The following is a 284,014-nucleotide window of genomic DNA, read 5'->3' as shown; positions in this document are numbered from 1 at the left end:
TGGTTATCTTCAACAGCAGCCAGTTACCATCTTCCCAGACCAAGGACAACCTTGAACGTTCCAACAGCTGTCAGTTGGAAGTTCCCAACAGTTATCCTATATGGCGGAGTGGCAGCACCATTTGGCCCTAGTCATGGACTGGTACACAAGATGCCACAAGGGCGTGATTGTCTCACCATGCCTTACAAAGCAGGTAAGTACCTCTGCATCTCCAAAGCCTCTATAACCAGGGATCTTCCACTCCCTGGGTGAAATTAACTCCTCTGCGGAGAGCCTGCCCAAAGCCATGCACCGCTTACAGCTCTCTGCACGGGGTGAATTTCAGCTTCACTGCACAGATGGTCAACAATACAAGAACTGTAATGTCACATTTTATATGTTCAACCCCCCTTTGCAACCTCTGTCAGACTGTGCCTTTTGTCATTCAGTTTTAAAAGCCTATGTAAAGTTCGGGAGCCTGGAAGCTTCTGACACATTGTGTCTTTTCATATCTGTACAACGTCTTTTTCAGTTTTAGGTGCTCAGATACTATGGAGATGAGCATTGTATAAACTCAGGTATATCGTCCTGATATGCTTTTAACAGCAGTATTGACATGCTGCAAGCACAGCTTACGACCCTGATCACATGGGTAGCTCGCTACAGAATTGGGGTCGAAGGTAACGCTAACATTGTGCCAGGGGACAGTAATTTGGGCACTCCCAAACCTGTGATTCACCAGGGCTAGAGGGTTATTTTTTTGTTTTGGGGTTGGGTGTTTTTTTTTTTGTAGTTTTCTATATCTTCTTTTTTCTCCACCTGTACATTGATCTACCACCTGGCAATGTTAGTATCTTGATCACAAATCTCAAGATATTTTGTATTTTTAAAGCCCCAGCTCCTGGAGTCATATAATATATTGGAATCTCCATTTTAATTAAAAATTTACGTGTCTAGCCCCCATGGTTGCAGAGAAAAGCTTGAAAATGTGACCCATAAAGGCTCCAAAACCTGCAGGGTAAAGACCCTAAAACTATTAAGACCCAGACCTTTTATGTTTAAAATCTCATTATTCTTAAGCCAATCTCATGATTTTAGCAGTTTGACGCAGAATTTCTGAATGCATAAGGATGACAATACTGACCTGAGTAGGTGACAGTGTAATAACAAAGCCTGGCTTCAGCAACTACACAGACCTCACTGAGCTAACATTGGTCAAGCAAAAATGGAAACTTTGAGATGGGAGAGGAATTATTTAAGCTTAGTACCAATGTGGACACAAGAACAAATGGATATAAACTGGACACTAGGAAGTTTAGACTTGAAATTAGATAAAGGTTTCTAACCATTAGAGGAGTGAAGTTCTGGAACAGCCTTCCAAGGGGAGTAGTGGGGGCAAAAGAAATATCTGGCTTTAAGACTAAGCTTGATAAGTTTATGGAGGGGATGGTATGATGGGATAGCCTAATTTTGGCAATTAATTTGGCAATTGATCTCTGATTATCAGCAGGTAAGTATGCCCAGTGGTCTGTGATGGGATGTTAGATGGGTTGGGATCTGAGTTACTACAGGGAATTCTTTCCTGGGTGCTGGCTGGTGAGTCTTGCCCACATGCTCAGGTTTTAACTGATCACCATATTTGGGGTCAGGAAGGAATTTTCCTCCAGGACAGATTGGCAGAGGCCCTGGAGGTTTTTTGCCTTCCTCTGCAGCATGGGGCACGGGTCACTTGCTGGAGGATTCTCTGCAGCTTGAGGTCTTCAAACCACAATTTGAGGACTTCAGTAACTCAGACATAGGTTAGGGGTTTGTTATAGAGGTGGGTGGGTGAGATTCTGTGGCCTGCGTTGTGCAGGAGGTCAGACTAGATGATCATAATGGTCCCTTCTGACCTTAAAGTCTATGAGTCTATAAGTCACATAAAACAGCTGTGTCTAGTGAATATGCAGGTCCTAGTACAGGTTTCACTATATAGCATCACACATTTTTTTATCATTCTTTTTGGTCATCTTTTGTTTCCAGTACGTGTTGGTTGTCCCTCATTTCCCCAACCCTTCCTAAATTTGTTCCTGTATTGATGTCTGGTGGACCGCACAGCTAGTAATTGCCAAGTGGTTTTAGTTGTTTTGAGTCATACCACACACTTTGGTTTGTGTGATTTAATTTTGATTTTTACATTCCATATTTGAATTTGTCATTATTTATTTAATGGCGCTGTTCTCCAAACACCCTGGTGTGCTGCAAGGCACATTCATTAAATAAAATAATTATTTTTAGTTTATTTTTGTTAAGGCACTGGTGGCTAAAATTAAAGGTAATGCTTAATACAAAAGCAGCAAGGAGCATGAAAATCAATGATGACATCTTGTGCACTTAAGGACACTGAAAGCAATTTAAAGGAAACAGGTCTCATTCATTGTGGATGCATTCCCCATTCAGACAGGATCATCTTTCCTTGAAAGAGGGAGCAGGAGGCTAGGGTATTAGTAAGAGGCCCTCACTGCTAGGTCACTGGTTCAAATTCAGCCTTTGCCCCAGCTGGCTAAACACCAAAAGTCAGTGGATGGCAAGTTTTCAGGAGCCTATATGCAGTGAGTTTGCTGGGTCTCAGTCCAACTCCTGATTGACAGCCATCATCACAAATTCACCAGCACAATTAGCCCCGGCTGATGGTCCCATCAGTGCACAGTGCCTTCCACGGACAACACCAACACCCCACAAAAAGTGGGAAAGAGAAAGGAGGATGGGGAGGTTTGGGGGAGGGGTGGTTACAGAGGAGATAATGGGGGAGAGGAGGGTTTGGGGGAGGGGTGATTACAGAGGAGATAATGAGGGGGTGCGGGAGAGGAGGGAGACAGTGAGGAGGGTTTGGGGGAGAAGAGGGAGGGGAGGTTACAGAGGAGATAATGAGGGGGTGTGGGAGAGGAGGGAGACAGTGAGGAGGGTTTGGGGGAGAACATAAGAACATAAGAAAGGCCATACCGGGTCAGACCAAAGGTCCATCTAGCCCAGTATCTGTCTACCGACAGTGGCCAATGCCAGGTGCCCCTGAGGGAGTGAATCTAACAGGCAATGATCAAGTGATCTCTCTCCTGCCATCCATCTCCATCCTCTGACGAACAGAGGCTAGGGACACCATTCTTACCCATCCTGGCTAATAGCCATTTATGGACTTAGCCACCATGAATTTATCCAGTCCCCTTTTAAACATTGTTATAGTCCTAGCCTTCACAACCTCCTCAGGTAAGGAGTTCGAAGAAGAACTTCCTTTATTTGTTTTAAACCTGCTGCCTATTAATTTCATTTGGTGACCCCTAGTTCTTGTATTATGGGAATAAGTAAATAACTTTTCCTTATCCACTTTCTCAACATCACTCATGATTTTATATACCTCTATCATGTCCCCCCTTAGTCTTCTCTTTTCCAAACTGAAGAGTCCTAGCCTCTTTAATCTTTCCTCATATGGGACCCTCTCTAAACCCCTAATCATTTTAGTTGCTCTTTTCTGAACCTTTTCTAGTGCTAGAATATCTTTTTGAGGTGAGGAGACCACATCTGTACACAGTATTATGGATTTATATAAGGGCAATAATATATTCTCAGTCTTATTCTCTATCCAATGATTCCTAACATCCTGTTTGCTTTACATCTTCAGAGAACTATCCACGATAACTCCAAGATCTTTATCATGTTGTATGTATAGTTGGGGTTATTTTTTCCAATGTGCATTACTTTACATTTATCCACATTAAATTTCATTTGCCATTTTGTTGCCCAATCACTTAGTTTTGTGAGATCTTTTGAAGTTCTTCACAATCTGCTTTGGTCTTAACTATCTTGAGTAGTTTAGTATCATCTGCAAACTTTTTCTCCAGATCATTTATGAATAAATTGAATAGGATTGGTCCCAGGACTGTCTCCATTCTGAGAATTTACCATTAATTTGTCCTTTAACCAGTTCTCAATCCATGAAAGGACCTTTCCTTTTATCCCATGACAGCTTTTCCTTTTATCCCATGAGAAGAGGGAGGGGAGGTTACAGAGGAGATATGGGGAGCTGGGGGAGAGGAGGGAGGCAGTGAGAAGGGTTTGGGGGAGAAGAGGGAGGGGATGGGGGATAAGGTTTGGAGAGGGGAGGTTACAGAGGAGGTAATGAGGGGGCTGGGGTAGAGGAGGGAGGCAGTGAGAAGGGTTTGGGGGATGTTAGGCCTGAATAGAGATGTAGCACAAAACCAGTTATGCCAACCTGACCGAAGTCAGGGTAACAGGGGTTTCTGGGTAATCCCTGAGTGGAAAAATACAGAGGAGCAGCATGTCTCTCACAGAGCTGGGAAAAAGTGAGATAAAAGAGGGGCTACATTCCTGGCATAATACCAGACGTGCTGGGTTAGGAACAGTTTGTTTGAGGAACTGATAAGGAGCCAGCCTCCCTGTATTCACTCCCTGTTTCTGTCTTAGGTCCGTTCTTAACTCCTGTCTTCCAGTTTCTGGTGCTTGGCAACCATGCTGATAAGAAAGTTGCTGGGGCATCACGACTTGCTTACATTATAAAGAAAGATAGATGTGCTTTGTTACTAGGGTTTGTTACTAACCAAAGGGGGGTGGGATATGGGTTGTGTGAAATGAATAATCTGTGACGCGACGGAACTGTCTATATAACCTATACTTAGTTGTAAAAGAGTAAGCTGGTTCTCTCTGGAGACAAGCTCTCTATTGATGCGTGCACTTGTCAATAAAGAGCTTTTGATCGGACCTTGCTGGTGTTGCCTGTCTCTCTGCGGTCAGACAACAAACCTCGCCGTCTGGGTTCGAGTCCCCGACATCTTTGGTGACTCCGCCGGGACTTGTCTGACTCTCCGGCGTGGGATCAGACCCTAAGGCAACGCAGCGCGCATCCTCCAGTTTAGAGGAGCCTTGCCAGGTGACCTGATCCCTGCGTCGGCGATAAGGCGTGTTCTGTGAACCAGCTGAAGCTCATAGAAATCCAGCAACATCCACCTACCCGTTGAGTAGGGTTGAGGTTGTCGGGTTCGAGTCTCTGACAACTTAGGTCTGGGTTAGAGTCCCAGTCCAGATTTGCGCAGGATCCAAGTTGTCTGGGCTAGAGTCCCAGCCTGGGTTTGAGTCCCAGTCCAGGTGTTCGAGTCCCCGACAGGGAGAAGAGGGAGGGCATGGGGAGAAGGTTTGGGAGAGGGGGAGGTTACAGAGGAGATAATGAGGGGGTGGGGGAGAAGAGGGAGACAGTGAGGAGGGTTTGGGGGAGAACAGGGAGGGGATGGGGAGAAGGTTTGGGGGAGGTTACAAAGGAGATAATATGTGGGGTGGGGAGAGGAGACGAGAGAGGATCGTGGCGGAAGGGGGAGCCTTGGGGAGGGGACTGGGGAGGAAGGCGAGAACCAGCGGCCCTGGGGCGCTGCCCCGCGGCTGACGGAAGCAAGGTCCCTGCCTGGGGCGCTCGGTGCCGGGTGGGAACGTGGCGCTCCCGGAACTGAAGTGCCGCGGCCCGAGTTTCCCGCCGGCCGGGTACCAAGCGACCCCCCTCCCCTGTCTCCCCGCGCATGTCTCCTTCCCCTCGGCGGCGCCATTGCGGCTACTGGTCCCGAGCCCTGCGAGCGTCCCGCCCTGCCGCCATCACCCCGGACCATGGCCACCGACTCCTGGGCGCTGGCGGTGGACGAGCAGGAAGCGGCCGCCGAGTCGGTGAGTCCGCGGGAGGAAACGGGGCCGGGCCGGGATGGGGGGGTCTCTGCGGGGCAGGACGCGGGAGGCCGAGGCCCGTCGGGAGCCCGGAGCGGGGCGGGTGGGGGGTGAGCAGGAGCCGCCTCGCACCTTGGCATCGGCCCCAGCCCGCCGCCGGGCAGGGAGGCGCCCGGGAGAGCGGGGGCCTGGCTTGGGTCTGCCCCTGTGACCCCCTCAGCGGGCCCGGGGCTGGGAACCGGCTCAGCGGCCAGATGCTCAGGATCCGCGGCTTTCAGCCTCTCTTTACCTGCGGGCCCCTAAACAATGTTAAGCGGAGGTGCGGGCCCCTTTGGAAATCAGAGCCATAGTCTGGGGAGCCCAGGTGGAAAACCACTGCCCCAGAGTGGGGTTTCCATGGGCGCGGAAGTGAACTGGCTTCTGCCCTAGGCTTGGGGCTGAGACCCGCTGACAGCTCGGTTCTGCTCTGCAGCTCGCGTCCAAGGCTTTGGCACAGCTAGAGGCGAAAATCTTGTCTGTCCTGCCGATGGCAGTGTTGTAGCCAAGGCCCTTGAAGGGCTTGTGTTTCTAGTTTAGGTAGAATCCTAAATATGAGCCCCACAAAGGAAAGTATTTCCTTTCAACCCGAGACAGAGGGCTGGGAAAGGCACATGTGTGAATGAATTTATTTCACCCTACTGGAGTCTTGAAGCCTAACTCAGCTCACAAGTGAGAGTTAATGTTGGGTACTGTGAAGATGTAAAGTGCTATAACTATAAAGCAGTGGTTCCCAAACTGGGGTTCGTGAAATGTTACAGGGGGTTCTCAGGAAAAAAATCCCTAATGGCGGACAGAGCTGTCCCTGGGGACCCCGAGCAGGATGGGGCCAGCAGCCCGGAGCCCCTGGACTTCCCAGAGCTAAGCAGATCAAAACAAGCCTATCTATCACACTTCAAGACTCCTTATAAGAAATGGAAAGGGAGATGGATTTTTTTATTGCTGTTTTTAAAATTAAATAGGCAGCTAGTATTGTTTTTTAATAATAATTTTAAAAACAAGTTCAAGCTTTTTTGTAATGTGCGTTGTTTTCCTGGACCGCCCAAGACCTGAATGCTTGTGTAGGAGGAACTCTTTGAGTTGGCTTCTTAAATACCTTCCTGCTGTTTCACATCTGATACTCCTTGATGAAACCTAGGAGCCTTGTCTGATAACAGGCTTATTCAAAGTGATACAAGCTATGAAATTGAGATCTTGGAAGAGTGTTGCCATTTTCATAATGTAATATAAAAATACTGTAATGGTAAATAATAGTGTGTAATAAGACATAAAAACAAATTTTATATTTGCAAGATCACTGCTTTTATAACTTATACTCAGGTAAAGGAGAAAATCCCTGGAAATATTCATTTTTAGGAGGGAGTTCATGAGACTTGACATTTTAGTGAAAGGAGTTCACAGGTTGTTAAACTTTGGGAACCACTGCTATAAAGTGATGTTGGCTTCCCAGTTCCAGTTTCCCCGCCATCACATAAACAATGAACAAATGGCATCTTCTGTTTGAGATGTCTGTGGTTAGAATTTGCAGTGTTGTCGTAGGTCTGTTGGGCCCAGGATATGAGAGAGACAGGATGAGTGAAGCAATATCTTCTATCGGACAATCTTCTCTTGGTGGAAGTTAGGATAGCAGTGATTTGGGAGGTCTTGATCAAGTTTTATTAGCTCACCATCCCAAAGTTCTAACTCACCGTTTATTTTAGGGTGAATATTTACCTTTTTATTATCACCATTAAAGATGGGTGGGCAGGTTTTTATGAGTTTTACAGGAATGCATTAGTAAAACCATGCAGAAGCTTTTCTAGCAGCTGTGTATAAGCTTAGTCCCTTAAGTGCTAAATGAACAGAAATTTAAAATAGTTCAGATTGGTTTACTGTGAGGCCCCTTGATCTGTGGGTAAATACTGGCTTTTGTTAGGCTGCTACTCAGATCCTAGCTTGGATTAACATGAGTGTGACGGAGATGTGCTACTCTCTTCAATTTGCCTCTCCCAAGAGAGGGCAAAAGAGAGATGATTCAGACGACAGGAGTTCTCAATCTGACAGTCAAGCCGCATGAATATATGCATTCTCCTGGTATATTAGGATTTAGAAGACACCACAATGGCTATTCCTGCTATGTCTGCATCCAGGGGGTGTATTTCTTTGGTGTCTGAGGCAGAGTTGAGACAGCAAATCTGATGTATTTAATGTGTGTAGAAGCATGAAGCACATGCTGATTTTTATGGTTCCAGGATAATGGAACACCAATTATTTGTTCTTGGGGTTACTTGTTTGTTGAATCCAAACACACCATGAGGGCATTCACTTACTTGCAGAGAATTGCATTGTTGTGTTTACCTAATTATAAACATATGGCATTCAATAAATCTCCGACTCCTCATCAAAATTGCAGGATTCACCACTTCTTAATTTTTAATATCTGGATCATAACCACAATCCTGTTAATTGAGCACAGCTTTGTGGGTGTCTTTTAGTTAGCATTACTGCTTAATCTACCAGAGTGCTGAGCACACTGACTCTTCAATATTCAGCCTCTACCAGCCCAAAAACAAGCGAGCGAGAGACTCAAACCCAGGTTTCCATGTCAGTGCCCAACTCTTTTGCTAGAAATTGAACATGTCAAATTCAGAATTGCCTTTTGTTGCTCCTGTGATACAGTTGCGTCTCTTCAAGCACATACAGCTGGTTAATATGTTGGAGTATTTAAAGAACATTTCTTTAGCTCTAGGGAATACAAACTTTTTGATGACAAGACATGAAGATTTGTACTCTTCAGAATTTTATTCTGCTACAAACTTACAAAGTATCATTCTTTGGGAAGGTGGCTGTTCTCCAAACCAGTGGTAGGCAATTACAGAACATCCTCCTCAGACTGAAGCATACTCCGATACTGTCCCCACTGTGTTCTTTATTCCTGATAAAAATAAACAACCCTTCAGCTACATTAGATGGTGGTCTCTAATTTGTAATATGAAGTTAACCATTTTCTGTCAGTAGTTCTGTGCCTGCTGTCAGCTCAAATTACTATCTTGAAGCCCAAATTTCAGATGAGTGATGCATGAACAGAAAACAGCAACATCTTAGTAGAGGTTCTGGTGACTCTTTGGCTCTGAAAGATACAGCGTAGCAGCTCTCATACCATTGTCTATCTGTCTTGCATTGGATGTTCTGTAAGCCTCCCCGCTCCTGCTAATTTGAGGGTGGATTGGTTCACTTCCTACTATGTTTAGAGTTCAAAAATTTTACCGCAGCCCATGTTACACTTTTACTGATAGTGAGTCTGAAATTGTCAACCTTGAGGAAGGCTCTACCGAGGGTCGTCTTGCCAAATGAAGGATTCCTGAGCATAACTATTGCAATTTCCCTGTTTTTCCACATGTACAGTTGAGCAATTTGCACCTGAAGGAAGAGAAAACGAAGCCAGACTCCAATGGTGAGTTTATAGCAACTAATGCTGGGTTAGAAAAGAACATTATTTCATGGGTGTTTGGTCTGGACTTTATAGCTTTTGAAAGGTGCGAAATCCAGTTTAGCATCCACCTTCCAGGAACTAAACACTACTAGCCTTAACTAAATGGCTGGCTTGAGTGCTTATTTTTTGTGGTTAGCTTTTTAAACTGTCCTTTCACTGTTCAGTGCTGGTTCAGGGATTACCATAGTGACCAGAACTGATGGATTCAGGTTGCTATTGAACTCAAGTGTTATGGCATGTTTGACTAAGTTGGGAGCAAACTACGCTGCCAACATTCTCATGTTCTAACCTGGCTTAGTTTTTCCCTTTATAGATGGAGCAAAACTGTTCCTATTACTGCTGTGGTTTACAGCGTTGTTTTTTACCTAGCTGTAACGGTAACATTGCCTCTTTGGATGAGCCTGAGATATGTGAGCTTGCTTGGTCCCATTCCATTTGAGATTGCCCCAGTAACCGCACCGTCTGTCCAAATGTAGGTGCTGTTGTCAAGACAGATGACAATGCAGAAAAGACAGAAGATGAGGAAAAAGGTAAGCGCAGCTGAGGAGCACTCTGACAAGGGTCAGTGAGAAAACAGTTAATTTTGAATCTGTTCAGAGTTAGTCTACTTCATTTCAGAGGATGGGACAGTGTTGGCATCTGCCCAAAGGAGCTCATTCTGATGAGGGTCCTCTGTGCAAGAGGTGTGAGAATACACTACTCCATATTGACTCAGGAGATTGCTATATGGTGGTGGAGGAGAGAGAAATAAGGTGGTCTCTGTATCTGTCTGCAGTGAGATACAGGAGCGGTTTGTTTGCTAACACTGTCTGTATTGCCTTCATAACCAGAGCTCCTTAGCCTTTGGGGCTTCTGGAACATATTGCCTTTTTCTTCTTAAACAAACTGTTCATAGTGAGTTAGCAGGTGGGTGGGTACTCTGGTACTTTGTGGAGGACAACTTAACTTGTCCAAAGTAGGTTTATCTTATATAGGGAAACTCAAGGATGCAATGGCTATGCTGGATAAGAGGCAGAGATATTAAACTGGGAACTCTTAATACTGAGAGCACGCCATTGGTGTTAAAACCCTTAGTAAAGAATCACCTGTCCACACTTGAAACTCACCCAAGCACTATTTAAGGTGATCAGTACTCCTGCACCACCTATCAGTTAGAGTTTTCACTATCCAGGTAGAGATATCTTAGAAAAGCAGACTTCACAGAATATCAGAGTTGGAAGGGACCTCAGGGGAGGACATCTAGTCCAACCCCCTGCTCAAAGCAGGACCAATCCCCAACTAAATCATCCCAGCCAGGGCTTTGTCAAGCCTGTCCTTAAAAACCTCTAAGGATGGAGATTCCACCACCTCCCTAGGGGTAACCCATTCCAGTGCTTCACCACCCTCGTAGTGAAAAAGTTTTTCCTAATATCCAACCTAAACCTCCCACACTGTAACCTGAGACCATTACTCCTTGTTCTCAGTGGTACCAGATGACAGAACAGTCTAGATCCATCCTCTTTGGAACCCGCTTTCAGGTAGTTGAAAGCAGCTATCCAGTCCCCCCTCATTCTTCTCTTCTGCAGACTTCTGTATGTTTGGTAAGGTGGTCCTTAGCCTGTGGCATCTCTCTGCATTAACCTATCTCTCCCACAAATAAAGACTCTCTATGCTAATTTAAGAGGTATTTCCTGTTTAAATCAGTGTCAGTTGGTCACTGAGTAGAATCCCCTCTTTTAATAATGCAGCTTTAGTTTTGGTGTTTGTTTTAATTAGTCTAATAATATCTCTTAATTGTGCAACATCATAGTGGGAGTGTAACTGTCAGAGCTCAGCCAAAACTTCTTAGCTGAGTGGCTGGTTCTTTGAGCCTCCTGCTCTTCTGTAAATAGAAACAACGCTTCATTTTTTACTTCCTTCCCCACAGAGGACAGAGCTGCCCAATCCTTGTTAAACAAGCTGATTCGCAGTAATCTGGTGGACACCACAAACCAAGTGGAGGTGCTGCAGCGAGATCCTACATCACCTCTCTACTCTGTGAAGTCTTTTGAGGAGCTGCGACTGTAAGTCCCTGTTCTTCTGCTAATTATAGTCTCTTGCAGCGCAGCGATGCAGAACTCTTCCTGTTGGTGCTGAATATCTTGGATTCACCCAAGAGTGATGCTATGAAAGATTTAGGATATTTACAGGTGTTGGGTATCCAGAGAAGTGTTCCAGCAACAAAAGCCATAACTCGAGTCATTCGGCCAAATTTGCTGTGCCACATTAAACTGTATAAATCAAAGATGCCTGGCTCTCTTCTGAAAAATTGTAGTCTTCTGGTGACTAAATTTCTAGGTGTGACCTATAGGCACAGCCAGGAGATTGTCAGAGAAATGTCAGTTTTCCAATACTGAGCATTGTACTAGTTGCAGTGCATTGTGTGGTCACTCGTGTAATCCCTTACAGTGTCTACAATGACACCTACAGTCCCTTACAGTATCTACACTTGGGCAGAAATGAGCTCAGGAGAGATTTCTAGCTGTCTCTGGCAACAAAGTAGAAGCAGCCAAACTGAGATCTGCATTCTGTATTTTTGTGTGGCCATGTTCCTGTGACTTCTGCAAAGTATGTACAGTGGTCTAGTCAACATTTTTCTACCAGATTCTAGACTCCTGCTGGTGAAAATGGATTATTTACATTTGCTCTTTGGACAAGAGTTATAGTATTTGAAAACTGACCTAATTTGTACTTATTACAAATAAGACAGGATATTGCAAAGATTACCCATTACCAGCAAGTCTCTAAGGTGACATGCATATATATGACTCCGCAGCATCCCATCTGCATTTTACTAGCACTTTCAAAATCAGCAATGTGCCATCCTCCATCAGAAGTTGTTTCGGGAGAAGGTTCTGGGAAACGAAAGGGGAAAATTCCATGGGTGAAGTGGGAAGAGAATCTTAAGTGTGCAAAGGAAGTTTCCTTAGAGAACACAAATACAGAAATCCTAGCCTGGGAAAAGAGGGGTGGAGAACAGGGTCAAGATAGTGTTACCAGCAGCAGGCCTGACTTTTAGATTGCCTATAGAAATGGCTCTCAAACACCACAGTTAAATAGAGTGGAGGAGGGATGAGTCCATCTCTTTGCTAGTATTGAATGGAGACTCTTCATGAAGGGTTTGTGGCAGAAAGACCTCAATTTGTGAAGACTCTGCAGCAGAATGGGCGAGAAACTTAAATTATATTTAAGCTTAGATATTGAAGAAATAGAGCAAAAATGGCTGAAAACCTAAAATTAGAAGATCTATGAAATCTTTCCCCGCTCATAGAATCTTCATATTGTTAGATAAATCTTATCTCAGTGTAGGTCTTTTTGGAAGCTTATTCTTCTAAACTGATTTTTTTTTTAAATGAGTGTTTTAAATAAATATTCTCCTGTAGTATTTACAATCCAAACATTCCTGAATTGTTCTAGTGCATGGTAAGATGAAACTGAAACTGACTAGGAACAAAACTGAAACTCACTAGTCAGAGTTTTGTTGTCTGAGCTAAGAGACAGCATATATAATTTAAGATTTTTTAAAAATCAGTTACTCTAAGGTGTTTTATGAAATAGGTAAGTATTTTGTAGTCACACATCCCTTTTGATATTAAAACAACTGCTTTTTTCAATAAGCCATAGTTCACAAATGGACAAGCTTCCTAAGTAAGAATCATTATCCCCTGACCCATGCTTGAGGTGGTTTTCTTTTACTCTTTGCCTCTTCAGGGTTCTTGTAAGGGGACTCAGATAAGGTTTTGGAATTCTGCAACTCTGGAATAAAAGGGTAAACTTACCATCAAGCAGCTATAGCTGGAAACTGTCACTCTGATAGACTCCAAAATGGGAGATGTCTCCGTTTGAACCATGCATGTGGAATAAAATGGTCCCAACCTTCACTGAGGAAGACCTGTTTCAACTTTACCAAGAATCTGGAAAAACCACTTAAATTTCTAGCTCCTGCTCTTAGTCACTATTCCATTAGCACTCCTCCCCACCAGCAGTCTGCTTTACAGGTCTTGATTTGGTAGCTAATTAGAACTTAACAGGTTCCTAATTAAGTGTTTAGTTTGTAGATCAGTGGGAAAAGCCTTCAGAGGAGAAATGATGCTGGGTTCGGGTTTGTTTTGCAATGTACTTATCTATTGGGCCAACACAGTTGTAGCTAGCACAGTTCTGATTCCATTGTGCACAGGACAGATTTACTTGAACAAATAATACCTGATCATTATTGCTTTAGCTGCTTTTAAGTGGCTTTCAACAGGACATAATGCATGAGCAGACAGACTTCAAATTCTAGCTGCTGAGGCAATAGCAGTCTTGCTCTGTTAAAGGTTTTCAGTCTGGGAAGGGGTATCCCTTATATCTGAGAAGTGCATAGGTTTCCATTTCAGATAACGGCGAATTAATTTGTAGACAGTAAATTAGCATATTTACGATGTGTTTTGCATAGTTTAAACACAAGCAACAGGAAGAATTGCTTGTCGTACAGGTCTTTGGTCTTTTGTGCCTGAAATAGGCTTATTTTGAGCAGGTTCTTCATGCGCTGCTTTAGCCTTCATCCCAGCTCACTGCAAGTGTTCTCTGTGCTGACAGTCTAATGGTTTGGAAGATTTTTTTTCCCCACGTTAAATCTTATTCACCTCTACCCCAATATAACGTGGTCATGGGGAGCCAAAAATCCCTATCACGTTATAGGTGAAACGCCGTTATATCGCGCTAGCGGTGGCAGGGCTGCAGCGGTGAGTTAAAGAGCCTGGGGCTCCGGCCACAGGGAGCCCCAGGCCCTTTAAATAGGCAGCGGAACCCCACTGCCGCAGCCCCAGTATAGCAGTGGCAGGGCTCCAGCGGTGATTTAAAGAGCTCCAAGCAGCCGGAGCCCCACTGCTACCGCGCTATATGTGAACCCGTGTTATATCGGGACGCGTTATAGCGGGGTAGTGGTGTACAAACTTGTATGAGTTACAGAATGGCAAGGTTTGTTGTCTTAGATTGCATAGTAGAGCTTGCCTTTAACAGCACGTGCTAACTGATGGGGGAGGGATGGGAAGGAATATTTAGATGGCCTCCATGACTGATCTGGTCACTAACAGTAAATGGCAAAAGCAAAAACATTTTGTGTAAAAGTCTCCATTTCCCCCAAGTTCCTTCCATAAATTGAGGGAAGATCAGACAAGGTATTCCCCATAATGTTTATATTAAAAAGCAACCAGAACCCTTCTTGAAAACTGAAGCCGTTCTGGTTTTGTGTATCAAAAGGAGAAGTAAAGAGCTCAATCTTATTTATTACAGTTTGCCTTTAAAATCCCTTGCAAAGATACAAGTGCCCATGAAGAGCACAGGCGGAAGCCAACCCATTCTTCCTCTGCCAGTGACATCAGACCCAAAACAATAGTCTGATACCTTTACGGTTCTTCCTGCCTCCATTTTTCCATTAAATACCTGCCCCAATTGTTCATGGAGCTCTTTGTGCATCAACTGAAGGTAGTTGCATATGGTTTATAATGATAAACTTTCAAAACTCTGCTAGGGAGTTCTAATCTTGAGGTTCTATTCTTAATTACATTGGTGATTTTGTCACTTGTTTGGAAATGGGTCCTGAAAGGAAACCACCCTGACAGACTTTTCATCTTGGAACATTACAGCTTTGCCTTTCTAAGCTACCGCTTTGTAGCAGAATGACTACAAACGGGCGCCTTAGATCATATACCTTGCCTGTCTGGCTTTTGAAAGACGAGAATTGATCTAACAATCAAAGAAAGTTAATGATGGGAGCACTCAGACTAATTGAGTCTTGGTTCTGCAACTAGTTGTATCCTTGGCAACTGTTGCCGAGAATCGAGCTTTGGAGATCCTTGCTTTTGAACTAACACAAGGTTGCATATTCAAAGAGCTTTTATTTGAGCCACAGACTGCAAATAATACGTGCTGCTTAAAAAGGATGTTGAATCGAGTAGAGAGGTTTAACAAGCAGGAAAAGTGTGGGCAGGAAAACTGCTATTTGCTTTTCGGAAATTGCTACTAAGCAACATTAACACCTACAAGAAGCAGTTAAACAGGTCATCAGTTAAGAGTTTACAAATCCAAATATCTTAACTTTAATTTTAGATTGCTCTGGAGTCTCCTTAGATACACAAGTGTCTGCTGTGACTTGAAAGCTTTCTTTATTGATTATAGGTGCCTTGTTAACAGAAGCAGCTAGTAACTTTGGCAGTTGAACACTTTGGGTGTCACCGCTGCACTTAAAATTGAGTGCCATCGTATAGCTGTGTACAAATCAATAGCCTGAATCATGCTGAGCTAGGCTTGCCATAACTTACCTCTTTCTTGCATCAATCAGTATTTACTCTCCTTCTTAGAGGTTGAACATCAAAAATACAAAATCTTAAAGGGGACTTTTGCAAACCGTAATGTTAAATGGCCCTTGCAATCAAGTGAAACTTCTTCCTGTCCTGGCACCTCCTTTTAAAGTACTGAGTCTGGCAGGGTGGATAACTATGGTGTTAAGACGGTGCTGATAGGGCTTCACAGAGACATGGGAATCGCCATACTGGATTGGATCAGTAGTCTTTCTAGTCCAGTATCTGGCAGGAGGGCTGCACAGCCGCTTTAGAGCAGTGCTTCTCAAGCTATTTACCATTGTGGGCTGCATATGCAGCTCTGTGTTATGCTGGCTGCATCCACACAATATATATACTATCTGTATGGCCCTGAGGATGTCACATGGGTGATGGGCCACCGCTGTGTTGAGAACCGCTGCTTTAGAGGAAGGTGCCAGGAACCCCATAATGGACAGTTGTGGAATAATCAGTGTGACTGAAGTGGAGTTGCTATGTGATTTATGAACACTCTGAGACCTGGACAGTGAGGGGAAGGTATCGTATATTGGGTTATAAGACTTCCTGTATGAATGCATTGATCTAGCACAATACGGGGCTAGGAGAAGAACAAGCATAAAGGCAAGCCAGTGCCACCCGAAGTATTTGGTCAGATGTTGTTTATCTTGGGAGCCAATTACAAGACAATGGCATACTTCCAGGCACCAGTCCAAAGTGCCACCGCTGTTTCGCCAGGCTGGGAACTAGAGCTTAAAAGGACAGTAAACAGTTAAACTCTTCTCAGGAGAGGAAGGGGCAGTGGGTCATTTGTCAGGTGCTGTTCCTGATGAGAACAGACTGGTCCTGCAGGAGTGCCTGAAAGCAAATGAAGCCTTCCCTGCTCCTAGGGAATGGGAATGCAAGTTTAGTCTGGTTTGTTTTTACGATCTGTTTTCCATTAAATGCCTTTGTTCTAAATAAATAATACTTCGCCGCATGGAGGCTGTTTGGTCACTGGTTGCCACTGTCATTGTTCCCAGAGCGAACAGAAAACTGCAGATACTGAACATAAGTCAGACCTTGCCATGGTTATCACAGTTGATACACAGGGGACTGCAGCCCAGAGCCCAGGCTGAGAGCAGGAGAATGATGTGGTTCCGTCTCAGGGAAGGTGACTGCTGAGGGCCTGAATCTGCAAGGGGTGCACTCGAAGAGACCAGGTCAGGGCAGAGGTGTAGTTAGCCCATGAACGGATACAGCCTGCTCATAGGGGAAGTTTCTTCCCAACTCCATTAGTTCAAGTGTGTCTACACTGCAAAAAAAGATCTGCGGCAGCAAGTGTCTGAGCCCAGGTCAACTGACTCGGGCTTAGGGGGCTTATGCTATGGAGCTAAAAATAGCAATGTAGATCCTTGGGCTGGGGTTCTGAGACCCCTCTTGCCACTGGGTTTCACTGCTATTTTTAGCCCTGTAGCGCGAGTCCTGCCAGACGAGTCAGTTAATCCAGGCTCTGAGACTTGCTGCCATGGTCGTCTTTTTCAGGGTAGATGTACCCTTAGCAGCTGGCTTAAGTCCCAAATCATGAAGGTTTATATCCTTTATAAAATGGTTTTCACCCTATATAATGAGCACAATGTTCTCATTCATATACATGTTTAATTCATTAAGGTCTTAGTCTCAATGATACCTTGTGACTAGTTCCGCATGTTAATTGTGTTGTAAAAAATGTTGTCTTTTATCAGTGGGTTAAATTTCTTGTCTTTCTATTGACTGTTTCCTTGCTCTTGTATTGAGAGGGTCAAGAAAAGCTCCAGACTTACCTTCTCTAGCCCATTCATTGCTTTATATATCTCAGATCTCCTCTGACCCTAAGGTCCCAGTCTATTTAATCTCTCCTCAAAGAAATTTCTTCAGTCCTCTAATCCTTTTGGTGAATGTCTCCGAACACTCCCTGTTTCTGCTCTCTTAGACAGCGGGTGACCAGACCTGCAAACAGTGTTCCAGATGTGGATGCGCTGTTGTTTTATTGCAAGGCAAGATCACACCTCTAGTATTGTTTTCTGTTCTAGTCTTTGTACATCCTGACACATTTGCCTCTCCTGATCCCTGCTACATACTGAGCAGAGATTTTAATTGAGCTGTCTGCATTGATGCTTAGAGCTCTTTCTTGAGTGGTTAGTTAATTTAGAACCCAGCAGTGTGTATTATAGCCAAATGACTCCTTCCAGTGTTTAATATTCCTTAAGGTTAAAAAAAAAATATGGTCTTATTGTATCTTCTTGGTTCAAATAAATATTGGGTTCACAGATGTTAATCACAATATCTAAATGATCCTTTGATAGGCTACTAAGTACTGTATTTTGCTCTTAAAAGTAACAAGTTTATTCATTGATAAAACAAGGAGGCACATAGTCTTGAAATAGTGTCTCTTCGCTTCCCAGTCTGGTTAGATCAGGGGTTCTCAAACTGGGGGTCGGGACCCCTCAGGGGGTCGCAAGGTTATTACACGGGGGGGTTGCAAGTGGTCAACCTCCACCCCAAATCCTGCTTTGCCTCCAGCATTTATAATGGTGTTAAATATATTTTAAAATGTTTTTAATTTAAAAGGGGGGGTCGCACTCAGAGGCTTGCTATGTGAAAGGGGTCACCAGTACAAAAGTTTGAGAGCCACTGGTTTAGATGCTAACATTTGATCTAGTGTTTCTGTTCCTATCAGAGGATTGCTGTCCAGAGTTTCATGCTGTGGCTGGAGAACCCCGTTTATCTGACCCTCCCGTAACTGGTTCTCTGCAGTTACCAAACAACCAGGACTCCAGGGTCAGAAGCCGGCGACCTTTCCTGTGGCCGCTAGATGGTGCTGCAGCATCACGTTTTCCCATTCTCCGGTTTATCTAGAGTTTTGATGATCTGATCTGACCCTAGTCCCAATTAGACCAGATAAATGGGGTTCTACTGTATTTCTCCCATTTTTAGGGTGTGCACAAGCTAATAGTGATTAGGTCACAGATGAACCACTTTTGTTAGCAATGTGGAGAGGAATTGGGTTGCCACAGCAGTTTTAGTACTAGCGGCATTGCCCCAGGCCTACTTGCTGTTAGGATTTGCTTTTCAGGCACCTGCCTTTCACTTGCAATCAGAAAAATCTCCCATTGACTTGACTTCCTGGGTCTAGTGCTGTTTTTTACTAGTTCAGAAACACTCGACTCTCTCTTTTTCCAGGAAACCCCAGCTCCTGCAGGGTGTCTATGCCATGGGCTTCAACCGGCCCTCGAAAATACAGGAGAATGCGCTGCCCATGATGCTTGCCGAACCGTACGTATCCATGCTTTCCACTTCCCCTGGGAGGTGGGAGAGCCTAAGATACTGTTAAACTGTAAACACTCTGGCTAAGAGACAGCCTACTTGAAGTGGTGTTGAGACACTAGTGGCTGTGTGCACTGTGCTGAAGGGGCTTCCTTTCCATAGGACTGTGCTGCTGAAATTCTTTAGAATGCCGCCTGGCTACCCAGCAACCTTCCATAGGTCCCTTTTCCTAGGGCTTGCACTGCATATTCAGCCACACTGAAGACAATGCCGTTCTTCCTGGCAGCAGTAAATCTGATCCTCGCGTCAATGTAGGGGAGATAAGGCAGTTCTGCAACAGCCCTGCATAACTCCTGGACAGGTCAGAGCAGTCGAAATGCTGTGGATTGTGTCCGCCTTGCTTCTCGGTGTCCTTTAGGTAAAGAACATGGAGTAGCGAAGCTAACGCTGGGGGGGGATGAGCAATATGGAAAACGACTGCAGCATCACAGCAGCTTTCCGTTCAAATCTCCATAGCGCATGGAAGCGGCTTGTGCCAAGATGCACACGCCCTGCAGAAAATTCACTTGTGTCCTCCTCCTTGTGCAGTCCTGCCCTCATGAAACTAGATGGTGACTTCAGTTAGGATGTGGCCAAGATGCAGGGCCAAATTAATTCAGAACGTATTAAAATCCCTTTTCTGTGGCTGCCATTCAGTTAATTTAAGCTGTGTTGCCAATTCTCACAACTGTATCTCGTATTAGCTGGTCATAGAATGGATTATATTTAATCTTGTGCCAAAGTGTTTAAAATGTCCCCTTATGTGTTGATCCAGCCCACAGAACCTGATTGCACAGTCTCAGTCTGGTACTGGTAAGACAGCTGCCTTCGTCTTGGCCATGCTCAGTCGAGTTGAACCCGGGAACAAGTATCCACAGGTAGGGGCTTCTGGAATCTAATGGTTGTGCTGGTTTTTAGTTGTTGTGCAGTGCCATCTAGTGGAGAGAAGCTATACTCCTTTGATGAGACACTGGTAGCAGCTACATAGCTTCAACTTCCCAGTGTGTTGTGGTGTCTGAGCATTGGGGAGCAGAGGCAGCAGAGTTGAAAATGCTGATTCTTTTGTGCAGAGGTACTGGGTTCTCCCAGCTCTCCTCACCAGCCCAGTTCCCGTCCTCCCTTCCTTTCTCCCCCTCTGTCTTTCTGTACCTGTAACAGCCAAATTGGATTTACAGTGAGCAGCTGGGATGGGGAACATGGTGGGGTGAGTGTGTTGGGGGGTGTTGAGGCGGGAGCAAGGTTTGGACTGGAAGGGAGAGGATCTGTACTGACAAACCACCTGTGGTAGAGGAGCCCTGAGAAGTGGGGAGTAGATGGGGTGTTGAATGGTTTGTTTCTTGCCTCGTCCAGTTTACATGGATACCCAGTCCAGCACCCTAACACAAAGGTAACAGGGCTTTTTGCACAGGAGTTAGGCACACTGGACAGGAGTTGGGAAAATTCAGTTTAGGAAGCCTAGCTGATGTTCCTAACCACTGCTCCGAAGCAATGTGGAGTAGAGTTCCCACTTTCAGGGCATGGGCAGCAGCACAGGATTCACGTCGGTTTGCTGTTCTGCAGAAATGGACTTGGCAGTTTTACCAAGGCAAGAGCTTCCTTGCTAAGGATACTGTGTTATCTTCACTTCGAGCTATATTCATTAGAAATGTCCCTTATAAAAACATATCTGTCTTGGTTAATAGCAGGGCGTTCTGTTTACATGCTTATATGGGCAATACAAAATATACAAGCTGTATAAAACTAACCGGTACGTGACGCTACACATGCAAACTAACTTCCTTTAATTGGGTGAATTACTAAAAACACTGTTCAGCTGATGAGTGTTAATGAAATTTGCCTACAACAGTGAGTGTTTATCCTAAAATATTGGTCATCTATTTGCACAGAGGTGAAGTTTCACAACTAAATGTATTTCACAGGAAAGTGTGACGATCTACTGTGTGACGATCTAATATACTCTTATCTGCTTTCCTTCCAGTGTTTGTGCCTTTCCCCAACATATGAGCTGGCACTTCAAACAGGAAAAGTAATTGAACAGATGGGAAAGTTTCATCCGGAGCTAAGTCTTGCATACGCTGTCCGAGGCAATAAATGTGAGTGTGAGAGGAAATGCGCCCCCTTTTTTGCAGATCTAGCCAGGGAGACTTACCCCTTTTTCTAGTGAGGTGTGGTAATGGGAAGTTAATGCATTACTTTCTCTTAAAATTTGAAAAGGATTGGGTTTGACATCAGATACTCTTAGCACAGTTGGCCTGATCACATTCTGTCAGGTCTGACTGCTGTACAGAACATGAGCTGGTGTAATGGGACTTCCCTCTTGGAAGCCCTAAACTGGGCCTGGAGTGGGAGTTGGACAGTTCACGCTCTGGGTTTTTTACTTGAGTTTCTTCCTCTGTCTCCTCAGAAAATAACTGAACTTTGTAACTATTTGTGAAATGGAAGTGGCTGCCGAGCTTTACTGGTGGCTGATCTGTTTTGTCCAAGTGGATCTTTCATATTGTGGGTTGCTGGTGCAGATAATTACAGATACTACTTGTTTCAGGTGCAGACATGGTATAAACTGCTAAATTCATGAAGTTGGGGGAGAAGTGGTGGATCTTGTGTGCTTCATAAGGGGTTAGTGTTCTGACAGATTACCTCCCTTACTGGGAAAGCAATGGTGGATGCTGCAGAACTGCCCTAAAGAGGATGTAATGACATCTGTTGCTCTGGCACTAATGAGACTGTGCTATTCACCTCCAAAAAAAAAAAAGTCAGTCTCCAGAGTAGGGGAAGAACTCTGAGCAAGAGAGTAGGGTGGGAAGTAACCTACACAATGATACGGCTTTCACCTCCTCATGGAAGTGCTGTGCGCACACATCTCATGGAATCCTTTCTGTCTGTCTACTAACAGTGGAGAGAGGTCAGAAGATCTCGGAGCAGATTGTAATTGGCACTCCTGGCACTGTCCTGGACTGGTGCTCCAAACTGAAATTCATAGACCCCAAGAAGATTAAGGTGTTTGTCCTGGATGAGGCTGATGTGATGATAGCAACCCAGGGCCATCAAGATCAGAGCATCCGCATTCAGAGGTAAGGAACATCCCCATGCTGTCATCTGGGCTGCCTGAGGAAAAAGATTCTAGTTCCCCTCCACCACAGCCAATTGGTTTCTTTCATTGGCCTATTTAATGTCCCATTTCCTCTTCATGGTTGCAGGAAGGGATCTCTTCCAAATGGCAGGACGTGATTATTTGCTGATGACTAAGGCCACAGGCTATAATAGAAATACACTTAACTCTAATCCAGGCAGTTCATAAAGCTAGAATTTCATTGAAGCCAGACATTTAATTATGTCAAGGTTCGAGAACAGCCCTCCCTATCCCCTGAGGAGGATTCATTGCTTAAAATGTCCAAATTTATCTAGATGCCACTGGCAAACTGAGTTGGGATGTGATTAGATATTCATAGGCTAATGTTTAGAAAGCCTAACGGACTTAAAAGGCTGATTCCAAAGGTTCGTAAGTGACTGTGAGCCATGCTCTGCTGCTGGGCTACTGGAGGTTCCACTGGGCTGATGGTTTCTAATAGGGAAACCCTAACTTGTGTGCCTTGCCTTGCAGAATGCTCCCCAGAGATTGCCAGATGCTCCTGTTTTCTGCCACCTTTGAAGATTCTGTATGGAAATTTGCCCAAAAAGTTGTTCCCGACCCCAACATCATCAAACTGAAGCGAGAGGAGGAGACGCTGGACACCATTAAGCAATACTATGTTCTGTGTAATAATCGAGATGAGAAGTTCCATGCTCTCTGTAATATATATGGAGCCATCACCATTGCCCAGGCCATGATCTTCTGTCATGTGAGTCATTCTGGAGAATGGCATGACCTTTGCCAAGCCCTAAAGAGAAGGGAGCTCTCGTTAAAACAGCCCCATTCTGAAATAGTGTCTGCAGGTGCCAAGAATCCTAGCTGACAGACTCCTTGCGAGATGATTGAGGGCATGATCGTTCTAGGAGCACAAATGGGGAACAAGCCATTCCTCATCTTGTCTTGGAAATGGAAAAATGCAGGAGGGTGGATGGAAGAATCCGCCTTCTCGGCTTGTCTCTAACACTAATTGCTTGTTGGTCCTATCTCTGCTGAGGCTGGAACCCTACTAACAACCGTTATTTTTAAAAAATGGTTTCTAGTGTAGTTTCACTTACTCCTGTGGACACGGAGTTTCTTAAAATCGTGATAGCCAGACTGTGCCCCATGTGAGTCATGGTAATGGTGCTGGAGCCATCTAGCCCCAGCTGGTCTTAAACATGCTTGTTGCTTGCATGGTTCCAGCCATCGTGTGGCTCACTTTTATTTTTAAAGCCGTCTCTCAAAACCAAAGCATTTGGGGTTCTGTAAACCAGTAAAATACGTCTCAAAACAAAGCGTACAACAAAATGATAAAAATAAAACCAAGAAGACTTTAATGGGGTGGAAAAATAAGTCTTGTAGGTAAAAGGCCTGCCATTGTCTTGTGACCCTGCTGGACCTCAGTTTCCCTCTCTGGAAAATGGTGATGATACTCACAGGCATGATGTGGCACTCTGGGATTCTTGTATGGAAGCTGCTGTAACTGCAAATTTTAATGGAGGCACATGGTGATCACACTAGCAAAGCTTAGCTCTAGATAGGAAGAAGACTGGTATGTTACGGCAAGTGTTCTGTACCCGAGTGTCCACTAAAGCGAAGAGCCGGTTCCTGCAGTTTTAAAATGCAGTGTTTGACGTAGTCAGGACTTTAAAAGTGAACTGGCATCTTGAATTCTATAGCAGCTTGACTCAATCCTTCAGCAGAGATTCTCACTCGATGGTCTTAAAGGGACGTTTTCAACTTGGAATCTAGCCAATTTCCAAAAATGAATAGTTAGTGGTACCACATACTACACTTGTCCCAGTCCTCTTGGTGCAAGGCATGTGGTCTTACAATGTTTCCTATTAAGTCTTTTCCTTGTTGGTGAGAGACCCAGACAAGCAGTGGAGCTGACAGACTACACACAGAGCTGTCCTTTGTAAAAGGAAATAGAAAACCTGTCTCTAAGCTTTATCATAATGTTAGGCTTTCAAACAGAAATTGGAATGGTTTGGGTTCTTTGTTCCTTTTAAACTATGATGCTAGAATCCTGGAACAAGCAGAGTTAGAACCCTGAGCGTTCCCGTCTCTTAAGAGAGGCCTCTTCCTGTTTGAAGTTCAAAAACTGTCTTCCCAGAAAGATTTTAATTGCTCTTGCTTTACATTTCAGACTCGTAAAACAGCGGGCTGGCTGGCAGGAGAGCTGTCCAAAGAAGGTCACCAGGTGGCATTGCTAAGTGGCGAGATGATGGTGGAACAAAGAGCTGCGGTGATCGAGCGTTTCAGAGAGGGCAAAGAGAAAGTGCTGGTGACCACAAATGTCTGTGCCAGAGGTAGAATACAATGTCACTGCATCTCGGGGAAGGGAAGCGGGTAGTTTTACTTGAGATGGGACTGTGCCATCTGGTGACAGACATACAAAATATTGCTGTACCTCCTAGAGAAGAATTTGTAACCTGTGCTAGATTTGTGCAAAAGAGTCTCTAACAAAACCATTCCAAGGGAGACTGACAGATGTGCTGTCCCCCAAAACTTCTGGATGGTCCTTGACGTGTGTGAATTGGGTTAAGTCCGTCTCTGCTGGAATGCCTTAACATAGGATTTCTTTAAAGGAGACCTGAAGTAGGGTGAAGAATCTTCCCTTCCGCCAGAGTCTCATTTCTTTCTGTCCTTTGGGCACGTTGAGGCATCCCATGGCTGCGCCCAGCCCTGGCTTGTGCGGTGGACAAACAAATGTGTGCCCTGAATTTTCTCAACAACTTCATTTTCACTAGAGGTCAGGCAAAGGAATTAACTCCGGTATCAGTCTGTGCTGCAAGTTACAGCTAAAAGGGGCATTCTGGACACTGCTGAACACTTATATGAAATAAGTTGAATGGCTCTCCTAGCCTGGCTGTTGAGAAGTAGGAGGGGCAATTGACTATATTTTAGAAGTTATTGCAATTTATTAGTCTTTCTAGGCACCCATAAAAATCAATATGTAGTTCTGGTGTGAAAGCATTAGGCCATGCAAAGGTGCTCACTTTAAGTGTATTATCCATCCTCCATTTGATAGCATCCTCTCACTGTGATATCTTAAAGGGTCCTCTATATGCTATGGAAACATACGTTTCCAAGTATCCCTGTAAGTTTTGCTGAGCACTCACTCTTGACATCGCTGCAGGCTTCATCATGGCACGTAGCTTAACTTTCCACGAAACTTGGCGGCAGTAATAGTACAGCTCTATGAAAGGTGTTGAAACTAATGGCTCTGGGTAAGCCCCAGATTCTGGAATCAAAACACTGAAACAATCCTGGACTAAAGCTGCTCTGGCTTAAAATGAGCTAAAGGGAGAGTCGTAATATCTCTAACGCTTTCCTCCCCAGGGATTGATGTCGAGCAGGTCTCTGTTGTTATCAACTTTGACCTTCCTGTGGATAAAGATGGCAACCCAGATAATGAGACGTATCTGCATCGGATTGGGCGCACCGGTCGTTTTGGCAAGCGAGGACTGGCTGTTAACATGGTAGACAGCAAGCACAGCATGAATATTCTCAACAGAATTCAGGAACATTTCAGTAAGTCGCCTTTAGCTTCATTTCTTTTGCGTAGGTGTAGCATTATTGCTACAGAATTTTGAGCAACTGTGTGTCAGACAACCCTGACTCGAATTCAGATTTCCCAGGCGCCTGTGGTCTTGCTCTTTGATTAGGCTTAACCGAGTTTTGCTTTGCTACACACCTTGTTTCAAAAATAACATCGAGAAAACTAGGGGAATAGCCAGTTATTTGTATACATTCAAATGGGCAGAACTTCTGATGTAATTGTCCTTATTTTAGAGTAGAACAGTGAATACTGTTTAAAGGGCAGGTAAACTTCCAAATTGATGCATGACAGAAGTGCCTGGGAGATCTTGCTTGTGTCCTGCCAAGTCAATCCAGTTCTCATTGGCTAACTGGCATCATTATTAAAAATGATATTCCACAAACCATAACATTTCTTAAATGCCCCTCAGCTTACAATAAAGACGTTACCCCCGCCCCCCAAGAAATTGCTTCCGGTCTGAAACTTGAGTGACCCAGTGATCTACAAGTCACAGATCCAGAGGGTGTGGTCTGTGCCCCAGCCTGTAGACAGTCCCTTGGAAATGACCACTTTAGATACCCACACGGTTCCACTGAGGGAGGCCAGTGGCCTCTAGGGGCTTGTCTACACTTACTGGTAGGTTGGCGCTGCTGCAGTCAATGCAGCGGCTGTCAATTTAGTGGGTCTAGTGACGACCCGCTAAATTGATGGGAGAACGCTCTCCTGTCAGCTCTGGTAATCCACCACTCCGAGTAAGGGAAGTCGACGGAAGAGCGCGGTGTAGACACCTATGCCATGTTGACTCCAGTTACACTGCTCCAGTTACATGAATAATGTAACTTAGGTCATCTTATCGCAATAGTATAGACAAGGCCTAACGCTTTGACACTGGGCCTTTGGGCACCAGCGAAGCCTGTCTCTCTCTGGCTCCCTGCAGCGAATCCAGCCAAGCCAGACTCCTGCAGGAGGTTTGTCCTGTACTCCTTCAGGGCACAATGCTCTGTATTTGCCTGACCCCAGACAGCTTTTCCAAAACAAGGTAACAATTCCTTAGTCACCTGGTGTACAGAAGCTGAAAGTCCGTGGGTCAGAATAGAGAGGCAAAGATTCAGATAAAGTTCAGACTGGCCAGCGTGGGGTCACGGCTCCCTTGAGCCATGCTGTTGAGGAGCCATCTTGGCGTGCTCTCCCCATCTCTGTCTCCTGTCCTTAGTCCCAGGTGTGTGTGTGTCTCACCAAAGGCCAGCTCTTAACCCTGCCACCTGATGCCATTGTTCTCCAGCTGGGGCTTTTGCTCAGCTTCCCTGGGGAAATCTCCTTCCTCTGTTGGTTGCTGGGTGTGAACTTTTTGGCTGTTGGGGTTCCCATTGCCTTTCTGGATCCTCCACTGATTTGGGTCCGTTTCAGCCTGTTCTTTAAATGACCGTGTCTTCATACCACTCCAGGTAGTTATGTGACACAACACCTCATGTCCCCCCTCTCTGTCCCAAGAGCAGCTTTTTAACCCTTTACATTCTATGCATAGCAATGCAAAGCACCAGGGGAAACTGAGGCATGCATAAGATTGTTTCCAAAATTCCCACTTTGTCACACTACATTGTTGACTTGACTTATAAAACTTAATTCTATTGTGTTGGTCATGGATTGGGATAGATTCATCTTGTGACAAGAACAGAAGTGGGATTTAACACAGTAACGTGGGACCTTGCTTCATTTTCTGGTCTCTCATTGTACAAAGTGCGCTAGTTCCGATTCTCTTCTAATCTTCTCTTGCAGACAAAAAGATAGAAAAACTGGATACTGACGACTTGGATGAAATTGAGAAAATAGCCAACTGAAACGCAGCTGCTGGAACTGATGTACGCCCTCCTATGGTAGCTCTCCCACTACAATTGGCTCAGCGTTCAGATTGGCACACCTTTTGGCCAGTCCTGAAAAGGACTCTTAAGAGATAAATACACAGAAATTACCTCACTTTAAAAATTGCAGTTGGACTTAAAATTGTGCCGCTCTGCGGAAGAAGAGGAAATGTTTACAGAAGCTTTTAACATTTCTTAGTTTAGCCTTAAAATGGAAACATGTTTTAAATTCTAAGAAATAGATTTGCCAAAAAGTGGCCAATACAGAAATATCTAAAAGGAATAAACAAATGCTTTATTTGGTTAATTGGGATATTATTTTTTGACCTATGTGATCAGTGAAACAAAACTCAACAGCCAAATATATGGACATTGACTTAAAAAACAAGGCAGGTGGTTTTGCCCAAAAACTAAACTTACGTGAAATAGAACTTCTTTTTCTAGTGCTGCCTTGTGCTCTAAAGTTTCATTTCTGGGTTCCTGGTGGATTTGCCCTGCTTTCCCTTATGTAGATTGTCCAGAAGATCTTTCCACTAGCTCATATTCTCAGATAGTGGTGCAGTGTTGCTTTTGCTGGGCAGTATTTTGGTTTTAGTTCGTTTTTAGAATGGCCACTATTCATAAAGCAATGCAATGGTTGAAAGTGTTAATTAACTACTATAGAAGTCACATGATGCATTTAACCTTGCCAAACCAAATCTTGGTTCATGTGGGTGGGAGGGATCAGCAGTGTAAAGAGGACTGTACTAATCAATATCCCAAATGAATTCACCCCTACAAATGATTGTCTCTTTTGGTAGAGGAGTGGGAGTTATAGTTACCTTTACGCAGGTGGTGCCAGTTTTAAAATGCTGCTGTTGTCTGGGCAGTTCCACATGACGTCTCACATGGAGCTGTTGGACTCTACCAATCAATAATGCAAACAGGAATATTTATCTGGTAAAAAATTATAATAGCTTGTACTGACCAAAAATACCCTTAAATAGAACACCAAATTTGCCTGTTACAGCATGTTTCAGTACCACAGTCTTGAGTTAAATTGCTCAGCCAAAATACTGATGGGAAGCACTCCACTTTCATTGTGCTTGTATCGCAAAGCAGATAGGTCATCAGTCCCTACCAACCTTGCCCCAAAGGTGACCCTTGCCAGTGAAGGTTTTATTTAGAACGTCTAAGTTTGGGCTTTTAGTTGAGTTGGGATCACTTACCGTGCACAAATGGAAGTTTGTGGGTTTTTGTTTCCCCCCCGATTCCAGGAGAAGTAGGCTCCTAAAGTTAACTTTGTGGTGCACCGTTCTTTTGGGAAAAGTGGACATGCGTGAGCAGCCCTCGGACTGCTACTCAGTGCAGGAATCACTTCAAAACAAATGTATAAATTGTAAATTGAACTATAAATTTCTTTGCAATTTTGGCCATCATATTCTGTTCAAAGACAGGAATGTTGATCCTTTTACCAAGTAAAAAAAAAAAAGGCTCACTTAAAATGTACCTAAAATTTTAGGAAATTGTGCACCCTTTTATCAATTTGTATAAAGTCTTTAGTGAAAAAACTGTTAAACTTTTTGTATTCTGGGGTGTATCTATTTTTATTCTGTTGAAAACCTATTTAAAGTGGCAGGTGAGTGAGTGCTTGCGTGTAGAGTGGAAGACTTATTTCAATCACCTACTTTAATAGTACAGCTGAATGACCTTGTGACAGCAGTGCATTGGGTTGAACTGTCATGAACGCTGCTGCTGGTCCTCTGTGCTGTTTCTAATGTACTTTTAATTGGAATAAAGAACACATACTGAACTGTGCTTCGGTTAGTCTTTGACTCTGGCATCCCTGTTTGTTATCAAATGGCTTGTGTAGAGGACTTGATGGAGATGGAGTTCTGGCAGTGCTTCCTGTTGGAATACTCCCAGGTGAATTCCACCGTGAAATATGAGATTAGTGTAACTGAGCAGCTGTATTTCCCAGATGCTTTCAGTGTCAAGTTATGGCAGCATCCCACCAGCCATTTATCATTAAACTACATTGGATAACGAGGTCAGATTAATTCTATTCTTCCCCAATGTCTCTTTTGATGCCAGGATTTTTCCTGGCATCAGCCTTAGTGGTAACTAAGCACTAAAGGATAAAACTTGAATGAGGTGGGTGCTAAATTTAAATCTTGCATGGTCATTAAAGCACCTACTACTTTGTTCTTGGAGAGCTGCTCAAAATATTGCTGCTAGATCTTTCCTTCCAGCCAGCCATCCTGCTCATCCCCTTCTCTTCACTTATTTTCTCCACTGGTTGTCCTTTATCAGCTGCCTGGCCTGGCCTGGCCTGGCCTTCAACTTAGCCCTCCCTGCTTACGTCGTCTTCACCAATGAAATATATAGTCCCATTAATTTGAATTCCAAAACAGTTCACTACCTGCCTACAACACAGGTTAACAACTCTTTCCTGCTGGAAGACAGAAAAACCGGGTAAAGCATTTGCAGGACTGCTTGAGTGCAGTGATGTATGAGTAGAATTGCGGAAGTCTGACTTATTTCTCTAGAAAGGCTGATTATTACTCCTGCCCAGACGTGTTATAACCGACTAGTTGAACATTCTGTTAAAGGTATGAGGAAATGTGGCAGAGTGAAACCTAGTTCATGTAAACCCTTGATTTCAAATCCAAGTTGCACTCAGGAAACCTTGGCTGGGCTTAGTGTCACACTGAAACCAGTTTATTTAACATTGTTTAAATGTAACATCATACACACATCTCAAACAGTACATTGACAGTACTTGACCCGGTATTTGTTTTATAGCTTAACTCTGATTTTTTTTCCACCACTTCCCTTAGCCTATTCCTGTATGTCACGTGACTAGCTGATCTGTGGGGGAAGAGATTGTGTCAATCCATAGAAGCTGCAGTAGCTACTGAAACAATGCCTGCAACAAGCTCTAGTTTCCAGTGAAGTTGCTCGCTGATTTTTTCACAGCAAAGCTCTTCAGGACACTATCTCTATATTCCCTTTATCCTAGCCAAGATGTGACTTGAATAGGTGCATTAAAGTGGAAAAGGTTTGAAAACCAGCTGGACTTCCCTGTAGAGGAGGAAGCAATGACTGCGGTAACATCTTACGGCGCTTTGGTCACATTTCACAACTAAGTATTTAAAAAGGGGTAGGAAGCCACCAGTTAATAGCACAGAGTTATTCAAAAAGATCTGAACGCTTCGCTTATGGAGGTGGTTTGCATTCTTTAGCCTTAGCGGGCTCTTCTATGCTGCAGTGTGCTGGCCAACAACACTACACTCAGTTCTGCCACTTGAACCAGCCATCTCTCACCAACAGAACAGAAGAATATGCTGTATTCTTCCATGTACAAAATGAATCATACAGTTCATTCCTCCCACTGCTCTTGGCAATTTTCACAGTGAAACATTCTTTCTACCATGTTCCCAAATAGGTTTCTAATGAGGATTACAACTAAGCTCTGATACAGCTGTACCCCCGAAGGCAATGAGAATGTTTCTAGCTTAGTGTAGTCATCTAAACGCTGCTATTGAAGTCCAACAGACCAGTGTCACCACTTGCAGCATCATGTGCTAGTATTTCAGCAGCTGTCTTGTTCTATGGGGCTTAAATGCTGGCCTACAAATACTTGCTTTTGACTGAAATTCAGCATATGTGATCACAGTAAAGCACAAATATTCGACCACCCTTTACAAAAGGTTGTTTTGGCCATTATGGTGAGGCAAAAACACTGAATTTGTTTCACTTGTAATACTCAAAAGTAGCCTATTATTTGGCAAGCTGTCCAGTCAGGTAGCCTGATCCATTCTCTTATTATACTGGGTGTTCAAACAGCTACTGCACATGGACCGTAAGGTTTTCCACTAAAAAAAAAAGTGAGGCTTTTTAGCACGTGCACAGCAGCTGCATTAATACAGAAAGACAGGACCAAGCCACTCTACTCGAACAGGTTGATTTGTCTGAACTATAGAAAATAAATAGCACAATAGTTTGAGGTACAGTCTAGTCGGTGAATAGCAGCCCCGTCAGAACTCTTCCTGTACGTATTTAGCCAAAACGCAAATGCAACGGTTAGTTGCTCAGGTTAATGTAGTTCACTTTAAAAGGACATTAAATTGCCATAGCAAACAGCGCTGAAATTCAAAGTTACAGCAGACAATCCACCCTTAACTCTGGATTTCCTGATGTACAGGTGTGCATCACAATCTTATGCACTTGATGAAGAAAGAAAGCTAACGAGTTTTTTAAAAGGTCCTCTTTGTATCCATACAGGAATCAGACCACCTTAGCCATGACTTTCCTTTTATGAGAAGACAAAGCAGTCATACTCTTGAGGCACTGAGGTTATATGGGAATAGTTTGATTCTTGAATGTACTTTACCCTTGACCTTGTACTTTTAACCCCTCCCACCAATGTATTTACTCTCACAAACTCAGTTTGAGTTACTGCTTTGAGACCATTTTCTGTGTATTGACCACTGTAGCTGTTCTTGCAGCTAATAAGCTACTTTATTATGAAGATCATTAATGTAGCTTCAAGGAATCAAAATAGGAATAGTGCTGCTTGTATCTTCCCAGTTCCATGTATTATTCTGACTCAGACTTCATTTGGGGAAGTGGTGCATTCCTGGAACAAAAACAGAGAAGATGAGACAGGCCGCCTATCACCAGAAGAGAGGGCACCAGAAAAGTGGGTCTTCCCAGAAGAATAGAAGCTTTTAAAAAACCATTTAGAAATACTATGAAGCCCAGAAGCTGGTGCCCACTCTTAAAGTGAACTGTGATTGTACACATGGAAAAAAATAGATACTCCTAATGTGGTGTGTACGTACACTTTAAAATAATTAAGAAGTATTTCAGCACACTATTTATATACAAGTCTACTTCAAGGGAAGCGCTTGGAAGACAGCGGGACTAAGAAGTAGACCACTGAAACAGTTCTTAGACCACTCATCAAAGGGAAGTCCATGGCATCCAACAGAGTTACATGCTAAAGGGTGACAGAAGTTGTGTAAGAATCATTGTACATTTAGAGATCTCCATCTTGCTCTTCCTGTAGGATGCACAACACTGACTTGTGTGGGATCCCGCACTCTTGCAGGGACTTTGTAAGGTCAGGAAAGCTCCTCCTAGGCACTTCCATCGTTTCAACACTACAGCATTTGTATTTGGTTGTGTTCTTTTGTTCTGCCACAGCAAGGACTGTCTGAAGGCTGTCTGTAGGCCTGAAGTGATGTTCAAATCTTTGACCAGAAGGAGACCTAACGGCAAGCAGCAGTCTTGGTTCTTTCTTCAGTGGCTCCTCCAAGTTTAAAACTGAGGATGACGAGCTTTCCTCTCTTGTTTTCCTTAACGGCTTCTTCTCAGAAATGGGAGGCTGGACTTTAGAGCATTCCCCTCTAGCCCCTTCATTCTCTGTCATTACACCAGTGGATTTTCCCTCTCCGGGAAGAGCTTTGGATGGTTGCTCCTCCTCCTGTCTACTACTCATTTTCAGTTTGTTGGTCTGTTCAATCACTGTTTCCACAGCACTCTTCCCCAAGCCCTTCCTGCTGATGGACGGGAGCACTCTGTACTTATTTAGGGAAGAGGAGGTCCTCAAGGGCACTCGCTGGAGGAGCTCTGGGATTTCATCAGGAGACACCTGCCCTGGCTGGTAAGATGGTTTGGTGGATGATGCTCTTTGATTGCTTGCTGCTTCGTAGGGAGCTGCTGGCTGAGGGGAGGATGGCACCCTGTAAGAATAGGCCTCCACACTATGGGAGTAATTCAAGCTTGATCTTGTGCGTCCCTTGGCAGATTTCGGCCGGGTGACATGCATATTGATGGTGTTTGACCGCCAAATGAAAGCTTCTGCAGTGGCCAAAGTGGTGTTGCATTCAGATGGTGCTATGTTCAGAGGTGCTACTGTGGCCATTGCTTCTCAAGACACCTGTAGAGGGGGAGACAGAGGGAAGAGAAAAGTTACAGGAATCAGTCTACGGCATTTTACTTCACTAGAGTACTCCTGTTTTTATGCTGCACTGTGCTTAACATGATAGTAGGGTATCCTGGCATGTGTTGATTCACTGTGTGCAGGGAGATTACAGAACAGCACTGTTGCTGTGTCAGGTATCCAGTTTGTGGCATGTATTCCCAGATGCTGGCTTTGTAACAGATCAAGGTTCTTTGGTGTAGGGAATAGGCCCGTATGTCAGTAAAACACTATGTTCACCTATAGTGTTGTAGGAACAAACACGAGTGGGTTTCCTCTGGAAGGATCCCAAAGTGCCTTACAAGCTACGTACTCACAACACGATGCAGCCACATCTGGGATGAAGGGCTGTGGTCAGATGGAAGGGAAATGCTGATAAAGGACACCAGAGCAGTGAAAAGTGCCGTGGGATTTTTAACAGCAGCACGGCAGATAAAACCTTGGTGGGTTGTTTTTGGTTTTTTCCCAGGTCTCATGAGAGAGGCCCCCGTGCAGCACAGTACTCCATTCACTAAGATCAGAAGGACAAATGGGTGAGTCAGTCCCGCTGGGATCAGAACCATGACTCTTGGGGAGTTCAAATATTAAAGCCAGATAACAAAAGAGAGGTTTTAAGTCTGTTTACATGGTATATGCTGTATATTTGCACAGCGCTATATATCCAGTGCTAAGTGTTCTTACTGTTCTTCAAGGATTTAAAGTAGGGGAAGCCGTTATTTATTTTAATAGATGGAATGGGGTGTTGTTTATTATTTGTCTTGCAGTAACTTCTAGAATCACCAGCTGGGTTTGGGCCCCACTGGTGCTAGGCACCGGAGGGTAACTGCTCCAAACAGCTCATTATCTAAACAGATCAGACACACTAAGGGTGGGTGAGAGGAAGTATTAGTATCCTTAACCAAGATCACACAAGCCCGTGGTAGAGCCAGGAACTCTTGAGTCTCAGACCAGTGTTTTAGCCACAGTCTTTCCTCTCTAAGGGGATGTCTACACTGTAGCTTTAGCCCATGCTCCCAAGCCCCAGTCCCATCCATACACAAAACCATCAAGCATGTGCTTATTTTGCACTTTGACCCCATGCTTGCTTGCATGGCTGGGGGTGTGAGTTGTAGGCCAAGCAGTGCTTTAGCTCTGGCTGGAACCCATACATGCGACTCGGGTAGTCCTTCTCGCCTCCCCGGAGGACAGGCAAGTTCTCCCGCAATTGACAAAACTGTCAAAGGATCCTAGAGCTTCTCAGCACAAAGAATCATGGGCTCTGCCCCCAGACACACAGGAGGGAGTACAGATGCAGTGGGTAGGGCTTTGCTGTGGGAATGCTCACACCCAGGCTAGACTAACCTGCGGGCTCCGACCCACACCCAGGATAACTCTGCAGTGTAGCCAACTGTGCACGTGTCAGTTTGTACAAAGGTTTTAGTGAAAAACATATAACCCGTTTTTTATTCTGTTGTTCACTTATTGAATGTGGCAAGCGAGGGTACGTGGAGGAGCAGATATGAAATCATTGCTGTATCTGAGGTGTCGATTAAGCTCCCAGTGTGGACTTTTAGGTACGACTGACTGCAGTTTGGCTTTTAAAAAATTTAGAAGTCTCTTATTTAAGTCCTGTGAGCCACTATGGCTGATTCAATCTACTGAAACCTGTCGTAAGTGACCAGTCAAAAGACCTTGAAGCTCATCTCCTTAATGAGTGTTACTATATAGGCCTTCTAATAAAGATGGAGTAGAATTCTACTCAGTGACTCTGATCCTCAGCTGCAACGAGACCACTTTGCTCCAACAATTCAAAGCAGCCTTAGAGCCATGGGAGAATAGTCCAGTGGCTTAGAGTTAGGATAATGATGCCTGCATCACCCGCTCGCTAGGTAAGGGTGGTTTGGCCAAGGAAAAAGGGTCAAGTTTTCCCCATGACTTGACAATCCCTGGATGCCATAATGGTACCTTGAGACCATTGTCACACACTGGCTACCCCAGAACCAAACAAAAGATTTGGAATGACCAGTCTTTAGCAATGGCAGGTTTATTTGGATTTACCACCCTCTGCAGGGAAAGCTGCCCCACCCGCTGCCATCTAACCCACCTTCATAATCCAATGTCTCTTCTCAAGTGCATAAACCGTCTGTTACTCCAAGGGGGATGCCAACATTCATGTTCCACCATATTCATCAAATTAACTAGAGTTGGAAAACCAGATGCTCATAGGCCTTTTGCCAGTGATGTGTTATTTAACACCTTGTTTCTCCGCCTTCCTCTCGTCTCAGTGAAATGGAAATGATCAGTAAATTAAACGTCTAGCAAAGACAAAGTACAGTCTCAATGCACAGGTGTGCCTTAGCATGTTTTCACTATCAAGCTGTTCTAAGGTGCAAAAATCATCACTCAGCCACCTGAATAAGTGATCTATTTACTTAAAACACAATAAATGGACAGGCAAGTTGACTGACTGTAATAATCTGGACACAAAATCTAAGTCACCAATATTAATTTCCTAGGAGTATATTAAAAGGGCAGGAGTGTAATTTGGTTTAGAATGCCTTCAGATAAACTCCAAGGCAGCAAAATCAATATGAAGAGCTAAAAGCCATGGTCTTACACCCCTTCAAAGAAGGATTCTTGAACATGGCAAATCAGAGTTACCAGCTGTCTAGAAATATTGACAATGAGCAAAATTATGAATAATCCCCTAAGAAATTCTGTTTGTGTCTTCTGAGTGCTGGATAGCATCATTTCATTTTTAAATAAGTGCTTAGCATTTAAAACTGTCACACCACTCTTTAAACAAGACATTTTAAATTGGGGTTTACAATCAGAGGCCCATATTAATAGAGCTGTGCACTGTATTAAGAAGATTTTAAGCAGCTGGAGACCCAAGATAGTAGTTACTGCTTTCCCAAAGGGCACAGAAAATGGAGAGGACAGGGAGTTCTTTTGAATAAATAGGTATCGCTACCGAGCAAGCAATCCAGTACTCACTTGACTCAACCTTTCTTGACTTTGTGCAATTGTTGCAGCATCTAAAGCTTAGTCCAGGGGAGCCCTAATTTGGTGAGGGCAGCATTGGCAACTAGCCAGGAGCCGAAGGGCTACATGCATTTTGTATATGTTTACACAGTTGGTTAAATCAACAATAAATGCACAAATCCCCTAGACTGGTGAACAGAAGCTGCATTGTCATTTGAGTGCACTAGTACTCAAACCTGCAGCTGATCTGCTTCGTCCTCATGCTGCATTTACAAGGACAGGGCACCCAGTGGTCAGCATTTAGGACTCCAAAGGATGCACTTTAGGGTGTGGTACTAAGAGGCCTATGCTTTCAAAAGTGGCCACTAATTTTGAGGCCTTTGAGCTTTGGGTGCCTAACTTCAGTTGTATTGAATGTGATTTTTTTCAGCCATGCTGAGCTCCCAGCCAGAGGCGCTCACCACCTCTGAAAATCCATTTTTCAAAATAATGCCCCCAGCTCTTAGCTAGCACTTTCCATCAGCTGATCTCAAAGCAAAGCTCCAAATCAGTTCAGACATATTTTACAAAGGTGGGTCAGTGGGGAAACAGAGGGGAAGTGACTTGGCCAAGGTTACCCAGCAGGCCAGTGGCGGAGCTGGGAACAGGTCTCCCCTGACTCCCAGTCCCGTGTGCTATCCACTAGGTCACACCTGCCTCCCTTAGGAGCTCAAGTTTGGGGGGGGGGCACTAAGACCTGGTGGCTACTTTGGGAAACGTCCCCTTCCTGGGGCTCTACCCTCCAGGGTGCACCCCAGAGGCACTGCCCGCCCCGCCCATCACCCGCTAGGGGGGGAGCAGGATTTGGCGCTTGTGCTGGGGGGAGGCCGAGAAGTGTCTGTGTCCTGAGGGTCCCCCCAGCAAGCCAGGGCCAGGGGTGGAGAGCGGGACGGGCGCTGGCTCGGAGCGGGGCGGGGCGGATCCCAGGGGGGGCTCGGCCGGGCGAGGGGCTGGGTCGCAAGGGAGCTCCTGAAAGGAGGGGGAGTCCCCTGCGTGGGGGCATCGCAGGAGCAAAGAGCCGCGGGGCCCCCAGGTCCCGAGCGAGGGGAGGGTCGGCGCGGTGCAGGAGGGGCGGGGTGCAGGCCCCCCCGGCATAGAGGCCCCGCGGAAGGGCCCGCAGGCGCACACGGGGCCGCCCGGCGGATCCTGTCTCTCACCTCCGCGCCGCTCCATCCGGCAGCCCTCGCCCAGCCCGGCTGGTAAACAGCCCCGCGTTGCCACGGCAACCGGCCCCGCCCGTCACCCACTTCCGGCAGTGACCGGAACAAAGCTGACCCCTCCCCGCCCGAGCCACAGAGAGCAAAGGCAAGGCTGGCTAGAGCGTCCCCTCTCCCCAGGGCCGCCAGCCCGCTCTGGAGTGACCAGGGTCCTGGCCCGGGTTCAGCGGGGTGGCCCCCGCCTGGCTGGGAGGGTCCTTCCCAGGCCCCATGTCACCATGGTAACGTGCCCGTGGTGCCACAACACAGCGCAGGCCCGGGGTGGCAGGGGCCCCTCAGGGACACGCTGCCCCCCGGCCGCCCGGGGACTCCGTGAGGCTGCTCGGGGCACGCTGCCAGCCCTCTGCCCTTATTATGGGGGGGATATTCCTGCTTAGGGCCCCCGGTGGGCCTGCGCTGCCTCTGCGGCCGTGGTCCAGGTGTACAGCACCTGGCGCGCTGGGGGCGCTATCTAGGGTTGCCAGGCATCTGGTTTTCAGCCGGTCAAAAAGGGACCCTGGCGGCTCAGTCAGCACCAGTGACCCGGCCGCTAAAAGTCCGGTCGGTGGCTCCCAGAAGCGGCTGGCATGTCCGGCTCCTAGGCACAGAAGCAGCCACTGGGCTCTGCATGCTGCCCCCGCCCCTAGCGCCAGTTCTGCAGCTCCTATTGGCTGGGAACTGCGGCCAATGGGAGCTGCGGAGGCAGCACCTGCATGGTGCCTGGGAGCTGGACATGTGGGCCGCTACTGGGAGCCACCTGAGGTAAGTGTCGCCTGGAGCCTGCACACTGAACCCCCTCCTGCACCTCAACTCCCTGCCCCAGCCTTGAGCCCCCTTCCTCACTCTGCACACCCCAGCCCCCTGCCCTAGCCCTGAGCCCCCACACCCCAACTCCCTCCCAGAGCCTGCACCCCAATCCCTTGCCTCAGCCCTGAGTCCCCTCCTGTACCCCAAACTCCTCATCCCTAGCCCCACCCCAGAGCCCACACCCCCCAGGCGGAGCCCTCACCTCCTCCTGCACTGCAACCCCTCATTTCTGGCCCCACCCCAGAGCCTGCACCCCCAGCCAGAGCCCTTACCCCCTCCTGCACTCCAACCCCCTGCCCCAGCCCAGTGAAAGAGAGAGGGTGGGGGCAGAGCAGGGGTCTGGTCTTGCCCACATCAGGGTTTAACTGATGATCATATTTGGGGGGGGGGAAGGAGTTTCCTCCAGGGCCTCTGCTCCACCATGAGGTCTTTAAACCACGATTTGAGGACTTCAGTAACTCAGACATAGGTTAGGGATTTGTTACAGAAGTGGGTGGGTGAGATTCTGTGGCCTCCATTGCCCGGAGGTCAGACTAGATGATCATAATGGTCCCTTCTGGCCTTAAAGTCTATGAGTCTATGAGGGGTGCAGTGGACAGGGCCTCAGAGAAGGGGTGAGGCCTGGGGGTAAGGGTGTTATTATCTGGTAACTGTTTCCCCTCTATCATTATTTGGGTTGCAGATAGGTATGGTTTGAGAAGGAGGTTGTGGGAACTGGAATTGAAACAAAGTGTTCTTCGGGGATCTGTTGCTCCCTCTAGAGCAGTGGTCTCCAAAAGGGCAACCTGAATTTAAGGGCAACCCAGGATCTACCCCACCCCTTCCCCAAAGTCCTGCCCTGCTCACTCAGTCCCTCCCCCTCCGTTGCTCGCTCTCCCTCACCCTCACTCACTTTCACCGGGCTGGGGCAGGGGCTTGGCGTGCAGGACGGGGTGCAGGCTCTGGGCTGGGGCCAAGGGGTTCTCAGTGTGGGAGGAGGCTCTGGGCTGAGCCTGGGGCAGGGGTTGGAGTAGAGGAGGGGGTTTGGGGTGCTGGCTCTGGGAGGGGGCTCAGGGTTGGAGTGCGGCCTCCCGCCGGGCAGCACACGAAGATCCCTCCTCATGGGGGCGTGCTGGCCGCTTCCGGGAGCAGCTGCCTTAGCAGCAGCCCTGCTACACCCCTGGAGATCGCGATTGACTGGTAGAGTCCCCAGGATTGACCAGTTGATCGCAATTGATAGCTTGGTGAGCACTGCTCTACTGGAAGCAGGAGGGCTTTGGCTGGATTAAATTTGTGCGGGGTTTATGCACCTGGTTTTGACCCATGCTGTTGGCTACCCCTGATGCTAGAATATATAAATAAGTGCTTACCAGACAGATCTCACACTACGCAGGCAGGAGTAAAATTATTTGGGGCCACAAAACAGATCTACTTTGCTAGGCATCATGTCAGAATGATGGGTTTGTTCCATCATTGGAGTGCTGCATCACAACTCAGTGATGTTGTTAATGCATCCAGGTTGGATTTTAATGTGTGGTTTATGGTGATGGCACCAGCCCCGTTGTCAGTTTTGGGAGAGCAGCGGGATTGTCCTTCAGAACCTGCTGCTTTTTAAAATATGCAGTGCAAAGAAGGACATGTCACTTAAAAAAATAGATGTTTCTGCTCTGCAATAGGATTCTGTTTAAAGTTCACAGATTTGCACAATGGCCAGGGTTGAAAATGTAGTGCCAGCTATGCAGAGGGTAAAAAGGTCTGAAAAATCAATCACCAAAAAGTAAGAAGGGAAGGAGAGACCAAAGAGAAACCTAGAGGAAAAGAAGAACTAAATAAGGAACCTGTTTCTAAAGAAAATGGATAGAGAAATCCAGGAAATCAGATGTGGGAGGATAGACAAATCAGGAACGCACATGTCATCAGAGTTATTGTGCTTGATTCTCCATTGACACAAGTTAAAAGGCATTATTGACACCTAGGAAAAGAGAGTGTGAGATACTTCAGAACCAGGATGGGAGCATTTTACAGTCAGTTTAAAGCAACTCTTGCCACAAGTTACAAGGCAATGGGGAATTGGGACCTGAAAGCACAAGTCACCACCACAGAACAACCAAAGTAAACACAGGTCTAAAGAAAATAATGCACAAAAACAACAAAGGAAAAGAAATAGCATTTGATCTAGACCATAATGTTGGTGCGGCTTTTGCTATTGCAAAAGAATTGTCAGGGGTCCAAAGTAAAAGGACCTTCTAAGCTGGAAAATATACTTATTTTTTTTAAGTTTATCGTCAGGATTGGTATATTGGTATTGATTTTGCTCTGAGGCTGTATAAGGTCTCTAAATGTTCTGAATTAAAATTTTTGAGTCTTAAGTTTGGACCTCCATAAAAGAACAGCCCTTTTTAGAATTGTGGAAGCCTCATTCTTTGTATTTGAATGTAATATATAGCCATTCAAAACCAAGTTCTCCTATGTTAAATATTGTGCCAGGACCTCAGCTAATATAAATTATCATAGCTCCATTGAAGCAAAAGGCACTATGCCGACTTGTGCTACCTGAGGATATGGCCCATTAACTTTGAAATCTGAGCTGAGATTTAAAAATCTCTAGCTATGAAGGTAATATGTAGAGTAGTAATAAGGTAATATTAAATTCAGAATGCTTATCTCAGACTTTAGTGAAAAGGTTAAATCTGTTTTTAAAAAAAAATTAAGTGACTGTTTATATAGATCACTCCCTCCTTGACCATGATAATAGGACAGACCAAGGATACTCCGGGGGAAAAGAAGTAAACAAACAAATGAAGAACACACAGCAGTGTAAAGACAAATGGTAGTGTTTTGGCTTCAGTTATGAAATCCTATGTTTTGCTATCAAGAATTAACACACAATAGGCCAAACTGAAGTCAGTGAAGTTTTACATCAGAGTTGAATTTGGCAATCTGTTATTTTCTTATTCATCTACAAAGATTTCACATTAAAGAGCGGGTTTATTTTATGGGACCGTGTTCTGCTGCGGCTTGCTATGAGTAACCCTCATTCCTTGTATCCTGCGCGGAAAGAATAGAACCCCTCGGCATTACCACAATGCTATTGTTTGGCTTTCCAGTACAGCAGGGGAAATGTTTTCACTCCCAAATGAAATGTTTTCATTTACATTAAAAACAATTGAAAACACATGTGTATTCATCTGGGGCCCAAACCTGAAGTTCTCGCTCAGGACCAGGTTCTCAGCTCCATTTACACCAGCTCAGGATATGGTGTTCAGTGTTCACTCAGTTTCTGGGGAGGATTTACTAAGATAAACTCTCACTGAAGTCAATGAGAGTTTTACCTGAGCAAGGTCTGTGTAAATATCAAGGGGTTAGTTCTGCCACCCTTAGTTATCTTGAATAATCTCTTATTTACACAAGTAGTCCCATGGACTTCATTGGGACTGTCCACAGTGCTTTGGACTGGCAGGGCTTTGGAGCTGAGCTCCGGCTCCAGGCAAAAACCTGTTGCTCGGCGCTCCAGCTCTAGGCTCCACTCCATAGCCCTGTAAGCTATTACCTGGTGCAGAGAAGGGTATCAGAATAAGGACCTCAGGGTTAGGGCTTAATTCTCCTTTCATTCATACCAGTTTTACACTGGTGTAATTATATTGAGTTTGATTAGGTTATTCTTGACTTACACCTGTGTAACTGAAAAGAATCAAGCTCAACCCTTTAAAAAAAAAACTTTAAAAAAACTGCAGCACACCTTCAGTTTTGAGACCTGGAGGTACTTGTCTGTGTCTCTTTAACCTTCATATCTGATAAAGAACATACAGTGGGTTGTTTGATCATCTAACTTTGTTTTGCATCCTCCACTTGTTCTGTAAGGGTGGGTATGACTGTGCAGTGTATGTTTTTAAGGTGGTGTAAGTAGCTTGGTCTAGATAGATAATTTCTAGGTAATATTAAGTGATAGGCAGACTGAAACGTACACGTGGTAATATATATGCATGCACACACATCATTGGGGGGGAATAACATAATAATAATAATAGTGGAAAATAGTATACAAAGGGCCAAATTCATCCCTGTGATCATTCCATTGACTCCTGCAGATTTGCAGGATTTAGTTGGCCCATTGTCTGTTATTTTCAGTACTGTTTGTACAAATACTTTGTAAGAATTTCTCCTCTCAGCATTCAGCACCGTCTCCACTCACTAACTAAATCAGCACATTAAAGCAGGTACAGAAGTGTGCTTGTTAAACTTTTCTAGCATGTAACCTTACTGAATAGTCCATTGTTTTTCTTTTAATCTAGAAATTATTTTGTTTTGTTTTCCTTTGTGGGGGGAGGTGGGCTTTCGTTGGGAGGGGATTGTTAACTGGCAAGTTAAGAGCCAGGAGAGTAGGGCGAAGCAGGGGCGAAAAGGGAGGTGAGGGAGGTCTGAGGGGCAGGTGTGGAGTGAGGCTGAGGTGAAGAGACTGGGATGGGGGTGGGAGGAGGTTCGTGTAAACAGCCAATTGTGTGCGGCAGAGAAAATCTGTTAAAAACTGCAGAATGTTTTCTGTATCTGCAGGTCCCTGCGTGACCTGCTTTCTGCAGCTGTTCCGCTGCCTTGTGTAGTCATCCCAAACTCAAGACCCTAATCTTTATTCCACGCTGTCACGGACTCTCAGATCGTGCCCACTCTTGGCCCTGTGCGGTCCATGGGGGGGTGCCCCTTTGAGTGAGACAGCCCTTCTCGGGGGTCCACTCTCGGGAATTAGGCCCCTTCACCTCCTGGAGCCACACCTCTCTGAGCCTTTGCCGTGGGCCCCCTTAAGGAGTCCACTCATTCTGGACCCCCAGGGCCTCCACCCCCGGAAAGGGATGATGTAACCCTGTTCTCTAGACTGGAGTGACTCTCAGCCACCGTAAAACAGGAGGGTTTATTGAGCTTTGAACACAGCACAGGAAACTCTCAGGGCCCTCAGGCCCGGCCTCCCTCAGCCCAGCACATCCCAGTCTCCCCTGCATCCAGGTGGGCTCTGCCTGCTCCCCCTTTCCAGCCCAGAGCCCCCCTTGGATATCAGCTGCCCAGCTGGGAAGCACCGGCCCCAAGCCCCGCCTCAGTCCATTGTCTTTGCTCCAGGTAAACAGGGTTGCCTGGGCCTACTCTCCCCTCTTCCGTCCTCTGTCCCTCTCTGGCTGGTTAGGTCACCGGGCTCCTCTCTTCACAGCCCATTGTTCTCCCACTGGCGAGAACCAGCTGTGGCTCATGAGCTGGGCCTCTGGGTCACCAGGTCGCCGGGTCACCAGTTGCTGAGGTATCCGTCCTCCAGGCCATTGGCTGGCATCCCAAGTTCCCTCTCTGGTCCTCTGTAACAACAAACTCCCTCTCCCTTCACCTCGTTAAACCAGTAACACCCAGGGAAACTGAGTCTCATCCCCTCTGCATGCAGACCATTGGAAAAACGTGGAAAAAAGAAAATCCCCCACTTTATCACACACGCCATCAGTACCTTATGATAGCAGGATAAGGTCAAAATCCACCTTCCATTCTAGCCTCCCTCTGCTTCATTTACCAGTTGCTCAGAACTTCCTCAAATACCTTCCTTTAGGGCTGAAATTTCCATTCTTGAACTCTCACCGGAGGTGAATTTCTGAAACTCCTTTGAGGGCCTGATATTTTCCGTGCTTGTTCTCAACTGAGTGGTTACAAACAACAAGTAGAGCGGGGGTGGGCAAACTATGGGCTGGATCTGGCCCACCAGCCATTTTAATCTGTCCCTTGAGCTCCCTCTGGGGAGCGGGGTATGGGGCTTGCCCCGCTCTGGTGCTCCAGCTGGGGAGAGCGTTTGGGGATGCTCTGTGTGGCTCCCAGAAGCAGCGGAATGGCCCCACTCCGGCTTCTATGTGTAGGGTCAGCCAGGGGGCTCTGCTCTGCATGCTGCCCCTGCCCAAGTGCCGCCCCCTGCATCTCCCATTGGTTGGGAACCACAGCCAATGGGAGCTTCAGAGGCAGTGCCTGCAGGCGGGACAGCACGCAGAGCCATCTGGCCGTGCCTCTGTGTAGGAGCCGGAGAAGGGACATGCTGCTGCTTCCAGGAGCTGCTTGAGGTAAGCGCTGCCCGGAGCCTGCACCCCTGAGTCTCCCCCCTGCCCCAGCCCTGATCCCCCTCTCGCCCTTCAAACTCCTCGATCCCAGCCTGGAGCACTCTCCTGCACCCCACACCTATCATCCCTAGCCCCGCCCCAGAGCCCGCACCCCCAGCTGGAGCCTGCACCCCTTACTGCACCCCAACCCCTTGCCCCAGCCCTGATTCCCCTCCCGCCCTCCAAACCCCTCGGCCCCAGCCCAGAGCACCATCTTACACCCCAAACTACTCATTCCCAGCCCTTTCCCCCCACCTCCACAGACAGGGTACGTAAAAGCCAGCACCTTCTATTGCTTTAACTGTCCCCAGGGAAGAGATTGCTTCACTTGGTAGCTTGGTGGTCTCTTTGAGGGGTTGAGGAAGGGGCTAGAGTACTTTGGAAAGAGGAAACATCTGTGCTTTGCAATCTGTTGTGTAGCCAGATGGCGAGTAAAACTTTATTTAGCAACTGGGGGTAGATCCTTTGCAGAAGAAATTGAAGTAATAACGGTATCCTTTGTTATAGCTGCTTGCTTCCTTTCTGAAACACAGGACTGCTGTCCGGTCGCAGTCACACGCTTGCTTTGCACAGGTGGAGTTATTTGTATTCCCTGCAGGAACAAAAGCATTTCTCACTCTACAACTCTCGTGCGGTAACTAAAAGGCAAGGAACCCACTCAGAGGCCAGGCGCCGAGCAGCTTGTTCCTTCCCTGACCTTCACCGCTCCAGATGCATGGATGAGGTGTAGCAAAAGAGGAACGAGGCAGCCCTGTTGCTGTAACACTGCCGGGAATGTTGCGACACTGCTATTGGCATGGCAGCAGCCGGGAACACTGCAGTGGTGCCATCGGCACTGGATTTGCTGCTTCGTTGCCAGCTTAGGTGCCTTTCCAAATCAGCAGAGTGCAGCTGATTCTCCCCTGCCTCGCGTACCCACTGGTGAGTGTGTTACAGGCCCCTGCTCTGTACCAATCCCCAGAGGCTATGTGTTGTTACTGCCCCAGCTACAGAGCTTTATCAGCTCATGCATCTCACTCAGGAGGCCTCCGGCTCAGTTCCCAGTGTGTTGGCCAAGATGGCAGCTCTGATGGTAGCAGTCACGCCCACTTGGGCGTTGTGGGTATAAAACGCTAGAAAATCAGAATGGCAACATTTTACACCCATCGTCATAGGGGTAAATACAGTGACCGATGAGGCCCAGTGGCTCTGGCACTGCAGCGCTGGAACGGAAAGGCACTGCCGATCCATCACAGCTGCCTGCACTGGAACTGGCAGTCAGTCAGTCACAGCTCAGAGGTCCTTAACAGTCATCCTTTCCACTTGCTCTGCAAGATGTTACCCTAATTGCCTTGGTGGTTGTGAGAAGAGGTAGGTGGGGAGGAACCAGAGGGACCTGAAGTACTTTCCCCACCCCTAAAGCTAGCTATCCTGTAGATGCCTTTTTTTCCCCCAAAAGCCCCTCTGACCATTTCTCTTTAGGACACGTTTGTTCCAATGTCATTGTAAAAGGTTCAGGCAAGAGAACGAGGTCCCAGGTAAATCATCACGGTATCCGTGGCCATTTTAGCCATGCAGAAAATGCTACTCACAGCACATAACATCTTCGTTGATGATGGAGTATTGATAATAATCAAAAAATGGGTGACAGCTCTGGTTGGTTAACTCCTTATAGCAGCAATCATGGGCATGACAGCACCTTCAGGGAGACAGAAACACAGGAATAGGGTGGAAAATGTGACTAGGTGAAGTAATGGCCAGCGTCACCACTACTAGAGGGGAGAGTGTGAGTGAGCCTCCCAAGGAACAGAGTTTGGGCTTGGTTTGGAAAAACACCCAGGAGCTCACATGTTTATCCCAAATGATGTTCTTAGCGCTGCCCCGTGCCTCAAATCCAGCTCCTGTCCAAAGCTGGGTGAAACTTTTTGAACAAAACATTTTTTTCAGCAAAAAATGCAGATGTGGGTTGACTGGAACACTTTTGTGAATTTGTGCTGAATTTGCTGGATAGTTTTGGTTGGGGGTGGAGCCTTCAAAACAATTTAGGAAAAATTGCAACATTTCACTTCAAAATGAACTGTTCTCATTTTTTATTCACAACTGTTTTAAAATGTCCTTCAATTTTAATTTAAAAAACCCTAACATGCCAAAAATCAAATCTAAACAAAACATTTAGTTCAACCTAAAAGAACTTTTTGATTTGCCAAAACATTAAAGCTTGTTCTGGAGGTGGTTGGTTGGTTTGTGGCGGGAGACTGAACCAAAAAATCCATTAGATTGAAAACTCCCTGGGGCAGGGCCTGTTTTTGTTCTGTGTATGTACAGCTCCTAGCACAAAGGAGCCTATCCCGAACCAGGACCCCATTGTGGTATAATACAAATAAATACTACACCTCTACCCTGATGTAACGCTGTTCTCGGGAGCCAAAAAATCTTACCGCATTATAGGTGAAACCGTGTTATATCGAACTTGCTTTGATCTGCTAGAGTGCGCATCCCCGCCCCCCCAGAGCGCTGCTTTACTGTGTTATATCCAAATTCATGTTATAGCGGGTCGCGTTATATCGGGGTAGAGGTGTATTACTACTAATCACACAGTTCTACTGGCCCTTTTAAGATTCTGGGGATGAATCACCCCAGCGTGCCTTGACTACAGAGGAGTTTCCATTGTCATATAAGCTGGAGAGTTGAGGCGCTCAGCCCCAGAGTGCTAAAGGGCTTAGTGCAGTTACAATCCTAGGATTTAGATGCCCAGCTAACTAAACCAATGCATTGCTAAAATTAGTATTGATACTAGTAGTAATAATAATGGCTGCTAGTATTGATACCAGCAGCATTGACATGAACCAAAGCTTACCAGTCTGTCTTATCCAGAGGCTGCCCTCTCCCACCCAGTCCACAGTGGCATCCGTACCCATTGTAGGAAATGAGGGCACTTTTCCCAGTCATTCTCCGGATCATGAATTTGAAATCGAGGAGGCTGCTGTGGATCATGGTCAAAACTGCGAAAGAGCAGAAAGGGCTTTTCAGGACTTTCCAAGAAGATGTGTTGCCTTCAAGGAGAATCATTTCTCTGATCCCTCACCTGACGTACGGAGAGAGGTCAAAATCACTGAGTATTTAGTGACTAAGTGAAGATTGTACTGCTGCTGCTTGCACGTTAGCTCTAACCCAGCACAGGGAGGAAGGGTAGTCTAGTGGTCAAACCACTGCCAGGGAATCAGGGTGACCAGATAGCAAGTGTGAAAAATCAGGATGGGGGTGGGTGGGTAATAGGAGCCCATATTAAAAAAAAAAAAAAAGCCCCAAATATCAGGACAGAGGGGGGCCTGATAAAGCCTGATAAAGCCTATAAGCCTATAAAATCAGGACATCTGGTCACCCTAGAATCAGGAGATATCGGTTCAATTCCTGCTCTGCTACAGATTCCATGTGTGACCTTGAGCAAGTCACTTAGGGCTGAATGTGCAAAAGAAGATAGATGCCCAAACCCACGTTCCACGACCACTGTAATGCACAAAACTCCAGCTGAAATCCTGTAGGTGCCTAAGTGCATGTGTGTGTGTGTGTCTGTTTTTTGGTTTTGTTTGGTTTTTTGGTTTGGGGGTTTTCTTTTTTTCTGCAGTACAAGTTCCCTCAGCGCCTGTGTTTGTCTCTGAGCATGTACACTGCTGGTTCCCCGGGAGGTCTAGATGCTTATCTCCCACCTAAGCCCCGGAGCGATTCACAAACCAGGGGCATTCAGCCGCCTCACTGGCATAGGGACCTGATCCGGTAGGGATGCTCAGAGATCGCCTCCCAGATCAGGCCCCTTGGGCAAGTTCATACAAAATAGGGGGAGGGGGCACAGGATGACAACAATATCCCTTGAACTTTTAGCCCAGTGGTTAGGGTGCTCACCTCGGATGGGAGACCTTGGTTCAAGTCCCCCCTCCGCCTGAGGGGGAGAAGGGATTTGAACAGGGAGTGCTCTAACCATTGGGCTATGGCATATTCTGATGTGAGGAAATCCCTCAATCTCTCCTGTTGAATCTGTTGCACTGTGGATAACTAGAGTCAATGGTGCAGGAGGCCTGGATCCTGGTCTCCCACATCCTGGCTGAGTGCCCTTATCCCTGTGAGCGAGGTGGGGCTTAGCACACACCCCCTGGTCGGCACCTCCCATTGGCTACCGTAGGCGGCTCCCTGCTGATCATGCTGGGTTTGTGGTTCGGGCTCACAGGCACCCATCTCTCCCCACTCATTGCAGAGGAGCCTAACTCAAGCTTTGTGTATTGCAGTGGTTTCTCCCAGGTACCTAACGCCTCTCATGCATTCAGGCCTTAATCTCTCTGCATTGGTTTCCTGTCTGTATTAGGGTGGTCATAGCTCTTTCCTTCCTCACATGGGTGCTGGGAGGATAAAGACACTTGGATGCCAGCGTAACAGGGGCTATATAAGTAAGTCATCTGCCCTGGCGCTGTTTTTTGCCTGTCACTGAAATAGTCTCATGATCTCAACCAGGCCAGTCAGGGGCAGCTTGGAAACTAACTGCAGCTGTGACTCAAACTGATGCCCCCAGGTACGTGGGAGGGGGCTGAGCTGTGAACAGATGGGCTTGTTTTGAGGGGCTGTGATGCCCTCTGCTGCACGCAGTACAAACAAGCTAGCCCCGTCTGCCACGACACAGTTCCAAGGCATCTGATGACGATGTGACCCTCTCCTAGCAGAAAGGAGCATCTATAGTGATAGGCACCAGCGTGGATGGGGGGAGGAAAGCGTAATGGTAGACCATGTCCTGCAAGGTGGCACTGACCCTTAACCCCAGCAGAGAGGCTCAGCAGTGTTGTTTCTTCTGCAATTCTTCATAAAGATGGGCCAGAACCTCTGTTCTGAACAGCCCTGCATTGTGAGCAGGTTTGTAAGCCTAATGCAGAGCTACAGTTCACTAATGGGCCCAACCCAGGACTAAGTTTGGAGCTTCCAAAATATAAACTTGCAGCTTGTGGCTTGAGCCGCTCTGTGGCTCCTTGGCAAGATGGCGGCCACTTTGCTGAGGGATGCCAGTTGGTCTGCCCTCGGGGGATGGGGGTGTGGGGTTTCTGGTACTCACTGCTGGCTGCCAGTATTGCCATTAGGAAGAGTTTCCACATGTCTGTGCAGAACCTGAGGAAGAAATAGATTCTGGGGTCACGTCTGGAGCCAAGTGAAATGTTTCAGACGAGGAGCTTATTTTCAAAAAATATATATATATATTCACACACACACACACACACACACACACACCATTGGGGGTAACGAACTATTTGCAAAGGTAGAGAAAAGTAATTGGTTGAACAAAAAATTGAGGGAAAAGGGGGGCTAGAATTTTTGGAAATGTAGCTGGATTGACTAAATTTTTTTTGTTTAACCAAAAAAACCCAACTTGTTTTGGGTCAAATAAAATATTTTTTTATTTGACCCAAAATGATGACTTTTTTTTCCCCAATTTGCTTGCCCAAATGGGGGAGGGGGAAAATCAATTATTCACTCAGCTCTAATCATGTCACAGGTACAGCCCAATGTCCAGTGGCAGCTCCAGAACCACCCACTGTCTGTAAACCAAAGGGATTGCATGAGTTCCTGGAATAATTCCAGACCAAGGCCTCAAACACACCCAGTAACGGAGGGAGCATGAGCATGCGCCTCATTACCCAGAGGTCTTGTCCTTTCCTTTACACAGACCTGATGCCTGAGGGATGAATCTCCCATAGCCCCTGCCGCAGCCAGAAAGCTGCCTGACATAAGGGGATATTTGGTTGATGCATCAGCTGGCTGTAACTGGGATAATTCAGAGCATCCTTGGAGTTCATTAGTTCTTTCCCCCTCCACCCTAGAATTCACTGTGATTGTGATGCTTGGAGTGTTCACACAGCTTAGGGTTCATGTGTGGAACTCACTGTTATTGGAGATCAGTAAGAGAAGTGTTGAGAATGGATTGTTAAAAGGTCTGGGTAACTTTATGACCATAAAGTTCTTGCATCCGAAGAAGTGAGCCATAGCTCACGAAAGCTCATGCTAAAATAAATTTGTTAGTCTTTAAGGTGCCACAAGTACTCCTGTTCTTTTTGCGGATACAGACTAGCACGGCTGCTACTCTGAAACCTGTCTTTATGACCATAGTTACACCTGCAACTATCAGGTTTAAGAGTGGCAGCTGTGTTAGTCTGTATCTGCAAAAACAACGAGGAGTCCTTGTGGCACCTTAGAGACTAATATATTTATCTGGGCATAAGCTTTCATGGGCTACTATGAAAGCAAGCTAAGGATAACGATCATGTTTCAGGGTGTACCGTGCTCTCTGGCAGGGCTTAGGATAATATAGCAATGTACAACATAGCACAACTGGCCATAATAAACCTTCGAGGGGGAGAATCACCTTTCATTGGGAGGGTGAAAGCCTGCTGCTAGGCCAGCGCAGTCTGATCCAATACGAGGATGCCTGTGTTTTTTACCCAGTAACCCCAAAGCAACAGCTCAGGGTGGCAATGAAGCTGGATCTCCCATGCCATCCATTACCTCAGTGATGAAGTGTCACAGTAAACATTCCAATGCCCAGTCCCATCTGCATTCCAGCCACCCCCACTCCCACCCCCTCCAGGGCTCGATTTCCCCTCCTTTCCGGTACTCCCTCGTCATGACACTCCACACACCTCAGTTCCTCATTACAATCGTGCCTATAATTCTCTATTCATGTCTCCTCCTTCATTCCATCTACCCTTGTCTCCATTATTCCCCCCTCGCTGTTCCAAAACCTCTTGTTCCTGTTCCATTCTGAACCCCATCATTCCAATAGCCTCCCTCACCGTGTGTGTGTGTGTGTGAGAGAGAGAGAGAGAGAGACACACACACACACACACACAATGGTTTGCTCTAACATGAGTTAGAGGCTTGTGAACTTGGACACGCTGCAGAACCTACCGATGGACTGTTGCTCCATTGACATCAGCGCAGCCAGCATTTCGTTCCATGTTTTCTTGGGCATTTAGGACCAGATCCAAAGCCCATTCAAAACAAAGGAAAGACTCCAATCGGGACTTAATTTCAAGAGTAAAGTTGTTTGGTTTTTTTTTTTAAATCTTGATGCTGGCTGTAATTAGCTATTTTTCTTGCTCTGTTCTATTGCACCGTATTATCTTGGCAAATGTATTTATCGGCTCCAGGGCTTTGATTGGCACTTTGCAGTTAGACGTCAAATACCAATAAAAAAAAGGTCTTTTGAGCAGGAGTGCCAAAGAATTAATGTATGGAGCAAAGCTGGAGAAATCTGCCTTTCTAATGGTTTTATATATTTTTAAAAAAGGAGAGAGAGAAAAAATGCCATCTGGGAACGCCACATGTACAGCAAGAGATCATCTTACCTGCTGGCAGATCCCTCTTGGCTGGAGAAATCAGGCAGAAGAGCCCAAGAGGACACCTGTGGCAGCTACAGAGGCTGGAGTTATGGAGCAGCTGCTGCTAAGAGGTGGGGACCTTCCCTTTGAGGGAGTCAGGAGCTATGGCTGAGATGCACCTTATGCTTGGCTGGTGTATCACTCAGCCCATATCTGCATTCTCTGGTTGATTTCTCAAATAAGGTAATTCCCCAGTCACATGAAGGGAGAACGATCCCATCTCAGGGCTTCTCGCCAGCCACCCTTTTTCCTGGTTTGTTAAAGGTCCCTTTTCAGAAACAACGGTGCTTTAAAGCGAAAGAGCAGCTGGGCAGTTTTGCTCATCTTGCCACAGCAGGTCAGGGGATCACATTTTGGTTACGTTCTTCGATTCTGTTGGGATATGTAAGGGTTGAGCAAAGGCCTGGGTAGCCGCTTGCATGGTATTAGGGAGTAAAGGCACAGGCAAGCACTGTTTCTCCGCTTGATGAATAAGTTGCCATCCTTTTCCCTTCCCTTCTGCTTGTTACGAATTGATAAGCGTTGCAGCTGCATAAGGAATGCGGGGGTCTAAAAGATACTCTTCGTATGAAGCAGTGTTATCTCCCCCCTCCCTTCCTTTCCCAGCTACATAAACGAACTTGGGGTCATGTCCCCTTCCTCCCTCCCCTGTGAACTGCTGATTAAGGGAATTTGTGGCTACAATTACTGCAAAGAAATGTATTTTCAAGGTAAAAATGTCTGTATAATATGCGCAATGCCGTAAACAGTAAATAGGGGCGGGTACATACTAACTTCAATAAAAGGAGTGTGCTGTAACTAATTCAGTGCTTCCTCGACAATTGGGTCGAGGGGAACAAGTATGGCAGTGAAGAAGCCCGTCTACTCAATCCGCCTCTGGGTCAGCGGCTCCTCTAACAGATTCCCCACTCCATAGCTTCCTCCTCCTCCTCCTTGTCGGGCCAGAAAGGCTCATTTTGCCATAAATGTCACCAGGACGCATGAATGTTTGGTGTTCAGCAGTGGAAGTGTCTCTTGAAGGCTGAAATGCCAAGTCAAAAAAAAATAAAAAATGCTATTTTGTCTTTGCTTTTTTCTTCCCCTTTAGCAACTGTGGAGGGTCAGAGAGTTTCTTCTGTTTTGTTTTTCTATTTCATCAGAAATTCCAAGGCCTGACTCAGCTGGAGGATCACTGGAGGCCCTGAAATGGGACATTACATCTAGAGTCAACCTAGGATTAAGTTTCTCATCCCCACTCAAATTGCCAAGTCAGGTGTCAGCTTCCAGCTGTGATGCCATATTTCAGGTCCTCCCCAGATTGGTATAGTCCTCCAGGGAAAAATAAGTCCACACCTGCTATTTCTTGTGTAAAAAAAATCAACCACCCCAGATAAGTTTTTTGAGGCTGCCTATAGGTATCATGAGGCTCCAATTCTGCAAACGCTTACACGTGCTTTACTTTGCTACTAAAGTGAGGCGTCCCTTTGAAATTAATGAAACCGCTCGTCAAGTTAAGCACTTGCATGATTAGGGCCTAAAGAGAGAGAATTAGGAAATGTCTCAGCCTCCCCTAACCGGGTCAATCCCTGATTTAGTACCTATGTGCCATGGCTATCAAAGGGCTAGATGTAGGGTGACCACATGGCAAGTATAAAAAATCAGGACAGGAGGTGCCGATATAAGAAAAAGCCCCCAAAATTGGGACTGTCCCTATAAAATCAGGACATCTGGTCACCCTAGCTAGATGTGCAGCCAGCCCTTACTCATGGTGTTGATCATTTCCTCATGTGAGTAAGGGCTCATTAAACACCCAGTCCAGCCCCCATTGAAGTCCATGGCAGCCTTTCCAGCGATTTCAGTGGGAGTTGTACTGAGGCCTGGCGTGAGAGAGGGTTGCATAATCCAGCCCTGCTAAACCATCCAGGGATTGACCATCCAAAAAGCCTTGTGGTCTTTCCATCATTCTTTTAACAGGATCTTCTATGGCATTAAAGAACTTTACAGCATTTTGGTTTTCAGCATAATCTCTCTTCACACCAACAAAACAGAGCTTTGAGCTGTCTTCTTAATGCTGCAGAGAACTAGTTTCAGAGTCATTATTACACAACGCCCTCATAATTTTTCCCCTGCCAACTGGATTTTGTGAGTAAATCTGTTGGGCCAAATTAATTCCAGGTGTGACCCAAATGCAATCACACCTTAGATAGTGTGCAGGGCCGGCTCCAGACCCCAGCGCGCCAAGCGCGCGCTTGGGGCGACATGCCGCCGGGAGGGCGGCAGGCGGCTCCGGTGGACCTCCCGCAGGCATGACTGTGGAGGGTCCACTGGTCCCGCGGCTCCGGTGGACCTCCCGCAGGCATGCCTGCGGATGCTCCACCGGAGCCGCGGGACCAGCGGACCCTCCGCAGGCACGTCTGCAAGAGGTCCCCCGGAGCTACGGGACCGGCAACCGCCAGCGCGCCCCCCGTGGTGTGCCGCCGTGCTTTCTGGGCCAAAGTTAGTGGGAATTACAATGATGAACGTGCCAAACACATATATTGTTGAGAATTTGATAGGTGAATTATAGCACACAGTGTTAGAACTCCCTTTGCCATTTGAGTTAACGTGCATGCAGAAGTTGAAAAATAAGGAAAAGCTAAATGAAGTCAAAACTTTTAGTCGTGGGAACATTAGTTATGGATGGAAAGTTACATGCCCAAAGATGGATACAGATTTATTTTATAAATTTCAGGGTGAAAAAAAAATGATAGACACTAAAACTGGTGTATGCCAGTATATAGATGACAAGTGGAGTTGGTTTTGTCAAATAGAGAGAGACAGATCCGAATGAGAAAAAACGGAGGCGACACATTTTATATACCAACATTGGGAAATAGTTCAACTAAAATAATATCTGATTTTGTAGCTGTTATGACAGCCTAACTAGTCGCAGTAATGCAGGCATTAAATTGGGACTGGGATATACACTCAATAGCAGTAGTCATTTTAAAAAACAAACAAATCTCAGTCTCAGCCTTATGGCAACAAAAAAGGGTGTCTTAGTATGCAGAAGTGATTTAATCAATGAAATTATATTTCTTAGAACAGAGTTAGTACAGCTGGGGACACATGTAGCATTAACATGGATCCCAGTGCATACTGGGATATCAGGGAACAAAATGATGGACAAAGCAGCTAAAAATGTTATAAGAAATGAAGGCATTGACATAGAAATATCCTGAGTAAGCAGGAACTCAAAAGCCTAATATAGAAAAATCTAAAAGAGGAATGACAAAAATTTTGGCTTGCGAAAAAGGAAGAAGGTGTGTGGGGTTGTTTAGTTTAGTTTTGTTTTCTTTTTCTTTTTTAATTGTGCCCTAGGCTTAACGATAGCAACATACATTTGGGCCTGATAGGGAAAAGTGAAGTGACTTTGTTTAGAGAACTGACTGTTTGCTGCTTAAACAAAAATATTTTTAGAATAAGTAGACACACAGAAGGCCTATGTGAGCTCTGTAAGCAATAGAAGAAGCAATCAAATGCCTTTTATGGGTATGTGAGGGCTTGGATAAAGAAATGAAAAAGCTTTCTGAGGAATTATTCAAATGTCTTAAGGTAACAAAAGTTATGTTATTTAGTAAAAATATCCAGGAAGTGGGGTATTTTTAGAAAGACATTCCTAAGTTACCTGAAAGACTCAAGGCACAGTAAGAGAACATAAACCACTAGGGATTTAGGAATGATACCTAGTAGCATTTATAGGCTATTCAGTCAAGTCTGCTTTGCCTAGAAATCTGCACAGCAATGAAAAAGCCCTCCAGTCCGAGACCTGCGAACCCAAGTCGGCTGGTACGGACCAGCAGCAGGTTTTTTCTTTGCTGTGTAGACATCTTTTTATGTTTCTAATGGTGTCCAGTTGGCCTGATGTAAAACAAAAATGAGGGCTGAGAATGTGAGCCTGGGTCAGAGGATTTTCTGATATCTAATTCATCCTGTGAATCCATTCTGTGAGCAACACAAGTCTTCAGAAGGCTTGTGTGTAGTGAGCACTGTCTTTTGTTCTGTGTCCTCAGATAACCCCAGACTCAGAGTGTTTAATTCAGGAGAAGTCTACATTCACATAGCCAGGGCTGGAATTTCCCAGGGGAGCAGGGGAATAATGCTGCTTTGGAGTGAACAGCAGGAAAAAGAGCCAATACAGGAGAACCTAACCTGAAGATCGGGGAAGTTTCCAAGTGCTGAAACCTACTTGAGTGTGGGAACATCCCCAACCCAGGGAGATGAGGGGATACCTTCTGCTTGAGGCTGGGCAAAGCACCCATGGTTCTATAGCAAAGTGCCCAATCCAGCTCCCATTGGGAGTCTTTCCTTTGACTTCACTGGAAGTTGGATGGGGCCCTAGCATGATTTCCTAAAACATACTCAACCTCAAGTGACTGGGCTCAATGCAGGAGGTACTGAGTGAGGTTCTGTGGCCTGTGTTATGCAGGAGGGAAGGTCATAACAGTTGCTTCTGACCTTTAAAATCTACGTTGGTGTAATGGTAACCCCCCCACCCCGGCATGTGAATGGAGCCAAAGAGAGAACATGAAGACGTGGAAATGGAAAGTGCGTTTGGAGGCCCTTAGCTGGCACTTCTGGTTTGAAATCTGGTTCAGTTAAAGGTTGACCTTCAATGCACATGCTCTCCCGGTGCTTCGGCATACTGCAGGGAATTCTCCTTCAACTGCAGGGCAGGGGCCCAGGGACAGTGTCAGAAATGGCCATCAAGATACACGTGTAATCATGGGGCCCTATTTATTCATGTCTCTGAGTGAGCTGATAGTTTTGTGCTTGGCTAAGAATAAGTTGGCACGCTGTGGATGAGTCACCTGCAGGATTTGGCTTTTCCATAAATGGGCCACAGGAAATCCTTCAGGCTCCAGGGCTTCCTGACTGTGTGCCCAGAGGAAAGGGAGAGGAAAGGAGAGATGGGAAGAATAAAGCTTCAGTGGAGCTCTGCCAATTTAAACCAGCTGAGGCGCTGGCCCGCAATGTAATTACCATTTCAGGCCATTACCCCAGGGTAAATTTGTAAAAAAGGAAGCTTTATTCATATACACACAGAGAAACCCCCCTGCTTCCCCCACCTCCTGGCTGCTTAACACCTCCTTGAAAAAACAACGAGGAATCCTTGTGGCACCTCATAGACTAACAAATGTATTTGGGCATAAGCTTTCGTGGGCTAGAACCCACTTCATCAGATGCATGGAGTGGAAAATCCAGTAGGAGGATATATCTGGCCTGGGAAAGCTGCGTTCATGGTATTGAGGGTGTGGCAGGCTGAATGGTGGAGAGGTTGGAATTTGAAATGTTTCACTGAAGCACACGGCATCAGGAGCCTGGGATCTCCATAGCATTCGCCAATAGGCTTTGCTCGTTTTGCTGGCCTGCGACTCGGGCTTTCTTGAAACTGGCCCCAGCTGCTCTAGCCCAGTGATTCTCACTGGGGGTGAGCAGAGGTCTTGCAGGGTGATAACAGCTCATCTAGCTATTTGCCTAGTTTTACAACAGGCTGCTAGTGAAGTCAGGGCAAACTAAAATTTCATTCAGACAATGACTTGTATATACTGCTCTATATACCATACGCTGAAATGTAAGTGCAATATTTATATTCCAATTGATCTATTTTAATTCTATGGTAAAAATGAGAAAGTAAAAGCAATTTTTCAGTAACCGGGTGCTGTGACACTTCTGTATTTTTATGTCTGATTTTTGTCAGCAAGTCATTTTAAAGTGAGGGGAACCTTGGGGGTACACAAGACAAATCAGACTCCTGAAAGGGGCACAGTTGTCTGGAAAGCTTGAGAGCCGCTGGCCTAGCCTACGCCAGGGCTCAAGGCAGTGCAGATCTGCCCTGAGATGGAAGCTGTAACCACTTCCCTGCTAGCCTGGCATGTTCCTGCTGTGCCAACCAAAAGCTCAGTGCAGCACAGAAGCTGGGCCCATGTGTAAGATGAAAAGCTGTGTCTTTAAAACCCCTGACCTTCTGTCACCAGTCTTGCAAGGAGCAGGAGGAAGCCCCCTCTGCTGGGGCCCGCGGCTCTCTGAAACAACAGCCTCTCTGTGCAAAGTCATTCAGTGGGGATTGATACCCTGAGGCTTCAGCAGATAAGGAGCACATGGAAAATGAGTGTCATTGTGTGGGATCCCTGATGTGACAGCACCGAGGGGAAGACGTTCTCCTGGCAGCCTTAATTGGCTGCTCAGGAGTGTTCAGCCAGTTCAAAGCCTGATATGATAATAAACACATTAATAATGGTACAGTGGAAACCCTTCAGGAGATCTCCCTTGGGGAGAAAGAGAGTCCTAGCGATACCAGGTAAAAAAACACCTGCCTTGGCGTTCATGGAATCTGCATGGGGTGAATTTCACCCAACAGAGATCCAGCCCACAAGTCCCAAGGGATCCCTGAGGTGGCTGAGATAGACCAGGGTGCTGTGTGCTCTGGCTCTACCCTCTCCCACGCCTAGAGGTGTGGGTGGGGGGCATAAAACCAGCCATACTGTGGCCACATCCACACCACAAACTTACATCAGTATAACTACATCGCTCAGGGGTGTGAAATATCCACACCCCATAGTGACAAAATGATACCCACCTAACCCTCAGCTTAGACAGCGCTATGTCAACAGGAGAGCTTCACAGAGCCTCTCGCAGAGGTGGATTAACTCCGCTGATGAGAGACGCTCTCCCGTAGGCGAAGCAGCTGCAGCCCTGTAGACAAGCCCGAGAACTCTCTGCAGCCCCTTCAGAGCTGGTGAAAGGTCCCTTGGACCTTACGTTGGGCTAGAACCCCAACCCCTGCTAACTCCCTACACTGGAAATTGCCTCTAGGACTAACTCACCTCCACTTGCAGAAAGTACAATGGGATCTTAACCCCATTCAGTCATTAAAGGACTTCATTTTACATCTCAACCAAACGCCAGCTTCTCTGGCAGCACAGAGCCCTGCACTCCGGGTGGGACACTGGGTTTGTGGTACCTCAGAGGGAAGAGCATCACCTACCGAACCACCATTCTTGGGAAGTCTCAGTGGCTGAGCTCTGAACCCTTCTTAGCTTGGCTCGTGTGCCACACTCGCAGCATACAGTAGGGTATAGTAGCAGACTTGTGGCCCTTTTTAACCATAGGGCTGTTGACCCATTCTGCGTTTGGAGTGGACTGCTGGGACTCTGTTCTGCTCCTTTGGGGGTGGGGGGATTTACATGATTTCTGATGGTTAAGTTTAGAGTTCTTTGGTAAGGAAGGCTGATCTTGCGATGGAGGCACTGAACTAGGACTCAGGAGATCTGACTTCAGACCCCCAGTGCACAGACTCAGTGTGACCTTGGGGAAAATATTGATGGTCTTAAATGGGGGCTGAGCACTCCTGAAAATCTGGATCTGAATGTCTGTGACTCCGTTTCCCAGCTGGAACATGGGGCCGATGATACTTCCCTTGTCTATTTAGGGGTAGAAATAGTCTCTTACTATATGTTTGTACAGCACCTAGCACAACGGAGCCCTGCTCTTGCTACTGTAAACAATAGTAGGATGCACAGAGCTTTTCAGGTCTGTGTGCTTAAGCATTAAAATGGATTTGTATCATAATAAGTTGGCTAGAGGCCACATTTCTCCTCACCCACCACCCTTATCTGAGCCATTCTGGGGCATGGGGTGCTTTCCACTATTTAATTTTGTCTGCCTTCAGTTTACCCTTCCAGCACAGGAAAAGGGAAGTGTGCGCTTCTGATAAGGCAGGGGGAACTCCTGTAGCCCAACGTACCATGCTGCTATGGAGTTCTATAAATATTTCTGTAAGTCTGGGAACCATCCCGCTTGACTGTAACCACACAGAGAATGGGAAGTGTTTTCCTGACCTGCCAATACTACAAATCACACGCCTTTGCCTGCTCAGCCATTGGAGCCCAATTACCCAAGACTCCAGCTCTGTGTACCTAGAAGGCTTCTGCTAGTAGCACCTGCGTCTGATGAGTAAAGATTTCAGCCTAAAGGTTTACAGAGCGCGGCTCTTACCTGGACAGAGATACTTAAAAACAAGTTTTTAGTCCCTGGAGGTGAATGCAGAGTGTCACCACAAAGCAAATGACCTACATAAACCTCACTTAATCCCTGCGGGTTTAGACTACAAGCTTTTGGGGAAAGGACTGTCCATTAGGGGCTATTTAGGCCTTTGTGTTGGGTAGGCCCACCAATGGGGGGGGCAAAGGGGGCAATTGCCCACAGGCCTGGACCCTTTTAAATTGCCGGGGCGGGCCGCAGGGCTCCTAGGCGCATGTGGGGTGGTACCAGCGGCGGCGAAGACAGCGGGTGGGCACGTGGAAGCCCTGGCCGTGCCGGAAGAGCACTTCCAGCAGCTCGCTGGGCACCAATGACCCACTTGCTAATTTATACTGTACTGAATGTTAGCAAAATGCCCCCTTATTTACACAGGTATGTTTGCTTTTAGATAAAGCAGCCTTGGACGTGTTTCATTTAAACATGGTGGTTTGATTAGATTATGAACTAGTTTAGAAAAGCATGTGCCATTGTAAGACAGCGTCAGTTCTCTCAGTCCTGCTACATCTCACTGAACGATTGGGAGAAGCAGCATACTGGGAGACGTAGGGCCTGATTCTTCTCTTACTGATGTTGGCATAGAAAATGAGTAAATCCGTCAAAGTCAGTGGAGTTTCAGACACGTAAAATCAATTCCGCACTGGTGAGGCCACACCTGGAGTATTGTGTCCAGTTTTGGTCCTCCAACTACAGAAGGGATGTGGACAAATTGGAGAGAGTCCAGCGGAGGGCAATGAAAATGAATAGGGGGCTGGGGCACATGACTTACGGGGGGAGGCTGAGGGAACTGGAGTTATTTAGTCTGCAGAAGAGAAGAGTGACGGGGGATTTGATAGCAGCCTTCCCCTACCTGAAGGGGGAGTTCCAAAGAGGATGGAGCTTGGCTGTTCTCAATGGTGGCAGATGACAGAACAAGGAAAGTTCTCAAGTTCTCAGAACAGTGTCAAGTTGCAGTGTGGGAGGTCTAGATTTGATATTAGGAAACACTATTTCATTAGGAGGGTGGTGAAGCACTGGAATTGGTTACCTAGGGAGATGGTGGAATCTCCATCCTTAGAGGTTTTTAAGGCCCGGCTTGACAAAGCCCTGGCTGTGATGATTTAGTTGGGGTTGATCCTGCTTTGAGTAGGGGGTTGGACTAGATACCTCCTGAGGTCCCTTCCAACCCTGATCTTTTATGATTCTAAGAGGACAATCAGACTCCTAATGTGGTAGCAAATGGGAGACTATCAGTCTTCAAAATAGTGGAGACTTGGGCTGATGATCAGAGGGTCTAAAGAGTCTGCAAGACTTAATAAGAGTTGTAAGCATTTCTTTAGCTAATTCTTCTGGTTGGTGACCACATCTCAGATCTAATATACATATTTTTGCTTTTGCTCGCTTTATTAAAATAATCCCAAAGAGCTAGCAAGCATGTGCATGTGTTCTGCATGTGTGCGCATGCACTCGTACAGGGTGGAAGGGAAAGGAGGGCTAACGACGTTAAACAAGAGTAGAGATTTGCTGAATCAGATCCAAAGTTCCCACCATTCGAGTGGTTCAGAGTTGCTGTCCTTTAACAGGTGCATCTATAAGTGCGATAGTATTGAAATGACACATTCACTTAATTTTTAGGCTGGCTCTCATGGCACTGAAGGCGAACTATGTCGATCATCCTTTGTGTTTGCATCTCCCTGCTGAAAACGTTCACTGGATACTTAAGGACTTTTCTTGCATGTGCCCTATCGCAGCCCCCTGCCTGGTGTTCAGCTCACTCAAACAACAGTCATTTTCTGGCATTTCCTTCGGATTGTACCAACATGGCCAGTAGGCAATATCACGATAAATTAAACACATGAGGCCAGATTCTCCAGGCCACTAAGGCCACTTTTCTCTGTGTAAGTGCAATAATGTGCCTTTAAAGCAACCGGATGTGGCCAGTGGAGAACCCTCTGCCAGAGGTGGCTCTGCTGTCTCCTGTAGAGGTACCCCCCTCACACGGGTGAAAGGGCAGGAGGGGTGCATGTTATGGGAGTGGGAGGGTGGAATAGGGAGCAGAGGTGGCATGGAAGAGCTTAGCTCCATTATACGCCATTTTCCACTATAAATTAGCTTGTGCTAAGGCTAAGTGGCTGAGGATCAGAGAGCTGCACTAGCTGCCCTGAAACCCGCTTTCTACACTTCATACAAGTGGAGCTCAGGAAGGGGGAGAATCTGCCCCAACGGGCCTAATTCTGATCTCCTTAATCTCCATGTAATTCAATGGACTTAGGTGGAATCACTCCTGATTTATATCAGTGACTGTGAGATCAGAATTAAGTACAGCTGCCTCTAGGAACGTAAGGAACTTGTTTTATCAATAAACCACCAAAAACCTGTCAGAGTACCAGAAGCCCAGGCCCCCAAGGAGGATGTTCTGCCACCAGCCATTGAGAGTTTAACCCAGCAGCTGGCAGTGGGCCTGTGTGAAGGGACAGGGCCTCACCCTGGCATAGAAGAAGCTAACTACCTCCTCTGGGCCTGTTCCATGCTTTCTAGGGGGCCCGTTGACTGTTCTGGCCTGGGGATTGCTGTCGGCGGGCCTGGTGCTGGGCATGGATCTCAACTGGAGTTTCAAGTTGCTAGGAATAATGAATAATAAGTACATAGAGGAAGAAGGGTTTCTCCACTGATGAGTAGGTTGGGGTGCCTCATCATTTCCATCAGGAAGGGAACTTGATAGTGAGGTGTTTGTAGCAGCAGATGGAGGACTAGATGCTTTGGTGATAGAGGGAGAAAGCTGAGAAGGTCTCTGCAGTGGACAATAGATAGAGTGGGGTTTGTTACTAGTTGCTGTACAAAGTGAATTCTTCTGCAGCCTGAAATTTGAGCTTCAGACCCTAGGGAGAACATCTGAGAGGCTACTGTGACAGACTCCACCTCTGTATTCACACCCTACACACAATCATCATAACCTGCGGACAAACTATGCCTCGGGAGGTATCATTTGTAAACTCCTAATTTGCTGGTCATTGTTGTCTGGCACTGGCAACATGCCTGGCACTGGCAACATCGTATGTGAAGTTATAAGATTCTGCAGTGGGATGTTAGGAACACACGGCCCTGCCCAGGCAACAGTCAGGTCTGTCCTAAACAAAGGAAGGAATGTGTGCTTGCCTTAATTTGTATTTGAGCAGTAAATGTCCTCATCAAGCAGAGAGGGAAAACAAAGGAAATTCAAACAGGTGGAAGAAAAGCCAGCAGGGAATATCCTTCCCCATAGACTTGTTGTCTCCTGGGTCTGAGCTAGAAATGTTTTTCAAGAAGGGGACTGAAACTTTAGAAAGGAGGGAGAAACACCCAAGGCCCCTCTGTCAGTCTCTCTCCTCCTGCCCACATCCTCTGCACCTGAGAAGACAAAAGGAAACAGGCGTTAGACTCGGGGGGAGGGTTCCTGGCCTAAGAGTTTGGTCAGGAATTTGCTGGAGTATGTGGTGAGACACTTTGCTTTGCAACTAAGATAGCTTCTTAGGTAGATACTAGTGAGCACTTTATTTTTCTTCTATCCATTTCTGACTTCTATGCCTCATTACTTGTACTCACTTAAAATACCTGGCCTGTTCGTGCATCAAAGGATCTTTAGACTCTTCCGTGTTTTACCGTTTATCCATCAGATGGCCAATGCAGAGGGGAACCGCTTCACAGCCTTCGGTCAAAGTCAACAGATGTTGGCTGTGAAATGTATAGACAGTCTAGATGATTGCATGGTCACTAACTCTAGCAAGCAAAGCGGATAAGAGAGAAATCAAACTTCCAGCTTCAGGGCATACGCTGGTAAAGAGAAGAATCAGGAAGGAATTCTACCACTCTCCCTTCTGAAAACACTCTATCGCAGTGCACAAGTGCCACGTGATTTAGGGATGGGTAAGGGAACTGGGGCAGCAGGAGGAGCCTGACGTTACTAGCAAGGTGGCTATTCATTATCTACCCTTCTCAGGCTCAGCTTCTTGCATCTTTAGAGGTCTGATACAACTGCCTTTCAAGCCAATGGCTGGACTCTGATATCAGTTGGTGTTGGCTTAGGCTTTAGATGAACTCAGAATTACGTATGTGATCATCCATGATGTCTGATTACTGATTACCTACAATCAATTTGCAGCACGGCCTCCACAGTGACCCAGCCCTGCATGGGGAAACTCCCTTGGTGCCTCGAAATGGGGAAGACTAGAAACGTCGTTTGACAGAGAAGCCACACAACTGAAGTTTTATGAAGTTTGAATATCCGATAACGAGGTCAGCACAGATGCGGGCAATGAGTTCCCAAAGGGGAGGGACAGACCGTCTATATAAGGTAAATCTGTCACTATCTGAGATCAGAAGTCACCCTGAGCTACAGAGACTTTCCCAAGCCCAGAAAAGGTGAGTAGAGACTGATCACTGATATTTCTATCGTTAGCAGGGCTCCCATTCCAGTGAATGCACTTGCTGGGTGTGTACCCGGAGTCTCCATCTGGGGCCCTTGGGATCCATAGTGAGCATTACTAGCAGGATGTCAGGGGGCACTTGACTACACATCTCCTCTGGGCTGAGGAGCAGCAGAGCCAGGAGCACCAGGGCAGCGGTGAGTGAGCACCTGGGGGAGCCTCTCCTGGCAGCTGGGCTCCGAGGGCAGAAGCCGGCTCAAGGGGGCATCGCTGGCTGGTGCCGGGCTCCTTCAAGGGAGAGGCAAGAGTGGGTCAGGGCACAGCTCAGAGCTGTGCCGCCCTCCCTGCTCGGGGAGCGTTCAGCTGTGCAGAGGCAGCCTGGCTTGGGGAGCAGGGCAGGGAGGGCTGCCAGGCAGACAGACAGCACCCCAGCTCCCACAGCTTGGAGAGCCAGGGGCCCGAGTGAGCCAGGCAGCTCCTACCAGCTTCCAGTCCACCAGCTCCTGGCAGAAAGCGATGGTTTTCAGATCATCGGGTGCACCCTCTCTTAGGGGGACATGCCGCACAGTTCAAAAACCTCTGTGCTAAATGGAAGGCAGAAATCTAGGGGGAGGGGGTGCATGCTGCCCCATTTTTCTGCCCCATGGCTTTGCACCCTGGGCAGCTGCCCTCCGTCCGGCCCTGGTCCTGGCTGCAAACAACAGAGTGGGGAAGGTGTGAAAGTGAGGTATGAACATTGCCCTTTTCCTGCTCAAAGGCAGAGCAGAAGAGAGAGATCTAGGGCAAGAAGTCTCCCTGATGATCCCCCATTGTTCCTGAGCAGTAGGTCCTATCCCCTCCTTTGCAGGTAAGGGTTTTTGCACTATAGCGAGTCATCAGGCACGGTGCCGCACTGTTCTTTAAGCAAAGCTGGGTACAAGGTGCCAGGTCATTGTGGGATACCGGCTACTTCTCTCTCAGAGTTTCAGGCCAGAAGAGAACTACCAGCTCCTCTAATCTGACCTGTACAGCAGAGGCCACTAAACACCATGCAGCCTCCCCCACACCACGCCCAGCAACTAGAACTAGACAAAAGTAAAACAGCTTTTATGAGATTAAACTATTATGCGCCACAGGCAGATAGCAGGAGGGCCTGAGATGCACCAATGCCCGAGGCTCCTGCAGTGCAAGGAATGGTTTTAGTGAGCGAGATCCGGATGATGGTGACCCACACCCACTCTTTCATTTCAGTGCCCTCTGTCCCTTGCTTTCCTTTCCCGTCTCCATCTCCCATTGCTTTCCTGCCCTCCCCGTTCCTTTTCAATTTCTCCCGTTCGATCCACAAACCAATACAGTGCAGCTGGGGATCTTTGTCTATAGAGGAGCTGACAATGCTTTTACGCTGGCAGGGTCTGTTGTGAACATTTGCAGCCTGTGACCCTGACTGAGCCTTCGCTCTCCTAGTCCTCAGATCTGCAAAGTGTTTTGTGCCCCAGGATGAAACAAAAGCTGCATGTGGGAGAAAGGAAGAGAAACCATTTATGGTAAAAAGGCCCCCGCAGTAAATAGGATCCCTCACACTGAAAGCAGAAATGAACGTCTTTGCTTGTGCCGCAAGTGAAGTCCCACTGGAGTCACTAGGGCCCGGGTGCATGAAGCAGGGGAATTGTGTTACAATCCTAAAGGGGCATCAGTCTCTTTGATGTTGGCTTTCTACCAGCCAATACAACCATGCACAGTGACCGGAAGGGGGAGAATATAGAAAGGCTGCACAATATTAAAATCAATGGATGAAAGTCAGCCCTGTGCAGAGAGCCCACAAGATGTCCATGCACCACTTAAGACCAGAGAGGACTTCAGTGTCGTATTAGCTTCCTGCAATGTGCCTACACTGCCACTAGGGCCAAGCCTCCCACCAGCACAGATAGACTTGTGAGTTTGCATGCTTAAAACTAGCAGTGTGGATGGTGAGGCTCTGGTGGAGACGTGGGCTAACTCCCCGAGCTCAGGGACAGGTGGCTGGGTGGGTTTGAGCCCAAAATGCAACATCCGCACTGATATTGTTAGCGTGCTAGCGCAAGCCTGTCTACCCAGGCTGGAAGGATCACTCCCAGCTGCACTGTAGGCATACCCCTGGAGTCCTGCTGCACACGGTTGGATTTCACCCATCCTGGTTTTGGCTTTGAAGCTAAATCTCCACTTACCAGTATAATCTCTGCTCCTTGTGACCAGGGGTCTCATGCTCTGTTAATTCAAACAGTCGGAAAACCTTGCTTCTGCTCTCTTCTCAGCTGCTTTCGAGGCAATGACTTATTCAGGTTGCCCATACCTGGATGTTAATATGTGTCGTTGAGTTCTTTGCCTGAATGGAAGATCAGGGTGTTTTGGGTTTCTTCTTCCAGGCCCTGCATGACGATGAAGAATCTCTTAGTATTTGCTCTGCTATTTGCTTATGGTAAGTGCAATACAGTCACTGATTTCACTTACAGGTGTAAATCTACTGATGTCAGTAGAATTATAGCAGTGTTAAGCCAATGAATCAGACCCAGGCCCACTCATTCTCTAACTTTTTCCAATTAATGGGTGGGGGAAGGGACTGGCTTGGCTTGCGGACTGAAAACTTTCTACAAAACCTGCCTCCAAATTCTGCACATCTGGATCTACTTCTCTTTCTCGTTGCATCAGTACAATGCCATTAAAATCAATGGGGTGGCACCAGTGTAAATGCAGGGAGAATTTGACCCACAAGCTAAAATCCGTGGGTCTGGCTGCCATGTCAAGCAAGGGAACACACAACTGGGTCCATGGAGAAGATCCACAAGAGATCTACAAAGTCCGTAAATGGGGGTGTGGCCTCAACCAGTTGTGGGAGAAGTCAGTCCTCAGGCTTCCTACTATAAGTTACTACAGAAAATAGATCACAAGTAGTGCTGCTGTGAGCAGAATTAACTCTGTGTCAGCAAAAGCCTGCACGTCAGGAGGATGAGAGAGAAAGTAGAGTTGATCGATACATTTCAAATTTTGAAATTTGTAGCAAAATTAGGGAAAATAGTAATGAAACTTCTGCATTATTGTTACCCTAATGGGGGGGGGGAAGGGGTGGTTTTTAAATCGCCTATAGAGCTGGTTAGAATGTTTTAAAAGCCTGAACCATTCTGAAATTTGGAAAAATGCCAAAAGTCCAATTGTTTTAAAACGAAAGAGGAGGAAGTTTGATTCCCCCACCCCAATGTCTTAAAAGCAGCTGTACTATGGCCCTGCCAGTAGCTGCGTAACCACGCAGAGGTCATCTGCACATAGGGTGGCTGGGCTCCTCTGAAACTGAGAGAGGCCTAAGAAAGTTTGCTGCACCTTCCCATGCCCCACACCACCTTATTAATGGTACTGCCATGTGAGTAGCAGCGCTACCGTCAGTATCTTCCCCAACACAGGATCCATCCCTTCCATTGGTGTTTCTATATGTGCCCTCTGCCAGCTAATACACTTTTTGCCTTCTAATGACTCAATGGCATGATATCTTAGACCTTTTGCAGCTAGGATTTCCAGTACGGGCCTGAGGATCTGAATTGTTCCTGAAAGTCTCTTCTGCATATGTCCCATTCTTATTACAGAGTTGTTACCATGGAGCACATGGATTTATGAGGAGAGGCTGAGGGAACTGGGCTTATTTAGTCTGCAGAAGAGAAGAATGAGGGGGGATTTGATAGCTGCTTTCAACTACCTGAAAGGGGGTTGCAAAGAGGATGGATCTAGACTGTTCTCAGGGGTAGCAGATGACAGAACAAGGAGTAATGGTCTCAAGTTGAAGTGGGGGAGGTTTAGGTTGGATATTAGGGAAAACTTTTTCACTAGTAGGGTGGTGAAGCACTGGAATGGGTTACCTAGGGAGGTGGTTGAATCTCCTTCCTTAGAGGTTTTTAAGGTTAGGCTTGACAAAGCCCTGGCTGGGATGATTTAGTGGGTGTTGGTCCTGCTTTGAGCAGGGGATTGGACTAGATACCTCCTGAGGTCCCTTCCAACCCTGATATTCTATGATTCTATACCAACATACTACTCCCAGGGCATAGGGATTTGCCTGCCTTTACAGGACTATTCTTGTGCAGTGCTAGTCTCTGGGATGATCACGAATAGCTGTAAAGTAGAGAATGCAATTTGAGTTATAGTGTCAGGAGCCCACTGACCATCTTATTAGTCTTCAACCTAGACCCAAGCACGTGGGTTGCAGCAGCTCTGCTAATATAAACTTTCACATGACGCTGAAACAGTTTGTGCAATACAGACCAGCAGCTAGAGCTGGAAAAGGATGGGGAGGGGAAGGTGATTAGTAAGGGCTGCACCTGAGAGTGATGGAGGGAGCTGATATACGTGTTAATGACAGATATTAGAGAGAGACATCCAGTCACGTAAAATCTCTCCCCATCAGCCTTTCTGCCCACATAACTGTACCCCTCACGTGTATAATGAGATGAAAAGAGCCACAGGGTGTGATTCCTCTCTTGCTTACAGCAGTTGTGGAATTCTATTGAAGACAATGGAGCTCCTCTACATTGACTCTGGTATAAGGAAGAGAGGAGTGGGGCCCAATTGTGTAATATGAATCTAAAAACAGTGTTAGGTGTGAGGAGAATCAGGCCTGATGATTGGGTGACCAGAAAAATTGGCATAGGGGTGGGAGGCAATAGGCACCTATATAAGACAAAGCCCCAAACATTGGGACTGTCCTATAAAATTGGGACATCTGGTCACCCTGCCTGATGAGCTCACAAAGCAGCTTAATAAAGGCACAGGAATAAGTGTCATTTCTTTTTGGGAATACCTCCTCTCCCAGTGCTGGATACCCTTTGGCTGTTTTCCAGGCGCAGTTATGACACAGGGGAGTCTCTGGGAGCTTCAAAAGATGATTAAGCAAGTCACTGGGAAAAATGCCTTATGGAATTATTCCATGTACGGCTGCTACTGCGGATCAGGCGGTAAAGGGACACCAAAGGATGACACTGATCGGTAAGTTGCTGTCTTAAAAAGCCTGCCAGGAACGTCAGTGGGGATAACACTTGCAAAAGGGCCTAAACGCCAGATTTTCAAAGGCATTTAGGTTCCTGCAGCTGTACGCCTAGTGGAATTTTCACAAGCGCCTCGGTGCCTAACTCCCATTGAAATCAATAGCATTTAAGCACATGGGTAGCTAGTGGGATCTTCTTTAAAAAGAACAGGAGTACTTGTGACACCTTATAGAGTAACAAATTTATTTGAGCATAAGCTTTCGTGGGCTACAGCCCACTTCATCGGATGCATAGAATGAAACATATAGTGAGGAGATATATATACATACAGAGAACATGAAAAGGTGGGAGTTGCCCAACCAACTCTAAGAGGCTAATTAATTAAGATGAGCAATTATCAGCAGGAGAGAAAAAAAACTTTTGTAGTGATAATCAAGATGGGCCATTTCAGAGAGTTTGACCCAAGAAGGTGTGAGGATACTTAACATGGGAAATAGATTCAATCTGTGTAATGGCTCAGCTTCTTTAGGCACCTAAATACTTCAGAAAATCTGGCCCCAGGGCCAAACTCACTTTTGAAAATAGAACGGAGGCTCCTGAGTCATTTAAGCACATCTGAAAATTTTACCCCAAGTCTGTATTTACCTAAGATGCTCTCCGTCAAGTAAGGCCAGGTACTCAGCCTGTGTAAACTGGCATGGCTCTCTCGAAGTCGCTGGAAGTATGTCAGTCTATACCCAATGCATTTGCAAAAGAGAGGTGGATTTGAGTTATTAAGGAGGCAGGATTCATAAAGAGAGGTTCTTCCACCAGCTCATCCAAGGAAGACAGCTGAATCTACCTGCCCATATTTCCTAGAATGGGGTGTCGCTGTGTGTTGGAGTTAGGGGGAAGGCTACCACCTTCCCTTGGGCTTAAATGCAAGAGCATTTTTTCCCTTCTGGGATCGAAGAATTAAGGAATCAGAACCATACCACTCCACTGGGCTTTTTAAGAGGCGCTTCTCATTGGTTTCAGATATTTCTGTTTAAGGATGAATGACACAATAAAGCCCCTAAGAAATGTGCCTCTGGAAAAGGCCTGTTAGATCACATAGGCACACTCTAAGGACCCGTGCATAGCTGTTCCCCATTTTAAATTTATTTGCACACCATCCCATGTCGTTTTAAATGTCTCAAGCAATGGGGCTTCCACCCTGGGTGGATTGAGGGAGAATGGAGCATGGGGCACTGTTTTCATCCCCCACCATGGAATGAAGAATTAAGGCCATGAGCATTAGGAAAAAATCAGGCTACAACTCTCTCCCCCCGCCCCCGGCCCTGTTGAAAGTTATTTTACATGCTGAGGTCCCTTGAGCTGACAACTGGCTGTTCCTACCAGGCCTTCCTAACACAAGAGCATCCTGTGCTGGAGATTAGAGAAGAAGCTTGAAATCTGCTCAGTGGCCTGTCTGAAGAACAATGAAGAAAGCAAACTTGATATCTGTGCTTTCTCTCAGGTGCTCAGTTTAGTTACCCCCACCCCCTCCACCCAACATGTCAAGTATATAGATGGGAAACAAATTGAGAGCCTAAACCTATTAATGTCAGTGGTATTACTCCTGATTTACTCCAGTGTAAGAAGAGAGTGGCCCATAGTGTCAAAACATGTCTCTCTCTTTTACGTGCACTGGAAAAGTGTCAAAGGGGATTTTTTTTTTTTTTGCTCCTGTTTTAAACCTACGTGTACGTGTCTCTTTGCTGAGTTCTTCCTTCTCCCCAAGGTGCTGTCAGTTGCACGACTGCTGCTATAAGAGGCTCAAGGGTCATGGATGTAATGCCAAATTGAACACATACAGCTACTTCTACCTGACTGGAAGGATATACTGCGGTGAGTTGGCTCCTGGACAGAAAGATGGTGATTCGGTTTTGTTTCTTCTCCTAAATCAGCAAATTGCTTTGCTACTTGGCTTTTAAAATCTGTATCCCGAGCCCAGTCCACCAGGGCTTTTGTTCTTGTAAATAAGGAACAGGACAAGAGAGCCAGAGTCACTGGCTGGCTGAACCTCAGGATGCAGGCCCCAAATCAAGCAAACACTTAAATCCCAACAACAGGAAAGAGGCAGAAGAGGGGGGAAACCAATAGAAATTTCATTTGCTTCCCACTGCGAGAAGGGTGGAGAGAGGAGAAATCAATGGGACGGATTCAGAGGGGAGTCTCATTGGAACTGGAGTAAAATTGGAGTGATGCAGCGGTGAATGATGCTCCGTTTCGTTTAGAAGAAGCATAAGCTAGTGTAATTTAGATCTTCAAGGCCTTTCAGTGTGTGTTATGCCATCTGGGATTCCCTGACACTCGTTCAGATTCATGCCCACTTATTAACATGTAACTTACACACTCACCTGAATCTGACTCAGTAACTTTACTGAATCACTCTCAGAGATGGGAACTTGCACAAGGGATTAATGACTAGAACAGATGCTACTCCCTTTGGGTATGTCTACACTGTGAGTCCCAGGGCCTGAGGCTACCGACTTGGGCCTGTGCTACAATGCTAAAAATAGTGGTTTGGGCTTGGGTTCTGAAACCCACCCCGACTCCGGGCTTCAGGGCCCACGCTCCAGCCCGAACCTGAACATCTAGTGCTACCCACAGCGCAAGCCGCACGAGCCCGAGGCTGTAGATCCAGGCTCCGAGACTCGCTGCCATGGGTTTTCTTTGCCATGCAGGAATCCCCTAATGTGCTTAAAGCTCAGTCCTCCGAGTGAGCCACTTAGGAACAACAAGCAATCAGTACTGATGGATCGCGAGCAGTCTACGGTTGAGTTTAAGAGGGAAGAACACTGACATTCTAATGGGCTTCCTTTATGTGGAAAGGGCAAGTAGGCTACGGGGCTAGGCACTTTCTGAACCCCCAGAATAGAATATGGGATCAAAGGAGAGTCCTGTTACCCATTTTATTAGTGTGTGTTTATATTACGGTAACAACCAGACGCCAGGCAATTTAGAGACAGAACTTGGTTTTTACAATGTGGAGGAAACCTGCTGGCTGGCTGAAGGTTTGAACACAGCTGGCTTGCCCGTGTTCTGGGAGTGGAGCTACGTCTGCGTGTCATGATAGTTTGCTGCTTTATCAGTCACATCCCTGTGCATGCATCTCAATCCACTCAACTAGGATGCTGGGCTGAGGGCTACTCCCTAGGGACTTGTCTAACTGGGAAATTCCAGTGCGTTAGAGCGCACCCCTGTGGAATCAAGGTAATTGAGATGATGTTAAACCCGACGGTCCCTGTCTACGGTGAGTACTATGCCATGTTTAACGCTGCATCCGGTACCGTCCTGCCACAAGTTATAACATGATGGAGTTTCACATTTGTAGACCGGCTCCAAGGTGTCAGCATGTGCTATCTTGGGATATGACTCCACTGCAATCACAGGGTGAGATTGTAGCTCATGTAGACATACCCGAGCTAGCAGTTATCTAGCTAGCTCTGGTAGTGATAACAGTGAAGTCATGGCAGTGTACGCTTCAGTGCAGGCTGCCCTGCAAGTAATTAGAGTTCTTGGGTTGGCCCATGCTGAAGTGACACTACCATGGTTTCACTTCTTCAGGATCCCAACTAGCTATCTTGGGGATGTCACATCCTGGGATTAGAGTCTAGACATACTCTTATATGGCTCCATCACCATCTCCGCAGCCAGCGTTGCCAGCCTCTCTCCTTCTCCTCAAGGACCTCCTCTCAAACACACATCCTGTTACTGTTTGTCAGCAGGCTTGGGGAGCTGGTGCAAAAGGGAGAGCTGCTGGTGTGACAGTGACTTTGTGCTCTGCTTGAAGAAACATTTAAGCAGCTACAAGACGGGTTATCGCTTCTATCGAAAGAGCCGCTGTGGGAATGAGGCGTCCACATGTTAAAAAGTTGCACAGATGCTTTACTTGCCATATCAAAGTACTGTATATTTGCACAAAGTAAAAGCAATGAAATGTGATTGTTTTATTATAATGCCTGTTTATTACATACACACATTTATAGATATACAATTTTGCATGGACTGTTTAATGTATTTACGTAATGTTTTTGCTTGGATCATTTTATACCTTTGATCCCATTTATATGTAGCAACATTTTTTGCTGTATTTTTTAAAAAAATTGAAATAAAAAAACCAAGCAATCGCGTATCTGAACTGGGATTGGTGAATGGAATGATTTCATGATTTTGTTACTGCTTTTGACAGGATAGAAATCTCAAGAACTGTTTGTGAATAGCCAGCATGATCCACCGTAAACCATGTCATGAATTAGGGACTTAATGAGTCTGATTCTGCTCTGGTTTAATTATGTTATTAATCAGGAGTAACTTTCTGGAAGTCTGTGGAGATACACTGTGCCAAATTGTCCTCTGTTACACCAGGGCAAATCTGGAGTAAATTAGATGAAGTACTTTGCATTTACACATGTATAAATGGTAGGAGAATTTATCCCACTGCAGTAAAAACAGTAAAATCAGGTCACTTCGTTAGTTGCTTTCTTATTTACATGTATGTTCCCCTTTTGCAATGCTGGACAGTGTCATCCTAGCTGAAACTTCCAATCTCAGCTGCTCTGGTGCCATGTGGTTTCATGCCTAGTTTCAATACAATTAACAAACTTTTCCAGAGAGGCATATTGCCCCACCATGCAGTTTTATATTAGCCAGGTCTTGAAAGATTTAGAGTATTTGGGTTAGGCGAGGTTGGACTGGGGTGGAGAGGTTGCTTAGTATTAAAAAGCATGTGAGCTGGAAGAGTAGCATAACAACTCACTTGAGAGACTGGGTTTTCCGCCAGATCATTGGAAAAGAGGGGAATTCTCTCCCTAGTGCATAACTGTCTAGCCATCCAGAGTATTATGAAATTCAGCTGTGTGTGGTAACAGGCTTCCTGGGGAGCAGGAGATCAGGATATAAAAGGTAAGTGGGTGACCAATGGAAGCCAGAAGCTACTCCAGCTGTGGAGACATTCCCACGCCCAGTGCAGGTGAGAATTACTGATCATCTTCACTGTCCTTATTCTTGCAATATTTTATTTAGCTCAGCAGTTCTCAAACTTTAGCAACCTGAGGACCCCCATTTTGATTTAAAAATTTTCAAGGACCCCTCAAGCCTCCCGCTCAGCCCCAGTCCCCACCCCCATTCTACCTCTTCCCCCAAGGCCGCACTCCTGCCCCACCTCTTTCTGCCCCCGCTCCACTCATTATGAAACCAGCAGGATTATTTGAAGATACTCCTGATTTCAATCAGGGAGTTGTGTTGACAACACCTGTGAAGTATGGCTTTGATGAACTCTGGCTAGAAAAGCAGCTTCTGTTTGCTCTGTGCTTCACAGAAGGTGAGTTTTTCAAGGTGAGCAAGCACAAACTCCTGGAGAATTTGTGAAAGAAGAGATTCCCTTCTGGGAGATGTGATTTAACCAGAGCAGTGAGCTATTTAACACAGCATCATATAGAGATGTTCTGGAACTAAAGACTGTCAGAGGATGTGGAGAAATGCTTTGTTAAGACCAGAGAACTTCAAAGGGATGTTACTCAACGACAATAAAGCTGTTGGCCGGGAAACTTCAACCTGAACTTGGGGTTGAGAAGGAACTTGGGGTTGTGCAAAGTTAATCAAAGAGGTTACAAGACCACAGAGCCATGTATGGCAAAACAAGGGAGTTCGGGGCAGCTGTACATCAGTTGCCTAAACCCTTGAAATTTTGAAAGCAGAACTTAGACTTTACGTGTAAGAGTCTTGAGACATCTATCAGCTCTGGTACGAAAACCACAGTAACGATGTGCAGTTACAACTGTGGCATTGCCAATGCAAGGCCCTGTTTTCTCTGGTTGGAATGTGCAAAGGCAGCACCACCTCCACTCTGATTGGTCCCTTTTTCAAAAACCCAATGTTGACCAATCAAATTACAGTCCAGAGAGTATGTCCAAACATAGACCCCCACCCCCCCACATCAGAACGGAATAAATAAGCCTAATCATCAGTCTGCTTCCCCATAGCCAACAACTCCTGGAGAAGTACACTGGATCCGTAGGCTGGCTGCTGAGGACTCTCTGTACAGGTAACAAACTACGACTTGTCATAGATAAAAGGTAGAGTTAATAGTATTTTTAAGACAGCAGTGTTAGTAGAACAAACCTTACAATACTACTCGCTGAGGTCCACTGGCCTGCAGTGTGAAGGAGGTCAGACTAGATTATCATAGTTCTCCCTTCTTGTGTTAAAATCTGTGAATACTACCTCACCTTAAAACAGGCCACCCATGACCTGGAGAGTTCACCTACAGTGCCTCCATTTGACAAGTAACAAGGACTTTTATACGTACGTTTCTTTTCAGTCAAATGGCCATTTGCCATATTCTAGGTTAAATGTGTGAGTTACAAAGTTTGTAAATAGCTTAGTTATATGGTGCCATGCAGGGGCGCTGGAACAATTTCTATCGGGTGGGGGAGCTGAGAGCCATTGAACCAAACTGTAAACCCTGTATGTGATGGAAACCACGTCAAGCCACGGAGTGCGGCTGCACCCCCAGCACCCCTAGTTCCAGCACCTCTGGCATGTCTTAATCCCGTTAAATTCAAGGAAAGTTTTGCCACTGATTTCAATGGGGTGAGTGTCTGGGCCTTGGTCCATTATGTGTAGTTATGTGTCACTAACAAGTTTCATCCTAGATTTATTGTGATTTGATCTTTCTGTTATATTTTAACTCCCTGAGCCAGATCCTCAGATGGTGTCAATCAGCATTGCTCCGTTGACTTCAGGGGAATTGCACTGATATACACCAGCTAAGGTTCTGGCCCCCTGTATTAGATTCATTCATTTGAACTCTATAAAGGCCATGTGACCTCTATCATATGAGCATGTCTATTTTACTCCCAGTGAATACTGATTTCACTGCAAATTCATGAGAAACTCAGCCTGGGTAACTGGCTAATTACAGTTGCTTAGTCCTTGTGTATTTTATTGTATCTATGTTTTCAATGGGCCTCCACCCCAGTTAACAAGGGGTCTCACACCCAGCAGTGGAACCATTGATAAAACCTGTGTAACCCTTCTGCCAGGGCCGGGTTCAATATCTATGGGCTCCTCTTCAGGAATACGACACAGAACCGGCTTGAGCCCCCACCCAGCCTGGGAAAATTACACACCGCCCCTGGGTGCCTTTGAGCAGCAATCCTTCCCCACTCGCAAGCACAGAGTCTGAGTGTAGAAAAGAAACTTTTAATGAGAGGAGGGAAGTCACCCGACATTAATTGGGGAAAATGGCACAAGCAGGATTGATAATCCTAAAACTGTGAGCAGGATGCCCACCCCAGAGTGCACGGGGCAGAGTCTTCTGCCTCATGTTCTTGAGTTCTACAACCAAAAGTTCCTTTTCTGTGCCTCCCTCTGCTCCATCACCACCCCACCCCACACACAGAGGTTGTCCTTGGTCAGTGAGGCCCCAGGGTTCAGAGGTGCAGCTGTGAGTTCATCTCCCACCTGGGGAAGAACACACCTTGTTTGCTCCGCCATCTGAGCACTTGCTCTGGTTGGCCGCCCCACCAGCCATGGTTCCTCTCCACTGGCCGCCCTGCCAGCCGCTCATTCTGCTCCCACCAGCTGACTGTCAGTTACCTTCTGCTGCCACCTGCCTCTCTGCTGGTCAGTCTCTTACTGATTGTCAGCTCTTAGTGATTTTCAGCTTTTAGCAGGCTGGGCAGAAACTGTCCCACCACAGGTGATGTCAGCTCTCATTTAAGTACTTAAAATAACAAAGGCTCCTAATGGAGCCTATTTAGCGCTATCTTTGAACACCAGTGGGGAGAAACAGGTTAAGGGGGACTAGGGATCCATCCACACCTCCTAGCTGGGACACCTGTCCTGCTCCTCTCCTCTCTTACTTCCACAGGGGTCTGGCATTGGAGCCCCTGGCTTAATGAGGTCATTTCAGGCAAGGGTGACCCCCTCATTTGGGACAGGTAAAGCACAGTTCTGCTCCCCTTTATTCATACAATAAAGATAACAAGGTTGATAACAGCATTTCACTACCCCTGCATTCAGTACTCAAGTGATTTGTAACCCAACACCAGCCAAAGTTGATCACTTTGAGCAACACCTATCTGCTGGATATCTAAGTAGAGTGGGTGTGTTCATGTAAATACAGTTTGCTCCTGATGTGTCTCCCCCTCCCAGCGAGCTGTCAGGGGAGAGGTCATTCAGACCCTACTTATACCTGCTTCCCTTTCTCTTGTTAACGGCAAGTCCCTTACTCCAGTAAAAGGCCCATTCAGCTCAGTGGGAGTTTGCCTGACAAAGAGTTGCAGCATTGGGCCATATGCCCAAAGCATTCCATTGGGCCATACGGAGTAGTCTGTTTTCTAAAGCTTGCTAGAAAACCCCTCGAATAGACGATCAGGGTGGATTTGTTTTTTTCTTCCAGGTCCCGACTAGAGGAAGATGAGGCTTCTCTTGGCATTGGCTGTGCTGTTCTCCTGCAGTAAGTGCAGTAATTTTGCAAACCTTCTAACACGTGCTAATTATCCTGGGCCTGATTCTGATCTCATTGACATTGGAGTAGATTCTGTGTAACCCATTGAAGTCAGTGCAGTTGTCCCGGTATAGAACTAGTGTGAGAGTAGAACCTGAGGGTCAGATTCTGTGGTGCCTGGCGCTGCTGGTGCAGCCAGCTAGGTGAGGATTGCCGCACAGTTAGAGACTCCTCTGGTGGCATAGAGCTAGTGTTGCAGATCCAGTGGCATATCCCTGCCAGGTTCTCGTATAGGGGGCATACCCAAGGGGGTGCATGCTTCCAGCCTCCTGACCGTCCATTGCAGACCCTTGTTAGAGCAGCTGTGGGGACCCTCCTTGTTTGCAGCCAGCCTAGGACTGGGTGGGCTATGAAGGTGTCTACATCTTCTGTTTCATGCACACACTCCCATTCCAGCTCCATGCTACGCTCTCTCAGCTGCTGTTAGGATTGGGGTGTGGTGTTTAGGGCATCCCCCACACCAGTAAGAGGTTCTGTCACCACCTGCCTTGTAACTTAGGTGCCTGAATGCCGTGTGGCTAGGGCTTGGAGCCCTGACACCAGTAGCCAGCCAGGAAGCATAAAGATCTCACCCTGGCTTCCACTCACCTAGTTACTCCTTGCATGGTGACTCCAACAGCTCTGACTACCCCAACCCTCCCCAAATCCATCCCCCCAAGCTCTTTAACTACCAGACACTTGGACCTTTCCCTTCTGGTTCATCACCCCCAAAGGTGTGAAAACAGCCCCCGGTTCTCAGCTCATTTTGGCGCCCATGCTCCACGCAGTTTGCACCCCCAGAGACCTGCTTGGGGTGCAAAATAAAAACCAAAAGTTGATTTTAATGGGGTGGGGGAAATCACAGCTTTGAAGATGAGCTAGTGAGGAAAAGCAACACCGAACATTACACAGAAAAGAAACCTGCAGACACAGCTTCAGGTGTTTCACTTTACGTTAGATTAAGTCCCTTTTCTAATCTAAGTTACCTATTGCCTCTGAGCAGTCTCCCAGTGTGCCTCCTTTTGTAAAGGGGATCCAGCATTTCACGGAGGGCTTCCTGTTAGAGGTTGGCCCTCAGTCTCTGGATGAAAACTGCAGTTTCAAGCCTCTTCTTTAAAAGGCTTTTTTTCCTTTCTTTCTCCTAGCATGGTGCCTCCTGGTTATTTAGGTATGGAAATTCTAGACAGGATGTCTTAATGTTTTCCCGTTAACCTGAATGGCCCATTGTTTGTCTTTTCTCCTGGGTTGTACAATGCTATCTGCTGAGAGCTGGCGTTGTGTGCACAACTGGCTTGGGAGGTAACCCTCCCTACCCGGGTGCTTTAGCGCCCTGCTGTGAGGTGATGCTGGAGCAGCTCCGTGGTTACAATGACAATTTTCTACACATATGGGCATGCGTTCCTTCATAACCATAACCCAGGTCCATCAAGGACCCTCAAGGTCAGAGCATTACAATTTTACTCCTTCTTGGGGAATTGTGCACCACTGCACATGCACGGAGAATTTATCCCCCTCAGATTTCTTGGCTTCCCTGAAGAAAAATGACTTTCTGATGGGGAAGCAAAAGGAAGCCACAAGAGTGGTCATGTGACCCTCCCCAGCAGTATGTTTTGGGTGCCCAGGGCAGCCGGCAGAGAGGTATATCACTGTGGGGCAGGGGGAGGGACTGGGGAAGACCCGGCTGGTGGCTCCTACCCTGCACCAGGATCAGCTGCTAGACCCGGCTGGGCTGGGGAGGACGGGACTTCCTCTTCCCTTGAACGGCATCCAGGCCGTGTCAGACCCACCCCCGGATTTCTCCCCTGACTGTAGGAAGCTCTGCAAACACCCCCCTCCCCTGCCCTTCCTGCACCCATCGCTCCTCAGCTGCAGGGGGAGGGATCACTGTACAGGGAGCTGCTCCCCCATCCGCCCAGCCCCCGTGCATCCAGACCCCCTCAGACCCAGACCTTCCCACCAAGCCGGACCCCCCCTTCACCCAACCCCCCAGATGAGCCCCACTCCCCCTGCACCTGGACCACCCCAACAAGCCACCCAGATCCCCACCCTACCAAGCCCCAATCATCTGCACCTGGATCCCCATCCCACTGAGCCCCACTCCCGCAGACCCACCTTATGAGCTCTATCCCCCCAACACCCAGACTCCCCCTTGCTGAGTCCCAAACACCTTCACCTGGACCCCCCTGCAGAGTCCCATTACGGTTGCACCCAGAATGCCCCAACAAGCCCCTGTGCATCCAGATCCCCCCATGCCCAGATCCCCCACTGAGTCGCCTGCACCCAGATTGCCCCACACAGAACCCTCTCAACCCACACCTGGATCTCCCCACACTAAGCCCCTCCACACTTGGATCCTACCTTGCTGGGCCTGCCTGCCCACACCTGGTGCACCTGGCATGGAGGGAGAGGCCCTGGGGTGTTTCTGGGGCAGGCCCAGTCCTTGCGCTGTGTCAGGGTTGGGTGCAGCCTCATTGCTAAGTCCATGTCCCAGGGCAGAGAGCTGCGCAGATCTCCCATCTCCGTGAAGCCAGTGGCCGGTGCTCCCCACTGCCATGCTGGAGCCTCCACATTTATTTGACAAAGAAAATCTGCAGAATTTTAAAATATTGTGTGCAGAATTATTAACTTTGGCACAGAATTATTCATGTTTTGGTGCAGGATGCCTTCAGGAGTAATTAAAAGCTTTCATAAAAGACCGTACTTGATGCATTTCTCTACACAATAGTGTATACCGCCAGTTGAGTCAATTGCTTATTCTTTGGGGGCCTTGTTCTCCCCTTGAGGTGTCTGGACCCTGATTGTCACACGGGGGTAACCCGTTTCTTACCATGACACTGGCTCGGTAACCAACATGTCACTGCCAGGGCTGCTTGGGAGCACAGGGTCACTCCCACCCAGAGTCATTGACTGTGATAGGAATGAGCACCAATACAAATAGCTCTGGGGAAATGTTCAGCTTTCTAATGCACACACTGGGCCAGAATCATCCTTCATGTAATTCCATTGACTGGTATCTCACCACGCGGAGAATCAATGCTATTTCCTACAGGAAATGTCTCCTTCCCTAATGTGTAAGGTGGCCTGCGACAGGTATGACAAAATCCTGGACAGACTTCACTGAAGGAAGTTTAAGTATCTTAGGAGCTCATTGTGTAAAAAATGAACTGTTCCTGTCCTGTTAGGGGAGTGTATGTAACTTCTTTTAAGGGGAAGACAGGACCCAGGCAAACAATGGGAACTGTTTGCTTCAAAGGACTGTTTGAAACAAAGACAAGAATGACAAGTATGTTTCCCAGAAAATCTCTAGGAGGAGGGTGATGCAAAAACTGTAGGTATACAAAAACAGCCTGTTGAAGCTTTGCAAGAGGGGACTTTTTGGATTCTGATCACCAGCTACATGAAGACAGATCAAAAGACCCAAAAATGGTATAAAGAAGTACCTCATTCACGCAGGAATGTGTCAGTCGGCGCTGAGGCTATATGAACCAGTGACCACAGGGGAAAAAACCCTGTGTGGGGTTCAAAGAGCTGATGGCCAGCCAGAGCCTTTGGGATGGGGGGGTGAGAGGGTGATCTCTGGTAAGCTGATCAGCATGTGTGTAGGTTCTTTTATGGCTTTTTAATATATTTTCTCTGTAATCATTTGTACCTTAAGAGCTAAATGTGATTGCTTAGAAAGCTCTGTGCGGTAACTTACCACTGTGGGCAGTTACAGTGTTCCTAGTCTCTGATGAGAAAGCAAAGGACTGGTGCTGGCCATTAGGCTGTCTGCCTTGCTGCGGGATAGCACCGTGTAAACGTCCTGGAAATACCCTAGTCAGGATGGAGAGAGACACACGTCTCTGCCCAAGAGACTGGGTGCCCTTGCTGGACCACAGAGGGGGAATACAGGTGCAGAGGCCCTGAACTGTGATGTAACCCTCTGCTGTTATTTTGCAGGTGAATTAATGGTACATGGGAGTCTCTTGGAGTTTCGCAAGATGATCAAGCAAGCCACTGGGAAAAGGGCTCTACCGAATTATACCTCCTATGGATGCCACTGCGGTGTGGGGGGCAAAGGAATGCCTAAGGATGCAACTGATTGGTACGGTAGTTACTGATTACAGCAGTATTCTAAAAACGCAGGCACCACTGGTGAATTATGGTTCTATAATCCTTCCTCGAGATGCCAAATAACTAGAGCTTGCTGAGTGTCAGCTGCATCCCAATAGGTAGGGCCCTACCAAAATCACGGCTGTGAAAAACGGGTCCTGGACCATGCAATCTGGTCTTGTGGGCTTTTACCCTGTACTATACAGATTTCACGGGGGAGACCAGCATTTTTCAGATTGGGTGTCCTGACCAAAAAGGGAATTGCAGGGGGGGGTCACAAGTTTATTTTAGGGGGGTTGCGGTATTGCCATTCTTACTTCTGTGCTGCCTTCAGAGCTGGGTGGCTGAAGAGCGGTGGCTGTTGGCCAGGCGCCCAGCTCTGAAGGCTGCACCGCCGCCAGCAGCAGCGCAGAAGTAAGGGTAGCAATACCACAACTCTCCCTACAATAACCCTGCAACACCTCCCCACACAACTCCTTTTTGGGTCAGGATCCCTACAATTACAACACTGTGACATTTCAGATTTAAATAGCTGAAATCATGAAATTTACAATTTTTAAAATCCTATGACTGTGAAATTGACCAAAATGGACCGTGAATTTGGAGGACCCTACCCATAGACTTTGCAGAGTGAAACACAGGTACAGGAAATAGAAAGCAACAGCAGAAGGAGAAAGGAAAAAGGTTTAAGCCAAGGAGAAAAGATGGGATTGAATTCATCCTTGTTGTAACTCCACTGACATCAATTGAGTTACTTTAGGAGGCATGTAGCCTGATATGTGCTCACAGGAGTTTTGAAAGAAGACTGAGGTCTAGATCCCCAGTTGAGATAAATGAAAGCAATTCCATGGAGCTACACTGATCTAGAGGAGCTGTGGACCAGGCCCTGAGAACAGAAGAACTGCAGAGGGACACAAAGTCTGCTCCAGATGCCAGGAGATGCAGAAGAGAAGGCTCTCACACCAAGCCCAGACAGAATGTGTGGGAAAACCAGAAAGACGGCCAGTAGAGGGAGCAAAGAAAGTACAGTAATAAGAAAAGCAAAGAACCATGATATCGGAAAGAGCAAATCCATGGAAGGTTTAGAGTGAGAGGAGAATAAAATCCATTGACTTCAGTGAGACTATTTGTATGAGTACGTTTTGCTAACTGCTTAACTCTGCTTAGCCGTGAAGCTGCAGGATCTGCTTGTTTGATGTAACTTAGAAACCGATTGAGGGGAGGGGTGGTTGGGGAGCAGGTTGTTTTGTTTTTCCCACATACTATGCTGTGTATCAGCTTCAACCCAATTCTCCCTACAGGTGTTGCCTGCATCACGACTGCTGTTACTCACAATTGAAGGCTCAAAATTGTCGTGTCATAATTGACAGATACCGTTACACTTACAGGAGAGGAGTCATAACGTGCGGTGAGTAGCCAGGCCCATAGAAAGACAGGCACTTCCTTTGTCTCTGCTCCCAAATCAGCTCATTGCTTTGCTGTGCCACTGTCTGAAAATCTGTGGGGTCAGAACCCCAGCTGGAGAGCCCTGAGTTCAGTAGAGCTGGGCCAACTTCCCCCAGCTGGACAACGGACACACAGGCCAACTCTAGACATCCAAAGGTAAATAAGTTTCAGAGTAGCAGCCGTAGCTGCAAAAAGAACAGGAGCACTTGTGGCACCTTAGGCCTGGTCTACACTGGGGGGGGGGGGGGGCGGGGAGAATCGATCTAAGGGCTGGTCCACACTAAGAAGCGGGGTCGAACTAGTACGCTACGTGAATAGCGTAGCTGAATTCGAAGTACCCTAGTTCGAACTACTCACCCGTCCAGACGCCGCGGAATCGAAGTCCGCGGCTCCAAGGTCAACTCCGCCACCGCCATTTGCAGTGGTGGAGTACCGGAGTCGACCGCGGCGCTTCCGGAGTTCGAACTATCGCGTCCAGATTAGGCGCGATAGTTCGAACTCCGAGAAGTCGAACTCACCGCGTCGACCCAGCTGGTAAGTGTAGACTAGCCCTAAGATACGCAGCTTCAGCTACGAGAATAACTTAGATCAAATTAAAATTACTTACTTCATGTCCTTGCGGCGCTGGACTGACGGCCGTGGCTCCCCCATCGACTTGTGTTGTTCACACGGTTGTGTGCCGAACAGGAAAGTGCCACAATTACTCATGTGAGCGTGCACAGGTGCCAGGATTCGCACAAACATTCACAATGGAAGTGTTCACAAGCCATCTTGAGAACTTTCTGTAGCTTTGGAACTCTCCCAGTCAGGGAGGGGAAACAGCACCAGGTGACTTCGATGGCTAGTGAGAACAGAGAATTAGGAGCAGTGGCAACAGGCACCAAATGGTTTGTTAGCAGCCCCCGGGTTGGAATATGTTTTGAAGGAACAACTTGTCAGCTACTCTGGAACCATGAACCTCTAAAGCAGAAATGGTGCTTGTGGAGGAAAGGGGGTGGGGTGGAGATGGGATTTTCAGACATCTGGGGGGGGGGGCGGCTGGGGGGGGGGGGGGCCTTTCAGTTCGCCCACCCCCCCCTCGAAGGGCGGCCCCCCGCGCCGCCGCCGCCGCGGCTGAATTACCGCCCGCGGGCCGCAGCCCCGCTTCCGGCGGCGTATGGCGGAGGGGTCCCGCCCTGGTCTGCGGGGCACTTCGGCGGGTCCCGGACAAGGGACCAGGGGGGGGGCCCCGAAAAACTGGGGTGGGGGGTGGTGGGGCTCGGGGCCTGGGGCAAATTGCCCCTCTTGCCCCCCCCTCTGGGCGGCCCTGTTTTCAGAAGCACTCAGCGTTGGCCTACAACTCTGCCTTCACTGAAGCCAATGGGAGCTTTGCCATTGGTCTGGATGGGAGCAGAATTAGCCCAATTCTGAACACTTGGGGAAATAATGAATCAGTGGCTGGCTGCAAATAATTCACCCCGCTCTGCTGCTCCTGGAGTTGGCACCCTACTCCCTAAGCAATGTGCTTCTTCCCTGGTCTTCCCAGGTCCAGGCAGCTGGTGTAAAAGGAACATCTGCGAGTGTGACAAGGCCGCTGCATTGTGCATGAAGCGCAACTTAAGGAGCTACAACAAGAAGTATCGCTTCTACCCCAACATAAAGTGCACAGGGAGAAAGCCAAGGTGTTAAGCAAAGGCGCCTTGCAATGCTCATTAAGCCATCCCCTAGTCTCATGAATTCAGCATTTCCACACTGTTAAGCAATCAAGTGCTTGACCTGGGATTGGGAATTACTTCCTATCAAGTGGTTCTTGGCTGCTCTCTCCCCAGGCTACTGTCAGGCAGAATCCAAGGAACTGCTCTTAAATAAGAGACCCGATCTGCCTTAACTGCATCTCGATACACAGGATCAGAAGAGAAATTACTTAGAGGGAGAAGGCAACACGTGTCATGTTTTTGATAAAAATATTAGGAAGAACTGGCATGTGTCCTCTGCCATGGTTAAGTTACGATGGGAGCCAGGGGGAGTCTCTCCATTCTCTTCAATAGTCTTTGGATTGGGCCTAAGTGCATAAATGAACATAGAAAAATGTCAATTTCCTTTGCTCTTGCTTCAGTGCAGATTTGCTTTCTGCTGCTTCTGAATAAAACGGAAGAGTGTAACCATGTTCTTCTCTGGGTTGTGACTCAGAGGCATTCGACCGACCCGAACTAGTCACCCTTCAGCGTGAGTGAGAAAGCTGGAAGCAGCTCCCCCTTCAATCACTTCACGTGGCTGATTGGCTGGAAACGATTGGCTAATTTTCCCTGGGTTCCGTCACCCTCCTGTCTTGAAGGAGTTCAGTGAGTTCCAGCACAAGGGAGGTGTACATTTCACCCTTCCTGGATCTCAGGAAGGCTTCACCCCCAGGGAGAGTAGGTGGCACCTGTCCCACCTGGGTGTTTATGCCGGAAGGACAGCTTTAGGTAACAACAGGGATACCATACGACCCACGTTGTGAAGAGGCTACTTAAGGGGATGCTCTCAAATGATCATATCCCATTCCAAAAGGCACCACCCTCTTTTTACCCTTTAACCATCACAAGAGAAGTCCTGGGCACTCTGTCATGTCACCTTAACCAGGTTCTCTTCCTTGGATGCCCTTCCTCCATAGTTTCCATGTTCAGCATGCCTGGTGGAGACCAGAGAAGTGCTCCCCCTCTTGGCGCAATGAAAGTGCGAACAGTTGGACCTAGTCTAGTTTTACCTTCAAACCCAAGCATTGTTCACAAGCACTGAAGCAAAGAGCCCAGTGGGACAGAAAGGGTAGGAGTGACTGGGTTCTCCACCTGGCAACATATCCTGCAGTAGGGTGACACATGCTTATTATCACTGAATTATTGAAAACCACCAGCGTGCTCTGCAGTGCACAGACGTAAAGGCTGACGTCATATCTCTTTCATGGAGCTTATGTTCTATACTAGACAATGCAGCTCACGCACCCGGTGGATATAGTGCAGGACTAAAGGTTAAGCAGTGTTTTGTTGTTGTTTTTAAATGATGGCCGCTCAGTAGCTGATGCAGAAACATCTGGATCTGAGCCAAACAGCTCAAATCATCTACAACAGGGGTAGGCAACCAATGGCACGGGTGCCGAAGGCGGCACGCGAGCTGATTTTCAGTAGCACTCACACTGCCTGGTCCTTTTAATTTAATTTAATTTAATTTAATTTTAAATGAAGCTTCTTAAACATTTTTAAAACTTTATTTACTTTACATACAACAATAGTTTAGTTCTATATTATAGATTTATAGAAAGAGACCTTCTAAAAACGTTAAAATGTATGACTGGCAAGCAAAACCTTAAATCAGAGTGAATAAATGAAGACTCGGCACAGCACTTCTGAAAGGTTTCCGACCCCTGATCTACAACCTCCACTCCTCTGGGAACCTTCAGCCAGACGGTTCTGCCCAGTCCATGAACCCAGATCCAGGCCTCACTGCCATCAATGAGATTTTAGCGGGTGAATTTGTCCAGAAGTGCATTAAAAGTAGATCCATCCAGTTACTACAAAAACCCCAGCTTTAAATCCACCCGTAGCCTCCGTTTCAAGCATTGTTGAGACTCGCTGGAGCTGAGCGACCCGTGGAACTCAATATGAAGGTGCTGCTAATCCCTCGCAGCTCACCTGGAGTGTGATGGAGGTAAATCAAGACTCAAGGGACAGGGGACATGTGATTGTTCCAGAGCTTACAGATGTTGGCACCTACACACTGACTTGAACTATTGTGACCACAGGCTGCCTGCATGCACTTACTGTCTGTGCACCTGGGCTGCCTATTGTCAATTAAGATAGGAATCTCCACCCCCCCGGACTGGGGCTCCATTGGTGTGCTCCCCTTGAGTTAGTGCATTCAGCGGAACAAATCAGCAGTTGTAATAGCCGTGGGAATGGACGATGAAAACACTCTCTGAATTTGGGCATGAAAAGGTTGACAATGACTCCATGTCAAAGTGCAGAATCTCGTATGATTAGTTAGTTTGGGATTACTGTAACACTAGGACCCTAGTCATGGATCAAGGCTCGGCTCCTTAACGGTATTTTGACACCTACCTCCCGCTGAGGTCAGGAACCTAAATACCTCTGAGGTGCTAGGCCCAGGACCGTCCTGCGCTAGGTGCTGTACAAAGTGATTTGGAATAACTGCAGGGGGTGGATATTTTTGCTGTGCTAACCCCCTTCGCATCTTGGCCTATGGTTATAGCACCACCACCATTTATCTGTGGTTAAACATAAACCTGCAGTCTTCACGCAGGCCAAACTTCCATTGGGTAGCCATAGAATCATAGAATAGGAAGGGACCTTGAGAAGTCATCTAGTCCAGTTCCCTGCACTCATGGCAGGACTAAGTATTATCTAGACCACCCCTGACAGCTGTTTGTCCAACCTGCTCTTAAGAATCTCCAATGATGGCGATTCCACAACCTCCCTAGGCAGTTTATTCCAGGGTTTAGCCACCCCGACAGGAAGTTTTTCCTAATGTCCAACCTAAACCGCCCTTGCTGCAATTTAAGCCCATTGCTTCTTGTCCTATCCTCAGAGGTTAAGAAGAACAATTTTTCTCCCTCCTCCTTGTAGGAACATTTTATGTACTTGAAAACTGTTATCATGTCTCCTCTCAGTCTTCTCTTCTCCAGACTAAACAAACCCATTTTTTTCAATTTTTCCTCATAGGTCATGTTTTCTAGACCTTTAATCATTTTTGTTGCTCTTCTCTGGACTTTCTCCAATTTGTCCACATCTTTCCTGAAATGTGATGCCCAGAACTGGACACAATACTCCAGTTGAGGCTTAATCAGCCGGAGTAGAGCAGAAAAATTCTTTTCTCGTGTTTTGCTTACAATATTCCTGCTAACACATCCCAGAATGATGTTGGCTTTTTTTGCAACAGCGTTACTGACTCACATTTAGCTTGTGATCCACTATGACCCCCAGATCCCTTTCCACAGTGTTCCATCCTACACAGTCATTGCCCATTTTGTATGTGTGCAACTGATTTTTCCTTCCTAAGTGGAGTACTTTGGATTTGTCCTTATTGAATTTCATCCAATTTACTCCAGACCATTTCTCCAGTTTGTCCAGATCATTTTGAATTTTAATCCTATTCTCCAAAGCACTTACAACCCCTCCCAGCTTGATATCACCCACAAACTTTATAAATGTACTCTCTATGCCATTATCTAAATCACTGATGAAGATATTGAACAGAACCAGACCCAGAACCGATCCCTGCGGGACCCCACTCATTATGCCCTTCTAGCATGACTGTGAACCACTGATAACTACTCTCTGGGAACGATTTTCCAACCAGTTATGCACCCAGCTTGTAGTAGCTCCAACCAGATTGTTTTTCCCTAGTTTGTTATTAGAAAGTCATGCAAAACAGTATCAAAAGCATCCCTAAAGTCAAGATATACCACATCTACCACTTCCCTCTTATCCTGTCAAAGAAAGCGATCAGGTTGGTTTGACACGATTTGTTCTTGACAACTCCATGCTGACTGTTACTTATCACCTCATTATCTTCTAGGTGATTGCAAATTGATTGCTTAATTATTTGCTCCATTATCTTTCCGGGTACAGAAGTTAAGCTGACTGGTCTGTAATTCCCCGGGTTGTCCTTATTTCCCTTTTTATAGATAGGCACTAGATTTGCCCTTTTCCGGTCTTCTGGGATGTCTCCCATCTTCCATGAATTTTCAAAGATAAGTGCTAATGGCTCAGATATCTCCTCAGTCAGCTCCTTGCGTATTCTATGATGGATTTAATCAGGCCCTGGTGATTTGAAGACATCTAACTTGTCCAAGTAATTTTTGACTTGTTCTTTCCCTATTTTAGACTCTGATCCTACCTCATTTTCACTGTCATTCACTATGTTACACGTCCAATCACCACCAACCTTCTTGGTGAAAACCAAAACAAAGAAATCACTAAGCACCTCTGCCATTTCCACATTTTCTGTTATTGTCTTTCCCACCTCACTGAGTAATGGGCCTACCCTGTCCTTGATCTTCCTCTTGCTTCTAATGTATTTGTAGAATGTTTTCTTGTTTCCTTTTATGTCCCTGGCTAGTTTGATCTCATTTTGTGCCTTGGCTTTTCTAATTTTGTCCCTACATACTTGTGTTATTTGTTTATATTCATCCTTTGTAATTTGACCGTTTCCACTTTTTGTAGGACTCTTTTTTGAGTTTTAGATCATTGAAGATCTCCTGGTTAAGCCAGGGTGGTCTCTTGCCAGACTTCCTGTCTTTCCTACGCAGTGGGGTAGTTTGCTCTTGTGCCCTTAATAATGTCTCTTTGAAAAACTGCCAACTCACTTCTATTGTTTTTCCCCTTAGACTTGTTTCCCACGGGATTTTACCTACCAACTCCCTGAGCTGGTGATTCTGGGCCACAGTTCTGTCCCTCTTCGTTTGTTGTTCCCTCGGACAATCCAGCACAGTCTCACTCTTAAAGACATGGGGTGAAAACTTGGCCCCATTGACGTCAGTGGCAAAACTCCTGGTAATTTCAGTGGGGCCGTGATCATTCTTCATTGTTCTGAAGGGAAAAAAATAGTTTCTTGCCAAATTGGCATCAGAATGCAGAGACTCTGCCAAAGGGGCGTGAAACTCCAGCCTGCGAGTTCCTAGCACGGTGGAAGTATTCACAGTGTGAAATCGCCCGACAGAGACCAGAGTCTCTACTGGGGGTCTTCAGCATGATCCCTGCTTAAATACAATGGAAGAGTCCTTCAGAGCCAGAGAAAAGAGGGAAACAGGCAACGCCTTCTATTACAGACCTGGCCACTCATCTGGATCATCTTGAATTATGGACCTTGGAGAACAAGATCCACCTGGCTGGGGTAGCAGTGGGAGGGACAGGGTGGAGAATATAAGAGAAACCAGTGGCTAGCGCACATCAGGTGTTACTCCAGCTGCCAAGGTTTTCTCAAGCCCAGAGGAGGTGAGTGCTTTACAAAAGAGAATGCCCTCTAGTAGGGACCTTGCTACGCTGACTTCATTTACCTGGGAAGTGGTTAGGTATCATGGTGATTGGTGCAATAGATATTATTTACTGATCTTTTTCTTGCATTGTGGGATCAAGCAGCTGATGCCCATTCTGACAAGTTGCAGCTTCTGCTTGTGTCATTGTGGGTTATTCCTTCTAATTGGTAACCGGCCAGGAAAGCAGTCAACTAGTTCTCTGTACTTAGGACAGACTTTCTCTGTGCGTGTGGCCTACCCTTCACTGTGGCCGAGATTGGCTTTGGGACCTCGAGGTTCACTAAAGCATGTCTACACTGCAGCTGCGGGTGTAATTTCCAGCTCAGGCAGACACACCTGTGCTAGCTCTGATTGAGCTAGCATCCCAGACAGGGCTTTGACTCATTGTGACAAGTGGGTTCGTGCTCCAGAAGTTCGGACTTGCCTCTCTGTCCTCTCAGCAGCTTCCTGTGCAGCAGCCAGCTATCCGAAGCCTGCCTGCTAACGGGAGCAGATCCAGAGATCGAGACCACTGAGTTACTTGCCTGAGTGAAAGATCCGGGTGTTTCCTCTCCCAGGTCCTGCACAAAGATGAGGAATCTCTTTGCAGTCACCTTGCTAATCGCCTGCAGTGAGTACAGCAAACTGGTGACTCCCTAGTCCATGCTAATTACGCGATCGCCTCGGCTCTGTAACCAGCGTCCCCCCTCAGAGCAGAATCCCCAGCATCAGGGCAGCGCAAGTGAGGCTCAGTGCCTGGCACACCTGGCCGCAGCTTGGGGTCTGGACGTCGGGTTTACTCAGCCCTTACCGGGGCGAGGCCCATTGAAGTCACTGGGTGCTTTAGCCGAGTGAGGCATGAGTAAAGCCTCAGGCCCCACACAGCTCTGTAAGGGCAGGGGAGAGGGTAAGGTGTTCACCTTGCCCCTTGCATTGCTGCACAGGGGCCTCTGGCAATACAAGTCCCTGTGCTCCAGGGAAGGGCTGTGCATTCCCGCTCTCCCACAGGAGAGCAAGGGGGAGAAAGGGGGCAGGGAGGAGTTGGTGCCAGTCCCCAGAGCAAGAGCAAGAGCAGTGCAATTGTGGGAAGCGTCTATGCCGGTCTAAAGGCTGGAATGGGGATTGTGCAGCCCCTTTGCAAGGAACTCACCAGTAGAGGGCACAAGCTCTCTGGTGCCCCATGTAGAGCAGTGCAGCGCCACAGCACCCCCTAGCAAAGGGCTGTGGCATTAAAGCCACATGCTAACCCCCAGGATTCAGCTCAGCGTTCTTTCACCAACGCAGTGTGCTCACCACGTGCACTGACAACAGGAGAGGGGGAAGTGATCTTTCCTTTAGAGGAAACCATCCTTCCTAGTGCTCTTGCTGGTCTGCAGGTCTGTCCGGAACACAGGGGAGTCTTCTGGAGTTTCGAAAGATGATTAATCAAGCCACGAGAAAAAGTGCCATCCTCAGTTATTATGGGTACGGCTGCTACTGCGGGTCTGATGGCAGAGGGGAGCCAAAGGATGCGACAGATTGGTAAATTGCCACTAGATTTTTTTAAAAATATATCATTCCTCAAGCAGCACTGTAATCCCATACGACTGGTCACATGCACCTTTGCAAAACCCCCCGCCAAACAGAACACTCCCCTAGTCAAGCCCCAAGATTCATAAAGGGAAAAGTCCTCCAGATCTTGTCATGGTGAGAGAAGGGGCTGGTGCTTAACTATCCCTGTAAAGTGCAGTAGAGTTTACTATCAAGGGTCCTTTGCAGGAGACCGACTGGACGGAAAGTCTCTTAAGATGCTCACTGGCTTCTGCAGAAAGCTCAGTTTCTACCAGCTACTCACCAGGGCATTTCTGATCTTTAGTTATGGATCCTCAGATAGGGCCCTGATTCAGACATGAACAAATACATGTATTAGTGGGACTGTACCAGATATGTACAGTAAATCTAACAGATGCTTAGGCAATGGCCAGATATGCTTGCATAGAAAAGATCGGCTACACTGGATGATAGTCTCTTTCATTGCAAGCAGACCTTTGACCCGTACCTTTGCTCTTCCTTCTCCCCGGAGGTGCTGCCGAGCTCATCACTGCTGTTATAAAAGGCTAAAAGCTAGTGGATGTTATGGGAACAGACAGCGATATAGTTACACCTACAAGGACGGGGACATCCTGTGTGGTGAGTTCTCTCCCCTTGGTCTGGTTGGGATGTCCTCTGTTTCTACTCTCCAATCAGCACACTGGCCTGGTTCCTCGCCTTTCTCGCTCGGTGTCCTCCTTCCAAATGGCCAAATGTTATGGCCTTATCATTGATCCAGAAGAGAAGGGTTCGAAGGGGAGGGCAGCACCAGGGTCCCTGGAAGGACTCTGTGTCTCTCCCCTTGTGTCATGGACCCAAGAAGTGAATTAACGGCCCGTAGGTATTGGAGTTGCAATACCTTGATCAAGGCATCTTGATCAGGGCTTTCAAGGCATCTTGATTCCTTGAAAGCCCTGGTTCAGCTTCTGACCCAATGACTTTGGCCCCTTTTCCAGCTGATGTAGGTAAATTGGGGTCCACGCAGTTGACTGTAAGGGGGTGTTAGGAGCTCACTTTTTAAGATCTCATCCAATCAAATGTAACCTACCACCAGTATGAGTGAGGACGCCTGTAGCAGTACTTCATACCCACTTTGCACTCACACAGCCCGAGTGTAAGTGACTCCACAGGGCCAGTGGGGAGTCAGGCCCTGAGAATTAGTCACCTTCCTCCTCGTCGCAGCGATTGTCCCAGGAAAAACATGTGTGTGTCTCTCTCTCTCTGTCTTGGCAGCTTTGGGGAGCTGGTGCGAAGAACAGGTCTGTGACTGTGACAAGAGCACTGCTCTCTGCCTGGAAAGGAACCTGAAGACGTTCAACAGCCGCTACGTTCGCTACCGAGACAGCAAGTGCACAGGATTCACACCCAGGTGCTAGGGGCCACCCTGTCCCCAGCCCATCATTTTACTGACCACCCAGCTGACAAGAATTTGCACATGCTGTTTCCCCAGGACCAATGAGCCAGGAGTGGGACTGTAGAATGGACTGTGACCTCTGAGTGCTTTGCTATAGAGGACAAGAGAAATTCCAGGGAACTGCTTTTAAATAGTCCAGCAGCTCTACCTTAAAGCGGGTCACTAGAGCAGACCAGACCAGAAGAGAACCACATCAGATGGCCAATATAGGAAGGACAGTTGAGACACCGGACTGGTTCAATTCCTGGCTCTGGCACTGACTTCCTGTTTGACCTTGGCCAAGTGCAAATTTTTAAAGGCACTTAGGCACCTAACTCCCATTGGAAGCCATGGGAGTTAGGTGCCTAAGTACCTTTATAAAGCTGGGCTGTAATTACTCTATGCCTCAGTTTGCCCATCTGTAAAATGGGGATAATAGTCCTTTCTTTGCCTGTGTATGTAGCGTGTAAGGGACTGTCTCTTCCTATATGTTTGTACAGCACCTAGCATGATTGGGCTTTGAGCTCAGTTTGTCCCAGAAGTGCTACTGAGATATATATAATACTACAGTACTAAAAATGATGACTAGGGACCATTTGGTTGAACTGGGATTCTCCTAGGATTGCTGGCATAAGCTCCCCATTGTTTAATATTCTGGTTACGGGTTCATTTCCTTCACTTTAGTTCCCATGCTATTTCCTTTCCTTTGCTTCTAAATAAAGGTGAGCAGAACACCTTATTCTGCAGCACGGGACAGTCTGTTGAACTGATTTCCCCCCCACCACCTTTTTATATCTATATTAGAGCCGAGTTTGTGCAGCACAATGGGGCACTGCTCTGATTGGGTGTTGCTGTGAAGGCTAGTGCAATACTAATCACAAAGCAGCCCACTCTTACCTTCAGTTACAAGCATTGTCGGGAACCACTGGAGCCAAGAGACCTCTGGAATGGAAAGCAAAGGGCTGCCTGATCTCTACTCCTGGCATCAGCCCTCTTCTGTGGAAGCACCTCAGGCAAGGATGGGTGAGGCCACACACAGAGAGGGGTTCAGTTTTTACCCTGGGCAGGTACAAAGAGAAGATACTGCTTAATATTTTCCCCAGACCAGCAGAGAAATGTTCTGGGAACAAAAGCTCCTGTGTCCTTTCTGCCTTCCTATCAGCAGTATCTCTAGCAACAGCAAAGCAACACATACCCATGCAAAGGTGGAACTGCCTGGAGAGAACAGGGGGCTGGAAAATGCAAAAGGTTCCTGTGTTTGTGTTCATAAGGACTAACGCTCGAGGCATTAATACCCATTTTGGGTACCTCAGTGCATGCTTTGGCATGCTGCCTTGTGCTTTGGCACAGGAATAGTTTGCACACAAAACTCAGGCACTGAAGTCTGAAAAGCTGATCCAGGGGAACTCATTTTTAGTCACAGTCACACACACTGATCCTAGGAGGACAATGCACCTGATTTGCAAAACGTTCTGTGAAAACAGGCCCGTTGTTGAGACTCAAAATGTGGGGGAAACTTTGACTGCGGGGTAGTTTTGCATTTCACAGTGCAGCTCTCACCCCCCATTTGACCCACAGCAAAAACACATAAGAACATAAGAATGGCCGTACCGGGTCAGACCAAAGGTCCCTCTAGCCCAGTATCCTGTCTGCTGACAGTGGCCAATGCCAGGTGCCCCAGAGGGAGTGAACCTAACAGGCAAAGATCAAGTGATCTCTCTGCTGCCATCCATCTCCATCCTCTGACAAACAGGCTAGGGACACCATTCCTTACCCATCCTGGCTAATAGCCATTTATGGACTTAATCACCATGAATGTATCCAGTTCTCTTTTAAACCCTGTTATAGTCCTAGCCTTCACAACCTCCTCAGGTAAGGAGTTCCACAAGTTGACTGTGCGCTGTGTGAAGAAGAACTTCCTTTTATTTGTTTTAAACCTGCTGCCTATTAATTTCATTTGCTGACCCCTAGTTCTTGTATTATGGGAATAAGTAAATAACTTTTCCTTATCTACTTTCTCCATATCACTCATAATTTTATATACCTCTATCATATCCCCCCTTAGTCTCCTCTTTTCCAAGCTGAAAAGTCCTAGCCTCTTTAATCTCTCCTCATATGGGACCCTCTCCAAATCCCTAATCATTTTAGTTACCCATCTCTGAACCTTTTCTAGTGCCAGTATATCTTTTTTGAGATGAGGCGACCACATCTGTATGCAGTATTCAAGATGTTGGCATACCATCAATTTATATAAGGCCAATAATATATTCTCTATCCCCTTTTTAATGATTCCTAACATCCTGTTTGCTTTTTTTTACCACCTCTGCACACTGCGTGGACATCTTCAGAGAACTATCCACGATGACTCCAAGATCTTTTTCCTGATTTGTTGTAGCTAAATTAGCCCCCATCATATTGTATGTATAGTTGGGGTTATTTTTCCCAATGTGCATTACTTTACATTTATCCACATTAAATTTCATTTGCCATTTTGTTTCCCAATCACTTAGTTTTGTGAGATCTTTTTGAAGTTCTTCACAGTCTGCTTTGGTCTTAACTATCTTGAGCAGTTTAGTATCATCTGCAAACTTTGCCACCTCACTGTTTACCCCTTTCTCCAGATCATTTATGAATAAGTTGAATAGGATTGGTCCTAGGACTGACCACTGGGGAACACCACTAGTTACCCCTCTCCATTCTGAGAAGTTACCATTAATTCCTACCCTTTGTTCCCTGTCTTTTAACCAGTTCTCAGTCCATGAAAGGACCTTCTCTTTTATCACATGACAACTTAATTTATGTAAGAGCCTTTGGTGAGGGACCTTGTCAAAGGCTTTCTGGAAATCTAAGTACACTATGTCCACTGGATCCCCCTTGTCCACATGTTTGTTGACCCCTTCAAAGAACTCTAATAGATTAGTAAGACACAATTTCCCTTTACAGAAACCATGTTGACTTTTGCCCAACAATTTATGTTCTTCTATGTGTCTGACAATTTTATTCTTTACTATTGTTTCAACTAATTTGCCCGGTACTGACATTAGACTTACCGGTCTGTAATTGCCTGGATCAGCTCTAGAGCCTTTTTAAAATATTAGCATTACATTAGCTACCTTCCAGTCGTTGGGTACAGAAGCCGATTTAAAGGACAGGTAACAAACCCTAGTTAATAGTTCCGCAATTTCACATTTGAGTTCTTTCAGAACTCTTGGGTGAATGCCATCTGGTCCCGATGACTTGTTAACGTTGAGTTTATCAATTAATTCCAAAACCTCCTCTAGTGACACTTCAATCTGACACAGTTCCTCAGATTTGTCACCTAAAAAATACCGGCTCAGGTTTGGGAATCTCCCTAACATCCTCAGTCGTGAAAACTGAAGCAAAGAATTCGTTTAGTTTCTCTGCAATGCCTTTATCGTCTTTAAGCGCTCCTTTTCTATCTCTATCATCCAGGGGCCCCACTGGTTGTTTAGCAGGCTTCCTGCTTCTGATGTACTTAAAAAACATTTTGTTATTACCTTTGGAGTTTTTGGCTAGCCATTCTTCAAACTCCTCTTTGGCTTTTCTTATTACATTTTTACACTTAATTTGGCAGTGTTTATGCGCCTTTCTATTTACCTAACTAGGATTTGACTTCCACTTTTTAAAAGATGCCTTTTTATCTCTCACTGCTTCTTTTACATGGTTGTAAAGCCACGGTGGCTCTTTTTTAGTTCTTTTACTGTGTTTCTTAATTTGGGGTATACATTGAAGTTGGGCCTCTATTATGTTGTCTTTAAAAAGTGCCCATGCAGCTTGCAGGGATTTCACTTTAGTCACTGTACTTTTTAATTTCTGTTTAACTAACCCCCTCATTTTTGCATCATTCCCCTTTTTTAAATTAAAGGCCACAGTGTTGGGCTGTTGAGATGTTCTTCCCACCACAGGGATGTTAAATGTTGTTATATTATGGTCACTATTTCCAAGCGGTCCCGCTATAGTTAGCTCTTGGACCAGCTCCTGCACTCCACTCAGGACTAAATCGAGAGTTGCCTCTCCCCTTGTGGGTTCCCGTACCAGCTGCTCCAAGAAGCAGTCATTTAAAGTATTGAGAAATTTTGTCTCTGCATTTCGTCCTGAGGTGACATGTTTCCAGTCAATATGGGGATAATTGATATCCCCCACTATTATTGAGTTCTTAATTTTGATAGCCTCTCTAATTTCCCTTAGCATTTCCTCATCACTATCACTGTCCTGGTCAGGTGGTCGATAATCGATCCCTAATGTTATATTCTTATTAGAGCATGAAATTACTGTCCATAGAGATTCTATGGAACATGTGGATTCGCTTAAGATTTTTACTTCATTTGATTCTACATTTTCTTTCACATATAGTGCCACTCCCCCCTGCATGACCTGTCTGTCCTTCCGATATATTTTGTACCCTGGAATGATTGTGTCCCATTGATTGTCCTCAGTCCACCAGGTTTCTGTGATGCCTATTATATCAATATCCTCCTTTATCACAAGGCACTCTAGTTCACCCATCTTATTATTTAGACTTCTAGCATTTGTGTACAAGCACTTTAAAAACTTGTCACTGTTTGTCTGCCCTTTTCTGATGTGTCAGATTCCTTTTTATGTGAATGTTTCTTGTCTGATCTGGCCCTTACATTATCCTCTTCCATCCTCTGTTCCTGACTATAACCTAGAGAATCTCTATCAATAGACTCTCCTCTAAGAGAAGTCTCTGTCCAATCCACATGCTCCTCTGCAGCAGTCGGCTTTCCGCCATCTCCTAGTTTAAAAACTGCTCTGCAACCTTTTTAATGTTTAGTGCCAGCAGTCTGGTTCCACTTTGGTTTAGGTGGAGCCCATCTCTCCTGTATAGCCTCCCCCCATCCCAAAAGTTTCCCCAGTTCCTAAAGAATCTAAACCCCTCCTCTCTACACCATCGTCTCATCCACGCATTGAGACTCTGAAGCTCTGCCTGCCTACCCGGCCCTGCGCGTGGAACTGGGAGCATTTCTGAGAATGCCGCCATAGAGGTCCTGGATTTCAGTCTCTTCCCTAGCAGCCTAAATTTGGCCTCCAGGACGTCTCTCCTACCCTTCCCTATGTCTGGTACCTACATGTACCATGCCCACCGGCTCCTCCCCAGCACTACACATAAGTCTGTCTAGATGCCTCGAGAGATCCGCAACCTTCGCACGAGGCAGGCAAGTCACCATACGGTTCTCCCGGTCATCACAAACCCAGCTATCTATGTTTCTAATGATTGAATCTCCCATTACTAACACCTGCCTTTTTCTAGTAACACAAAGGCCCAGTTCCTCAAAGGACCACTAGGAGTTAGGTGCCTAACTACCTTTGCGGATCTGGGCGTTATCCCCTATGGCAATGGTGTCCGGGAACCACAGAGACACCGTCTCATAACAAATACATTTTGATAAGAATTGTAAATATTTGCACCTCCTGTAGTTTAATGAGGAGTGAAGATATGGAACAGCCATATAACCAACAGCAGTTAGTACTGGGCTCTCTGTAAGGGTTAGTGCTTTCTGTAGCTGGACGGTTATTTTCGTTTCTACCCTCTCTCAACTGAAATGAAGTGTTTGCTTGGCATCCCTTTACTTCTCCTGGTCTGTAAGTAAATACCCATTCTGTGGCATGTTTTTAACTCTCCTGATTTTCCTGGAAACTCCGACATTGCCTAGAAGCTGCTGTCGTAAAAAGCCATAATGGTTTGCTTGAGACAAAGTAGTCTTGTGCAATGATGTGCAAACGGGGGCGGGGGGGTGCAAGAGGTTTGCAGGGGTAACAAAGAAACTGGGATCCTGCGGGTGTTGCAGGACCTGCTGCCGTAATTGCAGGAGCGGGATCAAAATAGAGTGGGTATTGCATGGCGGGACGGGAGTGGGATTGAAAAAATAGTCCTCCCGCACCGCAGACAACAACAACGCCCCGGCCAGCAGCTGCCGCTCTCCAGCTGCCCAGCTCTGAAGGCAGCGCCGCTGCCAGCAGCAGCACAGAAGTAAGGGTTTACTTCAGATTACAACTAATGGGCAGGCGGGTGCACCGAATGCCGCAAATGGTAAGGAGACTGGAGACTGGGGGGCGTGACTGGAAAAGTTTGCCCACCGCTGGTCCAGGGGATGCGGCCCTGGGCTGGAACCCTAGAGAACTGGGTTCTAGTGCTGACTCTGCCACTGACGGCTGTCCTGTGCCTCTGGTTCCCCCTACGTCTGTCTTATCTCCTCAGCTTGGGAGCTACCCAGGGAAGATGCTGTGTACGTACAGAGTGCAGCCCAACGGGGGTGCCAGCTTTAGGCACAATTAACTTTACCTGCATCAGGTCAGGAAATGGTTCTCATCTCTGGCGCTCCCTCCATTCTGCAGAGGACTCTGCAGCCCTGGTGTGGAAAGGGCTCACAGTATATAGGAGGGACATGGGAGCTGTGGGTGAGATTCATGATTAGAGCCCTGCGTTCTGAGGGGATGGAGCCCCCCCACACGTTAGGTAATTCAACCCCTGCCTACAGAATGATCAGAGAACCAGGAGCGAGATGCAGTGGGACTGACATGGGAGGCAGGGGGTGTTTTTCCCTCATGTCCCTTTAGACACAGTTTAATTATCCCCAGCTCTTTGGTTGCAGTCCTGCCGTTGGCATGCAGTAACCTGATTCAGTTTGCGGACATGATTAAGCAGATGACTGGGAAAAACGCCCTTCTGAATTACAATACGTACGGATGCTACTGTGGACTGGGAGGATCCAAACAGCCACTAGATGCGACCGACTGGTAAGTCAGAGCATAGCCGCTAAGGGCACTGGGAAGTGCTACCACCGTTCAGCGCCCACACTGCCCTCCTCCCCTCCAGAATTGGAGTCGTCAGCATGGCCTTTGATTTGTTAGCAATGCAACAAGTGGTCAGAGCACAGGACTGGGAATGAGGCGACCTGGGTTCAATCTGCCCACGGGTAAAATGAGGTTACTGCATGTCCACTATTATAGACTCATAGACTTTAAGGTCAGAAGAGACCATTATGATCATCTAGTCTGACCTCCTGCACAACGCAGGCCACAGAATCTCACCCATCCACTCCTGAAACAAACCCCTAACCTATGTCTGAGTTACTGAAGTCCTCAAATCGTGGTTTAAAGACCACAAGGTGCAGAGAATCCTCCAGCAAGTGTCGAGCTTTAAGACGCTTGGTAGATACCCACAAAAGATCATTGTGATGATTATTTAGTTCAGTAGCAATCAGTGTGATGACCCCCACCCCCAAGGAGTAACTATTCTGTCCGCGTGCATTGTATAACTAATGGCATTTACTTTCAAAACCCAGTGGCATGCCAGGAATTCAGAGAAGGGGGGGTATTTCAAGGGAATCAAGGAACTGCAAAGGGAGATTGGCTCCAAAACCTGCTTCTGGCTCACTTGTTCTTCCACCTTCGGGAATGCTGTCATTGATATAAGACTCCGCCATGTCTCTCAGCTATGCAGGCGAACATCAAGTCCGAGGGACACATAGGTCTGTGGAGTCCAAAAATAATCTCATAAGGAGAGTAAGGGACAGTTGAATGCCAGCAGGTGTTATATGCAAAGACAACAGAAGGTGTCTTCATATCCCAGTCTTGGTCTTTGCTGACTCTATATCCAAGCAAGGTGATGTGACTCCTCACAAACTGATATTTGTTTAGTACAGATTTAAACCCTGGTTCCTTAGGCAGACCTAGAATCCATACCATGCCTACCAGACGTCCCGACCACATTTTGTGGGAACAAATGAAGTCATCTAAGTATGTGAGGATGTCTTCAGTTCTCAAAGCTTGGGCAAGGACAGTCACCTGCCTCTGAAATGCCCCTGCGTGTTCATGAGTCTGAAAGGCAGTCTGCCGAATTGAAACAACCCATAGCATGTCACCAAGGCAGTTTGTTCTCAAACCTCAGCTGCCACTTTAATCAGATGGTATCCAGATACCAAATCAAAACTACTCACGTATTTTACTCTTGGGATTTTATTCATTTGAATGTATCTGATCTGAGGGGCAGTTGCTAGCTAGTTTGAACTGTCTGTGAATTAAGGCTCCTGTAGTCAACATACATCCTCCAGTCTCCATTGGGCTTTTTCACAACTACAGTTGAGGATGCTCAAGGTGATGCAGATTGCTCAAGGAGGCCCCCCCCCTCCAGCACACAAACAGGCTCTTTCAACCCTACCTGATCTGCTGTCTGCACTGATCACGCCGGCATACCTACAAAAGCATAGGCCTCTGACTGGAGATCAAATCTCTCCTGAGAACACTGGGTAATGACTCAGCTACCAGACATTAGTTACAGCAGAGAAACAGGAAATCGATCAAAGCCAATGCTGCATTGTTGGGAGGCAAACAGTGAGCCGCATTGAATCATCCCCTTTGTTGGAGCTCCTCGGAAGGTGAATGGCAAGGGCATGTGTTTAACTCCACTTTCCCCGGGGGGCCCTGAATGAAAACAGGGAGGATGTTCTGCTAGATTGTGAGCCCTTCGGGGCAAGCCTTGGTCTCGCTGGGTGCACACAGCATTTACCCCCCTGGTGCTCTGATCTCATTTAGGGACCCTGTGTGCTACCATAATTCAAATAGCAACTAGTCATGTTTTCCCTGCCGCCCCCCAGCGCCGTACTAACGCTGACTCTGTTCATACCAGGTGCTGTCATGCCCACGACTGCTGCTACAGCAGGATGGAGGCACGTGGCTGTAAGCCCAAAACGGAATCCTATTCTTACTCCATCCAGTCGGGCAACATAGCCTGCAGTAAGTGAGAATGTACAGACCAAGCATGAACTGAAGGGCTTCGCTCTCCGGAGAGACAGGGCCGGTGCAAGGATGTTTCGCGCCCTAGGCGAAACTTCCACCTTGCGTCCTCCCCCGTCCCCGAGTCCCCGCCCTGAGGCGCCCCCCCGCCCCGCGGCAGCTCCCCCCTCTGCCCTGAGGCGCCTCCCTGCGGCAGCTCCCCCCCTCCGCCCTGAGGTCCCCCGTGACAGCTCTCCCCGCCACCCTGAGGCGCTCCCCGCGGCAGCTCCCAACCCCACCCTCTGCCCTGAGGCACTCCCACAGCGGCAGCTCCCACCCCACCCTCTGCCCTGAGGCTCCCCACCCCTGCGGCAGCTCCACCCCTCCACCCTGAGGCACTCCCAGTGCGGCAGCTCCCCACCCCACCCTCTGCCCTGAGGCTCCCCACCCCTGCGGCAGCTCCACCCTGAGGCACTCCCAGTGCGGCAGCTCCCCACCCCACCCTCTGCCCTGAGGCACCCCCCCATCCCAGCTCACCCCTGCTCTGCTTCCTCCCCAAGCACGCTGTCGCTGCTTCACTTCTCCCGCCTCCCAGGCTTGCGGCGCCGCGGGAGAAGTGAAGCAGCCACGGCGTGCTCGGGGAGGAGGCGGGCAGGGGTGAGCTGGGGCGGGGAGTTCCCCTGCGTGCCGCCCCCGCCCCTTACTTGCTGCAGGCAGCCCTCCCCGCACTCCCCTGCCCCAGCTCCCTCCGCCTAAATGCCAGCGGCGACTGGGGCGGCCGAAGATCCGGCTGCCGCGGTTGCTGATGAAGAAAATGGCGCCCCCCCATATCCTAGCGCCCTAGGCGACCGCCTAGGTCACCTAAATGGTTGCACCGGCCCTGCGTAGAGACAGGCAGTCTCTGGGCCTCGCTCCTCCTGAGCACCCTGGAGACTAGCAGGCTGGAAAATGCCATTCAGCTGGCTACCAAGTGGAATGTGCTTGAAATAGGGAGCAGGCTGTGCAAATCCTGGTGGTGAGGATTCTTCAGGTGATTGGTTAAGCAAGACAAGCTTCCCTACGGGTGAAACTCACCCCACCCAGAGGGGTCAGGCCGAGGGCCTCCACGCTGTTTCTGCCCCATTTATGCCCTGTTTTAAAAACTTAAGCGGCGCAAAGACCTTTTGGTGGCCCCACGCTCTGGGGTGAATTTCACCCTGAGCTGAGTACAGGCCCAGGGCCCTGCTGCGCCCGAGGGAAATACTTTTTCTGGAGCAACTCGGAGAAGTTGGCAAACAGGGAGGCTGCGCGCTCCCAGCTGTGTCACATGCAGCGTGATGTCTGGCTGTTGTCTATTGCCAGGAGGCACTCACCCAGGGAAATCCAGCTGTACATAGGAATCCGGGACAGGGAGCAGAAGCTAAACGCCAACCTTCTGCTCCAATAGTGCGGTGGGGCCCGTGCAGGGCTCCAATATGAAGGCTAGGCACTGTTAAGCGATTTCAAGGTCTTGCATGAGACTTCGCTGGTGCATAGGAGACGTGCCGGCCTTCTGCAGCAGGGTGAATTTCACCCTCTGTGCAAGGAAGGAACTGAGCACATTCCTCAGCACCGCGTGTGCCCGGCTGCTTTGCCGCCAGCACAAAGCGGGGTGCTCCAGGCCGGCTCGCATCGTTCCAATCTTCTCAACAGCAGCATTTTCAAAACGAACAGAGAGACGTTCACCGCAGGCCCCCTGCACCTAGTTACGGAGTCGTGAGCTTCCTGTTTGGTAGGAAGCTCTATGCCCCATCTAGGTTGTTATCACAGACACCTCTGTAAAGCAGCAGCAGAACTGGTAGGCAAGGGGCCGAGTCCAAACCCACTGCAGGCCAGAGAAAGGCTCCCATGGGCTTTGGATTGGGCCCAAGTGACTTTCCCACACATACGCTGGCTTAGCTGCAGTGATGAGGCATGTGATGAGAGGATCTGCATATGCTCCAGCAGTCGATTCAAGAGAATTGCCCCAGGCTCTACTGTACTGTTCTCATGCGTCCCTGCTGGTTTATTTTTCAGGTGGGAGAACCGACTGCCAGAAGCAGATCTGTGAATGTGACAAGGCTGCGGCGCTGTGTTTCAAAAAGACCGCCGGTACCTACAACAAAAAATATCGCAATTACTCAAACCTGCGCTGCAAGGGAACCTCTCCCCGGTGCTAGGCCCACAGCTGCCCTAGTCTCCGTGCTGTGCAGTCCCAGCCCCATCTCTTTCCCGCGCTAGGTGCTGTTCCTTTTTCGGCAAGCTGTTCCAAGTTCCGGCAGCATTCCTCAGCAGGGTTCTGAGCCTTTCCATTGACTTCAATGGACTTTGGACCAGGCCCTGTAAGTACAAGCCATACCTGCCCCTCCTAGTAAAAATAAAAGACAGCTTCTAAATTGCAACCAGTGTTTTCAGCTTCTACGAATCAGCGTGAAATTCCAGCAGCTCTGCTTACCGGCCCGGGCCATTTTGTATGATTTAACTGCTGATGGAATATCTGAAATAAACCTTAGCATACCTATAGCCCTCTTGTGTCCTGTTATACCGAGCTGAGCTCTCTCTCGCTCCCTTCTCCAATGGAGCCGTTAACCAGGCAGCACTGCTAGGCAGCTGCAGCGAGGTTTGGTTTTAGTGCCAAGTCTTAAGGCCTTCGCTACACTTGAGAATTACAGCGCAATAAAGCCACCCACAGCGCTGTAACTCACTCCCCGTCCACACTGGCAAGGCACATACGGCGCTGTATCTCCCTGGCTACAGCGCTGCAGGTACTCCACCTCCGCTGCTGCAGAGTGGCTGAGATGCTGATGCTCCAGAGTAAACGGGGAGTAACCTTATTACGCAGTGATTGACCTCCGGAAACTCCCCATAATCCTTTTAGGGGACGGTTCCTCTCTTTGTTTTGTGGTGAACTCCGGGCTCTGGGAGCTGCTTATCAAAAAAACAAATCCAGCTCCCATTTGCTGGGAATGAGCAGAGGCAGGCAGGGGGGGGCCCCTTTGGAACGCCCACAGCTCCTGTTTGCTTGAAGAGAGAGGCGGGGCGGAGGGGAAGGGTCTCTTTTGGGGAGCGGCTGCTTATCTGGTCTGTGAGAAAAAAACCAAACAGCTGCTCTTTGCTTTCAGTGAGGGAGGGAGGGGTGGGGGAGGGGGTCGGACCTTGCAAGGCAGCTGCTGACACAGTGTCAGCTCCAAAAATCCACTTTCTCCCCCACCCGACACGCTCCCTGTCACACTCCGCCCCCCCCTTTTGAAAAGCACGTTGCAGCCACTTGAACACTGGGATGGCTGCCCATAATGCACCGCTCCCAATGCCGCTGCAGATGCTGCAAATGTGGCCATGACAGTGCGCTGGCAGCTGGCAGTGTGGACAGACTGCAGCGCTTTCCCTACTCAGCTGTGCGAAGACAGGTTTAACTCCCAGCGCTGTACAGCTGCAGGTGTAGCCATACCCTCATTTAAGACCAGCTCATTTAAGACCCTCGTTGATCCAGAGCCAAAGGGGGTGGCTACATGGGCTTGCAACTGTACAGTGGGAAAAGCTGCAGAACTGGAATACTTGACTCAGGACCTCGAGGCAGAGTCCAAGTGCAGCTAAGTCAGGCTTCCCTGGGCTTTGGATCAGGCCCAAAATGAATGTACAAGCTGGGCTGGGGAGATTAACTATGTGCTGGAGCGTGATTGGCTGCATAAACCCCACACATGGGTTAACTGATGCCTGAGCCCAATCAGGCCACTGGGCAGCACCTGGAGGGGTGTTAGGCAAAACTGGTGATCCAACCCAGCTGGGGAGGAGTGGGGTCTTCATAAAAGAAGGAGCACAGGGAGAAAACAGGCCAGGCAGGAGACCAGCTGGTAGTTTCCTCTCATGGGCTAAAGGCTGAGAGAAGCCTGGAGCCAGAACAAGAGATGGAGGAAGTCGGGGGGGAGGAGATACCCTGAAATAAGAGCAAGGAAGGACTTTGCAGGCATTAGGCTGAGCCGCAGCAAGAAGCCTGGAGGAAGGAGGGTGTGGGACTGGGAAAGGAAGCCTGGGAAGCTGAGGGTGTCAGGGAAGGCCACTAGAGACAGGGCAACAGGAGATGGTGAGTCCCACTGCAGCAGGCCTGAAAGAGGGTTTAGTACAGAGCTGACAGACCGAGGGACGACCAAGCTGGCAGGAGAGGAGCGTTTCTCCCCATGGCGAGCCCGAAACAGGGTTGGGTAAAGTCCTGGGAGTTAGTTGAGTGGGCCTAGAAGTACTTGAGCTTTCTTTGCGTGATCTACATCGACGATTCCAGGTGAGGACCCTGTGGGTCTTCGTTAACCCCCAGAGAGGGGTTGAAGAAACTGGAACGTGGGTGGAGAACCCGGAAAGGGGTGTGGCACTAAAACGGGACCTGGCTAGAGAGCTGAGTTGCAAAAAGAGGCAGGTCACCACAGAACCAGGAACAACTGTCAGCAGCGGGTGCCGGAGAGGGAGGCTGCTCCGCCACACCCAGCCACGAGGAGGCGTCCCAGAGGTGAGTCAACCCTTCCACGTGGCCATTTCATGTTCTAAAATATTTTGTGCAAAGACTTAAATGACATTCCGCTAGCTCAGTTACAACCACCTCCTCTGCCCTGTCCCCATGAAGGAAAGAAGTGCTCTTTAAAATCGAGTTAGCTTAATGGAGTTACCGTAACATGATAGGAAATCTCCTCTCACACCCATGTGGACACAGTTTAACACCTTTACACCTGTGCCAGCTGGCTGCGTGGCTGCCCCACAAGGCTAACTCCACTGAACTCACTCAATTTTAAAAGCACCCTTCTTCAGGGTCCAGACAGACCCATCCAGCATCACCAGCGTTATTCCCAAGCACTCTGATGTAGGGAGACAGGCCCCCACAATCATGAGATTTGCATCACAATCAAGAGATTTTAAAAATAACAACATTGGGGCCTTTTTATTGCCCTTCTGGCTTTTCAGCGTTTAGGGTTCAGGTTTCCAGGCTTTTCTCTAGAACCATGAGACCTAGAAAGTTACTTTCTCTTCAACTTCCCTGGGGGACTCCTTTTAATAATCAAAGGATTGGCTGGATAACATCAGCTCCTCGCAGTTGTTCATGTCTCCTCTATGGAAAGACACATACAATAACTGCATTATTTATTTTGACATGCTGCCTAACCTCTTAGGCCCCAAGTTAACACTGGGATGTAAAGTGGGGAAATAGATTGTGAAACTGCTGTTTGCTGGTGGGTTAATGAGCTAACAGAACACCTGTATTACAAACATTTTATTAGCCAGGGGTATGTTACAGTTCATGCTGCAGCTAACAAAGTTTGTAAGGGGGAGGAACATGAATGGATGAATCAGACACTTGAGAAATCATCTCTGTGGTTTCTTAAGCATGGGGTGCTTTGAGGTGAAATCACTGAATTCATGATGGGGAATGGTCACATTCATTTGGGTAACTCTATCTAGGGTTTATTCTGGATTCCTCTCTGTTGAGGCTGACCAGGAAGGTGTCATGCAGATTGATTCAGTTTTGCTTTCTGTCCTGAGTAAAGTGCACAAAAGCCACATGCAACTTAAAAGGGTGAGAATTAATGTCACTTTCAGCTAGGGTGACCAGACGTCCTGATAAAATCAGGACCGTCCCAATATTTGGGTGGTTATCCCGCGTCCCGACTGATCTTTGGTCGGGATGCAATTTTTCCTGATATTTCGCTCCGCTTGCAGCATTCGGGTTTTTTTGTTTGCTCCGCCGCTCTGCATGTTAGGGGTATGTTCAAATCCCTAAACCGGGCTTTCATTGACTGCATTTTTTGTTTAGTTTCATGGCAATATTATTGTTGATTTACGGCCCAATCCTGTAAACACTTGCACGTCAGTAACTTTGCACACAAGTAGTCTCACTGATACTTCATAACCTACTGGTGAACACAACATGGTACATACTGAAACAACAAGGTCTTCAAAGATATTTAAGCTCCTTCCTTCAATTCATTTCAGTGGAAGTTGGCAGCCTAAGACCTTTGGGGATCTGGGCCTCGGTATCTGGATGTAGCAGCATTATTGTGTTAGAGATTTAGTGGGGAATGAGATTCAATCGTCAGGCGCTGCTATCGAATCTTTGAGAGGCCAGGAGAGAGCACTGCTTTGGGAAGGTGAATTCCAAGCTGTGTAAGGAGTTCACTGTGGAGTAGTGAGGTTCTAGTGTACATGGGAAATCTGCCATCAAAAGCATCAACTCTCTCTGACACCAAGTGAGCGTTTAGATACTATCAAATATTTAGAATCCGGGAATGACCTCCACTTAAGTGACTAACTTCAATTCTTTCTTGGCTTGAGTAGAGAACACTTCCTTGCCAAACAATACCACCAAGGGATGCATCCTTACAAGGAAAGAGGGTTTGTTTTCTTGGAGTCTCATGAGATAAATATTGTACCAGAGGCACTGAAAGACTGAAGGGAATTGAGTTCTGAAGGGGTTGGAGGGACTGTCTTATGAAGAGAGGTGAAAAGATTCAGGGGACTGGATTCTCCATTGCCCTGCATGTCTTCAGGTCATTTACACCAGCGTGAAGTGGGTATTAAAAGCCGCTAATTCCATTTGGTTGCATTTTATATCTACTTTGCACTGGTGTAGATGAAGACACATGGTTCTGGGCATGCGTAAACATTAGTGATATTGGAGCAAACATGAAATCTGAATTCCCAGTGATTGTGAATCAGACTGGACATCAGGATAGGTTCCAAGACCAGAGACAGTGTGGTCCAGTACGTAGGGTACTGAAGTGGGGTTTGAAGAGATCTGAGGACTGTACTTGGATCTGCTGCCAAATCAGTCCAGTTCTGCTGCCCCGCTGCTCACAGGTCTTTAACCTGTGATGAGCTGGGGCCTCCATTTCCCCTCCCACTTATTCTCTGCCTTGGCTGTTCAGACTGCGAGCTCTTCAGAGCAGGGATGATCTCTCACTAGGTTTGTGCTAGGCGCTGTACAATGGGACCCTGATCTCAGTGGGACATGCAGCCACTACTGTAATACAAATAGTAACAGAACTAGCAGATACGGGGTCTTGTCCCCAGGCCCCCAAACACTGGCATGTTATCCCTTCTGAATATGATCACCATTTTTTGCCTCATGATTTCCCCTGAGGCAATCTCTGCACAGAGTGTATCATGCTGAACTGCAGGGTCCCCTCTGCAGGTGGGTGGGAGAGCTGGAGCCAGCTCGGGAGCATCCAGCTGAGTTGAAGCAGCAAGGGGGGCTGGCGTAGAACCCTCTCCAGGAGAGGAGCGACGCTTCAAAGGGGTTTGGACATGGCAGCTTGTCTGTAGCTGTGCTAGATTCCTTTGATCTGACAAGTGCAGTAGCGAGGAGCTGTTTGTATTACAGAACTGTTCAGAGATCAGGCCTACCTTCATTCACTGGTAATTGGTTTGTGGTATTGTCACTGAATGAAGTAACGTAACTCATGGATTGGCTTGTAAACCATGATCATTAGTGGTGGTCTTTGAGCAGGTCTAGTACAGATGTAGGAAAATCTTGGATGTTTGACATAGATAATTTCCTGGATCTACAGCGCAAGAGTAACTTGTTTTACGGTTAGCACCCAGCAATGCTTAGATTTTTCATACCCCATAGAACTTAGCCCTGGTCTACACTGGGGGCGGGGGGAAGAAATCGATCTAAGTTATGCAACTTCAGCTACATGAATAACGTAGCTGAAGTTGACATACTTAAACCTACTCACCACAGTGATTCAATTGCTGCCGCTCCCCCGTCGACTCCTTTGACAGGAGAATGCTCAGGGATCGATTTATCGCGTCTAGACTAGATGCGATAAATTGACTCCCATTGGCTCGATTGCTGCCCACAGATCCGGTGGGTAGTGTAGACATACCCTTAGAGGGTAGTTTAAGACACGAAGGTGGTAATCCTAGAACTACGTCACTATGGAAAAGTGTACGCAATCCATGCCCTGCTCTAGCTTTTCTGCTGCAGGGTTGTTAATTTGGCCCTCGTAATAGCACAATACCATTGTGGGAAGGGGTGGCAAAATGGAGCTAGCCAGCTTCTGAATAGAGTTGGTGTTGCACAGTTCATGCTTGCCTCCCATTGGGCTGGTCACTTAGTGTGTCTGTTCTTCCTCTGTAAAATGTAGATAACACCACTGCTACCACTGGGTGTTGAGGATAAATACACTGAACACTGAGACACTCCCATACTATAATAATGGGGACCAGATCAGAACCAGAGAGAATCAGATTGCTTGGGTGTGTTGGCTAGTACATTCTTACTCAACAAAATGAAGTGAGCCAGCTTTTAGTAAATCTGAAAATTTTGCCTTTAATCTGTACTTGAGCAATATACAAAAATCCATTCTCACAGTTCATGGCACATCTTTGCAGCTTCTATTGCACTATGTATTCAATTAAGAGACAGACATTTGGTTTGCCAGGGGCAGAAGCCCCACAGAATGCTCTGAAGTAGGAAGGAAAAGAAGATCCCTACTCAGTTTCAACAGAATCCAAGGGAAATTAGGAACAGCTGGAGCATTACTATAGATGCAAATACTACAGGTCATGTGACTTTTCTAATATTCAGGCACTGCAGATGAGGTAAAACCACTGGTAAGTCAACAGATGGACTGACCGCCCTCCAAGGAGGGTTAAGGTATCACCAGAAAGAAACTAGAATTAGTGCACAGCTAAAGACAGGGGACACTCCCTGCCACTTACACTCGAACCCAAGCCTGCTTTTGTTACCATGTGCAACCTCCAGCCAAGCGTTTATTACTTTCAGTGTAATTTAACTGCTGTGGGGGGTATTTTCTCTTTACGCTTCCTGGAGGAAGGTAGTGGATTGGTAGCATTAAAGAACAATTGACCACATGCTCAACCTGCACAGTTTGGCAATAACTGCTTGTCTACACTTACAGTGCTGTAGCGCATAATGAAGATGACACCTATGCCGATGGGGAAGCTCTCCTGTCAGCATAGGTACTCCACCTCCCCGGGAGGCAGTCGCTATGTTGATGGGAGAAGCCCATAGCATGGGCTACAGTGGGGACTCGGTCAGTGTAACTAACAGTTATACAGACATAGGCTTGGTTTACATTACCAATTTAACTCCATCAAAGTCAGTGGAGCTATGCAAGTTTCCACTCCTGAGCTAACCCTCTATCCAAATAGGTATATCACAAGCAGCCGTAGTAAAAGCTTCAATGTTTGCTAAACGTCTCTTGAAGGACTCCAGAGGTAATCAATATTCAGTCAGTCCCCGGCCTCCAAGTGCCCATGATGATCGTGCCCATCTTTCTAGCAGGACTGAAACTTATTCAGTTCACCTCGGCCCCTAAACTACCATTTATCTGCATCCAGAGAGATCTAGAGTTGGAAGTCTCCATATTCCACGGCCTATCCTGAGCTATTTAAGTCCCCATCTAGCATTAAGCCCAATGAGTTTTGTACAAAGTAGCCACCTTGATAAAACCAGAGGATTCTCGAGCAGCAGGCTTCTTGGATGGGGATGGTCTCTGCTACATGGGTGGGAACTGATGTTAATGTATGATGGCAAGGGGGAAATGGCTGAGCTCATCACCTCAGTGCAAAGACACCCAATGCCATGTAGCACAGTTGACTCCATACCAAAGAGCTTGACAATAAAAGCTATAAGGGAATGAACCCAACTCATTCGCTGCTCATTTTCCTGCTGATCTTCTCCCTGTGAAGGCTATTCACAGTCTGCCACCTAGAGGGCAACTGCCAAATCTTTAGCCAACAGGCACGAAAGCAAGGTCCTGGAGGAACAAAGTACAGGGAAACAAGAACAGGAGTACTTGTGGCACCTTAGAGACTAACAAATTACAGGGAACTCATCTGCCAGAGATGTTCTAGATCTTAAAGGCAGGAGCATTTCCATCAGCCAGACCAGAGAGTCTATACCACAGAGGGCAGGAGAGTTTGGGACCCTCAACTACTGCAGGTTGGATTTCTTGGCACAGCTTGCTGGACTGAAGTTGAGTGCTTTCACAAAACAATCAGCCCAGTGCAATAAGAGCTTTGTTTAGTTCATTTACACTTGCAATAGAAAATGCTTTCATCTGCCTATTCAGTTTCAGGTACCATAGTTAAGTCTTTGAATGTATGATCACTCTTCCCCCTGCCACTAAAAATCTGGTAGCTCTGCATGAAAAAGCCAGCCCGATGAATCTCTTCAAGAACAAGATTGAACTTTACAGGGTCAGTGATGGAGGCAGCTTCTGTGCTTATGGTAGAAGCAACCGTCATCTAGTTGTTCTGAAAGAAAATATAGCTACTGTCTCCTACCCCTCATCCAGAATTGGATGGACAAACAATCCTCTAATCAGCTCTGACTCAAGAAAAAGCTACATGATTCACAAAGAATATCAAGAATCCAAATCCTAGTTATACAGCTGACAAACCAGCATTGTCACTTCAGCTCAGATGTTTGTCTAGCCACTTACAGAAAGTGTCTCTCTTACCTATATCAAAACATACTGGGGCTAAGCAAGGAGGCAACCCCTTAGTGACCTGTAGATACAACCTTGCTAAGGCATTTTCCCCACTGTTGTAAATACCTTTTACTTGCTGCTGGTTAAGTAACATGCCCTTTGTCAGATTCACTGCTTTATCCTTTATCCCCCCCACCTCCCCCACCCCCCAGGCTCCCATCTCACTAGCAATCCAAGCAGCAAAGCACAAAGTTGCTAGGTGTTCATAAGCACTTCCGGAGTCTGTGCAACCCATAGCTGAGTGGAAGAATGGCTTCCAAAACCCAGACTGATCGGCCAGTAATGTACCTCTTGACCAGTTAAATGCAGCGTGACATCTCTCTAAGCAAAAGGGCTGCTTTTCATTCTATTCACTACCACCAAGCAGCTTTTTAAACTCCAAGGTTAGCGGTCACAGTTCTACTTTTCTCCTACAACCGTTAATATTGCTAGCATACCAAACAGAGCACCATTTCGTCTAGTGCTTCACATTTTACTGATATACAGTAAGAGGAAACCAAGAACCACTAACTAAGACTTCGGCAATTAAGCCAAAGGGACATTTGTATGTTTCATGTCTACACATGTTCTAGTACCAATGTAGGATGATTAAGACCTCTAGGATCACTTCTCAAAGCTCATCTCAAACATTCTGTTTAGACTTTATTCCGAGTATGGTTTCCTCCCCTCCCCGCAATCCTTCACTTTTTAAAGCTTGATGCCGGTCCAAACACTTGAGTGATGTCCAATGCTTCACACCATCAAATTAATAACTATGGAATTTGGCCCTAGTTTAGGCCAGGCTCCTAATCTTTGTGGAAAGCAGCAAAGGGTTCAGACTCTAGTTATCAATTATACTGTGTGGTGCGTGGTGACCGTATCCCAGAGGAATTTAAGCTAGGAAAAGCTTGATTTAGGAGGAATAAAGCAGGCAGGTCTCCCAGTGCTTCTTGGAAGCTCATTCCCAGGATTTTTGATCCATTGGCTACAAGTACTTAGTTTGGAGATTAGACAGTCAAGTTCCCTTTTTGGACTCTCGCCCTTAATGCTCAGGAACGAGGTGGAGGATGGTCCAAACACCAGCATATCTTTGTTACTATACAATAGAAATCTTACACCTGCTTATGGTAAAAGATCATTTTATTAAACCTCAACAGATTGGGCGAATCCACCTGGCAACCTCGGGAATACATTGGCGTCTCCCTATTATTATTGGAGCAGCGTTGTCAGAAGGGGAACTCAGTTGCCAGCAGATCAGAGCATCTACAGACTTAAGAGTTCACCCGCTCTGTGGAAAAAAATAAGCATAGACCCAACTATCCCCATCTCCCTGCGTATACCTATCTCCTAATAGTTAGCAGCATTTAGCATATGTCTTGGTGCAACAAAAGCAAGAGCAGCTCTGTCTGGACTATAACTTGCTATCAAGTTACAAGTCGGGAGGGAAAGGAATCTAACATGTCTAGTACAGCATTTGGCTGATCAGCTTTGAAAGGGATTTGGGAATTTTGTCCTAATCTATTTTAATAGAGAAAGAAGAGTTCCTGAGTTGGGAGCAGTTAAAATGTTCCTGCACAGTAATTTAAAATAAGAGCTCTTCCATGCTTGAGCTTAGAAAAATGTAGTCAGAGTTAACTTAAGTAATATTGTGACATCTCCAAGCAAAATTCACACAAGGTGCGTGGGGTGATGGATCAAGTTTGAATAGACTCTGTCTCGGGAATAGTAAAAACAAGTGTTGACGTCTTCACTTTGCTTAACCTTGATTGCCCATCCCTCACAAGCTTGGCTGATGTTCTTTAGTGTTACTGAAGAGTTGTTCTTCCCACAGCTGGAGAACCAAAGACAACTTAGCATATGCTAAGAGAACCCCATAGAAACATTGTTTTAAAATAGTGGGGTGCTTGGGAATCTGCTTTGAAGATGGCTTTGTCTGATCAGTCTTATTTGCCATTCGCCTATTCCATCAAAGACCACACAATACATCAGTCATATGTTCAGCGCTGCAAGGGTCTTCACCAGGGTGACTTGTGTATCCGAGTCTGTCTCGCTCCTGTTGTTATCTGCATTGTTACTCCTGTTGGCCAGGACTTTCTGCCGGTGCCTTTCTTCTTGCCGCTTCTTTTTCTCTAGCCGCTGCTGCTCCTTCCTTTGTTTATTGGATACCTTAAAAGGAAGAGAGTCCAACAGTAAATACACCTTCAAACACCCATAGGTAGGGCCCTACCAAATTCACGGTCATGGGATTTTTAAAGTCATAAATTTCATGATTTCAGCTATTTAAATCTGAAATCTCACGGTGTTGTAACTGTAGGGGTCCTGACCCAAAAAGGAGTTGCGGGGTGTCACAAGGTTATTGTAGGGAGGGTTGTGGTACTACTACCCTTACTTCTGCGCTGCTGGTGGTGGTGGTGGCGGTGGCGCTGCCTTCAGAGCTGGGCAGTGACGGCTGCTGGGAGCCCAGTTCTGAAGGCAGAGCTGCCACCAGCAGCAGCGCAGAAGTAAGGAGTCCATGGTATGGTATTGCTACCCTTACTGCTGTGCTGCTGCCGTCAGAGCTGGGCGGCCAGAGAGTGGTGGCTCCTGACTGAGGGCCCAGCTCTGCAGGCAGCAGTAAGGGTGGCAATACCATACCATTCTTTCTTCTGTGCTGCTGCTGGCGGCGGCTCTGCCTTCAGAGCTGGGCTCCCGGCCAACAGCCACCGCTCTATGGCCTCCCAGCTCTGAAGGTGGTGAAGAAGTAAGGGTGTCAATACTACAACCCCCCTAAAATAACCTTGTGATCCCACCTGCAACTTTTTGGATCAGGACTCCCAATATGAGAAACTCCGGTCTCCCCTGTGAAATCTGTATAGCGTAAGGTAAAAGCACACAAAAGACCAGACTTCATGGAGGGAGACCAGATTTCATGGTCCATGACACTTTTCATGGCTGTGAATTTGGCAGGCTCTACCCATAGGCCCTGCTCAACAGACAAAGGAATATCCTGTGTTCTACAGCAAAGGGAGGCAAACAAAATCATATTAAAAGCACGAGGTTACAAAGCAGAGGCCTGAATGTACCCACACAGCCCCTCTCCCAGAATTTGAACATCTTCTTGGTTGAGAAATCAGAGGCCACATGATAGTGTAACATTCTTGTTTTCCATTGTCAGAAGAGCATGGTCTGACACAGATCAGATCGCAGCAGTACAGCTAGCAAATTGAGGGAGTGCATTTCTTGCAGCAATACAGCAAGTTTGTATATATGGGCAAAATGTATATTAATTCCAGGATTAAACCTTAATCAAGGAGTTCACCAGAATGTCAGAGTTCCACTGAACCTACAGCTGACCTGCTCCCAGCCCTCCCGAGGGATACCTTTGGGAAATGTTTTTTGTTGGTTTGATTCTCTTCATCCGGACTAGCCTGTGTCTTGTTGTTTTCTGTTCCATCCTGATGCAATCCCTGATTTCCAAAGATTCTGGTGCCACTTCCATTCTCCTCCCACAAGGCTGAGCTCTGTGACTTCTGACTTTTGGCCTGGGTCTCATATTCCTCTTCAGAATCTATTAAAGGAAGAGATTTCACTCGGACACTGATGCAATCCATCTCTTGGTTACAGAATGTCACTGGGTTCCTAATGGGCTTTCTACAATGTTTTAATTTTGGGGGGGGTGGCATATGCTGCTTAAACTACTTAGCTAGTTATGGGGCTGCTCATGGTAACCAGTTTATGGAGCCTACAGATTTTTTTTGACCCCTCAAATTTCACACCCATTGCAAAGTTCAGAAGAGGACCATATGTACAAGAACGTACTTGATCCTTGTTGCCTTTCAGTAGCAGGCTTTTATTAACTTTGAGGAAGATCTCCTCAGGACCTAAACGTCCCAGGTGAAGGGACACCAGAGGCCTGAGTGCAATAGCAGGTTTAGAATCAATTAGTAAACACTGAAAATCCATTTATTTGAGGGACTGAATGGCATCAGTAATCTGAAGTGGAGCCTTGTAAATGTTATGTCATCGGCACAAACCCAGCGCAGGTCGGTTGCAGCTAGTTGCTCGCTGTCCTAGATGAAATCAGTTGGTGGGCTCACTCGAGTTCCTAGCATAGTCACTGAAACCAGCTTCATAGATGGCACCACACTGGAAGCCTCAGCTGAGACACCAAGCACTGATCGGAGTAGAAGTTTAACCTTATCCCCTCACAGGTGATCCTTTTATGCTAGGGCTGAGGCACCCTGGTGGGACATCTGAGGAGAAGCTTGCTCTGCTACTGCCAGTGCTATCCCTGTCATGTGGTTAAGGAGAGCACCTCTGTCTTCAGTGCCCTCCTGCCAGCATTTTTCAGAAACACAAGAGTTTTTTAAAAATCCTCCATTTACTTACAGATTCTTTTCACTTGGAGAACAGCAAATATTGCAGAATCAATATCGTAGTTCTTCACTTCCAGAATCTGAATGATTAAATCAACATCCTAGCCACAAATAGAGATGTTAATACGTGGGATAGATTTGAACCCCTCAGACTTGTTACACAATTATCTATACATTCTAGCTAAAAGCAAATCTTGTCTGAGAAATTCTTATAAGCTTCCACATTTCTGCTTTTCAGTAGGGCACAGTAAGTGACAAATCTGATTTAAACTCAGCAGCCGAATCCAAAAAACTCAGTTGACTGCACAGTCATGCACACGAGTGCTGATGTGCTAAGGTATAGCCCGCATAATCTAAGTACTTCAGAGTACTAGAGAGTCCCTGCTCTATGTCTGTATGTCCCCGAGGAATATGGAGCCCGATTCTTAGTTGGCCCCTAGGAACTACTATAATACAGATGACAATCTACAGGGACAGTGCAGCTGCTGATTACAGCTGTTTAACAATGATGGCCAAAGTGACTAGGGATTTTGGGTGCTCACCTTATGATACCTTAAAGGGCCTGAATTTCAGAGAATGGATGCTCAGCACTTTCTGAAAATCTGGCACCTTCAAGGGGCCTCAAGCTAGACATGCCAAAAAAAAAAAAATCCTGCCATACACTTCATCTGTAGCTAATGTACCTATATTATGAAGCATATCCCTTGAAAGCCCTGACCAGTGACTTGCAGCTCTGGTGCTGAAACTGCTCAGCAGCATCAGCCCATGAACCATTTGCAGGTCAACTTTCATGTAATAAAAGGTGCCCTTTATTGTGTGCATCACTCCGAAATGAAGACTAGACTAAATACTGACCGAACACCCGGTTGCATTACAGACTTTTTGTACAGCATCTTCCACTTCATTCTCTAACTCCTCTTCAGATTTGTCCTTCTGTGGCTTGATCTTCTCCCTCTTATTGGATTCATTTTTACACAGCATCTGCAGTGACAAGGAAACCATGAAAACTACCAGCCTGGGTCAAATCAGAGTCCCATAGCATATGAAGAGACTGTCATTTCAAGACAGGACAAAGGAAACCTAGTGCTGACCATTGAACTTGGCTAGAGAATTAAATACCTTTGCCTGGGATGTTCTTTATTTAAAAAAAAAAACAAAAACCAACCTCAAACTGGATAATTTTCCATTGTCATTTCCACCGTTGCCTGAGTCTTGCATTATATGGTGAAAAGCTTCTGATGCTATAGGATTATGTATAGCAAGCAGACTTCATAAAAGAAAATTTCAAGTACTGAACCTCATTTAGAAGGTGCATGTTGTACAGCTGCATGCACCGTGACTCCAGGACAGCTCACTCTTACCCTCCATAGTTAATGAGGGACAGTGATGGCTCTAGAGTGAGGCTGTTTCACCTTCAAGTCCCCCCTTGGTTTTTTACATGTTTACAAGGTTCAAGGACATTTGGGCCCTCAGCACTGATCAGAGCCAGGACTAGAATTCAGAAGTTCCCGGATCCCAGTCCTGCAAACGTAGAAACTTTCTCCAACAGCCTGCTAAGTGGACATCACCAACTATAATGACCAAGGGATATTTTGTGTGTCCCCAATGCTCAACACAACACAGTCAATGAGAGGGCGCCACATGCACGCACGCACACACCATCGATGACAATCACTTTTGACATATTCAATCAAATCGAGCTGGCAGAAACTGGAGACCCAGACTCTGGTTTGACGCCCACACCAGACCAGAGGCGCTCGTTCTGTCATCACCGACCTCTGTTTGAAGATGTGCGGGAGTTTCAGAGTTGTCATTTATTCTCCGCACGCTATCGTAGTGCTCTCCATACCGATAGGCAATGTGTAGTTCCCTGGCGTTGCTTTTATCCGTGCCTTGAATCTGAGGAAGATGGAGAGATTCCCAAAAAGGCCTTGGAATTGAATCAACTTTGCATTCTGAAGAGCATCGATTTCCCCCCGCACCCCCAAGCAGTGCTTAAGACTAATACAAAACATTGACCTAGGAAACTATCTAGATAGCTAAGACCTTTAACTAAGGAACATTTAGCCAGTAGTCCAGATGTACCTAAAATAATATCCATAATAAGCAAGCTATAGTGATAGGAAGCCACATCAGCTGCTTGATTCTTATGCCTTTAGAAATGCAGGGCTGGTCAATTTGCTCTTTAATGTTTTCCAGGCCTGCTCTAGTATTAAAGAAAATGAAAGTTTTCATTTGTGCCAGACAAAGTTTAGCAATATCTGTAGAAAACACATCTAGCCTGGGAATTAGCTGCATCTAGGGATGTAACAGCTGCTAGAATAACTCCAGCTCTAAGTATAGGTAGGCACCCAGATATTTTAAGTTACTTAAACTTTTACATAAAAGATGTTTAAGATCCCAGCTCTGAAATGAAATGCAGAGAATTAGATTTATTTTCATAACCGAATATTTGTAAGTCAGCTCCTCCTTTACTTACCTGCCAAACCAGATGACCAGTACCATGAAGAATGCTCACCCCTCCATGTTTCTGAAAGCAACTAAGAGCATTTTCCTGCTCTTCTTTAGACTATATCTGTAGGAGAAGTATATGTCTGTCCTGTTAAGGATTTGAGATCTCAAACAAGTGTCCTCCATTTCTTTCTTTTAACAACTATTCACCAATTCAACAACTTTTCATTTACCTCCCCATTCTCATTCCATTATTTTTAAGTTGGTCAACATGCCAGAAGGCAACAAGATATTTTAAGCTTCGCTAGCTTTACATCTACTTTGTAAGTCAATGGCTACAGATCCTGCCATTCTAAGAGGGCATCCTGATAGGAAAACCTGGACAAACTAACAAAAGGGAAGCTTCCTGCTGACGCACTGGGGCTGTAAATAGAGTTTTGCTACAGCAACTGTGACAATATGCAGAAAGTAATCAAAACTCACTTCTATTCAGGAGAGAGTTAGGGTGCTAATTTGTACTGGAAATAGACCTTGTTAATGAGAGCACCTTAAGCCAAAGGAAAATGGCAAAGACGACATTAGACACAAAGCAAACCCTGTAACTCCATGTGTAATAGGCATCTCAAAAAGCATTTTTTCCAAATAAATCAAGGGGGCTGATCCAAATCCCAATGGTATCAATGGAAAGATGTCCAGTGACTTCACTAGGCTTTGGAGCAGGCCAAAAATGATTGAGAAATAAGTAGAGTGGGAGGTATTAAGCACTTGCTCCACCAGGATTTTTTTCAGGTTGGCTGCTTTGTGCTGAAGGTGGCTCTCTTACAAGTCAACCCCCATCTGGTTCTATTGCTGAGACCAAGGACTCAAGTGAAGCATGGAAAATAAACTCCCCTAAAGACAGTCTCTCTGAGGCACAATGGCAGTTGTAGGGAGAGAGCTACATGGCTGCCCCGAAATACCTGTTCTGTGGTAGGGGACTTCCATCACTAGGGCTGTCAACTAGCACCTTTCATCAGCACTACATTCAGCCACACAAAAGACAAGAAATCTCATCACAAGCCCTATAATAAGGGCACTGAAAATGGTCCATGAACGAGGGAACATTCAGGCAGTAATTGTTGAGATGATGCATGATGTACTGATAAGAGTGAGCATATCAACTTGCACATTCAGCTCAAAACAATAACTTGAGTAACATATCCAGGAACTCCTACATAGTGGTTGCCTCTACATGCTCTGAGAAACCAAGTACAGTAGAACCTCAGAGTTACAAACACCTCGAGAATGGAGGTTGTTCGTAACGCTGAAATGGTCATAATGCTGAACAAAACATTATAGTTCAGTTGTAAACTTTTGAAAGAACATTGACTTAACACAGCTTTGAAACTTTATTACGGAGAAGAACAATACTTTCCTATTGTTTTTTAGTAGTTTATATTTAACACAGCACTGTACTGTATTTGTTTATTTTGTCTCTACTGCTGCCTGATTGTGTACTTCAGTCAACCACATCCCTCATTTGGAACCAGGTCAGTTCATAACTCTGAGGTTCTACCATAGCTGAGCATTATGCTTGCTGGATTCATAACTAGCTAATTTAGCATAGTAGAAGAATGCTTTTTCTTTAGAACGTGTGGGTTAGCTACCTAACTTATGTAGGTTTCAGAGTAGCAGCCGTGTTAATGAGCTGGAGAGCTAAAAGCTCACCCCCACTTTGGGGGCAGGGTTCTCCCCCCCCCCCCAACCCTTAGTAGGGGATCTTCTCGCTGCCACTGTCTGTCCCCTGCCTGTCCCCCAAGCTTCCCTGGGGGGCAGATTCAAATCCCTGAATCTCTACACACAACAAAGCAGCCCCCCCCCCCTCCCTCTCTCTCCTCTCTCTGGAGACAACAACTTGTCTCCACAGAGTGGCGCCTAGCTCCTTCCCCTGAACTAACTTATGTAGGGTCATCTAAACTACAAATACACTTTTCTGGTTCTGAAATCCATTCAATGGTTAATTTACAGCATGGTGGAGTGCATTTAAAATGCCAGCTAGACCTTCCAATTGGTAACAGCTGACTCCACAGTAGACCTAATCTATGCATTTTGTTGTACTATTTGTAAAGGAGGGCTACTCCTTTACATCCACCTCACTAAAGCACAGACACACAGATGAATGATCCAGGACTGAAGAAGCTCATTCACATGCTGCTCCTCTGAATACAGAGGGGGAAGGTTCAGTATGGATTCATTCTTCTGTCATCTCAGACTTTGCCAACCTCCCAAGGGAAACAGTTAACACAGATGCTTGCTGTTGTATTACAGAGGATTGAGGCCAGCTAACAAGCTCTCTCTCAAACATCTCAGTCCCTGCATAGTCCACGTTCTTATGCTGGTGACGTTTACCTGAATGTCACTCAAAATACCGCTGGCAACCATGGCAAGTGCAAACATGCAGTACATGGTACATCCTAACAATTCATTGATTTCAGTAACACAGCAATGTAAAGCTGCAGTAGCTTTCAAGCAGTTTAGCAGTAATTAAATAGGACACATCTTAGGAAATACACAGAGAATTCAAACGGGATCAACCCAACTGATTATTGCACATCCTAGAAGTTCTACATCCATGTAGCTAAACCAATACTGCTTTGGCCAATGCTAGTTTGGCCTGCAGAGTTACTGCAAGAAGTTTACAGTTCTGTCCACTCCATGTCACCCACAAAAGCACTAACTCAGTCTGCACTTCCCCAAAACACCAACTGATGGAGCTTCTCACACACAACAGGCATCCAAGGGCCCCGCCACAACACCGACTCCTACATTCAGCTGACAGCCTTACCACACTTATTTTTAACTCCTAACACATGTCTGCACCCAGAACCTTCCCCAACCGTGACTCAATCTAATATCAAAACAGTCATTCTACACATACGCCTGATCCTCAGGTGATGCAAGTCTCACCTCAATGGAGAGGTCAGTTTACACAAGACGATCTGGCCTGACATGCTTAAGTTTCAGATGTTCAATAGCTGTTTATTGGCCTAAATTATAGTGTCTTATCCCCCTCCTCCTTGCTTACATTTTGGGAGAAACGTTGCAGGGGAGAGGGGGAAGCAAAGAGGCACTCAGCATCATACCAAAACCTAGCCAAGAGTAATTAAAACAAACAAAAAATCAGCAAATTTAACACTATCTGTATTAGTCAGCAGGAAGCCAGGTCAAGGTAGGAAAGTTAAGTGTTGATTCTTACCTGCCACAGAGGGGCATTGAGCTGATGAATAACCACATTCATTTGATTGTTCCTAGCAAATGCCACAATAGCATCATTGCCAGCAAATGTACCAGGCTTCGCCAAATTGGCAACTAAAAAAAAATTCAGAATGGATACAGAAGAGGTTAGAGATTTGGATTTGACACCTACAGAAACACTGGTGGCTAAAGAGAACCACACCTCAGCAACAAGCCTGAAAGACAAATGTGATTATTCATGTTGGAATTTGTACATAAAGATTAAGAGGGTCTTTAATCAACATAGAAAATGCTCCCTTCACATATGTGAGGTTGTCAGCTCAGCGGTAACTCAGAAAGCAGCATGCCATGTACTGAATCACTGAAGCCGCTTCCTGTATCACCTGTGTGTTACTTAGGAGTTTCTCCAGGCTCTTATAGCGAAGTCTAGATAAGACTCTGGTTTTGCTCTTATCTAGAGTTAGCATTTATATAACGTTATGGGGCAAGGCTTCCATTTAATCTGAAGTCCTACTAAAACTAAGCACCTCAGGGTGAGATTTTTCAGAGGAACCCACAGAGTTGGGAGGGCACTCACTCACTGAAATTCAATGGGAGTCAGGCACCTAACTCACTCACAGTGAGTCTACATTGCAATTCTCAACTCAGGTAGACACACATGTGCTAGCTCTGATCAAGCAAGCACATTAAAAACAGCAGTGTGGCCACGAGAGCACAGGCGGCAGCTTGGGCTAGCTGCCTGAGTCCAACCCAGTCCAAGATCCTAGGTACATATGTGGGCAGCTAGCCTAAGCCACCACCCTCGCCACTGCGGCCACATGTACATCTGCCCAACCTGGGAATTACACCTCAGTGCAACAGTGTGGATATACCCCTAGGCTTATTTTGCCTCTCCAAACTGCTCCTATATTTGGACACATACCAAGACCTGTTAGCAGCTCGCGTTCCTGGCCTCCCGCTCTCCCCTAAAGCCTTGTTGGTGGAAAACTCTCGAGTATCTACAAATTGCATCTGAAGAATGAATAGCTACTCTAAGGTAGCTTTGGGCTAGGGTGAGAGGTTTGGCTAGGGGATTAATTACACAATAACTCCTTCTGCCAGCATCCCACAGTTTCCATACCATGTCTCTCAAAGGGAACATCATCCTCAACAAAAGGTTCAAAATCCTCCCTCTGCTTTATCATGTAATCCACTGTTTCCTGGCGGTATTTGAGGTGGTTTCTGGAGTGCCCCTCAAGCTGGTCACCAAGGGCCCGGAACAAACAGTTGCTGTAGAAAGACAACACTTCAAATAAGTCTGTCTGACATGTATTTAATACTGGTGATTAATGCTGAAGTCTGTGATTTACAGCTAGGAACAGTGCAGTCATGGCAGCAGGAAAATAAGCTTCCCTGCATGTCAGGCCTGTAGTGAGATGCTCACTTACTACTCAGCATCTCTGCTGCAACGGAAAGTGTTTACCTACTAGTAGCAACAGTGTACAGCTTTTAGTGAAATAGACACCCATCCACTAAGAACAAGATAGAAAACCATTGACGAGTCTCTCACGGGCCAACAACTGTCCTTGAAATCAGGGGGATTTGGGCACCTAATCAAGGGGATAGAATGTGACCCCTTAGTTCTACAAGCAGCCTACGCCCACCCTCCCTCAATCCTCAGCCTCTATACGAGCTGTATTAACACTTCTACAAGGCTGCAGAATCGAAGCAAGTCCAAGTACTTTTCAGTGGGGTTTGTGGAGAGCACAGGAACCAGGAGCTCCACGTTGAGGCACATGGGCGGCAGGAGTGCCTGGGGAGGAGCTGAGGGCAAAGGGGGCTGTGAGCCCGGATCAGGGAAGCCAGAGGAGCTGGGCGGTTGGGTCAGGCCGCCCAGGGACAGGTGAGTGGTTTGGGGGCTGGAGCTGGGTCAAGGGGGGAGGCTGCGCGCACAGGACATCCCCAGGGCGTGTGCCCAGCCAGGGGGCGGGGCTGGGTGCCCGGCAGGGGGCGTGGCACTGGCGGGAGGAAGGGAGGGGGGCGTAGTGCTGGAGGGGGCCCGGCAGGGGGCGTGGCCTCGCCTCCGCGCGCTCACCCGTCGCCCGGCACCTCGCGCAGCTTGAGGCCCAGCGGCTGCAGCTGGTTGCCGAAGCTAACGAACTCCTGGGCCGCGGCACCGCCGCCGTCCTCCTCCGCGGGGGCCCGGTTCCTGCGCTCCTTGCCCAGCGCCCGGCGGGCCGCCCGCTCGTCCCGCTTCCGCTCCAGTTCCGCCTTCTTGCCCCCACCACCGGCCCGCGCCTTGGCCGCCTGCCTGCGGGACATGACCCGGCTACTGCCCCAAGCCCCCAACGCTACCTGCCCCGCTACGCCGGCCGCTGTGCGTACTGCGCCTGCGCTGGAACGCCGCCGCCCTGGCCGGCTTCTTTCCGCCGCTGTCACGTGACCGCCTTTCTACCGGTAGGACCATAGAGAGTGCCCAAGAGGGGCCAGAGCGGCTCTTACCCAACCGTTGTCAGTGGGGTCCGCCATCTTGAAAGCTGACCCGGGAGACAGGACAGGAGGCTGAGTTTGGGGGAAGGGGAGAGGCTGAGCCCGGTGCAGAGGGGGGAACTAGGGAAAGGGGAGGATAAGCCTCAGAGATCAAGGGGAGCCTCCTTGGGGGTAGGAGGTGGAGAAACTGGGCCTGGGGGAATGTGGGGAGAGGAGGGCTGAACTTGGGAAAGGAGGAAGGGAAATGTGAGCCTGGGTTGGGGGAGAAAGGGGGACTGAGCCTGATTGGTGTGACAAGAGTGGCAGGATGAAGTTGTGCAGAGAGGAAGGAGTGAGGAGATGCTGAGCCTGGTTGGGGCAGGGGTGGGAAAGAGAATGGGAGGCAGAATAATTCAATATAAATTATTCCTTACTTCTTTATCTTCTTGAAGGAAATAATTTCAAATCCACTCTCTTCTTTCACTCTTAGTCGCTACTGGGTCTCTTTTCACAGGAGTCCATCTGCCTGGCTAGACTGTAGATAAGGACTCTTGATGCACGCCTCTGTCCACCGCACCTCCCTTTGCTGCTCTAGATATCCATAGTTGCCACCTGCTTTGATACCTTTCCTCAGGTGGGTGTTGGAGTTCTTCCCCTCCTGATCTCCTTTTGCGATTATGATCATATAGACTGAACCACTTTGCAGACCTGGCTATCAGCCTCTATTTCATCCCTAAAATATTGCCACAAAGCATAGTTTGATAGAATAACAGATTCATGAAATCCATATGAGAGAGAGATTTGAATGCAAACTGTCCATGAGATGGCAGCAGAATAACACAGTTTGTGGTGTGATCCCATGATATAGGGATGTTAAGAGTTAGATCCTGGGTGTGAAATTAGAGTTGTGAATTAGCTGAGTTGGTATGGAGGTAAATACAAAGTCCCACATTAAGAATTTTATTTCTGCCAATAAAATGCTGTTTGTTGTCATCATGTTCAGCGAGCGGCTTATTTCAGTGAGCTGTGAATCAGGCCCTTAATGCAGCATCAGCATTAGTTAATAACAATGGAACACTGCATTTTAGGACCTGCTTTTTCAAGTAGCAATTTTACACATGAACTCCCAAAACATGTGCAAAAGTTGGGTAAATATGAAATTGTACCTTGAAAATCCCTTCTTATATGTTTTACAAATATTAACTAAATTTCACAGTACCCCCTAGGGCATGAGTATTTATTAAGCACACAGAGTTAGCATCATTTTGGTGGCATTTGTTTTGATATACATTACCCAGTCAACATTAAAAAAATCTAGCTAGAACTCTCATGTGCAATTTAGTTGCAATATCCAGAGTGTATACTAGAGTATGAAGCCATGGACTTGGAAACCTAACAGTCCAATTCAGCATTTTCCTGTGTCCATGAGCCAGTTGGTATTAATGATTTTTTTTTTAGTTTTTTTTTTTTTTTTTTAATTTGCACAGCTGAGCCTGGGGATGCACAGCTGTGGCAGGGAAGCATCCTTCTTCCCTTTCCTAGTGAACAAGCAGATATTCACTCTTGTATTTAGATATACTATATGGGCCAAAGGTGTTAACCTATTCACTGACCCACATAAAAGTGTTAAACAAGATCCAGAGTTTGAGCTAGAGACCTCAGCCTGCTTAATACAGTGGCAACCACACTATAAAATTCAGACCAAGCACTAGGAATTTATTGATTGAAACACACAAAAGGAAAAGAATCAAAACAAGGTAAAGAGCACTGATACGGAAATTGATTGTGCGAAACAAACTTAAAACCTATCAAAGTCCTTTATAGTGGATATTTGTTGAAGTCTCTTATTCTGTCAAAGAGTCATTCTTGGTGTGGGAGAAAGGACTAATTCTGTTGTTCAATTCTGAATTGAAAATAATAGTCACTTTTTTGTGCCTTCGACAAAAAAGACAGACACAGAAGGGAGAGAAGCGATAGAATAGTGAAGATGGGGAAAATATTGCTTTTGTGATGTTCTCAGGATACAAGGCAGTTGGTCAGTCATGGAGGGATGCTTTGGGCTGGCAGTTGGCACAACAGCTCTTAATTTGGACTTCGGCTCACCTCCCTGGTCAGGGACATCATCTTGTTGGTCTGGTCAAGTCCCTCTCATTCACTGATCCTTCTCAGGCTGGGTAGAGCTGGATGGGCCATCTTGTCTCACTATGCTGGTGTGATGCATTACAGCTGATTTCAGGATCAGGTGAAAACTTGAGAGAAAGAGAGAGAGGACAGTAGGAAAATGGGGAGCAGAAAGGAGCACATGAGGATCTCACATGTATCACATGGGGGTCATCACTGACGGGCGGGGATACTTGAGCTTCATTACTCCAAGGTCTGGTGTCACGGCAACAACCCTTTCACCACAGCCATGCTGATGGTAAAAGTTCTTGTTGTGTTCTCCCCCAGAGTCTCTTAAAGGGCCCAAACAGGCAATGGGTGGAATAATCCATCCTCACTTTATTCTGTCCAGTAGTTAGGCCTATTTTCCAACACTTCAGTTTGGTTCCTTGATTTCCAATCCTCTGCTCCTCTTGTTTCCCAGTCATCATCTTAACACAGTCCTCGAGTGGTATAATTTGGCCCTTTCTGTTTAAATCAATTCAGTCTTTCTGTCTCCACCTTTTCTTAAACAGTTCTGTATAACAAATCATTGTGACAGTTCATGAACCTCTACCCATTTTTCACCAGTTGAGTTTACAGTTAGGATAAATGTCTAGGCCCAGTTATCACAATATCAACAAAGTGCAGACTCCTCTCCGACTAGTGAAGCCTGCCCCTAAGAGTTTTTTGTTTTGTTATCGATTTCCACCCCACGCACACACTTTGGAGGGCCCTGCTCGGAGCCAATGTCCTCCCAGCAAACAAACCTGCATTCTTGTGATCCCACCAACCTTTAGCTTCCATAGATCTGCTCCCCAGTCTACACTCCATATTAGCTGCTGACATCGTAGACCTCTCGTGACAAGCACCCTATTGTTCTGCCCATTTGTGAAGCCTTGCTGCTCCCCAATGTGCTATGTGGGTTGCTGTTGTCTGCCTGGACCCTCGGATGTCTTATTCCTCACAGGACCACAGAAACCTGTGATTAGCTCTGCAAGTGTTCCCCCTTCAGAGAGGCTCAAGAGGGGAGGTTCAGCAGCAAAAGTCCTTTGAGTGAAAGATGGGAGGCTGGATTTTATTAACTCATGGTCGTTGTCCATTGTGATCCTTGCCTGAGAGATCATTCTTATAAGCCTTGCCCATTCTCTAAAACTTCCTCCCAAAATTAGGAAGTGGGCCAGAAATACCAGAACAATGATTATGTCTCTTGCCAGAATCCCAAAGGTCACAGAGGGTGGATTTCTCTGTTACCATAGAAAACTATAACTCCAAGAAGCTTTCTCAGCTAGAAAACTAGCTCTCTTTTCCGGAAGAGGGTTTGATAAAGAAAGCTTCCTGTAGTTTGACATCTAACTCTCCATGGATCATCTTGAACTGCACCACAAAATTCAAACTACAGAGTACAGTATGTGAAAGCAGAGGCTTTTTATGGCATCTCTAGAGCTTTTATAATCCTTGTTAGGAACTGTGAGCGACAAAGGCATGATTTTTGATAGACAATCTACCTTATCATGCTGTAAAATTCTCAGTGGAGTTCCCCAGGCAGTATTGATGGCTGCTGTGCAGCCTTTAATGCTGTAGAAAAGGTCAAGGAGATGATAAAAACACAAGGACAAAGGAGCAGGCCAAGCCACAGCTCAGTCCCCAAGATTCTCCCACTTAGGGGGCCAGAGAGAAACTTGCTACTTTTTTATTCTATTTAGTTCCTGATGAATATTCATTTACATCAAGCTCTCCAGATCCTCTTTTCTCTTTCTTGCTTCCTTTCCTTTCTTTGTCTAATTCCCTCTCCTTCCACTCCTCTCCTTTGTTTCTGTCCCTTTAACCACACTTCCACACCCCCCCCCAGATAATGCTCTACTTTGCCATTCTCCATGGGCCTGATCTGAAATTCACTGAAGTCAAGAGGACTCCCATTGACTTCACTGGGCTTTGGATCAGGCCCCCAAAGGCCTCCTTCACTCTCCTCTTCCAGCTCTCTTCTAGAAGTGAATTTTTCACACACAACATTTTTTTTTGGCAGATTCGGGACAACTAAAACATTTCACCAGTTTGTGTTGAAATGAAAAAAAAATCAGAAATATCAAAAGAACCATGTCAACATTATCAAAATGAAACATTTGGGGGGGCTACAGTCACAAGGGAATTTGGCATCAATCACAAAAACACAGGAGATGGAGTTGCTCCTGGTAACCTCTAGCCTAGTGAGTAGGGTACTCACCAGGGACATGGGAGACCTGTAGAAGGCCCCCCACCACCATATTTTCCTTCTTCTCTGGTTGTTGTGAATGTGGTCTCTTATTTCCTGTGCTTTTATTAAAAATACCTAAACCAAATGTTTTCTGATTTGATTCACTGAAAATCTCCCCCTCCCCCCCAAAATGGGTTGGGTTTGAACTGAACAATTTTATTTATTTTTCAGAATTGGCTGTGAACCAAACAATCAGTTATTCACACAACTCTGTCCCCTTCTCTCCATTCCTTTATCTACCCCTTTTTGCTCATTCTACCTCAGGGATAAATGGCCATCAGGGTTGAGGGGGTTGATTTCTTTATGCTTTTCCTGGTTGAAAAAATATGGCCTCCGTTCTCATCTAATCAACAGAACCTCTAACCCTGTACTCTGGGTATTGACCCTGCACAGCAAGCTTTACTTTACGGGAAAGTATGATGGCATTCTGCAGAAATAGCCTCAATACAGTTTACATGATAGCTGTGATATTGCAAGGTCTGGGGCTATTACTGTACAATAGTGTGATGTAAGTGGTGAGTTCAACTCCTGGTATGGCGCTTGAAAGGATGATCTTTTGGCCCACAGGTAAGACAAGGGAATGGGCTGGTAGGGGTGCAGCATTTTGGGGGTGAACCCAGAGTGTGGTGGTGAAGTATGAAAGGCAGGGGGGACCCTCATCTGTTATGTTTACCATAGTGAATTAGAGTGATCAGGACTTCTTTCACTCTGTTGAGAGCAAACAGAACTCCCACTGCACTCCGACCATAAAATATCCTTCCCACCCTTGTCAGTGACAACTGGTTCAAAGACCATCTGGCCATCCACTACCAGTGCAATTATGTGCTGTCCCTACATCAATAACTCACGTTCAATTTATTTATCACCCCTGGACTCTGCACTGTATTTATTGCCCTGTTTTCTTATTAGAACTATGATGACCTTAGCAGGATTTGCCTGATATTTTCAGGACTGCTGCATTCCAGATGAATTGACAGCTAATTAATTTCTAGTTCCCTTTGTCTGGGAAGTTGATTGAAGTGACATTGTCTGATGGCCCCCCGGGAAATGCTCAGAATGGTAGAAAAGGACATTGAGGCAGAAAAAGTGAGTCGATTCCCTTGGAATGAGCATTACAAATATGCTGCCTAAGCTCAGCCATGTATTCCTGCCCCCGAGCAGGACTGACGGGGCAAGCTAAGGTTGCCACTTGTGACTGTGTGTAAAACTGGGCCTAGCTCCCGTGAAAGTGAGCCAAATCCAGCCAGTGAAAGGGGGCTGGGCTACACCTGTGCCTATAAAGGACTGCCGGAGGGCAGGAAATACTAGAAGTGGGAAGCTGCCAGGAACAAGGGCACCAGAAACCCCTGCGAGGGGTGACCTTGAAGCCTGAGAGCAAAGGAGTGAGTTAAAAGCCTGGTTGCTGTTACTTTATTTCATAGAATCATAAAAGATTAAGGTTGGAAGGGACCTCAGAAGGTCATCTAGTCCAACCCCCTGCTCAAAGCAGGACCAATCCCCAGACAGATTTTTACCCCAGTTCCTTAAATGGCCCCCTTAAGGATTGAACTCACAACCCTGGGTTTAGCAGGCCAGTGCTCAAACCACTGAGCTATCCCTCCCCCCACTTTGCCTGTGTTAAGAGAATAAACCCTTTTAAAGAAGACAGGGTGTGGTAGCAAGTGTTTGGAAACTAGGGAAAAGCCCTGCAACACTGTGTCTCTGTGGATTTTCAGGTCTCGTCTAGCAAGTTGAATGAGTCTGATGGAGTGTGGCTTTATTTCTGTGCTGAGCTCCATCATCAATACCCTCTTTTTCTTTGTCAGTGTAACAAATTCCTTGGCTTTTAAGGGTAGCCTAAAGGTCCAGCCATAACAACAAACAAGACCTGGGACTGTCTGGAATCCAGTACCTGGGGTGTCTCACGATAGCCTCAGTAACTCATGCCCTAGTTTCACCACTCCCATCTTTCCACCAGTAGGATCAAAGGGGTGTGTCCCATGCTTCTGGGGGCTTTGTGAGATTATTATTGTTTGGGATCCCCCAATCTCCAGTAGCCTAGGAGAAAAAAGAAAAGAATTGTGCTGCACTCTCTTCTCACTTACTCTGCTGAAAATCAGGAGTAACTCCATTGAAGTCAGTGGAGTTACACGAGTGTAAAATTGGTGTATGGGGAAAAGAGAATCCGTTCTAATGTCTGTCCGTCCGTAAATATCTCTATTTCCTCTTTTTTTCCTGCATTGCTATGTTGTAAGTTGCATTAAAAGTCTGAAGGTGACTTTATATTCACTGAAGCTTGCTGCTTTATTCATATTTACTGTGGGTGACAGGCAACGCATCAAGAGTCTCTGCATCTGAACAGACTTTACAAACTGACTTTTGATCAGCATTGCTGGGGTGGCAGATGGAAGGTGCTTACATGTCCCTGGTAGCCATTTTACACTAAGGCTGCTGCTTAAAACAGAAAATAAACTGTGGGGTATTTTGAGGAATCAGCACAACTGTTTACTCTCTTCACTCAAAAAAAATATTTTTTCAAAACATATCTGTTTCCAAGATCTGGGGAACATGTTAGGTCTGAGGAAAGGTGTGATCATTCTCCTATCCTAAAGTTAGAACAGTTGAAATGTATCATGAACAGTAGAAGCAGCTCAGGGGACTATCAATAGGGCCCTACCAAATTCACGGTCCATTTTGGTCAATTTCACAGTCACAGGATTTTTAAAATTGTAAATTTCATGATTTCAGCTATTTAAATCTGAAACTTCATGGTGTTGTAATTGTAGGGGTCCTGACCCAAAAATGAGTTGGGGGGTGTGTGTCACAAGATTATTGTAGGGGGGTCACGGTATTGCCACCCTTACTTCTGCGCTGTTACCTGCAGAGCTGGGCCCTTGGCCTGCAGCCGCCACTCTCTGGGGCGCCCAGCTCTGAAGGCAGCAGCGCAGAAGTAAGAGTGGCATAGTATGGTGTTGCCACCCTTGCTTCTGCTGGCGGGGCACTGCCTTCGGAGCTGGGGTCTCCAGCCACTCAGCTCTGAAGGCAGCGCAGAAGTAAGGGTGGCAATACTGTGTCCCCCTACAATAACTTTATGATTTCCCCCCCCCATGACCCTCTTTTGGGTCGGAACCCTCAGTTTGAGAAATGCTGGTGTCTCCCGTGAAATCTTTATAGTATAGGGTAAAAGTACACAAAAGACCAGATTTCACGGGGGAGACCAGATTTCACGGTCCCTGATGTGTTTTTCACAGTGGTAATTTGGTAGGGCCCTAATATCAATATTCTCTCATTGGACACCAGGCTTGTGAAGTTGTGAGCTTGGTTATGGTATTTGATGCCCCACAGCAATCCTGTCCATTGACTTCCCCTGCTTGCTATAAGGAAATCTCACAAGAAGAAACATTCCACAGAAATGCTTTTTTGTATGCAGATGAAGAGAGACAAAGACTAAGGATACCAAGTGATTACAAATGGTTAAAGAAACAGTAATAGTATTAAATATTTACCGTACCATAGTCCTATTCTCAGATAAGTGAGTGCAACGTGCAGGGAAGTCATTTGCAGTTGCACCCATGTAGCAAAGGGCATAACTTGGCCAAAAGTTCTTTCCAAACGTTGGGGCAGATCCTTCAATCCCTCTGCAAACACAACTCCCGTACACTGCACTGAGAGTTCAAGCATGGAAGCTTCTGGGATCAGGCCTGTTAAATAGGTGGTTTTTAATCCCATTTAACAGGTCTGAGAAGAGAGCTCAGGAGTGCCTACCATGCTGCCTCACTTAAGGCTATGTTGTGCTTTTAGGCCTAGCCAGGAGCAAGGGTTAGCATGTAAATTGCATCACATGGGAGGCATTGCTCCCCTGAGAAGCAGTGCCTTTCTTGCTTACCCCTTGCTCCAGGCAGTTGTAATCTGATGCTGGCCTACATCAGCTAAAAATTATAATGTCCCCATGTTACCTCAACTGTTCTGGTTGGTGTGTTGTAGGAGCCAAGACTCCACTCTTCACAGCCCAATTTCCACTGCCTAAGCAGGTGGTGAAAGGTGGGCTGCAAAGACAGGAACACGTGAGCATGCAGTGCCTATATCTTCCTGTGCACCAGGACTCAAGATGCATGTAGCCTTTGCAGGGGGTTGTGGGAGGTACAACCCAGCTTGAAGGACTCGCAGTTTGAAGGACTCACAGGCTTCTTGTTCTAAAATGAACTAATTGGTATCCATGGGTATTAACGAATCACTAACAGACCACCTAGCTACCCATTATCATTGATTAGTTCAGGTAAAGATTACAGGAGAGGTGGCTTTTACCACCAATAAAGAAATGTGTACAATATATAGGAACTGCAAAGCTCTAGAAATCAGAGGGAGTAGAGAGTAAACCCATAGCATAGGGGCTAATTAATGACAATGAAAGAGCGCATGGCTTACTGTGTTTGTTTGGAGGGTGAGTAACTCTTCAGTCTCAGCGTCCAGGCCTCCTCTCCAGCCACTTTTTTTGGGGCAGGGTTTGTTTCAGAACTGAACTTGTCTGGGCTGGTGTTTCTAATCAATCACCATTTCTGACTTTCATTTTCATTCCCCACCGCAAGCTCATCTGGAAGAGGTGTGGATTTAAAGCTGTTATAGGTCCCACTGGCAGGATCACCTTGGCATATTCACATACCCCGGTAGTGGCATGTGTTGTTTTTTCTGTAGCACTTGTCTGTCTAGGTTTCAGTATCCATTTCCCATCACACACAAGGGAGCTGGGTATTTGTTTAATGTGGGCCAGCAGATTCAGTTATTCTGGTTTTTCGAACAATTGACTGAGACTGTTCAAATTCTAGGACCTGATTCTGGGGAACTGACAGTCTAAATGCGGGAGAGACACGGTGGGCAAGGTAATATCTTTATTGGACCAACTTATGTTGGTAAGAGAGACAAGCTTTCGAGTTTATACAGAGCTCTTCATCAGGTCTGGGAAACTATTAGTTAGTATTGTGTAAGCGTGAAAGGTCGTCTCTCTCCCCAACAGAAGTTAGTCCAATAACAGATATAACCTCACCCACCTTGTCTCTCTAATATCCTGGGACTGATACAGCTACAACAACACTGCATTATTTTAATGTGTAACTTTGGAAGCACATGTAGAATCAGGCCCATCATTTTCACTTTTCCCTGTACCTGCTCTTCTCCCGTGGAACTCCTCTGACTTAAATAGAGATTCTCCTGATTCTTGCTAGTGTCAGAGCGGTCTATCCACAAGACTGCACTACCTAATATCACTAATAATGCCATCAATCTAATAACACAATTCCTCCAACTCTGTCTCAGTCCAACATAGTGGCATTTGAGAACTAATTGAAATTGTTTTAAAAAAAACCAAGTACTGCTTTTATGATTATAGTGGTTCTATTGCCATAGTCTGACCACCTTAGCAAGACTAGTTTGTCATTTCAATTTTATTAATGCCACAAGGTCTGCTTCTTGGAGAGGAATTGCTCTGTGATGTTATCAGGCATTATAAAATATCTTAGCCGTTAAGTTACTGATTAACACAGATTCCCGCCTTATAAAAACGTCATTGTTGTCATAGAGTACGAGGTGCCTGAAGCCAACGGTCACTATTCAAACACACAATAACAGGACTAAAACACTGTATAAAGAGAGCCACAGAATCAGCAAACACTTTAACTGAGCAAAGCAAAACTGCACCAAGATCTCGCTCCATGGAGGGATCGACTGACAAGCTACACATAGAAAATGAATCAAGTTCTCCTGGACCATCAGCTGCAGACATGGACAGACTGGGATCCACTAAAGAAGAAGCTGCAGACAATGATTGTCCAGGCTCCTCTTCACCAATAGCCACAGAACTGAACAATCCAGATGCCTCTAAACCACCAACTTCAGAAATGAGCTGTCCAAACTCAATTAAGCCTCCAGTGACAGTAATGGACTCTCCAGACTCCTGTAAAGTATTAGTTTCAGAGATGGACCACCGACGTTCATCCAAAGCATCAATAGCAGATATGGACTGCCTAATCTGCTTCAACAGGTATAACGTTTACAGGAGACCTAAGCTCCTGGCTTGCCAACATGCCTTCTGTGAAGTCTGCCTCAAGCTCATCCTTCAGAATGAGGACAATACCTGGATGATCATCTGCCCTCTGTGCAGAAAACCCACTGTTGTGTTTGGAGGGCTTATCCGTACCCTTCTTGATAAAGAAGATATTGTAGTTCGTTTGGAAAGCCCTTGTCCAAATGCTGAGATACCCCTCTCTCCTGAAGGGCTACCTGGCACTGGTGGTACTCAATCCAGCCATGCCACTGTCTGTGAAAACCAGGACATTCCCAGTATCAATCAAACAGCTGTCCAAAGACTTGTGTTGCTCTTGCTGCTCATGGTGATCCTGATCATCCTCGTACTCCCATTTGTGTACACTGGACTGATTAAATGGGTCCTCTGCCTTGTGCTTATATTGGGGTTGATCATGTCTTTGGTGCTTTGCTGCAACCCTAACTTCAACGGCAGCTCTTTGAGGATTTCAGTTCCCTTCTTCCACAAGAAAGAGAGCCACGTTGTATCCATTGCCTGAAAAGACTGATGTGTATTATAGAGACAGTGGACTGGCATTATTTGCAAGTTGCCAAATGGGAAACAATGGCTGGTCATTACAATGTAGATCTTTAGGAACCACTGTTCTTAGAATAAATTCAAAACACATCCTGAAAGTATCCCGGTAAGGAGTAGCCACAACACACACTATTGCTTAGTTTTATTATCTGACCTAGTGAAATATTTGTATTTAATATTTTTGATATGTGAGATACAATTAGTAAGGATTTTCCTTGTTTGGGTTTGGTTTTGTTCTGGCGCATTGCATTTTGACTCGTACTGCAGAATGTTTATTATATGAAATGCTTATCAGCTGGCTTCCTGAGAAGACCAGTATAACATCTGCCAGTGTGTTTGTAGATACCCTTCTTAGCTTGTGTATATTTGTTCTTGGTAGAGAGTCCTGGGATAAAGTTAAAAACAACCATAAAGACAATGCTCTTGGTGGGCACATTGAGTCTGTTTTTTAAGGGTATGTAGAATTTCTCGACAGCCCTTGATGGAGACTCTCTCCTGTGTTCTTTACCAAGCAAATGGTTGCACTTATTTGAACAAAGAACACTAACCTGACTCTGAATTTCTCACTATTCAGTCTTATGCCTTCGCCACCTCTGCTCTTGCCCTCTTCACATAAAGTCTAGAGTATGACATTGTACTCTGAGATGTGTGGTTCCTTGTGCAGGGATCAAAGAGAAGGAACTTGTTAATCACTAAAACACACCTTGTGGTATTTCTGTATGCAATGTGTCCATTAAAGTTTAATAACATTAATTGCTCTTTGACTTCTGTGTCTCATTAGGTTTCAGACATAAATTAGCTGTCAGAACATTTCAGAGCTCTCTTCCTGAAGGGAACTGGAGCTGATAAAGCACCTAAGAAATGTAGTGAAATAAGAATCAGCAATTAAAGCTGAGAGATTATGAGCTACCTCCATTGGTGCGGGGCAAACAGTAATTGAACTGATATGCAGAAAAGACAGTATAACCCAACTAAAATTATTGGTCTGTATTAAACTGAGGGAACTAAAGTTTTCACTAACCAGTTATATTTTTGGGAAGACTTCCACTGATGTCAGTGGGCTTTGGATCAGGCCCCTGGTAACTATTAATAATCATTAAGGTCAAAACACTAAGAAGGCAAACTGAAGTACTCTACCTGTGAATGTCTCTGATGGACAGACAGATGAGTGAGACAGACTGACTAAAATAGATGATGCCCTTTTAAAGGCATCAGCCTTGCCAGTACTGTTCTCCTCTGGAATAAGACACACATCTTTCTTCTGGCTTAAACTCTTTGAAGACCATAAAATCTCTGGGTCCTCCTATATATTTGCGCACTACTTTAATAATAATCCCAAAAGGAATGGTAGTCTCCACTGACACTAAGAAACACATCTGTAGATTTGGGGCCCAAGTGTTAACTATTTGTGTAGATGCTGAATATCCATTTAGTGGGAATAGAAATAGAAACCTTTCTTGTGCTTTGAAGGTTAGAAAGCGGGTTGAATAGTAAGAGACTGACAGCCCTGGAGAATGTTGTTCTTTATGGATCCACAGAGCATGATCGCAGGCAGAGGCAGTAAAGGTTTCCCTCCCACTGCCTCGTGTCAATATTCTTCAAGCCTGACTTGAAGGGCATAGAGATCTATCGGATAAGGGGTAGTTCCGCTTAGATGTCTCTTCAGTCCTTGAGAAGACTGCTGACAATGGGTCTGAACACAAGCCCATTGAAGGGAATGGGAATCTTTTAACTAATTTCAATGGGAGGTGGATTGGGCCCTAGGAACTTGACTCATTTCACAAACGCTGCTAAATCGCACCTGGAGAAATGTGAAAATAAATATTTGCAACAGTGAACAACTAGGTTTTTAGAGCGAAGGACAATCTTTCTATTCATACTGTACAAGATAATAGGACTCTCTTGCACTCATTATTTATCATACCAATTTTTTCCCTTTTTAGGAGAATTTCAGCTCTTCCTAGTTAGAATGCCTGAGAATTTTTTGCTCTTCCTAGCTTTCAGTCTCTCTTGTTTCTGAATTAGCATAATGATTAGGCAACAGGCTTCAGAAGCCTGACAGGGAGAGAGGTTATTAATGAGAAAAGTGTTGAGGTGGTAATAATAAGGTGTAAATTACATGCAGAATAAATATCTTGCAACTGTGACTTCAGAACTCGAATCCCATCAAGAGATTCTAAGGGCATGATAAGACCTGACAGTTAAGTTTAAGTAGTTTCTGTAGGCAGCAGCATTTTGAGCCTGAAAATTCAAATTTGCCTGGTTGATCTTTCATGTAATTATCCACTCTTCTCCCATCTTCTAGTTCTTCTTTCCTCCTGCTGCTTATCCCACCAGAAGACGAGCCAAATGTGCTGTAACCATCTTGGAGCTGATCTACAGCTCATATAAATAAATGTGACTCCGTTAATTTCAGTGCTGATTCGCACTATCAGATCTGGTCCCTTGTTCTGATTAGTTGATTTTGACAACTACCTGTAGTGTCATACTTGTGACTTATCAGAAGGTTTCTTCCCTAGGTTAAAATGTGTTTCCCACCGCAGTCCTTTTTATGTCATCATAATTACACTGCTGCTTTCATGTTTCACCTCAGTAACTAACTACCCACTTTGCAACCCACCAATCAACAGGGACAGCCTTGTGTCAGACTCCAATTCCTAAAGTAATAATTGCACACAGCTATTTGCCTTTATAGCCATCAATGGACCAGTTCATACCAAAAAGCAATCTCTGGCTTTTGCAGACTGCACCAGAGTTAAGCTATTTGTAGAGGAATTACTGCAGCCTAAGTCCACTTGACATCAGCCTGTTCTCTTACCAACTACAGTAGAGGTGTAAGGCACTGCTAAATACAGACACCTCGTTTTACGTTATTTACCGAACTTCAAATCATCCTGTAATTAAGTTGGTTTTCTTTATTTTAGTACAATAAAACCATATTATAGTGTCCCTAAAGTTTATAACATCAGATAATACTCAGTTGCAACAATCATTCCATTCTGTTTTCTTCACTTACAACATCCCCAGCTATAACTTATGGCTATAAACTAGGGATGTAAATATTGCTTTAAAAGTTAACCGTTTAAATGATTAAAATTCTATCGTTTAAATGGTTGACAATTAAAGGGAGAGGGGGTGGGGTTGCTCTGGCCAGCGAGGTGGGGGCTGCAGTTGGTCAGCCGGCCACAGGGCAGGGGTCAGCTGGCCAGCTGCCAGGGCACGGCCAGGGCTGGGGTCCAGCCAGCGGGGCCAGGATCCAATGCTACGTGGCCAGGGCTGGGGTCTGGTGTTGCATGGCACAGCCGGGGGCCAGCACTGCTCAGCTGGAGTCCGAGGTTGGGTCTGGCCGGGGGGTGGGGCTGGGGCTGGGGTTGGGGTGCGATCGGGGCTGGGGGCCAAGGGCCAGCGGGGGGTTAATGGTTAATGTTGGTTAACCCCTGGCCGGCCTGAGTGGCCCTTCACTCAGTTGAAGGCTACCCTGGATTACACTGTGGTTGGCCTGTATTTGGCCTCTGGGAGTCACTTTAGCCACCTGTACATAAAGGTATTGTGCCTTATGTACTTTAATATATGGTTTTGCCTAGAGATGGGCTCAAACAAAAATCTCAGAGCAGAACACTCCTAACTTTGGTGAAATACAGATCCAGTTTTTTGCAGCTTGCATCAAGTTATATAACAGATTGGACCAAAATCCTCATTCTGAATGGTTCAAGTTTGTGGCTCTGGATCCCAACTTTGCATTTGGGCCTATTTTTTAAAAAGCTTCAAATATTCGTTCAGTTTCAAAAGCAAATTTTGATTCAGCCAAATTCATGAACTAGATGACTCCTGAGGTCCCTTACAGCCCTACATTTCTATGATCCTCTTGTTGTCACTTCTTACTGCCATTTGAGCACCTAAGTTTAACGAGCACAAAAACTCATAACAAATAAATTTTAAGACTGAATGTTCTATATTCACCAAAAGTGACATGTTTGAGTTTATAATTCACAAATCACGCTGTGTTGGTGAGTTATCTGATTCATCTAGTCAAGGAACAGAAAGCATGTGATTTACCACATGAATTGTGTAATGATTCAGCACAGACCAGTTGCAAGTCTGGGATATTCGTAACTAACTGTGAATCTTCTGAAGACCAAGAATTATTCACTGAGGAAATATGTAAATCAGGGTTTTATTGCACATTTGCAATTACCCATTTGCAATTGTAAAGATCTGTCAGTAGATCATTTGAGAGCTGGGGGGAAAAAAAAGACAAGTAGGATCAAGATGGGACAGTTAATTCTTAACCTGTTGGCTTTACCTCTGGCTGAAGGATGAGGGTGGTCACAATCTGTCTCTTAATACATCTTTGATACAGCCCCTGGGCTTCTGATAAGTTGTCGTGGTGGTTCCTGATTAATAAAAAAGTTCTGACACTGTTGTTTTAAGTGATCCTCTTGGGTTTTAAATTCCCTTATCCAACTCTAATCTGTACAAAGGATCTGAGGCCTGGTCTACACTGGGGGGGAGGTCGATCTAAGGTACGCAACTTCAGCTACGTGAATAGCGTAGCTGAAGTCGAAGTACCTTAGCTCGAATTACTTACCCATTCTTACGGCGCGGGATCGACGTCCGCGGCTCCCACGTCGACTCCGCTACCGCCACTCATTCCGGTGGAGTTCCGGAGTTGACGGGAGTGCGTTCGGGGTTCGATATATCGCGTCTAGATGAGACGCGATATATCGAACTCCGAGAAATCGATTGCTACCCGCCAATCTGGCGGGTAGTGAAGACGTACCCTGAGTTATATGCTATAAGAAATGCACTCTAGGTCAGTCAGTCTTTGATTTCGAGGCTGCAATCTCAATACAGAAAATGTGGGTCTGTCCTGAGTAATATATACTCCTCTCTCCCCTTCTCTTTCTGAGAGGGTGTTAACATTTACCAAGCCAAGAAATATGTGTCACACTGATTGAAAAAAGGTATTTTATAATGAGCTTCGCAGGGACTCAAAGCCACAGAACCCTGGCACAGTGAAATCCCACAGCCAAAGCAAGAGACAGTGCCACGGAGAAGACTTGAACAATGAAAAAAGCGTGGTAAAAGCAGATGGATCAGCAGTGGTGTCCAGCCTCTGAAAAGGAAGGGAAAGTTGATAGCTATCAGGAGGCACTGGCATTTACATAGCACTTTTCATATTCAGCACTTACAAACCCTGAGTAATCCTGACAATAAACCCGTGAGATAGACAAATAAATATGATCATCCCCACTTTACCAACAGGGAATTGAGGAAGTGAAGTTAAGATTGCCTCCTACAAAGCACAAAATTAGTCATTGTCACAGGAGGAAGTAGGCCTAGAGAATACCCGGATTCTAGTACTGTACTCTAGCCCATAGGCAGTTATACCCTTGGGATGCATGACACATACCTTTAGCATGTGGCCAAGTAGGACAATACTGACCAATCAGGACCACTTGGTTGGGTGGGCTCATTGAACAACATGAGTTTTAATAAAGCCAGATGCAAGATCTTACATCTAGGAACAAAGATGATGGGGAACTGTACCCCGGAATGCAGTGACTCTGAAAAAGACTTGGGGATCATGGTAAATAACCAATTGAACATGAGCTCCCACTATGATGCTATAGCTAAGAGGACTTATGCAATCCGTGGATGCATAAAAAGAGGAATGCCAAGTAGGAGTGGGGAGGAGGGATTATCTCTGAATACTGCATTAGTAAGACTACTACTGGAATACTGAATCCAGTTCTGGTGTCCACACACCAAAAAGAAAGTTGAAAAATTATAAAGGGTTCAGACGAGAGCTACAAGAACGTTTTGTGGTCTGGAAAACATGCCCTGTAATGAAAGACTTGAGAAGCTGTAACTATTTAATTTATCCAAACAAAGATTAAGGAATGACTTGATCATGATCAAGTACAGCTGATCAGAAATTTTCCAGCAAAACTACCAATTCGCTGAGGCACACTGATTCATCGAATCTGTTACAGAGTCAACAAAACTTTCCTTGAAATCGGGTACAGGGTCTGGCAGAGAGAGCCAGGCCACGCTTGGTGCCCCAGCTGAAGAGCCGTGGTGGAACTGACAAGAATGTCAATTTCACATGCTTCCTTTTGGGAACAGGATGTTTCCCTCTTTCTGAAATGAAAATCTCGGGGAGGATTTCCAGTTAGCTGAGAAATTTCAATAAATTTACTTTCATTTTGAGTAAGAACAAACATTGCAAAATACCAAAGTGTCCTGCGAACAAAATCCCCTGAGTTGACCAATTCTATCTACAAGTGTCTACAGGGGGAAGAGATTTCTGAAGGTAGCTGGCTCTTTAATCTAGCAGAAAAAGGCAGCATGAGATATAATGGTTGGAAGCTGAAACTAGAAAAATTCAGACTCACCATCAGGTGCACATTTTTAAATGAAGGCAATTACTCATTAGAACAACTTACCTAGGGATGTAGTAGATTCTCCATCACTTGGAATCTTTAAATCAAGATTGAATATTTTTTTAAAAGAGATGCTCTAGCACAGGGGTGGCCAACCTGAGCCTGAGAAGGAGCCAGAATTTACCAATGTACGTTGCCAAAGAGCCACAGTAATACATCAGCAACCCCCATCAGTCCCCTCCCACCCCCGCTCCCAGCACCTCCCACCCACCAGCTGCCCCGCTGATCAGTGCCTCCCCGACCCCCACATTAGAAATTACTTCTGGCCTATGTTATGCAGGATCACTGTGGTCTCTTCTGGTCTTCAGACCTATTCATCTATTAAATTAGAACGTGTATGCCCCTTGTAGCCTCAAAATCTCTCACACAGTAAACTGTTACTAAATTTACTGATCATAATATTTTGCTGCCCTAGGAATGTATCTATTCTATTTACATGCCAGAGCAGATTTCATTTCACTGCTTCCGCCTCTCTCTCTCTGCTGCTGCCCCCACTCTAGCACAACAACCCTTGCATTTCCCATAGGCCTGGTGCAATGCTCTGGTAGGGTAGCCAAAAGGGAAAGTTGCAGGCCAGTACCTTTCTTTGGGGGACTCATGGTCACTGGTTCTGCTCCATAGCTCCTGAAAGTGATTTGGGATCCTTCTAATGTGTTTGCAGGATCAACTTTTGAAACTCAAGTCTAGAGAGGACCCGCAGGGCAGGTGACACCTGAAGCTGTGTGAAACGTCCTCAGCAAAAGCCAGGTCTGGCCTGCTTTCAGAGAGCGGCTCAGGCTGGCAGGGAGGATCCTGGCCCATCTTAGTTGGCGGTGGGGGCGGCACAGAGGTTTCTGGCTCCACGTGTACCTGAAACTGAGGGTCAGGCTAGGAGCCCCCTCCCCCAGTTCTAGGCTACGGAGAGTTGTGTTGTGATCTCACGCTACTACGATGGTGTTTAATGGGCCCGGCGCTGCCTGGAGCAAAGCTCCCTCCTGACAAGGCCCCAGCCACACGGCCGAGCTGGCGCTCAGAGTCCAGCCGGAGCGCCCCTCTCCCGCTACGCACTTTGCGTAGCCCTTCCGCTCCCCCGCGCTGGCTACGTCAGGCAGCCGCCGCATTCACCGTTTGGCAATAGCTCCCCCTACGCGATCTGCGTAAACCGGGCCCTCTCGGCGTCCCTGAGCCTCGGGCTGGGATTGAGCACCGAGCCGGCCTGAGGAGACGGGAGAGCGGGGAGGCGACGGCAGCTGAGCACGGTGCCTTCCCTGGCGGTGTGCGGGCGGAGACGCACGGTAGGACAAGGGGCGGGTTGTTTTCTGCCTGGCTCGGACCTGGACATGCGTTGGGGGGGGCGGGTTCCCCCAGCCCGGGGTCCAGGGGGAGCCCCCCTCAGTGGGGTCCCAGCCTGGGGCTCCCCTCCCCGGGGGAGCGGATCAGAGCGGGCCGTTGCACTCCCGCCTAGATCCAGAGGTGGCTCCCCGCCCCCCCCCCTTGGGGCTCAGGTTCAGACAGGGCTTGGCTGCCCCCCCCGCGCCCCAGATTCACCCCCTAGGGGAGAGGGGATGCTGGAGCCCCCCCCGAGTCTGAGCCCTGTGGGGAGCCGCGCACTCTGCTGCCCCCTGCTAGTTACCCTCGGGGGCTACAGGGGAGCGGAGCTGCGGGCGCCTGGACGGGGAAATCAGCGTGAGTGTAAAGTTTTTGGAAAGGGGGGATGGAGGAAATGGGAACCTCACTCCACATCGCCCCCAGCCTTGCACCTGTTCAGTGGGTGATGACAGGTCACATGCACACAAGAGCCTTCCTGCACCCTGGGTGGATACGGTTTCTGGATCTAAGCCTGTGTTTAAGCAGTCTTGTCCATCTGAGTGTTTAGGATTCTAGTGGTAATAATTGTATTTGCACTGATGCATTCCCCCGGGGCTGATATCTGTACCCACTCAGAGATCATAGAATCATAGACTCTCAGGGTTGGAAGGGACCTCAGGAGGTATCTAGTCCAACCCCCTGCTCAAAGCAGGACCAAACCCAACTAAATCATCCCAGCCAGGGCTTTGTCAAGCCTGACCTTAAAAACCTCTAAGGAAGGCGATTCCACTACCTCCCTAGGTAACCCATCCACCATCTCTTTACTGTGTCCCACAGTACGGCTCCACATTTAACCATCTTCGTGGTTTAATAAGAAGTGCTTTCTCTCCTAGAATCTTACTGAATCATGGCCGCTGCCTATCACTCTGGCTGGCTCCCTGCTACCTTCCCTTCAAGACACCTTAGAGCAGGACTGTGCAGAGCCTTGGTCTCTGCTCTCATCTCTACTCTCCCTGCACTCTGCCCTTGCCTCATTCCTAACCTCTCCCTTTCTGTTAGTTCTGCCCTCCCTGGCCTCCTGTAGCAGGCATCTACTCCTTTTTCCCTCCCTCCCCTCAATAAGTTTCCTTCATGTCAATTTCCTCCCCAGGGAAGTTCTGTGTGTTTTGTTTTTAAATATTTTCTAACATCTTATCTAAAACAATATTTACACTTATTTTACTCAAATAAAAAACTCTCACAGAACTACACAGGAAACACTATAATAAACAAAAACAATGAGGAGTCCGGTGACACCTTAAAGACTAGCAGATTCACTTGGGCATAAGCTTTCATGGGTAGAAAACCCATTACTATTACTTGAATCTGAAGAAGTGGGTTTTTACCCATGAAAGCTTATGCCCAAATAAATCTGATAGTCTTTAAGGTGCCACCGGACTCCTTGTTGTTTTTGTGGATACAGACTAACATGGCTATCCCTCTGATACTATAATAAACACTATCACATATTTATAGATTAAATTATATCCAGTTTAAGATCATATATGGGTCCCTTATCATCTTAAATGTCTCTGGTTGATCTCTGAAAGTGAAATTCACTCCTGTGCAGGGGACCAGCACAAAGCTGAAGATAGACAAATTCAGACTTGGAATAAGGCATACATCTTTAACAGAGAGGGTAATTAATCAGTGGAACAATTAAATGTAGTAGATTTTCCATCATTGACATTTTTAAATAAAAATTAGCCATCTTTCTAAAAACTTGATCTAGCTTGAACAGTCAGTTGTAGGCTTGATACAGCATTCAATGGGTGAAGTACTCTGGCCTGAGCTATACACATGGTCAGACTAGATTATCGTAATGGTCCATTCTGGCCTTAAAATCTACGAAAGGTCTATGCACCATGTAAATCCCACTTGATCCCTATTTTGAGGGTTTAAATTAGATGTAAGTGTTCATTGGCCTTTTGCCCTTTGTGCACCCCAAATGGAAAAAAAAGGCCTGATCTAAAGACCAATGAGATGAGTGAGTTTTGCATGAGGTCCCAATAAAATAATGCCATTACTGTCAACCCCAAATGGTCAGATTTTCTGAGTAAGGCTGCAAAAATCATGAGTTTGTCTTTAAAATTGTGAGTTTTTAAATAAAATATACTTTGGATTATTTTTATTTGCTTCTTGGTTTTTTGAAGCTTTAGGGCTTCTTAGGTATGGGCAGAATGAAGGGGGAGTACAGTGAGATGCAAACAGAGACTGCAGGAGCTGAGTTTTACAGAGCCTTCAAGGTGACTTGCTGGGGAAGGCAGTGGAGGGGTGTAATCACTGTCAGGTCTTTAGGATGCTTTGTGTTTTAAAGCTTTTCTCCGCAACCACAAGTGCTAGCAAAAACTTTTTTTTTTTTTTTTTTAAAGAAAGCTGAGATTTTCCAGGCACTGTCCTGCTTCCAGTAGTCTGTGGTTTACATTAAGTATACAGCTCTGCAGAGGAATTCTACTTTATATTTGTATGTTTTATGTCAATGTATAATCCATTCTGAAAAGTAAATATGTTTGTTGTGCGCTTGTGCATAGGTGGACCTAGATTCTGCAAGCACTTAAATGTGTGTGTGACTTTACTCATATGAGTAGTCCAGTGGAAGTTAATGAGAACTCATGTGCGTAAAGTTGCTTATGTTATAAATGTTTTCGAGATTATGGCCTTAACCAGCTTTTAGAGAGGAAGGATGGTCTAGTGGTTAGAGCACTTACTTGAGAGATCCAGGTTCAATTCCCTGTTCTGCCACAGGCCTCTTGTGTGACCTTGGGCAAATCACTTAGCCTGGCTGTACCTCAGTTTACAAATGAGAATCGTGACACTATCCTGCCACATAGAGATGTTGTGAGGATAACAAATACATTAAAAAGGTTGTGAGGAACTTTGAGATCTACTGATGAAAGATAAGAGTTAGGTGGTGGTATAGCAAATTATAGTCTTCCTCTGGATAAGATGTTTTTAATGTTGCATTGCATTTTTCTGTCAGCATCTGAAATAACTCTTGTGACTGCTATTCTAAAAGCTGTATAAATTAGAATTTCCAAAATACCCATTTGAAGTTTCTTTAATTCATTTGCCCAATCTGCATTTACAGGAATAAGAGGGCATTTGTGTGAATAGTAAGAGCATCCACTGTTACATTAGATAAGATTTAAAAATATATGGGATACAACCCGCATGCTTGAAGGGATAAGCCAATCACTAACTGCCTGAGATTACAAAGACATTTCCCTTAATGGCAGTTTATTCTATAATTGCCCATTTCTGAGTTTTTTTCACTTTCCTCTGAAGCATCTGAAACTGCTGGAAAGAGGATAGTGGACTAAATGGTCTGTTGGTCTCATACGGTGTGTCAGTCTTTGCATTTCTCCACATCCGGTAATAGCCGAGCGATAGAAATTGACAGCAGTCCTTTTGTTTTATCATTGAAAAAAGCATAACTATTCTCTTATCAAAGACATCTTATTGTGCCTTTCCTCCTAAAGACTAAATCAGGGAAACCTAAATAAAATCTCCCTCATTCTATTGACACCAGCAGAGCTCTTTTATGGCCACGTTTCAGGACAGCACCCCAATTTAAGAAAGTGCCCAATCCCATTGAAGTTTACACCATCGTAAAGTTACAAATGTACTTAAATAGTCCCTTTCTATTTAGGAAACTTACACACACGCTAAAGTGCTTTCCTGGACTGGGCCCATGTGATTAAAGATTACTTACATGAATAAGGTTTTGCAGAGTCAAGCCCAATGCTAGGCAATCTGGAGGTGTTATTCAATGGTCATGAAGAAGAATATATTGTCTGGTTGTAATTCTGTTAAATATGCTCCCCTGCTTTGCATTGAATCCATCATATGGTCACCTTGTGCTCTGTGTGTCTGTAATATTGTTTAGTGTATGTCTGTTATATCCTAATCTTGCAATCGGATCCCTGTGGGCAGATCTTTGCTGCCACATAGACCACACTGATTTCAGTGAGCCTCTGCCTAGGCCAACCCAGTTGCAGGCCTTGAGCCTTATACTGTAAACTGATTGGGGGTTTCCTCCATGATCTATACAGCTCTGAGTATGCTGTCAGCTCTTCACAAATAATACTGTGAGAGATAATACAGAGCCCCTCAGTGCTGCTCAGGTATTGTTGTGTGATGCAAGACAGTCCATCCTTCCAGCATCTCAGGTCCCTGCTTCCTACCTTCTAATCATTCCTGCTCTTTTTTTCTTGGGGAATAAGACTCAGAAACTAAAAGCTAAATTGTGTCTTCCTTTGAACCAATGCAACCCCACTGAGTCAATGAGATGGCTCAGGTGCATTTGTGGGTTCCAAGGATTTAACCCGTTCTGCTGGTTGGCAGTTCCAAGCATCTATATTTTAGTATAGGAGCGAATGTGAAGCTAGTATGCCTATGTTTGCTTTTCCACCGGTAGGGAACACTCAAGTGTTTTACAGCTGTGGAGCTTTCATGTAGGATTATTATTTTACGTTTTAAATAGGATTGCTGAAGTCATTATATAAAATACAGCACCTTTCAAGACAACAAAGGGCACTTTATGTGAAAAGCTGCTGGTAAAAAATTTTCAAGTGACAGCTCAGATTATGGAAATGCTTTGGACTGCTGGATTACCTTGCTTGAGACAGGGGCACCTACTTCAGTGAAACAAGCCGAAGATAATCCTCAGGATCTGAGCCTGCCTATGGGACCAATTTACTCCCGTTGGAGTCAGTGGCAAAATACCCTGGCCAAAATTTTCAAATTTAGCACCAAACTAAGTGGCCTGATTTTCAGAGGTGTTGAGCTCCTGCAGTTCCTATTGATAGAGCCCTGTGTGGATACAAAACTTGTATTCGCATCCGATCCATGATCTGCAAACGTGGTTCACGGATATCTACAGATTTGCAGGGCTTTACCTACTGATTTTAATAGCAGCAGAATGTGATTGTTTATCAGGTAGGCCAATATGTTGAATTTGACTAAACCAGATGTTGTTATTCCTGACACTGCACTTCAGAAAATCCAGCTGTTTCTAGATACCTGTACATCAGGGGAAGGCAACCTATGGCACTCATGCCGAAGGCGGCACGCAAGCTGATTTTCAGTGGCACTCACACTGCCTGGGTCCTGGCCACCGGTCCGAGGGGCTCTGCATTTTAATTTAATTTTAAATGAAGCTTCTTAAACATTTTAAAAACCTTATTTACTTTACATACAACAATAGTTTAGTTATATATTGTAGATTTATAGAAAGAGACCTTCTAAAAACGTTAAAATGTATTACTGGCACGCAAAACCTTAAATTAGAGTGAATAAATGAAGACTCGGCACACCACTTCTGAAAGGTTGCCGACCCCTGCTATACATTAGATCCCTAACTGTAGGGACCCAAGTTTGAAAACTATTGCCCATAATATTACCTCAAAGCTCTGATTTGTGGATGGCAGAACACAGAGAATAGGGCTTCTTAGAATCTTAATAACTTTTCAGCAAATTCAACATCATTGGTGTGAAACTCCCAAATCCTTTTTTTAATTATCTGTTTGTTGAGTTTTATGGAATAAGGTTACATACAAAGAAGCTATTGTAGTGTCATTTCTACAGTTAGTTGTATTGGTTACACTAGCAGGAAATAAAGATTAGATCATGCAGGTGACTGTACTCCACACTAGAGTAAAAAATGAGGTAGATCATAAATAGATTGAAAACAATGTACAGAAACTTCCTGGACAAACAGGGGCTCCCCATGTGAAGGAGGGGAGAGTGACTTATAGTAATTGAGGGAGTACACTGAACTTTGTTCAGAATGGGAGCATTCATGTCCCCGGAATGTATATTCAGTCAAAAAATTAGCAGACACATTATCTCTGGAATTAAATGTAGAGGTGAAAACACCTACTGTGCAATCCCAGTTTCTGCAGATGGCATTTCTCCCAGGATGCTGTCTCTAGACCCTGCTCAGCTGCTCCATTTTTGGTGTCAGCCTATGGATGATAGTACCCTATAAATGTGACTCCCCACACCCTTCTAGTGGCTGGCAGGGAGAAGGAACTTTTTGTCTCTTCAGAGACACTTGGATGCTATTTCCTTCCCCTGGAATCTGTCATTCTTAGGGTTTCCTGTAATACCCAGCATCATAGTATCCTAAGAGCTGCTCAGGAAAATTAAGTCTGTATTAAATTCTCCAGAAGTTGCTAGTTTGGGCCCTTTGACAGCCAAGGAAATCTTCACTCTCGCTGGGAGCAAGTGGATTTTTCCAGTCATGTGTTTGTTATAATAATATGCTCACATCTGCAAGTCTGTAGGGATGATAACAGAAATGCCAAGCTATGGTTTGCAAAAACTGCTGGCCCTTGAAATATGAGAGATTTCATGGGAACAGTTTATTCAATAAGTTGGAGTCAGGATGACACTTTAGGAGGATCAGACTCTAGCTAATGTTCTAAAATAGATTTGTTTGCTCAAAAATAGAGCTTTGTGATTAGCTACATGATATGAAGTGTGCGGGTGTTGCTAAGCCTTACGCTAAATGGTGTCAGTGCGGTGGAGATCTGCAAGTCACATGTCCACATTTGAAAACCATGGCCGAACACATGGCCTGTCATAGAGACAACAAGCTGCCTGAACTGATAGATCAGCAGCATACTGACGTGAGGCAGTGAAACAAATAGGGACTCTTTTATCATTTGAGATTTCATAGCAAACTGTTAGTGAGTGGGGAAGGTTTAGTTCCCTTCTTCAGAGTTACAGCTTAACCTAGTAAGTGCTGACTCGGTGCCGACCCAAACGTCACCTTCCCAAGATGGAACCTCACCCAAGGCCAGCAATGGAGCTGGGGAGACCGTTCAATCCCTTGGGAATCATGTCAGCTCCTGCCCTTCTTAGTCCGTACAGAGAATTAGTACAGTTTTATTATTTTGTTCGTTCATGGACTTTGGGTTCCTGTGTTGTGTTGTTTCCATGGAAATGCACTGAGATACCTCAGACCTGCATGGTCAAGTCACAGAACCAGGAGATGCATATGGGAGGGGCCTCAGTTTCCAGAAAGACAGGGGCATGAGTCATGGCGATCACCAGCTCTTGAAGAGAGTGACGGATTTCCATGGCATTTAAACAGTAGCAGTTCCATAGGGTAGGACCTGAATTTGCATATTTCTGAAATAACGTCAAGGCAATTCTGAATTGGGAAGAGCCCTCTTCCGCTTTTGCAGACAAACCCAGGCTGCCTTGGGATACTGACTGATGGATGATTCTTTTTAAACAGAGAGTTTAAGGTCAGAAGGGACCATCAGATCATCTAGTCAGACCAGTCTATCACAGGCCTCTAATACCACCCAGCCACCCACACACTAAACCCAATATCTGGAATTAGACCAAAGTACTACAGCCCTCAAGAAGACTACGCTCTTGTGTGCCACAGGCAGAGAATAGGATAGATCGAGGTGCACTGTTACCTGAGGTCCCTGCAGTGGCAGAGAATTGATTAGATGAGATGTACCGATATGGTCCTAGCAAATGACCCCCAAGGTCACTGTCCTGGAGGGAAATTCCATCCCAACCCCACCCATGGTGATTGGTCCCATTCTGCACTCCTGTATGAGAAATTGTCACATGGATGCTGTCTGTGCACGTCCGTCCCCTCTGAAATTCCTAGTCTGATTAATACTAGTCACAGCAGTCTGCCTTGACGCTTGCCCTGGCTGACTTAGATCCTCACCCAAAGCCTGGTAAAGTTAGTGGGAGTCTCTCCACTGACTCCAATGAGCTTCGAATCAGGCCCTTCATGCCTTGCCCAGCGCACACAACGTGATGCACACCTAGAGGTAACATTTTTCACACCTTGACTGGCATACCTAGCTGCAGGTAGCACCCAGCTAGGAATTTAAGCGCAGGCAAGAATACAACTTTCTTGCCAAATCAGGGCCCTAATGCCTTGTTTGGCGGTTTAAAAGCATATCTGAACCCACCTTTTTACCATTGTTAAATGCCCTAAATGTTTGAAAATCTACACTACTCTATGATTTCCTTTGTTCTAGTTATTGCCAAAATTATTAGCCTCCTTTCTCTAGCAGCATAGATGTGCCTAAAGCATTACGGTAGCAAAGTTGCAAATATCAAAACAGAAAAAAACGTTCCTGCTATCACAAATCTTACAAACTGTGATCCTGAAGTCACCACTGATGAAATTGGTAGCAGAACCCCCATCAACTTAACTGGGTGCGGGACTGGACCTTAAAAGCAAAAATAGGTATGTTATGATTAACATACATAGCACACAATGGGGGAGGGGGTGTATAATCAACACACACAGGCATTGTGGAACAGGTGGGTGGGAGAATTGGAGGTAATAGACGGGGGGATTTGAAAGAGGAGCAAGGAGAACATAGGAGGAAATTTATCCTTGTGCAGAGGGCCAGCGTGCAGTACTTCGGCCCTGTTTTGAGGAAACATGTACTGGGAGGTGAGCCAAGCAGACTTGAGTTGAGTTGGCAGTGGACAAAGGATGCAAAGGGAGCAGTGAAGAGAGAGCCTTGAGCAGAGTATAGGAAGCAGGATGGGATGTAGAAAATCCAATAATTGCAACAGGAAAGTCAGTTAGAAAACAGAAATTTTCCCTTTTTAATCAGAGGCTGCTTCTGAGCTGAACTTTCTTACCTGAATAAAATACTTCCAGCATAATGAACAGAGGGGTAATTTGGTTTTGGGGAGTGGGGGAGGTGTATACATTCCCAGACTGCAATAAATTAGTCATTGTGATAAGTGGCAGGGCTTTTCTACTACATGTTAATTTAGTTGTTTGCATGTGTGAGGCATATGCTTCATTAGTATTCAATGAGCCCAGATCCTTTGCAGCTTGAAGTGGATTCCTAATCTGTTGTGTAAAGTGTAAATAATTAACTGTATTATGGAAACACTTGATAATTGTTGAAGGTGAAGACAAGGTGAAGCCTGAAGCCAGGTTGAGTGTGTTTTGTACAATATCGCACCATTGGGTAAACACACAAGGCTGCCCTTGGCAGACTCAATCAAAGACAGAGCCAGGAAATGCAATCACTGGAAAGGAAAATCTGTCAGTCACTTTCCTCAGTACTTTCAAATACCATCATTTTTTTCATTATTTTGAAGGTGAGAATGGCCGAGGAACGGAAGTGGAGCAGGTGGGCTTGGAGCCGACTCCGGATGGCTGAACAGACGGATGCAAAGGAGCCATGCGAGCTTGTGGGTAAACAGCTGGGCGAACCAGGAAGGTTTGCATACGCAGCTCTCTGTGGGATATCTCTGGCTTGCTTGTTTCCTGAAAAGGAGCAAAGGTAGGATGGTGCCCAAAGCAGATTTTGTGCAGTAGCTGAGACAGAGTCTGATAACAAGCCAATCATGTGCGTGGGATAGATTAGATTATATAGAAAAAGAGCGCCAAGCTGGCACTAGTAGCTGCATGAGGCTGTCCTTCCAAAGGCCAAGGAAGAGGACTCTTAAGCATGCCATAGGGGCAGGCTGGTTAAATCAGAGGTTATAGACCAGCTCCTTTGAGGTTCTGAAGTTTATGGGAATTGAGGTTCCACACACGATCAGAGCCTTTGTTTTTGAAGGTACATCCCTGATTCAGGAAAGGCCCAAGCCTATGATCTCTGAAATCTTACAGAAAAAAGCTTTCTTGTGAGCTTTCCCCAGTGAAATCTTGCAGGAGTTTGTCATGTCCAAGCTAACAGTGGCCTGTATTTTTTCTGCTCAAAGAGGTTGCGTTTACCCGGATCCTGCAAAATGCCTATAGATCGTCTCAAAATGAAGAAAATGTGCATCAGCTGGGCATCCATGAAAGAGATTTTGGGTAGAATTGTTGGAAGTGCCAAAGTGACTTGGGCATTTAAATCTCAAGACTTGTCTGCACTGGGAAATGTACTGTCATAACTATGCTACTATGGTTATACTGCTATAATTATAGGTGTAACTCCTAGTGTGGACACTCTTTTATTATAAGCATGTGCGCATGGGGCAGTATACTTGTATAACTACAGCACTATAGTTATTTTCCCATGGAGACAAGCCGTAAGGCATTTCATGAGACTTAAGCTCTTAAATCTCTTTGGAAAATAGCACAAGTCACGTTGGCACTTTTGAAAATGTTGCCCTTTCTCCTTACAGTGTCAAATACACTGTACAACCGCAAATAGACCATGGAAACAAATCTTCCCTTAATCTCCTGGACCAGGGGTGGCCAACCTGGGGCTCCGCAGCCACGTGTGGCTCTTCATAAGTTAATATGTGGCTCCTTGTCTAGGCACCGACTCCAGGGCTGGAGCTACAGGCACCAACTTTCCAATGTGCTGGGGGGTGCTCACTGCTCAACCCCTGGCTCTGCCCCAGGCCCTGCCCCCACTCCACCCCTTCCCGCCCCATCCCCGCCCTCGCTTCTCTCCCACCCCCAAGCCTCCTGCACACTATAAAACAGCTGATCAGGAGGGAAAGAGAGGTGCGGTGGGGCTGCCGGTGGGCAGGAGGCGTGGGGGGGCAGGTGATGGGGGGCTGCTGACATATTACTGTGGCTCTTTGGCAATGTACATTGGTAAATTCTGGCTCCTTCTCAGGCTCAGGTTGGCCACCCCTGTCCTGGACTATCAGGCTGCCTCAGTTGTGACTTCCGATTCTGGGTCAGGACAGCAGGCATTGCATTCTGCTGGTACAGAGACAGAGGTTAACTACTATTCCCTGTGAGCATGCCACTAACTCCCATCCCCATTCACGGCAGCTCCACACACACCTACCCAAGGGGAGCTCATATCCCAGAACGTCAATACAGAGCTTACAAGTCATAAGCATTTCTCTACGTTTGATGCCTAGACAATGCGTGTCTTGACTTACATTTTCAGCTGTTTTCAACCCATTTTCTCTGTGATTCCCACAGTCAGAGCCTCTGAAATGTAACAGTATTATTCGTATGAGTTTGTGCTTCCATAGCGCATTGGAACAATAAGGAGAGATATACAGCCTAAGACTGATATTAGGGGGTTTTCTTGGTTATTTTCTTGACCATATTTACTTTCCTTTACACCTAAAATTTCCTCCTTATGCTTCACTGCAAAGTGAGTCTCTTAACACTGCTGATGCCAAGCCCCAGGCCTACTCCAGACTGCTTCCTTGCCTACACAAAAGGCTGATCATGTGCAGATATCTCTGCTGACTTTTCGTTGGTGGTTTGATTTTTGTGAACAACTAGAAACCTTTAGAAGTTGAAAGTAAGGCCCAGTGAAAGGCCAAGAAAAACCAATAAAGATCTCTAAAGTGCTTTACATCAGTGGTTCTCAAAGCTGGTCCGCTGCTTGTTCAGGGAAAGCCCCTGGCGGGCTGAGCCGGTTTGTTTACCGGCTGCATCCGCAGGTTCGGCCGATTGCGGCTCCCACTGGCCGCCGTTCACCGCTGCAGGCCAATGGGGGCTGCGAGAAGGGCAGCCAGCACATCCCTCGGCCCACGCCACTTCCTGTAGCTCCCATTGGCCTGGAGCGGCGAACCGCAGCCAGTGGGAGCCGCGATCGGCCGAACCTGTGGATGCGGCAGGTAAACAAACCGGCCTGGACTGCCGGGGGCTTTCCCTGAATAAGCGTCAGACCGGCTTTGAGAACCACTGCTTTACATGCATTACATTATGTCTTGCACCACCTTTGTGAAGAATCCAAGTGTTTCGATCTCCTAAAACAGAGAGGGGCACAGACAGGTTAAGTGACTTGTCCTAGGTGACGTGAAAGAGCCAGGATTGCAATGCAGCAGTGCTAACTTGTAGTCCTGCACTCTAACATACAGGATACAGTCCACCCTGTCACCTTTAAACAGCAACGTAAAACTTTCGCTTGACAGCCCAAGGCATTTTTTATACCCCTACAAAAAAAAATTTCTTTGCTTTCACCGTCTTTCTTTAATAAACTGAAGCAGAGAAGCTGAAGGCTAAGGCTGGGCCTTGAATGCCTTTTAATCAGCGTTTCAACTCCTACCTGGAGTCTAAAATGAAGGTGACTTAGGAAAGAGGAAATGATGAATGTTTGACTCGTATTGCTTGTGTTGTCATGCAGCGCCTTTAAGATGGAGTTCATGGAAGGCTTGGTGAAATGGCTTGAGTTGTCAGACGCCGTCTTGCCTGCCATGACTGCGTTCACCGGCGGCTTGGGTGGCGAGGGCACAGAAACCTTTGCTCAGATTTTACTGAAGGATCCTGTCTTGGCAAATAATCCAATCGTCATTACACAAGTAAGTTCATCCCTTCCCCTCTTCCATTGGGCTTGTGGATAAAGGCCTTGTCAGAGCTACCTGTCTGTTGTTGAAATTCTCTTTCTAGTGTATTGGGCATAGTAAATCCTCATTCTGTATGTATTTAAAACATTGGGTTACCTTCTGGTTGTTTTTTTTTTAAAAAGGGGCGGGGGAATAGAGTGACTGACTTTCCACCCCTCCATTCATTCAACCATCCATCCTTATAGTGTGTAAGTGCTAGACATCTGACCGGGCTAGATTCCACTGAATAAGTGATGCCTAGAGTCTATGAAACCTTCTCTGCTTCAAAATGTGCTGTACACCCAGTGCATAGAGCCCTTTGTTCTAACCCTTTCACTGCTACCATGCTACTGCTGCTCTGTTCTCCTACTCCCCATCTGCATTTGACTGAAATCAGTGGAACACTTAAGGCAGGTCTATACTTTAGTGAAGACACAACTTCGCCATCAGGAGAGCTTCTCCCATTGGCATAGTTAATCCGCCTCTGCCACATAGTTCTACCAATGTAAGTTTGTAGGGTAGACCTGGCCTTAGACATGATGGGCCTGATTCTCATTTACACTTAGGCCCCTTTACTCATCTCAGGCAGTGTAAAGGGTCTTAAAGTAAACATACACACCTACTTTCAGGTGATGTCTATACTACCGCCTGTGTCAGCATAACTTATGTCACTCAGGGGTGTACAACAGAGACTCTTCTTGAATGTCCAGGGACTTGGTGTCTTTGGTTCAAAGAGAACAGTAGAATATAGGAGTCTTAGCTATTGATTTGGTATTTCTGAGACAAGGCTTAGAGTAGTTGTATTTCCTCACTCCAAGAACAGCTGAACTTCTTGAAATAGCTCACATGAGGAATTATGTAGGGAAAAGGTCACTATAGATTGATGCACCTGAGGCTTTTTCTGATGTAACTGGCAAAACACTTTGGTGGGTGGGAACCGCCATATACTCAAACTGAGATCAGTGTTTCCTTGACTTGAAGGTAAACAACCTAAGAGACAAACCTTTGACTGCTTTTATCCTGCCATTCTGTGCTTTCCTGTTGTCTCCGTATCCTGCACGTACTCACTTCACTTTTATGATTTGTTTGATTGAGTTCTGATAACCATAGACTTCTGGAATTCAGTGACAAGTTCCTGTTAGTGCTACGGAGTGTGCTTTTTTTAGGGTTGTTTGATCATTGTTCTGCAATGATGCTGAAGGGATGATTCATGAAGGCAGGTGGCTGAGTGGTTTATGGGGATGTACAGAAGTACTTCTTTTTACTTTCTGTTGCACATTGGGCACAGTCTGCCCAGGGCTGAGATTTTCTTTTCTTTGTTGTGAAGTGGCAGGGAGGACTGAACATAAGTCATATCTTGATGCTTGTAAAGACACATGTTTTTGTGGATATTACAGATTAAAGGCCATCTTCTGCTGTCGGTTCTGAATGCTGTATTTTTCTCCCCTCTAATTTTCATACACTTCTGCTTTTAAATTCCCAACTCTCTGATGTCTCTCCCCATTCCTTGATTCTGAGAGGAGAGGGGCTGATTCTTATCAATGTCGCTAGCACTCTTCCCCATCTTCATGGTGTATCTTAACTAGAATCTGTTGGTTGAGTGAAATCTTGAGGATTATGCATATTATTTATGTTCATTTCGGGTGAAATGCAGTTGAGTGTTGGTAAGCTGAATCTTTTAAGAACAGCTAGCTCTGGCAAGTAAGACAGCAGTGATACTATGAATGGAGATTGCTTTGCACACATAAAGCAGCTCGGTAAAAATAAACCTTCAATGAAAACTAGTAAACTCTCTCTTGGAATGTATTTAAATAATCTTGTTGTTGTAAGGAACGTAACATTGCTAGTAAACTTTTTAAAGAGGGAGTTATTATAGATGACTTGAAGAAAGGGCAAAATTGAGCTTGTGCCATTTTTTGTTTCTTTTTGGTATGTAAGGAAGAGCTGAAAGCTTGTTACTCCTGCTTGATTTTTGGTTTAGGAATATGTAAAATGTCTGTTTTACTCTGTTTTTCTTCAAGAGGCCTCCCTTGGGTGACCCCGAAATGTGGATTAGAAGCTCTCTGTTGTTGGGGAAAGGGTGTTGAATCTTTAACAAAACAACTTCTCATCCAGCTGTTTATTGGGTTTGGGGGTTAAATAAGTATTAACAAAAATATACAAAATCCAAAGAGTCTGAATAAAAATCACTTCCCTTTCTCTGTCGGTTTTCACAAGTTTGGTATCTGTGGTGTCACAAAACTACTGGGTCTCTATGTACCCCTGCTTGAGAGCCACTGAACTAGAGATCTACCAAGGGGGTATAATCCACTCATCGAGATACTTGCCTCGTTTTACAACAGGCTACATAAAAAGCACTAGGGAAGTCAGTACAAACTAAGATTTCATACAGCCAATTTCTTGTTTATACTGCTCTGTATGCCATACACTGAAATGTAAGTACAAGATTTATATCCAGTCGATGTATTTAATAATTATATGGTAAAAATAAGAACGTAAGCATTTTTTCGGTAATAGTGTGCTGGGACACTTTTGTATTTTTATGTCTGATATTGTAAGCACGTAGTTTTTAAGTGAAGGTACACAAGACAAATCAGACTCCTGCAAGGGGTTCGGTACTCTGGGAAGGTTGAGAACCACTGCTCTAGTTGTCCACAGAGTTTTACAGGAGAAGCAGGACGTGAATTTCAAATGTAAAAAACAAGCTTTTATAAGACTGTTTAAAAGAGCCTCTTATGCCAACTTCATACATCATAAAGAAGCAAACAAGGGCACAGAGCCAATTTCATTTTTCTTTTGTAGATCATCGTAACAAAACTACTCATGAGACAGGGAGAGAAAGAACAGACTATTATTTTAGGTCTAAACTAATCAATACTTGCTTTGTTCCAGTTGACAGCACACGCGAGTGTCGTTCAAAGTCTGAGACCATTAGAAACAGGTGGGCACACCTATAGCACCTAATATTAGCATTAGCCCCAGTTTGTCACTTAGTCAGTCGGAATATCTGCACCCACCTTTCGGCTTTTGAGACCTGCTTCAGTCCTCTAAACTCACAGGCCAGCGGTTTCAAAAATGAGTGCCTGGAGTTAAGCTCCATATTTAGCCACCTAAATAAGTGGCCTTAGTTTAAAAAACGCTGAGCCTCCCCCAACTCCAAATGAAGCCACTTCTGCCAATTGAATGTGCCTCCCATCTAGGTCAAACCTATCAAGAATTGTTATCCTGCAACAATCACCCCAAGGGTTTGCTGCCCAAGTCCTACTCTTTTCTGGGGCAGTGGGTAACCTCCACTTAGAAATGATGGCTGGGAACAATGTTGATCATTCACTTAAATTATATGTAAAGATCTTAAAGTAAATTGATGTCTGTTTGCCTGTTCTTCCGTCAAAGACTTTTCCCCGGTCTGTTTATTCCTGCACGGGTGGCAGAACTGGGAAACACTGTGGGGTGGCTCCACTTCTGCATAAACTCATACATGTCTGGGGTAGGCGAGAGCATGATCCAGAAGGGTTAGAGTGGCTGCTTTGGGGTCCGGGATTAGGCTGGGGAGCAGGGAGTGGGACCTTGTGGGTCTGGAACATCTCCAAAACAGGTATGAACACTGGGGAGCCTCCTTCCCAGCCTGGAGCCATCTGCCCTTCCCCTCCACCAAGTCTCAGTACCCCCCGTCACTCCCTTCTTATCCCTCAGCCCCCCTATTTGCAAGAAGCTCCTTCCTCCATCTGTATTCATGTAATTGATTCGCACATCTGAATTATACAGCAGAACCTTCTCCATCTGGAAATAATATTACAGAGTCCAGGGAGTTACACTGGGTTTGGGAGTATCTATATTTCCCCCCTCTTTGCATTAGCAATTGGCTAAGAGCAGCTCACTCACCATGTCAGATTTCCCATACTTGGGGGTGGAAAGAGGGTTGGAAGAGTTTCTAGGACACAAATTATGCTTAGGTGCAGGGGGACTAATAATCATAAACTCCCTGGCAGCATCCTGGTTCTTCAGCATCCTGGTTCTTCAGCTGCGCTCTTCATTTCCAAAGAGATTCCAGATTTTCCCTATTAACATGCACACGTCTGGCTTTTCTTCAGAATTCCTTCCTGGTAGGCAAGAGAGAGGCATGTCGACTGAATCAGTGCTGTATGCTGAGTCTGCACACAACCTTAAACACTGTGAGTGATGAAACAAAAGAAGAGCATAGTTATAACAACAGCACTTTGTCCTTCGTTAGCACCCTCCGTCTAAACTCATAATTAATCCTCACAGCTTATATGTGAAAGGCCTGTATTACTCTGTTTTCCAGATGGGGAAACTGAGGCCCAGAGAAATTAAATTCAAACATCTTTAAAAGTGACCATCAATTCTGGTGCTCAGCCTGAGGGTATGTCTACACTGCAATTAAACACCCACAAATGGACCGTGTCAACTGACTCAGGATTACAGGGCTCAGGCTAAGGGGCTGTTTGATTGTGGTGTAGATGTTTGGGCTCAGACTGGAGTCCGAGCTCTGGATCCCAAGCCCAAAAGTCTACATCACAATTAGACAGCCATGCATTTTTAACTGCAGTGTAAACCTACCATGAGATACCTGGTTTTTCAGAGATGATGAGCACCCGTAACTACCATTGACTTTAGCTAAGTTATGGAAGCTCAAGGCTTCTGAAGATCAGGCCTAAGGTACTTCAGTTTAGGCATCCAAAACTTGGAGACCGCTGTTGAAAATCTGGACCTAAGTGAGTTGACCAAAGTCACACAGCATGTTTGTGGCAGAGACAGAACCCACATCTCCAGATTCACAAGCCCTGTATAATTGGTTGGTGCAAACTGATGGTGATATGATAATCTGTGATAAATTTACACACTGCTCCTTTATACATACCACTTTGCAGGTGACTATTTCTGCCCAATTACATATAGCAAGGTATGGAGACCTTTGCGTTTAAAGCATCCAGCTTTGATACATACTGTTTTACTGAAATGATCCACCATGGTTTCTCATATTCATATACTCACATGCTGAAATCACTTAATTATAGTGTATGTCTAATTCATTATTTTATTTTAGATTTTTGGGTAAAATGCCATCAAATTTAACTTACTTGTTTCATGTTTTGTTTTAGGATCTTGTGTCCTTCTCTCTTAAGGATGGTGAGTGTTCTTCTTTGTTTTTAATGAGCTTTTATAATATAGACTTATTGACATCACATACAGTAAAAACAAAATCTTATTGCAAAGGTGAATATACCATCCCAACTATTATAATGTTATTTCCGTTCTTTTAATGTCAGTAGCACACTGTTTCCCTATTTTAACTTCAAGAAAACCATTTTTTGTGCTGTAATATAAATGTTTAATAGTAACCTGCAGTTAATGAATCTGTCCTGCTTTGTGATCTCCTGATCCTACAAACCTCTTTACATCTTGGTTTAACATGTAAATGTGTCCAGAGTCAGAAAAGTTCTGAAGCTAAATAATTATTTTTTTTTTCTGAAGAGGCTTATGGAATTTAGGTGCCCAACTCCCACTGAAAGTCAATCAGGCCATTTTGAAAATCTCTGCCTAAACTGTTTATTCTGTAAATTACTTCAAGTACTGGCAACCTGTCCAGGGAATACATTCTTGATCTCCTGTGAAGCCTATTTTGAACAAATGATAATATCTTTGTTTTCTTTAACAAGCGAATGTTTTGTTTTAATCCAGGAGGTGGATTAAATTGCTAGAATGAAATTTCTAATGCTATAAAGAATGCCTAACTGTAGCAAAGTCTTCATGTCAAATCAATGGCTGCACTTTGCAACTGTGTGTTTTCAATTCCGCTTTGCACAGGACTGAAGTTAATTTATTGTTGTTAAGCCTCATCTACCTCAGGACAAAGTGGCTTTTTTTTCATTGGCTTTCTCAGTTTATTTTTAATGGAAAACTGGAAAGTTAGGCAGCTATTACAAGAAAGGTTACTACATCCCTCTGAAATAATACAAAGTAATATTTTCATGTCATCCCCTTGCAAGTGTATTTATCCCTGTGCTGGAAAAGCAGAAACCAAGCTGTGAGTTAGCAAAGAGGCAGGATTCTGGCAGTAGCCTGAGACCCTGCTCGGCTACAGACTTCCTGTGCGACCTCAGCAAGATATTTAGGCCGAGATCCTCAAAAATGTTTAGGTATCTCATCCCAGTGAATCCCAGGTCAGGCAACTGAGCCTGGGTAACTACAGATGCTGTCACTGCTCGTGACTCAGGCACTACCAAATTCACTGCCATGAAAAACGCGTCGAGGACTGTGAAATCTGGTCTCCCCAGTGAAATCCAGTCTTTTGTGTGCTTTTACCCTATACTATATTGATTTCATGGAGGAGACCAGAGTTTCTCAAATTGGGGGTCCTGATCCAAAAGGGAGTTGCAGAGGGCCGCAAGGTTATTTTAGGGGGGGATTGTGGTATTGCCACCTTTACTTCTGCACTACCTTCAGACCTGGGCGGCTGGAGAGCAGCGGCTGTTTGCCAGGCTCCCGGCTCTGAAGGCAGCACCCTGCCAGCAGCAGAAGTAAGGGTAGCAGTACCACAACCCCCCCTACAATAACCTTGTGACTCCCCACAACTCCTTTTTGGGTCAGGACCCCTACAGTGACAACACTGTGAAATTTCAGATTTAAATAGCTGAAATCATGAAATTTACTATTTTTTAAATCTTATGACCGTGAAATTGACTTCAATGGACCGTGAATTTGGTAGGGCCCTACTCATAACATTATCCAGCTCTTTAGTCTTTCTGTGCCTCGGGTTCCCATCTGTGAAATGGGGCTACTAGTTCTTCCTTGCCTTACAGGGATATTGTGAGAATAAATACATTAAAGACTGTGACATGCTCAGATCCTATAGTGATTGGGGTTAGATAAATAACCTTTCTGTTTAGATTAGGTAACAACTGTCCGTGAAGTGCAATCTCCATATCAGGTCTCTCACAGACTTGCCAGATGTTTCAAGCTGGTATCTTCACATGCACACTCTTAAAATGCAATGCCATCTTTCATGCCAGAGTGCCCCCAGAATAAGTTACGGAAACAAGAGAACAATGCTGTGGAGATGTGCACAGGACAAGGAGTAGATCTGGCACAAAGTGTTTAAAATCTAATCTGCCTAAAATATCTTTTTCTTTAGCGCTCCTGCTTCCCAGCCCCAGAGTAAATCTAAGGTGCCACAAGAACTCCTTGTTCTTTTTACCACTGAATGCTGTCAGATTGCATTGTCCATTCCTTCAGCTCATGCAGTGAAGCATAAGTGCACACATCTGTCAGCAATATACATATACCAAAGCTAGCTTGTAGCTGGATCTGTTTTTATTATTAAACTCCAGCCTCCCTGTTATGACAAATGAGAAGCACTGAATTTAAAGCTTATATCTGGAGGTGCATTTAAACAAGGTAATAAATCTTGCGTTGTCACTTAGATGTTGGGAGCTGCCTCGTTTTCCCTACACGTTTATTTCACATTGGTTTTGGTGCTGGTCTTGCTGCAGCCTCTCCTTGCTGGGAATGAAGTTATGACCCATCTCTCCACAACTGCCAGTGCTTCCTACCAGCAGTGAGAGGGTGAAGAGAGGTCCTGCCCCAACTCCAGTGAAAGGGGTGGAGATTCTTTGCCACATAGGCACTCGCCTGTTATAGTGAGTCTCTGCTGACAGTGAGGAGTTTTGTGGGCAAGGAATAGTTCACTATAAGGTGACTTAGGTGGGCACGTAGGTCCTGATCCTCAGCTCTTATAAATCAGCCCAGGTCCATTGACTTCAATGAAGCTAATGAATTCACAGTCCTGTGCTTTACCATGTTCTAATTGGTGAGCTCTCATTTCTCCCAAATCCATGGGTATGCTGGCATGAACTGAAAGGCTAGACAATGCTATCTCAGTACTGTATAAACAGCCACCACCCAGAGCAGAGTGCAATGTTTGCTGTTTGATCTGATCTGATTAAAATTGATCGATTCCCTGTGTTTCCATCTATTTAAGGCTATTACGATGCCCGAGCGAGGGTGCTGATCTGCCACGTCACTTGGCTGCTGAGAATCCCTTTAGAGGAGCTGGAAGTCCTGGAGGAGTCTCTACTTGAGAGCCTGAATGAGCAGAAGGAGGAAGAGTCAGAGTAAGAGCATTTGTAATAGAGCTTTGCGTTGGCTATGGGTTTAAAACAGGCTCTGCTCCCAGCATGTAAGCTCACCATGAATCACCTGCAGCTCTGACGCTCCCTCCTGTGACCCTAAGCCAGTCAATTATGGATTGATTTGTTTCAGAGGTGCTCATAGGTCCGGTTGACATGAGTTGGAGCTGTGAATGCTCAGCGCTCTGAAAATACGGGCACCGGGGACCTACCCTGCAAGATGCTGAAGGCCGCCCAACACCTCCCAGGATTGGGTCCTTACCTCTCTGCCATCCTTACTTAAAGCGTGTAGCACCCTGGTTTACAGACAATTTTGATTATTTCAATTGGAATACTCACTAGTAAGGTCCTAATCAGTATAAGTAAAGGTGGAAGAGTGAGGCCCCAAAGTAAGTGCTGTGTATTATTATCCTTGTTCAATCCCAGTCTAATCCCCATCTCTACAGTAATGCCTCTGCCACTATGACGTCACTACAGACTTTTAGCTTCAGGTCCTCAGCTGGTGACTTCAATGGAGCTACCCTGATTTACACCAGCTAAGGATCTGGGACTGGGTTTAGAAAGGTGTTTAGGTGCCTAAAGATGCAAATTGGTGCCTGGTGGGATTTGACTTCAGGGGGAGTTTGGCACTAATCAGTTTAGGCACTTCTGTAAATCTTGCTAGGCACGTATCTGCGTCTTTAGGTGCCCAAATATCTTTGTCAATCTGGCCCTTTGGTCTTAATATTTAAGATAATTCATTTCACTCTCATAATAAGAATCTTCATTATGAAACTGCCAAAGCAGTAGCGCCCATGGGTTGTGCTGGCTTGGGGATAGAGTGGACCGTACTTCAGTTGTCATGCAGAGGGATCAGGCTTAGCAATGTGGTGAATGGTAAGTGTGTTTTAATTCACTTGCAGGAGAGCTGCATAAACACTCAAAGTTTATTAGCTTAATCTAATCAAGTGCTAATAAACACATTAATCAATCTCTGTGACCCACTGTTGCTTAGATGTTGCCTTGGGTTTTCTGAACAGCTTGTCTCACAAATTTCTCGTTAATGACTTTATTGTAAAAATGAATAGTCCAAATAATCTCAAAGGTTGTGAATGGCTGAGCAGGACGGGGTTTTACTGGAATACAGGAGCAAGGGTCAGTATTGATGGATTTTTTTTGTGCTGCAGCTGGTAGAAATGGACTCCATCTCAGGCGCTAGTGTGTGAGAATGCACGTAGTGAGGGTGACATTTTTTGATTAGTTTGCAAAGTTCTTTACCCTTTGAGATGGTATTACAACAATGGAGCATTATATTTTGTTCAGATTGGGGCTCAGTTCCTGGGATCTGATCCTTAGAGGAACCACAACCTATCCCAATGGGCGTTGCACATGTGCATGACTTCTTAGGCCAGTGTTGACTGCAGAATTGCATTATATACGTTAGAAGCTTTGCTTTGAAAACTTTCCTTTAGGTGCTAACCACCAGATCATAGGGAAGAGGAGCCTTAAGCATTATTCGTGGGGGAGCGGATGGCTTAAGAGATTAGAAATTGGGATATGGAGTCTCTCAAGTTCACCTCTTAGTCACTGGTTCAAATCCAGCGATGGTCAGTCAGAATCAGATGCTGTTACCATTTGAAGCTTTTTGGCTAGCAGTCTGTGTGAAACAATCTGGTGTCCCTATAACAAAAACTATTGCCACAATTGGTCCCCTTGTTGGCAGTCTCAACAGAGGGGCCCCAGAGACTTAATAAATGAACGTAGAAATTGAGCCCAGCATTCATTCCTAGCAGTGGTCCCTCCAGGTCTGGGCTGAGGAATATTGGCAAGGGACAGGGTAAGGAAATGACATTCGCTGTGTCCTACCTGGACTTCTGATAAATAGAAAATATATTTGCTAACACTCAGGAAGAGGAGTATGTCGCTTTGCTATGCATTGAAATGAGAAGCTGCCCAGTGCATCTCTTCACTTGGATATATTCCGAGGGATCCTTCTTGGTCAACCTCAGCTCAGATACTACCGGTCTTTCAAGGATTTCTACTGGCTTGAGTCATCAGGAGGGCATGCCTTGGCTGCAATGGGCCTTACAGTATGGAACTTACTTCTGACTGGCATCAGTCTTAGCCCATTCCTCGTGCTTTTCAACAGCTAAAGGCTTCTTCTCCCCAAAGTGTGCTTTGGTATCTCCACTGTCAGCCCCATATTTATAACCTTCCCTTCCCCCCTGTCTTTTTTCCCCATGTCAGGTTTCCTCCTCTCTGTCCTGTTAAAGTCACTTTGGCCTTTGACCCACTATCTGCCTGGTTGTTTACATGGTATTTTAAGCACTGTGCCTTGGTCTTATTGTGATGAAGATGGTTATTTCTATGGTGCTCTTACGCTGCTGTTCACTGATCTTCTCATAGAGTCAGATTGTCCCCAAAGATCCAAGCATGGGTGTCTCTTCCCACCCACTCCCTATACATGAGTTCAGCTACCACTTAGTCAGTGCCCACAGAGGACTCTTCGTAGCATTGGAAGTTAGCAGGGAGTAGGCGGCCCTATGTTGGTGGTGGGTAGGGCTATATGGGGGTGGAAAATACAAAATCATCCCCCACTCTAGCCTCACAGAGTTACTTAGGAAAAGGAGTCCAGCATGAGGTTGCGCTGCTTCTGCCTTTTCAAGGGGTTCCCGAGGACAGCCCCTGCCAGCCAAGACTTCGGCAGCCTCTGCACATGCATTTTTACCCTATACTTGTAACAAAAAAAGTTTGCTCCTGTATCTTCCGATGCAGAAACTTTCGCCTGTGGCCCAGGCCATGCACAGTTGGATCTTCAATATGGGCACCTGTGACATACCCAGGGCGCAGTTTAGAATAATGAGTAGCTGGGTCACCCCTGCCCTCTTACTGGGGTGCCCTTTACACGGCTTTGCTGCTGTAGCCTCTGGTCTGGACTGTTCACAAACAGCCTCCAGCAAGTCACTCCCAGCTATGTCTGTGTGTGTGTGCTGCAGCCAGCCACACCTTGGCTCCTACCAGCTTTGGTTCTGCTGCGGGTGACTCCAGCACACTCCCAGTCTCAGATTTCCCCCCAGATATGTATGTCCTGTGCTGCCCAGCCTTCTCCTGGACAATACAAGTATGTTAAGTCCATTGTTTCTTGAAGGTGATATGATGACAGCTTATTAATTCAAATACACCTCTACCTCGCTATAACGCTGTCCATGGGAGCCAAAAAATCTTACCGTGTTATAGGTGAAACCGTGTTAGATTGAACTTGCTTGGATCCACCAGAGTGCGCTGCCCTGCCCTGCTGCCCCTCCCACGCCCCGGAGCAGTGCTTTACCATGTTATATCCAAAATCTGGCAGAAACAGTTTATGGTTCAGGAGAAGTAGTTGCAAATCTGATGTCACAGAGGGTATAGAAAGACCAAGTATAGACAGGTAATTACCCATGTGGAAACAAAACAGCCTCATAACCCAACTATGAATCATAAAGTACAAGCCACTGGAAAGGCAGGGTGAAATACCAGAGATGTAGGAGCTTTCAAAGGCAGTTGATGTGTGCTATAACTAGATTGCAATGAAAGTTGAAGTTCTGCTGATGATAGTTTTATGATATTGTATTTATAGACAGGATTTAGCCACCAACTATCCCTGAACCCAGATACCTCAAGCCCTCATTACTGAGCGTGAGAGCCAGCCAGCAATGTTTCTGTTCTCTTGACGTCCTTCAATTTCTGGTTAGGAAAACAAGACGGAGATTTGCCTCTCTGCTTTGTAGAAGATCTGCTGGTACTACCAACATTTCTACTCTTTTCCATCCTCAGATGATAAAGCCTTGCAAGCAGAAGATCATACAAACACCTGTGATGATGGACCATTTAAGGTCCTGCAACCGGGGCATTAAAAAAGGCAGCTATAACTCTTGAGCAGCTTCCCAGTCTGTCCCCAGTAAAATCTTAGCATGTTCATTCATCCACATGGGAGCAAATACATCTAGCACCACTAAGATTGAAGGAGTTCCATTAGGCAGTGAAGGTTCCAGTCCTGTAGGAGAAGGTACAGTACTGCAGGAGAATACAAGCAACTGTTACCTTGGAATAGGGCACAGGAATATTCTCAGGAAATCTCAATGCTAGTTAGCAACAAATAATGGTGTGTGTAAATGTAAATTTGAAATCCACTAAAAGAAACAGGGCAGCATGGTCTTGTGTTCAGGGCTGTGACCTGGCAGGAGGGAGATCCACGCTCCTCTCCTGACTCCGCCACTGACCTACTCTGTGACCTTACACAAGTCACTTGCCCATCTATAAAATGGGAGTAAAATCTATTGGTCTCTGTAAAGTGCTTAGAGATCCTCAGGTGACCAGCACTGTCAAAGTGCAAAGTATTAGTCTTCCCATTGCCATGATCATGCTAACCTCTTAAGACACTTCTGTAACTTGTAAGTTCTTTGGGGCAAGGACCATCTTTTTAGTCTGTGTTTTTTACAGTGCCTAGCACGGTGGTTCCTGGCCCATGCCTGTGGCTCATAGGCATTACTACAACATTAATCATAGTGGGTTTGTTTATACTGCAATTAAAACCCCGCAGTTGGCCTATGCCAGCTGACTCGGACTCATCAGGCTCAGGCTAAGGGGCTATTTAATTGCTGTGTAGACATTCAGGCTCGGGCTGAAGCCCAAGCTCTGGGACCCTGCAAGTGGGGAGGGTTAACTAGATAATTGAATAACTGCACATGTAATAGAAAAAGTGTCAAAATATATATGGAATCATGGCACATGCACTTTTTCACGCAGACATTGTTAAAGATGTAGCCCTGGGTGGCAGCACAGATGTTCTCAGCTTCTAGAGGTTTTCTGTTGCATAATATGCAAAATGAGGTCAAAATGAGGTCAAAATAAGTAATGTTTTTAAAAGGATATATATTTGTTGGGGAAACCTTCACCCCATTGATGTGGAAGAGCGTTTTTGCCATTGACTTCAATGGTGCCAGGATTTCACCCACTGTTTCATTCTCGGCCTGTCGTGTTTAGCAAACCTGCACAGTACAAGAGTTTGGGACTTGCTCTAAAGTTGTCTTTATCAAACATACGGAGTGTTTAGCAGGATTCCAAAAAAGTCGGACAATTGTATGGATAATGAAAGGACTCACAGTTATGTTAGCTGGGATTTCTAAAAAAAAATCCAAGTTTGGAAGGGATATATAAACTCTCATGCTTCAGGTCTTAAGCCAAACAATGAGAGGGTTAGGAAGAAACTTCCTCATCTTCAAGCCATTCCATAATTGTCCTCTGTACTGTGACAGACCCAGACCAGTGGGGTACAGGAGTCTGGTAGAGGGCAAATATACTGGTCACTGGGTGAGTAGTTTTCTGTTCCCTGAGTGACCAGAGCAGGGGCTGCACTAGAGTAATCAGGAACCTGCTAGAACCAATTAAGGCAGCCAGGCTGATTAGATCACCTGCAGCCAATCAAGGCAGGCTAATCAGGGCACCTGGGTTTAAAAAGGAGCTCACTCCATTCAGGGAGTGGGGAGCCAGAGGAGAAGAAGTGCGTGTGAGGCACTGAGAGCAAGAGGCACAAGGAGCTGAGAGTGAGAGGGTGCTGCTGGAGGACTGAGGAGTACAAGCGTTATCAGACACCAGGAGGAAGGTCCTGTGGTGAGGATAAAGAAGGTGTTGGGAGGAGGCCATGGGGAAGTAGCCCAGGGAGTTGTTGCTGTTGCGCAACTGTTCCAGGAGGCACTCTAGACAGCTGCAATCCACAGGGCCCTGGGCTGGAACCCGGAGTAGAGGGCAGGCCCGGGTTCTCCCCAAACCTCCCAACTCCTGATCAGACACAGGTGGAGTTGACCCAGACTGTGGGGAAGATCACTGAGGTGAGAAAATCTGCCAAATAAGCGCAGGACCCACCAAGGTAGAGGAGGAACTTTGTCACAGTACATATAACTTCATCTGAAGAAGCTGGTATCGGCCACTGTCAGAAATAGGGCAGTGGACCAGTTTGGCAGTTCCTATGCTCCTGTTTACCATTCAGTATTTCCTCAAAGACTGACAAACAAGGGCTGTGGTGTGAACCGATCGACACTGATTCACAAAACTGATATTGATTCCTTATGTTTCATGACTGGTTTATGATCCCCTTACTATATTGCAGCTTAAATGCATACAATAAAGGGCAACAATGACTGTATTTTCATAAAAACATGTCACAATTCAAGGCAACTGCACCTGTATTTCCCACTTGTGATCCACCAAGGGCACCTACTCTACTCTCCTGACTCCTCAGCTGTCACCTCTCTTGGGCGGAGACCTGAATCTCCCTCCCTCCTGACTGGGATTTTTCCTGGCTGCACAGTTCTTTGCCTACACTGTATTATTCCAAGAAAGCCAGAGTGCCTAATAATTGCCAGCAGTTATGAGTTACCACACCGCTCTTTCTAAGCAAGCACATTTATTGTTAAAGAGAAAAGATTACAGAGAAAACATCTTTAAAACAGTGCTAATAAGCTTACCAGAAATCACCCCCCATTGCCAACTCCGGCGGAGCTCTGGCAGGACTCAGTCCTTCAACCCCACCAAGGGTTTTTTCTCTGGTAACAAGTTCATAATAACTCAGCTCAGAACTGCGCAGATCAGCCTGTTTCTTGGGCCATAGATGGCCAATCTTTGGGACCAGGTAATCGGCAGACGATGGTTCCCTCCTCAGGGCATAGCTTCAAAAAGCTGGTTTTTGTGTGACCAAGGGAAGGGATTTGCATTCACCTCCCCATTTGAGTCTGCCACATTGTTCAGTATAGTCCTTTGATCATCCAGGCCCACAATAATACATAATCTTTGCATTTAATACAATGGACTCCAAAGATACTGAACTTAATTCAAGGAGGTTTTTATGGATATTTTAGGAAATTGCCATCTCTGTCACAGCATTCTTATCAAGTGATCTGTAATTCAAAAGTTACTGAATTACACATTATTGTTGGGAAATATAGTTTGACACTTGGGCTTCTCTACATGGTGCTTTAGTTGGCACCAGAGGGGTATAAATTTTAGTCCACACTAGCATGTCACACACTAATTGGCCCATGTGAACCCTGCTGACACGCATTAAAAGTTCCCTAGTGCACATTAATCTAGACCAGTCCAGGTCAATTACTACCCTGATGGCCACTAGGAAGCTTTTAGGTCCACACCGGCCAGTTATTGTGCAACACGCTAGTGTGGACTGAAATTTATAGCCCTCTGGTCTAAAGCGCTGTGTAGATAAGCCCTTCCCCTTCTTTAGTTTGACTTTTATTACGGTACTTACCCCTGTTCTGTTCAAAGCAACATCTCAACTTGCTGATTTGATTTTCTTCCGTATTCTCCCATGTTAGCTTATTTTATTTCCTCGTTCCTCCAAGGCATGGTCATGCTTTTTTCTTCAGTAAAGTTTGACAAAGTTGAGTCTTTATACTTTCAGAGACTTGATTTATTTTATTTGAAAGTCACACCAGATATCATCTAAAAGAAATAAGCCGAATCTTCAGTTGATATAAATTGATGTGGCTCCATTGAATTCCATGCCAGTTTACATCAGGTGAGGATCTCACCCACTATTTTCTCCCCAAATATACACCAGGTTGAATGATCATAGCAAAAGATTCCTGTATGTTTTTGAAGGACTTTTTGGAATCTAGAACCAATTTCTAATCTCCATTACCACCAATGTAATTCCAGCATAATTCCATTGTCTTCAGTGGCACTACTGTTGATTTTGAACTGGTGTAAATGAGACCAGAATCTGGCCCTGGTGTGTTTGAAGTAAGTGTAGTGGATCTCAGACTGTGGTCTGTGGCCCACTGGTAGTTTGCAGAGCATTTCCAGGTGGCCTGCAGAGCTTCTTTCACCTCAGTAATGAAGAATTTGTCACTCTTCAAGCAGTGATGTTTCCTGCTTCTTGCAGACCAGACTAGAAATCTTCCAGGGATTCCAACAACTTCAGTGATCATTAATCTTGTAAAATAAAGCACCCCTCTGCACCTTTTATGGCTTCTTCGTGTTAGTTGGAGCTTTTCAAGAGGAGTAGGAGAGGGAATTTGGTGTAACGTCAACTGTGATCCAGTTTACAGATAGCACAGTTTGACCAGAAGTAAACCACGTGAAAAAAATATGACAGAATCAGATCACCATGTGACGTGGAGAAATTAGGTCAGTGTAACGAGAGGAGGTAACGGGAGGAGATTTGGTCCTAATAAATGTAAAGCCCTGTGCCACCAACTGGAAATGAACAGCTCAGGTGCAGAAGGAAGGCATGTAACCAAGAAGGCACGTCCACCACACAAAGCAAGATTCTTTTAAATCATGCCATCTTTTTACTTTTCCATGTGGCCAAGCACTCCAGTTACTGCAGAGTTTAAGATTAGGCAAGAGTGATGTCCACAGGTAGGTTCCTGTGTTCAGAAGTGGACCACAATATGGACATGTTTGTGAATTACTTGAATAAGTAATCGGAGCAGCACATACTCGGGCCTATGTGGAAACCCAGTGTCAAGTCAAATAGAAGATGTATGCCTAGATCAGAGTTCAGTTGCTGTCTTTTTATTCTGACTGTATGGCTAGAGAAAGTATATGTATGCCCACCATATAGCTGTACTACAAATTGGTGTAAGTGAGTTTTCAAAATGCTTACGTTTTTTAGGCGCATAAGTCTCATTGAGTTTTAGTGGAACTTATGCGTTTAAGTAACGTAGGTACTTTTGAAAATCCCATCCTTCACTTTTGAAAATCCCACCCTTAGCCTTTTGATTTCCTGCTGTGTTTGTCCCAGTTGAATATATACATTTTTTGCCCTAGCTATGAATACTTAAGATATAGTATCAGAGGGGTAGCCGTGTTAGTCTGGGTCTGTAAAAAGCGAGAAAGAGTCCTGTGGCACGTTATAGACTAACAGAAGTATTGGAGCATGAGCTTTCGTGGGTGAATACTCACTTCATCAGACGCATGTGGTGGAAATTTCCAGAGGCAGGCAAGACTGATTCTAGACTGATTCTTGCCTGCACATTTATACCTGCCTCTGGAAATTTCCACCACATGCGTCTGACGAAGTGGGTATTCACCCAGGAAAGCTTATGTTCCAATACTTCTGTTAGTCTATAGGGTGCCACAGGACTCTTTGTCGCTACTTAAGAGATATTATGGAATGGCTTATACTAAGTTCACAGTGTTGTACAAGGAGAGCCATGTTGAAATGACTTTAAGGTCGTGTCTACACACAAATTTAAATTCAAATTGGTGCATGCTATTGTCTAGACGCTCTTATTTCAATTTGGCTTAAACCTGTTCCAAATCAACTTAAGCTAAACCAGGAAAAGCCATTTTTAAACTGAAATAAGAATGTCCACAGTGGCTTGCACCTGTCTAACTAAATCAGTTTTAATTCACATCTTTAGATAAACAGGTTCAACTCTAGGTATAGAGGAGCCGTTAGAACAGAATTGTTTTTAAAAGGGAAGAAAAAAGTTAAACAGTGCTGGATTTCAGATGTATTTATTTTTCACTCTGTTCTTCTGGTGCAAACTAGAAATGTTTCCGGAGATCATGCAACCTTGGCTCATGCTGCAGCTTGGTTATCAAGACTATCAGACCTTGCACCTTATGATGTGAAGTTAAACTGGTGCTATCCTGTTTTACTGCCCTTGAAGTTCATGTAGGAAACCTATGCAGAGTTTTCTTTTTGAAATGCTGGGAAATGGGCTGCTATATGGGGGCAGGTACGTCCATCATAAGAGTCTTTGATTTGGAGGAAGGCAAAAATAAAAACCTGTGCTATGCATAGCAATTACGTAGTCCTGCACCACTGCAGGAAATCATCTCCTTAGCACAGCTGGTAGTTAGAATAATAAATTACACTTCTAGTGCCTCTCATCCAGAATCAGAGAGGTAGCCGTGTTAGTCTGGTTCTGTAAAAGCAGCAAAGAATCCTGTGGCACCTTATAGACTAACAGACGTTTTGCAGCATGAGGTTTCGTGGGTGAATGCCCACTTCGTCGGATGCAGAAGGCTTCTCATCCAGAAGGCTCTCAAAGCACTTTACAAAGTGCGTAGACAAACATCCACTTAACCTACTAGTGAAATGCAACCACCTCTGAGGTAGAACATGGCAACGCTGTGCAACAGTTTGCAACAGGACAGGTAAGGATAACTTAACTAGTGCTGTCCATGTGAGGATCTCAACCCCCTTTAACATCAGTGACTTCATCTCACAGTGCCCCACTGAGGCAAAGTGAGGGTAGGTGGGTTGACCAAGGTCATCTAGGAAATCTTTGGCAGAGTCAGGGATCAAATCCAGATTTCCCAATTCTCAGTTTCATACTTTAAGGAAATAAGTTTTCCATCTCATCTGAAATATAGTCCCTCCAGCAGCACAGTACCCTTAACCCTATGATGATCATCAGTGCTGGTGCCTGGGTTTTCTTTGGAGGCCTGCTATCCAAGTACTAATAAGATCTGACTCTCCCTGATGTAGCCTAGTGGTTAGATTGGCGGACTGGGAGTCAGAACTCCTGGGTTCTGGTCCCAATCCTACTCCATGTGACCTTGAGGCTAGTCTGTGCTTCAGTTTCCTCCCCTGTAAAATGGGTATAATAAGGCGCACGCTTACCCTGCCCTGCTGTTCAAGTTCGTTTGCTCGAGATCGTCGATCATCTGATGAGACGCGAGACGATAGTTTCCGACTCGAACGCTAGTTCGAACTCCCACCGCCGCAGCGGAGGAGGAGGGAGACCGACCGAGGAGCGCGAGCCGCGCGCTTCGGCGGCGTCTGCGGTGGTAAGTCGAACTAGGTAGGGTATTCAGGACCAGCTTTCATATTCACGAAGCTGGTCGCGTCCCAGTTCCGACCCCATCCTTAGTGTAGACCAGGGCTAAGATATACCCCAACTAACTCTCACTTGCTTAACTAATGTTTGCAAAGCATGTTGAGATCTTCAGATGAAAGGCTGTATTATAAGTGCCTATTTTGAGGAGATCTGATGAGCTAACAGCCCAGGGCAGTATAGCTGCTGGCTGTGCCCTATCACTTGAGGATTGAAAGCTCTGTCCGTTTTCCTCTTAACTAATGTATTGCCAGTTGCTGTACTCATTCAGGTGTGTTTCATCTTTTTAGAATCTTTATTAAGCTGTTTGTTCCGGTAATATCCCATAGCCATGAATTGCGACTGTATGAGCTTTCCACAAGGCAGTGGCAAGAGCAGCGCATGCATTTACCAGTAGAATCACAAAGCGACTCTTCATTCTCTAGCAGGAGCCTCCATTTTGCAGTCTGGCTACATGTACCTTAAGCTCTCTGGCACATGTTCAGATCTCAGTTTACCTGGGTGCAAATCCAGAGTAATACCGTAAATGTCAGTGGATTTGCTCTGAGACAGTTGAGTTCAGAACTGATCCTGAGCATTTTCCTTGAGAGCCCAGTTTAAATAAAAGCTGATTTGATGGATTTGGGCACCTAAGTGTTTTGCTTCAGGATCAGACATGAGATGGCAAGGCTCCAGCTGGAAGGAGAGAGTTGTTTGTGAAGCCACACAGGCAATTAGGGAGTGTTGTGGGCTAAGGAATGAGGGAGGATCCTCTGCAGCTTGAGTTTGATCAACAAGGTAACATCAGTGGATTTTTGTAGCAATTTGTGAATAAACAGAGCAAATACCTTTCCTCCAGCCATAAAATCTGAGACCTACTGCTGGTGTCTGAAGTTATGTGGAAGGGGCAGTGTCTAGGACGGTGCTGTAGCACTGTGATTCCCAAACACTCATCCCAGCACTAGAACTTTAGGTTCCTGCTTCCTTTGTTAAAGCTGAGCTGGGCACCCATGTGCTGCCACTGCCTGCCTTACTGATTCCCTCGAACACCAGATCCTCAGCAGGTATAAATCGGTGTAGCTCCATTAAACCCAAGGCAGTCCATTGATTTACACCAGCTAAGGAACTGCATGCCATCCAACCTGTAACTGGCAAGGCCAGACTTCAGAGCAGCCTGTGATCCATTGCTGGTTAGAGTGGGCCCGATTAAATAGGAGCCAATGGGTACTGGCTGACTCAGCCTAGGTCTTACTTAGCTACACTGGTACGGTTGCCTGAAACAGTTTGGAAGCTCTGTCTCCAGTAAGGTATGGTGGGGTCACTCTCTGCCTGAATTTTGATTGTGTTTAACAGATCTAAGAATAGAAAGCTAAGCCCTCCACTAACAACCCTTCCGCAGCACAGAGAAAGGAAACGATTTGTTTTCCACAATCATTTGTTCTTCAGTATTGTTTTCTGTCCCTCCTATTACAATCGGCCCCAATGGGAATCCGGCACCTTAGTATCCGTTAGCCAGTGGGGAATCTCCAGCCGCCACAAAACAACCTCAGGAAGGCAACGCCCCAGCTTACTTCTTGGCCGCAGTGACTCTGGTTTTCTGCTTTGATTTGATTTGTTGCTCTAAGGGCCTAGCAGGCAAGTAGCACTTTTTTCTTTTAAGTGTAGCTTTTGTAAAAGCTGTTAAATAGGATTGACTTACAGCCAGTATCTAGGAAGAGAGGGAAATGGGACTACAGATGTGGAGCTTGCTGGGGTTTTTTTAGTGGGGAGGAGTGGAGGTGTGGGGTGCGAAGTCCAATTCCAGCCTCACCACCAGACGTAACCTTTAAAACTTCATTCACTGAGCCATGACATTCGCCGGAATCCTAATTCGTTTCTGCTTGGCGTCTAACAGGCCTGGTCCAAAAGTAATAGTCCGAGTCAGTGCTATTGACATTAAGGGAAGATTTACTATTGGCTGCAGTGGGATCAGCATCAGGCCCATACGGTACACTTAAGGCAAAACCTACCCCATGTCGGTGAGGTGCACAGTTGGGGTTTACAGACTTGGGCTTGCAGGGCTCGTAAGATAGCACTGAAAATAGTGGTGTAGACATTCGGGCTCAGGGTGGAGCTTGGCCTCTGATCCTCCCCCGCCCTTCCTGGGTTTCAGAGCCTGAGCCTGACCATCTATACCACTGTTTTTAGCACCTTGGCGCAAGCCCGAGTCTGTAGGTCTGGGATCTGAGACTCCCTGACAAGGGGTTTGGGGTTTTTTTTACCTTAGGAGTGCAATGAGTGCTTCTGAATAGTGAAGGATTCACAGCCCTCAAGACTGTTTATGCACAGAATGTGCATCACCCGAACTTGGAAATGTCCTTCAAGTCCTGAACTGGAGGGGTCCTCTCTAGGGATAACAGTTCAGTCCTTGGTGTCTCTGCAGAGACAGCCGACAAGGGTGCCAGGTAGTACAATCTTCGATGCGGGCACTTGTCTCCTGAGAACTGGATCTACACCACCCTACTCATTTCATAGAGGCTGCTCAACAGCTGGCAAATGATAATCAACCCAAAGTGGGCTGGATGCAAACCTGTGACCTAGAAGTGAAAGGCTCTCTAGCCCATAATAGCAATCCCTAAGCCATCCCACCCTCATGTTTCATCTGCAGGGCCCCATCTTGTTCAGTGAAACATTTTTGAATGGCATAATCTGCACAGTACTATAAAAAAGGTGTTTCATATTCTGCAAACTTCAAGAGAGCTTGTTGGTCACTATTCCGTGCATATAAGCAATATATGGATGTTTAAGTGCTTGTTTTTCTCATTGTACAAGCTGCATTCCTGTGTTAGGATGGATTTTCCAGGTGAGTCACTGTGTTGGGGTTTGTCGTCAGTTACCTTGTTTCAGTTTAAATCTGTGGCTTTATTTTTGTGGTCATAAAACTTAAGTGTGTGGCCGTAATGCACACCTGCATGACAGTGTTTACTGTTCCCAGTAGTGGAATTCTATGCTGTGAATCAGGGGAGCACAAACAGATCTGGGTGTCGTGGTGTTATCCGTCAGGCTTTCATGTCAGCGCTCATGATTTTTATTCCCACCCAGAACTGCAGAAGCATCAAGAAGAAAGAAAGAAAGGAAACGGAAATTGAGGAGATACTTGATGATTGGCTTGGCAACAGTAGGGGGCGGAACCGTCATCGGTGAGGCTGCCCTGCAGTTTCTGGGACCTGACTGGGTTACACAGATGGTGGCAAGAGCAGAGTGGGAGTTCTGAAATGATTCATTGAGCAACAGCAGCTGTGCTTCCATCTTCGCCCTAGTTCTAATTTTAACACGTTCATTGCTTGTAATGTTGTCATGTTCCAGGTAATAGTTCAAATCAGATACAAGGAAAACTCCAAAAGCCAGGAAGATTCTTATGGGCTTTGCAAAAACAAAACCTATGGGGTTAGGGGCAGTCAAACTTAATTTTTCTTCTCAGGCCAGCAGGGACGGCTCTAGCTTTTTTGCCGCCCCAAGCACGGCAGGCAGGCTGCCTTCGGCGTCGTGCCTGCGGGAGGTCCCAGGTCCGGCAGATTTGACAGCTTGCCTGCAGGAGGTCCGCCGGTCCCATGGATCCGGCGTACCCGCCACCGAATTGCCGCTGAATCCACAGGACCGGCGGACCTCCCACAGGCACGCCGCCAAAGGCTGCCTGACTGCCGCCCTCGCAGGGACCGGCAGGGCGCCCCCCGCGGCTTGCCGCCCCAGGCACGCACTTGGAGCACTGGTGCCTGGAGCCGCCGCTGCAGGCCAGTAGTAAGGTAATGTGACTCCAATGACTTCTGGGGAGTTACTGTTGATCTGCAAGATGCAGAAGATGGGAGTAAATGTACTTTTCAGCCTTCAGAAGGTGATTTTCCAGGACAAACTTGAGCTCAATCGCTCAGATGGTCTATTAGGCAGAATTGTTTGGTGATTCAGATGTATACAAGCATATGGCCAGTTCCTCAGCTGATGTAAATTGATGTAGCTCCCCTGGGTTTAATGGAGCTACACAGATTCACACCTGCTGAGGATCTGGCTCTTTAAACTTATTTCTCCTCCTTTACCCTGGTGTTAGAGAGAATCAGACACATAATCTTCTCTAGACTCTCCAAAATCAGGATAATGTGGGATTGGCCCAGGACTTTCTAATAAGAGATGGCTGGAATTTACATTCACTTACACTGATGTTTCTCCTTTGACTTCCGTGGAGTTAATCCTCATTTATACTGGTGATAATGAGAAGACAATCCAGGCTGGAGACTCAGCAAGTGGGGAGGGTCTCTGAAAATCAGGGTTGGGTTTGTTGATGGAGCAGTGTGGGGAAGACCAGACTGGATTTCTGAGGGGAAGATGATCCCTTCTAGCTTCTCGTTCAGGTTCTTCCATGGGATGTGGTGGGTTAGCTCACTCCCTGGTGCTTGTTAGCTGTTCTCACAATAGGAAGTTATCCCTTCTGCTGACACAGCACAAAGACATGACAATCTGTTTGTCTTCCACCACGATCATGCACTGAAATTCTCACTTGCTGCACCTCTAGGTTTGACGGGGGGTCTTGCTGCCCCTCTCGTTGCTGCTGGAGCTGCAACCATCATTGGAAGTGCTGGGGCAGCAGCTTTAGGGTCAACAGCGGGAATCGCTGTCATGGCATCGCTCTTTGGAGCAGCGGGAGCTGGCCTTACCGGTAAGAGAACAGATTTAGATTCTGAACCACCAAGCCAGGGAGTAGTGTATGCAAAGTCAGGTACTAATGGCTGAGCTTGAGAGTGTGAGGTCTGCAAAGGGAATTGTGGACTAAACAGTCTACTTGTACAGCAGCAGAACTCAACCTCTGGTTCTCCAGCAGTCCCTGATCTTCATAGCCCTGCGCTGGCCCTCTTCTCGAGCCTGAGTTAGATATATGGACCATCTATCACGGATGGTCTAGACAGTATTTGGTCCTGCCATGAGGGCAGGGGACTGGACTCGATGACCTCTTGAGGTCCCTTCCAGCCCTAGAATCTATGAATCTATTAATTGTGCCGCATCCTAGTGACAATGCAGCATTTTCCCCTGGGTTAATGGCAACTGGGTTAGACACTGTAGACAAGACACCCTCACGCTGACAAGTTACCTTTGGGATTGTAGCTAGCTACACTAAATGGAAACCTTTTCAGTTCTAGCTTTAAGAACTATGGTTTAATAGAGGACAGTTATTAATTATAGCAGATAATGCCTTCTGCTGCCATCCCATCCGATCACCCAAGCAAAGCGTTAAGAATTTGTTATTAATTTCTGCTGTTGGCAGCCCCTACCATTACTCTGTGATTTCAATACATGCAGGCTACAAGATGAAGAAACGAGTGGGAGCCATCGAAGAGTTCGAATTCCTCCCTTTAACTGAAGGGAAACAACTTCATATCACCATAGCCATCACTGGCTGGTTGTGTACTGGCAAATACGGTAAGAGCAGGACAAGAAATCCTAGACAGAATTTTGGAAAGCCGTATTTGTATTGTCAAAGATGGGAAGTAGTGTTTATATGTAAGCCATGAAATATAGCAGGAACAGGCTGATGTGTTGGAATTTTTAATCCCCATCTGCTTAGGCTAGTGTGAATAGGTTCAAAATGTAAAAGGGAGCATTGGATGGCGCTGGAGTTTTGGAATAGAAATTGTGGAGTTTCATCTCTGGATCATCATGTCAAGTCCATCCAATGTTGATAGTAACTGAAAGTCGTGATGGCTGTTGGGTAGCCTGATGTTCGGCACAATGTGCAGTGACTCTGGAGACCTCAGTCCAGTTTCTCTGGAGAGGGGTTCACATCACAAAAACTAACATACCAGCTGACATTCTTTGGAACCTGAAGCCTTCTATTAATGGTAGTGCACTCCAGCGATGAACTGTCAAATAGAGCTTCCTCTGCTCCCCTTCCCTCAACTGCAGTAGAACAGAGTTTAGTTACCAGTTAAAAGGTTTTCTCCATCAAGTGTTGAATATTCTGAAAGGGGAGCAGTGTTTAATATAGGGGAGGGGGGGTTACCTCAGCTCTGTTCCTAGGACCATCAGCCTTTACACTTGTAAATCAGAGTGCATATAGTTTATCTGGGCTACCATGTCTTTCCAGCTGTTCTCATGTGCCCTTACTGGCAGAGATGACATTTAAGCAGTCTGAGGGTTCCCCCACCCCCCTTTAAAACGCAGACTGTAGCCTCATGCAGAAAAGAGAGAGGGTAAAGCGCAGCAAACTGCTAGTAGAGATGGTTATACAAAAAAGGGAAGTGTTTCTATTAATATATCCTGCGTGTGTGTTTGCTAGAGATGATCTGACTTGCGGGGATGATGCCTAGTACCTGGCACAAAGTGCTTTCACCAATTATTGGAGCTTTTTTTGTGCCTCGTATTTATCCACAGGCAATTAATAGAATGCAGTTTCTTTTTCTCTCCCAGGCTCTGCCAGCTAAAGAGGTTTATTGGCAAGAAGGCTCAGTCAAGTAAACAATATTACATACAGTGCTGAAGGGGTGAGCTAATAGCCTGCAACCTCTGAAAAGTTGTAATATTATATTGTAGTTTCAAATACAGTCACAGTTGTAACTTGTCATATGAAATATGTCAAGCACCTGCTGTTAATATGTTCAGAGATCCTATTGAATGGCTGCCAGTACATTCCATTGAGGCATATAATAACAAATATTCTATATCATTAATACTATAAAGACATTTTCTGTCAGCCATTTCTTGTTACATCCATTCTCCCATCAGAATCTGGCGTTTTAAAACCTCTGCTTTCCCATCATGTTGTTCTCTTATTGATACCACACAAAGGTTTCCAAATTTTCTGGGACTGGAGCATTATCAGGGGGCTGTTACGAAGTCACTGTGTGCCTTTTGGTAGTTGTTTAATCTTTCTCGGTCTCACTTTGCCCTTAAAATGAGAGTTACAGAGGATCTGAATTGGAGAGGGAGTTTCCATAACTAGAAACATGATACACTGTTTAAAACAGCAGAACTAAAACAACCCTTCAGTTGCCTCCTTTAATGGTTTTATCTGTCTATCTTAAGTATTTATATGATCCCCATCATCGTAGTATCTGGGACCCTCTTCACACTACAGACGCGACAGCTGCATGGCTACAGAGCCAAAGTGTAGACTCAGACTACAGCAATGAAGGGGGGTTTTCCGTTTCTCCGCCTCCCCGAGCGATCCACCAACCTAGCCATGTCTACACTGCGGGGAGGGTCAGCATAGCTACAGCACTCAGGGGTATGGATTCTTCGTACCCTGGAGCGTTTTATAGCTATGTCAATGTAAGTTTTAAGTGTAGACCAGGCCTGAGAGCCTCACAGTCCTTCAATATATTTATCCTCACAACCCCCCGCGAGATAGGGAAGTGCTATTGTCCCCACTGGGCATCTGAGGCAGAGAGACTAAGGGCCAGATTTTTTAAGGTGTTTAGATGCCTAAACATGCAGAGAGGTGCCTAATGCGATTTTCAAAAGCACCTAGGCACCTAACTACATCTTTGGGCATCCAAATACTTTCAAATCCCAACCCTAAGAGATGCATCCAAGATCACTCAGGAAGTCTGTGGCAGAGCAGAGTAGTGAACTATGGTCTCCTGAATCTTCCTTACCATTGAACTATCCTTCCTCAGTCCAGCTTTCTGTCCCCCTCCTCATGTACAAGAGGCCAGACTCCATTGTTTCCGATTGTGTGACAGTAAAGTAGCATGCCAGTCATGCTCAGTAAAATACATATGCTATAGGAGTGTAGCAGAGCCAGATGGCACGTATTGTACCAGCTTTCAGTCACGGTTAGTCACAGCAACAAGGAGTTTGTTTGGTTTATGGTATAAAAAGTACCTCATCATACACTTTATATAGCGATTGGATTTAAACTACTCAGTCTCCCTCCATCTAACAGCTTTGGGTGGTCTATATGAAATGAACTGGTGGTCTCTTTCCAGGTCACTATTGTCCACATGACAGAACAATTTCAGTTTACACCGTTTGCCCTTCGAGGGCTGTTTCGGCAGAGAAGCCAGGAATGAATGGGCCATTAAGACTGAATTACAGTAGAATCTCAGAGTTACGAACACCTCAGAAATGGAGGTGGTTCGTAATTCTGAAACGTTCGTAACTCTGAACAAAACATTGTGGTTGTTCTTTCAAAAGTTTACAACTGAACATTGACTTAATACAGCTGTGAAACTTTACTATGCGGAAGAATGTTGCTTTTAACCATCTTAATTTAAATGAAACAAGCACAGAAACAGTTTCCTCACCTTGTCAATTTTTTTTTTTAAACTTTCCCTTTATTTTTTAGTAGTTTACATTTAACACTCTGCTGCTACCTGATTGCATACTTCCAGGTCCAAATGAGGTGTGTGATTGACTGGTCAATTCATAACTCTGAGGTTCTACTGTACCTCCGTCACTAAGTATGGTCCCTTCTAGTCAAGATTGAGGCATGTTGGTAGGATATTGTGGTGGAAGCTTGCATGGCTTCTGCTAACGGTGTACTTATTCTGTGGCTGCCTCAGTGTGCTGTGTATTGTTCAGTGAGGGAACAAGGAATAGGTGACCTTAGAATTTTAGGAGGCTAAATTATATTATTCCTCTTTACAGTTTAGCTGACATGTATTAGAGTTGCTGGCGTCCCCTCCTGACCACCTAGCCCAGACTTTTCCACTCAGCTGGCAGCAAAAAATATTGTGCTGACAGAAATTGCTACTGCTCTTGATTTGCATCTAAGAAAAACTAAGCCAAAGAAAAAGGGGTAGTAAACACATGGTCTGGGTCTCTAAATGGTCTTCATTCTCACTTTCAGACAGATCCATTAATTCAGTCTAAGCCTGCAAAACCCAAGTACCAGGAGGATAATATACCACAGCATAGCACTTAGGACATTCACAGTGAGGTGGCAGATTTAAGTCCTTTTTTGAAAAGGAAAAGAGCCCCAGAATTGCAGCAAAAATGATTAGGAGCATAGGAAGGGATCTGACAAGATCCTTAGCACCTCTTGCAAGATAGTAAGTATCCTCTGTTCTCATCAAAATCTCATGGAAACTGTCTCCACTCATCACCTTCTCATCAGAAATGACTAACAAATGCATTTGAAAACACTATGGGCAAAATCCTGCTATGTTCCTTCAACTACTTTGGGCTGTATGTCATGTGAGGTCAGCCCAAATTTGGCCTAAATGAGGACACAGTATGAACTATAGGATTTAGTCTGATCTTTGGTGAGGGGAGGAAGGTCCTTAACTCCCATCATAATTAGCACTAATTGATCCCTTTTGGGCAGATTTCACAGCAGTCAAGGCATGAATGGGCCAGGGAGACTGAACCTGGAGGTGGTCCCTCCATACTGGGTTAAAACTCATTGGCAGAGCAGCTTGGGGTAGCTGGAGCTGTTCTTTTGGCAAACAAAAGCTTTCAGTCTCCAGTGCTGTCAATCCATCTTTTACCAACAAGAAATCCAGTTGAAATGAAGGACTTATGAAGACGTGTCCATCATTAATAGCATTTCAAAATATGATCCCTGAATAGTTGAGCAGATTAAAGTATTCTGCAGGTTGACATTATCACTCGCTCCTTTACTGGCTCCTTGTTTGACTCCTGTGGCCAGTTAATAATTGTTTTTCCTCCTGTGAAACTGAATTCTTTGTGTTCCCATCGTTTCTTAGGCAGTTTCACAGCTCCATGGAGCAGCATGGTGCAGTCCAGTGAGCAGTACTGTCTGGCCTGGGAATCCAAGTACCTGATGGAGTTGGGCAACGCTCTGGATTCACTGCTAAATGGTTTTGTGAACATGATGGCTCAGGAAGCCCTGAAGTTCACTGTATTATCAGGTAAGAATCTGAGTTACACCGAGGCTGATTGGGTGCAGAATCTGCTGGTTTCAGCATTTGTATTTGTTTGGAGACCTTCCCCCAAATAGGTGAATTTTTCCTATTCATTTGTTGATTATCCGAGAAGCAGTGTCACTTGCAAACCTTACATGGACTGACCCTAGTCCTGCAAAGATTTATGCACCTGCTTCATTTTACGCTCTGTAGTTGTCCCGTTGACTTCAAAGGAAGTACTCCCCATGGGCAAAGTGAAGCCCATCCATAAGCAGGATTGAAGTCAAACTATTCCAGAGCAACCCGCCTTTCTTTCAAACAATCTCCCCAGGGTCAGCGTGAGAGCCTGCTCTTTAGCAGCTCCTGTCGTGTGGAACAGCCTTCCTGGATCATTCCACCTCATCAGTTTGTCATGGCATTTCAAATCTCAGCTCAAAACGTCTTTCCTCCATTACCTGTGTGCCTCGGTGTTTCTTTCCCTCTGCTATTTATTATTGTAACTCTTATCTACGCAATTTTACTCTTTAAGGAGTTTTGGATACAACTTGCACAAAAGACTATCCATATTGCATTGCATTGCATGCTTCATCCACAGCTTCCACATGTGCGAAGTGCATCCATACGGGATGCCTGCCTGCTTCCGTTACATCTGTCCCAACATTACAAAGCATTTAGTGCACATGTTCTGCTTGTGCACACTGTATCTTTGCATTATACCTGAATACACTGTATTCCCTGTGTTCTGCATGTGCACACACCGTCCATGCATTATACCTGGACACATCATATCCAACATTCCTATGCAGATGACAATGCATTATAACCTCATGCACTGTATTCCCCGTGTTGTACCTGGCCAATTTACATCTGAACACATTAGGTTTCTCCTATTTTGCTTGAGCACATTACATCCATGCATTACACCTGAATGCAGTGCATCTTCCTGTGTACATGACAGTTAACAGAGTCTGTCTTCTTTTTAATTTTGCAAAACACGCCTTAAATCAATCTTGGGAAAGAAAAGTTGACAGTGACAAAGATGCAGTGTTTTTACTCTAGCAAACCATCTGACTTTTGAAATTGTCCCAGAGCTGCCCAGATTTGTAACTTTGATTTCCCGTTTGCTTTGTACCTCTCAGGCATAGTGACAGCCCTGACATGGCCGGCTTCACTTCTTACTGTTGCCAGTGTCATTGACAACCCTTGGGGAGTGTGCCTGAATCGATCAGCTGAAGTGGGCAAACATCTGGCACAGATATTGCTCAGTCGACAGCAGGTAATTGGTTGAGGGGGCAAAAAATGGCTCCAGTTATTACAGCTGGAAGGACTGATATCTTGGGGAAGCTCCGGGGTCTGATGTTTTACAGCATGCTAGTCAAACAGGTGGTATTTGTCCACGGGGAAGAAAATGAATAACAAGCTGAAGAATGCAAAATTGAGGCACGAGGGAAACCAGCATATATCTCACTCTTCCATGCAGGAATGGGGGAGAACATGGGTTGATGAGAGGCTGCCTGCAAATGTTGGTTTAATTTAACCCAAACCTTTGCTAAATGCAGAAGAGGTCAGGCAGCAATCAATCTAATAGAGAAAGAGATTGTAGCAGTCCTTTGAAATGCTTATGCACCATTCCCTGTGTAAGGCCGACAGACCCGGTCGTCGGGATCAAACCAAGGACCTCTGGAGCTTAGTGCATGAGCCTCTACCGCATGAGCTAAAAGCCAACTGGTTGTTAGCTAAGGCTGTAGAGCAGACTTATTAATTGCTTTCTCTCTCTCCTAAGTGGTCTCGGTGCCACTAGATGGGACAGAACACCACACCCAGGAAGTGTGTGGGTTATACTTGCACACAGGGCTTACAGGCAGAGTCCAGTACTGAAGGGCAACAAACAAAATCATTGCAGAGAAAAAGCGACAAAGACTGTTAGCCTATAAGGTGCCACAGGACTCTGTCACTTTTTACTGATCCAGACTAACATGGCTACCCCCTCTGATAATTGCAGGGGAAGTTTAACATGAGACATACTATGGCATCGATTTTTTTTTTTGTCACGCCCCCATTTAATCCAGGAAGCTTGGTGACACACTGGGGTAATAACAAATCTAGCTTTTCACTGCCAGAGACCTGGATTCAGGTCTAATCCAAGTCAGAAATGCAAATTGGTGTGATTTGTCCACTTGGCCGAGCTCGACAGTGGGGGAGTGAAAGCAGAGGATGAGGAGTGGGAGAAAGGAAGAGAAAAGACAGACAGCTGAAATACCCATCAAGAGGTAGGAGGCATCAGCAGAGTGGGGCGAGGGAAGATTGCATAGCACCTACATGCAGCAAGGACCAAATTCTGCTGTGAGCTGTGTTGGTATAAATCTGAAGTCATTCCAGTGAAGACACTGGGTCTTACTTCCTTACTAATCCCAAACTGACACAAGCCCGGAAATTCACCAGGCTTCATTCTAAAATCATTATTTGCAAAACCAACCGTGGAGGGGAGGGGGGAAGTAAAGAACTGGCTTATTCTAGAGGCAGCCATCTTTTGCCAAGAGGAATTAAATTGGGCACAGGTCCTGTTAGCCTGAATTCTCCTCAACTAGCCCCCATTTCTATTGGGCACCCAAGCAAAAAGTTCTCGCACAATGATCCCTGCTTCCTCATGGCACTGAGGCAGTGGCATAGAACTGGCTGGGGTTGCAGGGTATTAGTCAGAGTCAGATGGATGTTGTCTCCTCCAGAAAAGTGCTTTGTAGGAGCCAAGGCACAATTATGTTGAGTGATTGTCAGCTCCTGCTGGACGCCCTGGAGTAAAAGTCAAGGGAAAAGAGGAAAATAAAATGGGAGGTGGAGAGGGAAAGAAACAGAAATGCAGACACAAAATGGAGGGGAGGGGGATAGTGGATGAAGCAACAGGTTGTGAAGGAATAAGATTCAGAACATAAATCCAAAGGAGATGGGGAAGCAGAAGAGCCTAAGGCCAGAACAAACAAGAAGAAAAGAAAAAGCAGCCAAATAGACACATGGGATGGATTGGCACTGAAAGAAACAGCTCAGTAAAACCAGCCTTCCTGCCAAGTCGTCGTCTTCATCCACAGCTGACAAACTTGAAATTAAACTTCTGCCCAGGTCCTGCCATTATTTGCTATGAGTACAGGCTGATCTCTGCGTTCATCTTACAGCTACGCTAGTTCAGTATCTATTGTAGATGAGCTATTCAGGGCCGAGAGGTAAAGGGAGACATAGCCAAACACCAGAATGTCATATAACTGCGTGAAACAGGAATGTAAGCCAGCAGAGTTGATTTCTAATAAAAACACAGTGCCCAAAAGGCAATAATAAAGGCCTGGTTTGAAGTAAAGATTTGCCCAAGGGCATGTGACATTGTCTTTTAGCTTTAGTTATGGTTAAAGCACAAAATCCTGCTGTGCTGGAGAACCTAAAACTGGTTAACAGGATGTTTCTGAACCCTATTATACCTGATGTGTGTTTACCCCAAGGAGAAGGCACTTCTGACTGTTAAAATCCCTCCCTGCTTGATTTGATAGAAAATCCTATTAAATGTATTTAAGGTAAAATCTTGCTCATTGAAGTAGGATGCCCACATCATATTTTCATGATGACCCCACAAGTAGCAGCCATACACCCTTCCAGCTAATGCTGCTTGAAATAATATTTGACCAAAAAAATTTCTGCCAAAAATAGGGCTTCATCAATTATTTTGCAGGAAAATGTTGCTTTTCCAATGGGAAATTTCAGAGCAAACCAAAATGAAAAATTTTCCTTGCGTTTCCATTTGAAATTTTTATTTCATTTGGTGACTTTCGGAAACAGTTTGGGTTTTTTAAATTTAAATTAGGGCTGTCAAACAATTAAAAAAATAATTGCAATTAATCGTGAGATTAAAAAAAATAGTTGAGATTAATTGCAGTTTTAATCACGCTGTTAAACAATAATAGAATACCAATTTAAATGTATTATAAATATTTTGAGATGTTTTTCTACATTTTCAAATGTATTGTTTTCAGTTGCAACACAGAATACAAAGTGTTCAGTGCTCACTTTATAGTATTATTTTTATTACAAATATTTGCACTGTAAAAAAGATAAAAGAAAGTGTTTTTCAATTTACCTCATACAAGTACTGTAATGCAATCTCTTTATCTTTATTTATTTTTTTAAATACCTACACTCGATAACAAAACAATGTAAAACTTTAGAGACTACAAGTCCACTCAGTCCTACTTCTTGTTCAGCCAATCACTAAGACACACAAGTTTGTTTACATTTACAGGAAATAATGCTACCTGCTTCTTATTTACAATGTCACCTGAAAGTGAAAACAGGCTCCCCGCTGTTATCTCTCTTGTTAGAGACTCAGGTGTGTCTCTCTCCTGACCAGGATTTTTCCACGCTGCACAGTTGCCTGCCTATACACAGTTGCCAGCAAGATAGAGTGCCTAAACAAGCCACCTTCTCCGCTTTGCTTTCTCTCCAAAGGCTATGACTAGCATAATGGCTCAGAGTTATAAGTTACCACACAGTTCTTCATAAGCAATCACATTTATTCTTAAGGTGAAAACATTGCAGAGAAAACATATGAAAACAACACAAAAACATACATGCATGCTAAAAAGCTTATCACAGGTCATCCCATCTCCCACCTTGGCTCTGGTACGTGTCAGTCTTTCAAAACCCAGAGATGTTTTTTTTCCCGTGACTACAAGTTCAGAACAGTCTCAGTTTGAGAACCAGAACCACTAGTTCAGTCTTTCCTGTATGCATCTTGGGCCTTTGATCTTGGCCTCATGTAATGCATGAACAGCAGACAGTGGTTCATTCCCCAAGGCATAGCTTCAAAAGGCTGGGGTTCTGCATAACCAGAGGTAGGGAATTTGCACTAAGCTCTCCCAAGATAGATATTCCCCAGGAAAATCCCTTTAACATTTTCTGTTCCAAAAGACCATTCTTGTCTGGCACATTATTCACAATAGTCCTTTGAACCCCCAGGACTCGCATCTGTCACATCTCCCACCTCGAGAGGTTACATAGAATCCCAGCCCACAATAATACACCATTCATTTCATACAATGGACCCCACAGACTCTTACATTTAATTAAATAAGATCTCCCAATGATATTGCAGAAAATTGCCATATCTGTCACACAGACCACCACAAATCCCCAAGGTTGGGAACCTCCTTAACAAAGTCCAACACATGTTCAGTAGAAGGAGCTGAATCCTCTAAACGGTTCCCCATCAAACCAGCATTAGCTCTGGTTTATCTGGATTAAGTTTAAACCAGCTTGCTCACATCCATATCTCCTCTTGGCTAGAGCTGGTAAATCATCTGTTAATAGAAGCTAGATATGCATACCACCCCGCTGTTTGCCTTTTCATAGAAAATTGGCTGGCTGGCAGTGTTACAAGCCATGGGAGCCTATTTCACCTGCCAGGTCTATTAACCCTGCAGGCATCGGAAAGGCATGGCACTGCCTTTTCCTCTTCATCTCTGCCAAAGATGGCATTACATTTCATTTCTTGGTGGTTGGGAGCCCCGAGAGAGAGAGTGCTTTTGTAAGGCGGAAACAAGTTTCTCTCCTTGCTAGGAAAATGGCAGCAGTATTTTACGGCCCTGAAATTAATGGCTTGGGGTTGGACTTGATTTCCTGCCTTGAAAATGTGTTCCAACACCTCACTCATTTCCATATTGTTATATGGGGCTTTGCATTCTTTGAAATTAAAATAGTGGCGGTAAGGTGCAATGCATAGCAAATGGACCATTCAATTTAAAGGAGCTTCCTTAGGTGATGTGTGAGAAGCTTGATATTAATAAAGCAGGAAGAGTGCATTTGGACCCTTATCCAGCAAAGCACTTAATTTTAAGTTAAATGTAACTGTGTTTAACTTTAAGAACATCAGTAATGTCACTGAAGTCAACGGGACGGCTCACGTACTTAAAATTCAGCACATGCTTACATGATTTGCTGGATCAGAGCCTAGGTGCCCCCACTGGCCAGCCCTTTCTTTCCAGGTCTAGCAGATTGTTTGACAGCCATACCATCCTCATTTGTGCCTGTGCCTCTTTGTTCCCTAGGGCAAACGACCTGTCACTTTGATTGGCTTCAGTCTGGGCGCAAGGGTCATTTACTTCTGCCTGAAGGAGATGGCTCAAGAAAAAGGTAGAGTCCAAACATTTAACACTCTTATTTATTTTTCCATCACTTTTTTTTTTTTTTTAATTTAGTGCTGGTAGAAGTTATCATGCCAACAGCTCTGGAGATCGAAGTCCTCTAGAATAGCCACAGAGGGACAGCACAGCCACATGGCATTGCCTTTGTGCTTCACAGCCTGACCTCGATGGACAACCTTTAGGGTTAAGTGAGCAGTTTAGTCTCCAGGGCTCATTCAGTCCTTGGGCTCTTTGCTGAGACAGTCAACAAAGATGCTAGTTAGTGGTGGTTGCGGAGCCGTGTACACAGCTCCTTAAGAAAGGCTCTGATTGCGTTAAGCTGGAGGAGATACAGATTAGTCTGATACAAGTTATCCATTGGGCCACCCTAATGCATAAATGGAACATTCGAACTGAGCTACCCCAGTGCACACAGCTAACAGGACACCCTCGCTGGGCCACCCCAATGCACAGGCCTCATTAGGGCAACAGGCACAAAGCTCACATTGCATGGCCTTCAGATGGGTACCTGCATATTGTTCCCTTCCTTGGCCTCACAATACAGACTGCTCCTATCAGTAGCAGAAATAACCTGGTCTGTGGACCAATAGAAGGATGTAGACATGCTGAAATGTATGGACCGCACCTCCAGGCCTTACACCCTGCCCTGGGATACCCCTCCCCAGCTCTGACTGCAGAGAGCCTGTGGAGCAGCATCTCTGTGGGTTTGAAGAGAAGCAAGAGTCAGCATGGATAGTTTCTACCCCATTGATCCCCTCCTGGCGACAGCACTTGGATTATGTGCATTCTATGCCAGTATGTGGCTGAGAGTATTTACTTCCTGAGGTGCAGTCTAAATAGAAACCTACAAAACAGTTTTGAAATATGTTCAGAATTTAATTCTGCTGTCTCCGGTGTAAACCTGGAGTAACTCCACTGACTTCAGTAGTTACTTCATATTTACACCAGGGCAATCAAGAGCAGAATTTGGCCTTCCATCTGCAAACAGCACTCTTGACGTTCTGTGACATTTGTCTGGTGAATCAGTCTGTGAGCGGCCCACGCTTCGCTGTGAACTTGGCAGAAGATGCTTCGCCTCTATTGGACGCTCTCTGTAGTTACTATATCCGATCCCATGAGTCGTCCCTCCCGTTTAACTCATTGAAATGCCACTGTCGTCAGCTATTTTCATGGTAATTTTTCCCTAAAATCGAGCATAAAACCATCTGTCAATTTGTTACCAATTGTGGTTTTGTTTATTAATAGATTCTATTCTTAATTTAGAAAAAGAATCAAGTCATTCTGATCAGTTGATGTAAATTGCATGTTGGAGTTGAGTCAGTAGTGTGTGCTTATCCCTCCACCTACCTAGCCAATTTTATTAATTAACATTTGCCCTCACAGAATGTAGCTAATAAGTAAGGAGCTTTACACTGGCAAACATTCATTAGTAGGTGTTGGCAGGTGGGAACAGATTAAACCAGCATGAGAGGAAGAGGTCAGCTTCCTTTCTGTTTACAGCTGCGGGCCAGGACTTCTCTTCCGATTTAAAGTGCACAGTCCCTGAAATACAAGAGGCCAAATTCTAGTCTTTGTAGCACCAGACTGTATCCTAGTGACTTGATTAGAATCACTCTGAGTTTACCCTGGTAGAACTGAGTTCTGAATCTGGCCCCAGATTTACTCTTTTCTCCTCAGTGCCCTGAAAATGTCGGGGCCGTAATGTTTTGAGGCTTTCATTAGCCGTTAATAGCCCTGCGGTCTCTCTCAATGAGACTGCACAGTACTATAGCTAAGTAACATGTGAAAGGTTGTTTGCCATTCTAAAGAAATCTAAGTATCATAAATACATCTTGTAGCAGCCCCCCCACAGCCCATTGATTTTCAGTCCTTTAATTGAATTATGAAAGCTGAGCTGTTTGTGGGACTAAAAGGAACGTGTTTAGTGCAGATTGCCAATGCGTCCTGCCAGTGCACATTGCAGCAGCAAGCCACAGAAGGAATGGAGCAGCCATCTGGGTCTGGACTCTGAAGACGCATGCATAATAAATACAAGGCCCAATCTTGCAGTCCTTTTTGTATACAGTCTTACTGGCAGTTTCATGACCGTATAAGAATAGAATGTGTGCGAAGGGTTGTAAAGAGCTTCAGAGGACCGTGATGAAAATTCATAGACGCGAAAGACGTCCAAATCAGGAGACATTAAAAAGATTGTGACAACCATACGATGGGGGTAAATGAGATGGGGCATGATGGAAATATATTAAAATGGCATAGAGAGGAGGTGAGTCCGGAGGTCCTAATAACCCTTTCTCCTAATACAAGATCAAGGAAATAAAGACAAACAATTAAAAACCGATAAAGGAAATAGTTAGCTAAAAAATGCTTCATTAACTTGTGGAACTGCCCAGGGTGATATTTGAAGCCAGAAGCTTCATGGGAGTAAAAGAAGGATTATGCACATGCATCTGGTTCTGGCTGCTGTCAGTGGCAGGATACTGGACTAAAAGACCACAGGTCTGATCTTGTATGGCGGTTCCTATGTTCCTAGATGATTAATAAGTATATCCACAGTTAAACTAGAGAGGGTAAAAATTGATAATGGATCTCAGCCCTAATACTTCAAAACATAAGCCAAGCTGGCTTGGGTTTAGGAAGAAACTTCATCCATTGGGTAGGTTATTGCATAATTGTGTGTTCTGGGCTTTTGTGCCTTTCTCTGAAAGCTCTGATGCTAGCTACTATCAGAGATGGGGTAATCTAACTGTGTGAACTGCTGGTCTGGTCCGGTATGGCAAGCTTGTGTTGCTCTGGGATGGAAAATGGTACCTGTGCCTTCTCTGGGGACTCAAGTTAAAATGAATGATTTTTTTCAGTGGCTGTTTCAAACATTTTATTTAGGCTTAATAGTTATGTTACTTTGCTAGGCAGGTTTGCCAGTTGGCATTAAATGAGTAGTTTTTACAAACAGTAATAGTACTCATAAATAATTCCTTGCATGGATATCATCCTGAGGAGCCCAATGAGCTTCACAAACTATAAATTACAGAAACACTGCAATGCAGCCAACCAGCAGTGCAAAGAGTGCCCAGCAGTGGGCGAGGAGGGGAAATATTGCCCAAAGATACCTGGACAAACCCCTGTTAAGGCAAAACCTTTAAGGGCATGGGATCGTTAAGGCACCAGAAAGCAGACCGGACCTTGGCTTCTACGATGTCCTCAGAAAGCAAATCACCTGTCAGACATCCAGTGCTGAGACTGCTTGGCTCATCTAGGCCTCCGTTCAGGACAGCACTTATTAATGTGCTTGACTTAAATCCCACTGGAGAGCTTAAATCCCACCTAGGTCAATGGGTATGTCTACACAGCCCACAGGTGTGAGCCTCCCAGCTCAGGTCAAGAGGCTCGGGCTAGCTGGGCTCATGCTAGTGCTCTAAAAAGAGCCGTGTAGCCAGCGCTTTGACGTTGTGATTCAGGCTGGAGCTCAGGGTCTGAAGCCTAGGGAGGGGGTGGGTTCAGAGCCTGAGCTCATGCCCACTGGTTTGAGGTTTTAAGTAGCACTTAAGTAATCCATATGTCTTGTACCTGCCCCTCTACGGAGGGTGGATTTCACCTGAATGGCACAGTAATGCCCTGTGTGTGTGTAACAGTTCCAGACCTGGGAACATGGCAATATCTCTCCCTGCCCCCAGAGACTAGTCCTAGCCCCAGGCTCAGTGTGCGCCTCATGGGCCTTTTCCAAGATTATTTGCCTGTCAATTGGCAGTTACTGCCTCACGGCAAGCAAATACAGCTGCTTTCATCGCAAAACCCCTTTTTAGTAGCTAGCAGGCAATGGGAATTGCCAGTCCCTGCCCCATTACTCTCCTATGAAATCCCAATATAGAATTGTGTCTTATCTACTAAGAAGTTGGCCAAGTGGAATAAAAGCCTTTTTTTCTTTTTACACATCCTGCCAGAATTAATGATGTTTCTGAGTCAGAGGCAGAAGGAGGCTGTGAAATGTATTAATCCCAAGAGGGATTGACTGAGGGTAGAATCTTTTCTTTTCTCATATTATCTAGAATCATTAATTTTTCTTTTCCCTGTGCACATGGGCTTTATTATTCCTTATCAGTATAAACAATTTGTAGCCCCCGGGATAGGTATAATTAACTAGCGTGGTAGTAACCATGCAGATCAGTGATCTATATTCTTAAGCGTCCCTCTTCCTCCATAATCATTCAAAAGAAATGAATACACAGCCAAGATTGAGCATCTTCATTTCAAACAGGAACAGAATAGAGCAATGGAGGGAAAGAAACTAGACCTTCCAGTGGTTAGTTCCAGTCTTCAGGAGCCTGATATATGAGCTGCTTTTTCTCGCTCTTTCAATTGACCTTACGCTAGAGACTGGAATTATTGCCCTGTCCACATGGCTCTGTTTTTTCATTACCCGTTTACTGTGGAAGCAGTAGTCTCATTGCCCGTCGAGTTAAGCTAACAAAATCGAATCACTGTTTGTTTGTTTTTAATGTGTGTGAAATTTGCTTCATAATTAAGAAATGAAACCAACAGCGCTCATTTCAGATTGTCATCGGGGGTTGGAATTTACATCATAGTAAAACGGTGTAGAATAATGCTCTCTGCAGGGGGCGCCAGGTTATTATTGCTGTTAGAGAAAGGAAATCAATTGCATTGATTAAAAATCTATCCAGGCAGCGTCTCCTTGGCCTTGACTTGGTGCGGTATGTAATTGCTTTCCCATTTATTTCCTCATAATCCCAACCCCCTATTCTACAAACCAGGTACACTATCCTAAAAATGACCAGAACCCACGTATGCTGAGCTGCGCTCTCCAAAGGTCAAGATTCTGGTTTTGGCAGAATAAACTCTTCAGGGCAGGGACTGTCTCTTTGTTCTGTGTTTGTACAGCACCTAGCACCATAGGGTCCTGGGCAAGAACAGGGGCTCCTAAGTGCCACCATAATACAAATAAATAATAATATATATGGGACTCTAGTTAATAGACTTCCCAGTCATATCATCATACAATTACTATATCGGAAGGCACTTTACTGTCTCTTTTTCACAACTCTACATAAACAGAGAGTCAGTTGTTAAAATTGCACCTTCTTTTTTGATACATACTGTGTAATGAAACATTTATATCTGTTGTTTCTATAGACCTCATATGCGTGCATGCACACACGTTCGGATTTTAGTTTGCTTATTAGGAACTGATATCAACTTTCTCTAACCCACGATGCTCTGGAAGGTGAACTTAAAAACCAGAATCTTTGTGTCCCACCCCCAGACCGAGACTGCCTTGTGGAGCTCTGTCCTGGCAATAGTGAATGTATCATAGCACCTTTTTAAACGTTTTTATTGAAAAGCACGGAAGTGCTGCCCAATCTTTCTCAATCCGTCGCTTGCTTCTACTGGGATTTCTTAGCTGCAGTTTGTCCACTAAGAATAAAAGAGGAGCATTCATTTTGATCAGACTCAACACACCTTTTGAGCAGATTGTGCCCAGGAAGTATGAAGAGCTAAACTGCTTCAGAGTTGTGATTGGGAATTGCCACTAGGAATTCTTTTGTCGGCTCTGTTGTCATGCATTCAGTGGACGGATGCATTAGCAACTTCCAGGGCTGGTCAGGTGGAAGATCTTTTTAGTTTATCTTTACAAATGAATCAACAGAAATAAAGTATTTCTCCAATGTAAGTGAATGACACTAAATATATTCTGATCCCTCAGAGGGCAAGTCTCACTTGTCTGTATCATATGTACATAGATGCATTTTCTGGGCTGCCTTCCAAATCCAAGTAACACCCTTTGTCTTGTGGGGGGGCTGTTCCCATCTTTATAGACTGTGAGGGGATCATCGAGGATGTGGTCCTGCTGGGAGCTCCAGTGGAAGGAGATGCCAAGTACTGGAAAGCTTTCACGAAGGTGGTGTCGGGCAGGATCATAAATGGCTATTGCAGGTCTGTACATGCACAACCTCGATGTCTTCTTATGGCTGGGTCACTGTTAGTGGATCTTTTATTTATTGCTTTTGAACATTTTGACAGCCCCAAAGATTGAAGTATTAAGGAGCTCTCAGTAGAGAACCATCTTCTTTAGAAGTCATTATGTCCATTACTTAGATTTGAAAGTCTTCAGGAGGCAACATAAGGCTGTTCTGTCTTGGGCTTTGATTAACTATTTATGTTGAACTTTAGACTGGAAGCCTGTGCATATGAAGGATTTGGTATTTAGGGACTGTATTTCATTTGCACTTACAGCTGCTTTACGACACTCTGGCAGCGTAAAGAGGCCTCAGACAAGGTGTAGATGTAATTTACATCCACTCTAAAGCCTCTTAAAACTGTCAGAGTGGTGCCAAAGTGTAAATGGGAATCCAGCTCTTAAATTCACAGAGGGTATGTCTACACTACAGCAGCACTGCTACTGGACTGCAGTTATGCTGCTGTAGCACTGCAGTGTAGACGCTTCCGATGTCAACAGAAGGGGGGTTTCCATCAATTGTACATAATCCACCCTCTCAAGAGGCAGTAGCTAAGTCAACAGAAGAATTTTTCCATCAACCTAGCTGCATCTAGAGTGGCAAGGCCAACAGCCTTGAGCAATATAGTTTAGGTCGATCTAATGTTTAGGTGTTGACCAGGCCTGAGAGCTAATTTGTGGAATTACTTGTTTTTAACATGTGTTAAAGCACCTAATTGTCAAAACCTTAACAATGATGCAAATTTGTCTACAAATAAGTGTACAGAGAGAGAGAGGTGCGTGTTAATATACAATATATTCTATTATTTTACATACCTTAAAATGATGAGAAGAGAGAAATTAAGATCACAAGCACTTGAGATTAAAACAAGAAATCTTCATTACTCCCATCCGTATGGCTGAGCTGAGAGATGCTGCTTTTGCTAATTTTGTATCGTTGAGGTTTTATAGATGCAGGATGTGTATGCAAATTACTGCATTTCTTCATGTAACATAGCAAAAAAAGCAACTGCTGGCTCCTGTACAGTAGTTTCTGGGGGATGCTTCTGTTTTCCTCCAGGAAGCCGTTCATGATTAGCAATTTACGTGTATAACTGAGTTTGCTGTAGTGACTATAGATCATCCCAGAACTGCAAAAACAACCTCTCCTTATTTCATTGCAGAAAGCATATTATATTCATTTCCTGTAATATAAGAGAGATAATTTTGTTATCGTTTCAGACCTTGACTGTGCTACTGAAATAAAATGGGCTACGTGTGTATAATTCAAGTTAGTCTCTTTACTTTGGCAGGCCATATTTCGACTGTTCAACAAACAGCGGTTAATAAATTACAGCTCAGTTGCACACAAACAGGAGTGAGCAGGGGATGAGATTCCAGATAAATATCCTAGTACATTTAATCTCTAAAATCCCATGGGATGCTGCAGCTGAGAAGCACCAGGTCCACATGAAGGGTGATGTGAGGTGCTAATTGGAGAGCTTTGGGGTGGAATTCGGTGAGAGTATCTGAAACATGAATCAGGGAAATACGTTATTTCCCAATAAGACATTCACATGGGTCTGGAGATGTGATGGTTCCCTGCCTTGGTGTTTGCATAAATATTGAGCCAGATGGTGGTGGATCAGAAGTAACTTCATGGAAGTTTATGAACTTACATTGGTGTAAAACGGGTGTGAGATCAGAATCAGGCCCATTTACTTGAGTTTCAGTTCACACCTCTCAATGTTGACGTTTCAATGAACCAAACATCTCGAAGTGAAAGCCATTTGAAACTGCTACGCTGGATTTCGTAACATCCAAACTACCAATGTCCTGTGATCACCTTGTAATACCATAAGTCAAGCCAAGTTTGCATGGCTAAACCTTTCAAACAGCCTGGTCTGAGTAATGAGTTAGCAACAAATACAAAACCGAGTGAATTTTGTGTGGCCTTGGGAGTGTTGCACGCATTTGGCATAGCTCCGGGTGGGCTTTATTCACATCTGATAGTCAAGGACAGTGGTGAGAGTGAACAGGCACAGCTGGAAGTGGCAGCTCTTAGAGTAAAATTCACCTGTGCAGAAGGCCAGCACAAGGTTCTATATACCACTGCAGTCCTACTTAAGCCTTCATCATAGAGCTCAGTTGGATGTAAGTGATGTACAGGCTTTGTGCCAGCTCTCTGCACTGGGGAGAATTTCACCTTTCCAAGTGCCAAAGGGTACAGCGCATAGTCATTTTATTAATCTTTAGACCAGCCATGCCATCTCTGCCCCACCACTCAAGATTGGAAGCACAGTCTTGCTACTTCTCCTATTAAAAGTCTTATATTTTCACAGCACCTTTAATCCAGAAAGATCCTAAATTACTTTATAATTTGCATATATGTCAGCAGCCACGGTGCCTGTGCTCAACGTGTTTACAGATGCTACAGGCTGGCAAACTTCTACGTGTTAACGTATTACAAGGAGATTGTCCAATAGTCGAATAGCGAATAGTGTAGCTGAAGTCGGTGTATCTTAGGTCAACTTACCTGGCTGATTTTATAGGGACAGTCCCGATTTCAGGTTTTTTTCTTATACAGGCTCCTATTACCCCCCACCCCCATCCCAATTTTTCACTTTTGCTGTCTGGTCACCCTACACTCCCCCGTCGACTCCGCTTCCGCCTCTCGTGAGCTGGCATTCCGGAGTCAACGGGGAGCAGGATTAGGGATCAATTTTATCGCGTCGACGCTAGATGCGATAAATCGAACCCCGATAGATGGATAACTACCCGCCGATCCAGCGGGTAGTGAAGACCTGCCCTTAGCTGGGCTGCCTGGTCCTGTCATCTCTGTCTTTTCCTATGTTCCCCGAATGTCTTTGTGCATTTTATCAGTCTTCCAGCAAGGCTTATTAATACCTCTGTTCCATTTTCCTCCTAGGGGAGACTGGCTGCTGAGTTTTGTCTACCGGACCTCCTCTGCTCAGCTCAACGTTGCAGGCCTTCAGCCAGTCAGCCTGGATGACAGGAGGATGGTTAATATGGATCTTTCATCTGTAGTGAGTAGCCCTCTTCATTTCCTTAGTATTTCACTCTGTCCGTACCGGTCATAGCCTTGTGTTCATCTTCCATCCACCTAGCCGCATCTACACAAGGGACACTTAGGGCACTACATTTTTCACAACCCTGGGGGATGTAGCTAGGTCAGTCTAATTTTTAAGTATAGATCAGGCCTAAGAAGAGTGAGTGACTTTGTGTAGTCTCTATTCTTCTCTCTATATGTGCACAAACCTCACGACTCCATGACTTTACCATAAACTCCATGTCAGATAAGCCTTAAGTCTGGCCCGACACCTAATGGAAGCTATGTAACGTTGTAGGGAGTATTTTGTTTCCATTGTTGCTTTTTTAAAAAAATTCTGTAACATCCTGCACTGGAGAAAATGGTGTTCCTATCCCATCAGATCCTACAGGAGTGGCATCACTTTCAGAAAGACAGTGTGGCCTGGTGCACTGTCTGCACTTGCCCTAAACTCAAACACTGAGGCTCGGTGGTGCTGGAACTAGAGATGCCGGAAGTGCCGCCGCAATCCCTGGCTTGACATACTGCTAACTAACACCAAATACCTGGTTGCCATCAGCAGCACCCCCACTGTAAAAGTTGTTCCAGCTCCCCTGATGAGACCTGATCTACGCTTAAAAACTGAGTTGCCATAGTTAGGTTGACCTGACCCCAAATGTAGACATGGCTAGGTCAGTGGAAGAATTCTTCCCTCAACCGAGCTACCACCTCTCGGAGAGCCCGATTAACTATCTCAATGGGAAAGCCCCTTCCGTCAGTGTAGGAAGTGGCTATGGTATGGTGCGTCAGCGGCACAGCTGCAGCACTGTAGCTGTGCTGCTGTCACGACTGTAGTGTAGGTGTGGCCTGTGCCTACTCCCCAACAGAATACCCCACTTGTGAAATTTAACAACTGCTTCATACTCTCGTACAGCCCTTTCACACTTGCACACAGGATCCCACCAAACTATCTGCATTCCCCTACCCACCACTAAATCCATAAACTGCTTTCATATCCCACCTCACTACTACAGTCCCCATGGCATGAAGACTCCAGTACCCTGTTACTTACACAACCTACACAATTCTGTAATGAAATGATGCAGACTCAGCATACATAAGCACCTCTTTGCTTTGATGACATACATGGGGGATTCAGATCCTGATCTCCTCATATCACAATCACAGCTCTATGATGTTCCTCAAACTGATCCCCAGATCTCTTCATCTCATCACAATCACAGCCCTTCCAAGCTGCTCCAGCTTATTCCTTCGCTATTCAATACAGCTACACTAACACAGTGAATGCAGTTGGAGTGCCTGCAGATCATTCCCAGGAGCTATTGCCAACTGCAGGTTATCTTAACTTTATATTTCCTGGTTCACAGAAGTTTGAGTTTTGCTGAACCTGACATTCTGGAAGGACACGAACTATCACCGGGCGTCCTTAACTCTGCTTTAACTAAGTTTTTGCCATTTAGTTTCCAGTATGGTCAGAGACTGCTTGCCACCTACTAGTACTCTTGGGGACCATGCACGGCCACCTAGCCCAAGAAGGGAACATCTGCAAAGTAGCAGGGCCCCCCTACTTTGTGTCTCATAATTCGAGCACCGCTATGAGTAGGGACCAGGAAGAACCTGCAGTCTCATGTAGCTGGAGCTTTTGATGGTCTTGAGGAAGTCATTTGACCTTGTGCCTCAGTTCATCCGGCGGGCTTGTCGGGTTCACAGTTGCAATGCTACAGCAGGGATTAGTACGGCTGGATTTGAGTTTGGAGTTACAGAGCTCAGCGATGTTTGTGGCTGGTTTGATAGTCTTGAATTTCTAGGGCAAGGTCACAGTTGTGGCTTAGTAGTTGGATTCTGAGTTTCCAGGGAACAAAGAAGGTTTCTGAGTTCTGTCCTATAGATCAGGCATCAATTAGATTCCCCAAAGCTGCTTAGTGTTGTTAATGCTAAACTGCTGTTAGGGGTGTAATGTCTTCAACACTATTCAGCTCGGTTGCCCTAAGCAAGCTAATGACATAGATGCCTTCCCTTCCCTCCAGGTGACCTCCTCTGCAGATTTATAGATTATAAAGGCAGAAAGGGTCACGGCGATCATCTAGTCTGACCTGTATAACACAGCCATAGGACTTCCCTAAATTAATTCCTGTTGAACAAGAGCAGATCTTTTAGAAAAACATCCAGTCTTGACTTTAAAATGTACACCTTATTTCCAGTCTGAATTTGTCTAGCTTCAGTTTCCAGCTGTTGGATTTTGTTAAAGATTTTTCTGCTAGATTTACGGGCCCATTATCAAATGTTTATTCCCCGCAGTAGGCACATATAGATTGTGATCAAGTCACCCCTTAACCTTCCCTTTGTTAAGCTAAATAGATTTAGGCTCCTTGAGTCTGTCACTGCAAGGCAGGTTTTCAACCCTTTAATCATTCTCATGGTCTTCTCTGACCCTTCTCCAGTTTATCAACATGCTTCAGATAATCAGAAAGAACACAGCTTCTGCACACACATTCACAGCAATCTTGGGATCACAATTTACTATGACGTAGCTGTTTTTCTCCCTTTGCATTTTGGGAGTGGAAAATGCTTGACAGAGCTGTGAAAACAAATCTTATAACAGACCCTGTATAATCCAGACTGCCTCCTCTGTCACTTCTCAAACTGACCTCTTCTGAGCACATCTGCAAGCTGGCACAGATTACTCTCCTAGTATTGCTCTGGAACCAGAAAGTGTCTTAAGCACATGATCAGTTTCACATTTTATGATGTGCAAACACATCAAGCCTGCAACTGTTCAGCTGTTACCAGCTCATTTAATTCATACTGATTGAACATTGCTGATCCCGCTGCAGGAAAAATTCAGGACTGATGAGGTGTGGATAAAGTAGAGATGAACAGAGCAAAGTGTGGACAGCCTAGAAGGGACTGGGTTAACAGAGGCTCTTAGAAACATATAAACCCCTAAGCTGATATAAAGCCCTGGCGTAGACCCCGCTAGGTCAGCAAAAGAATTTTTCCATCAACTTAGCGACCCCCTTCTCAGAGAGGCGGATTTACTACAATGATGGAAGCACCTCTTCTGTCACTATAGTAAGTGTCCACACTACAGCGCCCAGTGTTGCAGCTGTGCCATTGGACCGTTTCTAGAGCAGCCATACCAGTAGCGCGGCTGGGGTGGGTGGGGAGCAGCGGGAGCGGCCGCTCCCACTGAGCAGAAAAGTGGTGCCTTTTTAATTTTTACTCACCCAGCGGCGCTCAGGGTCTTCGGCGGCACTTCGGCAGCGGGTCCTTCAGCCGCTCTGGGTCTTTGGTGGCACTTCGGCGGCGGGTCAGTTGGGGTTTTTCTTTTTTGTTTTTCTTTTTTTCTTTTTTTTCTTTTTTCTTCGCTGCGGGTGGCGCCTTTTTTTATGTGTTCGCTCCTCCTGCTGCTAAAACCTGACTTCGCCACTGAGCCGTACCCTTAATGTCCTGTCTCTTGCTTTTCCCTGAAGAGCCCTTGTCTGTTCATTTTATACTTACTAAACTTCCAAAGCATATGGAGTGCGGCAGACACCCATGGGGACTGACTCCCAGCAGCCTGCTTGCTTTCGCTGAAGAAGCAGTGTGCACATTTAGGCTAGATGGGTGGCCCAAGTGCCGGGTCACCAATCTTCCACCATTACGCATCTGTGTACGCACTGCGCGTATCAAATAGAGACTCCCAACACAGCTGTCATCTCGGAGAGGCCTGCCGCTTCCATGATAGAGCAGCCTTGCCTAACCTTACTGGAAAGGATGGAAAAGAGGAGCCATCCTGAAAAAAAATAGAGCTATAGGAGACAGGAAAACGGTGTGTTACATGAGGCGTGTGAAGAAAAGCTTTAGAATCCAGTGCTTTAACAAATGTCACGAAAGCAAAGGTGGCTTGCACTGCAAATGCAATGGAATAGGGTAGCATAAAGGTATATAGAGATGTTCTCAACAGAATGCTGACAGTGTAGTGCTAGCAAGGCACTTTACTACTTAATTGAGTGCAATAAATCCAGCTCTTTCTTATAAGATACAAAAATCAAAGCACCTTTTCTGCAGGTGTGGATGTTTGAACAAGTATTAAAGAGCCTCATTAGTACTAGAATCTATGATTCTACTAGTGAACTAGTATCTTGGACTATCTGGACTCCTCAAAGATTTCCTGACTCGGATCTATGAAAAAAATTCAGTGCCACTGTGGGTTAGACGGTTGCTTTGTTTGAAACATGGCTGACTGGTATCTCCACATCTCATTCTCATAAAGGCCCAGAGGTATGGGAATAGCAGCAGGTCACGTAACGCTCGCCCAGGACAATGCAAGTGATCTAATGCTGGACGTTCAGTCTAACCTAGCAGAAAAGACTGAGCCGCAATTTCAATTTCTTTTATGCAGACAACCCGGCTTAAAACCAAGGTGTTAGATGTTTCTTAAAACAATGTGGGTGCCTGTTTGGGTGGAACAGGCTGCTTATTGCAACTTGCCGTGGCAGTGTCTGCCCACAGTTGCCCTCGTAGTCAATTTTAGCTCTAGGTACTTGAAAATAAATAGACCGGTTTGAGAGAAACCAGGAAATAATAAAACACATTAATGCAGCACAGCAAATCAGAGCATTTGCCTGTGCTTGTAGGGACTTGGCCCACTGAGGTGATTGCAGAGCCCCCTCTGATGGGTCCGGAGAGCATAAGAAGGTACAGTTGATCCTCATCATCACTATAGCACTTTCTATTAAGCTCTTGCTCCTTTAAAGAAGAATAATGATGGGCTCCCTTGTTGCCTGCTTTCTAGCACATCGAGCAGGCTCTGCACCGAGCCTTTTGGGCCGTTGGTCATTTTGCATTTCTGCCCCACCCTTTTGCAAAGCACCTCAGGATCCTGTAGAGAAACTACCTGGAAATATAAATGACAGAATTCTGAAGGAGGCGGGGAGTGCTATGCAGTGGTGAGGTGAGGGCAGGAGTCTCCAGCAGCAACTTCCGCAGACTCCAGCATAGGTGCAGCCTGGGATGGGTTCAGCACAGATTTCTAGATCTAACACCCTTCATGTTCAAGCCATCTCCCAGTTTATCCATGGTGAGGGCCATTTCTCCCTGCGGGTCCTTTCAGACTTCGGAACTGAGCACAACGGTTAGAGTTCCCCTTTCAATCTGGGGGAGGAGTGGGATGCTGGAGTCCAAGGGGCCTGATTCTTGCTGCTGCGGCAATGTAAAGGAGTCTCAAAGTGCGTGGGATATAAGGGATATATAAAGGGCCTTTGCGTAAATGAGACTCAGGGCCCAAGGTATTTAGCCTGTCTGTTTTGATTAGTATGGTCTGCGTTACAGTTTCCATTTGTCATGCCAGGGCCCTCTCCTTTCATTCTCCTCCAAACTTTTGAGGCCTCATTTCTCTAAATCTGTCAGTGGGGAAACTAACAAAATGTCCTCCCACTCAGCAAATACAGTTATAAAAGCTTCCCGAGCGCTTACAATGAGACTGATTGGTTCAGCGGATTTATTTGACAGTAACTGAAACCGAGGAAGTAATTGAGTTGTAACATATTAGGCTGATTGCTGTTTGTTCAAGCGAGATGCTGGAGATTACGTTTCACATTAGCATCTGAATATCGAAGAAATGTTGTTAAGAGTCGGAATGTAGGCAAAATACGTTTCATGTGGGCTTGGAAGTTACAGGCATTTGCTTAGGTTTCTTTAGGCAATTTTAATGTAACCAAAATCTGAGATGACCTTAAAGGCATGAAAGTAGATCTGAAGGGCTGTCTCCGTAGGTCGAGTGATGAACTTCATGAGAGCTGCAGAAAGTTAGTACTGCCATATTGTTAAAGGTGGGAGAAGGGCTATGCATCTCTCTCTCCATATACCACCCCAATAAAGGAATCACAGATTATCCAGGGCTACAAACTTTAATTTCTGCTTTACAGACCCATATAAGCAAACCCCAATTTCCACTTCGGGCCGGTTGTAAAATATCTGTTATATAAAGTTTAAAGACCTTTAGCCACGATTAGGACTTGCCTGGACCTTGAAATTCCCTGCTTTCCCATGCATTCAAATGGCAGCTGAATTCTCCTAGTTCTACTCTTTATCATTCAGATGTCACCTTCCTAGATGAGGTCGATGATGATTATTATTAATTTCTCTAAATGGCCAGTTGAGATCAGGACCCCATTGTGCTAAACACTGTACATACACAGGAAAAGAGACGGCCGCTACCCTGAAGAGTTTTAAAGGGTTAATAGACAAGACTAAGGGTATGAGGGGAAACTGAGGCACAGAGCGGTGCTGTGACTTGCCTGTGGTTATATAGCAGGTCAGTGGCAGAACCAGTAATAAAACCCAAGTCTCCTGCGTTCCAGTCCAATGTGCTACCCGCTGGACTATGCTGCAGTTTGTTAAATATCATGATGGATACAATTTTGTCATAGTAAAATTAGGCAGAATTCACAGAACACTTATGGTAAAAATGTACAAAATCAGAGTCTGGTTTCGGCAATGAAAAATGTGTAACAATTTAACAATAAAGTATTGTGTATTGTGGAGGCGTTGTCACTGACCCACAGGCTGGGTGACCCACTGGGATGAGTCAGGGAATAGAGGTGGCACTCCATCTCCGAGCCCTGCCACCCAGGGCTGAAAGCTGCACTCACAGACATCTTTTAAAATCATGGAATCCATGACTTCCGTGATGGAATCGTAGCCTTAATTATCATTGCAATAACAAAATAGAAATAAGTGTTGTCTGAGCACCACACTGGGAGTCAGGTACTCCCGAGTTCTAATCCCAGTACTGGAACTAATTCCCACTGCAGCCTTGAGCAAGTCACTTCTCCTTTGTGTGCCTCAGTTTCCCCATCTGTAAAATGGGTATAATAATACTGCCATCAAAGGAAGGTCATAAAGATTCATCAATGTTTAATGTGCTTTGAAGACTGAAAGCATGTCGGACCAGCTAATTGTTATTACTCCGTCATTAAAGACTATTTTAAAAGCACTGATTTACCCTTCTTTGCAATAACATGTAGTGATGAGATTTTGTGACCTATTTTGCACTCCGATGTTCCTGTAAAATTGGAGAAGCAAGAAAAGGCTGAATAAAAGAGTTCTGTTTGGAATATGCTGCACCAGACATCACCATAGCTGTGGCTTTTCCCATTAGTTACAAACCTTTTTGTCTTGCTTTTTTCTCAGCTGCTGAAACTGAGCAGTGAAAAGCCAGAACTGAGACAGTGATGATTAAAATGGAATTCCTGCTCTTGCCCTCCAAAACCTTTCTTAGAAGTGATGCCTTGTTACTGGCGTCTCGAGTGATTCCAGGGCAGCGTGGTTCACCACCTGCATGGGCTCTTTGGATGCAGCAGACAAAAAAGACAGTATTCTAACAATCTATTGATTTGGCACTTGCGTGATTCAGGCTTTTCCTCAAAGGTGCATTAAACTGCGTTCTCATCGTGGGCCCAAAACTTGCAGCAAAGAATGAATTCTGATGCTGAAATTCAGGTTTATTAAGGACCTTGGGGACTGAGCATGGAAGTAGGTTGCCTGGGTCTCATTGCTCCCAGGTGGAATGACTTGTTTCAGATGAGCAATACCTCCTTAGGCAGGTATGACAGGAATGAATACAATCCAAAGAAGAAAAGCAAGAACGGGAACTTGATTCAATCAGAAGCTAAACATTTCCCAGGATAGGAACTTGTAGTGATTCTATCATGCTACAGGAAGGAAAAGCAGCTAAAACCACCACTTTGTTGGTGATGCTGGGGGAGGGCGAGGGACCGGGGGGGAAAAACATCACCAGGTAGATTTCATTAAGTCCCTGTAATGTCAACTTCCAGTCCAGCTTCAGTTCTGTTTCAAGGGAGTGCCAGCTCTCACAGGGTCTCAAAAGAGAATAGGCCTGTGGTCACATTTCACAGAAATAGGTCTAAACAGCCCTATTCTCTCCCCCACCCCCATCACTCACTCTCAGGGCCGCACAGAGTTTTTTGGGTGCCTGGAGCAAAATCTGAAACTGAGCTGCCCCCCTCCCAAAAAAGAGGGGAGGCCCTTGGTAGAAGGATTGGAGAGCGAGCCTGCCCGCACTCACCCGGCAGTAGCGGCTCCTGTCCCGTGGGCCTGTGCCTGGCTCCCCGCTCTTGGTGCTGCACATGGGGTTGCTCAGGTTTGGCCCACGGAGGGTCATTTGAGCCCAACATGAGTGGTGCTGCAGCCCTGCATGTCGGGTCACAATGTCACTCTGTTTCGGGGCCCTCTCAAACGGGCTCAGGGCAAGCTGCCTCTTTTGCCCTCTCCTTCCCCAGGTGGCCCTTTGCTCCCACACCGCTCCCAGTTTTCCACCCTGAAATTCCTCGTTGTGAGCTGTGCCTGCTAAATGGTCAAAATCCGGAGCTTCTACGGACAGACAAGCAGAGACACAGGCTCTCACATACCAGCTGCAGATGTGGCCTCTTCAGACTGTTTTGCATAGAAAACCACCCTCTCTCATCACTCTTCCCTGTTCCGTCCCACCACTGGGAACTGACTGCTTCAGGGCGGGCCCCAGGGTTACCAGGGCAGAGGCCAGCCGCTGAAGCCATCAGATAACCAGGCCTGAAGGAGCAAAGCGAGCCAGCCTCTCAACGAACTTGCGAACAAAGGCGGTTAGCGTCACCGCTTCGATTCAAGCCTGCAGGGAATTGGCCTGTCTCAGCCTTTTTTATCTGTTGAACAACTCACTCTAGCTCTAATTTTCCACTTGATTAAGCTCTTGGAAATGAAAAAGCTTCTTTACCAACAGTCGTCACACCACTTATTCTCACATCCCTTTGTCAAGCTGCAGAACGGAGAAATACTGTACAGCCCCGTTTCCTTAGAGGCTCTTTAGTACAACAGCAGCCAAGCTAATAACTAGGAGCTCTGAACCTACAGGATGCTCAAGCACTCACCTGCCACTAGCATGCAACCGCCTCTGGGGTGAGCGGTGGAAGCTGTTTAACAAGCATTTCACAGCAGTGTAGGACAGAGAGTGAAAGATCATGCTGCATCCATTGGAAAATGCTGGGAGAATTTAGGGAGGCGTAAAGTAACTACCGGGCTTGGCATTTGGTAGGAGGCTGGTATTAACGCCCTTGCTGTTGTAAAAAGGGCTGTGGCGTGTTAATTATTGGTATCTTGCTGCCAATGCTGTAATGCATTAAGCCTGAGTTATCCGAGTTAGAGGGGCTTTATTAGATAATTGCTGGCCCGTTTGCAGGCACTGGCATTTTCCCTTTTTTTCCTAAAGCAAGACGTACTTCCAAGCGTCTTCTGAATCTGTCCAACGCCATCTGGAAAGGGGAGTGGTTTTTCATCAGAACTTGTTAGCCTAGAGAGAGATCCACAGCCACATGTCAAAGGAGAATGCAATGGCTTAAGCATCCTCATTCACTTCCATAGATTTGTGAAGAAATTAGAATAACTAATAGACATGTCAGTGCACAATTTGGGCTCTGTAACACACTAGCCTGAACTCCAGCTGTTCAGTGAACTATGTGAGTGAATTGGTTTGTTCTGCTCCTCAAGGATAAGATTTTGTATAGCAAAAAAACTCCCTCAAATTTGCTGGCATCCTCAGTGGATATGCCAAAGGTTTAATGGGAATGTGGACTTAATTACCCCTTTTCCCCTTAGAGGTGATCCACGGAGGTCATGAATGAGGCACATTGGTTAGGGGCAGGGCGTGGCTTGGAATTTAAGGGAAGCTTACACTGCTGTTTCCCACGGTCTCTGCATAATGAGGTTATCAGGCGCCAGGGCTGTCAGCTTAGCAGCAGCCACAAAACACTGCGGAAATGATTTTGAAAGAGAAAAGTGTGTGTGGGGTGGGGGGGAGCGTCATAGTTTAAATAACCAACACAAGCCAAAGTATGCAATTTCCCAGCTGAGATTCTCAGCTAAGTAACCAGGAACGGTATTGATGTGATACAGGAGCCCGTGTTCTCTTCCCCGCAGCACGACAGTTTGCATCATTTCAGTCACCCATTGGAGATGTTTTAAATGTTGGAGAACATTGCATTTGAGACAAAGCCTCCTAGTAGATCCCGAAGGCTCAGACTCCATCCCTGACTGGGCTCACAGTGTATAGGAATAACAGATCATCACACAGTTATTAATGTTACAAATAATTGTCCAGATCATGAAGTCTGTGATCATGATGGTCCCTTCTGACCGGAAAGTCTATGAGTCCATTCAGGCAAAACTCCCAGCAAAATCAATGGGAGTCTTCCCTGAATAAGGATAGCAGGATCAGGTCCCGTAAGTGTCACAGTAAGATGCTTTTAAGGACAGAGCACGTTGTACATTACCTGGATATTTTTGTCTTGTGTTTACGTTAACGGTATTTCAACAAAGTATTTCTGTTTGGGTTTCATTTCCTTTCTATTTTCTTACGCCAACGTATGAAAAGAAAATTCAGATTTTAAAGCCAATTAAAAATGTTAATAAAGTAGAAAATTACTCCCCTGACATGCTGTGTTTACAAGGTATATCACCCATCACATAGTTTCCAGACGTGTTTGAGATTTTACAGTTGTACTGTAACGTGTTATTGACGCTCATAATGTAGATAAAGTGCCATGGAAAAGTTAGCACTTCCTGTTAGCTTCTGAATTCCTGCTACCTCAAATGATAATCTCATCAGAGTTTACAAGCCAAGCAGAATCAAGCCTGGTCAGGATAAAAGCTCTGGGAAATCCCTGTACAGTAAGTAATGACATTGATGATAACAGCAGGTTGTACTCCTCCCTCTGAGTCACTATTGATGTCTGCAGAGCGATCCTACGGGTGCTGTGTTGCTGGAAGGTGCCATCTTTCAAGTGAGATGTAAAACTGAGGGCCTGATGCTTACGGTCTCCTGGATAATTATATTCTGTCTGCCTACAGTTCCCCCAGGAATTTCAACTGTGTATGGAATTCTTCAGTTCTTCTCCTAAACCACTGCATAGAGTTGTTGTGTTTATAGTTTATAGTGTGGTATGGCTTAGAGGACTCCACTATATTGAGCCTCGTCATGCTAGCCCTCTAGCAAGTGACCGTCCCTGAGAGTTTACCATCTAAAAGACAAGAAAAAACAGGGGGATGAATAGAGCCCTGCAGATCCGTGGATATCCATCCGCTTTATATCCGGCCATAGCTGCATCCACGGCTGCGGATGCCGATACAAATTTTGTATCTGCGCAGGGCTCTATGGATGGAGCAAACAAGTAGGTAGAAGGACTGATCTGTAGACCTAAGAACTAATGGATATAAACTGGCCATGGACAAATTCAGGCTGGAAATTAGAAGACTGTTTCAAGCCATTGGAGGGGTGAGATTTTTGGAACAGCCTCCTCGTGGGAGTTGTGGGGGTAAACAACTTAATTAGTTTCAAGAGAGAGATGGACAAATTTGTGAGTGGGATTGTATGGCAGGGTTGCTTATGAGGTAAAAGGCAGGGTTCAGGCATCTGGGGGTTCAGTTCCGCTTTGTCTTACGTTACTGAAAGCTCAGGCTTCAGGGTTTCAGCCAGCCACCAACCGGGATCAGGAAGGGATTCACTACCACCACCCACCATGTATTCTGATTTGTTTCTTTTACGTCCTTCCTCTGAAGAGTCAGGGGTGGCCGTGGCTAGTGATGGGACATTGGGTGGAGTGGCCAGGGGCTCTGAGGTGGCACCAAGCATTCTCTCTGTCAGGTGCTTGGCTGGCTGATCTTGCTCTCATGGTCAGAGTCTAACTGATCGCCACATGTGGGGTAGAGAAGGAATTTCCCCCCAGGTCAGATTGGCAGCGACACTCAGGCAGGTTTCATCTTCGTCCACAGCGTGTGGGTACAGGTTACTTGCCAGGGTTATCTGGGTGCATCTCACTTAATTCTGTCCCTGCCATTGTGGGGACTTCTGGCATGTTAATCCTTCTTGTTCTCTCCTGTGGCACATAATAGACTAGTCTCAGGTGGGCTCTAATACTTTGGTCTAATTTCAGTTGTTGGGTTTAGCGTGCAGGTGCTGGGCGGAGTTGGTGGCCTGTGATATCCAAGAGGTCCAAGTAGATGATCTAGTGATCCCTTCCAGCCTTAAACTCTATGATTCCATGTAGCTATAATCGCAAGTGGTGTGTGCAGATTTAGCTATGCTGCCTTTCACCCCAGAGGCGGCTGCATATCAGTGGTTGGCAAAGTGTACGCACAGGACAAAATTTGTAACACATGAAGGGATTCATTTGGATGACAGGCACTAGGGTTTCAGCCAGCCACCAACCGGGATCAGGAGGGGATTCACTACCCCATTACCACCACCCACCATGTATTCTGATTTGTTATCTGATCATTACAGCAGCACAGTTACCAGCCGTAGCAAAAAGCAGCAATTCACACAAAGGACGAAATAGCAACATTGCAGAAATGAAATGAAGCTGTTTTTAATGCATGGTGATTTTTTTTTAAACCCTGCAAGCTATTCATTCTTCGACTGTTACAGATCTTGACTGTTTGAGCTCCTTCACAGAAAAGCTATGTGGAATCCGGGCTGAGCAACACTTTCCAAGTTTTAGCCTGGTGCAAGTTTAAAGCAGCTGAGTTAGAAACCCCTGTAAATGGAAAGGGTCATAGAAGCAGCAAGTGCCCTATAAATCTGGTGTCATGAACATTGTGCTGAAATAACACAGCTTCCTCCTGGAAGTGCTCCGTACTGTAAAGAGGGGAGTGGAAACGGGGCAGTTTGGATTCTGAATGGCTGATAGTTCTGAAGGGGGGGGGGGGTGCATGACCCTGCTGGGGACTAAAACTCTAACTTTTTCTAAAAGCCACTGGCAGACTGGCAACCACCATCTGCTCTCCTCTTATCACTATCTGCAATCATCTTTTCCTTGACACATTGAGAGTCAAGGGAGATGCAATCCAGAGCCCTTGCAAAGGTGTTCAGTACAAGCAGATGTGACAGTAGAACTGCTGAATCTCCTCTTGAGCGGCATTTCGGATGCTGGTGGAGTGGCAATGGCTGTGAAGCTGGTTATTATGGTTCAGCTGCAGATGGAGGGATTGAAGGAGGCTGCTTCAAATAGGCCCTTCTGAGGTTACCAATTTCCTCTTCTTTCCTGGCGTCTTTGAATTTGAGTCTTGATTTGATATATGGAAAGTTAGCAGCATCTCAGAGTCAGCAGATCATTAGCTGGTGCCTGTGCTAGAGACAGAAATTTCTAGGAGATTGTGGGGGAAGGATGGGTTGGCATCACAATCTGAGAAAGCTCACGTACTCTCTCCACCATGGGGCTAGATCCTCAGCTGTTGTAAATTAGCATGGCTTCAGTGGAAGTCAATGGGACAATTCTGATTTATACCAGCTGAAGATCTGACTCAGAGAGCCCTAAGCCAATGATATTCAGATGCCATATCCTGTACATTCCTGAATCAGGAACAGAATGAGAAGAAGGAGCATATGCGTTCCTTGATCAAGAATGGGATGAGTGGGGTGATCAGTCCCCTCCATGATGACCAAGAAGGAGGCTTTCTCTGAGGTAGCTCATTTCAGGTGACAGAGTTGCTGAATAGCATTGTTGCCACTGATCTGTTGTTGAATGTGTTGGAGTTATTCCTGGGGGAATTCTGCGCCACTCTGCGTCCGCAGAATTTATGTCCCCCACAGATTTCTTTGCTTCCCTGCAGAAAAATGACTTTCTGATGGGGAAGCGAAGGGAAGCCACAAGAGAGGTCATGCGACCCTCCCCAGCAGTATGTTTCAGGTGCCCATGGCAGCCGGCAGAGAGGTAAATCACTGGGAGGAAGGGGGCAAGACTGTAGAAGACCCGGCTGGTGGCTCCTACCCTGCATCAGGCTCAGCTGCTAGTCCCAGTTGGTCTGGGGAGGAAGGGACTTCCTCTTCCCCTGCACAGCATCCAGGGCCATGTCAGACCCATCCCCAGATTTCTCCCCAGCTGTAAGAAGCTCCACAAACACTCTCCACAAACACTCTCTCTCTCTCTCTCTCACACACACACACACACACACACACACACACACACACACACACACACACACACACACACACACACACTTCCTGCACCCACTCCTCAGCTGCAGGGGGAGGGATCACTGTACAGGGAACTGCTCCCCCATCCGCCCAGCCCCGTGCATCCAGACCCCCTCAGACCCAGACCCTCCTGCCAAACCTCACCCCCCTGCACCCATAACCACCCCCCCAATGGCCCCTATTCCCCCTGCACTGGACCACCCCAAAGAGCCACCTGCACCTGGATCCCCACCCCACTCCAGCATCTGGACCCCCCTTCAGAGTCCCATTACTGTTGCACCTAGAATCCTCCAACAAGCCCCTGTGCATCCAGATCTCCCCTGCACCTGTATCCCCCACTGAGCCACGCTCAGATTGCCCCACACAGAACCCTCTCAACCCACATCTGGATCGCCCCACACTGAGCCCTTCCACATATGGATCCTGCCTTGCTGAGCCTGCCTGCCTGCACCTGGCATGGAGGGAGGGGCCCTGGGGTGTTTCTGGGGCAGGCCCAGTCCTTGTGCTGTGTCAGGGTGGGTGCAGCCTCACTGCTGAGTCCATGTCGTGAGGCGGGGGGAAGCTGCGCAGTGACCTCCCACCTCCGTGAAGCCAGTGGCCTGTGCTCCCCAAGGCCATGCTGGAGCCTCCGTATTTATTTGACAAATAAAATTTGCAGATTTGTGCAGAATTTTAAAATATTGTGTGCATAATTTTTAATTTTTTGGTGCAGAACTTTTAATTTGATGTCTCGGGATGCCCTCAGGAGTACGCAGTGATGCTCAAGGGTTACAGAAGGCTCCCAGAAAGTGTGCTGTAGAGAGATTCTGCCTTACAATCACATGGGACAGGCTTTCAAAAGAACTCTGGGACAAATTTTCAGGTGCTCAGCACACGCGGTCAGGACTAGGTTTTCAGAAGAGCTCAGCTCCCATCCAGCCACCTAAATCAGAGCAAGATTTGCCAAAGATTGTGTGCTCAGCTCTTTGGCAGAGGTGGCCTAAGAGTCTCTACCTCTGTCTCAGTGGGAACTGGTGGGTACTGAGCAGTTTGAAAATCTGGCTCAGTAGCGGTTTAATTCTTTTAAAATCTGTCTCTTACTGTCTCTTTTGAAAAGAGGGGCTCCATTTAGAAGCCTTGTCACAGACCCAAGTCAACCCAATAGATTTAGCAAAGACCTGATGCTTGTGGTCACTTGTGGATCACACTAGTCTTTGATGCCAGTAAGCTCTGCTCTCCTAAATTATTTCCCAGAAAACTCTGGCCAGATATTCCGGTCCGACCCTCCTATCTCACACTCAGGGTTCTTCCATCAGCAACCCCATGGGGCATGCTCCAGTATCATGTATAGTCCTTCGCTGAGTCTTTTAAACACTTTTTGCACCATCTAATTTAAAGGACACAGATTTGGATTGGCATTCAGAGACAAGTATTTGATTATAGCAGTCCTAGAAATAAATGGCACCTAAATATGACCTGGGTATAGCTGTGATACCAACTTAAGGGCTAAAGGAAAAAAGCCTGATTCAGCTCCTGGGACCTGCTAAGAGTCTCAGCCAACAACAGCTCGGCATATACTTGAAAAATCTGTACAAGCAGCTCTTCGCTTCAGCCTGATTGCCTGGTACATGGAGTGCACTAACTGACAGCAGGAAGGGCATCAGGGAAAACATCTTCCCTCTCAAAAGACTCTCTGGAGCCCTCTGATTAATTTTTATGCATGGAGTTCCTTCCTTTTTTCTTTGTCCCTCCCCATAGCTTTCAGAATGTATGAGTAGGCTTGAAAGGTTTCGATTTTTAACAGTAAAGGTGGATAAAAATCGATTTCACTACACAAACCAAAAAATATCTCATCAGTAGTAATCCGAATGTGCAGGTAGGCAAAGTAAGAAAAACGTTGCCTGAGAACGTCAGAGAGTTTGATTTAAGAATATATTTTAAGGGTGATAAACCTTTAACTTTTTGAATATCAACAGCTGCTGTTATTCAGTAATTATTGTCTGACACACCTCCCCCCGCCCCCGCAACTGAGATAATATCTTTTAATGGACCAACTTCTGTTGATGGGAGAGAGAAGCTTTCAGGCTAGACGAAGCTCTTCTTAGACCTGAAGAACTTTGTCTTGCGTGAAAGCTGCTCTCTCTCACCAACAGAAGTTGGTCCAATGAAATGTATTATCTCATTCACCTGGTCTCTCTAATATCCTGGAATTGACACAGCTACAGCAGCCCATTGACTGGCAGCCCTCCATAATTTTCCACAGCTCTGAAAATTTAAATTGGTAAAAATGTAAAAATATGCTTAAAAATAAACATTGATGTTATCTGTCAAAATTGTATTAAAAAAATCCAGTTCTGCCATTCCTATGTAAGAGCTCTGCCCCAGTCACCTCTGGTGGTTTATCAATGTATCTTCTCTTCTCTGTCATCTTTCTTCCCACCCTTAATGCCTCTAATTTTTTCCTTGTCATATTCTGTCTCTCTTCTCCTCTCCATTATACTGCCACTTTAGATGCAATATATGTAAGATTAGAAGTAGAGCTCAACATTTTTCAACAGAACAATTTGCCATCAAAAAATGCAGTTTTGTTGAAATCCGAATGTTGATTTTTGACACTTTGGATGGAAAAAGTTGAAACGTTTCATTTCAACATCATTTTGATTCATTTAGTTTCAACTTTTACATTCTATTAAAATATGAGTGTTGATATATTTATATTTAATACTATGTATACAATGTTATATTTGATATTTTCATTTAATGTAAAAGTTGAAGTGACGTGTAGCAAGACAACGCTGTCGGTTACATTTTTTTGAATATTCATTTATGAGAAATGTCTGGCTTCTTGTTTCAATTCAGAAGTCACATGTCATTTCCCCCCCGCCCCTGAAATGTCAGAATTTCCCAAGGAATGGAAGTTCCAGATTCCAACCAGGTCTAGTAAGAAGGTCCCTTTTGGGATGGCTCAGATGCTCTGGTTGGAAACTGATAATTAGCACATTCAGACCATGTCTGGCATTTGGCAGTCCCATGCTTTCAAAGTGATGTGGCATTTCCGAACAGCCAGGGTGGCAAGTCATCTGAGTGAATCATTGTAGCATTTGATTAGCACTCAACTTGCCTTTAAGATTTGACTCCTCCTGGAATGAGTGAATTTGGTCTGGGGTTGAAAAAAATGAATCAAAGCAAACTAAGGCGTTTCATGCTGTTAATTTTTAGGTCTGAAAATGGGCACAATTGAATCGTTGCGCATTCAGAGAACCTATTGCTGTGCCAAGCTCAGATGTGATGTAAGCAGGTATGATGCTCTTGATTTCGGGAGAATTGCACCCATTTACACCAGTCCACTGTAAGTAGGTAAGTGTATGCATACGTTTAGATAGGCCTGTTGTATTAGCCCTTTGCCATGACGCCTGCTGTGAGAAAACTCTACATGACAGAAAAATGCTTCCCTAGCTCTCGTTTCATAGCCAAGACTGTTAGGGTCTGGGAAGATCCCAGAATGAAGAGCAGCATGTAGATCACTCTTTTTCTCTTTCTTGAGCACAAACATTCAGCCACAAATGTTACCCAAGTCCTTCCCTCACCATTCCCACTGCAGCCGTCAAACAGTTTAAAGCGAGTTCTCCCTGTGGTTTCCACTGTTCCATGTCCGGTGAGTGGCAGGAATTAAAGCTGGATCAGCCTCTCACTTACACTAATTTAAGTGTTAAGTCAATTGAGTTACAACCATAGACAACTGGTGTAAGTGCAAGAAACTGAGGCCCACAACTTGCATGAAAGAATCAGCAGGAAGTTGGGACAAATAATTTCGCTATGTATGAATACTGTTTTGCGGCAACAGCAGCCACATTTTTAAATGTCCAGTCTGTCTTCTGCGGGGGCAGTGTGTGCCGCAGAATGAACTGCAGGTGCAAATCTGAATAATCACACCCACCGTTAATTTCTCAAGCATAAAAATCCAGACCCTAACTGAAGAGAACAGTCTTAGCTATGAAGTGAGAGCTAGGGAAGCATTTTTCTGTCATGTAGAGTTTTCTCACAGCAGGCGTCATGGCAAAGGGCTAATACAACAGGCCTATCTAAACGTATGCATACACTTGCCAAAAAGCATGGGCTGGCCTCAACCCTCCTGCAAATCAACCCCTAATTAGCAGCCATAGAGGACACTGAGATGAGCCGTACAAACCTCTGAGGCATGGGGACAGGGTTGCTCGTTGCCCTTCCTATCTGTTTCTATGGAGAAGTGCTTCAGATTGCATCCATGTGAAATTAACCTGAGCTGCATCTGAGGACAATATCCATCAGTTAGCATCTCTTACGTAAGAATGACTTTCTCAGTAAGGCTTGGGTCAGAAAGATGATTGCACATAATGATTACGCGCCCCTCCATCTCCACCTACTCCAGAAATGTCACGGTAATTAAAGGGCCACTTTTACCTACAATTCAGCCTGCTTTGAAATGAGAAGAAAATGTGGATTGAGTGGTTTATTTAATTCATAAGAAATATATCCTTGGGAGAGCACAATTCAGAAAAGAAAATAACTTCTGCCCAGCGGGTCTATCTTTGATGTAGCTCCGTTGACTTCAGATGAGTCACACTACAGATTAATTTGACCCCGTGATTTTCACTCTATCAGCTTTTGTGTCAGGGAGAGAAACAATAGCAAAGGATAATGTTAATAACGTCAACTTTAACCCTATACTTTCCCTGTACATGAGCTTTTGAAAAAATTCTCTCCTCCTGTAGGTTTGAACTGTTAAAACTAGTCGTTTTTAAGTGAGAGGGCTCTGACAAAATTTAGATACCAAATCTACTTTTTTTTAAAATGGTCATCTAAAATTCTCTCCAGCCGCTGAACTACTGAAGAGATTCACTTTCAGCTTTTCCAGAAATCACTTCACGTCCTAACAGTAGGTGACGTAATCTAGGTTGTGATCAACATTTGCTTTCATGCCTAACGAAAGGATTTTAACTCTGCTTTAACTGAACTCAGCCTTAACTAAGGAGTCACTGCCAGAAACTCCATAATATGTTCTATGCAACTCTGCCAGTGCACCTCGATCCTGACCTGTTGGAACTCCTCTTTTCCGTGGGTGGGACCCTGTGCATCTCGATACCTCTCACTCCTAGGCTACACTGCCCTTGCTGTTTCACTTCTAGGTCTGTCAATGTGAGGATTCAGAGTACAGGGTATGGAGCGGGCTGTATGTCCTCTATTCCCATCTTGTGGGAAGTACCCAACACCCTGCAGGATCAGGGTTACAGACAAATGTCGCTTTGTGACCAGAGTAATCTTCCCACTGTGCAGAGATTAATGCTCTGCATTTTGGTACTGGAAAGGCTGGCATTGCTCAAGTGTCCTACACTCAGCCCTCGCTGCCTTCTGCTGGAAGAGCAGAGCCGCACTGGTACTGAGGTGACGACAACCGTTTGGGGATTTTAGGAGGAGAATATGATGGGGGGGCTTTGCCTTTCCTTCCCTCTATTAGCAGGAGCAGCAGCAAACCTCTGGCAGCTCAACTGATACTTACTTCAGACTCCAGAGTTGTTAATTTGACTCTTGTCATGAATAATAGATTCAGTGACACAGTCTGAAAAGGAAAATAATTGAAAATAAATACATGAATTCACAATAAATGAAGGTGCTTACTGCTCCCCCAGCTGAAGTGCTCTGCCCCAGCGGTGCTTGCATTTCATTAGCATTGTCTATGCAAGTAGAGCATTTGACGGTCCTTGGGAAAGAACAGTGCTTTATAAAAGTACGATATGATTATTGTCTGTGCTCCAGAAGCAGCAATTCCCTTTATTACCCCTACCCATCTCACACAGAAATACGTTTTTTAAATGTTGTAAATGGTTTGTTTTTAAAAAAAAGCAAACCCTCTTATTGTGGTTCCTGCAAGATAGTGCCGTACTGACCCTACGAAAGCAAGGCAGGCCTGGACTGTCATTTTAGTTTGTGGGGTTTTTACCGCATGCTAAAACTGCTCACTGGATATTACAAGCTGCTCCCTGGATATTACAAGTGTCAAGAAAATCAACGAAATGAAATTCTCAGCCATCCAGATGTCCTGGGCTCTTGTAAACAGCCCATGAGTTCATTGCCGGGGCCATGTGCTTATTGCTTCTTTGGAATCCTCACTGAATACTCACGATGCCTCATCAGCTGGAGCAGGGGGATCATCAGCTGGAGCAGGGGGGAACATTGCCTGGCTCAGCTGCTCTGCCCTTTATCTCTCCATGCAATTAGCAGTGAGGCCAAGGAATCTCTTTAGTCTGAGTGTTTTCAGAGTACACTGATCAGCAGAGCAAACGGCTGCACCTCATGCACTCTCTTCAATAGCCTGTTGGGGCTTGATCTGCACCTAGGGATGTCCGGGGTGCATCTCCCATTGAAGTCAGCTAGTCTGGATCAGTCGGTCTAAGCCTTACCCGGGGCATGGAAAGCTTTGGGCTCCGTTTTGAGAAGCTCTGAGTGAGCAGGGACCCACTTTACCACATTCTCTTTAACCAGGTGTTACTTGGAGCAGGAAAAACCCAACTCCCCTCCTCCCCCGCCCCTCCTCCGCCTAACCATCAGCTGGGAGAAGCCCCAGATGGCCCCCATCCTCTCCTTCTATTCTTCCTCTCCCCATTTCTTATCTAGTAGTTGGCCTTCTTGGTGGGGCCTCCTCCTCCTCTTTAGCCTTGGGAACTGCCGCCAGAAGGTGACTAGGCAGTTTGCTCCTTCTTCTCTGGCCTGAGTGTCTTCAGAGTGTGGCCTGACAGACCCACCCTGCCTTTCAATTTAGTGGCCTGTTCCTCTGGTCTAAAGCCAAAGACCTGGTAACTTTTCCATTGGGTCCTTCTGCTGTCGCTTTACAGTTGAAAAGTCACTTCATATCCCTCCTTATTGCCATTTCTGTGAGAAGCACTAATCCGTCTACCTTTCTGTCTCTCACCGTGGTATCTAAGGTGGTATCCACAGCCCGCTGAAGTCACTGGAAAGATTGCCATTGAATTCAGTTGGTGTTGCATCATGGTCTAAGCGTGTTGAATCAGTTTATCTCCCAAATTGGTTGGGTGATGGTTCTTCCCAAGGGATGACCCAGGATCAAGGTCCAGGTTGCTCGATTGACTGAGAATTCCATTTCTTCAGATTCTTTCTGCTTGTAATACCCACTGGAGGCCATCCAAGCACCCGTGCATTTGAGATTTGCCCATCAATATTTCTATCAAGCCATGGAGGGACCCAGCCTCTGGGTGATAGGTATGATAGATGTGTGTGTCTGCTGGGAGTGGGTTAAAGAAGCTACAGTGGCATAATTTCACACTTAGAGCTGGCCCAAAAAAATGGGATTTTCCTGGCATAAATGCACACAGCAAAAATCTCTGGAGGAAATTTTTCCATTGGGAGGTTTTGTAAATATGGGAAAGTGTTTGTTTTTTCCCCACATTCTTAATGTTTCCCAACTTTTTCCAGTTGGGAGACAGTAAGAAAGTCGGGGGAAAGCATTTGACACTTAAAATGAACAGTGTTACCTATAGAAGTGCAAACACTTAAAAAGCAACAGTGTTACTTTCTCTCCCAACTTAGTACACTCTCTGGAAGTAACACACTCAGAGAGAAATTAACACTTTGAAAGTGAAAGTAACACTTTCAACATTTAATACTGCTAAATTGAAATTTTGAGGGGGGGGGAATCGTTCTTGACAAAACCCCACTTTCTGACGAAAACAATTTTGTCAAAATTTTCGACCAGCTCTAGCCATGCTGTATGTGACATTAAGAATGAGAAAATGAATAAAAATCTTGGATCTCATTCTGATTTTATACCAGTGTGACTCAGAAGTAACTCTGCTGAAGTCACTGGAATGGCACCAGTGTAAAGTAGGTGTAATGGGGTCAGAATAAACCTCTAAAATCCAGAGCTGCACTTTCTAGGTTACATCTGTCTGGTCCTAAGACCACGTATTTCATCAGGCCCTGCCGACTTGAAGACATCTAACTTGTCTAAATAATTTTTAATTTGTTCTCTCTCTATTTTAGCTTCAGATCCTACCTCATTTTCACTGGTGTTCGCTACGTTAGACATCCAATCACTACTAACCTTTTAGACCTAATTAGTGAATAAAGTAATGAGGGGATGGGCTATTCCACCCTTCACTCCCTTTGTGGTTCTCAAAAAGAAAAGGCTTTCGGGGGAAAATGAGCAGAAGATGCTGTCTGACAACAACTGCTTGTTGGGAGATGGGAGAACAGGGAGAAGCAAGCTCCACCATCATGGCTGCCACCCCCACCATGTCCTCGGGATCCACTTTGACACCACGGGGCCTTTTGTCATCCTAATCCCAAGAGCTGTTCTGACTAGACTGGCCCCAAGAAAAGGAGCCCAGATGACCTCAGCACCTCCACCAGCTATAGCTAAACCCCAAATGCTGGTATACATTAGCCAAGTCTTGGAGCAGCTAAGAAGACCAAGTGCCATGCTTGTGTTTCTCCAGCAGTGAGGTTGCAAATGAGAGTCAACACCAGAGACGGAAGTTGCATGTTCAATCTTTTCTGTTCTTTTCTTTCCCTTCTTGTGTGTTTGGTTTTGTCTTTTAGGAAACAAGGTGGGACTTCAACATCTCCAGCCCATCACAACTAACGTTTCTCATTTCCCCAAAAGGACAGTTATTACCATCTAAAAGTCGGGGGGTCCTTCTAAAAACTCTCTTCAGCTGAAGCGAAAGGGAACAAAAAATGTTGTTAAAATGAAAGCCGTACTTGATACTTTACATTTTAAAGGATTTCACTGTTTTTCCTTCTTTTTCTCAATCATTACAGAAAGGTTAAAAGGATGTTGAATGGTGTATTGCCATGGTGCTAAGCATGCCGCGGTCTCTAGTTACCCAACCCCTACCTCTGTTTAACAGTGTTTAATGTTGACGGTGATTGGGTTATGTTAACACTTTTGAGTCTCTGGGCCCATCTCTGGGCCCCTCTCTTCCATCTGAATTATTACAACAGTTCTGTTCTTGGCTCTGACACTGGTCTGCTGAGTGAGTCACTTCCCATCTCTGGTTCCTCTCTCATTGTCTGTCTGTCTTGTCTGTTTGGACTGCAAATTCTTCCAGATACTGACTTTCTCTTGCTTTGTGTTACAATGTACAGTGACTAGCACAACAGGGTCGCAGGCGGGGGTCTCTAGCTGCTACTACTAATTAATGAGACACAGCCTGACTAAGGGTATTTTACTCTGGTTCATACCCATAGTGAGTCAATGACAATGACAAAGCCAAAATTAGAGCTGAGTCGCCTGCTTCCTAGGTCACTCCCTGTCCACCATGCCATACACCCTCTCAAGTGTCGCCTCCAGGTTGTACGCAGTTGAAAGTCACGTTTTGCAGTCATATAGCCAAAAATGCTTAAAATTATAATAATCCCTTCCCTGTTCTCAAAGGGAAGGATCCTCTCTTATACATATACTGCTGCTTTATCTGTTCCTTCTCAGAGCTTCTCAAACAGCCCAGTCAGTTGAGCAGAGCCGTAGGACCAGCAACAGCTTATGACTAACAGAAGGCTGTGTGATAACTGCAAATTGATTCCATTGTCATCACTTTTCAGACGCAGCTGTGTATCCCCGTCTCCTCTCCCCCTGGAATTGCTGTCATTAATCCAGTCAACAGCATCCAGGGCAGACGGCCCATCACTTGTCTCCAGGCAGAGACTTTCGGTGGTTGCAGGCATGGGACAACATTTTGTTTTATTTTAAAAGCTCCTGCAAATTGAACTGCGTTTTGATGACGCCATAACCCCAGGCACTTATTACACTGAGCAGAAATCATTCCACCTGAATTTATTAGGCACAGCTGAGACTGTACAAGGACATTTCTGGCACTCTTGGATGGGTCTGAATTTTAAAACATTTCCAAAATGTCTGTGATGGGGACTCCTTTAAATTGTGCTGTAGTTCAGAGGAGAAGTCGGTAGCTACACCCACAGCTTTCTGCACCCTTGTTCTGTGCTACTCGGGCAGAATTAGTGGTGCATCACCAGAGTGGCACAACGCTGCTGGACTGTAAGTGACTGTAAAACCCACTTTAATGGGGTAAGGCCACCAGTGCGTACCGGTGAATCTGGCCCATGATTTTTATTTTCCTGCCACAAGCTATAAAGTAATAACTTTGGCTAGAAAAGCACTTGTTTAATTGCATTTCTTTTTATAGTTCTTACTGCAGCTGGCCACGAAGAATAATCAAACAGGTGTTTTCATTTTACACTCTCTATTCTTCCATTAAAGCTTTATAACGCTTTCCTTGTGCAACAGCTGAGGTGCAGCCGCCAAGATTTCCGAATGATGGATTGCATTTCAAAAGCAGGCTGTCGAGGACCTTGAACAGCTGCACTTTCCAGTCACGATGGCAGAGGAATTTCCCTGAAACCCTGGCTCCTTCCATTTGGCTAACAGGGTTTGCCGGCAATTCTTTGCTCAGCTCTACAGGATGTAGTGCACTTTTGGGGAAAAGTCCTGCCTGCCATAAAGCTCTGTACAGCACTTGCGTTTATCTGGCTTTGCAGACTCCTGGGCGGCTTCATGGGGGCATGTGTCCCTTGGGACTCCCTCTTCTCCTTCAGCCCGCTGAAGTCGGTGTAAGAATGCATGTGCCCCTGGACGCTGGGCTCTGTACCATATGGAATCAGCCCAGTGGTAAGAATGGTTTCCAGAGTTGTCTCACTGAGCAGTCTTGCCCAACTAGAGGAAATGTAACAGCTGTCTTTAAAGGGAGCACATCTTGGGATGGAAACAGAGCCAAACAGGAGACTTTAAACATTTTATTTTCCAGTAAATCCAGTACCGGTTCCTCTCCACTTAATCCACCTCTCAACTAACGTCCTTTCTTTCACTGCCTCCTAAACCCCCATACTGATGAATAAAGGATTCATGCTTTTTCTGAGAACAATGTGCACATCTGAACAGTCAAGCCATTAGGCCTTTGGTGGTTATTTTAATTAAAGTACTAATCTGTTCAAAATATAACAAGCCTGTTGAGCCATCTGGGCTGATTAAAGTTGCGTAGTGAATTATTAATATGCTGATTAAATCCTTCAATTCGCTCCAAGTTCTAAGTGCATCCAAATGTTACCACTCAAAAGCTGCTTTATACAAATGGCTAGGTTGGAGTTTTGACTTCACATGAAATAATTCTGGACTGGTTTAGTAACTGGAGACTCTATTCACTTTGACAGTAATTGGGCCAGATCTTTGATTCCGACTAAATCCCCTTTGCAGCACTTAAAAGTGTCCTAAGGATTCAGCTGGGGATCTCCCCATCCTAAGGGAATTCCCCACTGGCTGTATCTCCTGCAGCTCTGCATAGACTTAGCTGGTCGGACATTATTCTAGTGGGGTAAATATCTTTGAAAAATGAAAATCAAGTATTAGACATATTTATTCAAATAACAAGGCTGTTAGTGTTCATGCTTCAGGGTGTTGCTGATTACCAGCTGGGATAAGGAAAGAACTTCTATCATGGTGCATTATGAGCCAGCTGTTGGAGAGAGGATTGGCTGCAGACACTAAGGACCCCTAGGATTAAAAATCATACACCTTTAGTCTCTGCTAAAATCTCTCCTGCCAGCTGAACTGGGGGCCATGAAAGCAGTCATGACTCAGGCTAATGGCGTTTTCATCTCAATGGAGAAACCCACTGGTAATTCTAGTCTGTTTCTCTTCTGCTGGCAGATGATTCCGCACATTTGGCTGAGTAGAATAGAAAAGGATATTTAAAGATAAGTCTTTTCTATTGAGGATCTTAGCTGCACTACTTGAAAAGCCTCACTCAGCAGACGCTGCACTTTGGAGTGAAAAGGCAGCTGGCTGCCATCAGACTGGCGGGTTAAGATCCTTAATGGTCCCTTGTTCCGTTTAAACTGATTATACTTAAACATAATTATAATTAAACAGAGGGAAATCTGACACTATTTTTCTCTCTCTTGCTTACACTGATTTAGGGAGGAGTCCAATATGCCTCTCAGAAGGTAGTTATCTTGTAATTACATGGGATCCCAATGTAAGAGAGAGCCCTGCCTAACGTATACTCCAAACACAGTCTTATTTCAGTATGTTCTTAAGGCTAGAACAGTGTTTCAGTCGTGTCTTCTCACAGGTTCCATCCAACAACCTTAAAACTCTTAATACATCTTAATTCTCACTACACATCTCTGATATAGACACAATTATCTGCATTTTACGAGTGGAGAAACTAAGGCATAGAGAGGTGAGCACTTGCCCACAGCAAATCAGTGGCAGAGCCAGAAACAGAACCCAAACCTCCTGACTCCCAGCCTCGAACTCTAACCATTACAAGTACGTCCTCTCTTAGCCTGACAACATACAAGACTTTTTCTTAAAAGCTAGAGGTGTCCAAGCCTTTAAACACACAGCATAAGTAATGCTCATGGAGCAAAGGTGATGAAGAGTGTGGAGTGATGCAGGAATGGAGCAGCCAGTGGGAATCTGCATGTGGCTGGGGTAGTGGTTAGTCTTGGGGAACTGAATTTTTCAGACATATTTCTCCCTGTCTTTCAAAGCCGAGGCTGAATCTCCCTGCAGCTGCTGGCCCCCATATGCAGAGCTCTGCTGATCTGGCTTAGTTGGGCGTTAATGGGACTTTTCATCCTCACAGGACTATGTTGTTTTTTGCAGGTGAATGGCCACCTGGACTACATGAAGCAAATGGACACTATCCTGAAGGCTGTGGGCATTAAAACCAAGGAGTGTCGTCTGGAGGAGAAGGGGAATCCCAGCCTTTTCTCCAACCAGGGTGAGAAAGATCAGCCGACAGCCGGCAGTGAGAGTCAGGAAGAGGAAAGCACCTTGGGAGATGATAATTCCATCAGCCATGATCACTGGTCCTGGCAGCCTGTACCCAGCGAAGGACTGCAGCCTAGTGACAGGAACTCGGATCTTGCACACCCTGAGGTTTCTGAATTTCCAGGTTCTTTGGATGCCAGCAGAGACCAGAACCCAGCCAGACTGGAAGAACCTTTACCAGCCAACCCTCTGCCCTGCCCTGATTCTGCTGCTCATGTCCTGGAAGGAACCTTCCTTCCCTGCCCGGGCTGTTCAGACACTAACGACCTCAAAAAGCCGGCAGTACACCAAGGTCTGGACTGAATTCCTGCCTCAGAATGAATTACTGTCTCTTCCCATCATGGCCACAGCACACGATCTGTCCAGCACTCCAGTGCAGAAGGGCATCTACCAGACCTCTCCCCTCAAAACAGCACTGGTGCCATTGGCCAGTGCTAGGGGCAGTGACTACAGAACATTCATCCCAGGGGAATCCCAGGACTTGTGGAGCTATAGGACCCTCCAGAAAATGGATGTGACAAACCAGTCGTTAGCAAAGGTAATAACGTCCATAGCTGCTGTGCTATTGCATTACTGAGGCACTAGACCCATCGAATAACCCAGAGTTGTCTGTCTTGACAGGAAACAAATCAGGGATCCTTTTGAGTGTGTTATGATGGGAGGATGGTCTGCTAGGATTAAAACCTCTCTCACATGACTCTACAACCCGGCGAGCTGCCCAGCGGACGGGGGTGGGATGCCATGGTCACTGCTCCCCCCTGTTTTCCCATCACTTCATGCTACATAATGGGAAACGCCAGCAGCTAGTGCTTAGAGCTGGTGTGGAAAGGCCCAACTGCCGCCATTGCAGGCACATGGTCAGCCGGGCTGCTTTGATCTAACAGGGGAGCAGCAATCTGCTTTCCAGAGGGGAATATTGATTGCTGTGACAGGCAGGGCTGAAATCTCACAGCCGTTCCTGCAGCCTCTCGGGTTGGTTCTGTTTCTTCCCTTGCTACCCATGTAAAATTCATGACTCAGTGGGAGTTTGACATGAGACATCGGGCTCTCTCCCTTGTCCCTCTAGCTTCTTCTGCCCTAGGAGTGGCTCTGGCTGGCTGGTGGGACTGTTGTGTCAGTGGTGAGCCCCCCACTCCTCCTCTCCCCTTAGTGCTTTTGTGCACAAACTGGCACAGAGACTGACATACCAATGTCCTGGCCATGGCACGGATGCTTTGACAAGGTGCTGTCCCTACACTGGAGCCCTGCACGTGGAACAGAACCCCAAAGAGAACACTTCAGCTGCTGCGTTCAAGACCACATGGAAACTGGCATACAGCGTAGGAGCGTTAGTGGATCAAAACCTTCCGAGCTACTGCCGATGGGTTCTCCCATGTGCAGAGGAAAGGACGCCGGGGCAGATGCTTAGCTGCTGTAAATCAGCATAGTGCCCCTCAGTTCAGTGATGGATATACACCAGCTGAGGCACTGGCCTTTATTCACTGGGGAACAACTGTCACCTTTATAAGAAAATGCTGCTGTAACTTGTGAGCCTTAGGGAACCAGGTGACTTGATGGGCATTGAAAGAGTATCCTGGAGACCAGGAACCCCCTGTTTGGTGTTCTCACTAGGAAATTAAAAGGTTTAATTTGTTTTGCATTGTTGGAGTTTTGGGTTTTTTTTTTAATGTGGCCAGGTATGTTTGGAGTTTTACATGTACAGTTGGGCTTGATTCACCTGTGTCTGTGCATCTCTGATCTTTTTAACCAGCCTTTCATACGGAGGCAATACAGGGAGCAAACCCGGGTTCATTCATCATGACTCTGCTAATGGCTGGGTGAGACGTTGCACAAGACATTTTGCGAAGTCCCTGCCTCAGTTTCCCCATATGAGCATATCCCCAGTGGGGATTGGGACAGTTTGCCAAATGTTTTGCGCTCCCTGGATGAAAGGTGCTAGAGAAGAACAAAGTCTGATTCTCGTGATTTTACCGTTGAGTTGGCATCACCAGCTTGAACTGTGCAGTTTCTGCCTAAGCTCTGAAGGGCAGTAACCATACTCCACTTTCATTGCATGGCCCTCATGCAGCTCCTTTCCACATAAACAAGGGAATCTGTATTTGCAGTTTCCAAAATGCCACAGACACAGCCACTCCTCTGCCTGCTCAAGGAGACCATTTGTGGCTTTCGCTCCACTCCCCAAAATCATAGGTGAGGGGGAACGATGCACCACGGGCTGCACCAGGCCCAGGCATCGAAAGCCGTCTGGGACGGAGAGGTCTGTGTTCCCTAGAGAAAGCAGGTCACCTCCCAGCTTATGGAGGACAGCCTGCTCCTTAGAGAGCCCAGGCACTGGCTTTGGAAAGATTTTCTTGAGGTCGTGTTGGACATTCATTGGGATCTCAGCTTTGAGGTCACCAAGGAGCTCAGCATGTCCTAACTCTTAGGTTCTCGGCCTTCATGCCCTCTTTGGCCACAGGGGCAGTACTTCATCTCCTTGGCTGCAGGTTAGAGGTCGGAGCAAAGATTGCTGTCCCTGTGCAGGAGCTCCAAAGGGGCCATGCTCCAGCGTGATCCCTTGTCTGATTATTCTGGCTCTCAGCTACAATTCCTCCTTGGGGCTTGCAGAAGATGCATGCTGCTGCAGCTCAACCAGGCCTTTGCAGGCTGGGGTATACTTGCCCCTCCGCCGCTGGCTGGTGCAGCAGGATTCAGTCCAGTGGGCTGTCAAAGACTTACGGCCCATGCTAATTACAGCTTCAAGTTTTATGTTTAAAACAATATAAGTTGGTAAAATCTTGCTCCAAATGCAGGCTTAGTAGGAAACTAAGCCTGTTTGGGGGGTGGGAAGTGGGGGCATAGGCTGGTGCTGCTGTTGTTGACACATACACAGTCTTCCTTCTATGGACAGGCATCACGTCAGTACTAATACCATAGCATATCTTTTATTCCAACGTTTTTTACAAACCGTATGCACCAATCACTTCTCCCACCGTTGAAGCACCGCAGCCATTTCACAGGGCACGAGAATAAAACCAAACCTTGTGTCCAAAGTGCTGGGGCAGTTGTAGGTAGGAAAGTTGCAATTGCCCATCTCAGAGTTCAGCCAGGACACCACCTCTACCATCACCCCTAGCCTATTTCGTGCTGCACCGTGACTCAGGCCTAACGTCACAAGGCACAACGAGCAGCAGCAGTGCCAAAATGCAGAGCAGATTTGACTTTTTCCCCCTTAAAAGAGTTTTCCCCTGGTTTTTTTCATAACACAAATGCCCATTATAATGAATCCCTTCCCTCCAACAGCATCCAGAATGACAACAACGCCACGGCGCCGTCACTTAGCCACATTTCATCTGTCTCTCTCAAAACACTTTACAAAAGTGGGGGGATCATTCTTATCCCCCACCTTACAAGAGAGGAAATTCAGGCAGAGAGCAGTTACTGGTCTGGTTTTCACTGGCAGTTATGGGTGCTCATGGCATCTCTTACCATGCCTGCGGGCCCCCCTCCTTCCCCACTCCATGGGCATGCTGGCAGCTGGGCATTGCTGGAGCAGAGTGGCACTCTACCCCCACATGCTTTCTCCACCCACCCTCCCGGACATGAACCCCACACTGGGGGGTTTCAAAGAGGAAGACTCAAGAGAAGCAGCCAGGGGTTTCCCCACACAAGGAGAACTGGCTGTTTAAGCCTGTACTAAAGAGATGGGGTTGTTGCACCATCTTTTAAAAGCTATTGTAATTAAATGGGTCGGGGGCAGGGCATAAGCATAGTAATTCTACTTGAAAGTGGGGGGTCCCCCCTAGACCGAACAAATCAAGCCCTTGAGTACCAGCCCATGAGTTCTGCACAGCTGGGATTTCTGATCACAGTGGCACCATGAGACTTTCCCAGCACTAGCTAACCCTGCTGCTCTCTGGCCAGTGGTGGGAATTCTTGCCTCATTAACAGAGCTGCTAAAAGCACAGTGGCCGGTGTCACCTGCTGTGGTTCACGTCCCATCAGCCTCTGCAGTGGGATTATAAGAGCAAAAAAAAAATCATTATTTCTGAAGCTAGTTACCAGTGACCCTTTTCCTCTTTGTGGCCGAAATGCACCATATAATGAGTCTTTCAGCATCCTGATGTTCTGCTCAGACACCCACCGCGCTGATGATTTCTCAAGGAAACAGTGGCATGAAAAGACTCGAGGGATTCCTCACACCATCAGTGCTGGTACTCTGAGAGCAAGCGTGTGTGTGTGTGTGTGATAGGGGGTGGCAACGTGGGACTTTTCAGCACCTGCTTAGGAGCAGCAACCACTGGATGATAGTCATGCAGCTAGCTAGCTGCTCGTGACTGAGCTCAGGATCGCGAATGTGCAACAAAGGCATCAGGCGCTAGGGCAGAGAAGAGAGGCTGAGAATTAGAAGTAGTAGTAGAATTAGGCAGGCAGCAAGATGTGCTCGTTCACCTGGATGCCCGAGTCAACTGAGTCCGTCTCGCCCTGCTGCGAGCATAGAGCCTTGATTCCAGTACTGTACCGCAGCACAGCGGCTGAGAATCACAGCCTGCGTTGACCTTACAGCTGCTCTTCATGATGGTCTAAGGCAACAAAAATGATTAGTGGTCTGGAACAGCTGCCATATGAGGAGAGATTAACGAGACTGGGACTTTTCAACTTGGAAAAGAGACGACTAAAGGCAGATATGATAGAGATCTATAAAATCATGACTGGTGTGGAGAAAGTAAATAAGGCAGTGTTATTTACTTCTCATAACACAAGAACCAGAGGATCACCAAATGAAATGAATAGGCAGCAGATTTAAAACAAACAAAAGGAAGTATTTTTTCACACAATCCATAGTTCACCTGTGGAACTCCTTGCCAGAGGATGTTGTGAAGGCCAAGACTATAACAGGGTTTAAAAAAGAACTAGCTAAATTCATGGAGGCTAGGTCCATCAATGGCTATTAGCCAGGATGGGCAGGGATGGTGTCTCTAGCCTCTGTTTGCCAGAGGCTGGGAATGGGCTACAGGGAATGGATCATTTGATTATTCCTGGTCTGTTCATCCCCTTTGGGGCACCTGGCATTGGAAGACAGGATACTGGGCTGGATGGACTTTTGGTCTGGCCCAGTAGGGCCGTTCTTATCTCTTATCAGCTTCTCTTGTCAGATAATGCTCTGCCCTCCTCACTGTAGCATCTGAGCACTTGAGTGTTGCTGTTCTCCTGCTAACAAATTGCTCGGGGTCCAGTGGCGATGGCCAGCAGTGGCTGCCTTTAGCTGTTCTGGACCCCTCTGCCTTCAGTGCCTGGTAGCTTTTGTTTCTCACTCTCTGGCTTTAATTTTACTATGTGCTGCTTTTTAATCCAATTTTAAAATTCCACTTTATAGGCGAGCGGAGGAGAAAATGTCGCCACTGTTTTCTTAGCTCAGGGACCTTAAAACCCGGGCAGATCACGTGTGGGTCAGGCTATAAAAGTGCCTGTGCTGCTTTCCACATTACAAAGCAGGAGGGGGAAATGAGAAAACAAGTAGAGAAGAATGAAAACGACACCAGGCAGGTAAACGTGGCAATAGCGTTTGGCTTCATCATATTTAAACAATCCCAACCTGTAACCACTGGAAAATGGTCAGTGATTTCCATACAAAGAAGAGACAAATTTTCCCTCCCCACCCACGATTAGGGAGACAGCAAACTTGGGGATCAGTTTCTATGTATAGGGCGAGTGTATTGTGGAATATCAATGCTTCACTTTGGCTCAGAAGGCTTGTACATGTACACACACGCCCTCGTTGGCTTCCCCATCCAGGGTGTCACTATATTCCAGCAGGAACCGCTAAGGTGTCTGTGCATAGCCTGAGCGTGTTGGGGGAACCAAGGCAGGTCCCTCCTAACCTCACGCCCCCGCATTGGGACAGCATAGTCAATCCATGGGCGTGTTCAGCTGGTTGATCTGCAGCTCTTGGTCCATGTGTTCCAAGTCGAAGAGGTTGACTGAGTCGGCAGCCGTGGCTGGGATGGACTCCAGGTGGGGGTCTTGGCAGGCAGGCAGCAAGATGTGCTCGTTCACCTGGGTGACCGAGTCAACGGAGTCCGTCTCGCCCTGCAGCGTGAGGACGTTCTTGAGGGACATCCCCAGCCGGGGCCCGCTGTTGGAGTTCCGCATGGACAGGGAAATGGCGCTAGGTCTGCCTTCCCCAGAGCGCCGGCAGCAGGGCAGGTACTTAGCCATGGCTCGTTTGAAGTCCCTCATGAAGAGGGGGTAGATGATGGGGTTCATGGTGCTGTTGCAGTACCCAAGCCAGGTGAGGACGTCAAAGAAGCCGGCAGGGATGCAGTCACACACTGCCTGGGAGGGAGACAGAGCACAGATTAGAACAGGCCGTGCCACCTGACCTCTCCCAGCATCAGCTGCAGTGGCATGGCAACACCTTGCTGCGATGGCTCACTTCCCACTCAGCTCTGCACAACGTGGGTCGGAGGCAAAGCCTGGCCTTTTCCCTGGTCTCCAGGGAGGCAGGTCCCCATGGGGGTTAAGAGAAAAGGAACTGCATGGGGTCCTGGGGCAGATCCCGGCCGACTCAAGGGTTGGGGCAGGCAACTAAAGAAACTGCTCAGCGAATGAAGACAGGGCCATTGTGGACAAGGAAAGGAGACAAGGGGTCCAAACTCCATTTCCAGAGTGCTACAGGTGCAATGGTGACGTTGTCCGCGCCCCAGACAGGTTAGATTTCAGCAGTCGGCCGCCTGTAGTGCACCCTCTCCTGGCTGATGCGTGCAGCAGCACAGATTAGCAAGGAGCTCTGATCATGCACGCGCCCAGCGGCAAGGTGTTGGCATAGAGGCAGCTGTGTGGCTGGGAGGTGGTAGGCAGGAAAGCGATTTCCAAGTGGGGGCTGGGCTTGGTAAACTGACTTTTAGGAAGGGCCATGAATAAAATCTCCGAATTCCTCGCTTCCTAAATCTTGGCCCTAACTCATGGTCATTGATACGGGGCTGGGTGTTTTACAAACACAAAAAAATGACAGTCCTCGCCCCAAAGAGATTACAGTCTAAAAGTCCATCTGGCCAGGCCCGGGAAGGGCCAGAAGGAGGGAAGCTCCCTACCATGCAAGGCAGGCGATGCCGTACCATCGACATTGAGCTAATCGCTATCAACTGCGCCAGTGACCAACTCTCCTTCTCAGGGGCCTCCCCTGGACGGGGCATCTCCGGCCTCTTCTGCCCAGGACTTACTTGTGCCATATTAGCGACAAAGAAGGGGAGCCAGGCCACGAAGAACATTCCCAGCAGGATGCCCAGGGTCAGGCTGGCCTTCAGCGCCTTTTTGCTGTGCTTATTGGCAAACTTCCTGTTCTCGCCCACGGCCACGGCTTGGCTCGGAGCTCTGGGGACCTGCAAAGGACAAGGCACCATGTGAGAAAAGGGGGCTGGCGAAAGAACACAGGCCAGACGGGCGGAGCCTCTGCCGTACGTATCGAGGACCTGCCGATCCGGCAGAGGTCGGGCGTGCTGTTCACTTGTACTGCGGTCGCATCTCGAGGCCCCCGGTCAGCCACTGGGGCCCCATTGTGCTAGGCACTGGACAGACATAGACCAAAGCGAGGGCCCGTCCCAAAGCACTTGTTTTATTTGCCAGCGGTATAAAAGGCGCCTCTGCCTGTGCTCTCGTACAAAGCTAAGGACTCTAGCGCCAGGGAAGGAGCCAAGCAGTGTTTCAGCGCCTGACAGCCAGGCTCTGTCGGAGCCGTTGAGGAAGCTGAGGGCACGTCTCAGGCACTGCAGTGAGCAGCACGGTACGAGAACCGGCACAGCACAGAATGCTGGGCTCCAGCAATTCCCAGCCAGCAGCCCAGCCCCGGGGAGCCGTTACACGCTGGCAAATCTAAGCGCAGCCCTGCGGCTATTGTCCTCCACACTAGGGATGGATCAGGGATTGGCTGCGCACAAAGGCGACCAAAGCTCCCTTTGTGCCGCAGAGCTCGTGTCCTGCTCCAGCGTTGGCCTAACTTAACAACGATGGCGGCAGCAGCCTCAGAGCGGGGGGAAGTGACCGCACTGGATGGTTTGGCGTTGGCTAGATCTCCATCGCTCAGCCACAGGCCTGTTCGCCTCTTCCTGTAAACCAGCACCAACGACCAGTGCGAAGCCCTTCGCTCGCTCCCCTTTCCACTGCCGACAGCGCACACGCACCCCCTCAGGCAAGCATCAGACTTGCTCTGCTGGGGCCCACACCCCCAGTCCCTGCACCTAGCGGAGACAATTCTGACCGGCCCGATGGGGTAGCATTTTACACCCACTACGCCCAGCTGTAGATGATGCCATAAGGAGGGAGGAGAGGGGGAAATCAGGCTCTAAATGGTTTTCTGGTGTAAGTGCTGCCTCTGTGAGTGCGCCAGGCCTCACGCAGCCCCCAAAAACAACAGGGGGTGCTCAGCACCCACAGGCCATAGTCATAGGCAGCGCGTGAGCTTGCATTTGGGGAGGCTGAGCAGGAGCGCGGGAAGCTCCCTAGCAGTGTCGGGGGGGCCCTGCTCTGCCCCATGGCCGCACCTCTGCTCGGCTCCCCCCCCCCCGGCCCTGCCCGTGCTCCACCCTGGCTCTGTCGCGTCCCCGAGGCTTCACCCCCCCTCACCCCCAATCTGCCTCTTCCCCTAAGGTGCCCTCCCTGCCCACTCCTCTCCACCCCCCCATCTGCCACTCATTGCTGGCCACCCCTCTGCCCACAAACACACACACCAGCCCAGAGCGCTCTCTGTCTCTCACACACACACACACACACACACACACACACACACACACACACACACACACACACACACACACACACACACACACACACACACACACACACACACACACACACACACACACACACACACACACACACACACACCCCTCTCTGCCGCCCCCCCTCCCTGCGTGCTCCAGGCAGCTTAATGTCTAGAAACCGGGCCTGCTGCACCTTGTGTGATCATTTACCTCAGGGCAAAGCGAGCGCAAAACCAGCTGATCCGCCTGGCAGCACCTAGCCCGAGGGTAACTGGCTCGCTGTATGACGCGCAGGGCAGCAGAGACCGGGGCCCTTCGTCTGCCCAGCCCCAAGTGTTCCTTGATCCCTCCACTACCCCTTTCGGCCGTGTCTCTGCCCACCTGTAACACCACGGGCCCAAGGAGAGCTGTGCTAGCCTAGTGACAAGCTGGCGAAGCTCTAATGCACTCACACCCCTCGTCGGGTGTTTGAAAGGCAAGCAGTTCAACGGACACCAAGCAAATGGGATTTGTCCCTGGTGACGGCCATTCCCTTCATGCAAGGAGGGACGCGGTTATCCCCGCTCCTCCTTCCACACTCTGCCGGCTTGCCTGGAGCCTTGTTTATTCCCCTCGCTTTGGCCTGCTCGAAATGAGTCAATCTCACGCTGCCGTAAAAAGCGAGTAACCGCCCTGCAATCACTAGCTTTACCCCAGAGACAGGGGCCCAGTCCTGGACGCCGTGCCACCAGTGCAAAGGGGAGCCGCAGTCAGCTGGGGCTTGTCATTGGCACTAAGGATGCAGGAGTAGCACAGAGCCAGCAGACAGGCCTAGCCTCGGACACGGCCAGGAACAAAGCAGGGCTGCCTGATGGGCACCTGTACGCCCGTGACCCTTGATGGCTGGAGAGGCCCTTTGCAGCTGGTAGCATTTGGAACAGCCATGAGGTGCCACTACACTGCGCCATGGACAAATGTGGTGTCTCCGCCAGCTTTGGGTGGAGAGGCACAAACAGATTCTTTATACGCCCTCCCCCGCCAGCCCCAGCTGTGGACAGGGCTCACTGGGCTCAGCTCGGGCCCCAGCGAGGAAGGGAAACTGGTTGAGGTCGTAGATCTGTTACAAAGTGACGCTCAGAAGCAAAGCAGCCTCCTGGAGCGGATTGTAAGTGTCAGTGTTAGAAGCCCGCCGAGACTAATATGCCTGAGTGAAGAAAACAAGCAGCAACAGCTCCGTTTTATACAGCGGCTCTTGCTGGGCTTGCGAGTTAGCCAAGTGCAAACGCTGGGCTAAAAGGGAAGCTTTTCAGGTCTTCACCCTTTAAACCCCAGCGGGGCTGGAGACGCCAACGGGTGCCAATGGCTAGAAAGCAAACACCTTGACAGAGACGTACGTCGCTTTAGCTCGCCGTCAGTGGGTTGTCTGTGCCAGATCCGCATGGGCCTTGAGCCATAGATCAGTTAGTAGGGGGAAGCCAAGGAAATCCTCAATAACTTCCCTAGCCAGCAGACAGATGTCCCAGCACTACACTCCCCGGGCCAGAGCCGCCTGCACAGTAGCTGTACTGCTAAGTAGCTCTACTGATTTAGCCCATCTCGGGATGTGGCCCTATAAAGCATTATCAGTGGCAAAAATTATGACCACCTGCTTACGACCACTGTTTGCAGCCTGGAGCCATTGGTGGGTCTCGCTGGCCCACAAACACAGCCCGGCTTTCACTTGCAAATCAGCTGCCTTTCCCAGCAGCTCACTTGTTCCACAGCTGCCCCCTGCCGCTCAGAGAGAAGGACCCAGTACCTTGGTGGAGAGAAGGTGCATATCCCCTTTTATGAGCCGGCAGCATATTCCCCGCTATGGTGGTGCCATAAGGAAACTGTTGTCCTGGCCCATGACTGGAGAACATGTGACGAGGGCACAGTGAGCTGTGGGTCAATCCAATGACCCCCCCCTTCTCTGGCCCTCATCCCGCACGATGCTGAGGTGCTTAATTGATCTCAACAGCCATTGACTTCATTGGGAGCTGAGGGTCTCGGCACTTTGCGGAATTGAGCCCTCGTCACAGATGGTCCCAGACACACTGGAATCAGTAGCAGTGTTATAATGTGTGAATCACTCTTCACATACTAAGCAGAGCACCCATGGGAGGTGGGTGGGTGTTATGACCCCCATTTTACATCTGGGGAAACTGAGGCACAAAGGCCTAGCTCCTCAAAGCCATTTAGCCCCCTAACTCCCATTGAAATGGCCGTGAGTTCGGTCCCGAAATACCTTTGAGGCTCTGGGTCAAAGAGATTAAGTGAATTACCTGAGTTCACACAGGGTCAGGTCAGGCTTAGTGCAGGCTCAGCACAAACTGTGAATGAAAGTACCGATGAGCTGCATAGTGCAGGGCGCACTCAAACTACATGAACTGAGGTGTATTGCATTGAATTCCCAGGGGATTTATGGTGCAATCAACCTTTGGGTGCCAAGTGTGAAAGGAACCACCATGACCCTTCACTGACAGCCCAGACCTACCCTGCTGGGGGGACTGTGGTTTAAAAAAAAAAAGCCACTGTGGAAAGAAAAATGACTAGTCACTGAACCATAATGGTTATATTATTCAGAGATTTGTTTTATTATTGCAGCAATCCAAATGCATCCCGCTACTGAAGATCGAGTGACGATAAAGCCTAGTCTCAGGGTGCATATCTAGCTATTGATTAGCACAGCAGCTTAATTACATTTGTCAAAGAAAGGGCTCAAGTGTTTCACTCTATAAGGCTCAGAGCCAGATCTGTCTTCTATCCATTCCTGCAATCTCAAATTAAATTATCCTGTCGTAATTAAATAAGTTGCAGCTCGCTGATCTGCCCCCCACCCCCACCCCTTCAAGGAACAGAAGAGATTTAAAACATAACACCCTGATGGCGCTCTGCTTTGCATGTTATTTTTACCTATCATCCCATTTAAATTCATTCAGTGGTGGAGACAAATGCCAGCTGTACTATTAGAGATGTAACAAGACTCTTTTTGTTATATACCAGCTACTCTCATTCCTTGTACAGCATGATCAGGAAAGCTTAATTTTTCACTCCATTGGCTTAACTGGGAGCAGGATGTTTATGTTCTAAGCCCCGATTCAACAACACGTGAGCACATGCTGAACTTGAGCACTCACTTAAGTCCTATTGATTTAAGCATGGGCTTTAAAAGTGCTTGGCTGAAATGAGGCCTAATACAGCTGGTAAAGTCCTTGCTGTCCAGGGTGCTGAAAGCCCTCCATTTTTATCAATGAGGGACACTGTTTCACAGACCAAAGTCCATCAGTGTGAATACAGATCAGAGTTAGTTAGTTAAAGAAACCCGCTGGGTCAGAGCCCAGCAGTGGATCTCACTTAGAATGTTTAAATGCCTTTTGTGGCAAAATCTGATCTCTCAAAAAAGGCTTTTCAAAATTGCTCCAGTATTTTGTCTATTTATTCTCTGCTTCTCCTTCCACCTATTAAAATACTCTAGGATTTATCCACAAGTGAGTTGGCTGGGTCAGAGACTCCCAGCTCCTTATGTGAAAGAAAAAGAACAGCAAGCTAAATCAAGGTATTTAAAAGCAATTAAGTTTGTCTTTTCGCTGTAGGATACTAGGTCTATAGAGACCATTACTAGAGAATTAAAGCTGTTACATTTCGTAACAAATAATTTTCTCCTGCAGAAATATATATTATATGCAAAATCTTTCATGTGTAAAAACACATCTAGCAGCGCAACCAGTGATTTTTTGAAAAAGGAGTCTATGCTGTATCTTGCTTAATAGTGTAGCCTATATAATAAAATCAGAAGAAATGTATTCAAAATAATGTAGTGTGGAAGAATTTCAAATTTCTCTACCAGTTAGGACTAATTTCTTCCCATATGTATGCAGCATCTGATGCACATATACATATATACACCCACTCACATAATTAGAAAGATTTGTGATTGGAAAAAGAGATAAATTAGCTTGCATATTACATGTGTGATGGCTAAGGCTAAGATTTTGTCATGGATATTATTAGTAAAAGTCACGGAAAGATCATGGGAAAAAAAGAAAAATTCATGGAAGCCATAGGACCTGTCTGTGACTTTTACTAAAAATACCTGTGACAAAATGGGGATCTGTGGGTCCCCACACCGCCTGAAGAGGAGCAGCTGCGCAGGGGCTAGGAGCTTGGGGGTTCCCCCACCGCCCACAGTGTCTGGGAGCTGTGGGGTGCCCCCACCACCCACTGGGGATGGGAGCTGCAGGATACCCCTGCCACCCACAGCTCCAGGGGCCGACGGTGGCCAGGAGTTCAGGGATTCCCTCGCGGCAGCTGGAAGCTCAGGGGTTCCCCTGCCATGGCCAGGATTTGCAGGGTTCCCCCACCACCCACGGCAGTCAGGAGCTGTGGAGGACCCTGCCACCTGTGGTGGCTTGGAGCTCTGGGGGCCACCAGAGGCAGTGGGGTAACCCACAGCTCCCTGCTCCTGTGGGCAGCAGGGGACCCTGCAGATCCTGACCACCTAAGGCTGAAGTCACGGAGGTTGCTGGAAGTCATGGCTTCCATGACCTCCATGATTATGTCATAGCCTTAGTGATGGCAATAGCCATATAACAAATTGTGGAACCACGTCATAAATTGCATTTATCGCCTACTACTGACAATTTTCACCTGCCCATTAGCCATCTATATTTCTATTCAGACTGCTTCTAACTTTCCACATCCTGAATAGCTTAAATCAGCTACCCTTTTGGTGGAGGTGGGGAAAGCCTGTTATCTACAGCTATACAGATAGTCCTTCTTCTCCCACAAATATTGCTGTGGGCTGAGTTGATAAATGGACACTATTCAGCACTGGCTCAGCGATGGATTTAAAGTCCAATGTTTCATGACACATCAGGGCTAGGGATCAGTGATTTATAGCACTGGAGACGAAGTGAAAATCCTCCATTACTGGGCAAGTAATTCCATTGGCTTTGTTGGAATTTCATTAGTATAAATCAAGAATGACTCAGAGGAGAATCTTGGGCCATCACATAGGACGTAAGGCCCACATTTTAAAGGGGCTTAGATGTTGCTCTGCTCAGCATTGCAACATCTAACTGATTTGGGAGCTTAAGTCTCATTTTCAAAAGAGAGAGAGGCACTTAGCCTTCCAAGTCCCATTATTGAAACTTCAGTTCCCAAATGCCTAAGTCATTTTAAAGAGGAGACCCAGGCTCCTAATTTGGTTAGACTTTGCAACACTGAGCAGAATCACACTTAAATACCCGTGTCCTTGTACACTCGTCCTGTCAGTAATTCATTCTCCCTGTGAGTGCTGCTTTCATCTCGCTACGCCTCCTGAATCGATACAGTTGTACTTATTAGTTCATTGATTAAATGCTCTTTTTTTAAGCAAGTTGGCAAATTAAAATACACTTGCCTGGAACATTAGTAACTGTCATGACAGCTGAAAGTGACAGAGCGGGGAGATTTCTCTGGCATTGTTTTTTAAGTGCAGCGGGCGAGTCTGTATTAGTCATCTCAGCCTTCCGTTCCCTTCACCAAGCTGGTGAATGTATGGCTGGCCAATTCCTAGTTACAACTATTACTGAACTCATCGCTGAGGTTAATTATTAGATTTCCTGGTGCAGACAAATAGAAGCTGAGTGGGCTGCACTAAAGGCTTGCTGCAGAAATCTGGGGGGTTGGGGTGTCATTTTCTCCCCCCTTTTCTAATCCTACCACTCATCCAGCTGTCACAGGGCAGAACTGACGCATGCCTACATGGCCAGTGCATGGGCTTAGCTGAGACTTAAGTGATGCGTAGGCCTTACGCTGCCCCTCGGCGCAGGAGAGAGACAAGGTAGGTGAGGGAATGTCTTTACTGGACAAACTTCTGTTCATGGCAGGGACAAGCTCTCGGGCTGCACTGGAGTCAGTGAAAGTCTATAGCGAAAGCTCTTGCAAAGGAAGTTTATTTCTTGCGACTCCCAACCCCACCACGGTCCTGCAAAGCTCAGCACACAGCTATGGGAACGTGCTCTTCTTAAAAGAAACCAAAAAATGGTGTCACCTGCTTTGAAGCTGCTGTCAATCCAGATACTTTGCCCCACCCACCCCTTCCCCAACCATAATCAGCACTGACACACCCCCAAACCTAGCAATTTGAGGGGAATGGGAAATTATTCCTTTCCTGAGAGTGACAACAAGCTCTGCAATTCTTAATAATGGGCATGACAGCTTCTCCTCCTCCGTACAGTTATTTTGGTGACTGCTGTTACCTTCTCCACAAGTGAATGAGCGAGAAGCAGGGCGAGCGAGAGACTGAGCCTCTTTTTCTTCAGAAAAACTCCTGGGCTCCCCAGCGTTCATAAAGGCCAGACTGTGAAATCCCATCATGATCTGGATTGCCAGACCCCTGTGAGAACCAAAGTACCACATGCCGAGCAGGGGACTGGACGAGGGAGGGGGTCAGGAGGACCACTGCAGGAGAGAAATAACTTCTGCTGATTTTAAGGAGATGGCACCTGGATTCTATTCCCAGCATGCATCTCTGAGCAAGTCACTGAACTGCCTCGTGCCTCAGTTTCCCCATCTATAAAATGGGGGTAAATAATATTTAACACACATCCCAGGGATGCTGGGAGGCATAATTAATCGAGTTCTGTGAGATTCTAAAAGGAAGGGTGCTCTAGGCGTGCAAAAGGTTGTCCCAAGGTGCCTAGAGAGAGGATGGAGAGAGATTTGGTGGGGGAACTGGAAGGAGCTAGACACTTTACATTAAACTATGCTCTAAGTTTTCTCCTCCCTGTAAGAAACTTTGTCATTTCTGGGCGTCACTGGACAGACATCTCTCACCCATCATGTACTTTGATCCCCTTGAAGGCAATAGATTAAACAACACACTCATCTGAGAGAACCAAAACATACTGCCAAGAGCGTTAAACCAAGAAAAGCCTAAAATCATCAACCCTTGAGCTCTGAACTCATCCAATACGCGGAGTTATTTATGCCAAGAAGAACCATCTATTTCTAAATGCTTCAGGTCATTTTCCCCCTCCTTTTCTTTGCTAGCATCTCAATCATTCAGAAATGAATCTTGGTGTTCTTCAGATCTCTGAACATAACTATCCTTTGACTGCATCTAAGAGCTTGAACCTCTGGAACTGGCTTTCCTGCACATACTCTACACTTAGAAAAGGATTTTTTTCCATAGACACAAAAGCAATCTGGACGCAAAGGGGATCTCCACTTACTCACACCGGTGCAAAGCCAGAGTAACGCCAGCGGAGTTCCCAAGTATAAAACTGATGTGAGTGGGAAAGCAGACCCCTTGCGCTGTTCCCTGGGGAGAAAAACTTTTAAACTAACAAAATAAAATCCACTTTTGCCAGTGGCCTGGGATCAGTGCAATCACCAGCAGGGCTTCCCGGTTATCCCACGGACTAACAAAGAATTTAAACAAATGGTCTGACAGGTGAGACTGTGGATGCAGCTAAATACTAGGCTCTCCTCAGCGTTCCCAGGGCACAAGCAACATCTCGTTGTTCTTCCGGAGTGAATATCAGTGGGGAAATAACCAAGAACTACAAACGCCCGCAGGTCCTGGGTCACCTCACACCTGCTTTGGAGTAAATCAGGTGTAACCGCACTGTAAAACCAGGCCCCTGGACTCTGGCTCTGAGTTCTGTCAACTGATTTACTCCTGATTTGCACTCTTGCAATGAGCGCAGAATCAGGCCAACTGGCTCCTGGGAGGGTGCAGACCCCCTACTGATGACAGAACAAGGAGTAATGGTCTCAGGTTGCAGTGGGGGATATTAGGAAAAACTTTTTCACTAGGAGGGTGGTGAAGCACTGGACCCTAGGGAGGTGGTGGAATCTCCTTCCTTAGAGGTTTTTTTAAGGTCAGGCTTGACAAAGCCCTGGCTGGGATGATTTAGCTGGCGATTGGGCCTGCTTTGAGCAGTGGGTTGGAGTAGATTCCTCCTGAGGTCCCTTCCAACCCTGATATTCTATGATTCTATGATACTGAGTGAGTGCTCTCAGCCTCTCACAGGATCAGGCCCAGATAATGTAACTCCATTGCTGTCTTCAACTCAGCACCGCTGAGAGCGAACCAAACAGACTCGACCCCAGCCCTGAGGTTTTGCCACATGGACTATCCTTATTTACATTGTGCAACTCAGAAAACTTTCCTTCAACTAGCAGGTGCATGTGGCAGAACGTTCTCAGGGTGGATTTTCTGTTTTGGAGGGTTTTAGTAGTTGAAGTATAAACAAACCTCTATGAGTCAAATCCTCAGCTGGTGTCACCAGACCATGGACGTCAGTACAGCTGTACCCATTTAGTCTAGCTGAGAGTCTGTCCTATATGCCAAGACACACACACACATACACATGCTCTCTCTCTCTGTCACTTTGTTAAGGTAATAATTGGAGACATACCAATGTCCTAGAACTGGAAGGGACCTTGAAAGGTCATCAAGTCCAGCCCCCTGCCTTCACTAGCAGGACCAATTTTTGCCCCAGATCCCTAAGTGGCCTCCTCAAGGATTGAGCTCACAACCCTGGGTTTAGCAGACCACTGCTCAAACCACTGAGCTATCCCTCCCCCCTTAAACACTGGGATAGATACCAATCGTGTACTGGCTTTGGTTCTCTCTCATACCAGTAGCGTGCCATGTACACACCATCCCTCTTTTACAAATGGCACTTCAAGGGGTGGGCCTCTTACCTCAGCCACAAACGAGGCTCTTCCTCCCTGATGTAGCACCTGACACAAGGCTCCCGAAGAGGAAGGCTACTTTTGCAGTGAAGGCACCGTGCTGGGATTCAGCGCTGGGTCCTAAGCTCTGCCACAGACTCCGTGTGGGACCTTGGGTAAGTCACCTAATTTCTCTGGGCCTCAGCTGCCCCACTGTAAAATTCGGGTGGTAAATATTCCTTTGTGTTTCTTGTCTGTTTAGATCTTGAGATCTTTGAGGCAGGGTCTGTCTCTTGCTATGGGTATGTACAGCACCTAGCACAATGGGGCCTCCAGCTCAGCTGGGGTCTCTACAGGCCCAGCTCCACCAAGGGGCTTAGAAATCGCAATGCTGAGGTGCCTAAACCACCACAGGAAAGCCTGAGTGAGGTGCTAGGTTCCCCATGCAATGAATAGCTGCATAGCTAGGCTATGTGCTTCAAGGCTGTGGGGAGAGGTGGGGGATGGAGGGCTGAGCCAGGGCTGTGGGGAGAGGTGGGGGACAGAGGGCTGAGCCAGGGCTGTGGGGAGAGGCGGGGGACGGAGGGCTGAGCCAGAGCTGTGGGGAGAGGCGGGGGATGGAGGGCTGAGCCAGGCCTGTGGGGAGTGGGGGGGGACGGAGGGCTGAGCCAGGCCTGTGGGGAGAGGCGGGGGACGGAGGGCTGAGCCAGGACTGTGGGGAGAGGCAGGGGATGGAGGGCTGAGCCAGGGCTGTGGGGAGAGGCGGGGGACGGAGGGCTGAGCCAGGACTGTGGGGAGAGGCAGGGGATGGAGGGCTGTGGGGAGAGGTGGGGGATGGAGGGCTGAGCCAGGCCTGTGGGGAGAGGTGGGGGACAGAGGGCTGAGCCAGGCCTGTGGGGAGAGGTGGGAAGGGGCAGGGACGCTCACCTCAGCCCAGGGATGGAAAAAAAATCCAGAGATTTGAGCGTTCTATCACAAGATCACGAGGGAGGCGTCATTTTCCTTAGCAATCACGTCGCTGGTGATAAATTCACACAAGTTGGCACGTCTGTCCTAGTTCAGCAGCCCCTTCTGCCCACCCGCCTCCCCTTGTCCCCCATGCACCCCAAGGGACACATGGCGGCCCAGCCCCAGCTTCCTCTCACTTCTCGTAAGCCACCTCAGCTGCCTGTTTGTAGCAAGGCCTCTCCCCTGTTGTTCGCGGTGGCTTTGGGAGTCTCTCCTTTGCTGCTGTGACCCTTTCCTCTGCCCCCCCCCCAAGTTTTACAGTGCCGCTCCATCCCCTCATCGGGGCCGTTCGCCTCACTTCATGCTGCGCCAGCACCCTTCTGACATGAGGGCCAACTTCTCACAGCTCCTCCACCCTCTCCCATTGACACCCGACTCTCCCCTCCCGCCTCGCTCCTCCTGGTCTGATTCGCAGAAGTGCCATCCTGTTTGGAGGCTTCCCTTTCTGACACGCCCTCGCCCCCCGGAGCCACCGACGCCGACCGAGCCCGTGAGCCGGCTGTCCCACTGTGCAGAGCCTGCCCCGACCCTTTGCCCCTCATCAGGTGTGATGGAGGAGGTTGTACCTGCCAGATCCAATGCTCAGATATTCATGTGGGTGCACGGGACAAGCCAACACTTAGTGCCTCAGCCTGGGACCAATCCTGCAAGGTGCTGAGCTGCTTCTGCCCAGTGTTATGCCCCATCAACACCCACTGCAGACAGCGGGCATAGAAGGCACTCAGCACCTTGCTGGCTCAGGCTCTGTTCAGCACATTTTTAGCTTAACTGCTTAGTCTAAGCTCCATCGGGGAGTACTTCTGAGTTTGCCAGAGAAACACTGGACGAGATGAGTCACTGCCTCTCACTTGGCCTTCCAGCTTGTTGTTCTGCAGGGCCCTTTGCTGCAAGGGCTATTGATTCAATAACAAGGAAGGCCCTGGGGTGAAGCCCTGGAACGTGCAGGAGAAGGCCATGCAAAAGGTATTTGAATAATAACAGTGAGCGATCCTTATGAATGAGTGTGCACAGTATAGCCCCCTCTGGCTGAGGATCAGAATCATGTAATCACCCCCTCCACCCCCCCCCGGGGGGGGGCCTACCCTGCTATTAAAACCCACGGCTGGCCTGTACCAGCTGGCTCGGGCTAAGGGGCTGTGTCGATGTCCGGGCTCAAGCTGCAGCCCAAGCTCTAGGACCCTGCAAGTTGAGAGGGAGGGTCCAACCCTCCACCCTTAGCCTGAGCCCAGGAGCTCAACTGGCACAGGGTAGCTGCGGGTGTCTCGTGCCAGTGTAGACGTGCCATGAGAGGCAGGTAAGTATCACCATGCTCATTTTACCGCTAGGGAAATTGGAGGTGCAAAAAGGGGAAGTGACTTGACCCAGGTCACCCAGCCAGTCAGTGGCAGAGCAAGGAACAGACCCCAGGTCTCCCAAATCTGCCCCATATAAATCCATAACGACTGGCAATTCAGCCCTCCCGTGGCTCGAGTGCAGCAGAGGCCCCCACACATTCCCGGTCCAGCCAGGTTTGTCGAGCTGAGTAAGATGGCCCAGGCCAAGCCAGGTTCAGCTAACCTCACCCACCGTTTCTAATCCAGACAAACCCCGACACGTACCCACCGAGACGGACCACAAGGAACGCCCCCCCCCCCGGGGCTGTGGGAGCCCCTTTCCCCCTGACACTCGCTGCTTCCTCGCTTGGCATCGTGCTGCAAGGCTCCCTGAGCCCAGCCTGTAGTCTCTTCCCGGTCGTCGTTACTCGGTGGCATTCCTCGGTGTGGGGAAGCGGCTGCCCGAAGACCTGGAGGCTGCTGACCCAGGTCAACGGCACTTTGCTGTAACCTAGGCCCCAATCCAGCTGCCACTGAAGTCAGCAGGGGACTTCCCCACCGCTGGATCAAGCTCCTATTTCACAAGCGATCACAGAAACCACCGGAGAGGAAAGGACGGGGGCAGAGCTCTCCTGGGAGGATATTGAATATTAAGCCCCACTGAAGAGGTGTGGGGAAGGGGTGGGGGAATTTCCCTCAGCTTCTCCTCGCCCCAGTTAAACCCCTTGTCAAAATGGCTTTAATTAGTCCCCATTCCCCAAACCACCTCTTAATTCCCCTTGTAAATGATCATCACATCAGTGTTAACTTTCCAACCTATAAACAAAGGAACTTTTTCAAGGTGGGGGAAGGAGAGAGGGGGAAGAATCCAGCTGATCTTGCCGATAACTGTTTTTCATGATCCTTTCTAATCCTTCCACCTTGTGAGGTCAGGGGGCTGTTGGGGAGGGATTGGAAAGCACCGGGTGTGGGGGGGTGTCAGTCCTCAGGCTCCCTCGGCTGCATAAATTGCTTGACTCACCCCCATTCATCCCCCGGCCCTGCAGCTCAGCCCAAGGCTTCAGCATCCCCTGCGACTTTCTCTGCCTGAAAGATTCCACCTCTTCGATGGGTTTAAAAGCCACAGAGCTCAAGCTCCGGCGGTCCCCACCACAGCTGGTTTCATGGGCGGGGTATGATTTTTATGCTAGCCTTCCCAGGAGAGGGCAGGGAGGGTGAAACCCACCGGCCTGGCTGTGGGATCAGCAGGCATGAAGCAACCAGCCCCTTCTGCACGCACCCAGGGCCAATCACCACCAGCACAGTCAAACCTCGTTACCTGTTGCAGGGGTTCGTCGGAGGTGCTGGCCATGGTGGTGGTGAGCGATGCCACCTGCACAGCTTGCTTCCTGGCGGCCAAGAGGATCCGGCAGTAGGTGAAGGAGATAGCCATGGATGGGAGGAAGAAAGTCAGGCAGGAGGCTATCAGAGCATAGGGCAGACTGACCAGGAGCCTGCATTGGTCCTCTTCCACGTGGGAGGTGCTATTGAGGGGCCTGATCTCAAACTCCAGCTCGTGCCACCCCATTTTGATGGGCAGGAAGGAGGCCAGGGCGGCCAAGGTCCAGGTAGCAAAGATGAGCCACACGGCCCTGCAGGAGGTCATCCTGAGCTTGTACTTGAGCGGGGAAATGATGAGCAGGTACCTGTCCAGGCTGATGACGCAGAGGTTGAGGATGGAGGCACTGCAGCACATGACGTCGAAGGAGTACCAGATGGAGCAGAATTCGCCCTCCAGCACCCACCGGCCGTACAGCTGGTTCAGCATGGCTGGGGGCATGACCACCACGCCCACCATCAGGTCGGACATGAAGAGGGACACCAGGAAGTAGTTGGAGGTGTTGCGCAGGGAGCGCTGCGTGAAGATCAGCAGGATGAGCAGGACGTTCCCCAGGGTGGTCAGCAGGATGATGAAGCAGAGGAAGGCGGCCACCCAGCTGCTCCCCACAGCCAAGGACCTCTCCCCAATCACACTGGCATTAGGGCTCCCAAAATCTGCTGCCATTGAGGAGCTGGGGAGACGAGGGGCTGGGTGAGGAGGAGGGCAGCTAACCACTCCCCTGGGGTGGCTCGGCACAGACCAAAGACCAGGACTAGGTGATCATTGCCATGGGCCAGCTTGTAAAGGAAAGAAGTGTGATCCAGCTCTTGCTTCCTCTGTCCCTCTCTCTCTCTCCCCCTCTTCTCCTCCTCTCTTCACTGGCAACCAAGGCAGAATGACACGCTCAGGAGCCGATCAGCAGAAGAAAGGTTCCCCCCACCCCACGGCTCATACTGAGGCATTTCCTAGTAACTGCAAATGCCACTTAGACGCCTGCTTGGCCGCCTCTGGGTAGAGGCTGGTGCGGGGAGCAGATGCCCCTGAGTTCCTAGTTCTGCTTCTCTCTCTCCCTTCTCCTTGTCTTACCTGTAGGGCTCTTTCTTCAGGGGGCCGCGAGCCTTTTCCTTTCAGCTGCTGTGTGTCCGATCACGGCTGCTGCTGCACACAGAGCAGGCAAGAGGCAGAATAAACCCTGATGCAGGGGAAGCGAGAGGCTCCTACAGAGTCTTGCTTGTGGGAGAAAGCTGCAACGTGCAGGTGTGTGTGAAGGCAGCACAGAGGTGTCGCCCCCTTGGCCAGAGGTGTGTGTGTGCGTGAGCATCCTCCTGCCCCCTTAGCATCCTCCTTCCCCGTACTCTTGCTAAAGGAAACAGGGATCTAGTCTAAATCCTATAGAGTAGCAAGTGGAGAGCTTTCTTTTCTGCCCTTAAAGCGACAGCAAACACTGTCTCCCCCCACACTCCACCAGCCCTCCCCCTCCACCGAGCGGCTTGGGTTAAAGAGGAAGATCTAGCACAAGAGGGTAAAGTTAACATCAGGGAGCCCGTCAACAGGTTTGAGGCTAAAAGCAGCCATGCAGGGCTGCACTGATTTAATCCCAGTCACTGAGCCCGACGGATGGTTTAATCCGGCAACACAAAAACACACGATGATCTCAGCAAAACAGCCAGCAAGGGGCTCAGGCTGTTCCCGCAGGGGGACTTTCTGGGATCCCCCTTCCTGCCTAGGCGTTAAAGGCACGATCCAAACCCCACTGCAATCAATGAGCATCATTGGTGGCTCAGGCCCAGGTACTGTGACCCTCACCATGGCATCGGAGCACGAGCAATGTCAGCGAGCGGGAAAACCGTCACAGGCAGGAGGTCCGGTCGGACCAGCAACCCAAGGGAAATGGAAGAAGCCTGGTTGCGTTGCTCACTTGAAAACTGGACACCGCGCTGGGTGACCTGTCTGCATGGGAAGGGACACGGGCAAGGAGGCCAACTGGTCTCACTTACCACCCAAGGCAACACGGGAGAGGAAAACTCTTTGGGGGTCGTTTGGAGACGTTCGCTTTGTTCTGTTTTTTAACCACTTCTTGCTCATTTTCCTCCCCCTCGACGTCCTCTGCTATTGGACTTAGGCACGGGCCAAGGCCTCTGCTGGCGTAACTCAGGTATCGCTCCACTGAAGCCAGTTGACACCCACTGGGTGACAACGGGCGCCTGGATTTACAGGTGGGTGCAACACAGACATTAGTCTCCAAAAGACGACGAGGTGGCCTGGCAGAGTCACCTGAATCTCTTTTCCCTTTGCCTCGACACACCCTGCTACCAACCGCGTGTGTCAGCCACGTCTCCAGCTCCTGTTCCCCACTCCCCCGCCTCCTGCCCGGTACCACACTCACCTGGTGCACCTGGGTGTTAATCCAGCCCCAAACCTACAATGGCTAGTGCCCAGCCAAGGTCTCTGCTGCATGCTCGGAGAGTCCCAGGGACATCAACAGGACCCGTTGTGGGTGCAGTGACTGTCATGCCTACTAAACCCTGAAACAGGCTGCTGGTGTACTGAGACCACAGCCCAGCCCGCTGACCAGTATTCACAAGTCATAGAACTGTAGGGCAGCTCAAGAGGTCACCTAGTCCGATGGTTCTCAATCAGGGGTAGGGGTAGCCCAGAGGGTACTCAGAGGTCTTCCAGGGGGCACATCAGCTCATCTAGATCAGTGTTTCTCAGCATGATTGCAGCCCCAGGTGGGTTACAGGACAGGTTTTGGGGTGGGGGTCACACGTGCAGGGCTGGCATTAGGGGGTGGCAAGCAGGGCAATTGCCCGGGGTTGCACCCCACAGGGGGCCCCGCAAAGCTAAGTTACATGCTTCAGCCTCGCTGCCTGCTTCACACCAGGCTCACAAGTGAAAACCAGGCTCACGTGTCACACGGACACGTAAGTACAATATTTGTATTCCAAGCCATTTGTTTTATAAGTGTATGGTAAAAATGAGAAAGTCAGCTCAATAATCATGTGGCTTTTGTATTTTGATGTCTGATTTTGTACACAAGTCGTTTTTAAGTGAGGTGACCTGGGCGGGCGGGGGGTTCGCAAGACAAATCAGACTCCTGGAAGCGGGACAGTCATCTGGAAAGGTTGAGAACCACTGATCTAGTCCAGACTCCCCTGCCCCCATGCTAAGGCAGGACAAAGTACACCTAGATCATCCCTGACAGGGTATGTCCAACCTGTCCTTAAAACCCTCCAATGGTGGGGATTCCACAGCCTCCCTAGATAACTTCACTATACTTAGAATCAGCAAGTGGTTCCGAATATCCAACCCTCTCTGTAGACTAAGCCAATTGCTTCTTGTCCTGTCTTCAGAGAACATGGAGACCAACTGATCTCACTGTTTCCTTATATCCGCCCCCATCCATCTGGTGTTTTTGTCTTATACTCGGATTGGAAGATCTATAGGGCAGGGACTTTTTCTGTGTTTGTACAGCACCTAGCACCATGGGATCCTGGCCGCTGGCTGGGACTCCTAGGCATTACAGCAATATAAAGAATAAGACGACTATTTGGTCCTCCTCCCTAAACCCTAGAGCCTTTTCAGCGCTTCTTCTTTTTATTTAGTTATAAAAAAAACCCTTTCAAATCTTTAACTCTTATTAAATACCTAAAATCAAGAGCAGCTCCAATAAATGTGGCAGGGGAAAAAAAACTACACAGCTTTGTGTTTTGAACAAGTCACCTCAGGGTGCTTCTAAGATAGTTAATTTGCTGCTGCTGTTTAATTATCCAGCCACTGGACTGTTTCATGCTACAAAAGAACGTCTTTCTGGGATTCACATTTGCAGAGATGGGGCCGGACTCTGCACTGTTGCGCTGGCATGGACTAGAGTTATGCATTTGGCTTCAACAGGGTTACTTTGGTTTGGCACCAGTAGAGTAGAGAGCAGAATTTGGCCTATTTTCCCTGCAATGCTGATGGATCAGCGAAGCTTTAAATATTTAACATCATTTCCCGAGTAAGATGTTTGTCTCCCTTTTCCGGATGGGTGGGTGAATGCCAGCCAGAGTTTATTGTGCTCCTGAGACTCCAGCCCTGGTTCTGCCTCAAGGCAGAGGGGAAGAGGTGAGGAGCCCTCACCAACAGTTGACGGAAGCTGGAGAAAGAGACAAGCAAACCCTCCAGATTTCCCCAAACGGCTTCAAGTGGCCTCTGGCTGAATTATTGCTGCAGGACGAGGCTGGTCCCTGCTCATGACGGGCTGCTGGCGGAACTAATGGGAAACCAGGAGATGAACAAAAAGGAATGATTCAAATGAATGGCTTTTCTCAGCAATGCTCTTTGCCACCTCTTCAAAAACTCAGGCCAATGCTCTCTCAATAGCTCACACCCCAGCACTATCGCTCAGCCCGGATCCCTGAACGTCAGCCCTGCATGCTGTTTTGCAGAGCATTCAAAAAAAATCGTGGCCCAACGAGGACCTGCTGTTAGGCCCAGAGACAATGTTCTTCTTAAGCATGACACTGCTCTGACTGTAGGAGGAAACCCACACTGCCTCTCCACACTGTGCACTTGCTGCAGAAGAAGAGAGCACAGGGGGGCTGCGATCCAGGCAGCAGGGGATACGAGACCGTTCCCAAGACTGTTTAGGAAACACTACGAACACCAGTAGCAGAAGATGCAGAACATCAGGTTGTTCCTGAATCTGCAGAGATTTACCCTGGCAATGACGTAACCACACCTTGCAGGTATATGGTGCCTTTCCGCCAGGAATCCCAAAGCACCTTAGCCTCCTGGGCCAATATCATCAGGCTCAGTTCACCAATGGGGAGACCGGGGCACCGTCCAGGTCAGGCCAAGATTTTTCACAAGTAGGAGCCTGAAGTGAGCCTTCTAGGGCCATAGTTAAGCTCCCAGATAAGTGACCTGATTTTTCCAAAGTGCTGAGTTCCCATTAACAGCCATGGCGTTACACCTGCGCAAGTGGGCTCAGACTCAGGCCCATAGTCTGGATGCCTTAAGAAATCCCAATGCAGATGTCATGAAAGGCCAAGGAGAATTCCGCATTATCACCCCCAAAATGAGCCCCCTGGGAGCTGCTGGGTGCTGAGTCCTTTGGAAAATCTGGCCACCATCATTCAACACCAGGCTGTAAATGAGACCAAAGGGCCGTTTCGAGAGAAGCCGCTGGGAACCCCCACCACGCCCTTGCTTTATATCCCGAGGTCTCTCCCACTAATGCACCCAGATTTCAATTAAAATCTGGCCCATTCCGGAGCAGTGATTGGCTGTAGTTATCCTGAAAGCACTTGAATCCTGACACCAGGCCCATTAGCTGCAAGAGCAATAGGATGGGGTCATCCATCACGGATCAATAATGCAGGACCGTCTCCATGGCCTGCTGGGAAGAGACGTGACAATAAAGCAACAGCCCTGGAGGTGAATGTGCTGGGGTGACTGGTAGTGACGGAGGGACTTCAGCCTAGCCAGGGAGGCCATTCCTGGGCTGTGCACAGCGGCTTGTGGTGAAATGCAGAGAGGGATTCGGCTCCAGCGTTTGCATCTACCTGCTTTTGAGGTGACCCATGAGAATAAATGGTTCTCTACAGTGTCGCTGTAGCTGTGTAGCCAGCAGAGAGACTGGGATGTCCGGCTCCCAGTTGGAATTCATGGGGACTGGACAATCTAAATGCCACCCCTGCCAGGGACCTTGATCCTTCTCCATACAAGTGCAGGGTGTTGCGTGGGCAAACATCTGGCGTTGAGCAGGGCAGGGCATGCAGGAAGGGAGCCCATCCTGTCATTCATGGGTGCATACTTGGGCAGTCACCAGGCTACCCCAGACTAGCAGCAGGAAAGGAGCCCGGAGCAAGCGGCTTCTTTAGCGTAAGGATCGTGCCTGAGACCATGTGTCAGACACCACCTTCTCCAGCCACACCCTGCCCCCTTTTGCACCCTGCTCTCTTCGGAGCAAGAGAGATCCAGGGCTCCGGAGACGTCCCACCACTCGGCAGAGAAGGCTGCACCCAGCACTTAGCCTCGCTTGCGCCCACGGACGGTCTGTTCACCTCTATGCTGGAGCACAATAACCACGAGTTCCCTGCTGAGCACCACAGGACGACGTGCAGGAACACGTCCAGAAAGAAACCAGGCAGGGTGCAGAGAGGGGCTTGAGCTGCCCAGTTTTGTTACACAACCCTGCCCCCACCAGGTGGACAGAGCAGAGCGACGGGAGCTGCAGGCAATGAGGTCTAATCTGAGTTCGTTTCCATCTTGGCTCCTAGCAGTCCCCAGGCTGCTGCAGGAAAGGTGGGGGGGTTGGGTCAGGGGCTGGGTGGGGAGGGGGCCGTGACAGGATCTCAGACTGATCAGCACAGGGAGCGGCCCAAGAACCACCCTTCTAGTTGGCTCTGTTCCTTCCTGGTACAAAAGACAACATCTAACCCAGCTGGGAAGGAGAGACGGCGAAGAGCTGGTCTGATGGCTCCTGGAGCAGGGTCCCAGAGCTCAGCCCAGTCCTACCCCAGAGTGCTTGGGCCCAGCCCCATCTCAGACTGCTCCAGAGCTTCTACGGGCTGCATACAGTTGATGTGGAATAACGGTCACTGGCCCTTTAACTCTCAGTGGGGCAGGGGGAGTGCATGTCTCTCTCTGTATCACAGGAAGCTTCCCCCCACCCTCCTTACCATTCCTTAGGCTCCATGTAGCTTGAAACCACCTTGCTGAGGCCTCTAACCTCCCTCTGCCATCTACCCTCAGGCAGCCCTCTCATCTCAGGGCCGCCCCAAAGCCCAGTGGGTTTTAGAGCTCGCTGGGAACGAGCTGCTGGGACAGACTGGCCCAAGGTTCTGCTGGTCACGTGAACCAGCACCGCCGGGGGACCTTGCTACAACCAAAAGACTGCTGCACGGCAGAGCCGCCCCTGGGAGAAGCAAACTCCCAGCCCCGAGATGCACCCAGGACAAATCGCTCTGCGGAGCTGGCTTGGGGAGCTTTTCTTCTCCTCTCCACCAATCTTGGGACCTCATTTCCGCATGGGAGTCACCCAGACAAACCCTCCTATACACCTCTGTGCCAACAGCCCCCTGGCTGATATGCCTAGGCAGGGCAGACTAGGGGTGGATGGCTGCTGGAGGTCGATTTACCCCAGGACTTCCTCAGCCCCAACCATGGTCTGTGCTGAGAGCAAGGAACGTGTCAGGCAGCACCAGACGCTAAACTGGTGTCAATATAGCTATGCAGTTACGCAGCCGAGGATCTGGCCCTCATTGCTTAGGAGACACTGCAGCTCTCATCGGCAAAAAGCACTTGCTACAAAGCAGATCCGGGGGTCTTTGGCTGATGGCCACAATTTTGCTGAGATTAGCAGCCATCCCACTTCCCCCCACTAGCAATATACCAGTTTTACTTCAGTTGATGTACAGGGGGACAAGTGGGAGCTGAATCAGGCCCTCCGTTGCTGAGAATGGCTGAAGTCTGAGAGTGCAGCGTTTTGTTCTGTTTGCTGCAGAGATGAATTCAGGCTGATTAAAGCCACATTTTAAAAACAATGTTAAAATCCTGCTGCCGCTGCCCCATGAACACCATTCAGTGCAGAGACAAGCCTGCCAGCCTGGGCTGTATTTCCCTGCATCGGTTCTATTCCCCTGCTCTCCCTTCTTGGGAACATTTGCAGGACAAGAGGATCTTGGCTTTCACAGAGTCAGCTCTGCTGTCTTCTCCTCCTCTTTTCACTCTAGGATTGCCTAGCAGAGGCATCACAATTTCCACAGCAGCCAACCTCACTGCCAGTGGCACAGAGATGGGGTTGTGATTTGGAAGGAGTAGCCAGATGAGACAGCTAGGCAGTCCAAGAGTGAGAGATGGCCCAGTGGTTCCTGCTATGGCCTAGGACTCAGGAGACGTGGGTTCAGTTCCCTACTCTGCATCAGGTTTCCTATGTGACCTCAGGCAAGTCATTTAAGCCCAGATCCTCACAGGTATTTTGGTGCCTAACTTCCTATCTTCCCTTTGAGGATCTGGGCCTTAGCCCCACTGTTCCTCATCTGTAAAATGGGGGTTGTGAGGATAAAGCCACTGAAGACTGCGAGGTGCTCAGACACTGTTGGCCCAGTAATGCCCAAGATGGAGATGATCAGTGTCATCTCTAGGTTGTCAGATTGACCAGATCAATAAGGACTGAAAGTTAACAGCTACCAGCTGTTTGGTGGCCCCAGTCCACTTCCTAGTGGAGAAGCATCCTGTCCAAAAGCTACTGGCACTGGTTGTCCCCCTGGTTGGTATTCCCAGCGATGGGACTGAACGCCTCTCTGATCCCTCCAGGTAGTCGCAGTGCCCAGACAGCCTGCCTGTGCCATCCCTGCTCTGCAGACATCGCTCCAGGTCAAGAGGTGGCTGGAGCATGGTCACACACTTCCTTGGATTATCATCAGCCCCCAAACTGCTTTTACCTGCCCCTGGCTTTAACTTTCCATTCTGCTCAAACCACCTTGAGCGTTGCTCACCTGTGCCGGGGTCCACACCGCGGCATCTTCACCGCCGTTCTTAGCCAGGCAAGCTCGATTAAAGCCCGCACAGGTACGCCTACCTGAGTCGCAGTCACACCTCCGATTGCAAGTGTAGACATACCCTCCGAGGAGGAACCCAGCTCCAAACAGGATCGGCGCCCCCGAGTAGTTAAACCCTTAGGAACAGGAGTCATTTGAGACTATCCCACTCATTTTAACCCAAACCTCCTGGATTCCTCCTTTCTTAAACCCGGAAGAAGAACTTCAAACATGCCCTGAGGCTCATCCAGGTAAGAGGCCCAGAAACTTTTCTTGACTTCATGGATATCCTCTTTGGATCAAGGGTTCCACCTAGTGGTAACATAGTTATAACCACTCAGTTTTCTGCAGAGAGATGGTCCCTGCACTTGTTACTCCAGAGGATGTTATTGGACACCAAATATACCAGCTGTGCCAGTGACTTTTCCTGCTCTCCCCAGTCGCAGGAACAGGGGGTTGTTGGCTGTTTCTATTCCCGGTCAGCAGCACTGGCTCACTGTGTAATGGTGACTTTAAGGGGCAGAAGTTAATAAACTGAGGAATTATTTTTAAACAGTTCCCCCTGAATAGGTTAAGTGTAGCAGAAATTCAGAGACGTCCCAGGCCCTCCAGTACCAGCTTCCATTCTGCCCTAGCTTTGCTTGGAATAAACCCAGTTCAGGCCCAGCATCAGTAGGTTTGCATTCGGCTCCGTTGCCAAAGAACCACAAAATGGTGAGGCTTGGAAGTTAAAACTAATTTATTTAAGAAAAAAAAATCCCGTCAAAAGGAAAAATATATTGATGACAAGCTCTGGAAGCTTTTGTCAGAACAGCAACAAAGAGATCAGCTTTATACAACACAGCGAAGGTGGCTAGCGAGACAGGCAGGGCTGGCCCCCAGCTCCCCAACCAAACATCTCCCCAATCCCTGGCAGCGTGCAGGGGAGATAAGGAGCAATTCCCAGCTACGTTCCATTCCCGCCAAGGAGATCAACTCACCCCCTCCCACCACTATCTGGTAAAGTGCTGCAGAGAAGCCGAGGCGGGAGGGGCAGATTGGAGACAAGTCTATGACACGTGCCCCAGACTCCCTGGTAGAGGGACGCCCCCTGATCTGTCACTGTACTGAGCGAGGATCCCCAGGGCTCACTGTGCACCCTGACTCCCTCCCAGAAGAGCCCCCCTCTCAGGTGCCAGACAGAGCAGAGAGAGGCCCCTCCGTGCCCAGCAGCTCCTTACAAAACCGTTGGGAACAGACGCAAATATGGCAGGAGGTTTGGCTGAGCGGTGGGGTGGGGAGAGGAAGGAAGGTTTCTGGGTCCACTTGTAAAGCATTAGGCCTTGAGCCCCAGTGATAGTGGCCTCCCCCAAGTCCCCGACCCTCCCCGCAGGCCCTGCCTTCCCCCAAGGGAGCTCTTCTTTCTCGGCTGGATGCATGCCAGGTTTGCAATGGACTCAGACTAGGCAGCGAGCGAGGAGAGTCCCTGCTGCCCCTTGCTCTGCTTCTCCTTGGCCCACCCCAGAGGACGAGGGATGGGAGGGAGCGCCAGGGTCCAGCAATAAACCCAGGGACATGAGCTAGTGGAAACACCCTGTTTCCCGAGGGAAGACCAATAGGAGCCAAAGACGACAGAGCATGGGAGTGCTGGAGAAATGCAGAGTCCCTAGACCCTCCACTCCCTTCCACCAGCCCTCCCGGCCCCCCATAGGCCACCGTGTCATTCCTGTCCCAGGTCCCAGCATGCATGTGCATCTCCTTTCACCCTCAGCGCCCGGCATGCCCAGCACACACCATCTCCGTCCCGCGGATAACCAGCACTGGGGATAAAACCCTTTTTAGGCTCCCCCATTTCCCTCCTGGAGTCACATTTGGGGCAAATCAAAAACCAAGACCTGCCTGAACCCAGACCTGGGTGCAGTTTCAATCAGTGAGTTCCTCTGGGTATGGAGAAGAAAAGATCTTCCTATCCCCTCGTTTTGGAGTCTCCCTACAGCACCCACCCCTAGGGGCAGCAGAGAGGCAGGGCACCCCAGCCCTACACCCCCAGGTGGCTGGGGGGCTGCCCCACTCCCAGGAGGATGCGGGAGATCGCTCACCCTCACAGACATCCCAGGAGAGCAGCAGGGGGTGGAGCAGAGAGGCTGGTCCCCCAGCGAGAGTCCATTAAAACTACAGAGGAGAAGGAAGAGAAGGCATAAGAGGCTCCGAAGCCCGGTTCCAAACCCTGCAGAGCCAGCCTGTGCCACCCTCAGCCCCCGAGGGGTCCCGTCCTGCCCCTAACCTCCCGCCCCCCGACAATATATTATCACTATGATGTGCAAGTAGGTTTGCTCAGATCCCCCCCGCGCTCCCATCCCCACGTCTCAGCCCAAGCCCCGTCTGCGCCTCGGACGTTCGTGCCCACCCCACAGCGCCGCTAAGAGCAAAGCATGATGGGTAGTTAGTAGACAGGTAAGACACCCCGCAGCCCCACCCCCTCCCCCGTGCACCACCCCGCCCCCCGTCCGCACTGCAGGCTGGAAGGACAGTCCTGGAGGGCGTGGGTCACTCCTCGCCCCCCTCCTCCTCGCGGTGGCGGTTGGCGACGGGAGCCTCTTCCACCTCCTGCTGGTGGTGCGCGTAGTGATGGGGGTTGGGGCCCTCGGCGGGCAGGTTCTCCTCGGCGTTCAGGTAGACGTTGAACAGCGCCCCCTCGTGGCTCGGCTCCTTCCCGCAGGCCTGGCAGCTGCAGCGCAGGATCTTCTCCACCAGCTTGTCGACTCGGGGGATCTCGGCGTTGCCCGGGCAATCCAGCGTCACCTGGACCAGAGGAAGAGGAGGGGACTGAGCAGGAGATAGTTCCCCTCCCCTCCAACACATACCCCCAGCCTGCTGCAGGGCAGGGCGGGGCACACAGCTCGGAGCCCACTCTGCCCCTGTCCAACGGGAAGCTCTTATGGGCAGGGACCCTCAGTCTCTAGGAGTTTGCCTAACCCAGTGGTCAGCGTCCCATGTTCAGAGGATGCACGTCGGTTACAGCTCCGAGCCTCAAGCTGTAGAGACACTCAGCTCTGGTGGTTCAATCCCTGATGTTGGCCAAGGGAAGGGGGAGGGGATTGCATCTGTACAGCTCCTGGCACAGCGAGTCCCCAGCCAGGCACTACTGCAATAGAAATATCAAATACTCTTCTAACCCGATACAAGGCAGGTTTGCATACAATGCGGTAAAGCTCTGACATGCTGCTCTGAGCAGCGTGTTAAGGGTGTAGGGCCAGGCTGGGGCTGAGGGGTTCGATAAGGGGGTGGTCAGGGGCTCCCCCCCAGGGTGTGGGGAGTAGGAGCTGTGGGAGGGCACTTTTGGGGGTCCCACAGACCCAGAGTGGCCCAGGGGATTAGCGAGGGCCCGGGAGCAGCCTGCTCTGCTTCCCACGCTCCAGCCCCAGCCGTGTCGCTCGGGGGAGGGGGCTTGGGGGAAGGAATCCCCCCCCCCGCACTCACCGGTAGCAGGAAGCGGAGCAGCCCAGCCCCAGGCAGCTCCACTCCGCCAGCTCCCAACCGCAGCGCTCCGCAGACCGCGTTATATCGGGGTAGAGGTGTAATAAGAAACTTGGCCGGCCCTTGCAAACGCCACCCATTAGCTGGGCATCCAGAATCAGAGGCGGATTTGGAAAATTTTGTCCAAGTCACCTGCCCCAAAGGCGCCCAGTGAGCCAGCAGCAGAGCTCAGGACAGACCCTAGTTCTTCTGACTCCTAGCACCAGCTGGCTTCAGAGCCCCACGTAGGAATGTAGTGAGCCACACAGCACTGGGGGCGTCACTGAACCAGCACCGAAGGCAGGGTCTCAAACCCGCATTGTTCCCAGGCTCACATGGCGAAATGGGGCGGGGCTTGGGGCGTGCGAGGGTGCAGAGCCGTTGCTGGCAAGGAGGGTGGTGGGTGACTGGCAGATGGGACGTGGGAGGCTGTTTCAGGCATGGAAGAAGGCACAAAGCCACGAGTGGGTGACGGAGACAAAGGGAGCGATCAGAAGACAGGGCAGGTGGGCGTGAGAGCAGAAATGAATAATGCATGGAGTCACGGGGGGATGGCTCAGCAAACATTTATGTATTTATTAGTATTATTATTCATAGCAATAGACGTGCCTTGACTAGCATTTTCCATCTAAGGATCACAGGGCACTTCAGAGGCATCAACAAATCACCCCATGCCCATGACACAGGTGGGGAAACTGAGGCACAAAGCAGGCAGGACTAGAATCCGGGTCTCTCAATTCCCAGGCCTGCACCCAAACTGTAAAGCCAGCCATCCCCAGCTACGAACAGGGCTGTAGAACAGGCGGCGTTACTCACGATTTCCCACATGGACTGGGCAGGCATGCAGGAGTCACAGTGCACCAGGGACTCTGTAGACTGAGGGAAGGTGTTGGGGACGCTGTAGCTGAAGCACTGTCCCAAGCAGGCCCTGTGAAGAAAAGGCAGGAGTAAAGCCCGTGTAGCTGAGCGTTAGATGGGACTGGGAGCTTGATGCAAACCATGCACGAGACGCTCCCTGCCTAGGGCTCTGGTAGCAGGCGGTGCTTGCGGGAGGTGAGGGAGGCAGCAGGATCATGGTCTTCTACCAGGACAGGCTGGAGATAGGTGGCTAGAGAGGAAAGAGCCAGGGCTTCTCCCTGCAGCAGTTCAGAGCTGCTCCAGCTGCCTCTTGCAGTGATGAAGCAGGAAGCGTCTCAATGCAGCATCCTTCTCCTCCTCCCCATGAGAAGCTCCTTGCATGCCCTACAGTGAGCCAGCATCCGATGGGCCAGAGAAGCAGAGGTGGGGCTGAAAGACTTGGATGGAAGTGGTGGGGAGAGGAAGGAGGAGTCCTTGCCTTGGCTTTCATATACTGGGACACATATGGCCTGCATGTTGACTCAAGGAGGCCACAGAGTGCCCCAGTTTAACAAGATAAAGCTGCATTGCAATAAACACTTTGCGCACACCACAGCCACTTGTGAGAACTCAGATTCTCAGGCATCAAGAGCCCAGCTTGCCACTTGGGAAAAACCAGTTGCAATACAGGGCCAATGACACAGCTGAGCTGTTCCGAATCCATCCAGTAGAGGGCAGTGGTGTACCCACAAAAGCCAGTTCGTTACGGTCTCCTGATGTCAGTGAACAGAGCAGGACCCAGGAGCTGTGGCATTGCTCCTGGACTCCCCCAGGAGAGGACATCACCAGGGTGACTGCAGCTTGAAGTCACTCGCAAGAGAGTCACCCTGCGCTTTAAGTCTCTTAAGGGGGAAACGAGGGCTCGAGTGCACATTTCCGTCAGTGTCTCCCTCCGACTCCAGCCTGGCGCGTGGTAACGACCTGTTCTAGGAACCTCCTCCTAGTTCTGGCTCTGCCACCCGGCCCATCAATTCCATACGACAGCCCCGTGTTGCTAAGTCCAGATGGTGCCAACTAGGGCCCTGATCCTGCAATTGACTCCACTTGGACAAAGTCTTCTCCCTTAGCAGGGAGTCTGCATCAGGCCAAGTCACCAGCCTGAATAGTCAAGGAAACAAGGTGCATCTAGAGAAGCCCTGGGCTGCACTGCAGCCTGCCCCCTCCCCGTACCTGTTCTGGATGGACTTAGCCTCGCAGCCGCTGTGCCCCACAATCTGGGTGATGTTCTTCGCCTCACACCACGCGCTCTTGTCCGGGAAAAGGGCCAGTTTGTTAATGGCGGGTGGCGCGGCCAGGATCACAGCTGGGAAGAGGGCAGCCACCAGGAACCGGAACATCATGGCCAGCTCCACCGAAACCCTAGAACTAGAATCCAGAGAGCAAAGCTTGAGCAGGTGGGAAAGTGAGCCCTGCCCCCTCCCTCAGATCTCAAAGCACCCTAGGAGCCGTCCTGCGCTAAGCCCCACAAGCCCCCTGGGAGGAAGGAGCGTGTTAATACCCGTTTGCCTAGGTTTCTGTGGGCCCTGCCTCAGACTACGGACCAGATGGTGAGCACTCGCCGATCCCACCCGGACGTGCCCTATAAATCAGGCCTTATATGATGCTGTAAGTGCAGGAGTCTGGTCCATCCTTCCTCCACACTACTGGCCTCTCTGCAAGCCAGGCATTTATCCATCACCAGCCAGGTTAGAGGGACAGGAGTGAACGGCAGGGCAGATGCTGGGGGTTGCTCCTGATGGGAGGGGGCCTGGGTGAATCATTCCCTTGGGCTTTATGGGGGACCAAACCCAGGTGCCACAATGTGTGGTGGAGGATAGGATGGGCCACAGCAATGGAAGCCAAGCACCTCTTCCACCACCTACTGTCCTGAAAATGCACCACCACCACCCCAACTCCAGCACTGTCTGCTCCACAGCTAGATCTGCTAGTGGAGAGGCCAAACCCCCCCTCCAACCATCTCTCCCTCCCCCTGGCACCTGGTGCATCCTCACAGAGGGGCATGCTGGTACTTGGCACAACCCTACCGTCTTGTCCTGCTGTGGGCACAGGGACTTGTTAAGCACGACCAGGTCCCCCACTGCGCAGAGTGGGGCTGGGTGGCACGGAAGGGGTTGGGATGAGAGGATGTCCCTTCTCTCAGCAGCTGGCAGTCTGGGAGGCCAGAAACACCTCCTAGACCCTAGCGAGCTGAGTGGGGAAAGCAGAGATTCAACCACCGCCTAGGGAAGACGGGGTTTGTATCTAGTGCATCGCCTCTCTGGCTGCACACACGCTCCACACATTGCCATGAGAACTGGGCTAGCAACCAGAGCCGGCAGGCATGGCCCCTCACGCAGTGGAGAGATCTGAGCACTGGCAGACCTGGCCCTGTTTGCACCCCAGAGCTCTCTGCCACCCCTAGCCAGCCTGAGCAGAAATGGGTGCAGAAGGGAGCTCAACACATCAGCGCTAAGACGTCCTGCAGGAACAGACCCTCCCATCAAGTTTCTCCTGAACGGCTCCCATGTGGGACTGGGGGAAGGGACTGAGGTCAGTTACCACCTGGACCCTACACTGAAGGCGTTGGGCCAAGCCACACCTTTCTGGAAGGGCTTGAATCCACAGTCACTGGTCCCTGGTTACACGTGTCACCTCGCATCAAGCGCTTACTCCTCAGAGGGAGCGCAGCCTACTGGTGAGAGCAGATCTCTTAGCGTTAGGAGACCACAGATCCGTTCCCAGCTCTGCCACCAACATGCTGTGGGGTAACCAATTCACTGGGCACTATGCTTCAGTGCACACACACACACACACACACACACACACACACACACACACACACACACACACACACACACCCCTCGCCACCTCACCATAGTCTTAGGAGGGTTTATTCATTTGGGTTACAAAACTGCCTTGAAATCCAGGTGGAAGGAACCAGCGGAAAGCCCAGTAGGTACAGATGGGCCCGAACCATCACGTCCCGATCCGAATGGGCCCAAAGCTTTCAAGGCTGAGTCCGTCTGGCAGCAGCAGAGCTGGGGAGATGAGGGTCTCTCCTGTCAACCACTGAGCAGGGCGCCCTGAGAACCCTTCACCTTTGGGTTGAGCAAGGGACCTGCAGGAGAGGCCACTCTATTCCATCGCCTCATCACGTTTCCCACCATAACCCTCTGCCCATTCAGTGACAGACCGACTCAGGGCCAGCCGCTGATGCCTACCTGTGCCAGCAGCGATCTTAATCCTTCCATCGCTGCTCACGATGTGCCCGAATAAGACAAAAAATCATCACAAGACGAGGTTGAGCCGCTGTCTGGGCCTTGGTCTAGAGACTAAGCACTTGCATTGTAAACCTCCCTCCCCCACAGCCTTCTTCCTAGTTAATATTCATGACAACATCCCGTTCTCTGTGGTCTCCAGCTGTCGGGCAATATTAATTATCCCGTGACTGTTTCGCTCCCCTCCCTCTGGGGCTAGCCAGGCCACTTCTCTGACCCCTCCCGCAGCTCTCGGTTGGGGTAAGTGTGCAGTGCATCAATCCGTGTGTTTTCTATTCAGGGCCAGCGAGGAAATCGCCCATGGTCGTTCGTTGCCAGGGAGCAGAGAGCTCAGAAGTTAGAAGTGAAGAAACCTCTCAGACTCCTCATGCTAAAAGCAGCCCTGCAGGCAGTGGGCAGCACCAAAGCAGCAGGCCAGAGCCTAGTGCAGGGGTAGGCAACCTATGGCACGTGTGCCGAAGGCGGCACACAAGCTGATTTTCAGTGGCACTCACACTGCCCAGGCCTGGCCACCGGTCCAGGGGGCTCTGCATTTTAATTTAATTTTAAAGGAAGCTTCTTAAACATTTTTAAAAACTTATTTACTTTACATACAACCATAGTTTGGTTATATATTATAGACTTATAGAAAGAGACCTTCTAAAAACGTTAAAAGGTATGACTGGCACGCGAAACCTTAAATTAGAGTGAATAAATGAACACTCGGCACCCCACGTCTGAAAGGTTGCCGACCCCTGGCCTAGTGTAACTGTCCTTTAGGGCTGCGAATGCTTCTTATTACAGCCCAGGGCCACATACACCGACAGCACAGTCCTCCGAGAGCTGCAGCCTCAGGACCGGGAATTCATCCCCTATAGATCAGAAAGCGCACAGTGAATTGCTGTGTAGGTGTAAAGCAACAGAGAGTCCTGTGGCACCTTTAAGACTAACAGATGTATTGGAGCATGAGCTTTTGTGGGTGAATACCCACTTCGTCAGACGCATGTAATGGAAATTCCCAGAGGCGGGTATAAGTATGCAGGCAAGAATCAGTCTGGAGCTAACGAGGTTAGTTCAGTCAGGGAGGGTGAGGTCCTCTGCTAGCAGTTGTGTAGGTGTGGCTGTTTTCTGCTTAGAGACAGCGGCCTTCCGCTGAGGAGCAAAGGGCTCTCTCGCTATCGAGAGCTGCCTTCCATATACAAATCGGGTTTCCTTGCATGCAGGCTCAGGAACTCCATACGTTTCCATTCCCAGAGGTTCTTCCCTGTTGCACCATCAGGGGAGCAACTTTCCCCACTCCAAAGGGGTTGAAAGTTGTAAAATGGGTATTTAGATTGGGGGGAAGGGGGGCTTTCCCCAGTTCCTGCTACCTCCATTAAAAGACAAACCACAGTCACTGTTAACAAACCCTCTTTCCATGGCTTCGTCCATTAGCTCAGAAACAAGATGCAACCAGTTCACTCGATGCAAAGCACTAAAGGCACAAGCTAGGGACTCCGAAATCACACTCTTGAACCCCCTCCAGCTTCATTTCCAGACTTCTCCAGCAGGTGTCGCCGCAGGGCAACACCAGGTAGTGGGGTTAGGAAACCTCAGGCTGCAGGCAAGGAAGCCAGGGAAATGACCAATCTCTATAATTTGTTTTTGTGGAGCCATTCAAATTTAGTAATGAGTGGGGTGAGGTTTTCGATTTGCATTAACCACGAGGACTGGGACTCAGGCTGTGTACTGGAGGATTTCTTTAGAGCGGAGGTATAAAATTACCCTGCTACGCTGATCAGCATCGAATGTTACTTGCCTCCAGACATATAATTTTTCCTTCTAGGCCAGAAACACAGAACATATGAAGAGAGAGAGGCCTGGACCAAAGTGCCAGCTATTAAAACCCCGATCACTGGTGAAAAGCAGGCTTCATGGAAATAAGAGAGGTTTTTTTCCTTCAGAGGGTTTGGATGGAGTTGTGGCTGGAGTCAGACATTTGGGCTACTTAAAATACTAGTTAGAAGCATTTGATTTGTTATTTCCATCTATTTATTTATCCAGTGCCTGATCCAAAACCCACATAGAAACCAATGGAAAGAATCCCGCTGATTTACATGGATCCAGCCCCTAAAAGCTTTGCTGGAAGCATATTTGCTGGGAATTCAACAGAAATTACATCCCAGGGTCAGAGGAGGCTCTGGATAAGAGAGTCCCAACCTTCCGCCCCTCCTCTTGTCATTCAGATAATCTGTATGCAACTCTGCAGGGTGAAATGTACCAGATTAGAGAGTCCCCAGATGTTTTCTATAAAATACGATCGTCTTATTTAGCAGCTCCTGTGACGCATGGATTCATACATTTTAAGGGACCCTTAGAACATCTGATCGGGCCTTCTGTATAACATAAGCCATAGGCTTTCACCCAATTACCGCTGTAGTGAGCCCAATACCTTGACTAGAGTTTATCTCCCAGAAAGGCACCCAGTCTTGATCCGAAGACATCAAGAGGTGGGCAGTCTGAACGCTGTCATCTCTCAGCCTCTCTGAAGGGCTGCTCAGCACCTCAGGCAATCAGCCCTTAGGCTGCAATTGATTTATTTACTGTGCTAGCCGGGATGTAAAAAACATCATTGTTTTCTCATTGCACTGATACGTGATGCTTAAAACGCAGCTCCGGCCGTGCAGACCTGTCTCTACAATCCTCACTCACAACAGCTGCCTTCATCGACATGCGTTATCCCAGTGTTGTCAATGGAGCTCCTCATGTAAGACTTTGCAGGCTCAGGGTGAGCTGTGTCGGGGATCTAGCCTTCTCACAGCTTCCATTGACATTTAAGAAGAGTTGGCGGGGTGGGGGGAGGAATTCTATGCAGGCTTACAGATCTGTCTGTGCAGATCTGATTGCAGAATCGGGGCTCCTGGGAGACCCAAAATGCAGCACGCAGCTCCCCAAGGGGGTGTTAATATTTCCTCTGGGGTTGGCGTGGCGCTTGCTCAGATATTCCAAAGAGAAAAGCGATTCCTTCTTTCCACAGAAGGCTTCCCAGGCTCCTCTGCACCCAGAAGCCAGTCCCAGCCTGCCCTGCGGTGAGGCAGCGAGCTCTGTCAACACTTGAGGCCTGGGGGAGGGCAGGGTTCTGTGAATTGATACTTCTGCTGCAGATCGGAACCTGTCCGTCATCACAGCTCCATCACCAGGGGTGTCCAGGATAATTCCACAGCACCTGGGCTCCTGCCTCACCCAGGGACTGAGTGAAAGACGAGCAGCGCGCGCCTGCTGAGCCAGTGCACAGACCCCAGCCCGCATTCAGGAAAGCACTTTAGCATGTGTTGAAGTCCAGTCCTTCCCTGGACAGGGAGGGATGCATTCTCCACCCGGGCCCCCTAACAGCACAGCAAACGGTCTCATTTGGAGAGGCCTAGTCAGCTAGCAGGGGGATTCTCTACAAGAGTTTTCCTTGCCCAGATCAAGGGCCCAATTCTGGATGGTGCAAAGCGCCCTCAGATCCCATTGATTCCCTGGCAAAAGCATCAAACCCTTCGCCCTTGAACGGGCCACGTTCCCATGGTGTTTTAATTTGTTAGGCATGCGGCTGAGGCCCCAGTCCCAAGCTCCTAGTGAGCGCTGGGGCTGACTCTAATGTGTAGGAAAATATCCTACACGCGGGAGTTAGGGACTAGAGCTGGGGCTGAAAACCAGCCCAACATGTAATTGTGGCATGTCTGCATCTGGTATAGCTCAAGCCAGTCATGCGAACAGAGCTGCCACTAAACCCACTCATCCGACGGACGGCAGCCACCGGCTGGGAGACAAAAGCGCCGTGTTCCTTCTTACCCCGGGCCTGGAGGGGTGGAGAGGAAGGAAGACGAGGCACCGCAGCAGGTTAACAATCTTCTTATTAAATAAAGACATTGAGCACATTCCTCCGTGACAAGCTAAATTACATGTTCCAGCCCCTGAAGAAACAAGCGTGTTCCTAGCAGTGCTGACCCCCGGTCTGCCAGAGAGCGAGACGGCGTTTCCCCGCACACAGGGATTCTTTCTCCTCTCCCCACAGGGCCACATTTTTTCCTCCCAGGCAAACCTTTTTCAAGCAGAAAGTTCAGCTCGGTTCCAGCAACGCTCTCAGAGACTGTGAAGGCTCCCCCTCCTCCTCCCTCTCTTCAGGGCCCCACAATCTCCACGTCCCCCCTGGACCGGTCTCCGTCCTCTGCAGTCGCTTCGGCAACGCAGACCCCCAAATCCAGCACATTGCTTCTCCTTTTGGGGCCAGACTCTGACCTGACTCATTCAGTTGCAAATGAGTAATTCCACCGAAATCCACAGCGGCAGGCCACTCCCTGCAGGATCAGATGCGAGCCCACAATGGAGAAGAATTCCAAGGGGCGTCTTTCAAGCAGGAAGATGCTGTATTAAGCAATACCTCTGGCATCCACTGTATTTCACCCCCAATCTACCAAGCAGGCCAGAGGGCACGGTCAGTTAACCTGGCACAGTGTGCCGAAACCAGAGAAAACCACATTTACTCAGTTACAACCCAACTCCCTAATCCTTTCCCAGAGAGTTACAGGGGAAAAGTCATCCAACAAGCAGGCGTCTGATCCTAGCGCATCCTGGCCTCAAGAGTCCAGCAGCCGCTCGGCACAATCGCAGCTGCGTTCTCATGATGAAAGGACCGAAAGCAGCTTTCGCTCCTGATTGTCCTGTAACAACACTGCCACTTTCCATCCAGCAGCCCAATCCCACAGAGTGAGAACGGCACCGATACAGAGACTGAAGAGGAGCACGTCCAGGTGGCACGAATGGCACAACAGGCGAGTCATTGCTGTTATTATCCCATAGACTCACAGGGAACATTACAATGGCTTCCATTCATTGCAAGGGGCATATTTAGCAACGGCACATTCTCTCGTGAATGCTCAAGATTCCCTCCTTCTCTCCTCACCTTTCCCAAACTAGCCTCCCCAAAGAGCGGTGGGGTCCTGCTGGAACACTGGCCCCATCCCACGCATCACCCAATGGAGCCGGAGTGGAGGAGCTGCTGTTGCCCCCTGAGTGCATTTGGGGGTTCCCTCTGCAACATAACCTCACTGACCCCCCAAATGTAAGGCCGTGCCTTAAGGCAGCCTCTAGCCACATACATGTAATGTGGTTGAACATGTAGAGTCTTCCTAAGCTCCAGCTGTGACTCAAATTCCCGATCAGAGCTTAGTGGGGTTAGGGAGAGTGCGTCTCTGACCCTCCAGCCTTTCCTGCACACAAGCGGCTGAACCGCGATCGCGCACTCTTTCCAGCTGACAAAGATGGGATCAAATCACCTCGGCGATGAAGCACCTTCAGGATCAGCCCCAAGGAAAGGAGAGTGGCAAAGTTATAAGCAAACAAATCTGAAGGGAGGTGGGAGCGAGAATTAGAGCACACTTTTCTTGGCATTTTTGTCCATTAACTTTCTGCCCTCATGTTAGCTTCCCTTTTGTGCCTGACAATGGTGAGTGTTTGTTCACCTGTGGTTCCCTTACCCACGAGCAGATGCAGAAGGTGAAACTGAAGTTTGCACATTTGAATTCTCCGTGGAAAACAGAGACAATTTCAGTGACGACTCCTGAACTTGCATTTAATCTATTTCACTGAGAATGACTCAGAGGCAATAAAACACCAGCTGATTGCAGAGGGTTGAGGGTGAGTGAGGGCAAAATTTTCAGAGGCGATTTTGGATGCCAAACTTGAGCCCAGTTACCAGAGTTGCTGAGCACCCATCACTCCAGCTGAAATCAATGGGAAATGTGGGGACTCAGCATCTCTGAAAATCCGGCTCCAGGTGTCTCAAACTGGCATCCAAAACCGATGCACCTAAAGTCTACGGCCTCTTTTGAAAATGTTGGCTGGAGCAGCTTTATAAGACAAACACACGTTACTAAATCTCAGTGAACTATAGTATTACAGTAGCTTTCATTGGAGGAGCTCATAAGTTACACAGGTTAGCTCAGTCTCACTACCCCAGGATATTCAAGTCATTAGACAGATGGGGAAACTGAGGCAGAAAGCCATAAGGTCAATCTTTTTGGATGTGTGCATGAACTTCTGGGCACCTGCAAATTTGGAGATCTGTGCGCGTGCGCTCTTGCACTGACACTTTAAAGGCCTAACAGATATACCCCAAAGCTGGGCCAATAGCAAAACTGGAAAAAGGACCCAGAATTCCTGACTCCTGGTTTCCTGCTCTAGCCACTAACGCATCCCTACTAGCCTAAATTCAGCATTTAACATTCACATGAAGTGTGAAATATTCAACTGCTGGCAGCTAACCAAGGGCTCCCCCTTCTGTGTTTCAGGGATCACATCGGGATTCAATAGCCCAACTGCTCACCTTGGCATCTAAGAGCAGATCTGAATGCTCAGGTTTGAAAACTGGCCTCTCAGTCAGTGGGTTAACGCAGCTTAGGTCCCGTCTACAAACACCTCCATGTCAAGGGAGCATGTTACAGCACATTCGCCCTATGAGCCAGCGGAAGCACAATCCCATTTTGCAGCACGCTGTAGATGGGACCCGGCATGCCTGCAGATGGGTGCTGAAGTCTTGGGCGTGCTCTGGAGAGTGGGTTGGGTACATGGGAGTCCACCGGGGCTAGACACTCACATCGCATCAGCACACCCAGAAAGGAAGAGCTGCGTTACTCGGGCCAGGTTGCAGTCTGCCTGGGAGGATACTAGTCTGGTCTGGGCCCAAAGCTCTGCATGGAGCCGGGAGAAGCAGGACTGGTCTTTTCTGCTCCCCATGCTACAGAGACAAAGTCCTGGGCGCGGGGAATGTTTCACATCAAAACCTCCCCGGCAGATGTGGACGCCATGTTATCCGGCTCCTGAGGGGGTTGCAGGCGGGTGGTGGCCATAACAACGTGGGACTACCCCACCCACAGCTCCATGCTGCTCCTCTGACCTCCCTGGCAGCGCCCTCAGGAGCCAGGCTGGCATCTTCCAAGCACCCTTTGCAGAATTCCCCTCACTGAAGGGTTATGGGCATGGAGCCCAAAGCACCAGTAACTTAAACCCAGATATTCAGTGCCTCAGAGAGCATCTCCTCCCCTCCCCTCCCATCCTACACCCCTGAGGTCCCTGCAGGGCCCTCAAGAAAGCAGGGGGACAGCGCCAAGGAGGCAATTCTCCCCTCCCCCAGCAGCATCCCCTCCACCCATGGAAGCATATGGGACGACGAGGGCCCTAACATCGGCTGAGGGCTGACCAGTGGAATGACCAACGAGGTTGCATTCCCACCCACAGCCCGGCAGCTGTTCCGAGCCATCTGGAAATCAAACACTTGTGGAAAATGAAAAGATCTCGTTAAGTTTTTACCCTCTTTTTCCATAGGGAATTTTACACCAAAATATCGGACAACCTAGCAGGTGGGCAGAACAGTTTACAATAAAATCTATTTATAGCTGTTTATCTTATTCAAACCCTTGTGATTTTGCCAAATATATAAAAACAGGAACACAGGCAAGTTGTGAATAAGGCCACACATGCACACAGACACGGACACACACCTGGCATCCTGGGAGCCTAACAAACACCTGGGCTTTATAAACATTACTTAATGAAGACTCTGTCCATGGGGAAGTCCAATCATGCCAGGGGCTGAGTGCCCTCAGTTCCCCCTGCCTTCAGCGAGAGTCCAGTCTGCTCTGCAGCTCACAGCACCACAAAGTGTCGGGTCCCATGGCTGGCAACAGCTTAAATGTATTTAGCAAGTGCGTGTTAAAATCTAAGGGGCCTGATCCTCCAAACCCTTACTCACCCAAGCCATCTGCGTCCATGTTGATTTGAATGGGATTACTCCCATGAGTCCTTTTAAAAGAATTACACTCTTCACAAAACAGAACCAATCAGCCCAAGGCCTGAGCTGATTATCACCCGGTTATAGGAAGGATTTTCTACCAACTGCGCCATTTAAAAAAAAAAAAATTCTGTTCTGTTTCCGCAATTGATTAGCCACTCCAGGTCACTGACCCACTATATTCTTCAATCATTTTTATATATAGGAAAAGTTACCCACCCTTTCCTCCTAGGGAGGGATCTTTCCAAGGAGCCCGGTACCAGATTTACAAGTGCTCAGGACCCATCAGATTGCACTGAGTCCTCTTGGGACATTTATGGCCAGATTTTTTAAAGCGCTCCACACCCAATACTCTGAGCTGTTTGAAAATCTGGTACTTCGGTACCTAAACAGAAGCAAACTTTTTTGAAAATCTGGCCTGTTAACAATTGGAAGAAACACGTAGATGCTTCAGAAAGCTCAAGAGTATGGCTCCTCTTAAATAAGGGACTTTATTCATGCAGTGCTTCCTGGTGATTACAAAGAGCTGCACTTTAAAAAATCCCAAGTCAAATAATATTAATTTACTAACCCAGACAATACAAGGGGTAAGTTTCACACCATTCTGAGCATACAACATTTTTAAATGAAAGCTGACAAAACTGAAAGCTTTTCTAATACTTTAAATAAAAATTTAAAGCAGTGGAATTTACTTGAAAATTTGCATTTTTTAATTTAAAAGAATCCGCTTTTCACTAAAACTTGGTTAATTTTTTACTTTTTGAACTCTGTCACAGAAAAATGCAAACTGTGAAAGTTTTTAGGAGGCCAATTCTTGCCGATCCCACACTTGTTTTTGCAAGCCTCCAATTAACTTGATAAATGTCACAATGAAATAGACAGGGGAGAGGGTTATACATGAAATGTCTTGAAATAACTCTCAGGAGTAGCAAGACAGACAAGTGCTTAACCCAGCACAGAAATCCAATTTGAGCGGAGAGCCATGGTCTTGCTCTACTGAACTGCAGAAGATTGGAAGGAAATTAAAAAAAAAAAAATCTAACTTGAGGAAGGTCTATTTCTTTCAAAAAAAATTAACCCCCCAAAATAATCTTTGAAACAGGATGGGTGTTGTGTCGTTTCTCACTTTGGAGCTGGTTGGTTGCAATCCTCTGGAACCCAGAAGAATCTAAGTGTTTTCCCTCTGCAAGTTTCCTTAACATATTCATTCCCACCCACGAGAGCTTGGGAAGTTCATAGCAATAAAGCAGATATGGAGGAAAATGGTGTATTCGAAGTAGAATTTTCAGACAAAGCTCAGCACTCACACTTTGGCCAGATTTTCAGAAGAGCTCAATACGTCGTGTGGCTCTTGAAAACCTGGGCCCCCGTTGCGTCTGCTGAGCACTTGATAAACTAGCTTCATGCATCTGCAGAAAACAGCTCTGAAGCCCACTGAAGTCATTGGAAAGACTTCTATTGACTGGGATAGGCTTTGGATCAGACTCTAATAGGCAGAGGGTGGGAAAAGCACAAGTAGCTGCCTACCAGAGTGTGAAGGGTCATATACAATTTGTGGTTAACACAAACCATTCATAATTCATTGTAATTTCTAATTTTCTTTCAAACTAGATATGATCAAAGTCAGTAAATTGTATCGACCTGTGACACAAAAACATTTTCTTTTCTCTCCTCCCGTCTCTGAGATCTTTTCTTCTTCCGACACCTGTTCCATTAAGAGAGCTCTGTTGTCCTAGGAAACGATTGTAGTAATCCTGCTACCACTGACTTCAATGGAAGTGAGGCGAGACCTTGTGTTTGAGACATAGAAAATGTATTCGTTACTGCCTCAAACACCATGCTGGCAACAGCAGAGGTTGGGAGCCGGGTTTGGTAGCATCAGGGTGCATTAACGATGTGGACAGCGATGCGTGTAATGCCTGCTACAGAGCCTTTATAGAGGAGTTTAGTCCATAGCATGGCGCGAAACCCTAAACCTCTTAACGTAGCTTTATAGGTTTCTACACTGGGAAGCAACGGGCATTTTTAAACACAGCTGTTAGCATCGTTTCAGCTGGAGCATGGCAGAGGCCTAGCTCACACGTATAGACCCGAACCAGTGCTAACTTCCTCTTGTATTTTTACCTTGATCAGAGAGACTCGTTTTCCCAAGGAACAATTCAAACCCTCACTGCTGCAAAGTGAAGAATGAAGGCTGAAGCTGGCGCTACATTTTGGGGTTGGCTGGGATTGTCAAAGGAGCACAAGGGAATTAGATGCCCAAATCGCAAAGCACTTTGCAAAGGCGGATACGTATTATTATCCCCCATATTCCAGAGCTGCGACTCCACTGACCACTCCAAGCAAATTCCTTTCCCCCTGAATCCTTAATCCAGGGCTTGCTCACTAACAATACATCAATTACCCTATTGTGTCTCCACAAAGCACCTGGCTCAGCAGGAAGCTCACGGAGTTGCACCCTGTGGTAGCATTTCTCATCATGGTTACAGCCCCCTCTCGTCTGTGCCACACTGACAGCAGCTTTCAGGAGAGCTGGGGGTACAATCCAAACCACCTTCAGGAATGCTCTTGAAATTAATTTGCTTTCACGCTAGGGCTTGATTTGCAGCGGGACATCGGAGACATCCATCTAGCTAACCGTTGGGATTTTCACTCCTCACCCGGCCCAGTTCTACTCTCGCTTACAACCTCGGAAATCTGGAGCGAGTTACTCCAGATTTGCACTGGTGTAACAGACTGGAATCTGGCACAAAGTAGTCATGCTCAAAACTAGCACAACTGGAATTCGATCACACCCTTTTTTAAAAAAATAAATAACTGCACTGGGATTTTTTTTTTAAATTGAAATAGACACAGTTTAACGCCATTTTCAAGTCAGAGACAGACGTGGTCTCTGATGCAGAGTACAGATGCCTTCAGTCATTTATTACAGAACTTATATAAAGGATTGATTCAACTAGACACTGAACACCTGCTGCTCACTCATGGTGGGTTCTCTCAGGATCAGCTCCGAGCTGCAGGGAGGAGGGGAAGGGGTTGACAGAGGAAGGAATTTGGGGCTAAAGGTCTGGACCTTTCAAAGTCTCAAGATCATTCATCCCTTCCCAACAACCAGGGCAATATCCTGACTCCACCGAAGTGAACGGCAAAACTCCCATTGACTTCAGTGGGGCCAAGATTTCACCCTCGGTCTTTGTTACTTGCCTTCTCAGCTGTGGGAAATGCCCGTGACACTGAAGCAGCAGCATTAGCATTAGGTACAATGATTGGTATTCATTGTAATATCCCTGGTACTGGTTATAAAAAATACTTGGCATTGGTATGAAGGCCTGGGGATTTCTATAGGATTCCCAGGGTAAATTAGCAGCCCGAGCATCTCAGCCTGAGTGGAATTTTCAAGCGTTACCAAAAAAGGCCTTGAGGCCTGATCCCACAGTTGTGACTCAGGCAAAACTCTCCCCACTCCCTATCCGCCAGATTGGGCCTATTTGACTACAGTGAGATCGGGAGCAAGCCAAAATTTAAACCTCTTGCAAGCTGAGCAAGTCGTCTTACTGCCACAGCCATCGGAGCGAGAGGTTTCTCCTCACGCATGAGGAAAAGGCTAAAGACACACATTAGAACGCAGCCAAATCGAGGACCCGATCCCACAGTCTTTCCCGAGGCCAAATTCCAAATGATTCCAAGGGGGATTTTGTTCCAACAAGATCAGGCCTATGATCTGCAGCTGGTGTAAATCAGTGGAGCTCTTTTGAAGTCAATGGAGCTGATTTACGCCACCAGAGGGTCAGTCCCAGACTAATTCTAACACTAAAAGCCAGTCTCCACTTAGCTGGTAAGGTAGAGAATCAAAGGTCTGCGGAAGATGGCAAACAGCAATTAGCGGCAGTGCTAATGGAAAGTCCAGAAGGACTAGCTCCTAGTCCCAGCTGCTGTGTATAAATCCCACTGGACTCAACCCCCGGAAGAATCACAACCTAACAAATGAATATAGGATAAAGGGCCCAGTCCTGCATGAGTTCAAGCACTCTCCCCTCCCAGTGACTTCACTGGGAACTGGGAGCACTCAGCACCTCATGGGAGGTGCTTAACACCTTGCAGAATTGGACCCCTGGACCTTGGGGTTGAGAGACTTTAGGGGCCTGATGCTGCCCCAGTTGAAATCACTGGAAGTTCTGTAAACTGACTTCAAAAGGAGCAGGAAGAGGCCCTAGAAATGTGCAAGTTTCATGTTCTGATTTAAAAGGACGACGGTTCTGGGCCCAATCCGGCATTCCTTGTACACCCAAAACTTTCATCGACTTCAGTAGGGGCTTTGGTTGCACAAGGAATACAGAATTGGGCCCTCAAGAAGCATAATTAACCCACCCGAGCCCCCTGCAACACTGCGAATTACCAAACTGGACTCCACGACACAGGGTCAAGCCCCGATCCGTGCCCTTCCTTGGGGGTATTTGCAAGTATGTGAGATTCTCTACATTTAAGCTGAATTCTATTTCCTGTCCTGAAGTTTTAAGATTTGGGGCAAACCTCTCTCATCCAGATGGGAAACTGCATTACAAAATAATACATAACTCTTTGTCTAAATATATAGGGTGAAATGCTGGCCCCAGTGAAGTCTGCAGGAGCTTTGCAGTTGACTTCAACAGAGCCAAGATTTCATGCATGGAATCTATACGGCAAAGATATCCGGCCCCAATCCTGTGAACACTTAACATGTGTGTAATTTTTTTTTCACATGAAATAATTCCACTGAAGTTGATGAGAGTACTTATGTAAGCAAAACTTACACATATGGCCATGCGTTTACAGGCTAAAAATCTACATGTAGTTAAGAGGATGATATTCTTCTAAGCTAAATATGCTAGCAGACATGTTAAAGTGCATGGAGTTGTCTAGGTCAACTTTTATAAAACATGAAAATAAAGTACAGCAAATTCTGTCCTTGAAATATAGCACTAAAATCACAACTATCATTATATATGGAAGGTGTGGAAATTATGTCTGTAACAAATTAATAGTATTATAAATATTTAAGGCACCTACCAAATATGAAATTTATGTTTATTATCATTATTATTAAGCTACGATTACCATGGGAAATAGGTATATGTATAACATATGCATTCATTTGTAAATGCTTGTATAATATTTCAATGGGTTTAAAAGAAATATTCACTGTATTTGTCAGGCGTGTGTATATGTAAAAGCAATACAATTCGTGTCATTAACAGAAATACGATGTTTGTAGGTAAGTTTACCATATGATCGTTTTCTTTCCAGTAGGAACATTTCCTTTCATTATTTTCCCCAAACTATTACGTTTTTCTGATACTCCAATTAATCACTGCACTTCAAGGATTTTGGTTAAATATCCCTCCCCAACCCTTTCTTATCTGCATCCAAAAAATATGAAAATTGATCAGAAAATCTGCACATCAAAATTGTGCGAGTGATACAACATTAAACTGCTTCTAATGGGGAGGGGTGTTTTGTTTTTTCTTTACTTTTTGGAGAGCGGGAAGGACCGGGGGGGAATATTTTAATGATTTCAAAGCATATCTCCTGAAGTCTTCCTCATCTGTAACTGATTTCTGTTTGTGGCAATTTCTCATCCTTCAAGCCATGAATCACTTTGGGGAAAGAAGGGGTGGGGAGAAGCAGCAGAAATCTGGTCTTGATAAATCAGGAAGAAAATGCAGCAGGTTTATTTTTTATTTAATTCAGAGAAGAAGAAGAAAAGTTTTGCAATCGCAACAATGTCTAGCAGTTCACAACTTTATGTGGATGAAAAATGCTTTGGGAGGGGGTGGTTACTTACCATGAAGTAGATTGAAGGAAAATCCCATAAGGTCCTTGGCTAGGAGCTCTGAGGGAAGCCAGCAGATCGATACAGATCACTCTCCGAGGACAGAAATTTCAGATTGCCCCAGCAAATCAGCTACTAAAAAGAACTGGGATCTTCCCTCAATCGCCACAGAGAAGGGGGGGGGAAACCAAGGAGCAAGCTGAGCTCAACACCTCAGATCTGTATCCTCTCCAAATAGGGAAATCGAGGGGGAGAAAAAATATCTGCCCCCTCTAGAAGTTTATAACATCCTCATCGCCAGCAGCAACAGCATCCTGGAGTGCAGGGAATCCAGAGGGATTGAGAAGGGCAAAATCCTCACAAACCCAGACGGTGCAGAAACTTCCTCCACCACCAGCCAACAGGTAGGAAAGGAGCAAAAAGAATTATGAATAATAACAAACAGCTGAGAGTCTGGGTGAGAGCCTCAGTCAGGCAACAGAATCCAAAAGGTGCAGAAGGTTCAAGCCCATCCAAACGGAATTTCACAATCAGCTGGGGGGTAGGGAAGGAAAAAACTTTCCAGAAAGAAAAAAATAAAACCAGAGGAGTCCCAGTTCAATAGCGTGAAAGGTGAGCGCTGGGCTGGAAAGGCAGCAGAACCCTCCAGCCAAAACCAAAACCCAGTCGAGAAAAGTAATGGGGCTTGGGAAGCTCAGCCTGGGACTGGAAGGATCCAGTCCCTCCAAAGCATCTTCTCCCAAAGACTCCCTGCCCGCGGAGAAATGTCCAAAAGGCAAGGAAGCCCACAGCAAATGGCAAACTGCACTCTAGTGCCGAGAGCTCTGTATCCCCTCCTGGCTGGGCTCAGAATGGAGACAGCAGCACTGCACAGGAAAATCACAATCAGTCTGTCTCTCTCTCTCTCACACACACACACACACACAAGCAGAGCAATTCCAGGCTGCCTTCAGTAAGGAAAGGGGCTTGACTCTGAAAGGATCTGATTATATTGTACTAGACAGGAATGAGCAAGCAGGGACAGGAAAGATTTAAAGTGGCCTGAGCCCAATTTCTTAGAGGTTTACGCTTCTCTCTCTCTCTCCTCTGCAGCTCACCCTGGAGAGGGGCCAGCTGCAGCTAAGCTACAGGGCCAGAGATCATCTGAATGCTCCAAAAAACACTGAGAGGGTGTGTTGGTGCTGGTGGTGGTTTTAATTTGACCTTGGACTATTTGTTTTTAATTTGTAGAGATCCCCAGCTACCTCCTCTGTCCACCCCCACCCCCCTTTTCCGAACATGCTCTTCCTTGACCTCCAGCCGGAGACTGCTAACTCCGATCCAGTCCTTTATTCATGCTCCTCTCCCTAGCCACCACCCAAACTCGCTAGCTCCAGCAAGGAGAAGAGACCCCTCTAAGGAGGAGGGTGGTGTAGATAACTGACAGGCCCAGTTTTTCAATGTGTCTGGGATGTTAGTGATCCAGTCAACTTGATCCAAGTGTTAATTAGTAAGGATTTAAAAATAAAAGTTTGGAAGGAGTATAAACCGCCCTGCTTTGATGCAGCTTAAACCATCCTCTCTATCTGGCGGGGTAAACTTCTCTTATGGAGGTCGGTCGTTCCATAGCTGCCTATTCCACCTCCCTTGGAGGCATCTGGTGATGGCCACTGTCAGAGACAGGATATTGGACTAGATGGACTGCTGACCTGATCCACCATGGCAATTCCTACCGTCCTAATTCTCTGGGAGCATCATCATAAAGGATCCCTTCCAATGAGATCGTGAGAGCCTCTTCATGGACCTCTTTGCACTTGGCACCATTTTATGGTTTAGCTGATGAGATGGCCCTGGCTTCTGACGGTACAATCAAGAGTAGGATGTGGTATGTCCTTTCTCTGTGCACTGTGCCTTGCCAATGCAGGTGGAAAGTCTCCGGCCTGGGCTCCACCTAAAACTTAGGTCGACCTCACTATGTTGCTCACCACCCTAAGACACATGCGGCTCCTCAGAAGTTAATATGCGGCTCCTTGTCTAGGCACCGACTCCGGAGCTGGAGCTACAGGCGCCAATTTTCCAATGTGCCGGGGGGGCACTCGCTGCTCAACCCCTGGCTCTGCCACAGGCCCTGCCCCCACTCCACCCCTTCCCACCGCCCTCCCCTGAGCCTGCTGTGCCCTCTCTCCCCTCCCCCACAAGCCTCCTGCACGGCACAAAACAGCTGATCGGGGAGGGAGGGGGAGGTGCTGATCGGCAGGGCTGCCGGTGCGTGGGAGGCACTAGGAGCTGGGGGGGAGCTGATGGGGGGCTGCTGACGTATTACTGTGGCTCTTTGACAACGTACATTGGTAAATTCTGGCTCCTTCTCAGGCTCAAGTTGGCCACCCCTGCCCGAAGAGATGTAGTGAAGCTGACCTAAGCCCTGGTATAGACACTGCTAGGTCGACAAAAGAATTCTTCTAGTGACTAGTCACCTCCTCTCAGGGGGGTGGGGTGGATTTATTACAGTGACGGAAACCCCCTCCCATCACTACAGCAGGTGTCTACACAACAGTGCTACAGCGGCGTAGCTGCAGCTGTGCTGCTCCAGCACTTGTAGTATAGACGGACCCTCAGTGATCTGAAAAAGGTGTTTTCTCTGGCTAATGTATATGATCCCCTTCATCACCCACATGATTTAATGACAATACTTTGCCTTTGTAAGGCACCTTTCCCTGGGGGATCTGCAAATGCTTTGCACACATCAATTAATGAAGTCTGACAAACCGGGGGCTCTTGTTATCACTATTCTTATCTTTTATAGGGAGAAAAGGAGGTACACAGAGACTAAGTGACTTGCCTAAAATAACCCAGCAAGCAGGTAGCAGAGATGGTAATAGAAGTCAGTCACTGCAGCTGTACCTGCTGGGAAATAAGCTTAAGAAGCATCGTTCTGGTTTTGCCTACACACAGCTTTGATGGACTTGGTCTGACAATCAGTTTTCAATGCTAGTTTTTAGATGTCGATAAATTTTACTGAGTCTTTGCAACCTATTTAGGATTGCCAGTTCTGCCTGGATGAATTCCTGGAGGTTTCCTCACATGACATAATATTTAATTAAAGATTCATCTTTAATTCCTGGAGACTCCAGGACAATCCTGGCGGGATGGCAACCTAAACCTAGTAAGAGTAGCCTTTCTATGGTCTTAATGTCCTCTTATCTTTGTATTTACACCCATCACTGGTCGTACCTGATTCATGGTAGGCATGTAGGATCATAGTTAGCTGTACAGATGTATTAGGAAAATGTTGGTTGCAATGAGGCCTGTTGCTGGGTTGCTGCCCATTCATGGTCTTAGCTTTGTTTTACCACTAACCCTGTAACCAGAGTTCAGGCTTGAGGTTAACACAGGGGAAAGGGAGGCAGGAGTTCTGGATGCTGTTGCCAGCTCTGCTAGTGCGATCTACTTGCTCGGTTATTTTAGGCAAGTCACTTACACTCCATACGCACCTCCTCCAAATACACCCATACGACATGAAGTTGGTTTGGGTTTGCTCTGTTGGATTACGAAGCATTAAAATAGTTCACTCTGTTGTTTGCAGTGTTTGGAAAGCAGGGGGATAGCACCCGGATGGGACAAGAGTGCCAGCCGTTCAAATAAAAGTAACATGAAGAATCTCTAGAACGACAGATCGAGATACCTATAGTCAATGCTAGAAGAGACGGTCACAAAAATGCTGCTGCTCCAAAGAACTGATTTAGTAGCCAAAGGGAATACAGTAAATTTGGCGTAAGGCATTCAGCTTAGTGCCACATCAACGTACAATGTTGGCTAGATCCCAAATCAATAAGAATACCATAGCACTGATGTAAAATTATCCAATGGAAAGATTATGGAGAGGCATTTATAGTTAGAACCTCAAATAGAAGGACTGTAGTAACTGGGGTCCCAATAGGACACCCTACTGTGACCCATGCAATTTAATATTTTCTGGATGAAATCTTATAGGGGAGATTTTCAAAAGCTCCCAAGTGCGCTAAATCCTTTAGAGCAGGGGTAGGCAACCTATGGCACGGGTGCCGAAGGCAGCACGCGAGCTGATTTTCAGCGGCACTCACACTGCCCAGGCCACCGGTCCAGGGGGCTCTGCATTTTAATTTAATTTTAAATGAAGCTTCTTAAACATTTTGAAAACCTTATTTACTTTACATGCAACAATAGTTTAGTTCTGTATTATAGACTTATAGAAAGAGACCTTCTAAAAATGTTAAAATGTATTACTGGCATGCAAAACCTTAAATTAGAGTGAATAAATGAAGACTCGGCACAGCACTTCTGAAAGGTTGCTGACCCCTGGTTCAGAGGCTTTTGAAAATCTCCTTCTAAATCAGCACTGACCAAACACTAACATGCCAGCATAACCAAATTCAGAGGGGTAGCAAATACACAAAACAACAGCACTTACATTGCAAAATGCTCTGAAAAAATTGAAACTGCAGGCAACATGATGAGATTTAATACTAGTTCAAAGATACTAAAAAACTCTGATTAAAACAATCAAGGCTCCTAAAGGCAAATAATACCCAGCTCAGTACCATGAAAACCAGAGTAAAGTCATCCAACTACAGACCTCATCTCCTCCCACGCACCCTCTCCCAAACACAACTCATCCATATTGCAAGCAAATCAACAGTTACCAACTGCTGCCATCACGGTCACACCCTGACAACCTTAACTCTGCCCCTCTGTGGACAGAGTCTGTATTTACTAGTCTGTGTGATTTTGGCCTGGGCATTATTTGTACTTTGGAACTTCACCTGTTTTTAAGGAGGTTTCTAGTTTTTGAACTATGATACATGTGAACTATATTGTGTTATTGGCAAGGTGTGTGGATGTGTTGTGTGGTTTGCAGAGTAATTGTAGCTGTCAGAAAAGGGAGAAGTACAGCAAATTTGTAGATTTGTGCACGGCTTGTCACAGAGGATGGAGTTAAGGCTGTCTGGGTCAAAAAAAAAAAAAAACTACTAGAAGCTTCGCATGGGACCACAAGATGGCTGCCTGCCTTAGCTCATGGAATATGCCTTGATCAACGTTTTCCCTTCCTCTCGGCAGTTCAGTACTGAAGCTGGAAACGGGAGATAGTCACATGGGGCCTGATCCAGCGCCTGTGAAAGGCAGCAGGAGTCTGCCCTGATTTTAGTCAAACATTGACTGGAATAGTATTAATAAATGTGCCTCCTTCAACTCGGCAGCTCTTCACTCATCACTTCCCCATTCCCCTTATGCTCATGTGGCCTAAATGCTCCATTGACAGACCATGCTGATTATTTTGAACGCCGAACAGCAAAATACACTGATTCCTAAGACACGGCAGTCGATTCTCACACCCCCACGTGAGGTCACATTCGTTAGGCCTATTGTTTTCCTCCATGGACACTCCTGGTTCATGCAGGCTTGTTCAAATGTGTACATATCCCTGCACATCCTCTCTGGTTACCCCTCTGTGCTGCTGCAGGGCCACTGCCTTGTAAAACACACGCTCAGGCATTACAGCTGGGCAATGGAAACCTACCAGGAACACATGCTTATATCCCTCCACAAGCTTCACTCTCTTACCCACTGCTGCTGTTCCAGGCCTGCTTCATGCACCCGCAACGCCAGGGGCTCCCAGCTTGTCAGGACAGGACTACGAGCTGTGGGCATGGGAATTAAGAGAGTTTATTAAAAGTTAAACATAAAACTGTTTCTTTTATTTCTGTTTTAATGCTGATTCTACAGCTCCCTGCCCATGGCTGGGACTCTGGAAAACACCTGCTGGGAAAGGCAGCTGGGGAGAGGGAGAATCCAGGGCCGCAGGGCGTGGCAAGGAGAAGAATTGTTCTCTTAGATGTCTCAGCAGCTGGGGTTGTGCTCCTTTTCTCCCTCCACTAACCTGCACTTTGCTCACCACCTCACAGGCATGTTCTAAGGGGCACCTGACCTTCATGAGGTGGGGATACAAGATATTTGGCCAGTCCAAGAGAGGACACAGAAGGAAGGATGGACTTATGGTTAATCCACTGGTCTGGGATTCAGCCTATCTGGGCTCAAATCCTGGCTCTGCTACAGACATCCTGCATGACCTTGGGCAAGTCACTTAATCTCACTGGGCCTCTATTCCCCATCTGTAAAATGAAGATAATAGCATATTTCCTTTTTCACGTCCTCTATCTACTGAGAATGTAGGTTCTCTGGCACAGGGGCTATTATCTGCTGAAAGCAAGAGGCAATTTCCTTTTGCAGCCAAAATCCCCCGACGTCAGCAGGAAGAGACTCCATATACCAAAATACATAGCACATATTCAGCCAGCCTTATCTTCCAACAGCTGCTAGCTTCCTTCAGGAGTCAGCGTCATGATCCAAATAACCAGTGGAGTGGGG

The 284,014-nt window shown here is 46.9% G+C and overlaps 10 protein-coding genes and 1 long non-coding RNA gene across 24 annotated transcripts; 5 read left to right on the top strand and 6 right to left on the bottom strand.

The window, feature by feature from the left end:
• The first annotated feature begins 48 nt into the window (after window positions 1-48).
• Window positions 49-29,161, top strand: LOC120387731 (ATP-dependent RNA helicase DDX19B). Of its 2 annotated transcripts, none has more exons than XM_039508783.1 (12): window positions 49-193; window positions 9,097-9,145; window positions 9,661-9,714; window positions 11,091-11,226; window positions 18,721-18,813; window positions 19,619-19,721; window positions 20,822-20,936; window positions 21,737-21,914; window positions 22,445-22,682; window positions 24,102-24,264; window positions 25,298-25,489; window positions 27,273-29,161. In XM_039508783.1, exons 1-12 carry the CDS (start codon window positions 101-103, stop codon window positions 27,332-27,334), a joined length of 1,476 nt encoding a protein of 491 aa, XP_039364717.1. In that variant the 5' UTR covers window positions 49-100; the 3' UTR covers window positions 27,335-29,161. The 2 variants fall into 2 exon arrangements, with proteins under 2 accessions (XP_039364717.1, XP_039364718.1); XM_039508784.1 differs by lacking the exon at window positions 49-193 and adding an exon at window positions 5,452-5,679.
• An 872-nt stretch (window positions 29,162-30,033) lies between these two features.
• On the bottom strand, window positions 30,034-39,743 carry UBXN10 (UBX domain protein 10). Of its 5 annotated transcripts, XR_005590313.1 has the most exons (4): window positions 37,484-37,591; window positions 35,407-35,617; window positions 32,182-33,281; window positions 30,034-31,976 (listed from the first exon to the last, which is right to left on the bottom strand). XR_005590313.1 is itself a non-coding variant. In XM_039508787.1 (3 exons), exon 3 carries the CDS (start codon window positions 33,264-33,266, stop codon window positions 32,379-32,381), a length of 888 nt encoding a protein of 295 aa, XP_039364721.1. In that variant the 5' UTR covers window positions 33,267-33,281; window positions 35,407-35,617; window positions 39,679-39,743; the 3' UTR covers window positions 30,034-32,378. The 5 variants fall into 5 exon arrangements, 4 of the variants coding, with proteins under 4 accessions (XP_039364721.1, XP_039364722.1, XP_039364720.1 ...); XM_039508787.1 differs by lacking the exon at window positions 37,484-37,591 and adding an exon at window positions 39,679-39,743 and having other exon boundaries at window positions 30,034-33,281; XM_039508788.1 differs by lacking the exon at window positions 37,484-37,591 and adding an exon at window positions 37,974-37,992 and having other exon boundaries at window positions 30,034-33,281.
• A 5,083-nt stretch (window positions 39,744-44,826) lies between these two features.
• On the bottom strand, window positions 44,827-50,247 carry LOC120387729 (group IIF secretory phospholipase A2-like). Its single transcript, XM_039508772.1, has 5 exons — window positions 50,101-50,247; window positions 49,490-49,542; window positions 47,255-47,399; window positions 45,990-46,096; window positions 44,827-45,010 (listed from the first exon to the last, which is right to left on the bottom strand). The coding sequence occupies exons 1-5, from the start codon at window positions 50,226-50,228 to the stop codon at window positions 44,862-44,864; spliced, it is 582 nt and encodes a 193-aa protein (XP_039364706.1). The 5' UTR covers window positions 50,229-50,247; the 3' UTR covers window positions 44,827-44,861.
• Window positions 45,044-85,546, top strand: LOC120387728 (group IID secretory phospholipase A2-like). Its single transcript, XM_039508771.1, has 9 exons — window positions 45,044-45,343; window positions 51,719-51,880; window positions 63,985-64,244; window positions 66,631-66,683; window positions 69,085-69,229; window positions 70,991-71,067; window positions 81,764-81,830; window positions 83,140-83,246; window positions 84,810-85,546. The coding sequence occupies exons 3-9, from the start codon at window positions 64,093-64,095 to the stop codon at window positions 84,950-84,952; spliced, it is 744 nt and encodes a 247-aa protein (XP_039364705.1). The 5' UTR covers window positions 45,044-45,343; window positions 51,719-51,880; window positions 63,985-64,092; the 3' UTR covers window positions 84,953-85,546.
• A 5,258-nt stretch (window positions 85,547-90,804) lies between these two features.
• Window positions 90,805-104,272, top strand: LOC120388029. The gene is made up of 8 exons (XM_039509566.1): window positions 90,805-90,903; window positions 91,649-91,793; window positions 92,335-92,441; window positions 93,075-93,215; window positions 99,476-99,503; window positions 99,835-100,014; window positions 101,906-102,012; window positions 104,026-104,272. The coding sequence occupies exons 1-8, from the start codon at window positions 90,864-90,866 to the stop codon at window positions 104,166-104,168; spliced, it is 891 nt and encodes a 296-aa protein (XP_039365500.1). The 5' UTR covers window positions 90,805-90,863; the 3' UTR covers window positions 104,169-104,272.
• Window positions 104,273-112,630: 8,358 nt separating this feature from the next.
• OTUD3 (OTU deubiquitinase 3) lies at window positions 112,631-124,837 on the bottom strand. Of its 2 annotated transcripts, none has more exons than XM_039508824.1 (8): window positions 124,584-124,837; window positions 123,630-123,778; window positions 122,511-122,623; window positions 118,601-118,723; window positions 117,680-117,805; window positions 116,838-116,925; window positions 115,829-116,016; window positions 112,631-114,635 (listed from the first exon to the last, which is right to left on the bottom strand). In XM_039508824.1, exons 1-8 carry the CDS (start codon window positions 124,808-124,810, stop codon window positions 114,459-114,461), a joined length of 1,191 nt encoding a protein of 396 aa, XP_039364758.1. In that variant the 5' UTR covers window positions 124,811-124,837; the 3' UTR covers window positions 112,631-114,458. The 2 variants fall into 2 exon arrangements, with proteins under 2 accessions (XP_039364758.1, XP_039364759.1); XM_039508825.1 differs by lacking the exon at window positions 124,584-124,837 and adding an exon at window positions 124,231-124,409.
• RNF186 (ring finger protein 186) lies at window positions 124,835-136,668 on the top strand. 3 transcript variants are annotated; one of them, XR_005590315.1, is made up of 3 exons: window positions 124,835-124,945; window positions 125,448-125,591; window positions 134,902-136,668. XR_005590315.1 is itself a non-coding variant. In XM_039508826.1 (2 exons), the coding sequence occupies exon 2, from the start codon at window positions 135,035-135,037 to the stop codon at window positions 135,902-135,904; it is 870 nt and encodes a 289-aa protein (XP_039364760.1). In that variant the 5' UTR covers window positions 125,448-125,591; window positions 134,902-135,034; the 3' UTR covers window positions 135,905-136,668. The 3 variants fall into 3 exon arrangements, 1 of the variants encoding a protein (XP_039364760.1); XR_005590316.1 differs by lacking the exon at window positions 124,835-124,945 and adding an exon at window positions 129,705-129,917 and having other exon boundaries at window positions 125,304-125,591; XM_039508826.1 differs by lacking the exon at window positions 124,835-124,945.
• On the bottom strand, window positions 126,614-133,861 carry LOC120387744. Its single transcript, XR_005590317.1, has 3 exons — window positions 133,755-133,861; window positions 131,242-131,387; window positions 126,614-127,634 (listed from the first exon to the last, which is right to left on the bottom strand). It is a non-coding gene; the product is annotated as an uncharacterized LOC120387744 (long non-coding RNA).
• Window positions 136,669-143,340: 6,672 nt separating the features above from the next.
• TMCO4 (transmembrane and coiled-coil domains 4) lies at window positions 143,341-228,405 on the top strand. 4 transcript variants are annotated; one of them, XM_039508823.1, is made up of 15 exons: window positions 143,341-143,662; window positions 152,823-153,007; window positions 155,759-155,933; window positions 160,049-160,129; window positions 161,078-161,105; window positions 163,957-164,089; window positions 177,988-178,085; window positions 179,450-179,593; window positions 180,232-180,351; window positions 184,581-184,745; window positions 185,879-186,015; window positions 190,823-190,907; window positions 196,747-196,864; window positions 199,795-199,912; window positions 223,517-225,194. In XM_039508823.1, the coding sequence occupies exons 2-15, from the start codon at window positions 152,829-152,831 to the stop codon at window positions 223,679-223,681; spliced, it is 1,746 nt and encodes a 581-aa protein (XP_039364757.1). In that variant the 5' UTR covers window positions 143,341-143,662; window positions 152,823-152,828; the 3' UTR covers window positions 223,682-225,194. The 4 variants fall into 4 exon arrangements, with proteins under 4 accessions (XP_039364757.1, XP_039364754.1, XP_039364756.1 ...); XM_039508820.1 differs by lacking the exon at window positions 223,517-225,194 and adding an exon at window positions 226,599-228,405 and having other exon boundaries at window positions 143,343-143,662; XM_039508821.1 differs by lacking the exons at window positions 143,341-143,662; window positions 223,517-225,194 and adding exons at window positions 151,720-151,944; window positions 226,599-228,405.
• Window positions 228,406-232,465: 4,060 nt separating this feature from the next.
• HTR6 (5-hydroxytryptamine receptor 6) lies at window positions 232,466-248,539 on the bottom strand. Its single transcript, XM_039509590.1, has 3 exons — window positions 247,814-248,539; window positions 233,969-234,127; window positions 232,466-233,081 (listed from the first exon to the last, which is right to left on the bottom strand). The coding sequence occupies exons 1-3, from the start codon at window positions 248,537-248,539 to the stop codon at window positions 232,656-232,658; spliced, it is 1,311 nt and encodes a 436-aa protein (XP_039365524.1). The 3' UTR covers window positions 232,466-232,655.
• An 8,565-nt stretch (window positions 248,540-257,104) lies between these two features.
• LOC120388006 (neuroblastoma suppressor of tumorigenicity 1) lies at window positions 257,105-283,293 on the bottom strand. 3 transcript variants are annotated; one of them, XM_039509531.1, is made up of 4 exons: window positions 283,211-283,293; window positions 261,946-262,140; window positions 260,695-260,806; window positions 257,105-259,164 (listed from the first exon to the last, which is right to left on the bottom strand). In XM_039509531.1, the coding sequence occupies exons 1-4, from the start codon at window positions 283,237-283,239 to the stop codon at window positions 258,910-258,912; spliced, it is 591 nt and encodes a 196-aa protein (XP_039365465.1). In that variant the 5' UTR covers window positions 283,240-283,293; the 3' UTR covers window positions 257,105-258,909. The 3 variants fall into 3 exon arrangements, with proteins under 3 accessions (XP_039365465.1, XP_039365467.1, XP_039365466.1); XM_039509533.1 differs by lacking the exon at window positions 283,211-283,293 and adding an exon at window positions 277,646-278,591; XM_039509532.1 differs by lacking the exon at window positions 283,211-283,293 and adding an exon at window positions 273,466-273,574.
• Between the last annotated feature and the right edge of the window lie 721 nt (window positions 283,294-284,014).

The sequence above is a fragment of the Mauremys reevesii genome, linkage group 21 (genome assembly GCF_016161935.1).
Source record: "Mauremys reevesii isolate NIE-2019 linkage group 21, ASM1616193v1, whole genome shotgun sequence".
Taxonomy (NCBI): Eukaryota; Metazoa; Chordata; order Testudines; family Geoemydidae; genus Mauremys; species Mauremys reevesii.
Note: the sequence above shows the minus strand (reverse complement) of the source record. Positions and strands in the feature narration are given on the sequence as shown.

Excerpts from the sequence above, each read along its gene's own strand:
- LOC120387731 (XM_039508783.1), top strand. The coding sequence starts at position 101 with ATGGCGGAGTGGCAGCACCATTTGGCCCTAGTCATGGACTGGTACACA. Across the intron at positions 9,146-9,660 it reads AACGAAGCCAGACTCCAATG|GTGCTGTTGTCAAGACAGAT; the intron begins GTGAGTTTATAG and ends GTCCAAATGTAG. Across the intron at positions 18,814-19,618 it reads CCCATGATGCTTGCCGAACC|CCCACAGAACCTGATTGCAC; the intron begins GTACGTATCCAT and ends GTGTTGATCCAG.
- UBXN10 (XM_039508787.1), bottom strand. The coding sequence starts at position 33,266 with ATGGCCACAGTAGCACCTCTGAACATAGCACCATCTGAATGCAACACC.
- LOC120387729 (XM_039508772.1), bottom strand. The coding sequence starts at position 50,228 with ATGAACTCCAAGGATGCTCTGAATTATCCCAGTTACAGCCAGCTGATG. Across the intron at positions 49,543-50,100 it reads ATTCATCCCTCAGGCATCAG|GTTCTGCACAGACATGTGGA; the intron begins GTCTGTGTAAAG and ends TTTCTTCCTCAG. Across the intron at positions 47,400-49,489 it reads GGCAATACTGGCAGCCAGCA|TTTTGACCATGATCCACAGC; the intron begins GTGAGTACCAGA and ends GCTCTTTCGCAG.
- LOC120387728 (XM_039508771.1), top strand. The coding sequence starts at position 64,093 with ATGAAGTTTGAATATCCGATAACGAGGTCAGCACAGATGCGGGCAATG. Across the intron at positions 71,068-81,763 it reads CAAATTGAACACATACAGCT|ATTATACCTCCTATGGATGC; the intron begins ACTTCTACCTGA and ends GGGCTCTACCGA. Across the intron at positions 83,247-84,809 it reads GAGAGGAGTCATAACGTGCG|GTCCAGGCAGCTGGTGTAAA; the intron begins GTGAGTAGCCAG and ends TGGTCTTCCCAG.
- LOC120388029 (XM_039509566.1), top strand. The coding sequence starts at position 90,864 with ATGAGGAATCTCTTTGCAGTCACCTTGCTAATCGCCTGCA. Across the intron at positions 99,504-99,834 it reads CTACCCAGGGAAGATGCTGT|ACACAGTTTAATTATCCCCA; the intron begins GTACGTACAGAG and ends ATGTCCCTTTAG. Across the intron at positions 102,013-104,025 it reads GTCGGGCAACATAGCCTGCA|GTGGGAGAACCGACTGCCAG; the intron begins GTAAGTGAGAAT and ends TTTATTTTTCAG.
- OTUD3 (XM_039508824.1), bottom strand. The coding sequence starts at position 124,810 with ATGTCCCGCAGGCAGGCGGCCAAGGCGCGGGCCGGTGGTGGGGGCAAG. Across the intron at positions 118,724-122,510 it reads TCAATGCCCCTCTGTGGCAG|ATTCAAGGCACGGATAAAAG; the intron begins GTAAGAATCAAC and ends CATCTTCCTCAG. Across the intron at positions 116,926-117,679 it reads GTAATGCAACCGGGTGTTCG|GATGTTGATTTAATCATTCA; the intron begins GTCAGTATTTAG and ends ATTTGTGGCTAG.
- RNF186 (XM_039508826.1), top strand. The coding sequence starts at position 135,035 with ATGGAGGGATCGACTGACAAGCTACACATAGAAAATGAATCAAGTTCT.
- TMCO4 (XM_039508820.1), top strand. The coding sequence starts at position 152,829 with ATGGCCGAGGAACGGAAGTGGAGCAGGTGGGCTTGGAGCCGACTCCGG. Across the intron at positions 179,594-180,231 it reads AGCGGGAGCTGGCCTTACCG|GCTACAAGATGAAGAAACGA; the intron begins GTAAGAGAACAG and ends CAATACATGCAG. Across the intron at positions 186,016-190,822 it reads TATTGCTCAGTCGACAGCAG|GGCAAACGACCTGTCACTTT; the intron begins GTAATTGGTTGA and ends TTTGTTCCCTAG.
- HTR6 (XM_039509590.1), bottom strand. The coding sequence starts at position 248,539 with ATGGCAGCAGATTTTGGGAGCCCTAATGCCAGTGTGATTGGGGAGAGG. Across the intron at positions 234,128-247,813 it reads CCGACGAACCCCTGCAACAG|GTCCCCAGAGCTCCGAGCCA; the intron begins GTAACGAGGTTT and ends TGTCCTTTGCAG. Across the intron at positions 233,082-233,968 it reads TTGTCGCTAATATGGCACAA|GCAGTGTGTGACTGCATCCC; the intron begins GTAAGTCCTGGG and ends TCTCCCTCCCAG.
- LOC120388006 (XM_039509531.1), bottom strand. The coding sequence starts at position 283,239 with ATGAAGCAGGCCTGGAACAGCAGCAGTGG. Across the intron at positions 262,141-283,210 it reads GCCTGGAACAGCAGCAGTGG|TTCTAGGGTTTCGGTGGAGC; the intron begins GTAAGAGAGTGA and ends TCTGGATTCTAG. Across the intron at positions 259,165-260,694 it reads CCCAGTCCATGTGGGAAATC|GTGACGCTGGATTGCCCGGG; the intron begins GTGAGTAACGCC and ends CCTCTGGTCCAG.